General features: G+C 43.8%; 5 protein-coding genes across 10 annotated transcripts; 1 reads left to right on the plus strand and 4 right to left on the minus strand.

Annotated features, from left to right (window-relative positions):
• Window positions 1–12,619: 12,619 nt before the first annotated feature.
• decr2 (2,4-dienoyl CoA reductase 2, peroxisomal) lies at window positions 12,620–27,581 on the minus strand. The gene is made up of 8 exons (XM_078240448.1): window positions 27,193–27,581; window positions 26,350–26,418; window positions 25,503–25,554; window positions 22,712–22,847; window positions 22,400–22,524; window positions 21,074–21,167; window positions 13,391–13,495; window positions 12,620–13,253 (listed from the first exon to the last, which is right to left on the minus strand). Exons 1-8 carry the CDS (start codon window positions 27,279–27,281, stop codon window positions 13,036–13,038), a joined length of 888 nt encoding a protein of 295 aa, XP_078096574.1. The 5' UTR covers window positions 27,282–27,581; the 3' UTR covers window positions 12,620–13,035.
• A 57-nt stretch (window positions 27,582–27,638) lies between these two features.
• ift140 (intraflagellar transport 140 homolog (Chlamydomonas)) lies at window positions 27,639–145,921 on the plus strand. 2 transcript variants are annotated; one of them, XM_078240449.1, is made up of 30 exons: window positions 27,639–27,825; window positions 30,413–30,592; window positions 32,046–32,270; window positions 33,791–33,912; window positions 34,466–34,611; window positions 36,606–36,781; window positions 43,185–43,276; window positions 49,211–49,317; window positions 51,609–51,757; window positions 52,603–52,806; window positions 54,709–54,781; window positions 55,902–55,993; window positions 57,788–57,915; window positions 66,055–66,172; window positions 67,924–68,060; window positions 72,786–72,948; window positions 77,328–77,459; window positions 78,782–78,981; window positions 121,926–122,103; window positions 123,391–123,581; window positions 124,838–124,933; window positions 126,254–126,386; window positions 134,405–134,548; window positions 135,273–135,401; window positions 138,487–138,669; window positions 140,043–140,249; window positions 141,760–141,972; window positions 143,513–143,679; window positions 144,126–144,267; window positions 144,774–145,921. In XM_078240449.1, exons 2-30 carry the CDS (start codon window positions 30,440–30,442, stop codon window positions 144,987–144,989), a joined length of 4,416 nt encoding a protein of 1,471 aa, XP_078096575.1. In that variant the 5' UTR covers window positions 27,639–27,825; window positions 30,413–30,439; the 3' UTR covers window positions 144,990–145,921. The 2 variants fall into 2 exon arrangements, with proteins under 2 accessions (XP_078096575.1, XP_078096576.1); XM_078240450.1 differs by lacking the exon at window positions 138,487–138,669.
• tmem204 (transmembrane protein 204) lies at window positions 83,392–119,635 on the minus strand. Of its 2 annotated transcripts, none has more exons than XM_078240456.1 (4): window positions 119,379–119,635; window positions 104,989–106,111; window positions 101,012–101,167; window positions 83,392–87,661 (listed from the first exon to the last, which is right to left on the minus strand). In XM_078240456.1, exons 2-4 carry the CDS (start codon window positions 105,254–105,256, stop codon window positions 87,432–87,434), a joined length of 654 nt encoding a protein of 217 aa, XP_078096582.1. In that variant the 5' UTR covers window positions 105,257–106,111; window positions 119,379–119,635; the 3' UTR covers window positions 83,392–87,431. The 2 variants fall into 2 exon arrangements, with proteins under 2 accessions (XP_078096582.1, XP_078096581.1); XM_078240455.1 differs by having other exon boundaries at window positions 104,989–105,724; window positions 119,379–119,599.
• Window positions 145,123–176,896, minus strand: LOC144510713 (glucagon-like peptide 1 receptor). Of its 3 annotated transcripts, XM_078240453.1 has the most exons (14): window positions 176,846–176,896; window positions 173,412–173,511; window positions 171,967–172,074; window positions 170,004–170,128; window positions 165,610–165,716; window positions 163,577–163,727; window positions 162,901–163,060; window positions 159,882–159,942; window positions 158,518–158,587; window positions 150,679–150,767; window positions 149,581–149,719; window positions 148,696–148,737; window positions 146,737–147,020; window positions 145,123–146,473 (listed from the first exon to the last, which is right to left on the minus strand). In XM_078240453.1, exons 1-13 carry the CDS (start codon window positions 176,873–176,875, stop codon window positions 146,754–146,756), a joined length of 1,449 nt encoding a protein of 482 aa, XP_078096579.1. In that variant the 5' UTR covers window positions 176,876–176,896; the 3' UTR covers window positions 145,123–146,473; window positions 146,737–146,753. The 3 variants fall into 3 exon arrangements, with proteins under 3 accessions (XP_078096579.1, XP_078096578.1, XP_078096580.1); XM_078240452.1 differs by having other exon boundaries at window positions 145,123–147,020; XM_078240454.1 differs by lacking the exon at window positions 176,846–176,896 and adding an exon at window positions 176,459–176,592 and having other exon boundaries at window positions 145,915–147,020.
• A 17,220-nt stretch (window positions 176,897–194,116) lies between these two features.
• On the minus strand, window positions 194,117–245,230 carry LOC144510715 (uncharacterized). Of its 2 annotated transcripts, XM_078240457.1 has the most exons (6): window positions 244,669–245,187; window positions 209,920–209,973; window positions 201,597–201,648; window positions 198,008–198,107; window positions 196,943–197,001; window positions 194,117–195,641 (listed from the first exon to the last, which is right to left on the minus strand). In XM_078240457.1, the coding sequence occupies exons 1-5, from the start codon at window positions 245,062–245,064 to the stop codon at window positions 196,959–196,961; spliced, it is 645 nt and encodes a 214-aa protein (XP_078096583.1). In that variant the 5' UTR covers window positions 245,065–245,187; the 3' UTR covers window positions 194,117–195,641; window positions 196,943–196,958. The 2 variants fall into 2 exon arrangements, with proteins under 2 accessions (XP_078096583.1, XP_078096584.1); XM_078240458.1 differs by lacking the exon at window positions 209,920–209,973 and having other exon boundaries at window positions 244,669–245,230.
• Between the last annotated feature and the right edge of the window lie 43,128 nt (window positions 245,231–288,358).

Here is a 288,358-nt window from a genome sequence, read left to right on the forward strand (position 1 = left end):
GGAGGGGTGAGAATTTAAAGCCAGATCTTCATTTTCAGATGAAGTTGTTAAACAGACCAATACTGATCCGAATTCCGTTGAGGAGGAGAAAATAAAAGTACTCATCAACTTGCTCGAGAGGTTTCTTTTACAGTTGCTCCGCCACTTACTGCCTCTTGTTGAATAACAATTGATTGAAGGATTCGCTGTCCTGGATCTTAGGGCCGAAAAACAAAATAAACTGCGTTAAAATTTGGTTGAACGTTCACCTTGAACTCCGCCATGATGAACTGGAAAATGTAACGCGTGCGTCAGACAAAGTTACCGAATTTAAGCAATCCGCTCCTGCTCTAATTGGTTACATGCTGATGGACAGGTAACCATTGGCTTTAATTAAGGAAGGGCGCGGTCGAAAGCCACTGTTATTGGTTGAGAAACGAGGACTCATCTTTCCCTTTACATTTGAGGGGAGACAAACACAGAGGTTCCTCTTCTTAGGTAGTCTCTCGGAGTTGAGGATGACTAAAAAGAAGTTCTCAGTGATTGAGGAATCCAATGCACGCCCTAAAGTCTCTGCTGCAGATGGGGCAGACGGTGGTTGGAGGAGCGGGTGAGGTGCCCGGGTTGCCACGCGCTCCTTTCATTGTCAACTTGCTGTCAGCGATGAGACACGAGGTGATCATCTTTTTCCCAGATACTTTTCTCCACTTTAACCAGTCTTGGATCAGGGATCCCCAGATGTCAGTGAGGATGCTGCACATTTTCAAGTAGGCTTTGAGGGTGTCCTTGAAGTGTTCCCTCTGCCCTCTTACGGGCTGCTTGCTGTATCAAAGCCCTGAGTAGAGCATTTGTTTTGGCAGTCTCCTGTCAGGCATGTGGATGATGTACAGGTCCACTCAGCGGAGCTGATCGAGTGAGGTCAGTGCTTCGATGCTGAGGATGTTGGCTTGAGCAAGGACACTGGTGAGCCGATCCTGCCAATGGATTTGCCATTTGAGGAGGTACTTCTCCAGGTTTTTGAGGTTCCTGCTGTATATAGTCCATATCTCTGAGCCAGATAGGATGGGCATCACTACTGCTCTGTAGACCATGAGCTTGGTGCCGAGTCTCAGGTCCTGGTCTTCAAACACTCTTCATCAGGTGAATGAAGGCTACGAGGGCACACTGAAGGCAATGTTTAATCTTATTGTTGCTGTCTTTCCTCGTTGAAAGTAAGCTCCTAAGGTATGGAAAGTGGTCTATGTTGTCCAAGGCTTCATTGTGGACTTTGATCACCAGGGGGCAGTGCAGTGTGGAGGGTGCAGGTTGGTAGAGGACCTTTGTCTTGCGGAAGTTTAGTGTAAGTCTCATCCTCTCGTACACCTCGTGGACGATGGCCTGGAGCTCCATCTCCGAGCCTGTGCAGGCACAAGCATCATCTGCATACTGTAGTTCAATGACAAAGGATGGGACAACCTTGGATCTGGCCTGCAGGTGGCAAAGGTTAAACAGATTCCCATTTGTTCTATAGTTTAAGTTCCATTCTAGCGGGGAGGTTGCTGAGGGTGAAATGGAGCATTGCAGCAAGGAAGATCAATCAGAATGTCAGCATGGTGACACAGCCTTGTTTGATCCCAGTCTGAATGTGAATTGTGTCTGTGGTGGATCCATTGGTCAGGATCACAGCTTCCATGTCATCGTGGAGAAGCAGAGGATGATGACAAACTTTTGGGGCAGCTGAAACAAAGTAGGACGCTTCCCTCGCGGTTGACAGTGTCAAAGGCCTTTGTGAGGTCAAAGAAAGCCATTTACATGGGTCGGTGGACCAACCTCACCTCTCTGGCCTGGGAGGCCGTTACCCAGGAGATCAGCGCAGCTGTCACACACCCATCAAGTGCCATCCAGTGAAGGAAGCGGATGAAAGATCTCATCCACTCCACCAGGTAAGTCCTCTCTCAACTTCCTCCTATCTGTCTTGTTGCTCATATTCCAGTCTTTGTCCCTTCTGGGTAGGATGTCTCCACATCATGGCCACCTTCTGGGTAAGCTACACCACATACAGGGGACATGCATTTCACCCAACCTCTGCTCCATCTCCTCTTAGCACATATCTTTCTTATGTTCCCATACAGGCCAAACATGTGTGCAACAAATGACAGCAAGGCCAAACAGGGTCTGCAGAGATAATCAGTCTCACCGAGTTCCAGGAAACTGCTACAGAGCTCACTGGCAAGGACTGGAATTGCTCCTATGGCAACACAGCTTTGCCTTGCGTAACAACCTATTACGATTCTCTGCTCCATCACTTCACCTTATCCTGCAATTCAAAGTGAGTGCAATATACTTGGAATTAGCTTCCAGTCATCTGCTGAAACTGTTCTTTTGTCTTTTGCAGGTACCAGTAGACTGCAGCCAGCTAGCCAGCCCAGTAGCTCTCCAAGCCCCAGTAGCAAATTTGAGGTTGAGGGAGCCATGGAAGAATGATCACTGTGTTCACCCGCACCCTCCACCAGCACAGAGACACACCTGACTTGAGGTCACTTTCTGGAGAACACCTCAGACATGTCCCTGCAACAGTTGGATGCAGGACAGCACAGGTCTCTGTCATTCAGAGGGCTACTGAAGAGCAGCCACCTGCTCAGTCCCAGGCAGATGCCAAGCCTCTGGAAGCAGCTGCCAGTTCACTGGTGGAGATGCAACGGAACATTAGGATGAGCTTCAACAGTCACTCGTCAGAGTAGTGGGAATGCTGGAGGAATCCCTCCATATTGTCTGATGCTGTGGCTCTGACATGAGAACAACTTGAGGCCACCTTGAGAAAGTTATCAACCACCATGGAGAGCTTGGTTCAGCAGGTCCTGCCAGATTTGCGCGCACACTCTCATGGGCACAATCAGGATGTAGGTCACATGGGGACCTTCCTCCAGGTGCCCCATTTCCTCCAGGAGTCATGATGGGACCCTCTGGCATCCATTGAGAGGATACGTGTCACCTGGACACTCCAAGGATTCCACTCGGGACACCCCAAGAGTGTGCAACTGTTCACAATCCCATCTGCCTGTGCCCGCACTAACTCCAGCAGCGCAAGCATCTTTGGTGCTTTTGCCCCTTATGAGGCTGGGCACCTCCAGGGCGCAAGCCACCAAAGGACATCCGCTAAGGTTATTACAGGCATCAGGACGTAGGAGTCTACAGGTGCCTCACCCCAGTTGCAGATGTCAAGGCTGCACCAAGGCATAGTGCTAGAGTTAGAAAAGTGAAAATGTTTTGATGTCACCTCAGGATCACAGGCTTTATCATCGTGATTGAATTGCATGTTTTGAAAACCATTTCATGGACATATAAATGTAATGGCCAAATGTACGTATTCTGGTTTGAATCTTTGCAATCCTCTTATTCCGAGATACAACCTTTTTCACACTGTGTCTCCTTTAAGATTAACATTCATATGCCAAGCTCAGTGCCACTGGGAACTGTACTCTTGTGTGCTGTCAGGGAGATGTGTGTAATTCTTTATTCGGGAGCATGTGCTAGATCAGTTAGTCCTCAAAGGGTAGCAATGGCTGATGAAGATTTCCAGATCTGTGATTCTGGGTTTCCTTACTGATAGTGTCCCAAACCATGACGTGCACTTTAGGACAAAGCATTATGTTGGTCCACACTTCCCTTCGCAATAGTGTTTGCATCCTTACAGAGCACAGGAAACATCCAGCCTGAACTCACATAGCTGTTCATCCTTGCTGGACTTTAAGTTGACAGAGTGAGCACCAGGACACCAATGGCCACAGCTAAGATCTGGCCCTAGTGAGTCATTACCTCTGATGGCCCAAGTGTGAACAGGACCCATCCTCTCAGGGATGGTTTGGCTCTCCCTTCAGAAGTCACAAAATGGCTTGAAGGGATAGAGATGTCTCCTGATAGGACCCCTCTTGACTTTACTCCTCCTGAAACCTTTCAGCTGTGAGGGTATCGAGGGCACCACCTCAAAAGTCTGTCCCCCCTCCCCCATGACATCATGTTGCCCTTTAGTATCCACCTGAGCTTCTTGCACCTCCTCATCTTCCAAAAGAAGGCCCCTCCTCTTCCAGTTTGCCCTTTGGCATAGCCTCACCTCTATGCACAGCCAGATTGTGAAGGGCACAATGATGCGGCAACCCCTCTCTGGTAGACATTGCAGAGAGCCATCCGAGTGTGTCAGGCATCTGAATCGCATCTTCAGCAGTCTTGTGGTCTGCTCTGTGAGGGAGCATGCGATTGCATGAGCTGTGTTGCATCGTTCCTCGGTTTGAGTCTGAGGTCAACTCACCGGAGGCATAAGCCACTGTTTAAGTGGGTAGCCCTTATGCCCCAGCAACCATCCCTGCAGACTTACTGGCTCCTCGAAGGTCCCAGGCACCCAGGAGCGACTGAGGATGTAGGAGTCATGGCAACTCCCAGGGAGCTGTGCACAAATGTGCAGGATGTACTTTCGGTGGTTGCACACTGGCAGAATGGAAGCCCTTGTGGTTGATAAACTTCAAGGGCTGCTGCCAGGGAGCCCACATAGGCTTGGGGGGGGGGGATGACTATCACCCGCCCTCCCCAAGCCTATCACCCGAGGTGCCAATGTCTCATGAGCCTTTACCCAGGAGGCTGTGTGCACTGCCACCAGCAGGGCATCCCATAGAACCATAGAAAATTACAGCACAGAAACAGGCCCTTTGGCCCTTCTTGTCTGTGGCCGAACCATTTTATGCCTAGTCCCACTGACCTGCACTTGGACCATATCCCTCCACACCCCTCATCCATGAACCCGTCCAAGTTTTTCTTAAATGTTAAAAGTGACCCCGCATTTACCACTTTATCCGGCAGCTCATTCCACACTCCCACCACTCTCTGCGTGAAGAAGCCCCCCTAATATTCCCTTTAAACTTTTCTCCTTTCACCCTTAACCCATGCCCTCTGGTTTTTTTCTCCCCTAGCCTCAGCGGAAAAAGCCTGCTTACATTCACTCTATCTATACCCATCAAAATCTTATACACCTCTATCAAATCTCCCCTCAATCTTCTACGCTCCAGGGAATAAAGTCCCAACCTATTCAATCTCTCTCTGTAACTCAGCTTCTCAAGTCCCGACAACATCCTTGGTGAACCTTCTCTGCACTCTTTCAATCTTATTTACATCCTTCCTGTAACTAGGTGACCAAAACTGTACACAATACTCCAAATTCGGCCTCACCAATGCCTTATATAACCTTACCATAACACTCCAACTTTTATACTCGATACTCCGATTTATAAAGGCCAATGTACCAAAGGCACTCTTTACGACCCTATCCACCTGTGACGTCACTTTTAGGGAATTCTGTACCTGTATTCCCAGATCCCTCTGTTCAACTGCACTCTTCAGAGTCCTACCATTTACCCTGTACGTTCTTCTTTGGTTTGTCCTTCCAAAGTGCAATATCTCACACTTGTCTGCGTTAAATTCCATTTGCCATTTTTCAGCCCATTTTTCTAGTTGGTCCAAATCCCTCTGCAAGCTTTGAAAACCTTCCTCACTGTCCACTACACCTCCAATCTTTGTATCATCAGCAGACTTGCTGATCCAATTTACCACATTATCATCCAGATCATTGATATAGATGACAAACAACAATGGACCCAACACCGATCCCTGCGGCACACCACTAGTCACAGGCCTCCACTCAGAGAAGCAATCCTCCACGACCACTCTCTGGCTTCTTCCATTGAGCCAGTGTCTTATCCAATTTACTACTTCCCCATGTATACCTAGCGACTGAACCTTCCTAACTAACCTCCCATGAGGGACCTTGTCAAAGGCCTTGCTGAAATCCAGGTAGACAACATCCACCGCCTTCCCTTCATCCACTTTCCTGGTAACCTCCTCGAAAAACTCTAATAGATTGGCCAAACATGACCTACCACGCACAAAGCCATGTTGACTCTCCCTAATAAGTCCCTGTCTATCCAAATATTTGTAGATCCTATCCCGTATCACACCTTCCAATAACTTGCCCACCACCGACGTCAAACTTACTGGCCGATAATTTCCCGGATTTCTTTTGGAACCTTTTTTAAACAACGGAACAACATGAGCCACCCTCCAATCATCCGGCACCTCCCCCGTGAATACTGACATTTTAAATATGTCTGCCAGGGCCCCTGCAAGTTCAACACTAGCTTCCCTCAAGGTCCGTGGGAATACCCTGTCCGGTCCTGGGGATTTATCCACTCTGATTTGCCTCAAGACAGCGAGCACCTCCTCCCCTTTAATCTGTAAAGGTTCCATGGCCTCCCTACCAGTTTGCTCTATTTCCGTAGACTCCATGCCCGTTTCCTCAGTAAATACGGATGCAAAAAAACCATTTAGTATCTCCCCCATCTCTTTTGGTTCCATACACAGTCTACCACTCTGGTCTTCAAGAGGACCAATTTTATCCCTCACTATCCTTTTGCTCCTAACATACCTATAGAAGCTCTTTGGATTTTCCTTCACTCTGTCTGCCAAAGCAACCTCATGTCTTCTTTTAGCCCTCCTGATTTCCCTCTTAAGTAGCTTCTTGCACTTTTTATACTCCTCGAGCATCTGATCTGTTCCTTGCTGCCTGTACATTTCATACAACTCTCTCTTCCTCTTAATCAGTGTTACAATCTCCCTCGAGAACCAAGGTTCCTTATTCCTATTTACTTTGCCTTTAATCCTGACAGGAACATACAAACTCTGCACTCTCAAAATTTCTCCTTTGAAGGCCTCCCACTTTCCATTTACATCCTTACCAGAGAACAGCCTGTGCCAATCCACACTTCCCAGATCCCTTCTCATTTCATCAAATTTGGCCTTTTTCCAGTTCAGAACTTCAACCCGAGGACCAGATCTATCCTTATCCACGATCAGGTTGAAACTAATGGCATTATGATCACTGGATCCAAAGTGTTCCCTCACACTCACATCCATCACCTGCCCTAACTCATTTCCCAATAGGAGATCCAATATCGCATCCTCTCTAGTTGGCACCTCTATATACTGATGTAGAAAATTCTCCTGAACACATTTTACAAACTCTACCCCGTCTAAACCTTTAACAGTATGCGAGTCCCAATCTATATGTGGAAAATTAAAATCCCCTACTATCACAACTTTGTGTTTCTTGCAGTTGTCAGCTATCTCTCCGCGGATTTACTCCTCCAATTCTCGCTGACTATTGGGTGGTCTATAATACAAGCCCATTAATGTGGTCATACCTTTCCTGTTTCTCAGCTCCACCCATAGGGCCTCTGTAGACAAGCTCCCTAATCTATCCTGCCTGAGTACCGCTGTAACATTTTCCCTGACCAACAATGCCACCCCCCCACCTTTTATCCCTCTGCCTCTATCCCGCCTGAAACATTGGAACCCTGGAACATTGAGCTGCCAGTCCTGTCCCTCCTGTAGCCAAGTTTCACTAATGGCTATAATGTCATATTTCCATGTGTCTATCCACACCTTCAGCTCATCTGCCTTCCCCACAATACTCCTGGCATTGAAATAGACACACCTCAAAAAATTATTTCCACCACACTCTACCCTTCCATTTGTGATTTTGCTTGAACTAACCTGTCTTTTTACCCCTGCTCCACTATCTGCTCTGGCACTCTGGTTCCCATCCCCCTGCAAATCTAGTTTAAACGCTCCCCAATAACACTAGCAAATCTCCCTGCAAGTATATTGGTCCCCTTGTAGTTTAGGTGTAACCCGTCTCTCTTGTACAGGTCCCACCTGCCCCAAAAGAGGTCCCAATGACCCAAGAATTGGAAACCCTGCCCCCTGCACCAGTTCCTCAGCCATGTGTTTATCCGCCCAAGCATCCTACTCCTGCCCTCACTGGCATGTGGCTCAGGTAGCAATCCTGAGATTACTACCCTCGGGGTCCTGCTTTTTAACTTCCTTCCAAGCTCTTTGTACTCACTCTTTAGGACCTCCTCACTCTTCCTTCCCACGTCATTGGTACCGACGTGTACCACGACATCTGGCTGATCACCTTCCCACTTTAGAATGCTGTGCACACAATCAGAGACATCGCTGACCTTGGCACCTGGGAGGCAACAAACCATGCGGGAGTCTCTGTCCCGACCACAGAACCTCCGGTCTGTACCTCTGACCATTGAGTCCTCTATCACTACTGCTCTCCTCTTCTTCATCCCACCCTTTTGCGCTGTAGAACCAGACTCAGTATCAGAGTTCCGGCTGTTGCAGCTTGTCCCAGGTAAAGCATCTCCCACAACAGTATCCAATTCAGTATACCTGTTGTGGAGGGGTATGGCCACAGGGGAACCCTGCTCTGCCTGTCCTTTCACACTGCCATTTCCTCTCCTTACAGTAATCCAATTTCCTGTGCTCTGCTGCTTAGGTGTAACTATCTCCCTAAAGCTACTGTCTATATACTTCTCATTCTCCCGAATTAGATGGAGGTCATCAAGGTCCTTCTCCAGTTCCCTAACACGCTTTGCTAGCAGCTGCAGCTGAATGCATCTTTTGCAGGTGCTGTCATCAGGGATACCGGAGGTCTCCCTGATCTCCCACATCCTGCAAGCGGAGCATTCCAACATCTTGCCTGGCATATTTTTTTTACTCTGGGGAAATACAGGAATAAACTTTCTGAAAAAGAAAAAAAAAGATCCCCACAAGATCTTCACGAATTACTCCCACTGCAACCTCTTTCCCCCCCACCCCCCTCCCTTCCCATTTTGTGTTCCCTATCTACAGGCTGCCTATGCCCATCGCCGTAACATCTACAGCCCAATACAAAGCCTACCACATCTAGGAACATCGACTATAGGACAGCCCTGCACAAACCGTGCATTTTTCCTTTTAAGTACCCAGTCCTTGCCCCTCCCTGCAGCTGGGGTACACCACACTTCCAATGATTGCTTGTGCTGCTCTGTCTCCTTTCCCTGACTTCAGACTGAGATCCACATTGCCTGTCATCTATTACTCCTTTCCATTTTACAGCAGGAATGTTTGCTCTCTGACTCCTGTCTGCCAGTCCTGAACTTAATTGGAGTGTTGACATAGTTCCTGTTTCCAAATAAAACTACAAAGTGACCTTTATTAAACACTGCAGTCCTTCCCCGAGTGTTTATGATGTGCCACATTAACAAGCACCCACCCCAAGATCTGCATTCATCTCCTTACAGTAATACATGTGCTTTCCCTTAAACTCCTTTGCACGTCATGCAGCCTCGTCAGGGTCTAGCTTCCCTCCCCTGGTCTTCCCTCTGACTTCCATTGTTCATCCTCTTCATCCATCTCTTTGCCTGCCATTGTGAGCCATTGCCCTTCCCTCACCACTTGCACAGCCCTCCTCCCAAAAGAAAAGCCAGGCAACTTGCCTTAATGACCATCATCCGGTGACTCAGACATCCATCATTATGAAGTGCTTCGAAAGGTTAGTCATGGCACAAATCAATTCTTGCCTTCCAGACTGCCTGGATCCACTATAGTTCACCTATTGCCGCAACAGGTCCACAGCAGACACCATCTCCCTAGCCCTACACTCAACCATGGAACACCTAGATAACAAAGACAGCTATGTCAGACTCCTATTCATAGACTACATCTCAGCCTTCAACACCATAATTCCTACAAGACTCATCTCCAAATTCCGTGGCCTGGGGCTCGGCTCCTCCTCCTACGATTGGATCCTAGACTTCCTAACCCACAAGCCGCAGTAAGGATAACCAACAACACCTCCTCCAGGATCATCCTCAACACCAATGCTCCGCAAGGCTGTGTCCTCAGTCCCTCACTACACTCCTTATACACTTCTGACTGTATGGCCAAATTCCCCTCCAACTCGATTTTCAAGTTTGCTGATGACACCACCGTTGTGGGCTGGATCTCAAACAATGATGAGACACAGTACAGGAAAGAAAGAATCTGGTGAACTGGTGCGACGACAATAATCTCTCCCTCAATGTCAACAAAATGAAGGAAATAGTTATCAACTTCAGGAAGCGTGATGTAGGGCATGCCTCTGTCTACATCAATGGGGACGAAGTAGAAATGGTCAAGAGCTTCAAGATTTTAGGTGTCCAGATCACCCACAACCTGTCCTGATCCCTCCACGTGGATGCTATAGTTGAGAAAGCCCACCAACACCTCTACTTTCTCAGCAGACTAAGGAAATTTGGCATGTCCGCTACAACTCTCACCAACTTCTACAGAAGCACCATAGAAAGCATTCTTTCTGGTTGTATCACAGTTTGGTATGGCTCCTGCTCTGTCCAAAACCACAAGAAATTGCAAAGGGTCATGAATGAAGTCCAGCACATCACTAAAACCAGTCTCCCGTCCACTGACTGTCTACACATCCTGCTGCCTTGGAAAAGCAGCCAGCATAATCAAGGACCCCACTCATCCCAGACATACTCTCTTCCACCTTTTTCCATCGGGAAAAAGATACAAAAGTCTGAGGTCATGTATCAACCGACTCACAAACAGATTCTTCCCTGCTGCCATCAGATTTTTGAATGGACCCATCCCGCACTTAGTTGATCTTTCTCTACACCCTAGCTTTGACTGTAACACTACCTTCTGCACTCTATTCTTTCCTTCTCTATGAACTGTATGGCTTGTCTGTATAGTGCACAAGAAACAATACTTTTCACTGTATACTAATACATGTGACAATAATAAAATCAAAAAACAAAATCACATTGCCCCTTAGTGTTTGCCCTTCCTCAACCCCTTCCTTCCACATCATTTTTGTCTGCCCACTTCCAATCCCTACCCTTACCTCACAACCCATCCCAAGTCAAACTTCAAACCTTTGTTGTTATGGCTGCACGAGTCCTGCAGCATAGTGCTGTCCAGATAAATACTGGTGTGTGGAACTGGGGGAAGGAAATTCCTGTACTTCCCAATCCCAGGCACAGTACTGATCTAAGTTTCTGACTTTTTGGCTCTTGCCAGATTCACCGCACACATCTACCACCAAACCTGTCAGGGGTGGGTCAGGGCGCCCCTTGTGTCAGTGTATTTGTCTTGGACATTTTACAGTCCTCCAGTATGCAGATCAAACGTCTCAATTCTCAATGGTCTCTGGTTTTTGTGTTAGATTCTTAAGTCCACATTACATCATATTCCCTTTTATTTGAGGCACTTTTGACTTGTGTTTTGTTTGCCTTGACTGCAGGTCTTTAGTTTACAGCCTACACCTCATTCCTGCAACCCAAAATCTATTCAAAAATTACTCTCTGAAAATTTGTCAAAGCAGTTACATACCTGTACCATGGACTTACCAATTCTATTGTTGTGTTTTAATGTTTGATAAAGAGGTTCTCCTGCTTCCACTACCACTTATCGAAAGGAAAACAAAGACTCCCTCTTTTAGACATTGACTGAACACTGTGCATTTCAATTTGGATATCAGATTTCCAGAAATCATGTTTGCTTTCTCTTCACCTCCTTTTATTGTCTTAGCGGAGGGTAAAAATGCACTTTTCAATTCAGTCAGCTGCAGAGATCAATCGAGCACATTATTGGACCAGCATGGAAGGAAGTTGACAATGAACATTCCTCCTCTGACTGACTTCTGAGAACTCGGCCAGATCCCTCTTCCAATCATTGGCTCAGCTGGCATTGTAAAAGATGGAAGAGATTGTATTCTCCTTGTCTTCATTAACTGCTCGGAATTGTCCGTACTTTCCCTAGTCATTGGGTTTGGCTCCCAATTGGTTTACTCTTCTCTTGCACCATTATGCCTTGTGGCAAGTTTAGCATTTCTGCCTTTCATCCCATCACAGACCTTCCATTTTGTTCTTTCCTCCCCTCCATCTTTTCCTGCCTCTGTGTCATAGAGACACACTTGTTAAAGTTTGGACTAAAAGTCATTGGCCTTAACAATCAACTGTTTTTCTCTCTTCACAGATGCTGCCTGACCAGAGTATTTACAGCATTTTTTATTTTGATTTCAGATTTTCAGCATCTGCAGCATTTTAAGTTTTTAAAAATTCTCTTTTTATATCTTCTACATTCTTCCAAGTAGAGTCAATGCACAAACAAGCTAATCTCTTCTTCCCTTTAGCATTGCTGGGCAGTTTAGAATCTCTGGTGGCTTGGTAAAGACGTGTATTCTAATTTTCTCATCTTATCACATCCTTAGCAAATCCCAAAGTAGTTTACAACAAGGGAGTAATTCTGAAGTGCACTGTTGCAAAGGTTGCACAAACAACTTGTATTTATCTATCACCTTTAACACAGAAAAACATCCCAAGAGGCTTCACAGAAGGATCAAATAAAAGCAAGGTGAATAACCAGATAATGTTTTCCATGGAGCAGAACCCCCTCCCCCCCAGCTCATTTTTATATAGTGCTGTGGGAATTTAACATCCAATTGAATTGGGACATGGAACCTCAGTTTAATATCTCATCCACAGAACTGCACTGGCTGGATTGTGCGTTCAGGTTACAAAGTGGAGCTTGAACTCACAACTTTGAGTCAGAGCAACTATTACTAACTGTCCACAGATATGACATTGATTTCTGGAATCTGGCACTGGACCTTGATTTGGTTGAACAGTTGGTTTTGGCCAGTAGGATAGGTATGACAGCACATCCCGCATAATTTGTGAATGTGATTGGTGAGAGAACAGACAACAACAATTAGAAAGCACAAAAAGACGCTTATGGCACTCTAATATCCCAGCAAACACATTGTAGACACTCCACAAACATAAAACAATTCTGAAAATACTGCAGAGCCTGCATGAATCCTTTTATTGGCTGTTGGCCAGAGTTAGAATCACACAGGATGCCTCAGGTAATTGATATATGATGTTGGCAATGAATCACGGTTGTTTAGTATTGATTAGTTGATCCTTGGTAAAACACTTCAGTGGATAACTAGAGGAAACCATCCTAGAGTACTGTCAGGCACCAAGTTGGTAGGTTGTTGAAGAGTACAGAGTGGTAAGACTGGCTCAGGACCTTTGTTCATCCTATCAGCACTGGGATGGTGTACGTATGTGTATCCTATTATTGACGTGTACTGTATGTTACATTATAGAAACCCTTCACCACCCAACTCAATAGAGTTTACAGTCTGGCTGGTTTCTGCAGGAGTGCCTGCATTGCTGACATGCTATTGGCTCCTGTAAGCCAGTGTCCACCGTCAATTATAAGCGATGTGCCAGTCACGTATGATGCTGCCGGGCTCACAAGGTACAGTACACCGTGGGCTATTTCTAACTTTGTCCCTACGCGTTGCAGTGGAATAAATTTTTCATGGTCAACCATAGCCTTTGACAAACCACCTGGTACAGGAAGAGACAAAATAAGGATTAGGAAGATAAATTCTCATGCGTGCATACATTATTTGCTGCTTTACAATGCACTGTCAACATCTACAGGCCCATTATTGGAGCACTAGCCTCAGCAGCAAGTCCCTTACCCAATTTCCGAAATCCCTCAGTCCCAGATATGGGGCCTGGTGCCAAACTATTAATGCGAATGTTGTCAGGTCCCCATTCTACTGCTAGATGCCTTGTCATTGCATCTGTAAAACAGAGTGAGAGATAGTCGGCAAACAATGATTTAAGTCACAAAACAAGTAAAGTTCAATTTCTAAAAAAATTATTTCATTAGATGTGGGTGTCGCTGGCTTGGCCAGCAGTTATCCCCAACCCTAACTGCCTATGAAATGGAAAACCAGGGGAAGTGTGAATTGCCTCTTGCAACTTTTCATGTTGCTAATGATTCCTCTTCATGTAGAGAATGAGTGGATGACCCAGCAGATCCAAGCCTATTTTAAGAAGCATAGGAACTGCATCCCTGACTGGCAGTTGAGAGGGATGAACAATACCAGCTCCAGCAGACTTTCTTCCAATGTTCCTCTTGCTCATTGGCCTCTGCTCAAGCAATGTAAATTATCTTATTAGATTGCACGTCGTGCTGGGGTTTTAAATCCAAGAGGTAATATGTCACCATGCTGGCCTCATGCAAATGACTTCAATTTACCAACATAATGTGGAAAAGCAGCGCAATGATATTGTGGCCCAGTGCAGCAAGTCTGGATGGTGAAATGTGAGCTGCATTTATACCTACTCAAAGTTACTGAGTTTGACTGTGCAAAGTTACTGTGCTGTCAGAAAAAAGTCCCAACCTGGGGGTGAAATACTTCCCTGTGGGGAATACAGTTAAGTGGGAGGGGGTGGCAGAGTGGTATTGCCACTGGATTAGTAATCCAGAATTAGGATAATGCTATGGGTACCCAGGATCATATCATATGTTTGAAATTTGAATTTGATTTTGTTTCAAAATGTGGAATTAAAAGTCTAACGATGGCCATGAAACCATTGTCAGTTGTCGTAAAAACTCATCTGGTTCACTAATATCCTTTAGAGAAGGGAATCTGTCGCCCTTACCTGGTCTGGGCTACGTGTGACTCCAGACCCACAGCAATGTGGTGGACTCTTAAATGCCCCCTGAAAAGGTGTGGTGAGCCACTTAGTTGAAGGGCAATTAGAGATGGGCAACAAATGCTGGCCCAGTTAGTGATGCCCACATCCCATGAATGAATTAAAAAAGGTTAGCTGGCATCCTTTCCCGTCCACTCCAAAGGTGCTTTATATAGTTTGGATTAAACAGCACCCTTATTCTAATATTAGAATTACAGATCCACAAAAGACCATAAGACATAGGAGCAGAAGTGGGCCATTCATCCCATTGAGTCTGCTCTGCCATTCAATGAGCTCATGACAGATCTGATGTGATAATCCTGAACTCCACTTTCCCACCTTAAGCCCATAACCCTTGATTCGCCTACTGATTTTTAAAAATCTATCTATTGCAGCCTTGAACATACTTAACGCAGCCTATACAGCCCTCTGTGATAAAGAATTCCACAAATTCACTACCCTCAGAAGAAATTCTTCCTCATCTCTGTCTTAGATGGGCGATCCCTTACTCTGAGATTATGCCCTCTGGTCCAAGGGAAAACAATCTCTCAGCATCGACCCTGTCAAACCCCCTGAGAATCCTACATGTCTCCTCTCATTCTTAACTCCAATGAGTGCAAGTCCAACCTATTCAACTTCCCTTCATAAGAAAGTCCCTCCATACCCGGGATCAAACTAGTGAACCTTCTCTGGTCTGCCTCCAACGCCAGTATACCTTTTCTTAGATAAGGAGACCAAAACCATTCACAGTATTCCAGCTGTGGTCTAACTAGTGCCTTGTATAGTTTGGATTAAACTATACTATTTTTATACTTCATTCCCTTTGAAATAAAGGCCAACATTCCATTTGCCTTCCCTATTAACCGCTGAACTTGAGGATAGATTTTTGTGATGTATGCATGAAGACCCCAAATCCCTCTGGGCTTCAGCTTTCTGCAGTTTTTCTCCATTCAGATAACATTCAGCCCCTTTATTCTTCCTACCAAAGTGCATAACTTCACATTTTCCTACATTGTATTCCATCTGTCAAGTTTTTGCCCACCCACTTAACCTGTCTCTCTCTGTAGACTCTGTCATCCTCCTCAATTGTCTTCCCACCTATTTTTGCGTAAACCAGCTCCTTAATGTACCAAATAGGAGACATCAGCGGGTTGGCACCAAGACACCCAACTGCTGCAGGCACACCAAAACATGTTTTAATTTATTTCTCCACTAATCCTGGGCGGCATGGTAGCACAGTGGTTAGCACTGCTGCTTCACAGCTCCAGGGACCTGGGTTCGATTCCCGGCTTGGGTCACTGTCTGTGTGGAGTTTGCACATTCTCCTCATGTCTGCGTGGGTTTCCTCCGGGTGCTCCGGTTTCCTCCCACAGTCCAAAGATGTGCGGGTTAGGTTGATTGGCCATGCTAAAAAAAATTGCCCTTAGTGTCCTGAGTTGCATAGGTTAGAGGGATTAGTGGGTAAACATGTAGGGATATGGGGGTAGGGCTTGGGTGGGATTGTGGTCGGTGCAGACTTGATGGGCCGAATGGCCTCTTTCTGTACTGTAGGGTTTCTATGATTCTATGAATCCTATATAAAAGGGAAAATAAGTTAAATATAAACATTCATGTTTGATAACAGCTAGATCTGGGCTATTGGTCTCTGCACTTCAAGTTTTAATTCAAAGGTCACTGCATAGCTTTCTTCAGCACAAATTGTCACAATTTGTTCCTCAACCCAGAGAAACAGTTTGAACAAATCTGTTCCTCCAGGCCCTCCTTGTGTGGCTGTTGAGGGGGGCCTGGGCAGTGAGTGGGAAAGACATCATCAGAGAACTTGATACTGTCCTTGACCACAGTCACATAAGCAGAGTTTCCAACTGGTGTCATTTGACTGCCATCAGTTGAGGGAAATCCAGCTGGTTTTTCATTCCAGTCCAGGGTTGCAGAGGATAACAGAGTGTAGATTTATCACAATTTCTAAGCCATATCATTTGTGTTTGAGGGCCTCTGGAATTTCAAATGTAGAACTCCAGCAGCTTTATAAACAAAGTTTAAAAAACTGCAGCATGTCAACTGAAGAAATATGAGCATAACCTGCATCAGAACTGATAGCATACATGACTTCTGTGAAGACATGCAACTGGAGATCAGCACAATGTTACATATACCATCCTGATTTCATTGTCACAGAGCAAAACCCTTGAACTCATAGAACATAGAAAAGCTACAGCACAAACAGGCCCTTCGGCCCACAAGTTGCGCCGAACAATCTCCTTACCTTCCAGGCTCATCTATAACCCTCTATCTTACTAACCTCCATGAACCTATCCAAAAGTCTCTTGAAAGACTCAATCGAATCCGCTTCCACCACCACTACCGGCAGCCGATTCCACGCACCCACCACCCTCTGAGTGAAAAACTTACCCCTAACATCTCCTCTATACCTACTCCCCAGCACCCTAAACCTGTGGCCTCTGGTGACAATCATTTCAGCCCTGGGTAAAAGCCTCTGAGAATCCACTCTATCAATACCTCTCAACATCTTATACACCTCTATCAGGTCACCTCTCATCCTTCGCCTCTCCAAGGAGAACATATCCTCATAAGACATACCACTTAACCACAGCCTCTACCTGCGACGTCGCTTTGAGCGTCCTATGAACCCGGACCCCAAGATCCCTCTGATCTTCCACACTGCCAAGCGTCTTACTCTTAATATTATATTCTTCCATCCTATTCGACCTGCCAAAACGAACCACCACACACTTATCTGGGTTGAAGTCCATCTGCCACTTCTCCGCCCAGTCTTGCATCTTATCTATGTCTCGTTGTAACTGCTGACATCCCTCTACACTATCCACAACACCTCCAACCTTTGTGTCATCAGTAAACTTGCCAACCCATCCTTCCACTTCCTCATCCAGGTCATTTATAAAAATCACAAAGAGCAAGGGTCCCAGAACAGATCCCTGGGGCACTCCACTGGTGACCGACCTCCACTCTGAAAAAGACCCATCTACAACCACTCTTTGCCTTCTGTAGACAAGCCAGTTCTGAATCCACAAAGCAACGTCCCCTTGTATCCCCCCATGCCCCTTCACTTTCTCCGTAAGCCTTGCATGGGGCACCTTATCAAACGCCTTACTGAAATCCATATAAACCACATCTACCGCTCTTCCCCCGTCTAAGTGTCTAGTCACATCTTCAAAAAACTCAATCAGACTCGTAAGGCATGATCTGCCTTGGACAAAGCCATGCTGGCTACTTCTGTCCATAAATCCTGCCTCTCAGGATCTTCTCCATCAACTTACCTACCACTGAGGTTAGACTCACCGGTCTATAATTTCCTGGGCTATCTCTTCTCCCTTTTTTGAATAACGGAACCACATCCGCCATCCTCCAATCCTCCGGAACCTCTCCCATCTCCATTGACGACGCAAAGATCATCGCCAGAGGATCAGCAATCTCTTCCCTCACCTCCCACAGTAACCTGGGGTACATCCCATCCGGTCCCGGCGATTTATCTAACTTGATGCTTTTCAACAGCTCCAACACACATCCTCTTTCCTAATGCCCACATGCTCAATCTTCTCAGTCCACTGTAAGTCTGCACTGCAACTACCAAGATCCTTTTCCACTGTGAATACTGAAGCAAAGTATTCATTCAGTACCTCTGCTATTTCAACCGGTTCAATACAGACTTTCCCACCGTCACATTTGATAGGTCCTACTCCTTCACATCTTATCCTCTTGCTCTTCACATACTTGTAGAATGCCTTGGGGTTTTCCTTTATCCTGTCTGCCAAGTCCTTCTTTTACTTGGTTTGACCTTAAAAGGGGCCAAGGCCTTCTCATGTCCCCTCCTGGCTCTTCTAATTTCCCTCTTTAGTTCCTTCCTACTTGTCGTATACTCTTCTAGATTTCTAACATTACCTAGCTCCCTGAACCTTTTGTAGGCTTTTCTTTTCTTCCTGACTAAATCCGTTACAGCTTTTGTGCACCACGGTTCCTGTAACCTACCATAACTCCCCTGCCGCACCGGAACATTGCCGTGCAGAGCTCCAGACAAATTTTCTTTGAAAATTTGCCACATTTCTTCCGTACATTTCCCTGAGAAAACCTCCTTCCAATTTATGCCTCTAATTTCCTGCCTAATAGCATCATAGTTGCCCTTACTCCAGATAAACACTTTCCTAGCTTGGCTGATCCTATCTCTCTCCAATGCTAGTGTAAAGGAGATAGAGTTATGATCACTATCCACAACATGCTCTCCCACTGATAGATCTGACACCTGCCCAGGTTCATTCCCTAATATCAAATCAAGCACAGCCTCTCCTCTTGTAGGCTTATCCACATACTGTGTCAGGAAGCTCTCCTGAACACACCTAACAAACTCCTCTCCATCTAAACCCCTTACCCTAGGGATATTCCAATCGATATTTGGGAAATTAAAATCTCCCATCACCACCACTCTGTTAGTATCACATCTCTCCAGAATCTGCTTCCCAATCTGCTCCTCCACATCTCTGCTACTATTGGGCGGCCTATAGAAAACACCGACCCCTTCCTGTTCCTAACCTCTACCCACAGAGATTCCGTAGACAATCCTTCCATGGCATCCATCTTTTCTACAGCCGTGACACTATCCCTGATCAACAGTGCCACTCCCCTACCTCTTTTGCCTCCTTTTCTGTCCCTCCTGAAACATCTGAAACCCGGCACTTGAAGTACCCAGTCCTGACCCTGAGATAACCAAGTCTCTGTAATGGCCACCACATCACACTTCCAAGCAGCGATCCACGCTCTAAGCTCATCCATTTTGTTCACTATACTCCTTGCGCTAAAATAAACACACCTCAACCCTTCGGTCTGAGAGCTCTCCTTCCCCTTCACCTGCCTATCCTCCCTCTCACACTGCCAACCAGCCCCTCTTAATTTTACTCTAACCTCCTCTCTCCCAGTCACCACATTTTGATTCCCACCCCCCAACCATTCTAGTTTAAACTGTCCCCAGTAACCTTAGCAAACCTTCCCGCCAGAATATTGGTTCCCCCTGGGATTTAAGTGAAACCCGTCCTTTTTGTACACCTGCCCCAAAAGAGGTCCCAATGATCCAGGAACCTGAATCCCTGCCCCCTGCTCCAATCCCTCAGCTACTCATTCATCCTCCACCTTATTCCGTTCCTTCCCCCACTGTCTCGTGGCACAGGTAGCAATCCTGAGATTACGACCTTAGCGTTCCTTTTACTTAACTCCCTACCTAACTCCCTATATTTTCTTTTCATAACCCCTTCCCCTTTCCTGCCTACGTCGGCAGTACCAGTATGCACCACGACCTCTGGCTCCTCTCCCTCCCACTTAAGGATTTCTTGGACCCTGTCGGAAATATCCCTGATCCAGGCTCCAGGGAGGCAAACCACCATCCACGTTTCTCGACTTCTTCTACAGAAACGCCTGTCTGACCCCCTCACTGTGGAGTCCCCAATCACCACTGCCTTCCTACTCCTTTCCTTTCCTTCTTTTGCTACAGGGCTGGACTCCGCACAAGAGGCAAGACCACTGCTGCTTCCCCCAAGTGGGCTGTCCCCCTCAACAGTACTCAAACAAGAGTACTTATTCGTAAGGGGCACAACCACTGGGGTACTCTGAACCACCTGACTCTTCCCTTTCCTAACTGTGACCCACTTGCCTGATCCTTGTGGCCCTGGTGTTACCACCTGCTTATAACTCCTATCTATCACCTCCTCGTTTTCCCTGACCAGACCAATGTCCTCAAGCTGCAGCTCCAGTTCCCTAACTCGGTCCCTTAGGAGCCGCAGCTCAACACACCCAGCGCAGATATGCACCTCTGGGAGGTTAGGTGACTCCACGACCTCCCACATCCGGCACAGAGCACAGCAAGCTGGCTTCACATCCATATTTCCCTTTTTCCTCAGATTCCACAGGGGAAGAAATAAGAGTTAAACATTGGGGGGTGTGTGGGGGGGGGGGGTGGTGGTGACCTACCCTGGCTCTGCCTGTTTACGCCGAAGCCCGTTCAGCCAAAACTCTTCAGCTCTCACTCTGTTTCCTTCTCACTCCACTGCCCGCTCTCAACGCTGCCCGCTGGATACGGCGGCCTGCTTTTTAAACCTCCCGCGTGCTTAAAAATAAAACTAAACTCCTTCCCAGGTCGCCCCGCGGGCGGCCTACGTCCGCTTTTCAAATCTAAACTCCTAAAACTACAAACCCCGCAAAAAAGTCAGTAAAAATAATCAATTTCTTGCCCCTTTAGCTGAACACACAAATCGCTCCTCTCTTCTTTGCTCCTGTCGAACAATGAGGACGCTCCCCCCTAACAGCACTGTGGGTGTAGCTACACCACATGGACTACAGCAATTCAAGGCAGCAGCTCACCACTACCTTTTCAAGGGAAATAAATGCTGCCAGTGACACCCACATCCTGAGAATGAATAAATAAACACCTACGGAGAATGGATTTTACCACTTGAAGAGGAAGAACGTGGACTATATACACCAGAATAGAATAGCAAGAATAATTTGTTTTGTGACTTTAGCATTCTGCTGCCAGCCACAACTGAAGTAGAGGCCCATTTCCCAGTCCTGTGCTGGTCAAATTGGATTCACTGGTGTTTCCAATAAGAGGGAGCTTAGATCAGTGGGAACACTCAGTACCTGCAATACAAACTTACCTATAGCAGCCTTGGCAGACCCAGCATGGACCTGCAAAATTTGTCCTCTGTAGTGCAGTGTGGCTGTGATGTTCACAATAACTCCTCCATGTTCCTAGGGTAACAGCAGGTTACTAACACCAGATATAACATTCCACAGATTTCATACTTTCACAGTTAAATTCCATCTCACTTTCACTAAGTTTTAAATGACATCTAGTTTGACTGTGATAAATTAGGTGCTCGATAATGTGTCTAATTTCCCACACGTCATTCTCATCGTCTCTCACATAGGAAATCTAGGAGACTGTTGTGGGGAATCTTGAGCTGTGCAGATACTGATTTCAGACCAACTAACTCAGTTTACCTAGGAGCCCTCAGCTAGAAAAGATACACATTCCATGAATAAATTTCAAATATAGGCCTGGAGACAAGAGGTATGGAAGATTTGTTTTCACACAATGAAGGAAAAATTACTTATTTACCTCCTTCTGTTTTTAAAAAAGGACAATTTTCTCTACTGAAACCGTTGACCCTTTTGCTTGATGCACTTCCTCGAAATGACCATTCTTTATCAATGAGCTTGGATGGCTGGTCTCAGACTGGCTACTTCACCAAAATGAACTGGAGGTCTGCTGCAAGAACCCTGATCACTTTCTCTCAGTGACTCAGGGCCAATTGCAAACCTCCTACAACTTCCCCTAAAAAAAACTGGGGCTTTTCTTGGTCTGCCAATCAGTTGAGCAGCCAGGTGAGCTCCAAGGACAAGTTTTAAATCATCAGTGAACAAAGAACAAAGAACAATACAGCACAGGAACAAGCCCTTCGGCCCTCCAAGCCCGCGCCGCTCTCTGGTCCAAACTAGACCATTCTTTTGTATCCCTCCATTCCCACTCTATTCATGTGGCTACCTAGATAAGTCTTAAACGTTCCCAGTGTGTCCGCCCCCACCACCTTGCCTGGCAGCGCATTCCAGGCCCCCACCACCCTCTGCGTAAAATACGTCCTTCTGATATCCGTGTTAAACCTCCCCCCCTTCACCTTGAACCTATGACCCCTCGTGAACGTCACCACCGACCTGGGAAAAAGCTTCCCACCGTTCACCCTATCTATGCCTTTCATAATTTTATACACCTCTATTAGGTCACCCCTCATCCTCTGTCTTTCCAGTGCTATCCAACTCTCCCAGAGAGACAAGAGGTGGTAGTCTCCTCTGACAGGGCTGGGAGATTGCTACCCAGCCTGACAATTAGCTATTGGGTGACCCGTAAACCAATTAGAAAAGGAGATATTTAAATCAACCAGAAACAAAAATCTGGTTCTTGCACCAGTTCAAATGCAACTCACCTTTAACCACTTCTGGTACACTATCTTGCTGGTGTTGAAGGTTCCAATTGTATCAATCTCCAGGACAGTCTTGAAAGCATTGAACGACAGACCACTAGCAGGGCACAAGAAGTTACCTGCAGCACCTGAAGAAAGAGAGGAGAACTTTACAGATTTTTTTAAAAATGCCCTCACAATAGAACCAGGTTCACTGCACAATTAACATTTACAGCAGTGATGTGCATTAACTAAAATCAGCAGAGTTGGGACTGTGCGCTCCGTGGATCACCTGCCTCCACTGAGAAGTAACAAGAAAACTGAACTCATACTTACCATTAACCAAGATGTCAATTTTCCCAAATTTCTGCAGTGATTCCTCGACAGCAGTGACAATGGTCACAGGCTGCCTGACATCTAGAGACACTGGCAGACAGTGCAGTCCAGTGGCTGCAGAGAGTTTCTTTGCAGACTGGATTAAAAGACAGAAACATGCTGGTTACTGCTGAATGCAACATAGGAAACTATGGATTGTTTCATTTTACACTGATGGAAACAACCTACCTTGGATGCAGCCTTCTCATAAGAGTTAACTCAAAAATTCCAATATTCTGCAGGAGATTTATGTTCTTTGGTTGGAGAATTAATGAGCTGTTAGACAACTAATATGTATTGCACTTAATATCTTATAATTTTGCTTTGGAACTGTAAAATAACTTCCAACTTGCGATCCTGTGACACAATCATTCTCCAATGATATCACAATAGCTGTTACTCAAAACTCCTTCCTCTCTTGTTGGTGCATTTGCCATCTCATTGAGATTACAGCTTGTAATTGCATTGTCAGAGACTGTCCGTTAATCACGAGTCAGTTCACCTTCTAACTATTAGGAACAAGAGGCCAAACATCCCTCAAGCCTCCTCAGCCATTTAGTTAGATTAAGACTGATCTATATCCCAAACCCATACCTGTCTTTGCTCCATATTCCTTGACATCTTTACCAAATAAAAATGGATCAATCTCCATACTGAAAGAGGCAATTAGTCTCGCATTTGGGGTGAGAACTTCAGATTTATACTACTTCTTGTATAAAAAGTGTTTCCTGACATAGGAACAGGACTGGACCATTCAGCCTGTCAAGCCTACTCCGTCATGCACGATCATCTAGACGATAAGAAATAGGAATAGGAGTAGGCCATTCAGCCCCTCGAGCCCGCTCCGCCATTCAATAGGATCATGGCTGACTCTCATGCCACTTTTCCGTACAATCTCTATATCCCTTCATGTCATTAGTCTCCAGAAATCTATCAATGTCTGTCTTGAACATGCTCAATAATTGAGCTTACACAGCCCTCTAGAGTAGAGAATTCCAAAGATTCACCACCCTCTGAGTGAAGAAATTCCCCTTCATCTGTCTTAAATGGCCCGCCCCTTATCCTGAGATTATGTCCCCTCATTTTAACCTCGCCTTCCAAGGGAAACACCTACATCCACCCTGTCATGCCCTGTAAGAAATTTGTAAGTTTCAACGAGGTCACTCCTCATTCTTCAAAATTCAAGAGAATACAGACAGAGTCTCCTCAATCTCTCCTTATAAAACAATCCTACCATCCCAAGGATTAATCTGGTAAATCCATTGCCCTCTCTCTATGGCAAATATGTCCCTCCTTAGATAAGGTGATCAAAATTGTACATAATGCTCCAAGGAAAGGTCTCACCAAGGCTCTATACAGCTGCGGCAAGACATGTTTATGCCTGTTCTCTAATCTCCTTGCGATGAAGGCCAACATGCCATTGGCTGCACCTCCATATTAACTTATAGTGACCCATGAACAAAGACACTCAGGCCCTTCTGAACACCTGCAATACCCAACCTCTCATAATTTAAAAAATATTCTGCCTTTCGGTTTCTTTTACCAAAGTGGATAATTCAGCCACATTCATATTTTTCATCTGCCATGTTCTAGCCCATTCACTTAGTCTGTCCAAATCCTTTTGAAGCATCTTTGCATCCTCCTCACGATTTACATTCCCACCCAATTTGGTGTCATCAGCAAATCTAGAGATATTACATTTGGTCCCCATGTCCAAATTTTTGAAATAGATTGTGAACAGCTGTGGACCTAGCACTGATCCTTGCGGTACCCACCAGTAACAGCCTGCCATCCTGAGAGTACTTTGTTTACTCCTACTTTCTGTCTTTTAGCTAATTCTCAATCCATACCAGTAGATTTCCCCCAATCCCTCGTTCTCTAATCTTCTTCCCTAACCTCCTGTGTGGGATCTTATCAAAAGCTTTCTGAAAATCTAAATACACCATATCCACTGGTTTTCCTTTATCACTGCTACGAGTAATATCCTGAAAAAAACTCCATCATTCCTGAATGGCCTAAGTCTAATATATTTTCTTGTTCTGGATTTCCCCACCAGGGGAAATAGTTTCTGTTGACCAAATCGAATCCTTTTGTCATTTTAAAGACCTTGATTAGGTCATATCTCAATCTTCACAAGCACAGTACACGAGAGCATTGTTGTCACAGAATGAATTGCAACCAAAATGATTTTAGCGAGAACAGGGGAAAGAAAGCTCATGCCTGACAACAGTCACATACAGACTGGCAACAGTCCTGGATCAAGTCTGAACACACAAATACCACAATGTTCACCTGCTTTCCATTTTAACTGTGTGTTTTAGGATGAACATTTAAGCTGATAAAGGCTATTAAAAACTTGATTTCGGGGATTAATGTCACATAAATTTACCTCGATTTAAAACAGAATGCTACTTAATTAAAAATACAGCTGTGAGAATATCAGCAGATCATAACCCAGAGTGAGAGCGATTAAATAGGGGTAATTTAGAGATTAGCCAGACAAAGCTAGCAAACTGCAGAAAATGAATGGAGCAGTGACAATATAAACAGCAGCATGATATGTTTGTTATTTGTGAATTAATGTCTCCACTGCTAACACTGTGACTCACTCAATTTCACTAGCAACACCAGCCCAATCAAATAATCAATTGCCAACTAAGTGGTTCCGATGGATCAGTTAAAACAAGGGGGCAATGTAGTTAGTTATACTACTTTGCTGTGTTTTTAAATCATCAAAGACCTGCATACTTACTACCTGTACTCGTTCCAAGCTTCTGCTGGCAATGATAGTCTGACATCCATGTCTGTAACACAACAGTCATTAAAAATATTGTTACACAGTAGGAGGGTCAAATTTGATGCCCAGTTTCAACACTGAACTCAGCTAAGAAGCCATGATGCTACCACACTACACCCTTTATGGTGGAATAGCTAATCAGGTCTGTAATCACATGTAGATCTGACCCCCCCCCATGGGTCAGGACAGTCAGAAATGCTCGATGAGAAAGTGAACTTTCCTTTTGATATAAAGATCTTACAAGACAATGCATGGCCTGAATATCTAAGATTAAGGGAATCAGGTGGGAAAGCGGCATTGACATAGATCCGTCACAATCTTATTAAATGGCAGAGCGAGCTTGAGGTGCCATGCCACCTTTTCCTGCTCCAATTAATATGTTCTCAATGTATATACAAAATGTACTCACAGCTGTTCAAAAGGCCATGCCACTGGCTGGCTGCACAAAAAGCAATGCTCCCTCTTTCTTCTCTTGTCCCAAGTTGTCAGCCCCTGATCTATTAATCTGCAAATCTTGGACGTTGGAAAATAACTTGGTCTCAATAGCCCTGATCACAAAGTCATTCTGATATAGATCAGCCATTACCTAAATGAATGAAGAAACAGCTCAAAAGGCTGTAGTAGCCTCCTCTTGTCACAGAATGCCCATAGAAAAATGGTACTTGTATACCCTGTGCCACCTTTTGGGAAACAAACTGATCAGAAAGATTCTTACCATTTCTTACACCATCACACTTACAAGCCTCATGAAGCTTCCCTCAAGTACATGCTACCTCTGCCCATATTGCAGCTGCTGCCCTACCTCATTAGAATCTCTGCAATTCGGAATCCAATGCCAGACCCTCCTCCTGTGATGAATGCCACCTTGTCCCTATTCAGAAATACAAGAGGTTAGCAGCAGTAATTTGTTTTATTCAAATCAGAATAGAACAATAGGTATACAGGCCATTGTTTTTAGGGCAGCACAATGGTTAGCACTGCTGCCCCACAGGGTTCAATTCCACGCTTGGGTGACTGTGTGGAGTTTGCACATTCTCCCTGTGTCTGGTCTGGGTTTCCATGATGTGGCGATGCCGGCATTGGAGTTGGGTGGGCACAGTAAGAAGTCTCACAACACCAGGTTAAAGTTCATCAGGTTTATTTGGAATCACGAGCTTTCGGAGTGCTACCCTTCATCAGGTGAGCATCCACTCACCTGATGAAGGCGCAGCGCTCCAAAAGCTCGTGATTCCAAATAAACCTATTGGACTTTAACCTGGTGTTGTGAGACTTCTTACTGTGTGGGTTTCCTCCAGGTGCTCTGGTTTTCTCCCACAGTCCAAAGATGTGCAGGTTAGGTGGATTGCCCATGCTAAATTTCTCCTTGGGATAGATGGATTGGCAATGGTGAATGCGCAGGGTTACGGGGATAGGACAGGTGGGTAAGATGCTCTTTTGGAGCGTTCTCCTTCTGCACTGTATGGATTATATGGAATAGCACCTTGCAACACAACAGATTTGCAGTGTGCAAGGGAAAGTTCTCGAAGTGCAAAATAAAGTCTGGGAGGAACCCGTTCCCAGGAACATTGGCAAGAATGGGGAATCTTTAAACAGAGCTCGCACTCAATTGACCCAAATTACACATTAATCAAACACATTCACTTACTTTACGATATCAGGGCTGAAAAGATAGGTATAGTTCAACAAACAGTCATCAGTATCCACATCCTCAGGGATGTTGCCAGTCCCAGACATGACTGCTTTTTATATAATGCCCTGTCAAGGCCTCTCCACAGAGACAAGAACCCTCACAACCCTGAGAACACAACCCCTCAAATTCTGGAGATAGTCGCCGGGAGCAGAGCCCCTCAGACTCTGGACAGAGAACCTCAAACAAGCCCTGGGAGGGACTCTGAAGCAGGTTCTCTCTCAGGCGTCACTGGGGTATCAGGCCCGGGACAGAAAGGTCCCCTCAAACCGTCCTGAGCCCAGTTACCCACTCCAGTTGCCCTTTGCCCAAGGAGCGACCAGCAATGAGCATGCCCGGGTGACGCTGTGCATGCCGGGATCCGTAGGCGTGGGCGGGCGGGCGAGGAGGACTACATTTCCCACGATGCTCTCCGGTCACCTCAACCTTCGTGTATTCCCGGTCCTGTTCGGCAATCTCCGGCGCGGGCTTCCGCTCTCGCCGGTTGTTACGGTAACGGCGGGTACGCCGAGGCCTTCAGTTCTGAAGGTGATCGCGAAGCGCCCGCACCAGGGAAAAGGGCGAGCGACATCGGGCGTGCTGTGCTGCAGGGTAAGACCGCTTTCAGTCACCCTCGGACCCGTAGGAGAGGCTCCAGCTATTTGTACATGTGGATAATGCGGCTGATAGGCCCCGGCCCTGGGTGTTCCCAGAATACGCCGACTGCTTTGGGTATTCGGCAGCATCAATTAAAACAATCGGGAAGATCTCCGGCACCAGCCGAGAAAACCGTTAGCATCCCACACAGGACAGCGGGGCACAACACATTCCTCCCCCCGACTCCACCACCAAAACACCCCAAATCGACAAACAGAATAGGGATGGTGAAAATCTAGGAGGAAAATCCGAAAATGCCACCGGTCAGGCAGTATCTGTAAAGAGAGAAATAGAATTAACGTTTCAGGTTGATGATCTTTCATCAGAACGGGAAAAAGTTAAGAGGTTTTAAGTGAGGGGTGAGATGCCCTATCCCCGTGGGATCCCCTATTCCCCGTCCCATCAATAAAGTACTGAAAGACCCCCCCCCCCCCCCCCCACCACCACACTCACTCACACACACACATAGATCCAAAATACCTCCCAGCCCATCACTAAAACGCCCCCACTAAAACATCTCTCACCCCAACACTTTAACACTCGCAATCCAATCTTAAAACACCCCCAAATCCAAAATTAAAACACCCTCCACCCCATTACTAAAACACCGCAGCACCCCATTAGGGAACATTAAAACTGACAAAGCCCCAGGGCCTGATGGCATCTATCCTCGACTGCTCAGGGAGACGAGAGAGGAAATTGCTGGGCCTCTGACGGAAATCTTTGTCGCTTCTTTGGACACGGGTGAGGTCCCTGAGGATTGGAGGATAGTGAATGTGGTCCCGTTGTTTAAGAAGGGTAGCAGGGATAACCCAGGAAATTATAGGCCGGTGAGCTTGACGTCCGTGGTAGGGAAGTTGTTGGAGAGGATTCTTAGAGACAGGATGTATGTGCATTTAGAACGGAACAATCTCATTAGTGACAGACAGCATGGTTTTGTAAGAGGGAGGTCGTGCCTTACAAATTTGGTGGAGTTTTTTGAGGAAGTGACAATAACGGTTGATGAAGGAAGGGCCGTGGATGTCGTCTATATGGATTTCAGTAAGGCATTTGACAAAGTCCCACATGGCAGGTTGGTTAAGAAGGTTAAGGCTCATGGGATACAAGGAGAAGTGGCTAGATGGGTGGAGAACTGGCTTGGCCATAGGAGACAGAGGGTAGTGGTCGAAGGGTCTTTTTCCGGCTGGAGGTCTGTGACCAGTGGTGTTCCGCAGGGCTCTGTACTGGGACCTCTGCTATTTGTGATATATATAAATGATTTGGAAGAAGGTGTAACTGGTGTAATCAGCAAGTTTGCGGATGACACGAAGATGGCTGGAATTGCGGATAGCGAAGAGCATTGTCGGGCAATATAGCAGGATATAGATAGGCTGGAAAATTGGGCGGAGAGGTGGCAGATGGAATTTAATCCGGATAAATGCGAAGTGATGCATTTTGGAAGAAATAATGTAGGGAGGAGTTATACAATAAATGGCAGAGTCATCAGGAGTATAGAAACACAGAGGGACCTAGGTGTGCAAGTCCACAAATCCTTGAAGGTGGCAACACAGGTGGAGAAGGTGGTGAAGAAGGCATATGGTATGCTTGCCTTTATAGGACGGGGTATAGAGTATAAAAGCTGGAGTCTGATGATGCAGCTGTATAGAACGCTGGTTAGGCCACATTTGGAGTACTGCGTCCAGTTCTGGTCGCCGCACTACCAGAAGGATGTGGAGGCATTGGAGAGAGTGCAGAGAAGGTTTACCAGGATGTTGCCTGGTATGGAGGGTCTTAGCTATGAGGAGAGATTGGGTAGACTGGGGTTGTTCTCCTTGGAAAGACGGAGAATGAGGGGAGATCTAATAGAGGTATACAAGATTATGAAGGGTATAGATAGGGTGAACAGTGGGAAGCTTTTTCCCAGGTCGGAGGTGACGATCACGAGGGGTCACGGGCTCAAGCTGAGAGGGGCGAAGTATAACTCAGACATCAGAGGGACGTTTTTTACACAGAGGGTGGTGGGGGCCTGGAATGCGCTGCCAAGTAGGGTGGTGGAGGCAGGCACGCTGACATCGTTTAAGACTTACCTGGATAGTCACATGAGCAGCCTGGGAATGGAGGGATACAAACGATTGGTCTAGTTGGACCAAGGAGCGGCACAGGCTTGGAGGGCCGAAGGGCCTGTTTTCTGTGCTGTACTGTTCTTTGTTCTTTGTTCAAACACAACAACACTAACCCTCTCCCTTCCATCCTCAAACCACCCCCTACTCCTAATTCATGGCAAATTACACCCTGGCCAAGAAGGTAAATGGGAGAGTCTCAATCCTAAACCTCTGCCAATCTAGGTCTGGAACTGGTTACAAGGATATTGTTATCAATGCGACTCCACCCTTTTTACCCTGTGCTACATATATTTGGAGCTGTAACTGGCTTCTGTTTGTAACTGCCAACACGGCGAACAGGGGTTATCCAAAGACTGCACACATTTCCTTACAGAATTAAGCTAACATTTTCAATCCATTGTTGACCAGGTGTATATTAAAATTGCATTGTCTCCTGACAGAATTGAACAGAGGCTGACTATGCTAACATGGCAGTTTACTTTGATCATCGCATTGATGCACCTGACACCGTGGGTTCTCCGTCAGAGATTGCTTGGCATCGTATCCACCCCTTGTTGGCAGTAGCCTTTGTCAGCACCAGTAGCACTCCAGGGGGCTGTGTGGATGTGTATCTTGAGCAGGTTGGTATCTCATTTCCTTCCCCCTCAGGAAGACCTGGTCCCCTTTGGTTTTCAGTTGCTATTGGCTACATTGATCTAGATGTGAGCATCAACAGCGAGTGTCAGCAAGCTAATTGATTAAAAGGGCTTTACAGCTGAGCCCTATCATCAGCAGTATATTCTAGCAGGTGTCACTAATATGGATGGTGAAAACCTGGTTTCTCCTCATTATAGAATCATAGAATTCCACTTCTTAGAAGAGCAGTTAAGGTAGTTCTGCTTCCCTGCCCTTTCTCCATTGTCCTGCAAATTTTTCTCTTCGGGTGTTTATCTAATTCTCTCTTGAAAACAACCATTGATTCTATCTCCACTGTACTCTTAGGTAGCGCATTCCAGATCCTAACCACTTGTGTAAGAAAAAGTTTATCTTCATGATGCTGTGTCCTCTGGTTACTGAGCCTTCCAGCAATGGGGGCAGTTTCTTCCTATCTACCCAGTCCAGACCACTCTTGATTTTGAGCACCTCTATTAAATCTCCTCTCAATCTCATTTTTTTAAACTTGAAAACATGAGCGAATTGCTTTTTCCACAATCAGCTAACTCAACACTGATGATTAGGACCATAGACCATTTTGTGTAGTCTTCATTACAGAATAAACTGTTACAGTCACTTGGGAACCAAGAGACTGTAGTTATTTGGGCAACAGCAGTTGGAGGTAATGGGAATAGTGCATATGAAAAGAAGCCGACGTTTGTTGTAAGTATGCTCTGATATTTCAGTCCTTGGTGAAATATTGTAATGAATAAAGCTACAAAATGTGAATATATTATCATCTGCACTCATGATGTCACTACAATCGACTCTAATCTCTGACTCTTAGAACCAACCCAACCCACAGGATTTGGGACTGTTGGCTCTAAACTATTAAATTGAAAAAAAATCTTCAACAAGGGGCGAGATTCTCCAATCTCATCCATGCCCACTCCACTGCAAATCAGAACAGAGAAATCAAGCCATTGGCTCATGTTTCCAAGTTAAAACTCCATTCACTTTCAATAGAACTGGAGAATTCCAGCTGCGAATGAGGATGGAGGTTTTTGGCACTTGTTTCCCCCTCCTACTCACATGCAACTGATATAATTCTTTAGAAGTTAGTTTTTGCTTGCTGTTGTCTAGGTGTGAGGACCACAACACAACACTGAATTACACTCTAAGTCTGCACCTTTTGCATAGCAGCCTGCATGACCAAACAGGTAGCAGCACAGAGGGCATTTAATTATATGAAGATTCACGTTTGGAAGTGAAGCATGCTGAAGTGTATCCTCCACAGCATTGTTGCACAGGTGTTAAAAGCAAATCCTGTCAACTTGCATCATGTGATAATTGTGTACTCTTCTCACTTTGTGTGTATAATGCAGATGAATGGTGTCTAAACCAAATTGGATTAAATGTTAACTAACCTCTTATTTACAGGGAGAACACATACCCAATGCACACATTGAGCGTCCCTTCCAGCCAACGCTCATCAGCTGGCATCCTTCCAAAAGGGTTTTAGCTATTGGTTGGGAAACTGGAGTGGTGATATTTTGGTCTGAACAAGGTGTGGATGAGCAACAGATAGCAGCTGGCACACACCGAGCTCAGATCACCATCTTGGAATGGAGCAGCAATGGTACCCGGCTGGTCTCCGCTGATAAGGTACATGAGAGAAGTTACAAAAAGCAGATGCTGGAAACCTGAAATAAACACAAAAAATGCTGAAAATACTCAGCATATCTGACAGCATCTGTGCAGAGATGTTTTGGTCAACCTGATGAAAAATCATTGATTAGAAGTGTTAACTCTGTTACTCCCTCCATAATGCTGCCTCTGTTGCTGAGAGTTTCCAGCATTTACTGCTTCTATTATATAAGAGAGAATGTTGAAATTGTTGCCAGATCTGAGTTCTGACATAATATAATTTTAAAGTAACTTGATGGCAACACTCTAAAGGATTTTAATGCAAGAAAATGAGGTACCTTCTGAATGATTATTTCATGCATCATTGTCTAAAAGTGTTCCACGGAGTCAACAGTACAATTTAACAATTGACTGAGAGATTCTGAGTACTTCGTGTTCTGTCCCTCCTCCTATAGTGCCTCCTCAGTGTGAAGTGTGGATTTGAAGGATTTCATTATTAAAAAAACATCTGCATTATATGGTTACAGTAGTGTAGTCATTGTGATATTGGAATGGTACTCCAAAGATTGAGAGTTCACATGGCACCATAGTAAGTTGAAATTGACTTCATAATATCTTGTAATTTGTGGACTGGCACTGGAATCAAAATGAAAACTGCTGGATTGTCGTGAAACCCATAAATGCCACTCCAGGAAGGAGTATGTCATTCCCACCCTTCATAGTTCCCTGACCTTTCACCTGAACTTGGTTTTGGCTACCCGTGAAAACACAGGCCATTGACTCATGTTAGTAACAAATGTTTCTGACTATTCCTTTTGAGCAATCCATTAACTATTCATAATTATGTGACTGCTGAAATAATAAGTATTCCCAATTTGTGACACCCACCAGAAAATGAATGCCCTGTGTTACTGTGTTTATGAATCTTGTGAATAATGAGCTACGTTACTGTTGAAAACTGAATGTAACTGGTGATGATTTTTTCATTGTATGGTGTACAAAATTTATTTCTTACCAGTGTGTTTCATTTTATAATTGGTTTGTTTCTGTGCCACATTCATACTGTGGCACAGTAGAAGACTAATCTGCAGTCTTCTACTCCACAATCCACCTTCTTGGATCCTATTCTCCTCCTTATTCCTCATACACCCTTAAAAAGTTATGATGCCTCGAATATAAAGAAATTAATGTTACTAATTTATGGCAGTAATAAGTGTCATTTCAACTGTGGCGTAATCATACACTGGTGTGTGGTTTGGTATTTTTATAAAAAGAATAAAAGTGCGTTATGTGTACTTTGAGACAGTTTTGAATCCTGTACAAGTATTGAGTTCTGAGATACAAGTTGGTCATTTTTTGTAGGATGCTTGAAGAATAACTTGAGTCTGTAAAGTGACAGTATTGTGTATAAAATTGGTATGCCAGTAGACTGTAGATGATGGGATGGATCTTACTTCTTCTCAACACTTAATGACTAGTTGCAACAGCAAAAATTCAAATGTTTCCTTTACCATGTGCCTTCATATGGTTGCTGCTAGGCTGGTGTTCTGATGGTGTGGCGGGTGGATCAGCATGGACGAGTGCAAGGATCACCGCTTGGTAAACAAGATTATGGGAAGCAACTGACCCACTGTATCTTCAAACCTCCTGCCCCAGGAGAGTAAGTACAATTTAAACCTATCATTCAAGAGACACCTTTTGCAGCCTAACACTCCATAAAATATATAATTGCACTACTGAAGGATTGCTGCATTGTTGGAGGTGTCATTTTTCAGACACTATCTAAATGAGGCTGTTTGCCCATGCCTCGGGAGGTTGATGATCTCATAATCCTCTTTAAAGAATGTATCCTAGGTAGCTTTTCTTCTTCACTAACAACATTAGAAATAGTTTGACTGATCGTTGCGAATTCTTGTTGCATGTAAAATAGTTGCTGTATTTGACCACATAATAACAGTTCATTGCATTGCACGTCAAAATGTGTGAAGTACTTTGAAATTTCTCTGCAAAAGTAATAAGGTGATATAAATACAAGTGTACCACTTTCTGAAAGAGAGTATGCCAGCATGATCTCCAGTCCAGTACAGATTCAGAAACATTGAAGCTTTTTTTATGTTGTACTGTTGTTACTTGTTGGCAGGAACTGGTATATGTGTTGATAGCTGACTACATAAACAGAGGAATGAAACTGACTGGAATGTTCCATTCTGCAGGGACCTTGTACAGTTGGCTAAAGCTGCAGTAAGTGGGGATGAAAATGCTTTGGATATGTTCAACTGGAGAAAGGTTGGAAAAGGAGACGCACCATTTAAAGTTGGACTTCAGCAAGGAATCACATGTTTTGCCAGTGTAACAGATGGTGAGCAAAACACCCTCTGGATAGCTTTAAGTATTCCAATCTGCTCCAAAGTTACATGGAAATGCTGAAAGATGTACTTTCCAATGGTTACAGTAACTACAATGAAGAATGATGCGTTCTGAGAGAAGAGGTGAAGGGTGATACTTTTCAGGTTTTAGAAATTTTCGCACCCATAAAAAAATTAAATATGAACAAAAGTTACTGCATTCCTCTCTTGAGCATGGGTATCATTTTAGTTATTCTCCAACACATTTTTTTCTATAAGTAAATCAATCTCCTACAAACTTAAACCTCTATTTCTTGGGCCTAGCTTCGTATAACTCAGATCTAACAATTAATTTTGATCACGGTAAATTGCTTATGTATATTTTATCACTGGAAGATAGAAAATAGCACAGTGCTAGACCAGTGCATACAGCTGAGCTATTTGCACAGAAGCAGAATTGGGCAAAATGCAATAAAACCGCATTCTGCAGTAAGTACGATGCTAATGAGTCCATAGAATTTACTGCTTCTATCAGCATGCAAACTCATAAAAAGACACAGAACCTGGTAGTCCAAATGCAAATGTGGTAAATGGAGTTGTGTTACCTCAGATGTGGGGCAGCACAATCAAAAAACTGAAAACTATCAGAAGGTTTTTTGGCTATAAGGATTTCACTTTGAAGATGGTATCATCCATTAGCTTCAGTACAATGAACATCTAAACAACAATGGTAGCTTGCCCTGTGACTCAATTTACTGCAGTTTCCATTTGCTTGGAAAAAAATCATCTGCACCCAGCAATGGAATATGAGACAAGGGTTGGGAAGGAGGAAGAAAGCGATGCAGACAGTGAGGTAAAGGTGGAGAGGGAGGGACTGCGTGAACCAATAATGGGAATGGAAAAAGAGCGCGCTGTGCATCATAAGGTTAGAATGGAGGGAGGAGGAGAATGCTGCATAGTGAGGGTAGGGTGAGACGAGAATGTTGCAGACCATGATGCAGGGGTGGGAAGGGAGAGTTAAATTGTTGCAGACAGTGAGATTAGGGTGGGGAGTGAGAGTAATGATTGCTGTATACTTTGCGTTGTTGAGACTCTCGATATTACACTTCTGAGTTTCAGTTTTGTCATTTCTATCTGTTTAATTTGTTCTGCTGTGGTTTGCTGCTTGTAATTCACTGGGCTGCCTTCATGAAGAGTCTCAAGGTATAAGCCATTACATTTTGTCTTGAGGTTAGTTAATTTGCAGGGTATAATCTTAAGATCCCAGATATATGTTTGTTCTCCTGCATACTCTGTTATGCTCTGTTCTTAAACCTGAAGGAAACCAAACTTACATCACATATATAGTTCTACTGAATTGAAGATTATTTTAAAATATTGCAATGCCTGTTGTTTACTCAACAAATCTATATGACACAATTAGATATAATTTTTGACTTTATCAAAGTAGTATTATTGCACTTGAATCTAAATAAGCATAATGGTGGCACAATGATGGGTCAGTGGGAGTGTTCATACCCTTTACCCTTTAGTTGTGAAAATATCCAGCACAGAATTGGAGATTTTGTACTTCCAAACTTAGGCTATGGCTGGACAAAGTATTTTGCACAGTTTAAGCTTGGGTTGGAATACAGGCCTGTCACTATGACACTAGGGTCCAGCACTGCTGGGGAAAGGTCTGCCATTAATTTTACTGGTCCACTGTATTTTAGTATCTTCTGTTTCAGACACTTTTCACCCATTATACGGCTTTTTCTTAATGGGGAGTCTTTATGCTGTCAAGTTTTTTCCCTCAGCATTTTTATTGAAAGCAGTTCACACCGCCTTTTCTATTTGTATGTTTTGTTTGTGGGTGTTGGTCACTTCTGCAGCTCTGGGCTGGCAGGACTAACAGTATTCTCTAAATTAGAATTGTTTAATTTATTTTTAAAACTGTGTCTTTCGCCGCAGATACTGCCAGACCTGCTGAGTATTTCCAACATTTTCTGTTTTTATTTCTCTAAATTAGGTACTGTGTACCATGTTAGTGAAAAAGGAAAGAGCTTACAGGTCCTCCACACTGATGGACCAATCAGGAAACTCATGTACATGGAGGAGAAGGAAATCCTGATGGTTGTGACTGAAGCACTTTTCCTATCTCAGCACAGTATTGGTCTTGATGGAACAAGTCAAGAACTTATGAAGGTAGGAGCATGTTTATTGGTGTCTGTAGGACTTTGGGAAATTCCTACTCTCAATTGTTATAGATAACGTAAAGATTACTAACTATTCCAGGGGTTCTTCTCACCTTTGGTTGGGTTGGTTGGTAATATCATAGCTCTCAGTGCTTTCTTTCTTTTACCCCTTAACTAATTTTACTCCATTGTGTTCCTTCTTGTTCTAAGCCACGCACCATGTTGCAAGTATAAGGATAGCACTAGTCATTAGTGTGTGTGTCCATGAGAAGCTTTTATTGAACTGATCTCGAAGACACATGACTACAGAAAGCTTGCGGTGTCAATCAGACTGGTTAAATTTCAAAACCCAAACATTCCCCTTTTATAGTTGTAATGTCCTAACTATGTTAGGGATTCTGGTTTTAACAAAAAAATAAAAGATGTGATTTGCCCACTTAGATTCAAACTAACAACAACAGATTTATTCTGGGAGCTTTTTCCTGTACAGACTGAAAGTAAAACAGCAGCCTCTGCAACACCCGAATGATATCACCATCAAATCATGTCATCAGCTCTTAAAGCAATCTGCAACCACTTAAATATGATAACACCCCTCCCCCTTTACTTCTGTGATCATTACAACAAATTACTACGATGTTATACCTAGAATCAATAATACTCTAGACACTGAACTATGCATCATTACTCATTATACACAATCAATAAGAGAGTCAATCAAGAGGACGTCTATTCTTGTTTGGTTGTATACTGTGTTCTGAATTTTGGCTGTCCTTGATCCTAGAAGTATGATTTGGAACTTCAGTAGACATTTCTTCTCCTGGAACTAATTCTGCATCATTCTCACGTGGTGTAGTCGCTCAGGCAACTCAGATTCAACTAAGTCTTCCATAGTAGTATTCACAACACTAGGGACTAAAGAAGTTGGTATTTCTGGGGATGATTTAGTGAAATCATTTCGAGATAATAACAATTGATCAGCATTGCGTTGCCAAACTAGTTCATCTTCAGTTTGAACTAGGTAAGAAATTGGACTGTTTTTGCTAAATCTGTGGCTGGTACCCATTTCTCACTTGTGGCATAATTTTGTGCTAACATTCAATCCCCTTGTTGAAGTGAGCGTTGTTTTGCTCTCACTTCTTATCTAGCAACTTGAGATTGTTGTTGACGCTCTACTATCTCTGAATTTTCTGGAGGTAATAACAAATCAAATGTAGTTCTCAACTTTCTCTTTAAGACTTGTGATGCAAGTGAACTTTGGGTAGTCACATGAGTAGTATTTCTATAAGATGCCAAAAAGCTATTCACACATGATGCTTTTAAAGAATATTTCAAAGACTATACGAATCTTTCAGCTAATTCAGTGATTGATGGATGATAAGGTGCAGATTTTATATGCTGAATACCATTTACTTTGAGATAATTCTCAAACTCTTGTGAAGTAATCTGTGAACCACTTTCACGAACCTGTTCCAGTTTACCAAATCTTGCAAAAATTTAATCAAGTTTTCAATGGTTTGTTCAGATGTGATAGATCTCATGGTAACAACTTCTGGCCACTTTGAGTGTGCATCAATTATGACTAAGACTTGTAACCCGGCAAAATCTACATGAATCATTGCCATGGCATTTTAGGCCACTCCTTACACTGTAAAGGAGACAACAGTGGTGTATTTCTTATTGACACTGTTCCACTTTTTCTTCAATCTGAGCACCCAGACCTGGCCACCAAAAATATCTATGTGCTAATATTTCCTTCATCCGGACTATACCAGGATGTCCTTCATGTTACTCTTTGGAAAAAAAAGTGGATTTTCACAGTAAGAAAGGCAGTCTAGGAGCAATGATCACTTGGATTTCCCACAATAGACACCCACCTTGGAAGGTCAGTTCAAGCTTTCTCGACACGTATGGTTCCAAATCAGGATTCGTCTGATGCATTCCAGCAATCATTCCTTTCAATACCATATCCATCACCTTCCCCATCACAGAACCATTTCTGGTATGTCTTTGAACTTGAGGAACTGTCACAGGCAAATGATCTACTACCAAAAAATAAAGAATATTGGCAAAACTAGTTGCTGGCATCTGCTCAATAGGCAAAGGTAAGCGTGATAATGCATTAGCATGCCACTCTGATGATACTTTATATTGCAGGAGCGTCCAGATAAGATCAGTGACCATATTTGCGATCGACTAGCAGGTAACAATGATATGTCTTTATGTGGCCCAAAAATAGATAAGGATCGATGATCAGTCAATAATGTGAAATTATGACGATTTAAATAATGATGAAATTTCCGTACGCCAAAAACTATACTCTTTTTCTAGCTGAGCAGAGGTAAATTCAGCACTAATCAGAGTATGCAAAGCAAAACTATTGGTCGTTCTCCCCAAGGGATAATATGTGAAACTATTATCCCTATTCAATAAGGTGAAGCATCACAATCAGTAATGATGACTTCGGATTAAAATGAACCAATACTTCAGATTTCTGAAAAGCATCGTTGATATCCTTATATGCTTTCTCACATTCTATTGTCAAGTCCCCTGAGTGTTTCAGACATAGTAAATTATGCAATGGTTTCAATAATATAGCTAAGTTAGGAACAAATTTGTCATGATAATTTACTAATAAGAATATAATAAGATAAGAACTAGGAGCAGGAGTAGGCCATCTGACCCCTCAAGCCTGCTCTGCCATTCAATAAGATCATGGCCGATCTTTTTGTGGACTCAGCTCCACTTATCCGCCCGCTCACCATAACCCTTAATTCCTTTACTGTTCAAAAATTTATCTATCCTTGCCTTAAAAACATTCAATGAGGTAGCCTCAACTGCTTCACTGGGCAGGGAATTCCACAGATTCACAACTCTTTGTGTGAAGAAGTTCCTCCTCAACACGGTCCTAAATCTGCTTCCCTTTATTTTGAGGCCATGTTCCCTAGTTCTAGTTTCACATGGCAGTGGAAACAACTTCCCCGCTTCTATCTTATCTATTCCCTTCGTAATCGTATATGTTTCTATAAGATCTCCCCTTATTCTTCTGAATTCCCATGAGTATAGCCCCAGTCTACTCAGTCTCCCCTCATAAGCCAACACTGTCAACTCCAGAATCAACCAAGTGAATCTCCTCTGCACCCCCTCCAGTGCCAGTATATCTTTTCTCAACTAAGGAGATCAAAACTGTACACAGTACTCCAGGTGCGGCCTCACCAGCACCTTATACAGCTGCAACATAACCTCGTTGTTTTTAAACTCCATCCCTCTAGTAATGAAGGACAAAATTCCATTTGCCTTCTTAATTACCTGCTGCATCTGCAAACCAACTCCTTGTGATTCTTGCACAAGGACACCCAGGTCCCTCTGCAAAGCAGCATGCTGCAATTTTTTACGTTTTAAATAATAGTCCATTTTAATCCCAGAAAGGACCTCAATTGTGTTACATTTGTTGGACGTGGTGCTTCTAATATAGCTTCCATCTTTTTAGGTGCTTCATGTAGGCCTTCACTATCAATAACGTGTCCCAAATACTGGACTGGCGTCTGGAAAAAGTCACATCTTTCTTTCTTGATATACAGACCATGCGCTTGAAGACATTCCAATGTTGCTTCTAAATTATTCAAATACTCTAGTTCACTGGACCCTGTAATTAGAATATCTTCCAAGTAATGTTGAATACCAGAAAGACCACTTAAAAACTGATCCATCAATCTTTGGAACAGGGCTAGAGTGGATGTTATTCCAAAAAGATCTCTTTTATAACAAAATAGACCTTTAGGAGTAATGATGGTAAGCTATGGTTGAGATTCAGTAGTTACGTTCATCTGTAACTATGTTTGTGAAAGATCTTGCTGAATCTCTCCCCACACGATAACCCAGCAAAACAAATCTCCAATTCAAGGAAGTGGATATTGATCAGAACACCACACAAGATTTATGGTTGTTTTAAAATCACCACAAGTACAAACTAAACCATCTGGTTTCTTGACCGGTATAATGGGGTAGCCCATTATACTCATTATAACTGGCTCTAACACGCCAGTGTTAACAAGTTGTACTAATCCTTCTTTGACCTTGGAACGAATTGCATATGGCACTGCTCTTGCTTTGGGACTTTTCATTTGACTGTTAGGCTTTATCTTGAGTATCACTTGAACTCCCTTCATTGAGCCAAGTGTCTCTTCAAATACACTTGTGTATTTTTCCAGAAGCTGCTGTAAGTCTCTTTTGACATCTGCCAATCTGTTGACAGCACTCCAGTTAAGCTTTATCTTCTCCAACCATGATCTCCCAAATAGAGCTGGAAAATTACCACAGACCACATGGAGAGACAACTCCACTGTTTGTTCACTCTACGTTCACAATGATGTAACCTTTTAACAGATCAGTCTCTTCTGTTTAAACCTTTAAATCACATCTGCTGGTTTTAAAAGAAGATCCTTCAGCTTTTGTTGGTATATGGTCTCAGGAATTAAAGATACAGCAGCACCAGTATCAACCTCCATCCTAATAGGTTGTCCACTTAACTTCGGAATCATCCAGAATCTATATGATTCACCCTGTATGGATAAGATGTTCAGTTGGAGCACTTCATCATATTTCTGGACACTCTTCTTCACAGTCGTAATTCTTTTCTTCAAAGGTAAGAACTCATGGGATCCAAGCTAATTTGGCATATTGGATCCAACATTGGCTGAGTGGCAGGAAGCAGAGGGTGATGGTCAGGGGATGTTTTCTGACTGAAAAACTGTCCAGTGGGGTCCCGCAGGGATCAGTGTTGGGGCCCTTACTGTTTGTGGTTTATGTAAATAATTTAGACTTGAATGTGGGAGGATTGATCAGTAAGTTCGCGGATGATACAAAAATTAGTGGGATGATAGATAGCGAGGAGGATAGTCTTAGATGGACTGGTCAGATGGGCTGCTCAGTGGCAAATGGAATTCAGTCCAGATAATTGTGAGGTGATGTGCTTGGGCAGGACAAACAAGGCAAGCCCCAGGTGGGTGACACAGTGGTTAGCACTGCTGTCTCAGAGTGCTAGGGACCCGAATTCTATTATGACTTTGCGTGACTGTCTGGGTGGAGTTTGCACGTACTCCCGATGTCTGCGTAGGCTTCCTCCAGATGCTCTGGTTTCCTCCCACAGTCCAAAGATGTGCAGGTTTAAGTGGATTGGTAATGGTAAATGCATGGGGTTACAGGGACAGGGCAGGTGGGGTGGGCCTGAGTAAATTGCTCTTTCGGAGATTCGATGTCGACTTGATTGGCTGAATTGCCTCCTTCTGCACTGTAAGGATTCTGTGGGAGAAGGTCATGTCCGGGCAGGGTGGCAGTGCCAAGGGACATTGCTTAGGGGTGTTCTGTGGAATTGGGGGGTGGAGGGATTCCATGATTGGGGGGGTGGGGAGGGGAGGGAAGTTCTGTGACAGTGGGTGTTCTGCAGAGGGGGGAGGAAGACATCTGGAGGAAGCCTACGCAGACATCGGGAGTATGTGCAATCCGTGGCCAGGGAGTTCTGTGGAGTGGAGTTCCATGGTGGGGTGGGGTGGGTGGGAGGTGGAGTTCCTTAGGTGGGGGTAGTGAGTTCTGTGATGAATAGTTCAACATTGTGGGACCCGCCACTTCACTTTTTTTCACTAAGAGCCTAATAGTATGGTGGAGAAAGCTGTCTTAGAGCCAGTTGCTTCTACACTGTTTTTCCCACCCATTGCACCACTCTGCCAGAAAATGAGAAAATCCCACCTGTCGTGAATTGCTATTGACATGTTCAGGGTTACCAGTCCAAGCTTTAGACTTGCTTCAGCTCAAATAAGTGGCCAATGTGTCCCATCTATGATTTAGAATTCTAGATCTTCTTCCTTGCCATTGCATTGGACTGTCATGCTAACTTGTTCTTTTGGGATGAGTATTGTGCCATATATATAGACTCAATTTTACTTTAGAGGACTTCATTTTTAGTTAATAGCTACCTCTGGAATCTATGACTGATTTGGAAATGAAAAACTTTTAAATAAAGCTGTGGAGCAGAAATCATTCCTTTTTTGGGTAATTTTTCCACTTATCCCTCACAAGTTTGACATATAGTTGCTTGGAAATATTTCTCATTTGCACAATTGAACATGTGGGAAAAGACTTATCATCCAGTATGAAAATTTTAGCCACTTAGACTGCTGGACCATCTGTGGGAGTGGACCGTTATCCCAGTTAGAGTTACTGCCTTGGGGAGTGGCAAAACTCTAGTGGATGAAAATAGCACCTTTGGTGTGAATCATTAAAGCTTGAATGTGAGGTGTCTTAGTCGGGATGGGATTCTGAATTGTTTATTGCCTGACCAAATTCCCATTTGAGTAAATGCTGTGTCATTTCAAGGTTTCGATTGTGCTCAGACTTGTCTCTGTTTCTGTTTGCAGGTAAAGCTGAGCGGAAAGGCAGGCCAAAAAGCTGATATTATCTGGGTGGAGAGTGGCCTCCTCATTACAGCAACAGGCGAGATAGTTATTAGGTGAGGACTGGATTGGTTACAGTGAATTTCATATCAGTACTGGGAGAGGATCCTTGAGTTTGCGACAACATGGTGAAGTGTCATGCAGTTTGCATGAAGGCTTAAAATGTTATTACAGTATCCTGTGACTCATATAAATTTTCAGTTGTGTTTTATATGAAAACCTACTTTCACCTGTTGGATTTAATTGTCTGTACTGACATATAAAGTGCATGTTTTGTTTGTATTGAAAACCATGAGAAGTTTGATAACAGACATGGCCAAGAATATTCATTGTTAATAGATTTAACCAAATTTGACACTGTTGCTAGGATGCCAAGGTTTAGGTTGCAAGCATAATTAGGTAAACTGCTTACATGGTTTTCTATTTTTTCAATTTTTGGAGAGCTTCAGATAAGTCCCAAGTTTTGTTCTTCAATTGAGAAGATTGGAATCAATTTGCTTTTTGGTTCTCAACCTATCTAAAATTATTTTAGTAAAATTGTGAGTCTTTCTTCATTTAGAAATGATATATATATATGTAGGGGCAGAGTGGGAGGAAGCCCAATCTAGCACTCATTCTAAAATCACAAGCCTAACTTCAAGAGACCAGAGATCTGATTGTTCCCCACTGCTCTTCCCCCCCCCCATCCCCAAAGCCAATGTACACTTCCCCGTTTTACTATCCCCACCTAGTATATATTTCACCCACCATTCTACCCTGTAAGTTAATATGTCAGTAAGAAGTCTCACAACACCAGGTTAAAGTCCAACAGGTTTATTTGGTAGCACAAGTCACTAGTTTTCAGCGCGCTTCTCCTTCGTCAGGTGAGTGGGAGTTCTGTTCACAAACAGGGCATATAAAGACAAACTCAATTTACAAAATAATGGTTGGAATGCGAGTCTTTACAGGTAATCAAGTCTTAAAGGTACAGACAATGTGAGTGGAGAGAGGGTTAAGCACGGGTTAAAGAGATGTGTATTATCTCCAGCCAGGACAGTTAGTGAGATTTTGCAAGCCCAGGCAAGTCGTGGGGGTTACAGATAGTGTGACATGAACCCAAGATCCCGGTTGAGGCCGTCCTCATGGCTGCGGATCTTGGCTAACAGTTTCTGCTCAACGATTCTGCGTTGTCGTGAAGGCCGCCTTGGAGAACGCTTACCCGAAGATCAGAGGCTGAATGCCCGAGACTGCTGAAGTGTTCCCCAACAGGAAGAGAAGACTCCTGCCTGGTGATTGTCGAGAGGTGTTCATTCATCCATTGTTCTAGCGTCTGCATGGTCTCCCCAATGTACCATGCCTTGGGACATCCTTTCCTACAGCGTATCAGGTAGACCTCGTTGGCCGAGTTGCAAGTGTATGTACCGTGTACCTGGTGGATGGTGTTCTTACGTGAGATGATGGCATCTGTGTCGATGATCCAGCACGTCTTGCAGAGGTTGCTGTGGCAGGGTTGTGTGGTGTCGTGGTCATTGTTCTCCTGAAGGCTGGGTAGTTTGCTGCAGACAATGGTCTGATTGAGGTTGTGCGGTTGTTTGAAGGCAAAAAGTGGGGGCCTGGGAATGGCCTTGGCGAGATGTTCGTCTTCATCAATGACATGTTGAAGGCTCCGGAGAAGATGTTGTAGCTTTTCCGCTCCGGGGAAGTACAGGACGACAAAGGGTACTCTGTCCGCCATGTCCCGTGTTTGTCTTCTGAGGAGGTCGGTGCGGCTTTTCGCTGTGGCGCGTCGGAACTATCGATCGATGAGTTGAGCGCCATATCCTGTTCTTGTGAGGGCATCTTTCAGCGTCTGGAGGTGTCTGTTGCGATCCTTCTCATCTGAGCAGATCCTGTGTACATGGAGGGCTTGTTCATAGGGGATGGCTTCTTTAATGTGTTTAGGATGGAAGCTGGAGAAGTGGAGCATCGTGAGGTTATCCGTGGGCTTGCGGGACAGTGGAGTGCTGAGGTGATAGTCCTTGATGGAGATGCGTGTGTCCAAGAATGCAACCAATTCCAGAGAGTAGTCCATGGTGAGTCTGATAGTGGGATAGAACTTGTTGATGTCATCATATAGGTGTTTCAGTGATTGTTCACCATGAGTCCAAAGGAAGAAAATGTCATCGATGTATCTAGTGTATAGTATCGGTTGAAGGTCCTGTGTGGTGAAGAGGTCTTGAACGAACCTGTGCATGAAGATGTTGGCATATTGAGGTGCGCATTTGGTCCCCATGGCTGTTCCGTGTGTCTGGATGAAGAACTGGTTGCTGAAGGTGAAGACATTGTGGTCCAGGATGAAGCGGATGAGTTGTAAAATTGCATCTGGAGATTGGCAGTTGGCGGCATTGAGTACTGAGGCAGATGCAGCAATGCCATCATCGTAGGGGATGCAGGTGTAGAGTGCCGAGTCATCTTTTGTGACAGGGAGTGCTCCTGGTTCAACTGCACCATGTGTGCTGAGTTTCTGTAGGAAGTCCATAGTGTTGTGACAAAAGCTGGGGGTTCTTTGTACAATGGGTTTCAGGATGCCCTCGACGTAGCCGGAGAGGTTCTTGCACAGGGTCCCATTGCCCAATACGATGGGACGGCTGGGTGTGTTGGCCTTGTGTATCTTCTGGAGGCAGTAGAGATCTCCAACGCGGGGAGAACGTGGGATGAGAGCACGGAGGGTGCTCTGAAGGTCCGGATCAAAGGTCTTGATCAGTCTGTTGAGTTGACGGGTGTGTTCTTTGGTCGGATCTGCGGGTAACTGTCTGTAGTGTTCCTCGTTGTTCAGTTGTCGGTACACTTCTTTGCAGTAATCCGTTCTGTTCAGTATGATGGTGGCCCTTCCTTTGTCTGCTGGTTTGATGACGATGTTGTGGTTGGTCTTGAGAGCACGGATGGCGCTGCGTCGTGCTGGGGTGACGTTCGGGGCTGCCTTGTGAGTGCGGCTGATAAATCTGGTATTGACGCACCTCCTGACAGCTTGGGCATATATGTTGAGTCGAGGGCAGCAGCCTTCCAGAGGAGTCCAGTTCGACTCTCTGCTCTTCGGTCGCTGCACCGCGGATCTCTCTGTCGGCTGTTCCGGTTCATTGGCTGTCTCATTGTGTTCGCTGTTGGCCTCTTAGGGTTTGTGGAAGAACTCCCGCAGCCTCATTCGCCTGATGAATTCCTCTGTGTCTGCTGCAAGACTGATGGGGTCTATTTTGGTGGTGGGGCGGAAATTGAGCCCTCGGCTGAGAACTTCCATTTCATCTGGTTGAAGTGTGTAGTCCGACAAGTTGACAATAGACTTCCCTGCAGTGGTACTGTTTTCTACTATGGTACCAGGGGAGACTTGGTTGCTGCTGGTGGTGATGCCGAGTTTCTCAAGTTTCCTGTTCTTGTCAGCCAGTGCTCACATCATTGGGTTATATCCCTGGAGATTAATTTTGTTGGTGAGGAACCTACAAATAACAAAAAAGGCTACTTTTGCTTTTCATAAGATTAATGTAAACAAAGCAAATTATACTTTTTTTAAGAGTAGGTGAGAATGAACGTCAAACTAATTCACTTCATGAAAAGAAGCTGACTATTACTGAGGATTCCTTGAAGCAGAAATGCATTCTTCACAAGGAATAAGTCTCCATGATAATAAACCACTGTTTATTTAAACAAGAATGGGTAGCTCACCATATGAAGGTAAAGGTGTAAGTTCCAATGTGGCACTCTACAGTTTCCCCCTGTTTTTGACATAAATTTTGGTTTTTTTTTAGCTTTTTCTGTGAATGCCAAGGTGTTGAAGGGTAGCACAATTCTCATAACTTGCTGATTCCATATTTTCATAACAATGCCAGGAAATTTGTTCATTCAGAAGTTATGTGGAGATGCCGGCGTTGGACTGGGGTAAGCACAGTAAGAAGTCTCACCACACCAGGTTAAAGTCCAACAGCTTTATTTGGTAGCACGAGCTTTCGGAGCGCTGCCCTTCATCAGGTGAGACAGTGGTTTCTGTGAGGAGGATGCTAAGAGGCTGTAGGGTGACTTGGACAGGCTGGCTGAGTGGGCAAATACTTGGCAAATGCAACGTTATGTGGATAAATGTGAGGTTATCCACTTTGGTGGCAAAAACAGGAAGGAAGATTATTATCTGAATGGTGGCAGTTAGGAAAAGGGGAAGTGCAACGTGATCATGGTGTATGGTGGAACAGTCACTGAAGGTTGCATGCACGTACAGCAGATGGTGAAGAAAGCTAATGGCATGCTGGCCTTCATACCAAGAGGACTTGATTATAGGAGTAAGGATGTCTTGCTGCAGTTATACAGAGTCTTGGTGAGGCCACACCTTGAGTATTGCATGCAGTTTTGGTTTCCTAGTCTGAGGAAGGACATTCTTGCAATTGAGGGAGTCCAGCGAAGGTTCACCAGACTGGAATGGCAGGACTGACATATGAAGAAAGACTAGGTTGACTGGGCTTGTACTCATTGGAATTTAGAAGAATGAGAGGGGATCTCATAGAAACAAATAAAATCCTGATGGGACTGGACAGGCTAGATGTGGGAAGAATGCTCCCATGTTGGGGAAGTGCAGCACTAAGGGTTCACAGTCTAAAAATAAGAGGTAAGCTATTCAAGACCAAGATGAGGAAGAACTTCTTCACTCAGAGTTGTGAACCTGTGGAATTCTCTACCACAGAAAGCTGTTGGAGCCAGTTCATTAGATACGTTCTAGAGGGAGCTGGACATGGCCCTTGTGGCCAAAGGGATCAAGAAAGCGGGAGTGGGATACTGAAAGTGCATGATCAACCATGGTCATATTGAATGGTGGTGCAGGCTTGAAGGGCTGAATGGCCTACTCCTGCGCCTATTTTTCGATGTTTCTATAATGTGCCCCTATAGTGATTATGGTCAGATCTGCAATCAAACTACTGTGCAGTAGATTTGATGGCAATGGGATGAAACTAATTTTGAAAACATTATATTTGTTGTGGGGCAAAATTAGCCGTCCAGCTGCTGACAGACTTTGTTCCCTTTAAGTGACCAGACAAGTTTCAGCATTTTAAAATCGGCCTTTATTACAAGCTATAGCTAGCGCTGCAGAATGCCAGCTGCTGGCACAGCCAAGAGTCCTGAATACGGCATCACACAGACAGATATACTTCCAGATTCAATTACAAGTAATTAACATACACCAACCAGAGATGTACATTTGCATTGACGTTATCTATATCCATTCACAACTATCGATTAGGTACCATCATGCATAAGGTACGAATACAACTAACCAATTACAATCTGTGCATATCTGCTTGATTATAATATCCAATCAGTGTAAAGGCTCGTACATGCTATCTAGTCTGATTTATCACTGGCCATAATTTGTTCTTAACATAACAACTTGTGTCTGACTTGTGGATATCAATTATCCTCCCTATCCATTCTTAATTTATTCTCTCAAGCTAGGGAGATTCGAAGATAGTATTGCATGCCTGTGTTATCTTTTGGACCATTTGGTTGTCATAGCAAATGGCAATCCCACATTGTTTTTCCAATCTCTGAGACTTAACTAACAGTTTGCAGTTTTGTCCTTGGGTCCTAGTTCACAGTCCGCAACTTGTATGATATTCATTTTTTAAGACTGTCATTTAATTTGTTACACTTGCAGTATCTGCCTAATATTTCACTCTTGGTATGTTAAGGTGAAGAGTTTTTTCAATCAGACCTATAATTGATAACTTTTATTTACTGATGTCCTGTGTGTCATTTTATTGACCAGACTCATGAAATTTGGATCCTCTCCCAGTTAATGTGCACGTATTGAATCATAAGTCACAGTTTTGTGACAGTTTTATCTTTTGAAAAACTTTACCGACAACCTTTAGATGCTTGATGTAAGTCACGCCTTTAAACTGCACTGTGTAATGGAGCTTGTGGCATCTTTTAATGTACCTACTTTGAGAAAGGCAGGATGAAGTGATCTGACATTAACTTTGTGCTGTTTCCATCAGGCTCTGGGATTTGGACAAAGATGAGAATTACACTTTAACACTAGATGAACAACTGGGGTTTAGCACTGGAGAAATCATAAATTGCATCTCATACTCTGAAAATAAAGGTAGGTCTGTGTCTTGCTCTCGTTTTCTACTTTCTCCTCATTGCCTTGAACTTTTGATAATGAAAATCCACAAACTATACAGCCCTTAAAAAAAACTTTAAAGAATAATTATGGCCCAAGGGAGAACTGATTAGATTTTGGCCAAGATGTAAATCGAGATCCTGGTATTTTTTAAGGATCCATTGACATCGGGAGGTAGGACAAATTGACTTGTTTTACAGTTCATTTGGAATATTGTGGATTTCCTCAGCAATTTGTCACAGCTTTCAAAAAATGGGAAGTTTTCAGAGCAGGATTTTGGATGTGGATTGGCCTGAAGAATCCTCAGTGAGATCGAAACACTTTAATAAAAAGATTTCTTCTTTCAGTTATACAGTTACAGGGCATCAATCAGGTTGTGAAAAGCCTCGAGGAAGAACCTAGTAATTGTAAAAACCTCAAGTTAACACAATGTGGCAGAGGTGGCTGTATTGAGTGCCCTCTTCATTTGCTGCTGACAGTGTTTGCTAAATGAATGAAATGGACAACTCTCTTCTCTCTTAGGCAGTCCCTCAGGGGTGAGGATGACTTGCTTCCGAGCTAAGATTAGTTCTCATGTGACATAGGAGTCCAATACGTGACCTACAGTCTCTGTCAGAGGTGGGGCAGGCACTAGTTGGAGTAGTGTGTGGGTGGATGCCCAGTTTGCCACACATTCCTTTTGCTGTCGATGCTTGGATTCAGCTGTTTTGACAGCACTTTCCAAACCCACGACCTGCCACTTCGGAAAACAAGCAAACACATGGGTACACCACAACCTACAAGTCCCCTTCCAAGCCACATGACATCCTGACTTGGAAATAAATCACTGCTACTTCATTATTGTTCAGTAAAAATTCTGGAACTCCCTTCGTAGCAGCACAGTGGGAACACAATGCTTACTGCAGGGGTAGATGGAGGAGGTTGACCACCACCCACTCAGAACAATGAAGGATGAACAATAAATGCTGAGCTTGCCAGAACACACAAATTAATTTTTAAAAAATTCCTATAACCCATTGGCCAGAATTCTGCAGTCTCGCACACTCAGTTGCTGCTGCTAGCGAGAATGCAGAATTTGGCGCTCAGCCAAATCTCTATTCACAGCAGCGGGACCGGATTATCCCAGCTGCAAACGAGGTCAGAGAATTCCAGCCATTGTCATTGACCTGAAACATAAACTTAGTTTCTCTCTCAATAATTAATATTAATGAGAACTTGTCCCTCTCGAGCTTGGATATTCTGATATCAATTGTAGTGCACTGCATTACTGCACTTCATCAATCATTGATTCAAGATGGAAACTCACAGGTTTGTAAGACTTGATATCATGTTGGGTAGTATATTTGCCCACTCTCACAAAGTATTGCTTTTTAACATAAATGTTGACAAGTAAAATTGGTGGCTGATTTAGGAAACCATGGGCCCAATTTTACCATCGTTTTTGGGCGTGAAAACTTGGTAAAGTCAGGCGTGAGGCGAGTAGCGCAATCCACACCAACCTCCGCGCCGGTTCCCCCTTTACCAAGGCCTGAAAATGGCCGCGATCAGGATTGTGCCGAAACAGGCGCAACGGCCATTTAAATGCATTTGCATGCATTTAAATTGACTTAATGGGCTGCACGCCCAATCTTATCGGCACTTCACCATCGCGTTTGCCCATCCAGATTCAGCGTGAAACAGACATGCTCTACAAAAGTCCGATTCGGGTGCTCCAGCCAGTGAGGACGTAAGTGCCAAGCGACCAACGGCTCTCTGCTTGAGATCGGGGAGTTGGGGTGGGATGGGGGGTGGGTCCACTGCCACTCTGCCTGAGATCAGTGAGGGGGAAGGGGGTGTCCACTGGTACGCTGCCTGAGATTGGTGGGGGGGGGAGGGGGCCACAATCAGTTTGGTGGCGGGTGGGTGGGGGGGGAATAAGTGGGTCAGTAATGTTGTGGGGTTGGGGCAATGTCTGTGGGGACGCATTATCCGGCCCGGGAGCGATGTGGCATTCTATCACTTTTTTCTGCTCCTGTGCAGTTGGAGGCTACAGGGTTTTGGGTGCATTAAGCCCCGCCCACAGGCTTGTGCAGCGCAATTCGGAATCGCTGATATTTATTCAGGCAGAGTGCATATGCAGGCGCCTGAGAACGGGGCTAAAAGTCGGATCTGAAACACCCCCAGTTTCAAGTCCGCCCAGTACTTAGAATCAAAATGGTAAAACAGGGCCCCATAAGTAATTCACGCTTACTGTACGAGGGATCTGATTGAATGAATAACTTCGCTCCTAGGTATCATAGCAGCTGGAACCAGTAAGGGACAGGTTGCTTTGTGGCGAAAGACTCTAGTCAACAGTTTGAGTGGTTGCAAAATAGAGGGAAAAGACCAATGGAAACTGCAAGCTCCGATTGATCTTGAAGGAAATATCATACAGATCAAGGTAATGAAGGTGAAGAACATATTCACTGTGACTCATTCTTACAAACAGTTGCACACAACACATTTAACTTTCTGTACAAGAGCAATGGACCTAGTCTTCCACAGCTCACTGACTTGTGTTTAACGGCTACTGGTTATTTCAGTCACTATTTCCAGTGCCCATATTGTCGGTGCACTTACATGTATCTTCTCCCCAAATGTATATTCAAAAAATATATTTATCAAATGGATTTTTCACACCATGATGAGATTTTAGTGGGCAAGAAAATGTTGATGGTTTTTTGCAGAACATGTCTGAAAAAGGTGAGTGGAGTCATCTCATTATGGCTCCTAAAGATTTCAGATCCACATCTTGCTGAGAAAGGTTCTCCAATTGTGAAGTGTGGAGAAATGGGAATGTCTACAGGTCTGCGCCTACGTACTATAGAACCGATATATTCAGTTTTCAAATTAAACTGATAAACCCCACCAAACAGATGGTTTCAAGCAGTGTTTCTGTTGCTGTTGGTGGAGAAGGGAGAGAGAGTAACTTAAGGTTATTCCCATCACTTAGCTCCTCATGGTGGAACAAAGAAACAGGAAACTATCAGATGACTGGTTGCAAAACTCCTGGTCCGTCTGTATGTTGCATAGTTGGTAGTGCGTTTGCTGTGTTGCACTTGTTCTATTGCACCCTCTGGTACACCAGACATTATTTATAGTGTATTTACTTTGCAAAGGTGTGTTGAATTCCATGATATATGTATCACATGTGACACTGGAACCTATTTGTTCTAAGTGGAGAAAGTAAGAGTTGTCTGATTATTGCTGCCTTTGGTAACCTATGTGTATCTGGTGTTTGTTTAGTGGGGCTCCAGTAAGAATCTTCTGTCTGTGATCAGTGCTGGCACGGTCCTTATCCTTAGTGAGCAGGTGATGTCTGCTCATTACAACCAACAAGTAGCAGCCATGCAGGTGGCTCCCAACCAACTGAACCTTACCTCCTTCTCCTCTGGAAACCAGCAGATGCTCCGTACAGACATGCATGTTAAAGGGGTTTATGTCACCAAGGTAAGTGTTTGAAACACATGTATCATTTCACATGAAATTGACCTGTTTGTATATCCTTGAAACCGGCAGAGGAAAGTCAATGAGCAGAATTTTGCCGGCTCGCCCTTCCCATCGCTGGGTAAAATCGTACGAGAGCCGAGAATCTGGATCACGCCTGATTTCGCGGCTCGCGTGATTTTACCAGAGCCGGACTTCCGGCGAGGTCAGCCTCTCGTCAGAAATGGGCAAGAGGCTGAATAATTTATTTAAACATATTTAAATACTGATTTACATATGTTTAGTGAGCCCGCACTCAATCGTCTGGGCTCACTTGCCTTTATGGCCTTGCCAGGAGATGTTATCTCCGGCGAGGTAAACACCTGCTCCCCATGAATGGGGATCAGTCATTTTGGCGTCACTGATAGATCTGGAGGCCATTGAGGCCCCGGGGAGGCCGAGGACAGGTGAGAGGGGGTGCCCCTTGAATAGTGCCAGTCTGGCACCTGGGCAATGCTCACCGGGCACCTTAGCACTGCCCATCGGCAAGCGCTGGGGCAGGGCCTATGGGGGTGGGGCATGAAAGTGGCAGAGCATGAAGGGGGCAGCCTGATTGGGGTGGAGAAGGGGGCCCACTGCCACTCTCCAACGGGATCGGATCGGGGGGTCCCTGCTGCCACTCTGCAATGCAATCAAATCGGGGAGATGGGGGGCACGATCGGTCTGGGCAGTGGCGGGGTTGGAGGTGGGGGCTAGATGTTCATGTGTTGTGGGGCTCGCGATCAGCTGCGGGTCCCGCGATCGCAGGGGCGGGGGGAGGCTGGCCGCAGCATTAGGGTCCTGACAGCTCTCTCTCTCTCTTTCTCTGTCTGTCAGACCGCTGCTGCTGAAATTGTGCATGTGCAGCATCAGAGGCCTGCACATGCGCAGTAGCTCCCTCTGCAGGCTGGCTGATGAATTAAGCACAGTAAGAAGTCTCACAACACCAGGTTAAAGTCCAACAGGTTTATTTGGTAGCAAATACCATAAGCTTTCGGAGCACACCTTCGTCAGACGAAGGAGCTGTGCTCCGAAAGCTTATGGTATTTGCTACCAAATAAACCTGTTGGACTTTAACCTGGTGTTGTGAGACTTCTTACTGTGCTTACCCCAGTCCAACGCCGGCATCTCCACATCATGATGAATTAAGCCCAGCCTACTGCCTGCAGCAGCTAGAAACAGTCTACACCAGTTTTTCAATGACTAAGTACGTAAGATTGGGCGTGAAAACCCAAAAAATGGATCAGGAACTCTTCCATTTTCACGCCAGCTGGACACTTAGAATCATTCTCATAGAATTCCACCCAATATGTGCCAACACAGATACCTGTTGCTGTTAGGGTTCTCTAACATGATAATACTCTCATTTGTTTCACATTTTGCTTTATTTAAATATATATTTTGGTTTGATGCAATGAATACATGGTCATTCATTACTACATGTTGGGAAATTTGAGCCCTACACACACACACAATTAAAAGGTGCCTGTGATCAGAGCATGTTGTTTGTGGAAAATTCTGTGAATTGAAAGGCACCTTGTGGAGGCATTCAGGACATTGTAGAGTAAAGATTCTTTGTTCCTGGGATGGAGCCCTGTGGACATGCATGGCAATGGCCAAGCACATGTCTCATTACTGTTCTGTTTTTAGTGTCTGCTTTTAATAAAGTTTTGCGAGGTCTGTATGATTTTGAGAATAATACTCCACTCCGCAGTTGAATTGGAGTTTTAAAAATGTGCTGTTCACAAACTATTGGCCACTTGGAGGATTTAGAGTGTGCCATGGAGCAGTTTAATGTTGGATCATGATTCAAATTATGAGTGTGTTGATCAGTCCTGATTTGGAGAGCCAAGCACTGAATGAAACCTCTACTCCTTATTTTTGTAGGAAACAATAGTGGTATGGAATGGAAAACACACAACTGTTTTTGAACCATTTGGGCCATCACTGAGAAATGCAGGTAAAATATCATTAGCTTTTTCAGTTGAAATCGAGCAGTTGCGATATTAAAAGTGGGTAATGAGTTTCGGGCGTAAAGCGGCTAGCACGACTGGTGGCCGTTTTTGGCCTGTCGCGATTTTATGACACCCGGATTTCTGGTGCAGTCGGCCTCTCACCGGTCTGACTGATTTATTAAAATAGTGTTTAGTGAGCCTGTGCTCAATTATCTGGGCTCGTTTGCCTTTATGGCCTCGCTGGGAGAAGTTCTCTCCGGCGAGGAAAACACCTGCTCCCCATGATCGGGGACCAATCACGTTGGCCTCGCCTGTGGAACCGGAGGCTCTTGAAGCCCCCCCGGGGAGCCGAGTGCAAGGCGGGGGTGCCCCTTAGGCAGTGCCAGCCTGGCACCTGGGAAATCCCCACTGGGCAGTGCCAAGGGGCGGGGCCTGTGGGGGCAGGGCCAACGGGGGTGGGGAGACCCACTGCCACTCTGTCTGCAATCGGTGAGAGAGGGAGGGGGGCTGCTGCCACTCTGCCTGTGATTGGTGGAGGAGGGAGGGGGTCCCACTGCCACTCTGCCTGCAATTGGTGAAGGAGGGAGGGGGGGGCCGCGATTGGTCTGGGCGGTGAGGGGCCAGCTGGGATTGTGTCTCGGGCTGCGGGCCCCTGCAATTGCGGGGGGAAGGTGGCGGGGGGGGGGGGGTTGTTGAGGCTACCTGCAGTAGCAGGGGCCTGACAGTTCGCTTTCTGTCTGTCAGACCCCTGCCACTGCAAATGCGCATGCAGTATTAAAGGCCTGCATGTGCGCAATACCTCCCTCTACAGGCTGCCTGGCGAGTTAAGCCCCACCCACAGCCTCCCTGGCTAGAGACTGACGAGCCAACTTTTCAGAGACAGAGTAAGTAAGATTGGGCGTGAAAACCCACCCAAAAAAACAGATCTGGAACTCTCCTGGACACTTAGAAATAATCTTGTAAAATTCCACCCATGGCGTCTGGGGGCATTAATGGAGTCTGTGGTCATGGGGGTTCTATCGGTAGAATGCTACATGGCTCACTTTGCCTCCCATATCTCTTTCACTGTTTTATTTCCTATGTTCCTACCATTGACAATAATGTGCAGTCTGGGTTTTCATCCAGGCTCATTTCCCTGTGATTCCTGTGTTTTGGCTGTCCATGAAGAGAGCATTTACACTGTCGAGCCAAACCGTGTACAGGTTCGCACCCTGCAGGTAAGTGGAAGTCTTAATTGCCTTCAGCATCAGTGATATGTTACTCCAGGAGTAATTGGCTGCAGATCCAATGTTCACATTGTCTTTCTAGATGGACCTCCTAATGAATTATTTTCTAAATTGAGCTTGGAAGCAGTTTGTGCTGTGGGACATATTGTAAGAAGCATTTGCTTTGAAGAGTTCTTGTTTGCATTCTGCACTGCTATTCTCACCACAAATCAATTTTCTTCATTATATGCTGGAATTCAGACTGTGCAGAAATAAACTCAATAGCTGCTTAATTAGCTTTGTACTTGCTGTTATAAATGTGGCTTTTATAGCTGATGGTTGTCACTTTTGACAACTTGTATAAACCACAGGTCCTGCTACTCAGCTGTCAAAAAACAATTTAGTAAAGCAACCCAAAGGTAGTATGATTAGAAATGTTCAAAAAGATTTGGTCCAGCATATTGCAACACCGTGCTGTATTGAACAGAAAGATCAGACGGTCTTGTTTATTTTAAAAGGCAGGGTGAGTGGCTACTTTATCAGCTGGACCTCCTTCCAGTTTCTGTTTTGGAAGCTTAGACAACCAAGGATTGACTCTTAACTGTTAGTTGTACCGTACTGCACCCTAAATGCAGATGTATTTCAACCTGACCTCAAACTGAATCACAGTATTGGTTGAGTGGATAAACCAGCTACATGACGTGGTACTCAACCAGACAGAACAGAGAGGTCCTTTATTCAGTGCCCTTCTAGTGGTGGTGAAGTTACTGCAGTCAGAGAAGAGCGGTGGGATTGGGGTGGTGGAAAATTGGACAACTTTCCCGCCCTATTTGCTGATCAGTCACATCTGCGACAAGTGGACGCATGGAATTCAGGTGGAACCCCAGTATGATCTGACATTTTTGGTTTTGAAACTGTGAGTTGTCCTTGCCTGAGCCACAGCAGCAGAAGATGTGGTGAAGTCAGCGTAGGAGCATCTCCTGACTGAACACATAGAACCCTGAAAGTTTCCCATTCAGGGAAAATGGTGGATAGAACACATTGGCTACATTGTATGGCACAGATGGAGAGAATAAAGACACAGATCTTTCTTTAAATGATTCTGGCAACTGTGAATTTCTAATGAGCTTCAGCAACCAGTCAAAAAGATATATAAAAAAAGACCAAATTGACTGGAGCTGTTGAGCAGTGTTAAATCTTCACAGACAGATTTACCTAAGTTGTGCAGCTGATAATACAGACAACAGGAAGTAGACTGTGTTTATAAAGATTGCTTATAGTGGAATATTCTATAGATTGTGCCTCTTTGTTCTTTCCCCTTTGAGGAATTGGAAAGTGAAATTTCTACTTGAAATAAATGTACGTTGGAAGATGAGTTCATTGACAATGAACTGTGCTTTATGGTTTAAAACCAGGACAAGGTCTGTGATGTTCTGCCATTAATTGAGGGCTGGAGAGAGATCCAGTGGAAATGAAAAAAAAATCCAGAAGTTTAAAAATAATTCACAGACCAGAGTTTAGTATCCTGGACACATTACCAAAAACCTACTTAGACACCCTCAAAGCAATGGGGGTGCGGGGGGGTGTGGATGTGGTTGTGCAATACAAGATAAAAGAGCAGAAAATTCTAAAGAAGAAAAGGTAAAAAGATCCAGGAAGCTAATGTCCACATTCTTCCAAATTCATTTTGAAAAATATATTTGGAGGTTACTTTCTGCATCAGCGCTTTGCTTGGAATGACTGCTGTATTATCATGGTGCGATGCTTGGTGCTGACTGTGAGCCTTGAGTGTGTTCTTCCTTTCAGGGTACAGTCAAGCAGCTGCTCGTGTTCAGTGAGACAGAAGGAAACCCATGTCACCTTCACATCTGTGGGAACTTCCTGGTGGTGGGGACAGACACAGCACATGTGAAGGTCTTTGATCTTTCCCGCAGGTATTGTACACAATCCTGATACTTGAATAAACCTATTTGTAGGGTTGAACCAAAAGGCCTCCCATGAAATAAAATCAGAAAACGCTGGATAAACTCATCTATGGAGAGAAACAGAATTAATGTTTTGAGCCCGTGTGATGCTGGAAGTTTTTTTTTTATTAGCCTACTTGTGACACTAATAAATTTAAAAACAACTTCCACAGAACTGAAGAGGATAGAAATATAATTAATTATATACAAAAACAGTAAAATGTTGGAAAATCTCAAAAAGATTAAGTGTTTTTCTTCCATTTTGCATTGGGCACCACTGGGGCTTTGCAGCAGGCTGAGGGCGGACATGTGGGCATGAGAGCAAGATGCTGAGTTGAAATGGCAGGCGTTGGGGTAATGCTTGTGGACGGACTGAAGGTGTAAAGCAGTCACCCAGTCTGCATTTAGTCACCCCAGCGTAGAGGAAACTGCATTGGGAGCAACAAATACAGTGGATCAAATTGAAGAAGGTGCAAGTGAAACGCTGCTTCACCTGAAAGGAGTATTTGAAATGATATCATGAAATCACACACCTATATTGAGGTTACTGCTTTGGTGAACAATAGAAAATGCTGCTCAAAATAAAAAAGAATAAAGCTGGAATTAGGAAGTAAGATAGAACACAACAATAAGCCAAGTTTGTCAGATATATCAAATGAACCACACTGAAAAAGTAGGGCCCTATTTTACCATTGTGTCGCGCCCGTTTTCGGGCACGAAAACGTGGTAAAGTCGGGTGTGAGGCCATTGACGCGATCTGCGCCTGCGTCCGCGCAGATGGCCACTTTACTGAGACCCAGGAATGGCCGCGATCCGATTCGCACCCAAAACGGGTGCAACAGTGATTTAAATGATTTGCATGCATTTAAATTGAATTAATGAACTGCCTGCCCAACTTTATCAGCATTTCCCCGTTTACCATTGCGTTCACCAATCCAAAATCGCGTCGAAATAAACATGCTGAATAAAAGTCTGAATCGGGTGCTCCAGCTGCTGAAGAGGCGAGTTCAGCGCTTCCACCGGCTCTCTGACTCAGATCGGCGGTGGGGGGAGGGAGGCGGGTCAGATCATTCTCTGGTTGAGGGGGGGGGGTGCGGAGGGGAGTGAGGCCAGACCGTGGTCCCGTTCGGGGGTGGGGGGAGGGCTGATCGTTGTCTGGTGGTGTGGGGGGGGGGAGGGCTGATCATTGTCTGGTGGGGGGGGGAACGGGGGAAGGGGAGGGCCGATCATTGTCTGGTGGGGGGGGGAGGGGAGGGCCGATCGTTGTCTGGTGGGTGGGGGGAGGGGAGGGCCGATCGTTGTCTGGTGGTGGGGGGGGGGGGGAAGGCGGGTCAGATCATTCTCTGGTGAGGGGCTGGGCTGGGAAGAGGAGGCTGGTCAGATGTTCCTCTGGGGAGTGGGGGGAGGGGCGCAGTGAGGCCAGATCATTCTCTTGGGGGGGGCAGGGGGGAGTGAGGCTAGATCATTCTCTGGGGGGGGAAGGGGGGGGGGCGGGAAGTGAGGCCAGATCATTCTCTTGGGAGGGGGAGGGTAGTGAGGCCAGATCATTCTCTTGGGGGGCGCGGGGGGGAGTGAGGCTAGATCATTCTCTGGGGGGGGGGGAAGGGGGGGCGGGAAGTGAGGCCAGATCATTCTCTGGGGGGGGAGGGGGGAGGAGTGAGGCCAGATCGTTCTCTGGGGTGGGGAGGGGGGGGAGTGAGGCCAGATCATTCTCTGGGGGAGGGGGGGGGGGGGTAGTGAGGCCTGGTCGTTCTCTGGGGTGGGGGGGGGAGTGAGGCCAGATCATTTTCTATGGGGGGGAGTGAGGCGAGATCATTCTCAGGGGTGGGGGGGGGAAATGGGTGGGGAGGCCTGATCGCTCACTGGTGGGGGGGGGGGGGCTGATGGATCTCTGGTGGGCAGGCAGGGGGGGGGCGGGTAAGGGGGTCCATTGCCACTCTGCGGGCGATCAGTGGGGGTGAAGGGGGCAGAGGGTCGCGATGAATCTGGGTAGCGGAGGGGGGGGTGGGTAAGGGGGACAGTGATGTCTATGGGGGCCATCGCTCCCGCTTCAAGCTCCCGGGCCGCTTTCCGAGCTTTCTGCAGCCCGGGAGCGACCTGACAAGGGCGTGCTTTTTCAAATTTCTTTTCTAACTGTGCATGCGCAGTTCAGAGCTCCAGTCATTTTGGACGCGCTAAGCCCCACCCACAGCGCGAATGGGACCTGCAAATTTTTTTTCAGGCAAAGTGTGTATGGGGGCGCCTGAAAGCAGATTTCCAAGTCGGATCTGAGTTGCGCCCAGATTCAGCACTTAGAATGAAAATGGTAAAATCAGGCCCGTAATTTCCTGCTTCGTATACGGCTCCATGTGAAGAACCTTGATCAAATTAATGGAAAGATACCTCTGGACTGTTATTTTTGAAGGTTAATATCAAAGCAATACAACTTCCTCTTTATTTCAGTGTTGCACTCCAAAATGAGGATAACATTATCATGCAACGATACAAGGATGATGTATTTCACAAATTTGGACTTAAGACCATAAGACCATAAGACATAGGAGCGGAAGTAAGGCCATTCGGCCCATCGAGTCCACTCCACCATTCAATCATGGTTGATTTCAACTCCATTTACCCGCGCTCTCTCCATAGCCCTTAATTCCTCGAGAAATCAAGAATTTATCAATTTCTGTCTTGAAGACGCTCAACGTCTCGGCCTCCACAGCCCTCTGTGGCAATGAATTCCACAGACCCACCACTCTCTGGCTGAAGAAATTTCTCCTCATCTCTGTTCTAAAGTGACTCCCTTTTATTCTAAGGCTGTGCCCCCGCGTCCTAGTCTCCCCTGCTAATGGAAACAACTTCCCTACGTCCATCCTATCTAAGCCGTTCATTATCTTGTAAGTTTCTATTAGATCTCCCCTCAACCTCCTAAACTCCAATGAATATAATCCCACGATCCTCAGACGTTCATCGTATGTCAGGCCTACCATTCCTGGGATCATCCGTGTGACTTCATTCCAGTTTGTAATCCACGTCTTTTTAAAGTGCTTATTGATCCCTGTTGTTTTGTTTTTGTTTTAGTATTGAGCCACACAGTGATATTATTCTATTACAATAATTATTGAGCCAGTGTCTTTTATTGCTAAACAACGCCGCTACCTTGGAAGTTATTCAGAATATCATTACACACAGCATCACTGATGCTATACTTGAACATATTTAACTACTGGACCATTGACATTAATCACCTCACACACTAGAGGGTGCTGGCGGGAAGCACTCTGATTAAAGTTCACAAGCTCTGGACATCTCTAAGATCATTGGCTATCATAGAATCGCTACAGTGCAGAAGAAGGTCATTCGGCCCATTGAGTCGCTGACAGAGTATCTTGCCCACCTTATCCCTGTAGCCTCACACATTTACCATGGCTAATCCATCTAACCCATACATCTTTGGGGTTACATTGATGATTTTGAGGATTAGGGGCTGTTTAAAATGCATCTTGCACTACAGTTAAGCAGACAGAAACAATAGAAACATTCTACATCTGTCCCTCTGTGGCTCAGTGGGTAGTGATTTATCTTTGATGTAAGATTGGTTCAAGTTTTATTCCACGATGTGAAATCATAATCGACACCTTATGTTACAACACTGACTACACTTCAATAATAGTTAGCTGTAAAAATTGTACGATGTCCTGAGGTTGTGAAAGGTCTCTATCAAAGAGTCACAGAACTGTTACGACGCAGAGGAGGCCATTCGGCCCATCGTGTTTGCACCAGCTCTCCAAATGAGGTTATGGCTTAGTGCCATTTCCCTGCCTCTTCCCCATATTCTAGCACATTGTTTCTATTCAAGTACTCATCTAATCTCCTCTTGAATGCTTCGACTGAACCTGCCTCCACCACACTTCCAGGAAGTGCATTCCAGACCTGTATCATTTGTTGTATGAAAAAGGTTTTTCTCACATCACATTTGCTTCTTTTGCAAATCACTTTAAATCTGTGCCCTCTCGTTCTTGATCCTTTTGCAAGCGGGAACAGTTTCTCCTATCTACTCTATCCAGTCCCTTCATGATTTTGATCATCTCTATCAAATCTCCTCTTAGCCTTCTTGTCTCCAAGGAGAACAGTCTCAACCTCTCCAATTGATTCTTATAACTGAAGTTTCTCATCCCCGGAACCATTCTTGTAAACCTCTTCTGCACTCTGTCTGATGCATTTACATCCTTCCTATAGTGTGGCGCCCAGAACTGTACACAATATTCTAGCTGTGGTCTAACTACAGTAAGAAATCTCACACCAGGTTAAATTCCAACAGGTTTATTTGGTAGCACAAACTTTCGGAGTGCTGCTCCTTCATCAGGTGAGTGCAGGATTTGGTTCACAAACAGGGTATATATAGACACAAACTCAATTCAAAGATAATGGTTGGAATGCGAGTCTTAACAGGTAATCAAGTCTTTACAGGTACAGACAATGTGAGTGGAGAGAGGGTTAAATACAGTTTAAAGAGGTGTGAATTGTCTCAAGCCAGGACAGTTAGTGAGATTTTGCAAGCCTGGCTTGAGACAATTCACACCTCTTTAAACTGTATTTAACCCTCTCTCCACTCACATTGTCTGTACCTGTAAAGACTTGATTACCTGTTAAGACTCGCATTCCAACCATTATCTTGTAATTGAGTTTGTCTATATATACCCTGTTTGTGAACCAAATCCTGCACTCACCTGATGAAGGAGCAGCACTCCGAAAGTTTGTGCTACCAAATAAACCTGTTGGACCTTAACCTGGTGTTGGGTGACTTCTTATTATGCCTACCCCAGTTCAACACCGACATCTCTACAGCGTGGTCTAACTAGTAGCTTGTATAAGATCAGAATAACCTAATTGCTGTTATACTCTATGTCCCTATTAATAAAGCCCAGAATAATATACACTTTATTAACTACCCTCTCTACCTGTCCTGCCACTTTCAATGAGATATGCACATATATACCCAAGTCCCTCTTCTCCTGCACCCCTTATCTTATATTGTCTCTCCATGTACTTCCTACCAAAAAGCATCACTCACATTTCTCCACATTGAACTGCATCTGTTAACTATCTGCCCACTCCACCAACTTGTACATGCCCTTCTGAAGCTCAAAACTGTTCTCTTCACAGTTTATAATACTTCCAAGTTTTGTGTCATCGCAAACTTGGAAATTGTTCCCAGCACATCAAGATCTAGATCATTAATATATATCAGGAAAAGCAAGGGTCCCAATACCAAGTTCGCTGAGCAGAGACTGATAGCCAAGTTCCGCACACGTGAGGACGGCCTCAACCGGGATCTTGGGTTCATGGCACACTATCTGTAACCCCCACGACTTGCCTGGGCTTGCAAAATCTCACTAACTGTCCTGTCTGGAGACAATACACATCTCTTTAACCTGTGCTTAACCCACTCTCCACTCACATTGTCTGTACCTTTAAGACTTGATCACCTGTAAAGTCTCGCATTCCAACCATTATTTTGTAAATTGAGTTTGTGTCTTTATATGCCCTGTTTGTGAACAGAACTCCCACTTACCTGACGAAGGGGCAGCGCTCCGAAAGCTAGTGGCTTTTGCTACCAAATAAACCTGTTGGACTTTAACCTGGTGTTGTGAGACTTCTTACTGTGTTTACCCCAATACCAACCCCAGGGGAACACCACTACAAATCTTCCTCCAGTCCAAAAAATATCCATTGACCACTACTCTCTGCTTGCCAGTATCCGGCCAATTTAGTATTCACGTTGCTACTGTTGCTTTTATTCCATGAGCTATAACTTTTCTCGCATGTCTGTTGTGTGGTACTGTATCAAATGCATTCTGAAGCTCCATGTACACCATAGCAACAGCATTAGCCTCATCAACCCTTTCTGTTACCTCCTCAAAAACTCCAGCAAGTTAGTTAAACACGATTTCCCCTTTATAAATCTATGATTGGCTCTTCCTAATCAACCCACATTTTTCCATGTAACTACTAATTCTATTCTAAATAATTGTTTCTAGACAATGTAAAACTGACTGGCTTGTAATTGCTGGAGCTATCCTTACAACATTTTTGAACAAGGGCGTAACATTTGCAATTCTCCACACCTCCGGCACCTCCACAGAGTCTAGAGAAGACTGGAAGATAATGGCCAGCGCCCCTGCAATTTTGATTCTCACTTCCTTCAACATCTCTGGATGCATCTCATCCAGTCCAAGTGCCCTGTCAACTTTCAGTACCAACTGCCAATCCAACACTTCCTCCTTATCAATTTTGAACACTTCTAGGGACAGAATTTCCTCATCTGTCACTGTGTCTTGGGTAGAAGCTAATGCCCCCTGTTTCCATGTATTAATTCCCTTTTAGATCTCTAATCGACATTACTCCTTTTACTATTTATATGCTTATAGAAGATTTTAGGATTCCTCTTTATGTTGGCTGCCAGTCTTTTCACTTAATCCCTCTTCACGTCTCTCATGAACCTTTTCACCTCTCCTCTGAACCTTCTGTATCCCTCCTGGTTCTACTTGATGCCTGCCTTAAACACACTTCTTCCTATCTTAATTTCTATCTCCTTTTTCATCCAGGGAGCTCTAGATTTGTTGCCCTACCTTTCCCTTTTAAGGGACTATACCTAGACTGTATCCAGGCCATACCTGTACTGTAGGTAGCCCATTGTTTTGCTACAGTTTTGTCTACTAACCTTTCATTCCAGTCTAACAGGCCCAGCTCCGTCCTTGCCCCATTGAAGTTGGTTTTTTCCCAGTTAATTATTTTTACTCCGGATTGCTTGTTTTCCTTTTCTATCATCATCCCAATACATTACAATACAATGATCACTGTCTCCTAATTTTTCCCCCACTAACACTTGATCAACTTGGCTCACCTAATTTCCAAGATCCAGGTCCGACAATGCATTCTTTTTGGTTGGACTACTGCTGTAGAAAATTTTCCTGAACGCAATCTAGGAACTTTTTCCCATCTCCACCCTTTACTGTCCCCATCTACATTCGGGTAATTAAAGCCCCCCATTAAAACTACTCTATAATGCAAGTTTTTCTTATTGAGCACATGATTAGACTTGGGCAGAGCACTGCTTCTGTTTGAATAATTTGTGACACTCAGTGTCTTGCCTCTCACTTGAACAATGTGCTAGAAAATAGTTTGATGTCATGGAACTTGGCAAATATCAGTACCTTTAGGGTAAGAGAGAATTGTAAACAAAAATACTTTGTTGTGGTTCAGAAGGTGGCACTCATCCCTCTTAAGTGAGGAAGCTATAAATTCAAACTCTAGAAACTTGAGCACGTAATCCAATGTAGTACTCAGGGAGAGCTATAGTCTCGGAAGTGCTGTTGGTTGAGATGTTAAAATGAGAGCCCATCTGAATTCTGAAATGGATGATAAAGATCCCATGGCACTGCTGGGAAAAGAGCAGGGGATTCTTCAGAGGTCTCAAGTTTGATCCAAAAACAGAAAATGCAGGAAAATCTTAGCAGGTTTGACAGCATTTGTGGAGAGAGAATAGAAACAATGTTTCGAGTCTGAATGACCCTTCGTCAGAGCTGATGAAGGGTTATCCAGACTCGAAACATTAGTTCTATTCTCTCTCCACAGAAGCTGTCAGACCTGCGGAGATTTTTCAGCATTTTCTGTTTTTGTTTCAGATTCCAGCATTCGCAGTATTTTGCTTTTATCTCAAGTTTATTCATTGGACTCATCATTTTGCAGTGACTTCAACCCAAAGTGACCTGTTTATCTTTCTGGAAACTAGCATCTAGGTACTCTCACCTGGACCATTCCTGCAGATGGAAATTCCATGAGTTTTCCATCTGTTGGAGAAGTGATCTTATCATGCAGTACATGGTGTGATGGATCATCTTGCCTGTCTTAAACAAATGAACATAACAATTACATGAGAAGAGGTTTCAGAGAAGATTATTTCCTTTGTGTGTATGATTACTGCTGGTGGTTTTCAGCAACTGGGGGAAACTGATGAAACAGATACTACTTGTTTTGTCTATTCTTCAGGCTTCATTGTTCTGGAAACAAATTAGTATCAGTATCCTGACACTGGCCTAACCTGATGATCCTTCTGTTCTGCAGGGAAGCAAAGCCTCACTGTAATGCTAAAAACATGGCAGAGCATGTCCCCAATCTGGGGCGTATTGCATCTGTGAAGTGCAGCTCCAATGGTAATAACGTCAGCATTCTCATCAACAGAGTAAGTGAAGCTCCAAATAGACTTTCCTATGCAGCTGGGCTGGCAATGGTAATGGTGAAACATGTTTTTTCAGTGGCATTCTATCATGAGTTTAGAGGTGCCAGGTTTTAATTCCATCATATTGTTAGCATAAAGGCAATTCCACACTCTGTGCTGCCACCTGGTTGCTGCACTCATGGGGAGTGGGTCAGAGACATGACTACAGCACTGTAAGCCCATTCCTGACCCACTATCACTCCTATTGCAATATATTTAAATATGAGCTAATCAACCCCTTCTTTAAGATTTCAAAAAACGGTCTACATTGACCATTTACTGCAGTACTGTCAGCTGTGGTTCAGTGAGTAGCATTCTTGCCTTGAAATCAGATGGTTGTAGATTTAAGTCCCATTCCAGGACTTGGGCACAAAAATCAAGGCTGACACTTTAGCAGAATATTGCATTGTTGAAGGTGCCATCTTTCAGATACAGTGTTAAATGGAGGCCCTATCTGTGCTCTTAGGTGGATCTAAAAGATTCTATGGCACTATTCTGAAGAAGAGCTGGAGATTTATCCCTGGTGTCCTGGCCAATATTTACCTTTCAGTCAACTAAACGAAAACAGAGAAGTAACACAAATACAAAATTGTATTATTTAAAAGACACCTGGTGTAAGCAGCTTTAGACACTTAAGAATAGAAGGGTCATATTACCTTTGAGAAGGGTACAGAGAGGTGCAACAAAGGTGATACTTGGGCCCATTCTACAGCATTGTGTGTAATCATCTGATCGCTGGGTCAACACTATTGCTGCAACAAAAATATTCTGTTGAGTTCCAAGAACAATGCTGATCTGTCTGTTCATTGTGTTTTGCCTGAGGATAGGTCATAGTCACTTACGAGGGAAGAATAGTTGACTTCCTGTTGCCTTCCAAGTCATTTCTCCCAAATGGACTATAACCAAAGCTAAAGAACCCCAACAGGCCCCACCTGCTTCCACTGAATACACATTCCATGAACAATTACGCAGCAGAACATCAATTTGATAATGTTTTTATTCTAACATAAGACGTTCATTAGTCACTGTTAATGGAGTATCCAGCCATGTTTCTATGTGACTTCCTGATATTTCAGGCACTTGCTTTTAGAGTCTCTCGTGTGTTCGATCAAGGAAAGTGTAATGTTCCTATTTAAATGCATAGGTCTGCGTGGCTTCTCTAAAGATTCAGGATGATGAACAGTTAAGTCCAACACTTCCTGCTAATCCCTTGAGTTTCATTAAGCTTGTTTATACAAGTAATATTGTGTTGTGATAGTGGAACAAGTTGGCTCTTTACAGATTCAGGACTGCAAGTAATCCAAGCAGTGGAACTGGGCTTCAGTTGTCACAATATATATATAAAAAAAACAAGTATTCACTTTAGCTTAATTATAGTCCGATTCTCCCCAAACTGGGGAGCAGGGTGAACGGGGGACTTGAGATGCTGTGGCCCTGCACCACATTTCAATGGGAATGTGCACAGGGAGGCAGGGCAAAATTCATTTTGAGGTTATAATTGGAGTGAGCCTGCTTTGGTTCACGTCCGTCTAGCAGACTCCATCCTCAAACAGCTGATTAATCCATTGGCCTGTTCTACTGAATTTCAATTCTCATAGCAATGTGTGGGAAAAGTGCTGCTCAGCTTGTGTTCCTTCTATTTTATTGATGTTTAATTATCCTGTATTGTGTTGTTATTGGGATACTTATGAAATGTTTGGGTGTTTTCCCTCAAGCTGAATGGAACCCCAGACTCCAGGGTCTTTTTCTATGATGTGGAAATGGATACTCTGAATTACTTTGACTTTGAAACTGGACGACCAAGCAGTGAAAGCTGTTCTATGCCTCGTGCAGAAGAGAGTGAAATGGAAAAGTGAGTAAGTTGAGTTTGCTACTGAATGAGAGGGATCCATTATGGTTGCTAAGGCAGCTTAAAGCAACAGAAAAATTACATTTCAATAGTGTGCCTCATACTGAGCGATCTTTGAGCAGAAAAGTGGAACTTAACGGGGTGAAAGAGAGAAAGAAACACTGATATGTTCAGGTTTTGGGAGGCTTTTGAAAGCAAAAGCAGGAAGTAATGAGGCTGGGTATTTAAGGGGGAAGTCAAGAGCAGGGAGATAGTGATTAAAAAGCAACAGCTCATTGGGTAGAGGAGAGAACACCAAACGAAGCTGGACCTTTTGTTTGATGCAACTGAGTAACTTGCCATTAACTACATGCAAACTTTTGAATTAGGAGGAAAAAGCCATGTGGTCCCTCAAGCCTGCTCTACCATTTGAAAAGATAATGGCTGATTGTGACTTCAACTCTGCTTTCTTGTTTATCCCAATTAGCCTTTTATTCTCTTATCAATCAAGAATCAATCTAACTCAGCCTTAAAAATATTTAATAACCCTGTCTTCATAGTTTTTACTTTGCATTACTTTACTACGCATCTATTTTTACTTTTTAATTGAACAAACAGTTAACACAAATTAAAGAGAAACAATTGAACACAAATTAGAAGTCAATGGAGGGAGGGGTTGTCTCCATTTATACTCTTCTAAACAACCAAGCAAACCAAATTAAGGGACAAATTAAGAGAGCAGCCCCTTAAAGGGCAACTGCAACAAACAAAATCAATTCACAAAGAAAACTTGAAAACATCAAAAGTGTCAATAAAGCACCCACCTGGCATGGAAGGCCTTGAAAGTGCTGAGTGTCCCCATTTTTACACTTTTACATCTAAGGAAGTTAGAGGCAAATTAACAAACTAAGGACAAATTTAAAGAGCAGCCCATTAAAAAGCTACTGTGACAAACAAAAACGAATCACCAAGGATGCTTTAACCACATTTTGGTTGAATGTTTTAAGAGGTCAATAAAACAACCCCGTGCCCACAGGGTAAGGAAAGCCTGCTGGGGGTCCTCATTTATAGGTTCACAAATACTCATCATCTGTTTAACAACAAAATTGCCATTTAACAATGTGTTTACCATTGGACCTTAACAGTGTCATTAATAAGACATTGACAACTGGAAGAGGAAGCTCCACAAATATTCGCATCCTCCCAGCATATCAGTGCAAAGACAAGAATCATTTGCAGCCATCTTCAGCCAGAAGTACCAAGTGGATAATCCACCTCAGCCTCCTCCTGAGTCCCCAGCATCACAAATGCTAGTCTTCAGCCAATTCAATTCATTCCACATGATATCAAGAAATGGCTGAATATACTGGATACTGTAAAGGCCCTGACAAAATTCTGGCAATAATACTGGAGACTTGGATTACAGAACCAGCTCTGCCCCTAGTCAAGCTGTTCCAGTACAGCTGTAACACTGGCATCTCCGCGTCACCTGAGTTCTTTTGATTCTTCCTATTTGGCTATTATGTTGCCTTTTTATTCTACTTGGCAAAGTGGACAAGTTCACATTTTCTCATTTTATACTCCATCTGCCAAATTTGTGCCTACTCACTTAACCTATCTATATTCCTTTGCAGACACCTTTTGCCCTCTTCACAATTATTCTCCTACCTATCATTTTGTCATCAGCAAATTTGACAGTCATACAATCGGTCCCTTCTTCCGACTCATTGCTATAAATTGTAAATAGTTGAAGCCCCAGCAGTGATCTCTGTGGTACTCCACTTGTTATCTTGCCAACCCAAAAAAGATCCATTTATCCCTACCAACTGCTTCCCATTATCCACGTTGCTTGTTACTTCCGCAAAGAACTGTCTTTTCCTTTATCAAAACCGTGTTGACTCTGCCTGATTACATTAAGACTTTCTAATAGCCATAGCCTCCTTAACAAGTTTCTAGCATTTTCCCTGTGACAATTGTGAGACTAACTGGCCTGTAGTTTCCTACTTTCTGTCTCACTCCTTTCTTGAATAGAAGAGTTACATTCGCTATTGACCAATCCGATGGGACCTTTCTAGAATCTAGGGAATTTTGGAAAATTACAATCAATGCATTTACTGTCTCAGCAGTCACATTTTTAAGACCCAAGGATACAGACAATCAGATCCTGGGGAATTGTCAGCCTTTAGTTCAAATTGTTTAATGAATTGCCCTCCCTTTCATCTCTTGATTTACCAGTATTTCTGGATAGTATTTATGTTTTCTACGGGTGAAGACTTACACAAAATATCTGTTCAATGCTTCCGCCTTTTCCTATTTCCCATTATTAATTCCCCAGACTCACTTTCTAGAGGACCAACATTTCCTTTAGTTACTCATTTCCTTTTTAAAATTGTCACAGACAGAATTTATGTTTTTCCTTTTATGCTTGTGATCAGTATGGTTGCAGGTAAGAAATTAATATTTTCTTATCCTCAGAGTAAGCATCCCAATTAAATAATTCCAGCAACTAATGTTTTGTATGTTTAAAAATAAAGGTTATTTATTATCACATACATACCCCAAATTTGACACTACATTTCACTCATTTGTCACATACACGTACACGCACACACATACACACACACACAAAGATTAGCTACAGATTGAAGGTAATAAACTGTTACAACTTATAATCATCTCAGTCTTTTTTGTGGTAGGCTTGTAGTTTTTTAGATGCAACTGATGCTTTAACATTGAAATGAAGGCCTTGTAAAGCAAGGGATTCTTAATAGACTATAATGTTTGTTGTAGTTGAATTTCTAGGAGGTTGGTTCTTAAGTGAACTTTAACCTGAGCAGTTTGGGGAGTTTTTCTCTTGATTTCGGTCTCCCATTTTAAAAGCGTTGCTGTCAAATTACCTTAGTTGCTTGTTGACTTGCAACTAGTTTGATGGCTTTTGGTGGCACTGTCTGTCTGCAAGCAGCTTCTTCCTGGTTTTAAAAGCAGACAACAAAATCGTTCCCTCAACATATGACGTCCGCAAGTTCAAAATACATTTTCCAAACAAAGGGTGGTGTGTATGTTGATTACAATAGTCCTGTATTGTCATTTAATACTTTGAGATTCACCCTAGTCTGGTTTGGATGAGGGAAACTATCATAACACAATGGAAGGTTGATGGGATCTCCATTCACATCTGTCTCACATATTGAGTTTAACGTCCTGTTTTGTCCAGAGTGAAACCGAGAGTCAGATTGGCAGGAATTCTATAGTCATTTAGTTGTGATTCATCCTTTAAGGATGTGTGAATTCTCCAGGAGGTTGTGAATACCCATATTTAATTAGCTATTCATTTGAGACTTGGAACCTTCTGAAGCTCAAAATGCCAAAGACCACATGAGTTGCAGCAGCCATGTTAGTAATCTGTGCATTTGTTGTTTTTAAAAATTTAGACTGAAAGCTCATAATATACTGGGGCATGACAAAATACTTGTAGAAACTTTTACTATCTGTTTTTATATTTCTAACAAGCTTTCTCTCATTTTCAAATTTCTCCCTTTTTTATTAGTCATTGGATTTTGAATCCTGTCTAATTTTCTGTCCTACCAGTAATCTTTGCAGAATTGTACACTCTTGTTTCAATTTGATGTTATCCTGAACTTCCTTAGATGGCCACAGATGGTGCATCCTTCTCCAACAGTCTTTCTCATTGGAATTTATCTTTGCTGAGTGTTATGAAATTTTTCCTATAATGTCAGCCTCAGCATTTTTACCAGCCTACCCCTTAACATAATGTCCCTGTTCACTTTAGCCAGTTATCATCAAACCTTTGTTATTGCCTATACTTAAGTTTAAAACACTTGTCTTAGACTGACTCTTCTCTCTGTCAGACTGAACGTGAAATTCAATCATGTAATGATCACTGTGCCTTTACTGTGAGGTTATTAATTATCCTGTCTTATTGTACATTATGAGGTCTAGAATAGCCTGCTCTCTGGTTGGCTCTAAAATGTGCTGTTCTAAGAAATTGTCCTGAAAACACTCTATGAACTCATCTTCCAGGCTACCTTTGCCCATATGATTCCAACATTCCTCTATATAGATTAAAATCACTCATGATTATTGCTGTATATTTTTTACAAGCCGTCTTATTTCTTCCTGTATACTCTGTCCTACAGTGTAGTTACTGTTAGGGGACCTATAAACTGCTCACACCTTTGCTATTTCTTATCTCTACCCAAACTGATTCAATGCTCTGATGTTTAGAAGTAAAGTCATCTCTCACTTTTGTACTAATGCTATCCTTAATTAACAGCACTACCCCATCACCTTTTCCTAGCTTCTTGTCCTTCCGAAATGTCAAATATCATTAAATGTTTAATTCCCTGGCTTGGTTATGTTATGGCCACGTCTCTAGTTGGCCGCAGTATGGGACTGGGGTCAGGATGACTGTTTTCCTTCCTGTCTGACCATGTATATAAATTGCACCAAGAAAGAATCAAATATCTAATCTAACAGACAGAAATGCTTCTGTCTTAGAATCATTTGAATCCCTACAATGCCGAAGAGGCCATTCAACCCATTGAGTCTGCACTGACTCTCTGACAGAATATCTTACCCAGATCCTCTCCCCGCCCTATCCCCATAACCCAACACATTTCCCAAGGCTGATCCATCTAACCTGTACATCTTGGGACATTAAGGGGCAATTTAGCATGGCCAACCTGTACTCTTGTCTCAAGATTTTGCATTTTGTATTTAACCTTTCAGGGGACGTCCTGAGATGAGTGAGCTACTGGGACGATATCCAATCAACCATTTCTGGGACCAGAATGAACCCAAACTGTTCGTGTGTGAAGCTCTTTTGGCTGTTTCCACCCCAAAGCAGTCAAAACTGTCTGTAAATACCGAGATCAATTATCCAGAGTACAAGGTGGGTATTCTGTCAGAAGCATAGAATTAAGGTTGTGTTTGGTACTAATGCCGTACATGCACAGTTGTATGGGGATGGTAGACCCAAGTTAGCGGCTGCCATCTCTAGACAGCAGTATGCAACAGGCAGCATGTGCGGCCGCCATCATAATATATAGAGCCCTATAATATATATAGGGCTCATTCATAGTCATTACTGCCCCTGTCAGCAGGAGGAGAGAACGTTGTGAATTTCCATCCTGGACTGACAATGATGGATTTTGAAAACTCCTTTTTAGGGGGTTAGAAGGGAAGTGTTATGAAATGGAGCTGGTTTAAATAATTTATATTTGTATTGTGGCCATTAGAAATAAGGTTTAAGTTTAAGCTTAATTTGTGTTTATGTAGTTTAACACTGAGAAAATGTTCAGCCAGCTCGTTAAACAAAGTTGTCTGCATGTTTGGATTTTGGTCACTTTAAACTGTGTCTGCATTGGAATGAAAGGGTTACCATGTAAAAAAAAGATAGAGGCAAGTATCTAAGCTATAGTTTAGCAACCAAAGGCCCATTCTGAACAGCAGAAACATTTGGGTCCTGTTGGAACCAGGTTTCTGAGAAGAAAACAGCATTCACAGAAACAGCCAGCAGATGCAGAACAATGGAATAGGAGACAGAAAGAAAGTCCCAGAAGATAAAAACAAATAGATCTAGAAACCAGGAAATGAAAGAGTAATCACAGAAAGACTGAAGTCAAAGGGACAAAGATCTGGAATCCGAACAAAGTACTGTCCACTGAAGTTAAAGAAAGGAGGCGAGAGAGGCCCCCAGTTTAAGATGGAACTACAAGTTGCAGATCTTGGGGAAGTTGGCTCGCGGGAAACCAGATATTTGAAGTAATTCTAGGCTTGGTGACACCTTAATACAGTCTGTGAAGTATTGGTGTTCCGTTGGAGTAGTTAGGCACCTGAGAGATTGTGAGGAAATTTGAATGCATGTAGCAATCCAGGGCAGAGGAATACTGAAAGGAGAGGTTGAAATCTTGGAAATGGATCCTTGGTGAAGGCATCTGAGAGAAAGTCTTGTGTGGGGGAAGATTTCAAAGTGTGTTCTTCAAGAATGGAATTTGAAGGCCCTCGTGGAAGCCTGAGTTCCACTGAGACCAGCTGGTTCATGGTGTGATGGGCATCTGGGGGGATTTGATGAGAAACCCACAGAAGTTGAATGGGTGGCATCTGTTGCTTGGTTTCAGAGAGTGGTGTATCTGATCACATTTCAGCTATTCATTTGCATGGATTGTGTACTTCCTGAAAATATTAGAGTGTAAGATATTTTGTAACCTGTGTATTCTTTATAGATCTGTGTGTATCTGTGAAGGTGCAGTGGGAGTGAAGGAATAACGTATTATAGTTAATTTTCTCTTGTTGAATAAGTGTTTTATTCTTTTGTTAAAAGTTAATTGGCAGTCCTGTGACTGTTCATCCATGTTTCTAAAAATAAAAATTACGATTTATTTTGCCAGAGTTCCACTCTGGAATCTGACTGTCCAGTAATAACGATCAGCTTTGATCGTAACAGAAGGATTTGCAGATGGGAAAGTAAAAACTTTTCCTTGTGGGGTATTTTACTGCAGTCATATTGTTCAGTGTTTCTGAACACTGTAAGAGGATTCTAGGTTGCTGTGTTAGACTGCATTGCCCCTCCTCATTCTTTTTCCTTCTCCCACTCAGAGTTTCAAGCTGCAGGCTCCAACAGTGATGTGATTGGATTTCTGCACCTGCGCAACAGGTATTGGCCATCTTACTTGGCCATATTGCGTTGGCAGGAGGTGCAGCGTAAAATCAAAGATTTGAGGGGAAAATGAGTTACGGGGATTTCCGTCTTGGTAATTCGAGCTGGGAAATTTCCCAACTCGGCAGAGAAGTGCCCGGTCGGACCCAATTTTCACTCTGTAGTGGTGGTGGCTGAGGGAGGGATAGATTTGGGCTCTTCGGAAGCAGGTTTGGGCTTCTCGGAAGCAGATCAGAGCTGGCCATAAAGGTAGCTGAGTGTGGGCACCCCATGCAACCCCCATGCCCCCACCCACCCCCAATTGCCCCTCATACCCTCCATGCCACCTCATGGTACTTCTATGCCCATTCAACCAATATACACTCTGTACAAAGCCACTGAACTCTATAATGTCAGTGGCATGAGTGAAACTGCTTAAAAAACCCATTCATAATTTACTGGGGTAGGGGGGAAGCTTTTCTACAAATCATTAATCATATATCAATGTCAATCAACCAGATATTTAAAGTATCAATAACAGAAACTGTAAGCACTTGATACCTCTTTGTTTGATGTAAACAGACATTAAACAATTGACAAAAGACATTATATAAAAATAGTTTATTATAAAATCATAAAGTTGCCAATCTTCTCTGTTCCTAAGTCAACAAACACCCTCATGTAATCTTTTTATAAGAGTCAGGACTCTCGTAAGTCTTGGCTGAGTTGGCATGGGGGGTATGAAGGGCCAATTGGTTGAAGAGAACATGAGTTGGCAAGGAGGGACCATGGGTAAGACTGTTTGAACATACCTTTCAGAAGGTTCCCAAATCCAGACTGTGATTTGCAACACCTCTGAGATCCATGAACCACAGGTCATGCTGAAGCTGGCCTGACTGCCCAAAATTGCAGGAGGCTACAAGATGCCCAACCCCCAATGGAACTTTCCAGGTCAGGAGTGCAGCCTGCAGGCTTGCAACCCACCCACTTACCCTGTGCCAACAACGTTTGGGGGTGCTGGGAATGAGGGATCAGGACTTTTAAATCACCCCATATCCATTAGTGGATGGTGAGAAGTATGGAAATCCTGGCCATGGTATTTCTAAGCTAGAACTCCTCCACAGTAACAGCTCCGTGAACAACAATCACTTCGTACATTTACAACAAATTAATTACTAATTTTATCCCTGTATTTCTGAATAATTCTGAAAACAATACTGCCATTCAGTACAGTGGGAGGGTTTCACTACCCCAAATCCAAGCTTCTACCACCAACCCGTCAGTGACACGTTTCCTTCAATCACTTCACTAAGTGACAGGGCTCCTTTACCTTTATTTAATTAATACGTTCAGCCAAACTGGGGCGGCACGGTGGCACAATGGTGAGCACTGCTGCCTCACAGCGCCAGGGACCCGGGTTCAATTACGGCCTTGGGTGACTGTCTGTGTGAAATTTGCACATTCTCCCCGTGTCTGCGTGGGTTTCCTCCAGTTGCTCCGGTTTCCTCCCACAGTCCAAAGATGTGCGGGTTAGGTTGATTGGCTATGCTAAATTGTCCCTTAGTGTCAGAGGGACTAGCAGGGTAAATGCGCGGTTGAACAGGGATAGGGTCAGGGTGGGATTGTTGTCAGTGCAGACTCGATGGGCCGAATGGATGGGAATGGGTTACTAAATTAGGAGGAAGCTTGTGTGGAGTGTAAACACCAGTACAAACCAGTTGGGACAAATAGCCTGTTTCTGTGGATTCCATATAATTCTAAAGGGGAAAGGGTCTGATTTTAGGACTGTTTTTTGATTGATCTAGTACAGACACAATTATACCAACAACCTCCATCTGTGTTGTATCCCAGCAACCCAAACGGTCCAAAAATCAAAAGAAGTTTTCCTTGCAAAGAATACAAATTCTGAGTATATTTAACGACACGTTGGAGGACCCCCCCGCCGCCCCCTCAGTGCAGCATTGAGGGAGTGCAACACATTTGGAGGTGTCTGCTTTCAGATGAGGCCCCAATTCCGCTCCCAACCCCACTGTTGCATGTAACTATTTCAAAGAAGAGCAGAGGAGTGATTCCCAGTGTCCTCGTGAATATTTATCCTTCAGTCAACATCACAAAATTTGGTCATTATCACATTGCTGTGGGTAAATTGGCTGTCACATTTTCTAAGTTAAAACGATGACCACACTTCAAAGCACTTCATTGGCTATAAATAATTTTGGGATGTCCGATAGATATGGAAAGCATTATACAAATTCAAGTCTTTCCATCTTCTTTCTTTGTGCTGTCCAGTTCTTCTCTTTCTATCTCACCCAATGACAACTAAGTGAGGATGTGCTGGGAATGGTGTTTTCACAGTGGTGCAACTTGCTGTTATTAAGTAGCAAAAAAGAAAGTCTCATGGATCAAGGAGCTACACGAATGACTAGTTTTCTGGGAAGCTGCATCAGGTTGCATTGTGTCATTGTGGTGTAATATTAATCCCCACTCGCATATTGGTGTGTGCCTGCAGGGAACAACATTCTTGGCAACTGTGTTCTATGGAGTTGATGCATTCTCATTCCTCAGAGTGGAACTTTCCTGTTGTTTCTGCATTATTCTAACTCGTTTTTCTTTGTACCCTTCCATTCAAACAGGTGAATGCTGTGGTGGTGTCATTCTTCATCACACAGGAACACGGTCTCTTGCTGCAGGACAGTTTCCCCAAGGCAGTGTCCCATGAGGCCCTGATGGGGCTGGAGGTTCCCTATTATTATTTCTCCAAGAAGGTATAGAGAATGGTGGAGTACTAACAAAATCTAACTTTAACCATTCAATGTCACAAAAAGATTCAAATGTTTAATAAGTTCTGTGCTATAAATATACTGTGACATGTGGAATGGCTATTCACGTTTTGCTGATCTATACAACTAAAGAGTAACAATTGAGCCCAAAGTTATAAATTGAGAGTGTAAAATTTTACTTTCTTTTTGCCTTTAATCTGTGCTCTACCTGCCCTGGGAGAGTTTGATAGGATAGCTTAGAGGAGGTTTTACTCTACCTAGCCCATGCTATACCTGCCCTGGGAGAGTTTGACAACTCATTTCACAACACATCCAAGTTAAACATTGGTTACTCATTTTCCTTGTAATTTTATCCTTTATTATAGACTGTAAGAATTGAAGCAGATTTATTGTTCCATTTTATTGAATGAAAGGTGGTCTTAGACTGAAATGCATTAACCTTCAAACTGACAGCAGTTCTAGACAAAAAGGGCATGCAAATTTAAGTGATGTCAAGAGATCATGATATCAAGTCATAACTCTCTACATCGCTATTGTGCTTACCACACTGATTTAGTTTCCAACTGATGTGAGAGGAATTGATTTTCTAATGTTTGCCCTTTGGAGTTTCTAGTGAATCAGGCATTGTGGACCAGAACAATCTTCAACAGAGTTGATCCCTGATTAAAATGTGAAACCAGCCTGTTTGACTGCTCTGTCTAGACTTCTCTATCAGCCCTATCTCTATGTGGTGTGTGATTATTCCAGGGCAAGTGTTTGGAAAGCATTCTTCCCTAAATGACACTGTGCATTCTTCTGTGCGTATTGAACCATGAGAGAGGTGTACAAAAAAATAACATTTCTGCTGCTTACCTCTGGAATGAGCACACAAGAAATATTCATCAGCATGCACTGGTTGAGCTGATTGGCCTATTTCTGTGCCATATATCATATGTATTCTCAGCCTTTATACAAGTTTCCCCATTTTTTAAGATCTGCTGAAAGTCACGAAAGTATGGGGTTTCATCCCGAAAACAGAAATGTCAATATATCAGGCATGATGCTGAACTCTACAACTTAGGAAAGTGGGGGTTCAATGCCCAGTTTGTGTTTTGATGCCTGCCAATTCTTGATCAGTTGGCTGGCACTGGCACGCAATGCAAATGACCTTTAAAAGGACACAACAGAGGGCTGTTGGTCTCTGTGGACCTGCATCACAACAGAAGTCAGCATCCTCAGGAGGGACAGGAAGGAAAATGGGAAAATAAAACAGAGTTGCTTGATTTTCCTCACTAATCTCGTCAATTAATTTATTTGTTTAATTCTAGTCAGGGGAGACCAGGAATGACTCTGAGCCAATGCCAGGCGCTCCTTCCATTCCGCAGATGGTGGCAAAGAGGCCCCTGCGAGATTTTGTTGGGCTGGAGGATTGTGACAAGACAACACGTGATGCCATGCTGAATTTCAGCTTTTATTTAACAATAGGGGACATGGACGAGGCTTTTAAATCAATTAAACTCATTAAGAGGTGAGGCCATTTCTTTCTTTTCTCTAAACTAATCTCCGTGAATTGTTTCTATGACTGTGTTTGATGGCGCATTGCAAGATTACTAGTATACTACTAGTATTACTACTACTTAATAGGAAAGAGATTGCAGAACCCGTTAGTACAGAGGGATCTGGATGTCCTGGGATTTGAATCACAAAAGATATGCAGGTATAACAAGTGATTAGAAAGGCAAATAGAATGTTAGTATTTATTACAAGGGAAATGGAATGGATGTTTTACTGCATCTGTACAGGGCCTTGGTGAAACCAAATCTGGAGTACTGGGTACAGTTTGGTTCTCATTAATTGTTAAAGGATATAATTGCAGTAGAAGCAGTTCAACAAAGGTTCACTGGACTCATTCTTGGAATGGAGAGCTTATCTTGTGAACAAAGGTTGATCATGTTGGGCCTATACCCATTAGAATTTAGAAGAATGAAGGTGATCTTATTGAAACATATAAAATCCTGAGGGGATTTGGTAGGGTGGATACCGTGGTGGAGGGTGTTTCCATTTATGGAAGAGACAAGGGCCTCAGTTTAAGAATAAGAGATCTATCATTTAAGATGGACATAAGTAGAATTTTTTTCTCTCAACAGGTGGTTAGTATGTGGAATGCTTTCCTCAGAAAACAGTGGAGGCTTTGAGTTTATTCAAGACAGAGTTAGACAGATTTTTGATAGATGAGGGTGTCAAGGGTTATGGTGGGGGGGGAGCAGACAGCAAAGTAGGATCATAACCAGATCAGGCATGATCTTATTGAATGACAAAGCAAGCTTGAAGGGCTCAATGGCCTACTCCTGCTCCTAAGTCTTATGTCCCTATGTTTGCTGGACTGAAATTTTAGAATATTGAAAGATATCTGGTGGGATCAAATTCCCAGCTTGTTTGTTTTTAAGAGCACATTCTGAACTGATGAATCAGAATTTTGAGGATGCTATACAGCAAGGGCAGTCATTTATTGATCTGTTACTTGGATGGTTTCTCCTGAATTGCAGTCATTCAGAAGCAAGGTTAATACGTGAGTGCATTTAATAGCATTCTGGAGGGATGTAGAATAAATATTGCAGTTCATCATAATATATACCAGGAATTATTTTAAAAGTTGAAGCTTCCTAAACGATGTACTGTTACTGTTATGATCCAGCCCGGTTGGTGGTGTCCATAAGATCTAGAGTACTGCATGTAGTTTCGTTGTCAGATTTTAAGGAAGGTGACATGGTGGCACAGTGATTAGCACTGCTGCCTCCTAGTGCCAGGCCATTCCTGCCTTGGGTGACTGTCTGTGTGGAGTTTCCAAGTTCTTCCCGTGTCTGTGTGGGTTTCCTCTGGTACTCAGGTTTCCGCTCACAGATATGTAGGTTAGGTGATTAGCCATGGAAAATACGTGGGGTAGGGTGGAGAGGAGGGTCTGATGGGATGCTCTTTCGGAGAGTTGTGCAGACTCGATGGGCTGAATGGCCTCCTTCTGCACTGCAGGGATTCAATGTCACTCCATGTCAAGAAGGATATAGTGACATTGGGAAGAATGCAGAGAATATTTACAAGGGTAATATCATATATCAGGGAAGGGTTGACAGGATTGAAGGATTAGATCACCTTTCTCTAGAAAAAGAAGGCTGAAAAAGGGTGACCTCAAAAATGTCTTTAATATTATGAAATGTTTGGTAAAGTGGACACAGAGACAATGGGCAGAATTTTGCCTTTTTTTTCAATGTTAGCTCAGGTGGGGAAAAACAGAATGTAGCTCACCTACACAGGTACAGGAGGCAGTAAAGAAGGCAAATGGTATGTTGGCCTTCATAGAGAGAGGATTTGAGCTTAGGGATAGAGATGTTTTGCTGCAATTGTATAGGGCGTTGGTGAGGCCACACCTGGAGTATTGTGTGCAGTTTTGGTGTCCTTATCTGAGGAAGGATGTCCTTGCTATAGAGAGAGTACAGCAAAGGTTCACCAGGCTGATTCCTGGGATGGCAGGTCTAAGTCGGTTAGGATTATAGTCACTGGAGTTTAGAAGAGTGAGAAGGGATCTCATAGAAACTTATAAAATTCTAACAGGGTTAGACAGGATAGATTCAGAAAGAATGTTCCCAATGGTGGGAGAGTCCAGAACTAGGGGTCATAACTTGAGGATAAGGATAAACTTTTTAGAATTGAAGTGAGGAGAAATTTCTTCACCTGGAAGGTGGTGAATGTGTGGAATTTACTACCACAAAATGTAGTTGAGGCCAAAATATTGTCTGATTTCAAGAAGAAATTAGATATAGCTCCAGGGGCTAAAGGAATCCAGGGATATGGGGGAAAGGGGGATCAGGATATTGAATTCGATGATCGGCCATGATCAAAATGAATGGCGGAGCAGGCTCAAAGGGCCAAATGGCCTACTCCTGCTTCTAGTTTCTATGCACATTCTTCTTGAATGCTATTCCTCCATCTCCATGCGAGCAGATCAGTGTGAAGCCCTTGACCTGCCCTCAGTCTAGACATTGTATCCCCAGGCCACCCCTCACAGTGAAGCACATCATGGAGGTCAACAGGTGACTGAGCATCCCCCTCCGACATGAATGCATATTCACAAAGAGGATCTTGATCAGGGTGAATACGCCCTGATTGTCAGCTATTGCCAGCTTGTCGCCATTAGCCTAGATACTAGCCAGGGCCTCGTACTAATGCCGTAACTGTAAGTATGTAAGCCCATAAGCCATGACCATTAAAATGAAAATATTGAGGTTTGAAATGTGCAAGTAGCTTCTGTCCAACAGCCATTGCCCTTGATTGTTTGATCCTCCTTCCCTTTTTACATGTATCTGTCAGGAACAGATGGCCAATCAGACCAAGTCAAATGTAGCCCCAAAACCCGATGGATTCCCAGCATGAATATGCACCATTTGTAAAGGAGCAGTCCTCCTTCAATGGGCATTTAACCCTCAAAACCAGCACCTCAGCTGACCCTTGTTCTCCATGTGTTGGGTAGATAATGAATAGGGTGTCCCTTCAATCAGCCCAAAATAGTTGTGAACTCCTCCCACACACCTTGAGACCTCTCCCATATCGTTTTTTTCAAGCTTATTTTTCCAACTTTGCCATTATTAAGTAAAAATGATGGTGCTGCTCCTAATCTTTGTGAGTGCAACCAAAACCTTCCAACTTCCCTCTTGTCACTCGCCAACTTCCTCCCAACCTTCCCGAGAGCGTGGCCTCAGTCCTCGGACAGTCTGTTCAATATGCCCCCAACAACAGTCCTACGACAATCTCTGACTCCTCCTTTGGCATTCTTATAACTCATGTCCAGGACATGTCTTTCACTACTCCACTCTGTTCCTTGACCCACTGCGCCCCCACCCCCAGCCAGTCCTGCCTCTGTCAGATTCCTTCCCTCCCATGTTCATAAGTTCATAAGATATAGGAGCAGAATTAGGCCATTCAGCCCATCGAGTCTGCTCCACCATTTGATCATGGCTAATATGCTCCTCATCCCCATTTTCCTGCTTTCTCCCCATAACCCTTCAACCCATTACCAATTAAAATTCTGTTTAACTCCTCCTTAAATTTACTCACTGTCCTAGCATCCATTGCACTTTGGGGAAGTGAATTTCACAGATTAACAACCCTTTGGGAGAAGTAGTTTCTCCTCAACTCTGTTTTAAATTTGCTACTCCTTATTCTAAGACTATGACCTCTCGTCCTACAACGTCCCACCAGCGAAAGCACCCACTCCAAGTCTACTTTATCCATACCTTTTATCATCTTGTATACCTCAATTTGATCCCCCCTCATTCTTCTAAAGAGAGTGTAGGCCTAAACTGTTCAATGTTGCTCCCCACCCTCATCCAGTTTTGCCTCCATTTCCCTCTTCCCCGCTGATCTTGCCTCCTATGCTCAACCTTGCTGCAGTTTGTGAAACATGCACCCGAAATCTCGCTGTGATGCTCTTAAAGGTAGAAAGGTAGGCAAAAGCAGCATCTGTGGACCTCAAAGTCACTGGTGAAGTGAAGCTCGCCAGGTGCATGCCACTTATATATAGTTGGGAAACAGATTATTTAATTATCTGCTGGCGGGGTGCGTAATTTGGAGGTAGAATGTAATTCCGTCAAGTTGACCTTTTGATGAGCATTTATGAGATCCAAATGTGGTTCCTGACATAGATCAGCAGGAAACTCGACCTGCCTTTAACCTGCTGTCGAAGTCGAGAGGACAAAATTCCAAGCAAATTTCATGCAGGCAGGAGATTTACCTTTGCCATCACTGCAAATCTTGCCTAGCAAGATTCCACTGGCAAGAGGAGAAAATTCCACCCTGTGTGTACTGTGCATTAAACTGATTGAATTATTCAGAATTCTCACAGAAAAAAATCTGGAAAAAGTAGTGCAGTAAAGATAGACTCAGAATTAACTTGATTGTATAGATTTTATTTAAGGAAATGCATGGACTTTGAATTAAATGCACAGGCGAAACTAAGGTGATGCAGCAACAACAACCAAAAGTATTCTGGTGTTTTAAATATTTCAGCAACAACTGCTCTGTACTAGACTTAAATGAAATCCACTGCAACTGCACTTAAATAAATGTAACATAAAATGCTGTGAAGAAGCAACAGAGTTTTGTATATCAAATATACTTTTGGTATCACACAGCTATATCATTTATTATCCAGTACATGCAATTAAGTTGATAACAGATTTAAGTGCAGTTCCTAAGAGCCAACTTGACCCTTGCTGTCTTAGACCATTCAGCAATTCATATATATTCAGGTTTTTTTGGTTACATAGCAGAACAGTGGAAGCAACCATTACACAGAACAGCAGTTGGGAGATGCTGATTTTTAATTAGTGTTGGTCAGACAGCTCACAGTGTAGATTAGAGTACATAAACACCTTGCATAGAAGAGTTTATACCTCAGCTGTATGTAACTGACTCAGTTGGATTTATTTCACAGAGAAAAATGAGCTGGATGAGTATCTAGTCATGGTGCCTCCTGTATAATGGCCACCGCACTTCCATGGGTTTGTTTTTAACATTGATGCTCCTGTTCATTCATGGGATGTGAGCTGTTGGCAAGGCCATCTCTAATTGCCCTTGAGAAAGTGGTGGTGAGCCAGCTCCCTAAACAGCTAGAGTCTGTATGTTTTAGGTACTTCCATAGTGCTGTTGACCCTTGAATAGTGAAGTAACGGTGACATATTTCCAAGTCAGATTGGTGTGTGACTTGGAGGGGAATTCGCAAGTGGTGATGGTTGAATAATTGTGTAAAGTGGGAACCTCAGTTCCTAGTCTATGCCTTCAACAAGCATCATTTCACTCCAGGAGCATTCAAGGTGAAAACGTGCCCTCAAAGGTGAAGCCCTTTGAGGTTTTCAATGGGATGAGATTATAACTACTGGAGTTAACTTAATCGATGCTTGTGTAGTTCCACACGATGTGCAGGAGACAGATCCACACAGTATTCCTGGTGTAGAAAAGGTAACTGATATTTGGTACTTGTGATGATGTGTGGTGCTAATATTGTATTGGTGTGTGTGTGAAGGAAAACTAGAATAATAAGTGTGCCTTCTGCTGATAATTTCAAGGTGTTTACATCCACTGAAAAATATGGAATTAAGAATAAACTGCAAAGTGGAGCTTTAATTTTAAAAAAAGATGAAGATATTAACAGCTTGGGAATTAGAATGACTCTATTAAAATTGAAATGTGAGCTATTTCCCATATATTTTGGTTAATCTTGAGTGGTTTTGGCTGCATCTGAAATGGTCCCTATTGACTGAAATATGTAATGAGCTTACATTCCCACACTGGTTGTTTGAATATAGTGCTTTAATATCAAAACAGATAAAATGGCCTATCACCTGTATATTATGTGTTAAACCTCCAGCTGAAATTGAACACTCCAACCTACCATTGACAGGTATGAATTTGATCAGTGTTCAGTTGACTGAGGTGGGATGGCTGACTGAAGCAATGGTGTCATAAACTGTAAAACATAATGGATGAGGATGTGTGAATTAGTCACTCTGTATCCCCTTAAAATGCACTAAACACCCAAAGGAACAGTTACAGATTTGTTTTAGTCTGTGTTGTGTCTGGAAAGAGGATTTTGAAACATGTAATACTGAAATACTGGGTAACAGGTCTGACATGGGTAGTGGTGGTCTCCATTTGAGGTTCTGAATGAAGTCACCTGGTTTGTGTGATTTATTTTTCTCACTGTAGAACATTTGTTGCCAGCTGCATAAACTATGTGAGGGAAGTGTTAAACATCACAGTAGAATGAATGTGGGTTCTAGGTTTACCATCAATGCAATAACTCCAGTTTCACAAGTAGCAAATGGTGTTATAATTCCACCAACAGCATTTCCAGTTTAAAAAAAACTCAACTGAGTAAAATTATTTCCAGCACCATGCTGGAAGCTTGCTATTTCAGTTTGTGTGTTATGCTGTGCATTTATTGAGAGTAATAGGCCCAATTTTCCTGAAATAAGTTTAAAGGAATACCTGTTCCCAAGAGCTGAGGTCAAGGAGATCCCTGAATCTTCAGCCGTTTAAACTTCCCTGGAATTTCTGAGGCATTCCCAAAGACACATCCTGGAATTGCCCAGACCAACTATTCCCATGGAAGTAAAATGGGAAGGGATGTTCCTGCCTCATTTTTCTGTAGGTTTGCCTGTGATGGATTCAAAAACACCCCTTGCCCCCTACTCATCTCTCTGACTGGTGGACTGGAGAACTGTAGGGCACTGGCAGTTAAGTTTCTTTGTTTGTCTTTAGGGTTGTTTGGCCAGGGAAGGGCAGGAAACCTTCCAGCCAGGAGACCCTGACCACAATTTCTCTTGAATGACCAGATTTCCTGCCCACTTCCCCACAAAACACCCAGCTTCATGACGAGCTTGTGCCGGGGGTGCGACTGAGGCTGAATATCTCACTGAAGGAAATACAACAAGCTTCAGTTGTGCTCAGCCTGTCGAGTGGCCAACTGCAGCCCCCTGCCTCCTCCCACCAGCCCCACACTGGGAGAACCTGCTCAAATGTGGTGCAGAAATATTTGATTAGATTTGATTTATTATTGCCACATGTATTAGTATACAGTGAAAAGTATTTGTCTATACAGACAAAGCATACCGTCCATAGAGAAGGAAAGGAGAGGGTGCAGAATGTAGTGTTACAGTCGTAGCTACGGTGTAGAGAAAGAGAGAGTTTAAAAGAGTTAGAATGAAGTTTTAGAAGCATAGAATGAGAGTAAAAGATAGAATTAGCTGGGCACAGCTTGCAAGAGGTCGCCTCGCTCCGGTGCCATCTTGGGGGAAAAAAATACTGATTGCAGTGAAGGTTGTTGTGGCAAAATGTTAATGTAAGAGTCACAGAACTGACTGCATTGGTGAGATAGGTGAGTTTTCAACCCAAGCACTGCTGTCACCATTTATTTTGAGAGTACTGCACAATTTCAGTGCACTTTGAAAAAGCAACTGGAAGTACTGAGTTACAGAGGTGCTGTTTTAAGGACACAGATTGTGCACATCTTCATTTAAACTCCACCCAAATGCTGTGAATTGCAGTGATGTTTACAGTTGGCTGTTAATGTACATTCTTTGTTAAAACCTTACTTTTCCTTATTGAACCTTATGATTTGTAGGTTTCCTGTGCATTTTAGTGTCAGTGGGCAATAGTATCTGTCCCATTGCATTTTGAGGTCATTAATGTCAGAGGCTGATAACAAAAGCGATTCTGACCATTGTTTCATTCTATTGTTATATACTATACATACTGTGTCCTATCTAATTAGTTGGTTTAAATTAAAACCTAGATTGTTTGACAGATGAGTATTATTCCTTTAAATATTAGTCAATCTAGACACCTGGTCATCCATTATGAAGGCTTGATTCTCAGGAGCAAATGCATGAACAAAGGTGATGTGTCGACTGCGGGGGAGAGGGGTAAGAACATTCTTCCTGCTTCATAATGTTCCTTAGCCTAATGTCCTGGCCAAGAACTGACAAGACCTCATCACCAATGTGCTGTTTGTCCTTGACACTGCAACTTACCAGAAATCCGTTAGCAAGTGAGCATCTTAAGCCATTCACAATTGGATCACAGGAAGTGCCTTTGAATCTAGTGGAGAACCCTCAGATACATGAGGCACATTTGTTCCTTCCAGGTGCTGATGCAATGTGCTTACATCCTGCTGTGCTGTTCTATTGTGGTGTATTTAATCCATGATTGATATTTTTCCTCAGAAAATGTGCTGGGGACCCAAATCAAAATTGTTTGTTGTTTTAAGGTTCCAACCCTTCCTATCTCCCTCCCCCGCTGTGCACCCACCTTACCAACCTTCCGCAGATTTTGACAATGGGAACAGATTTAGTTAGTTCGTGAACAAGCAGAGATCTTGCAGTTCTTTAACATGTGCAAATTATCAGCTGATCTTTCCTCCATTTCACCTCAGCACGGCGACTCCACATAGTCATTTTCAAAACGCGGCCTTGAGCGACGGATAACAATAACACGAGGCGTCATGCAATCCTCCCGCCGGTGTAATATGTTCCAGATCAACATGGCTGCTGAAAGTGTTGATAAGAGACAGGCTCCAATGTCCAGATAACATGACCAAGAGAGATGAGTATAGGGACCAATGCGATAAAATGTCACGAGTCCAATCACCAACACAAAACCTAATGGTAACAAGTAAAAATTGTTATCAGAATAGGAAGTATCTGTACCGTCATTCACACTCTATTAGAGCTTGGAATGGAATCATGGAAATTACAGCACTGAGGATGCCATTTTATGCATTGTGCCTGCTCTGCTGTTAACTCATCAATTCTATTTGAAAAAATATTTCATGGAAATTGAACTACCCTCTTCATTCCCGTGGTGACAATCATAAATCTATGCTCTCTTGTTACCAATTTCTCAGCCAATTGAGACAATCTTTCACTGCTACTGCTTTTAGAGTATTTCTTAATTTTGAAAGTTTCTTAGATAGTCTTTGATCTTCTCTGGTCCAATGAAAAAAGACTCAATTTCTCAAGCCTTTATTCATAACTGTATACTCTGATTTCTGGTAGTATTCCAGTGAGTTTCTGCTGTACCCTTTTCCTGCTCTATTGGTTTGGTGGAATCCAATGTGATCTTCTGAACTCTTTATACCTTTAAAAACATGAAAACGGTTACCCTTTCAACCATGCTCTACTAACATCAACAGTTTTCTGTTGCTGTGGAGTTGTGGGTCATTCCTGACCATGGGTAATGATGTAACCTCGGACGTACCAGTGTAATTTTGTCTGGCTCCCAGACCCTGGCTGGCTAATACATCTGCATGGGGGTATCATTGACAGTTGTGGCAGCCGGTGAAGGCCTACCACAGCATAGAGTGGTTGGTGGCCTGAGTGCTGGGGGCCCAAAGGGCAGTCAAATTCCTGAGATATATTGCACAGCCTTTAAACTCAGAAATCTCCCTCTTCCTCGTCACTGCTGGCTGCCCACTGCCATGCCAATTGTTGGGTCTGGACACATAGGAATACTTGGCATACAGTCTTGCCATGGTGCAAGTGACAGAAAACATGCTGGATGACATATTTCCAACACTTAAATATTGTTTATATATCTCTGCCAACTGATTGCAGTTTAGGTTTGTACAGTTATTGTGACATTTTCAACACCATCTTCTCATTGCAGCTTAAGTTTTGATTTAGCAGGCCTGATTGATTCTCACTCTGGCCCCATTCTGGTTCTTGGTTGACAAGTATTCTGCCTAGAGACTGACTCCCATGGCAAGTCGACATGGTCTTTCATTATTGCAATATATCTCCTGTTCCCACTTCAGCAGTCAAGCTCTACATAGCCATCAGCAGCTCAGGTTGCTTATTAGAATACTGTGGATCATTGTGTCTCAGTGTGGTCTCCACCAAGTTCCAACTTGGTGGAAAGACACTTGCATTATCTCTAACCAGCTCATATTTGTGTGAGAGAGAGAGAACCTCTGCCAGTCATGGTTGCCTTTCCATTGGCTAGTACTGCCATCAACACAAGGTGTAGCATTATGCTGTTTTGCAACCAATTACTCAGCTAGTTTCCTTCAGATCAGTGGCGTGAGTGGATAAGTTTCGAAATGGACTTACTGTAGATATTGTTTTCACAGCAGATCTAAACTGTGCTTATAATTATTAAGTTCCCATGTATTTTCTGAAACTACAACAATTTTCTTTATTTTTTCTTTCCTTCATGATTCAGCTTTCCCTAGATTACCTAAATCCTTCCTGGTGTTCTTTGCCTGCTACCTCCTGTAGTGTGAGAATCGTGGTCCAGTTCGGATATTTATTGATGCATTCCTTCTTTTACTCACTGAGCTTCTTTGCCGTTTCTCAGTGGAACAATTATTCATCAGGTGACGGCAGGAAACCAACATTGGAGCTTCCACCACAGAGCCCAAAATAAAGTTATTCATTTGAGGCGAGTCATTTCCTTTCACAGGCCCTTTGCATGAACTCCAATAACGAGAAATACAAATGGCACACACTCCCAGACCCTAACAGCACCATATGGTCAGACTGCACTTACCAGATCAGGGTGGACAACTTATCATGACAACAGATGCCAACAAAAGGGCAGCCCATTGCTGTCAGATTGAACAAAAAGACAACTTCACTACGTAACTGCAAATTCTATATAACTAGCCATCCAGTGGAAAACAAAGCCATATTGCAGTTGAAGTAGCTGAATAATTGCAGCACACAAGAAGGCCATTCATCCCATCTTGGCTGCGTCAGTTCTGTGCAAGAGCAAATCAGCTAGTCCCACTCCCTTGCCCTAAGGTGGCATGGTGGCACAGTGGCTAGCACTATTGCCTCACAGCGCTAGGGACCCGGGTTCGATTCCCAGCTTGGGTCACTGTGTGGATGGAGTTTGCACATTCTCCCTGTGTCTGTGTGGATTTTTTCCGGGTGCTCTGGTCTCCTCCCACAGTCCAAAAGATGTGCTGGTTAGGTGTATTGGCTATGCTAAATTCTCCCTTAGTGTACCTGAACAAGCCGAGTGTGGCGATTAGGGGGTTTTCACAGTAAATTCATTGCAGTGTTAATGTAAGCCTACTTGTGACGCTAATAAATAAACTTAAAACTTTATCCCCATAACCCTGCATTTTGTTTCTCTTCAGGTACTTATCTAATTGCCTTTTGAAAATCACAATTGAATTTGCCTCCACCACTCTATCAGCCAGTGTATCCTAACCACTGGCTGCATAAAATGGTTTTCCTCATGTCACTGTTGTTTCTACTGCCAATCATTTTAAATCGGTGTCCTCGGATCCTTGACCATTTTGCCAATAGGATGTTTCTGACAGTGCACTCTGTCCAGGCTCTTCATGATTTTGGACACCTCTATGAAGTCTCTCGACTATCTCAAGGGGAACAACCCCAACTTCTCCAAAATATCTTCAATGACCAACATCTCGCTTCCCCAGATCCATTCTCAGAAATTTTTCCTTGGCCCTCTCAAATGCCTTCACATCCTTCCTATAGTGCGGTCTCAGATTTGGACACAATACTCAATTTATACTTCATACTGTCTATTTATAAAACCCAGGATTCGGTATACCTTTTTCCCAACCAGTGTTTTATAAGGTTCCATCATAACTTCTCTGCTTTTGTACACTATGGGCGGGATTTTACGGTCTCGCTTGAGCGAGACCAGAAAATCCCGCCCGAGGTCAACATGCATTTCCGTTGTCCGCCCCTTGCCTGCTCCGATTCCATGGCAGGTGAGGCGGTAGAATTCTGGCATATGCCTCTATTTATAAGCCCCTCAATCCCATATGCCTTTTTAATCACTTTCTCAATCTGCCCTGCCATCTTCAACATTTGTGCACATATACTCCCACATCTTTCTATTCCTGTACCCCATTTACCCCTGTATCCTTTATTTTTTATTGCCTGTCTTTGTTCTTCCCATCAAACTCTACTACTTCACACTTCTCCGCGTTAAATTTCATCTGCCAAACATGTGCCCGTTCCTCCAGCTTGGCTATGTCTTCTTGGCGTCCATCACTGTCCTCCTCACAGTTCACAATACTTTCAAATTTTGTGTCATTTTCAAATTTCAAAATTATGCCCTGTACACCCAGGGCTAGGGCATTAATATGGATCAAGAAAAGCAGTGGTCCAAGTACCAACCCCTGGGAAACTCCACTGTATCCTTCATGCAATCTAAAAATCAACCACTAACTTCCGTTTCCTGTCACTTAGCTAACTTCATATCCATGCTGCCATTGTTGCTTTTATTCCATGGGCATCAATTTTGGTACAAGCCCATTATGTGATAATTTATGAAATGTCTTTTGGAAGTTCATGGGTGGAATTTTCTCCAAGAAATCCTAAGAGCATGATCTTACCTGCTGTTTATGCCAGGGTCCACACAGTAAGAAGTTTAACAACACCAGGTTAAAGTCCAACAGGTTTATTTGGTAGCAAAAGCCACACAAGCTTTCGAGGCTCTGAGCCCCTTCTTCAGGTGAGTGGGAATTCTGTTCACAAACAGAACTTATAAAGACACAGACTCAATTTACATGAATAATGGTTGGAATGCGAATACTTACAACTAATCCAGTCTTTAAGAAACAAAACAATGGGAGTGGAGAGAGCATCAAGACAGGCTAAAAAGATGTGTATTGTCTCCAGACAAGACAGCCAGTGAAACTCTGCAGGTCCACGCAACTGTGGGAGGGTCCCACAGCAGCAAGGACAGAGAATTTGGTGGCCAGCCAAATCTCCATTAACTGCAACAGGATGGGAAAATCCCACTGGGTGAACAGTGATAAGATTCCAGCCTAAGTGTCACAAAAGTCTGAAAATTTGATAGTTTTACTCCAGTATTCTCAACGAACTGCCACGTGCAATCTTCCCACACCCTGTCAATTTTTTTGACAGGAGGGAGTTTCACGCCGATAAGAAGGGGGAGCGGAGCCTAAGCTCCAGTTTTCAGACTTTTGTGAGACTTAGGGGGCGATCTTACCAAAAACATTCTAAGTGCCGAACAAGTATGAAAACAGAAGAGAATCTCGCCGCTTTTTTGGTTTGAGTTAAAAATCGAATCTTACCACACTCTAAGGAAAAAATGAAGCAAGCTCTGTTTCCCACTAGCAAGGGGAAGGGACGGGGCCTAAGCTCACCCTAAAGCCGGCAGCTTGCAGCAGAGGGTACCATTGTGCATGTGCAGATTTCTCGCTGTACTATGCAACAGGACAGAACAGAGAGATCTGTCACTGCCTCCCCCCAGCTACAGCTGGCCTCTGCGGCCTAATTCCCCCTCACATGGACTGTCCGATCCCCCACACTCTTGACTGCCGGTTGCAGATTGCGCAGCGTGCCCCCTCCCACCCCCGATCGCCGGTTGCAGAGTGCACAGTGCCACCCACCTGCCCCCCTTAGGCCCCACCCCCTTGGCATTGCCCGGTGCCTGGTGGGCACAACCATTGCCAGGATGGCAGTGCCAGGGTGCATCCCAGGGGGCCTCAATGGCCTCCGGTCCTACGGGCGAAGCCATCATGACAGGTCCCCATTGATAAGGACCAAACGTGATCCTCACCATGAGGATCTTCACTGCAAGGCTGCTAAGGCAAGTGAGCCCAGACGATAGCATCTCTTTTTCACTTGTAATAATTAAATTCTATTTTGCATTGAATTAAAAGGGTGCGAGGCAGATCTAATCGGATATCTGATGCCGGTATGATTGCGAGAGGTGAGAAATCAGGTACGAACCGAATTTTTCGCCTCTCTCACAAAATATTACCAGCTCACACCGCCCAGCGACTGATGGGGCGAGAAGGTAAGATCACCCCCTTACAATTTCTCTGGGAAAATTCTGCCCACTGTGTGCAAGCCTACACAGTGTATGGGAGATCTGCCACCACTCCCCCACAGACCCTCCCACAGACACTCCCGTTCACTCCCCCCTCACAGGCACGCTCCTCCACAGACACCCCCTTCCACAGACTTTCTTCTGATCATCACCTCCCCAACCCTCCCTCCCCCCCCCCCCCCCCCCCCCCCCGCCCCCAATCGCTAGCTTCCTGATCATTGGTCTTGCCCAGTCTTCCTCAATCACTGGCTTTGACTCTCCCCCCCCGCCCCTCAATCGGCCTGGACCCCCATTGTGGCCCCATCACCAGTGCCCTCCCCCTGATGCAGACTTCCTCCTTTCCCTCCCCTCCTACTGACCTTCCCCCCCCCCCTCCCCACCCTTCTAACCCTGCCCCGTGAGGCCCTACCCCCTTGGCACCGCCCAGTGCCTAGTGGGCAGGACTAGGTTGCCAGGCTGGCACTGCCAGACTCTCAGGCTGGCACTGGCCCTGTGTCCCCAACCGCCTGGGGGGCCTCAATGGCCTCCAGTCCCACCGGCGAGGCCATTACGTGTGGTCTCCGTTGGTGGGGACCAACTATGAACCTTGCCACTGAGAACCTATACCGGTGAATTAGAGAGCTAAGTATGCCTGGACAATAGCATCTGGGGTTTGCTAAACATACTTAAATTTGGATGACTATTAAAATCAGCCTCACTCTCTCCCCCGGCGCAAGGCTGATCACGTTAAAAAAAAATGGCCCGGGAGATGCACGACCAGCTGGATATTCCGATTTTGGTCTCCCGTGGAAATTTCCCGCCCTGCTACTCTAGACGACCAGCGTGGCATCAGCCGCAAATGCTCATCAACCCTCTCATTACCTCATCAAAAACTCAATCAAGTTAGTTAAACACGATTTACCTTTAATTTGGTTATGGGCTTGTGTACAGCACAGAAGCAGATCATCTGGCCTAAGAGGTCCATGATGGTATTTCTGCTCCACACAAGCATCCTCCACCATTCATAATGTAACTTTGTCAGCATATTCTTCTATTGCTTTCTCCCTCGTGCGCTCATCTGGCTCAACTGATGCATATGGTAGTGAGTTCCACATTTTCGCCACTTTCTGGGTAAAGTTTCTCCTGAATTCTCTACTGAATTTATTTTTCATTTATAACTAGGTTATGAATTATAAATATAATTATAATTATTTGCATTATCATCGCAATTCGGCAGTGCCACCATGATGATTTTCAATAAACCAAATCAAACCAATAATCAATTTATGAGCCAGGATTTGGATTGCATCACAAGCAGAAACTTTTCTTTATGGGAACTGAGTTGAGTTGGCACAGTAAATGAATTTCTATGTAAATGGGAAATGCAGCTTCTCAAACAAGCCAAGCCAGTTTTTCTCACTTATGCCACCTGCAACTGGTTTAAACACGTTTTCTTCAAACTATCAGGGCTTAAAAGTGAAGAAATTTATCATAATTCCTCTCATTTTAAACAGAACATGAAATATGACACGCTGTAGAAGCTTATTTTCGTTTTAGTGCTGAGTGAGTGATGATTATTTAACCTCATTTCCCATCCTTCAAGATACAGCATCTTATTCTCCTTCCACTGTGGAAGGAAGCAGATAATGGAGTGTGAGAAGGGACTATTTAACTTTCATTTGAAGAGCAAGTTCAAGTTTCCTGTTCTAAAGAATATGCCAGTTTTTGTCTTGCAGAACAGGTTGTCACTTGAGTCCCACTCCCGTAAACATGTAACCTTACAGGAATTGTGTGTGGATTTGGCTGCCAGACATTGGAGGTTGACTGACCAGATTCTACGCAATATATCAGGTGTACAGTCTTTTCCTGATGTCTGTGGAACAAAATCAGGCAAGAATTCCTGCTGTGCCACCACTTTGGCATAGGGTCAGATATTCTATCTGACACAACTTTGCTATTTTCCCTCAATTTAGTCCAAGAAAACTTTCCAAAGCCCCCATCCCCGCACAGTTCTCCTGCTCTAGATCCCCTCACCCACATCTCTGTCATGACAACTTGCATTTATATAGTACGTGATGTGCAGTGGGCGGCACGATGGCACAATGATTAGCACTGCTGCCTCATAGCGCCAGGGACCTGGGTTCACTTTCCAGCTTGGGTCACTGTCTGTGTGGAGTTTGCACATTCTCCCCATGTCTGTGTGGGTTTCCTCCAGGTGCTCTGGTTTCCTCCTACAGTCCAAAGATGTGCAGGTTAGGTGAATTGGCCATGCAAAATTCTCTCTGTGTGCCCAAACAGGCGCTGGAGTATGGCGACTAGGGGATTTTCACAGTAACTTCATTGCAGTGTGAATGTAAGCCTACTTCTGACTAATAAATAAACTTTAAACTTTATAAAATGTACTATGGCTGCTTTATGTGGAATCAAGTCAGGGGATAACAAACCCACAGATGAATAAATTTAACTTTGTTCACCCACAGAGCCTCCACCCTGTCTGTTCATGCCACCAAGCTTGGGGGAAACACTGTGTTCACCCGGCCCCTCATTCCTGTGGAGTGTGAGAATGGCAGTGCTATGTCCCTCCCACCCTCTTGCCAGCTCCCACTAAGGAAGAACACACCCTCAGCTGCGATATGGACAGGAACCCAGGAAGGAGCACACAGGAAGCACTGCCTGCGTTCCAACCTTTGCAACCTCTATAAAGCAAGGGGTGCTCCGACATGAAGGCTAGATAAGGCCTGCAAGTGACCCGTCCCGAGCCCTCTCCGCAAAATGGCGATCCTGGGACCCCTTTCCCTGGTTCCAAATTGAACCTATCCATGTCCCCCACGTCTGGTGCCCCCTGAGCAGAGCACACCGCAGAGGGTGCTGGCTGCCTGAGCACTCACCTCTGAAACCCCGTCTCAGAGGTGAAGGTGCCCGGTTCACGGTTCTGTAGACCTGTTGCAAATGTCGCCAGTGTGACGTCACGCCTGTGCCCGCTGAATATCCGGTGAGGGGGGGAGGTCCCGGAGAGAGTGCTCACTAATGACATGCTAATGTATTGAAATGAGCCTTCCGCAGTCCCGCTGTGTATTTCAGGCCACTCCACCAGCTCCAGATTTTGAGGTGCGCAGCCATTCCTGCAGACAGAGAGTGCTGGCTCAAAATCGCCCCCTAAGTGTCATTTCGGGCAAGAAAACCGGTGTGATTTGTGGCAGATATGCCAGCACAAATCAGATCACAATCTTACCTTACTTAGTCATATTTTGGGAGAGTGGTAAATTTTGCACTGAGAGAGGAGCGAGGCCTAAACATGCCAGCAAGTTCGGCTTCACATTGATCGGGCACTATTTTTAAAGGACGCCCTGATCTCAGATTGAAATTGAGGATCCCCTCCCTCTCCCCTCGGACTGCCCCCCGCAACCTCATTGAAAGAATGTTTACCCACCCACCTCCCCAAAAAGATTGCCGGTATTGGGAACCTCCCAATGGGACCCCCTTCATGCCACCCTCATGACCACCCCGTTTGTGCCCCTCCTTCATTACCTCCGCTCTTCATGTCCTGCTTTATGACACCTCCTTCATGACCTCCCCACTTAATGCCCCCTCTTCATTACCCTCCCATGCCCTAGACCCCTCAGGCTCCACCCCCCCCCCCATGCCCCAGCCCCCTTGATGCTGCCCCTGGCACCCTGGCAGTGCCAGATTGGCATTGCCAGATGGAAAATGCCCAGCCATGTACCCAACCACCGGGGGCTTCAATGGCCCCCCAGTATGGCCATCACGTCTGGTCTCTGTTTGTGGAGACCAGTAGTAATTCACGTCAGACTCCCACTGCACCCGAGGGTCGGAAAATCCTGGGAGCATGAAAGATCCGGCCTCAAATGGACTCAGCATGTCTAAATACTCATTTAAATATTATTATTAAATAATGGTTTTGAGCTGTCGCAGAACCCACTAATCACAATTGCAATTCTCCTGCTCTGCTCTAACGCATTCTGCTACGGGCGCAATGTGCTGGAAATGTGTGTGTGTGTGATTCAAATAAATAAATCCCTCCATATTCTCTTAGTTCAAATTAATTCTGGAAAGATTGTTTTGTCCAATAAAATTTATCCCATCCGGTCTGTCCACAGTGGGTTGTATGTTTTTAGCTGCATGATATGGGAACCTGCCGGTGGATTGTGGCAATTTCCTTCCTGCTGTTTAAAGATTGTCACAAGGATGGTGAAATACAGGCTAGGGACATGTACTGCAAGGAGCCTGTGCCAAGGAAACATGAGGGCAGAAGGCCTGCGGATTGGCAACTAATCAATTAGCTAATTATAAAAGTTCATGAAATCAATTCAAAGTCATGTTGCAGCTTTATAAAACTTAGGTTAGGCCGCATTTAGAGTATTGCATTGAATTCTGGTCAACACATTACAGGAAGGATGTGGAGGCTTTGGAGAGGGTGCAGAAGAGGTTTACCAGGATACTGCCTAGATTAGAGGGTATGAGCAATAAGGAGAGGCTGGACAAACTAGGGTTGTTTTCTCTGGAGGCTGAGGGTAGACCTGATAGAAGTCTATAAAAATATGAGAGGCATAGATAGGGTTGACAGTCAGAATCTTTTCTCCAGAGTTGAAATGTCTAAGAGAAGGGGGCATGCACTTAAGGTGAGGGGGGGAAAGTTCAAAAGAGATGTGAGGGGCAAGTTTTTTACAAAGTGGTAAGTGTCTGGAACACGCTGTCAGGGTGATGGTGCGGGCAGGCACGATAGGGATGTTTAAGGGGCTTTTCGCTAAGCACATGAATAGGCAAGGAATAGAGGGATATGGACCAACAGCAGGCAGAAGGGATTCGTTTAATTTGGCATCATGTTCAGCACAACATCGTGGGCCAAAGGGCCTGACCTGTTCTATGTTCTATTTCACAAAGTCCTAACGCAACAGGAGTTGGCAAGTGTACCCCACTGTCCCATAGCCCTGATTTACCAGGTCCTCGTGTATCTCGCTGTCCCATAGTCCTGATTTACCAAGTCCTAGTGTATCCCATTGTCCCATTGACCTGATTTACCAAATGCAATTGTATCAAGCTGGACCGGAGCTCCAATTTCCCAGGTCAGCTCTGCTTGTTTTTGCCAATGGGGGATTTTCTGATCTCTGTTAGTGCTTTCTTTGGACCACATGGAATGGAGAAGTACGAGTGCCCCTGCTATGTCATTCAGAACTCTTGTCCTCCTCTTGCAGTTTGGCCTTTAAATCATGTTCCAGCCAGTTCAACAGCATTGTTTCTATTCATGCAGAATCCAAGTGTTATAAAAGTGGCACATTTACAGTTGTTTGTACAGGGTAAAGGATAGTACACCAGTTGTCATCTGCAGATTTTATATTTCACAAAATATGTTTGGGAATTGTACGTAACCAAAATTATTGAGCATCAGTAAGAAAAAAAATTTGGAATAACTGAATTCATATGCAGTGCTCCCTGAAGCCGTTACCTGCCTGTGATGTGCTATGCTGCTTAATGTTTGGCATTGGATGGGTAAACTGCTTGAGATTAGCCTAATTATCAATTTTTTAAAACCTTTTAGGCTCAATTCACATTCTGACCATGTGTCTCTTTTCCCCATTTGAAATGAAATGTTCTAATATAAATTTTAGCAAAATTATAACTCTGATAAATTGATACGTAGTGGCAACGTGCTTGTTCGCTCAACTGCAGTGAGTCGCTGAGTGATTTGTGGTGTAGTGGTTTTTTTGCCAGCAGACTTTAGTTTCCCTGGGCCTCAGACAAGGCTCTCTGCAGGGCTTCAAGGCTCAGCTTGCGTAACAGGTAATAACAGGCATTTCCTGCCTCTGGATCGGGATATCCTGGCGCCCTCCAGTCGCTCATCACACTCTGAGCAGACATTGGGCAGCGAGTGCAAATTGCCGGCAGCTAAAATTAGCAGCTTCACAAAATGACACAGTTCTCCAGCTCTCTGATTGTCAATGGAACAGTGTATAAACACAGGGACTGCATTTCCTCTTCAATGAGAAAGTTTCACAGATACATAAAGCTATCTTGGGACGTCAATCTGGAAAGAGTTTGTGTTGGAAATCCATACTTTTGGCTAAGACTGCCATTCAGCCTTTAACATGTTAACGTTAAACTTGAAAGTAACCATTCTTTATTCTAGGATAGTTAGCGGACCCATTAAATAATTAATTTGTTATCTCTCTTTGACCTTCACTGATCTGTAACATCGGCAGCATTTAACTTGGTTCTCAGAGTATCTTTGAAGGAATACTCAAGTTCAAGGCTACTAACCTTTCTGAGAATTTTGTGTGTAGAAAATTACCCAATTATAATTACTTCAAAAACAAAATTCAGCAGCTTTCAGCCTGTCCTGCTGGGTGTCTCTGGCCAGATTTCAAAGCTGTACTCCCTGAATAAAGATTATGATGTGATCAGGGTTGTTAAGGGATTATATGATGGATTCAGAAAATTGTATCACTAGAGTAAAATAAATTCTTCTGAAGTTCTTGTGAAATTCCAGGCCTTGGGAACAACTCATAACTGAGTGTAACAGTGATACTATAATTACTTTGTATTGTGAATGGCGAGCTGTGGTGCGAACAGTGAACCACCTTCACCACAGAAAGCATTCTGCTTTGGGTCTGGCAGCTGTCCTCACCCCACAGGGGCACATGTTGCTGCCCCCGTGAGGGAGCTTCTTGGTTTCCCTGCTTTCATTGTACAGAGATACACTTGGTTGTTTGGGATGCATGGCTACACATGGATTATTTTTACAGCTCCATCCTTGTATGAGGAAATCCAAATCCAATAGGAGACCACATGTGTTGCACTAAATAATCTTTGGTAACTTTTGTTTTCTTTCTGAGGGTGTGAAATTCCAACTCACTATCCCACTTCCTCCTTGCTCACTCACAACCTCAGTCACTCTATTTCATACAGTTGGTGACAGGCTACTCACCCCAAAAGTGGACAGGTAAATATTCTGCAACTTGGGGTCATCACTGCTACACCCAGCTGGTTGTTAGAGAGTGTGAAGCAGAGACTTGCTGTTCAAATTGGGATTTCCACTCAGGTACAGCATTTCTTGTTGCTCCCAGAAGTAATTAGGTATTTTGCATTTAGGAATGTGCCCATACTGCCCAAGCTCATCCTCCATGTTTGTGTAATCCAAGGTGTGCTGATTGTGGCTTTGAGCTGGGTATTTTCACCTCGCATACACTTCTTCAGTCTTCTCAAAGGTGAATTGAGGCCAGTTCTACACCTATTCCAGCATGACTGGGAGAGGATTGAACCCACTTCTGTCTCCCCCAAGACTACATTTTGGTGCTTCACTGGACTATGCATTGCTGTGCTCAATCTCTTGAGTGCATATATACATCGGCCAGAATTTTACCGCCCCGTCTGCCATGGGAATCGGAGCAGGCGCGGGGCGGACCAATGAAAGGTCCATTTACCTCAGGCAGGATTTTACGGTTTCGGGACGAGCAAGGCTGTAAAATCCCGCCCACTGACAAGACCTTTCATTTGAATCTAACTTCATAATATCCCAAATGAGTCTCCATAGCCAATATTGGAGCTCAAATCCACAGGTTGAATGGATGCAAATTTATTACATTACAATGAGACTCGATGTTTGCAGATTTCCACTAGACTGTGGAATTTATAATCGCACAGCTTTAAATTTTTACCCTGGCCAGCAGACTTTGTTTCAAAGTGGCATCCGGGGACCCAGAAGATTCAGAGCTTTTAAAAATAAATAAGCTTTTGTTCCCTCATTGTTACAGTGTCAAAATTATGTTTTTGTTTATGAAGGTCTAATGAGCTTGTCTGCTGAAGTAAATATGATTGGTGTTATTTGATGCCAATGGGTTGGGTTGAATTAGGGAATTAGATCTATAATTGGAAAGGAAACATTTGCAGGGCTATGGGAAAATAGCAGGGAAATGGGACTAATTGGATAATTCTTTCAAAGAGCCAGCGCTGGCATAATGGGGCTCCTTCTGTGCTATATGAACCTATGATTCTATGATTATTGACAGTTGCAAAATTTGTCAATAGATGGACTGTAATGAAGTGAAAGTGGGTAAATGTACAAAGTGCTGTTGAAATGACAACAATCCAGTAGCAGCCAGACTGCTTCTGACGCTGCTTGCACAGGCTCTTTATGGCAGGTCTCAGAATGGTAAATTAGATGTGTTACTCACTGGACAGCTGAAACAGAGCAGCTATGGCCTCCTCCCACCACTGCGAATCCTGGGTAATGAGTGGCAGTTCCATCAATCCAAGAAGAAAGATGAGCTGGCCAACAGTCAGAGCTACTGTGGCAATCAGATTACAGGCTCGCATCATGTCAAACTGAACTGCAAGGGAGGGAAATATTGTGATTAACTTACAAAAGACCAAATGCAGCCCATTTCTATCATGCATTGCCTCATGAAACAATGCTCAGAAGAAAATTGTCAAGTGTTTTGCAACTGATCCCACAATAATGGAAAACAACAGTGTACATCACCATCTCTGATGCATGTACACACTTTGTCACCATGCAGTGCATGAAGGTATTGGGCTGAATATTCCCAAGTGTCATTTTGGGAGAGAAAACCAGTGTGATTCGCGCCACCATGTACGGCACAAATCAGATCGCTGTTTCCCCACACTTAGTCATTTTTGGGTTGAGCTTTGCACCAATTCTGAGAGAGACGGACCTAAATACACCAGCAAGCCTGTCTTCACAGAGACTGGGCACCGTTCTTAAAGGGCGCCCCAACCTCAAAGTTAAATTGAAGACCCCCCCTCCCCTTCAGGTTGGCACTGCCAGGTGGACACTGCCCATACATGTCCCCAACCATCCAGGAGCTTCAGTGGCCTCCGAGACACCCAGGATGGCCAACATGCTTGGTCTCCATTTGTGGAGACTAGTAGTGATTCTTGCCAGGTTCCTGTTGCACTCGAGGGTTGGAGAATCCCGGGAACAGGGAGAATCTGACCTCAAACAGACTAAGCATATTTAAATACTTGTTTAAAGATGCTAATCTGGTTCCCGCTCTTACTGGGTGGGGACCAGTTTACATCCTGGCGCAGTGGCTGGGAGGATTCCAAGGGATTTTACACCAGCGCTGAATGCGCTAGACCCCTCACTTCTGATTCTCCGACCCCGCTCTGCCCCAATGCGATCTGCACTGGGCACAATGCAGCTGGAAAATCATGGCCCTGGACTCTCACTGTAACCATGGCAATACTGATTGGTTTTGGAACTGACTAATATAGGTACTTTAATGGTGTCCAATAGCTCAACCATTGTTACTGCCTTGTCATTGGAGAACAAGAGCTACTTTCAAGTCTTAAGACTTTACAAAGGAGATTCTTGGGAAACTCAACCTGGTTCCTTTGAAGCAAAGGAAATTTGAATGGTAATAGGAATCATGATCTCGGTTTTTGAAACAATGCGAGTTGTAGGTGCAAGCTGGGTGTTTTCCTGAGATTGCAAGTTTGCATTTAATGACACAGGTTTAAAACTAAGCAGCCTAAAATGGGACTAGAGTTTGGAAAACCTGCCTTTCCCTACACAGCCATAAATACCAACTGAATACCAACTAGTACAGTTAAGGTTGAGTCAGCTCATTCAAGGTTCAATGTAGATGGAATAATCCAGCTTCAAAAATTCTCCTACTCTGCTGTTTCCTAGGTTGAGGCAGAAGGTCAGCCATGATAATAATGAGCAGGCTCAAGAGACCGTGTGGTCATGTTTCTTATGTTCTAATTTTTTTAAGCAAGCAGACCATTTAGATTGTTACTCTTCAACCAATTGTGGAAACTTAGTAACTAACTCTATCTAAAGGACTGGCTTGTCTAAACCCTGTCGGAACATTGAACAAACCTGCAATCCAGCAGCTTCAGAACCTACAGAGCCTTAACCATTCCTGCTTGAAGTGAGTTAAGTTTTATGAGCCTTAACAGAATCTGCCCTATTTGTCTGGTTTCGGACTGTTCTGGGCATAATCTGACTAGCATTGGACCGTACAGCTCATTGGAGGGTATGAGTAAGGCATGCAATCAATGCTGTTACAACTTACACTTTCTGCATTGATGCCTGTTCTTTCAGCAAATACTATACCTTGTTGCTGCACAACACTGTTGCAGTAGTTTCAGACAATTTTGAAATCACCATGAATAAATAGTTAATTATTAGACAATGGAGTGAGTTTCCAATGAGCAAATGCCGTGTTAGGAACTTCCCATTAACATGAACACACCCTGGCTTCCCAGCAAAGTTTCTATTTTGGAATAGCGATATCAGAGGTTTAACACATCAATGTGTTTCCCTTGGACACTTCACCATTGACATATGGATACTTCACAGTATCTTATTTCAAACAACAGGCCCAGAATTTCTTGTCATTCAGTTTGTTTTTCTTGCTGTAATTTTGGATTGCAGAATTGGTGAATGCTAAATTCCAATGTTAAAAGTTACTTAGTTTGGTTCAGATTGTAGGGGAGTAACATATTAGGATCGAGGATTGCTCAGCTAACAGGAAGCAAAGATTTGGGACGAATGGGACATTTAGATTGGGTGCTGAAGCCGCAACTATTTACAATCCATATCAATGAGTTGGATGAAGGGACCGAATGTATGGTTGCTAAATTTGCTAGTGACACAAATATAGGTAAGAAAACAAGTTGTGAAGAGGATAGAGCTTGCAAAGTTAAGTGAGTAGACAAACATTTTGCAGTTGGAGTTAAATGTGAACTTGTCCACTTAGGCAGCAAGAATAGAAAAGCAGCATTTTATTTAAATGGAGAGAGATTGCAGAACTCTGCAGGACAGAAAGATCTGAATTTCTTGGTACCGGAATTATTAAAAGTTAGTATCCAGATACAGCACATAATTAGGAAAGCAAATGGAACGTTATTTTTTTATTGCAAGGGCAATTGAATATAAAAATAGGGAAGTTTTGCTATGGTTGGACAGATGATTGGTGAGAACACATCTGGAGTGCTGTGTACATTTTTAGTCTCCTTAAGAAAGGAAACATAATAATTGCATTAGAAGATTCATTCATTTGATTCCTGGGATGAAGGGGTTATTTCATTAGGAAAAGTTGGATAGGTTTGACCTATATCCATCGGAGTTCAGAAGAAAGAGAGGCGATCTTATCGAAGCATATAAAATCCTGAAGGGACTTGACAGGGTGGGCGATGAGGGAATGTTTCCCCTAAAGTGAGGGACTAGAACTAGGGGACACAGTTTAAAAATATGGGGTCAATATGAGGAGAATTTTTTCTCTCTCAGAAGATTGCTAATCTGTGGAATTCTTTTCCCTATAGAGCAATGGAAGCCGGGTCATTGAATATTTTAAGGTAGAGGTAGAAGAGTTAATTGATTAACAAAGGAGTCAAAGGATATAGGAAGTAGATGGGAGAGTTGATCAGCATGATCTTAACAAATGGCAGAGCAGGCTTGAGAGGCCAAATGGCCTACTCCCCCTCCTAATTCATATGTTCAATTGTTTGTATTTGGTATTCAGGAACTATATCTGAGCTTCATTTATCTCAGGCAATTGCTGCAACTCCGCGGCTTCCTTGTTCAAATTAAGATGCTGATGTAAGAGCCTTGATATTCTACAATGATAGAGCTAAGGCTATTCACTAATCTTAGCTAATTGACTTGTATAGAGATAGGACTTCCTTTATTGCTAAACGGCATTTAAGGTCCAGTATGGGATGCAACCTCATGTTGCCTCTCAACTGGCCATATTGTGGGCCGATATGCAAAGACCTCTGTTTATTATATTTTGAAGACTGCTCCATGCAATTGTCACATGTTTTCACAAATATTACTGTTAGGTCAGATAGCTAAAGTCTACAAGTTTTGGTAACTCTCTGCCCCACACATTAAAGGTAACCATGCCCTTCCAGTAACTGAGGTTCATTAGCTCACTCTCTTACTGATAGTACAGGGCTTTCATCACCAACCCCCCCAAACAATGATGGGATGTAGAGTGTAGAGTGAGAATTAAAAGGTGGGTTTTCCATTAACCCATCCTATCTTGAGACATTAAAGAAATTCTTGTAATTATCTCCTTCCCAGGAGTAAAGGAACAGGGATCCATTAGCCTCCCATCTCCTTAGCCAACTGTAGAGAGATCCTATCCCAGCTATAGATGTGAGATTATAGACTTACGTTTGACTGTGTTCCGAGATTCCTGAAATCCATGGTGCTCCGATCCCCAGTTCAAATTCTCACACTCACGATGCAAAGTCTGTTCGTGCCTTATTGACCCTTTGCCTTTATCAATCCCATAGCACATCTTCCACAATCCCACACTGCGTTTTTTCCCATCCTCCAGGGCCTGGTAAACCCAGTTTGGAGTGAACGCTGCTGCATTGTTGAGAATCAGAGACAGGAGAGCCACAGCTACAGCTGTAGCCACCAGCTTTTGGACAGCCATGCCCAGCTGCTTTTCCTCAACTCCAAGACAGCTCTAAGTTGCCAAGTGAACACAAGGGAGCTTTTTTTATTTCTACACAAAACACTCATGTGCATTGGAAGTGCAGGTGCACCTAGAGCTGTCTGAGAGCTGCTAGGGGAGCTGAGCATTCATCCTCGCATCCACCAGTATCCTCAACAGGGATGTGTCAGATTCTCAGTACTTTGGGTGTTCAAGCTGGGTGCAAATGATCGTGGTTTATCCGCCCTCTTGTGCCTTCTTGACCGGAGATGCAGCAGTGATAAGCTGTCGTTCACGCAGGTCCATCCCTTTTGTTGAAGATATGGATGCTCCAAGTGAAGAGCCTTGAGTAAAGCTTGAGGAGGCAAATGGGTGATCACCTAGCCCGGTGCAGCTATTTGTCAGTTTGTTGAAAAGCAGATCAATTTGATATCCAAGTCAGTTTGTTGTGATGTTTGTTGAGATTACCTTCAGTTTAAATCAGAATATTAAAAATTGCAGCAAAGCACCACACAGTAGATTAAACAATTAAGCAGAAATTGAGCATCTTGTTGAAATAGACTTCATGCTTTGAGATTGACACAATCCTGACATGCTGGTAAGATACCAAAGAGAAAACGACTCTGAAAGTTAGGAGGAAACTGTTGTTTTTCTAACTGTGTTGGTGAGTCTTTGGGCGTTGCTGGTTGCAACAAACATTCAGCACTGCGACTTCACAGTCAAACATTAACAGGATGTGTTTCCTCAGAGGAAGGGACCCGGACGACAATCAAAGCAGCTTTTTCAACTCCTGGCTCAAATAATTTGGAAACGGCACAGTTTCTCCTTCTGTGTTCTGCTGTATGGACAAGGTCACTGTGGAGGAAATGAAAAATATGGAATGGCACCAAAGTGGTCCATGGGCTTCTCCCTTAACATACTGCAAATTGTGATAGTGTGCTTCTAATCGATTTTGGCTTTTCGAGTAGTATTTAGTTATTGGGTGAAAAAGGATTGGTGCATATAAGTGTATATCTCTGTACTGCAGTCTGTCTCTCTCTGAGACCTTGTACTATGGTTTGTATGTCTATCTCTCAGACATGTGGACACTGTAATGGTGCATTCTAGAGCCTCTGGATGCTTTAGTCCATCTCTTTGTATTCAGTCTTTCCCTCTGTCTTGTTCTGTAGCTCTCTCTTACTCTTACTCTTACTCTTCTTCTCGTTCGTATGCTCTCCCCCCACTCCCGCTTTGTCCCTTGCTCTCTCTCATGTGCTTTGCTTTCAGTTTATTTTTTCTTTCTTGCACTCACTCTTTCTCCACTCTCTCCTGTCCCCCTCACTCGTCTCTCACTAACCTCTCTCGCCACTCTCTCACATCTTCCTCTCACCCCTCTCGTTTGACTCTTCCTCGCCCCTTTTCCACGCTCCTCTCCCATTTCCCACTCTCTTACCCCTCCTCTCTCTCTTTTGTCCCATTCCCTAATCCTCTCTTTCTTGCCCCTCTCTCTCACACTCTCCCTCACCCCTCTCCCTCAATCCTCTTGCTCTCCCCCTCTCATTCTCTCCTCTCCTCCCTCTGTCACTCCTTTTTCTCCTCTCTCTTCATCTCTCCTCCTCTCTTCCACCCTCTCCTCCTTCTCCATGTTCTCTCTGTCGCCACTATCTGCCCCACCCCCACTCTGCCCCCCTCTCTCACTTCCCGCTCTCTCTCTCTCTCTCTTTTTCTCTCCCTGTTACTGTAGTGGTTCACCCTGTGCTGGGAATAGCTGACATTTTCATTCATCATTTTTGTATTAGGTCAGCACATTAATTAAATTGTTGTTTTGAACAAACGTTCAAAATAAAAATCTGTCTTCACACAAATCAAGAATGGAATTTGGTTTTCAGTCTTGATTGTAATAGAGTTTCACTGAGAATAGAATTGGCATTTCCTGTAACAGTGAGGATTGTTAATAACCTCATAGTAAATTGTAAAATATACATTTACATGCAGTTTCCCTAAGGTTAATGCATAAAATGTATTACTGCATTGGAGTAAATGGGGAGTAGAATTTATGAATCCCCTAACCCCACAGTGGTTAGCACTTCTGCCTCACAGCGCCAGGGACCCGGGTTCGATTCCCGGCTTGGGTCACTGTCTGTGTGGAGTCTGCATGTTCTTCCTGTGTCTGCGTGGGTTTTCTCCGGGTGCTCCGGTTTCCTCCCACAGTCAGAAAGACATGATAGCTAGGTGCATTGGCCATGCTAAATTCTCCCTCCGTGTACCCGAACAGGCGACTAGGGGATTTTCACAGTAACTTCATTGCAGTGTTAATGTAAGCCTACTTGTGACACTAATAAATAAACTTAAACTAAAGTTTGCTTTGAGTTTTTATGCAAAGAAAACCCAGCGCCATCAAAAACAGATCATCTGGTCATTTATTTCATTTTCTATTTGTCAAATATTTCTGCTCACAAATGGGTTGCTTTTTCCTAAGTGTGACTTCGAACAGTGTGTGAAAGTGAGGTGAGAAAAGGAAGTTTGGTGAGGAGAGGGAGGGACTCCTTTGCTTTTTGCTGTAGGAATTGGTTCCTGCTCTACCACAGGGGAGGAAGTGAGTCCATTAGGTGCCCCCTAAAATCAGGCTGGTTCTTCAACCTTTGAGACAAGCTTCAAGGGCAGCTCTCATGTTAGTAATGTTATCAATACACTCAAAAGAGTAGTTTACACCAGTAAGTATCTGGTGAAATCTGGTAAGTGGAGTTTGTGATAAGATTAATAAATAGATAAAAGAAATTAAATAATTGAATAAAATAATTAAGTAATTAATTATAGCTCCTAAGTATGGATGTGTCGGGGCTGCAGCATGGGGGAGCTCATGGATACCGGTGTTATCCAGGGCTAGCAGGTCTGCATTAAATGTCTGCAGTTTGAGCTTCGGCTCAGTCATTGAGCTGGAGGCTGAACTGCGGACAAGGCAAAATGTCAGGGAGGGCAAGAGTTACCTAGATGCTTTGTTTCAGGAGGTGGTCAGACCCCTTCTGGTTTGGAAAGTGGTCAGGGACAGGAGGGTGTGACTGCTGCAGAGGCAGGTAAAGCACCCCAAATGACAGGAATGTCAGCCTCTGCAATTGTCCAACAGATTTGAATATCTTTTAACTTGATTGGATGAGAGTAGGGGTTGCAGAGTGGATGAGCAGACTGCCCATGGCATAGTGGTACAGGATGATATTCAAGTGGGGGGTGAACATAAGAATGTCGTAGGGAACAGTATAGTGAGGGGGATTGACACTATTCTCTGTAGCAAGGCGTGAGAGTCCAATGGTAGTGTTGCCTGCCCGGTACCAGGATTTAGAACATCTGCTCAAGGCTGGGGAGGAGCTTGCAGCGGGATGGGGAGGATCCAGTGGTCATGGTCCATGTAGATACCAACAATATAGGCAGGACGAGGAAGAATGTTCTGTACAGTCATGAGAAGCTAGGCACCAAATTAAGAAGCAGAACCTCAAAGGTAATCATTTTTTGATTATTACCCAAGCCATGTGCAAATTGGCTAGAACAAATACAATTAGAGAAGTGAATGCATGGCTCAAAGACTGGTGTGGGAAACATGGGTTCCAGTTTATGGGGCATTGGCACCGTAGAGGGGAAAGTGGGATTTGTACTGTTGGGACAGTTTACATCTGAAAAATGCTGGGGTTGATGTTCTAGCAAGCCACATAACTAGGAAAGTAGAGAGAGTTTTAAACTATATAATGGGCAAGGGACCAAATTTGGGAAGATGTGTATACCAAAAAGTAGAGACAAGACAAGAGAGAAAGGTATTAATATGGGGAATGATAAACAGACTATGACAGAAAGGGACAGAGAGTACAGATCTAAGAGTTTATCAGCAGATAAGGCTAGCTGCTACTAAAATAGTATAATGACAAAACTTAATGCTCTGTATCTGAATGCATGTTTTCAAAACAAAACAGATGAACTGATAGTGCAAATAGAAATCAATAAGTACAATCTGATAGCTATTATAGAGGTATGGCTACAAGATGACACAGATTGGGCCCTGAATATTGAAGGATAGGAAGCTAAGAAGAGATGGAGGGGTAGTTCTATTAATTAATGATGGTTTTAGCACATTAGAGAGAGGCACACTATGTTCAGGAAACTAGAATGTAGAAGTAGTTTGGGTTGAGATGAGAAATTATAGTGACAAGAAGTCATTTGTGGGAGTGGTGTACAGGCCCCATAATTGTAACTACATGGTAAGATAGAACATAAAATAAGAGATAATGGGAGCTTATCAAAAAGGTACTGCAATGATCATGGGGTATTTTAATCTATATATATATATAGGAAAAATCACATGGAGAAAGGTGCCGTAGATGAGGAGTTCATAGAACGTTTGCAGATTGGTTTCTTAGAACAGCATATTCTGGACCAATTAGAGAGCAAAGATGTTATAGCAGAGCACTTGGAAAATGTCAAGGCAATCAGGCAGAGTCAGTATGGTTTTATGAAAGGGAAATCATGTTTAACCACTTTATTTGAGTCCTTTAAAAGAGTCACAGTGCTGTGGATAAAGGGGAACCAGTGGATGTTATGTCCTGAGGTTTCTAGAAGGCATTTGATAAGGTGGCACGTCAAAGGTTATTGCATAAAATATAACCTCATGGTATAGGGGGTAACATATTGGATATAGATAGAAGACTAACTAGCTAACAGGAAAGAGAGTTGGCATAAATGGGTCTTTCTCTGGTTGCCAGAATGTGGCAAATGGGTGTGCCATAGGGATCAGTGCTGCAGTCTCAACATTGTACAATTTATATAAATGACCAGAATGAAGATAGTGAAGATATGGTTGCTAAATTTGCTGATGACACAAAAATAGATAAACATTGTGAAGAGGACATAAGGAGGCTACAAAGGAGCATAGGTAAATTCGGTGAGTAGGCAAAGCTCTGGCAAATGGAGTATAATATGGGCAAATGTGAAATGGTCCATTTTGACAGGAAGAATTAAAAAGTTTGGAAGAGTAAGAGGCAACTTGATCAAAACCTTTAAAATTCTGAGAGGTATTGACAGGGTGGATATGGAGAGGATGTTTCCTCTTCTTGGAGAATCTAGAACTAGGGGCTACTGATTAAAAATAAGGGGTTGTTCATTTAAGACAGAGGTGAGGAGATTTATTTTCTCAGGAGGTAGTGAGTCTTTGGAATTCTCTTCCTCAAAAGGCAGTGAAAGGAGAGTCATGAATATTTTTAAGGCTGAGCAAGATAGAGTCTTGATTAACAAGGGGGTGAAAGGTTATCGGGGTAGACAGGAATGCGGGGTTGAAGTTACAATCAGCCATGATCTTATTGACAGGCTCAAGGGGCCAAGTGGCCTATTCCTGCTAATTCATATGTTCGTATGTTTCTACATAACAACAATGATTAAACCTCAAAAGTAACTTGTGGTCTATAAGGATAAGAGGAGGTACAATCTCAATGTACGGTCAATCTTTGATATATAATGAAACTTTTGTCTCAATGAATGTGGCGTCCTTCTGTAAATTTTCTCAGAATGGATTGGTCTGAGATCATTCATTGACAGGATTGTTGACTAATGAGGTGTGAATGTGGGTGACAAAAAAGATAGAATTAAGATGAAGAAGAAAAAATGTGTTCATGAGAAATGCCAGATAGATAATACAAAGAAGAACCAGGCTGAGTATAGGAAGCTCAGAGGGGAAGTGAAAAATCAAAGGAGAATGAAAACAGACAGGCAGTGAACATAAAAGGGAACCCAAAAGTCTTCGATAAGCTTATAAGTATTAAAAAGGAGTTAAAAGGTGTGGGTCTGATTAGATATAAGAAAGGAGACTTATGCATGGAGGCATAGGGCATAGCTGAGGTATTAAATAATATTTTGCATCTGTCTACCAAGAAAGAAGATGTTGCTCAGATCATGGTGAAAGAGGATGTAGTTCACACAGATGAAGGATTTAAAATTGATAAGGCGGTGTCTGTACTTAAAGTCGATAAAGTACCAGGATCAGATGAGAATCCTGCAAGAATACTGAGGAAAGTGAGAGTGGAAATTGCAGAGGCACAGGCCACAATTTTCAAGAGGACTGGATAATTGCAAATATTTCACCTTTGTACAAAATATGATATAAAGACAAGCCCAGCAACTGCAGGCCAGTAATTTTAACCTCAGTGGTGGGGAAGCTTCTAGAAACAACCATTTGTGACAAAATTAATAGTTATTTGGGCAAATGCAGGTTAATGAAGGGGAGCAAATTGTTTTTAACTAGCTTGCTGGAGTTTTTTGACGAGGTAACAGAATGGATTGATGAGAGTAATAGGCTGGGAGACACGGGCAGGAGGCCTTTAGCAAGGTTCAGTCTCCCAAGCACATTTTTTTTTAGCACAATCAGCTCCATGCCGGAAATCGGCACAGAGCTGATCATCATATGGAAATCTCCATTTCCATATAATTAGCGGGCCTGGTACAGTATTCCCCGGGTCCGCTAGCGTCTTCCCCTCCCTTCCCCCATAGTGGGGTTTACGACTGCTCCCCACTACCGAGATTGGAGGCAAGGGGGGAGGTGCCCCTTGGGCTATGTCAGCCTGGCAGTGCCAGCTGGCACTGCCACTGGGCACCAGGCAGTGCCAAGCAGGCAGGGCCAGAGAGGTGGGGCATACTGTGGGGCGTTACCTATTGGGGGATGATCATTGTGGTGGGGGGGAGATCTGCTGCCGTCTGCATTTGGAGCATTGGGAGAGGGAGGGAGGAGGGGATTGGGGCTGGGCTTTGGAGGGGGATGGGGGGAGTTGGTTTCGGACCTGGTCATCGGGGTGGAGGGGGGAATCAGGGCTGGTCTGGGTAGGTCCGGTAGGCTAGCGATCAGGGTGGGGGGGTCGGGAAGGCCAGCTATCGGTGGATTGTGGGACTGGCCAGAGATCGGGAAGCCGGTGATGAGGAGTCCAATGCAATTGCGCCAATCTCCCCATTGACAGATCGGTGCATGCACAATAGCCCACTCAGCATTATGCTGCTGGCCCCTCGGGTGGGTTAGGTCCCGCCCCCTGCTTTTCAGAGTGAATCACGCTATGGCACTCTGTATTGCTCAGTGTCGGAGATTAATTCTGGTAAATATGCCCAAAAAACGGGCGGGGAACACTCAGGTTTTCCCACCCGTTGAGCACTTAGTTTTATTTGGGAGAATCCTGGCCATGAAGTTGACGTGGTGTACTTGAACTTCCAAAATGCATTTGGTGTGTGGAACTTTATCAAAGTTATAGCTCATGGAATAAAAGAGACAGTAATAACATGTATATGGAATTGGCTGAGTAGCAGGAAACAGAGAATTGTAGTTAATAGATGTTTTTCAGACTGGAACAAGATTAATAGTGGAGTTCCCCAGGAGTCAGTGTTAGGATCCTTGTTCTTCCTGACATATATTAACAACCCAGACCTTGGGCACAATTTCAAATTTTGCAGATGATACGAAATGTGAAAGTATTATAAACAATAAGGAGGATAGTGTACAACTTCAAAGGAAGCTGTCAGTTTGGTGGAATGTGGCAGAATAAAGTTAATGCAGTGAAGTTTTGTATTTTGGTAGGAAGAATTATATATAAATAAAGGGTACAGTTGTAAAAGGGTTGCAGGAGTAGAGGCATCTGGATGTATGTATGCATAAATCATTGAAGGTAGCAGGACAGGTTGAGAGAGCAGTTAGTAAAGCATATAGCATCCAGGGCCTTATTCATAGGAGGTGTAGAGTACAAAAACAAGAAGGATATGCTAAACTTGCATAGAATATTAGTTCGGCCTTGGCTGGAGTTCTTTGGGGAAGATGTGAAGGCATTAGACAGGGTGCATAAAAGATTCATAAGAATGGTTACAGGGATGAGAAACTTCAGTTGCATAAATAGACTGGAGAGGTTGGAACAATTTTCTTTGGAGAATATAAAACTGAGAGAAGATTTGATAGAGGTATGCAAAATCATGAGGGGCAAAACTGGGCAGAATCTTACCAAAAAATGGCAATGTGTCAGGCTCTGACTGAAAACCGGTGTGTTTCTCTTCAGAAAAACAGGCAAATTTTCTCTCCCAGATCTTATGGCACTTTGTCAGAAAAAAGCAGGAGGGCGCGTTTCACGCCGTCATATTCAGGGGCAGGACCTAAAGACACGGGCAAAGCCAGCTCCACAGAGAAAAAAAGGGTGCCCCGATCAGAGCAAACAAAATAACTTCTCCACCCCACCACAGCGGTATCAGGCACCCCCCCCCCCCCCCCCCCACCCTCATCCTCCCAAACTGTCATCACCAGCATTTACCTCTCCTCACCCCGATCATCACAGACATTTCCTCCCCCCTTCAGCGCACGCTGTCCCTCACCCTCCCCCTCGACACATACATGACGCCGCCCTCCATGAGACTCCCACTAGGGTCCGCCCTGACACAGCCCCAGCACAGCAGTGCCAACCTGACAGTGCCAGCCAGTGCCAGGGAGCAGTGCCACAGCATGCCCCCCTGCCCCAGGGGCTATAATAACCATTGCGCCCCTGGAGGGATCCTCATGACAGGTTCATGTCTGGATGAACCTGTTGTAAACCTTGTTGACGTCACATCAGGTCAGCAAGGTTTGAAAATATGGCGAGGGGGAAAATATGTTTGGGGCCTGTTAATTATATTAAGATTTACTCAAATATATTAAAATGAGGTTCTCACCCTTTGTGGACATGAACCTCGCAATATCATTGGTGAGGGGCGAGGAAAATCCTGGAATATGATTTCTCCAGAAAGCATCGTGTTTCCTGATTCTCTCCAGATTTTCAGCCCACATCATCATTTTCTGTGGTGGCGGACATGGGCTGAAAATCACCCCCATAGTTTGGTGGAAGGATTGAGAACAAGAGGACAAAGAGTTAAGCTAATTGGTAAAAGAAGTAATGGAGACACGAGGAAAAAGCTTTTTCACACAGTGGCTAGAATTTTACCTTCCCGCCCGCCATGGGAATCGGACCGGGCGAGGGACGGACAATGGAAAGATCCGTTGACCTCGGGCAGGATTTTACAGTTTCGGAATGAGCGAAGCCATAAAATCCCGCCCAGTGAGTGATTGGGATCTGTAATGCACTGTCTGACAGAATGGTGAAGGCAACTTCAATTGAGGCATTTAAGGGAGAATTGGATTATTATCTGAAAAAGAACAATGTGCAGGCTATGAGGAGAAGGATGGGAAGTGGCAGTCGGTAAATTGTTTCTTTGGAGAGTGGTGCTGGCATAATGGGCCGAGTGGCCTTCTTCTGTGCTGTAACCATTCTATAACTCTGTGACGTGGATGGTCCAAATAACTAATTGGCTAAAATGTCCCAAATCCTAATGAACTGGATGGCTACAACAAGTGGTTTATTTCTTTCCTGGTTGTTGTCACTATCCTTTATCCATCCTGTTCCTGCCATGATCCCATATCCATCCAATGCTTTCCGTATTTGTGCTCTGCTTCCCAGTCTACATTCCTGTCCCACACCCGATCCCGGCTTCAGTCTGCCTTAGGCTGGGGAAATTCCTCCTCCAGTCTTTTCAATCCACTGAATTTGTATGTTCTTCAATGCAAAATCTTAAAAATCAGACTAAACAAACCTCTAACTTTCTTGTTTCACTGGGGAGACATTACTGGCTGAGTGAGGGGGACAAATTCAGCCTCCATGAGGAAGTTAGAAGGCAAGAGAGATGGACTCTCTTGAGATGTGGAAAGGGCAGGTCGCTCAAATCAGTCTGTAGCTGGCAGTTTGTAAAGGGTTTTTAGTGGCTCTTTTTAACTTCTAACAGCCAGCCTGATAACATAAGATAGAAAGTAGTGAAATACAGCGTATATCCAGACTGCATGACCCAGTTATATTTAGAGGCCTTAAAGGTGTAACTTCTACATCAGATTTTACAGTAAATGAATTATATTTGGGATTTACAGTAAACCATTCATGTGTTGCATCCGCCTGATTCACTTCATCCTGTTTCATAGTTCGTACATCCAGAGTACATCACGACACAATATTACTGTTACCACAAATAGTTTCTGCACTTTTCTATTTAAATTCTATTACCCCTACACATCTGCTCTCTATTAAAAGCCAGTTGCTGCTTCCTGCAGGTTAGGTACATATGGTCATCATTGTGTTTTAAGTCAGAACACAGGAAGAATCCTGAGCACAAAGACTTTGAATTTTTCCACAATCTCTCTAGTTTAACCCTTTCATTGTGATACCACAGATAGGCAGGAATGCAATGCCTCAACACACGTCAAGTCTGGGATGGAGGAGGACTCTTTTGCTGGTTATGTGTCATGCTCTTTCAATGTGCTCCCAATTGTTGCCAGTTGGAAGCTATGTTATTTTCTTGACCTATAGAAGATTGAGTACATGAAAACCATTCATACATCCTCCGTGAGCCTATATTTAGTCTTCCTCTCATACAACCACGGCAAAATCACTGCTCAATCATTCTTTGAATGAATGCCCAAGCACTAACTGTTCCTCCCAATCACCTTCAGATAACAAACATACCGAGGCTCACACAAACAGTGAACTTCACCTGGGAGTAAAACTGTTAAATGAGAAAACAGTTCTCAGTAACATTTGACTGTAGTGAAGTAATAAAGAGTTTAGGCAGCACGTAACATGGAAACCAACCACCCACTCTGTTCGATGTCAGAATATAAGATTGCCCTAAGTTGATAGACTGGTAGGCCATTTCATCTCGTAACTGCAAAAGGTTGAAACTAATTATGAATGATTGGTCAGGCAGTGAAGAGCTTGATAACTAAATATTCCTCATTATCCCTGGCCAGGAGGTTGGAATAGGACAATGAGTTGGAAGCATTGGCTTTGTGCTTATGTGACATACGTTTGAATGCACTCTTGTGTCATCTTGGCTCAAGTCTAAAGTCATTGGGTTCAAATCACACTCCAGGACCTGAGTATATAATCGATGCAATATCAAGGATGTTTGCATTGTCAGAAGTGCTGACTTTGAGATGAAATCTGAAAGGATGATGTCTACCTGATGATTTTTTAACTTCATCTCCACTGGCTGTAACAGTACCAAGTGAAATGAGTTGGGAAGAGTCAAAGCATCAAGGATGGGTTCACAATGTCACAATTTGGCACAAGTTAGCACTCACACCCAGACTGGCAAACAGGGATTTAACTCTACATTCTCCATTGGAATGTTATCAACAGTGAAGAAACTACATCTCCAGGAATGTTCAATGGAAGAAAAAATTCAGAACTATACTCAGTTCTGTGGATTGCATTTCACAATTAAAATGCAGAAGATGCCTTCTGTCCAGTCTCTGAAATATTTCTGGTTAAACTTCAATCATTGTACAGGATAAAGTAGAATAACAGATGTGCAATTGGGAGCTGTCAGAATTCCAACATTCATCATCTTTCAATTTTGTGACTGGATTTAGGTGAAGGGTGAATTTAGAGACATCTGTTATGTAAACATATTTATTTTATCGCTGTTTCCCTGACTAAACAAAGGAAAGAAGAAAGAAATACTTGAATTTCTAGTGCCTTTTACAACTCATGACCTCTCAAAGTGTTTTATAATCAGTATTAAAGTTAAAGTTTATTTATTAGTCACAAGTAAAGCTTACATTAACACTGCAATGAAGTAACTATGGAATTCCCCAGGGCAGTCCGCCTGTTCGGGTCAATGCACCTAACCTAACCAGCACGTCTTTCAAATTGTGGGAGGAAACCAAAGCACCCAGAGGAAACCCAAGCAGACGCGGGAGGAACGTGCAAACTCCACACAGACAGTGACCCAAGCCAGGAATCGAACCCGGGTCCCTGGCGCTGTGAAGTAGCGGCGCTAACCACTGTGCTACCGTGCCGCCATATACTTTAGAAGCGTAGTCAGTGTTGTAGTGTAGGCAATTACCCTATTTTATTACTCTGCTGGTTATAATGTAATGCCAAACCAGGGAACATTTAAAAAAATATACAAATCACAGGGTAAACTAAATGCTGACATAACCGGTAGTTTTGTAACCTGTCTCAGATCTATGTACGGGTACCACTTCTTTCTCTCTCACAACTATTTGCGTCACACATGTTTTTTTTCCTGATACTGTTTCAAGTATTACAATGGCACTTCCTTGTCATCTTTTAATCTCATGTTGCAAATAATGTTCAGTTTTGGTGAGTGGATGTGATGTACGATGAACAGCTCATACAGTTAATTGGTTTTATTGTAATTTCCCCAGTCCTTCAGCCTGTGTTGTACATCTTAGAATCTTAGAAACTCTACAGCACAGAAAGAGCCCATTCGGCCCATCGAGTCTACAACTCATGACCTCTCAAAGTGTTTTATAATCAGTATTAAAGTTAAAGTTTATTTATTAGTCACAAGTAAAGCTTACATTAACACTGCAATGAAGTAACTATGGAATTCCCCAGGGCAATCCGCCTGTTCGGGTCAATGCACCTAACCTAACCAGCACGTCTTTCAAATTGTGGGAGGAAACCAGAGCACCCAGAGGAAACCCAAGCAGACACGGCTGCAGATCTGGGTGAACACTGAAACTTAATTTCCAATTTGACCTCCGCTTCAATGGAGCCTCTGTTCATTTTGGTTGAATGATGCTGCAATGATGGAGTTATCTCCCAATATCCCTATCAGTTTACATTGTATAACACAGCATGAGCATTGTCAAACAGTATTATACCCAGGCCCTACCCCCATATCCCTACATATTTACCCACTAATCCCTCTAACCAACGCATCCCAGGACACTAAGGGCAATTTAGCATAGCCAATCAACCTAACCCGCACATCTTTGGACTGTGGGAGGAAACCGGAGCACCCGGAGGAAACCCACTCAGACACGAGGAGAATGTGCAAACTCCACACAGACATGTGACACGGTTGTGGACAGCCTTCACTGGACTGCCATTTAGAGTTTACTAACTTGGGTCAATGTTTTAAAACATCAAGTGTTTTAGTGTCAGTGTATTGATCATGTTAAAGCTATAGCAAGCCACCATTTAAGTCTTCACCTCAACCCAGTCAGTACAGAAAAGCAGAGGTGTAGCTAAAGAATGTTCTGACTACTCATTAAGTGTTGGACAGGCTTCTTTAGGGCTTTAAACTTGGATAAGATTGAATAAAAATAAGGAATTTAAGTAGAGCTGTATTCAGCACAGCACTTTGGACAACTCATAGCTATATACCTTGTAGCGGTGCCTTGGTTCCTTCAATTGCATGCAGTTTTGCAGAAAATCAAAATAGGTGGTTTAGAATAGCAAGGCTGCAGATCTGGGTGAACACTGAAACTTAATTTCCAATTTGACCTCCGCTTCAATGGAGCCTCTGTTCATTTTGGTTGAATGATGCTGCAATGATGGAGTTATCTCCCAATATCCCTATCAGTTTACATTGTATAACACAGCATGAGCATTGTCAAACAGTATTATATATTGCAGGAATATTGGCCACTGTATGTGTTGTCCTCAGTGCAGCTATGATTTTGGAGCACTCTGCTTCTCCCAATCTCTAGATCAGATTTGCAGAATTACATTTTCTTCATGGTTTTCAAAGTGTCTTTTGTCTGCTTCCAAATACATAGCCCAGGAAGAGCAACTCTATGATACTGAGTGCTACACAACAATGTTAGGGAGGGGGAATAGAAATTCACTAATAATTCTCATCCAAAAGAAAGTCAGCTTCAATTTAATTGATTACAGATGAATGTTTTGTTTCCCCACCTATCAACACTCATTGTGATGAGCAGCCAGGGATACTACTAACTTTAAAAAAACGTCCTTCCAAATTTCCTTAAGTAATGCTAAATTACAAATTCATAGGATGCAGAATGGGTTCTAATTAGAAATTTTTAAGAAAAGTACTGTTCAAATACTAGCTGCATGTACACTTATAAAACTTGGTAAAATAAACTACAGTCACTCCAACTATTTCTCCCTTCTATAGAAAGTGCTTATTTAAACAGCATAAGCATTCACTTATCTCAGTGAATAACATAGTCCATCAGCAAAATTGTAGAATGGTTAGATTCAAAATAAGTTTAAATTGCCCCAAACAATCAGAACACCCACAGATTTACTGCTAGTTACATGGATTGTAAGTAAGAAGGAGAGATTACCCAGTTAGCGAGTCCACTTCTTCATCTGTTGCTAACTGTAGTCTGTGGTTCTACTGTGAACTCAGTTTACAACTTGATCCCATCCTAGAAAAAAGATGCAACACTCTCAGCTTCAACAATTAGCCTTTGTGCTAGCACAAGATCAGCAGACAAATAGAAAAGCAGCAGCGTCCCTTTAATATTGGGCACTGGAATACACACGCTGCTGTGATTAAGGCTGCTGTGCAAGCTCTGTGTGCGCTGAATTATTCTTCAGTAAGTCTCCCAGAGTGAGCAGCATCCAGCTAGCTCCCAGCTGTGAGCTCTGACGTACAGGAAACCAGTCTGGGAAATGCTGGGGGAGGGGTGTTGGGGGCAGGGAGAAAGAAACAGTTCAAATCTTCTCAACCATGAGGGAAAATATAACAAAAATGGTCTAACAAATTCTGATCACATCAAGATGCAAATCACTTTTACCTGTTGTTTTAATCTCGTGCTTATGCTGTTGGAAGATTATCTGCAAATGTAAAAACATTCAGCAGGAGGTCTCTTTTGTACAGATACAGTTAGATCCTGATAAACATACAGCCACTCTGCCAAGAAATACTCTGTTGGGATCGGCTCTGTGTTTTTCTGGAATTAATTGGACTTTGTTCAGTTATTGGACCCTTTTCTCCATTATCTGTCCGGCATCAAACAATGGGATTCTGATAGGCAGGTTAAACTCCTGAGTTCTACAACATGCCAAATTGATCCCGCTTTCAGTTCACAATCTGTCTTTAGTTAACATTCAATTTCATTCATTGAATGAAAAAAGAGATCAGTAAAACAACAAAGACTGTTCTCCATATGTTGGAGGCAATTTTGCAATCCCAGTCTTCCCCTGGTAGCTATTTCAGTTCTGTTTGGTGCTCTTAGCTCAACTTGAGACTATGAGTGCTCTTCATCGGCCTCACTATTCTAGGCGGACAGAAGCTTATAAGTCCTTGTCTGTGTATCAAGAATGAGAGTTCTAAACACCTCTATTAAGGGTTAAGTGAACATATTCACAGGCAACACCCAGCAATGATTTGCTCCAGAAAATACCACATTGCAGTCCTAAAGCACAGATCTCAAGACCTCTTCCTTTTGCTTCACTTTCTTACCTAAGGGTGGCACGAAGGCACAGTTGTTAACACTGCTGCCTCACAGCGCCAGATACCTGGGTTTGATTCCAGCCTTGGGTGACTGTGTGGAGTTTGCATGTTGTCCCTTTGTGTGCGTGGGTTTCCACTGGGTGCTCCGGTTTCCTCCCACAGTCCAAAGGTGTGCAGGTTGGGTGGATTGGCCATGCTAAATTGCCCTTTTGTGGCCAAGGATGTGTAAATTAGGTGGATTAGCCATGGTAAATGTGCAGGATTATTGATAGGGCAAAGGAGAAAGCCTGGTTGGGATGCTCTTTCGGAGAGTCGGCGCAGACTCAATGGGCCAAATGGCCTCTTTCTGTACTGTTGAGATTCTATGGTACCTTGCATTAAATTCTTATCCATTTTCTAAAATCTTTCCAAATCGCATTGCTAAACAAAGCATAGAATGTACCAAATTATGGCTGTGCTACAGATGAAGTAATCTACAGGCATGCAAGAAGCGTGAGAAAGTTCATAATTAAATGTAATCAATGTATTGTTTAACCTCGAGGTCAGGTTGTTTGTGGCCTCTCTGAAAGCTGCCAATGAGAGCATTATTCTGCAAGTATTTAATCTTAATACTTAGTATTAAGCTTAATACAAAGTGGATTCCTCATTGTCTCCCAATGAATTCAGAATTGTAAGAACTGAATTGTCTCTTCCCCTTCGTCCAATGAGAATGGAATTAAGTCCATCGTAGCTCATTCATATTATGCACTGTAGTTCACTGAGTCACTGAGCTATGATGGGTCTGGTACCCATGAGTAATGATGCACTTAATTCTGTACTTCGATTAAGAGGAAGAGACAATCCATGTTCCTATATTTTGACAGAGGTTGTTGCGTTGGGTGCAATTCTCAGTGCTGAAATGGATAAAAGCACTTGTGGTTTTAATAATAAACTGAGGATATCTCAGGCTAACCTTAATGTAAGAAATGCTTTAATGAGCCATTAGGTACAGAATTGATCGCTGCCTACCATGAACGTGTTAATCAGTGGTGAGCTTTGCAAGACCTCTGTTCATGGTTGGTGTTAATCTGTCTCTACTATCCCTCTTCCTGTTTTTTTTTGATAATCTGTACATTTACTATGTAAAGAATCACCAACATAATGAAATTTGTGACAATGTTTTTAATCATTTAGCCATTAACAGCTTGCCAGCTAATGATTCATATCCTGTATATAACAGTGTTGGTCAGCATCCCTATTAATATTGCATTCGATTACAATCTATGTACCAGGTCATTTGGAATAAATTAAAATCTATTTTCTTCGAATGTCATCCAGTTTAAACTGAGCCCAGAGAGTGGGTCCTAAGGGAGTAAGAGGTTGCTAAAGCAATGTGTAACGTGATGGAGAACAGTGGTTGTGTTGTTTAACACTCTCATTCTTTACCCTGCAGTGAGGCAGTGTGGGAGAATATGGCCAAGATGTGTGTGAAAACTCGGAGGTTGGATGTGGCCAAGGTATGTTTGGGGAACATGGGCCATGCCAGGGGAGCCAGAGCGCTACGAGAGGCTGAACAGGAGCCAGAACTGGATGCGAGAGTGGCCATGCTTGCAGTACAGTTGGGAATGCTGGTATGTGACAGAAGCTGCCTGGGGTTCATGGTAAAATACACTGTTTCTAATTTTTTACAGTTCATTCTTGAGATGTAAACATAACCAGCAAGGTTAGAATTATCGCCCATCCCCAAGTGCTCTTGAAAAGGTGATGGTGAGCCACCGTCTTGAACTGCTGCAGTTCATGTGGTGTATTACACCAACAGTTCTGTTTGGAAAGGAGTTCAAGATTTGAAACCAGCGATAGTGAAGGAATGACAATATAGTTCCAATTCAGGGTGATGTGTGACTTGGAGGGCTGCTTGCAGGTGGAGGTGTTCCCATGCGTCTGCTGCCCTTGTTCCTTCAAGTGGTTGAGGTCACAAGTTTGGAAGGTGTTATCAAAGGAACCTTGGTGAATTGCTGCAGTATTGAAGGTACATATTACTATCAGTGTGCAGGTGATGGATCAAATGGGTTGCTTTGTCCTCCCTAGTGTTGAGCTTCTTGGAGCTGCACTCATTCAGGCAAGTGGGATGTATTCCATCACACAGCTCACTTGTACCTCAGGTGTGTCTTTGTCATTTCCAGTCTCTTGGTCAATGCCACCTTATTTTATTCCTATTAATCTTTTCTACACCAGTTTGATACAACTGGGGGAAATCTTTCCTTCCCACGCGTCATGGGAATCGTAGCGGGCGGGGATTGGCCCATGCAAAGGTCTGTTGACCTCGGACGGCATTTTCCGGTTTTGGGGCAAGTGCAGCTGGAAAATCCCGCCCAACTGAGCCATTTGCAAGGCCATTTCAGAGGAAAGTTAACAGTCAGTCACATTGCTGTGGGTCGGAAGTCACATATAGGACAGACTAGGTGAGGAAGACAATTACATCCCCTGAAGGACATTAGAGTACCAGCTGTGTTTTTATGACAATCCCCTAGTTTCATGATCGCTATGAATGAGACTCTCATTTTATTCAAGATTTATTGTTGGAATTAAATAGGTTGAACTCATGCTTCCAGAACATTCGTCTGGGCCTCTGGATTACCAGTTTAGTAACCTTAGGACTATTCTACTCTCCCCGATCACATCTAATACCCACGACCACCCTTATATTCAGCTGATGGAGTGACACTGCATTTAATATATTAAATACACAGGTCACTTCCTCAACACCAGTATCACTGGACTGTGTACATAGTGTTATTCACAAGACATTGCAGCCTTGATGAAGGTGGAAGATATTCAGTGAATTGTATGGTATAGTATGCTGTGATTCAAGGTGAGCCTGCAACTGATTAGTCATTTTCTTGCTTGTGTCTTTGCAGGAGGACGCAGAGAGACTTTACAAAAGCTGTAAGCGGTTTGATCTCCTTACTAAGTTCTACCAGGCCTCAGGACAGTGGCAGAAGGCCATTGAAAATGCTGAGGGATTTGACCGGGTCCATCTGAGAACAACATACTACAATTATGCCAAACACCTGGAAGCTCTAGGGGACCATCACCTTGCACTCAGCCAGTAAGTGTGTACAAATGGAAAGGTACTGTAGGGGAGGGGTGTTAGGTGTGACTGAGAGGTGGACTAGAGTGTTGTGATGGGAACAGTCCCCGCGGAAAGCTGAAAGGGGAGGCAAGGGAAGTTGTGTTTTGTGGTTGCATCATCCTGGAGCTGGTGAAATTGGTGGAAGATGATCCATTGAATACGGAGGCTGGTGGGGTGGAAGATGAGGTCAAGGGAAGCCCTATTATAGTTCTGGCAGGGAGGGAAAGGGTGAGAGCCGAGGTGTGTGAAATGGATAGGACATACTCTTAATACTCCTTACTTTCCTATGGCAACTTTCCTTGCAAGCAGAGGAGATGCAACACTTTCACCTCCTCCCTTTTCACTGTCCAAGGTCCCAAACATTCCTTCCAAGTGAAACAGTGAGTTGCTTGTACTTCTTTCAATTTAGTCGACTGTATTCACTGCTCATGATGTGGCCTCCTCTACAATGGGGAATCCAAATGCAGGCTGGGGTGATCCCTTTGCACAGCATTTCCATTCAGCTCACAAGTACGACCCCAAGCTTCTGGTTGCTTGCCATTTTAATCCTGCACCTTGCTCCCATGCTGGCCTTTCTATTGCCTCATTTGGACTCAATCGTTGTTTCTTTATTATATTTATTACCACTCTCTTTGGCTGTTGCATCATGAAAGCTTTGCTATTTAATCTCCGCTGGCCTCCATCCTATCATAGACTTTGTCCTTTGTTCTTCTTCACTCCTTCCGCTGGTTTAAAAACGCTTACATTTCTCTCTTCAGTTCTGATGAAAGATCATCAACCTGAAACGTTAGCTCTGTTTCTCTCCACAGATGCTGTCTGACCTGCTGAGCTTTTCCAGCTTTAGTGTCTGGAATCATAGAATCCCTACAGTGCAGAAGGATGCCATTCAGCCTAGCGAGTCTGCACCAACTCTTTGTTCTTTCTTTGTTCGCTTTTCTGATTTCTAGCATCGGCAGTATTTTGCTTTTGTGATGATTACAATTATTATATTTCTCAAACAAATTCATTCTTTGGCTCTTTTTAATTAAGTTACAACAGAGAGCACCTTGTGCCGAATTGTGCTCAATATCTGCGTTGAGAGATGTAGGACCATTCCAGCAGCTGGAAAGGGACTTCCAGCCTATACTTTTCAGTTGGTTTAACGTAGCTGCAAAATGCTTGAACAAAAATCAGTGCAGCCTTTTTGTAGGGTTGTGAGATCCATAAAGTGTCTCATTTTGATTTCCCAACAGCTATGAAAAGTCAGACACACACCGATTTGAGGTACCAAGGATGCTCCTAGAAGATCTACAAACACTCGAAATATATGTCAACAAAACAAAGGACAAGTGAGTGCCAGAGAGCTTAAGAGAGTATTGGGCTGATGCTGTGACTGAAGTGATGTTGGATCATGTTTTGTTACAGATTTAGTCTGTTTTGCAAATAGAGGCATAGAATAGCAGGATAAAGAGGTAACGATAAATTTGTATAAATCACTCTCGAGATCACTAAATACCACTTGAGCTTTGACCACCCCAAATATTAAGGATATTACAGCCGTAGAGAGTGTAAAATTTTGTATCATCAGGGCGATACCAGGGAATAGTTATAAGGAGAGACTTGAGCTATTTGGGACCATTTTCACTGGGCTAAAAAAGATGGAGAAGATTTAACAAGGTTTTCTTAGCAATAAAGAAGATTTTGATAGAGTGAATAGGGGATTTATTTTCACATATGAATAGGAGTCGGCCATTCAGCCCCTTAAACCATTAAATGGTTAAATTATGGCTGATTTGTACCTCAACTCCATTTACCCACTGATGCTCGATATCCATCGATCACCTTACGCTACAAAAATCTATCCGTCTCAGTCTTGAACATTTCAATTGACCCATCAGACTTTTGGAGAAAAGTGTTACAGATTTCCGCTACTCTTTTTGTGAAAACATGCTTCCTGTTTTCACTCCTGCATGATTTAACTCTAATTTTAAGCTGTGCCCTCTTGATCTACATTCCCTCACAAGAGAAATTAGTTTATCTTTCCTATCAAATTGCATTATCATATAAACCAGGCACAGTAGTGCAGTAGTTATGTTACTGGTCTAATAATTTAGAGGCCTGGGCTAATAATAAGTAATATATTGCCTTGTAGACAGTAAATGTCCATATCCCAAGAGTGAAATTTTTAAAAAAAAGAAACTCTCCTTCCCTTCTTATTTAATGGAGTAAAGCTTGCAATTTTCCAAAGCAAAGGTGCAATTTCTGAATCCAGAGCTTTGGAAAATTCTGTCTAACAGGTCTGCATTTTCCTCAACTATTTCTTTAAGCACCCTTGGTCGAGACCATCAGGTCCAAGAGGTTAGACTTTCTTAAGTCTCATTATTTTCTCCATGGCCAACTTTTTGCTTATATTAAATCCACTGTTTTCCTGTCCTTCACTTATTTTATGTCCCATTGCGTCTCTGATATTTTGCCCTCATTTTTCACCGTGAAAACTGATACTCGGTACTCAATTAATAAATCTGCCATTTTCTTATTGTTGACTACAGCAGGTGATTTCTTAAAATGCTAAGCCATTAGCTTAGTATGTGGGTTTACTGGGCTCTGCTTACAGCTGCTGTCAGCAGAGCCACTGTGCCAAGTTCTTACTTTGTCTTTGTTGATCACAGGAGCTTGTGGAAATGGTGGGCCCAATACTTGGAAAGTCAAGCAGACATGGACTCTGCTTTGAAATATTATGAGAAGGCACAAGACTATCTCTCCCTTGTCCGTGTTCATTGTTACCTCGGCAATATACAAAAGGTAAGAAAGGAGAAGGCATTGTCACTGAAGGAAGGCAAAGAGTTCACCCTGACCAGCCACATTCCACAGCTGGCATTCAGTGGTCCTGAAAGCCTTGGGATAGCAGTGTTCCCTATAGTAGCATTGCCTGTACACATGCAGTTTATTTTAAATATTAATCTCGTAACTTAACATATATACATTTTACTCTTCGAAAGTTCTACAATGAACCAATATCCTCTTGAGAGGAAGATGGAAGACTGCATTCAAATTTGGACATTATAATTATACAGGAGTACACAACCTATTATGGTCTTAAAATTAGATTCCCTTGTAACAGCTTTCCAGTGGTGCTGTATTTCAGATGAGATGTTAGCAGCTCTCTTCGTTCAGCAGCTCTCTCCCTTCAGCAGCTCTCTCCCTTCAGCAGCTCTCTCACATCAGCAGCTCTCTCCCTTCAGCAGCACTCTCACATCAGCAGCTCTCTCCCTTCAGCAGCTCTCTCCCTTCAGCAGCTCTCTCACATCAGCAGCTCTCTCCCTTCAGCAGCACTCTCACATCAGCAGCTCTCTCCCTTCAGCAGCTCTCTCCCTTCAGCAGCTCTCTCCCTTCAGCAGCACTCTCACATCAGCAGCTCTCTCCCTTCAGCAGCTCTCTCCCTTCAGCAGCTCTCTCACATCAGCAGCTCTCTCCCTTCAGCAGCTCTCTCCCTTCAGCAGCTCTCTCCCTTCAACAGCTCTCTCCCTTCAGCAGCTCTCTCCCTTCAACAGCTCTCTCCCTTCAGCAGCTCTCTCCCTTCAGCAGCGCTCTCACATCAGCAGCACTCTCACATCAGCAGCTCTCTCACATCAGCAGCACTCTCACATCAGCAGCTCTCTCACATCAGCAGCGCTCTCCCTTCAGCAGCTCTCTCCCTTCAGCAGCTCTCTCACATCAGCAGCTCTCTCCCTTCAGCAGCTCTCTCCCTTCAGCAGCTCTCTCCCTTCAACAGCTCTCTCCCTTCAGCAGCTCTCTCCCTTCAACAGCTCTCTCCCTTCAGCAGCTCTCTCCCTTCAGCAGCGCTCTCACATCAGCAGCGCTCTCACATCAGCAGCACTCTCACATCAGCAGCTCTCTCACATCAGCAGCTCTCTCACATCAGCAGCTCTCTCACATCAGCAGCGCTCTCACATCAGCAGCGCTCTCACATCAGCAGCTCTCTCACACAGCAGCTCTCTCACATCAGCAGCTCTCTCACATCAGCAGTGCTCTCACATCAGCAGCGCTCTCACATCAGCAGCGCTCTCACATCAGCAGCGCTCTCACATCAGCAGCGCTCTCACATCAGCAGCTCTCTCACATCAGCAGCTCTCTCACATCAGCAGCTCTCTCACATCAGCAGCTCTCTCCCTTCAGCAGCTCTCTCCCTTCAGCAGCTCTCTCACATCAGCAGCTCTCTCCCTTCAGCAGCTCTCTCACATCAGCAGAACTCTCACTTCAGCAGCTCTCTCACTTCAGCAGCTCTCTCACATCAGCAGCACTCTTGCTTCAGCAGCACTCTCACATCAGCAGCTCTCTCCCTTCAGCAGCAGCTCTCTCACATCAGCAGCACTCTCACATCAGCAGCACTCTTGCTTCAGCAGCACTCTCACTTCAGCCAGCAATATGGCAGGGGGAAGGTCGGCACCCAGATTCCTGGAATCAGAAGTGGAGAGGATGCTGGAAGCTGTGGAGGAAAGGAGGGCCACCCTCTTCCCGAGAGTTGGCAGGAGGCTGCCATCAGCCGAGGTTGCAGAGGCAAGGGAAGCAGTGGCCGAGTCAGTAAGTGCCAGGTGCTTCACCAGGAGGGTGGGCATGCAGTGCTGCAAGAAGATGAATGACCTGCTCCGGGCTGCAAAGGTGAGTGTCCACTTCCCTGCCCCTGGCATCACTCATGTCCCTAACCTCTGCCATCTCACCTTAAATTCCTTGTATCCCACCGCACCACCTTCTAACATTGTCACACAGAATCCTCATCAGAACCAGCCCCCCCCACCCCATCCCACATAGTCCACATCGCACCCCTTTATTGGCCAGGCCCCATGCCCACACATGCCACCAACTATCATCCCCCCATTCTAGTAAGGCCACCCCCTCACTTTGTCATCCTTGTGTCCCCATAGGCAAATTCTCATCAACATGGGGGAGCGGCCAAAGACAGGCAGGGACATCCCCGAAATATGAGTCCTCACCCTCTCTGAGGAGAGTGCCTTGGAAATAGTGGGTGGGACCCAAGTTTGATCTGCCGCTGACTGCGAGGTTGGCAGTCCCAAGCAAGTAAGAGCCCGAAGCACCTTGATCTAGATGACCCAACTCAAGTGAGTCTATCATCTCCCACACGCTTGATATCTCCACCAGCTGACCCCCATGCCCTTTGTCTTGCAGGATCTCCATCAGATGAAGCTGGCTCATCCAAGGTTGCATCCCGCCATACCACCTCTCTGAGCACCCCGGGCCACAGCTCCAGGGAGGACACAGACATCCTGTCATCGCATTCACCAGCACCAAGCACCAGCGCAGAGACACTCATCTCGGTGGGAAACATTCATGGAGAGGCTTCTGGGGCACTCTCTGGTGAGCACCACACTGCTGCTATTGCACTTTGGGTGGAGGTTGGAACATCCAAGGGAGTGGCCAGTCAGAGGCAGATGTTGAATCTCTGGAGATGTTCATTCCACTAATGGTCAATATGCAAAAACAGAGCCAGGCTTTACAGGAGTGGGCATCAGTGAACTTGCAACAGATGCAGGTACAACTGGAAGAGTCTGGGAGCCTCATCTCACAGGAGATGGTGCCGGCATTGCAGTGTTGACCTGCTCCCATTCAAGGATGGTGTCCACAGTGGAAAACCTGGGCCAAGATAACCATGACAAATGACTTCCAAGGAATGGCTCACTCAGTGATGTCCATGGCTGTGGCCCTGGGCACCATGGCCCAGTCACACATGTGATATGTCGCTGGCGTTGAGGGACAATTGCTGACGATTTCAGAGCTTGGCCCAGTCACACAGGACTACAACTCAGAGCATCCACAGCATTGCGCAATCGCTAAGGGCCATGGCTGAAGGCATCAGAACCATGATACAGCCAATGGCAGGCTTCCAGGACTGGCAGTGACGGATGACAGAGAGGCTTCTGGAGCTCACTCCAGCTGCCCTTTCATCCCAAAGGGTGATCCAGGGGCCAACGACCACCCCAAAGGAGGAGGAAGTGCTGGCGCCCAGCCCAGGACCTTCAACTTTGCAGACTCAGGCCTTTACCAGTCCTTCTGAATTTCCCCCCTTCCTGACACTGGCATTTCTCCTGGGCAGCAGGCAGGACAGGACAGGTGACGCCTGTGGCACCCAAGAGTCAGCCAGCCCCCTCCAGTTTCAGCCCTCCAGAGGATGCCCACCAAGAGCATCACAGGCCAAAGGGCACAGTCAAGAGCAGGCTACCTCCACCTTCGATGTGCAATCTGGGGACACACGTAGAAGGAGTGGGAGGGAATGAGTAGAGGCCCACTAAATAGGCATGGGTGAAGTTTCATACTTGTAGTTAGGGGGAAGGGGACATCAATTGTACACAGTAACTAATAAACACACGTCATCTCCATACTAACTGACCTATCAATGTTACGTCTGTCCTTTAAGAGGAAGGGAATTAGATAAGGGGTCGAGATCGATTGCTTGGATCTTCCCAAAGGGCCTCCACACTCATTCCTAATTGAGTGTCTTTTAAAACAACAGTGTTAGATACCCATAGAACATAGAACATAGAACATTACAGCGCAGAACAGGCCCTTCGGCCCACGATGTTGCACCGACCAGTTAAAAAAAAAAACTGTGACCCTCCAACCTAAACCAATTTCTTTTCGTCCATGAACCTATCTACGGATCTCTTAAACGCCCCCAAACTAGGCGCATTTACAACTGATGCTGGCAGGGCATTCCAATCCCTCACCACCCTCTGGGTAAAGAACCTACCCCTGACATCGGTTCTATAACTACCCCCCCTCAATTTAAAGCCATGCCCCCTCGTGCTGGATTTCTCCATCAGAGGAAAAAGGCTATCACTATCCACCCTATCTAAACCTCTAATCATCTTATATGTTTCAATAAGATCCCCTCTTAGCCGCCGCCTTTCCAGCGAAAACAATCCCAAATCCCTCAGCCTCTCCTCATAGGATCTCCCCTCCATACCAGGCAACATCCTGGTAAACCTCCTCTGCACCCTCTCCAAAGCCTCCACATCCTTCCTGTAATGTGGGGACCAGAACTGCACACAGTACTCCAAGTGCGGCCGCACCAGAGTTGTGTACAGTTGCAACATAACGCTACGACTCCTAAATTCAATCCCCCTACCAATAAACGCCAAGACACCATATGCCTTCTTAACAACCTTATCTACTTGATTCCCAACTTTCAGGGATCTATGCACACATACACCTAGATCCCTCTGCTCCTCCACACTATTCAAAGTCCTCCCGTTAGCCCTATACTCAACACATCTGTTATTCCTACCAAAGTGAATTACCTCACACTTCTCCGCATTAAACTCCATCCGCCACCTCTCGGCCCAACTTTGCAACCTGTCTAAGTCTTCCTGCAAACTACGACACCCTTCCTCACTGTCTACCACACCACCGACTTTGGTGTCATCAGCAAATTTGCTAATCCACCCAACTATACCCTCATCCAGATCATTAATAAATATTACAAACAGCAGTGGCCCCAAAACAGATCCCTGAGGTACACCACTTGTAACCGCACTCCATGATGAATATTTACTATCAACCACCACCCTCTGTTTCCTATCCGCTAGCCAATTCCTGATCCAATTTCCTAGATCACCCCCAATCCCATACATCTGCATTTTCTGCAGAAGCCTACCATGGTGAACCTTATCAAACGCCTTACTAAAATCCATATATACCACGTCCACTGCCTTGCCCCCATCCACCTCCTTGGTCACTTTCTCAAAAAACTCAATAAGGTTAGTAAGGCACGACCTACCTGCCACAAAACCATGCTGACTATCACCTATCAATTCATTACTCTCCAAATAACTATAAATCCTATCCCTTATAATTTTTTCCAACATCTTGCCGACAACAGAAGTGAGACTCACCGGTCTATAATTCCCGGGGAAGTCTCTGTTCCCCTTCTTAAACAATGGGACAGCGAAGGTCACACCCTCGAGCCTCCCCATCCCCAACCCCTTATCGTTAAGTGGAATCGAGTGAACCCATCGCTCCAGCAATGATGAGCTGGGAGGTAAGTGGGCTGACATCAGAAAGGCTGGAGTCAGACTTCAGACGTTGAGGAGCAGCACAGCTTTCTTCACAGCGAGTCGTCATCACTCTCCAGCCTTGAAACGAGACCCGCTGACACTGCCAACAAAGGCCCATCACCTGGTGTGATGCCATGCTGACCTTTGGAGAGTGGGGAGTGGAAATGGGAGGAATGTTGTAGGAGTGGGGGAGGGAGTAATGGTACAGAGGGATTGGAGAAGGGAGAGTGGGAAGGAGACCAGTATGATGGAAAGGGCCGGGGAGGGGTGAGGGTTGGGGGGAGAGGGTGGGTAGAATGGGCAGCAAGGGACTGGACAAGGCAGGGTATGCAGATCAGGAGGGTTGGTGGAGATTGATCTGCCAGACTGTGAAGCTCCTCCACGTCGAATCTGGGGGCAATGAGGGCCTCACTGGTCCTACGTCCCTGTCAGACCCTGGCCGCCAGATACTCAGCTCCTTCAGTATCCTCTCTGTCCTCTTCCTCCTCTGCGCCATCCTAGTCCTCCTCCTCCTCCACCATGTCGTCCTGCTGCTGTGCAAGGGGCCATTATCCATGTCACCCTCTGGGGGTGTATATTGTAGCGGTCCAAACAGCAGAACGACATCTTGAGGAGGCCTATGATGATGCTGGTGGCAGAATGGGCCTCATTATAATGGGTACCACGTCAGTCCAGGGCTTCCACACAGGCATCATCAGTCATGACCTTAACAGGTAGCCCATGTCCCTCACTACCCAACCCGGCCGAGGATGACCCTCGAACATGCCGGGTATCCTGATTGTGTCAGGATGTAGGATAGCGTGCACAGATGTGCATAATGTTCAGGAGGTGGTCACATACCAGCTGGATGTTCATGGAGAGGTATCCCTTCCTGTTAATGAAAGGCACCCCATGTCGAGACAGAGCTCAAAGGATGACATAGGTGTCACCTAATGCTCCCTGGACCTGCGGTGGGGTCTGCCTCCTGCGGTGCTGGATCAGGCCATGGGATGGTCCTGGCACAAACGCCAATCTGCCTCTGCCGCAGACAATACCATGATGGCTAGCTGGCCTGGCTGCAAGCCAATATACATCTTTTCACTTTGGGGAGAATGGGGAAGGGGAGAGACAGAGAGAGAGACACCCTCAGCATTGTCAAACACCCTGTTGCCCTCTAGTCCTCTCTCAGCCCTGAGTCATGTTACATTTGAAGACTGACGAACCCTCTCCTCCAAGAGTGAGATTGGCCCCTGCTCCCTCAGACCCGCCCATTGCCTCTGGGTCAGGTGATCCCTAACCTAACTGGACATCATCACACTCCAAACTGCAGTGTGGCCACCCAAGGAACAGGCAACTTTTCCACTCATGCCTGCTGATATGCACCTCCCCTCCCCCAAGAAACCCAGGTTATTCCAGGACTCCTACCTCATTCGACAACCCTCGCACCCCTTGGGTGAACTGGTGGCTGCTCCCTGGTGCCTGAGCCCTCAGACAACACTAATGCTCCCATCCACATGGGGAACCGGTGTCTGCAAGGTCCACACAATGGTCTCCACTGAGCACCTCCTGCATTCCCCTGGAAGAGTGCAGTGGAGGGTGCCTTATCAAGGGACCCTGACACATTCCTGTATGAGCTGTATCAGTAGCTTCTGTGCTGGAGAAGTGAAGCCACTGCTGAAGAGCAATGGGCTGCCATATAGCACCTCAGATCCCGTTGTGGGGTGGGGGGGGGGGGGGGGGGGGGGGGGCATGGGGATCAGGGCTTGCGGCTTGTAAATGTGGCTACATTGAGCCGCTGCGGGACTGAGACAAGCCACCCCTTGATGGAATGGAATTAGATCTTATGTATGTATTTTTCCTTAATCACACTGAAGTCCTCTTTTAACTTTTGTCAGCAGATACCCAGTCACCACGTGATGCTTATCCTGTTTCCTGTGTGTGTGGATTTCCATGCATTATTCACAAAATCCCAGGTGCCATCTGTTTGGGTGGATTCTTTGAATGTTATCAGCCTCCCCAAGTTTATCTGTGTGTTCAATTTTGTACCATCAGAAAATTTAACCCTTGGCTCAGGCTTTTGTACATCAAAACGTGGAACTATGCTTGTCACCATCACTTCACACAGTCTGTCTACTTCTTCTCAATACCAAGCCAATCTTCAGTCCTATATATCTGACCATTGTCTGAAACTGAATTAGACTGTTCACAACCTTGGCATCCAACCCATTCACCCATCATCCCTGCACTAACTCCCAATCAAACAATACCTTGATTTTAAAATGCTCCTGGTTTTCAAATCCCTCCATGGCCTAGCCACTCCCTATATTTCTAACCTCTTTCAGGCCCACAGCCTCTGAGATCTCTGCGCTCCTCCAATTCTTCTTCCATGTCCCTGATTTTAATTGTTCCACCTTTGATGGTTGTGCCATCAGCTGCCTGAATCTCTAAGCTCAACACTTCCCTTGCAAACCTCTCCTCCTTTAGGACAGTCCTTAAAACCTACCTCTTTGATCAGGTTGTCACGTGTTTCAACATTTTCTTATGTAGCTGTGTTTCTGATAATACTCCTGCAAATTGCCAAGCGTCATAACATTAAATGCAGTACAGCTATATAAATGCAAGTTATTGATTTTATACATTAAGCCGGGAGGATATTGCATAGTTTTAAGGTTTGCAAGTAAATATTTAACTGTCTTTTGTGTGCTTTGTGCATTCTTAAAATGATGACATTGGTGAAACAGCATAGATGACAGGCTGTGGTTGTTTTTCTAGGCTTCTGAAATTGCCAATGAAACAGGGAATCATGCAGCCTCTTATCACCTGGCTCGTCAGTATGAAGCTCGGGACGATGTTAAACAGGCGATTCACTTCTATACCCGCGCACAGGCCTATAATAATGCAATTCGCCTCTGCAAGGTTAGCACTGCCACTGATTGTTCGATCACATTCTTTAAAAAAAGGCTGCTTATGTCTCTCGTAAATTTCTCTGTTGAAGGAAGTTCAACCCTATGAGTCCTACTTTGTAGTTCTAGACCCCTAAATTCTGCTACCAACCTTCAAGCCCTCACTACCATGAAGGAGAGAAGCTGGAGTCAATCATCTATCCTATGAGCCTGCTCCATCATTCAATAAGATCTTCTACCTCAACTCCACTTCCCCGCACTATATCCAAAACATTTCATTCTTGTAGTACCCAAAAACCTGTCAACCCTTGCTTGAATGACTGACCAACCATAGGTCTCTAGGGTACAGAACTCCAAAGATTCACATCCCTTTGTGTGAAGATATTTTTTCCTCATCTTGATCCTAAATGGGATTGTGCAATGCAGTTCATACAACAAGTATCCTGACACCTATATTTTTATTTGAATCCAGGCCACTTCATGGGATGAAAGTCTCCTCTAGAAGGAACCAATAGTGCATGAGGTTTGGCGATTCCTAGTTTGCACAAATCCACAGCTCCAAACTGGCCATAATTCATTGCAAATATGTAGCTTGCCTCACTAAACACACAAACTCACCAAAAAATGGCATACACTCCCATGTGTTCTGAATGTTCAAATTGGGTGTATTGTTTTACTGCATTAGTGAGAAATAGAGGATATTAATAGATGGACTTTGTGAACTCATCATTATTCAGGACAGCGGCCTTGATGATCATCTGATGAACTTGTCTCTCCTGAGCTCCCCAGAGGACATGATGGAAGCAGCCCGTTACTATGAGGAGAAGGGGCTCCAAATGGATCGTGCTGTGATGCTATATCATAAGGTACACATAAACCTTATATGCTCCACTGCTGAAATAAACACAATAAAGTCTCTGCTTTAGTGGTTCCTTATTCTGTCCCTCAAGTGGAAAGAGCAGTAGTGGCTCTGCTATTTCTGGTGAAGGGATTAAGATGGTTACCCTTCTCCTTCCCCAGAAAAGGGCTTCAATTGGTGGTTATCTTATGGCTAGGTGATTGAGTGGCTCCATCAAAGCAACAACATGAGCTACATAGATCTCTGATCTTCATGAGTTTAAGAACATAAGAATAGGAGCAGGAGTAGACCATCTAGCCCCTCAAGCCTGCTCCGCCATTCAATACGATCATGGCTGATCTGATAGTGGGTTCAGTTCCACTTACCCGCCCGCTCCCCATAACCGTTAATTCCCTTAATGGTTAAAAATCTATCTATCTGTGACTTAAACACATTTAATGAGGTAGCCTCTACTGCTTCATTGGGCAGAGAATTCCAAAGATTCACTACCCTCTGGGAGAAGAAGTTCCTCCTCAACTCTGTTGTAAATTGACTCCCCCGTATTTTGAGGCTATGCCTCCTAGTTCTTGTTTCCATTGTAAGTGGAAATAACCTCGCTGCTTCTACCCTGTCTAGCCCCTTCATTATCGTATATGTCTCTCTTAGATCTCCCCTCAACCTTCTAAACTCCAATGAGTACAGGCCCAGTCTACTCAATCTCTCCTCATAAGCTAACCCCCTCATCTCCGGAATCAACCTGGTGAACCTTCTCTGTACCCCTCCAAAGCTAATATATCCTTTCTTAAATAAGGGGACCAAAATTGTACACAGTACTCTAGGTGCGGCCTCACCAGTACCCTGTACAATTGCAGCATGACCTCCCTGCTTTTATACTCCATCCCTCTTGCAATAAAGGCCAACATTCCATTTGCCTTCTTGATTACCTGCTGCACCTGCAAACTGAGTTTTTGTGATTCATGCACAAGAACCCCAGGTCCCTCTGCACAGTAGCATGTTGTAATTTTTCACCGTTTAAATAATTGTCCATTTTACTATTATTCCTTCCAAAGTGGATAACCTCACACATACCAACGTTATACTCCATCTGCCAGATCCTTGCCCACTCACTTAGCCTATCCAAATCTCTCTGCAGACTCTCTGTATCCTCCACGCAATTTGCTTTCCCACTCATCTTTGTGTCATCCGCAAACTTTGTTACCCTACACTCGGTCCCCTCCTCAGATCGTCTATGTATATGGTAAATAGTTGAGGCCCCAGCACCGATCCCTGCGGCACGCCACTAGTCACTGATTGCCAACCGGAAAAGCACCCATTTATTCCGACTCTCTGCTTTCTGTTAGATAGCCAATCCTCAATCCACGCTAACACTTTACCCCCAACTCCATGTATCTTTATCTTATGCAGCAACCTTTTGTGAGGCACCTTATCGAATGCCTTCTGGAAATCTAAATACACGACATCCACCGGTTCCCCTATGTCAACCGCACTCGTTATATCCTCAGAAAATTCCAGTAAATTAGTCAAACATGACTTTCCCTTCATGAATCCATGCTGTATCTGCTTGATTGAACCATTCCTTTCCAGGTGTCCTGCTATTTCTTCCTTAATGATAGATTCCAGCATTTTCCCAACTACGCATGTTAAGCTAACCGGCCTGTAGTTACCTGCCTTTTGTCTACCTCCTTTTTTAAACAGTGGCGTTACATTAGCTGTTTTCCAATCAGCTGGCACCTCCCCAGAGTCCAGTGAATTTTGATAAATTACAACTAATGCATTTGCTATTACTTCTGCCGTTTCTTTTAGTACCCTGGGATGCATTCCATCCGGACCAGGGGACTTGTCTATCTTTAGTCCCATTAGCCTACCCAGCACTAGTGATCGTTTTAAGGTCCTCACCCCCTACAGTCCCATGACCGTCAATTATTGGTATGCTATTTGTGTCCTCCACTGTGAAGACCGACACAAAAAACTTGTTTAAGGCCTCGGCCATTTCCTCGTTTCCTATTATTAAATCCCCCTTCTCATCTTCTAAGGGACCAACATTTACTTTAGCCACTCTTTTCCGTTTTATATATTTGTAAAAACATTTTGTGCTAGTTTACTTTCACAATCTATCTTTCCTTTCTTTATTGCTTTCTTAGTAGTTCTTTGTTGTTTTTTAAAGCCTTCCCAATCTTCTAGTTCCCCACTAATTTTGACCACTCTGTATGCATTGGTTTTTAATTTGATACTCTCCTTTATTTCCTTAGTTATCCATGGCTGGCTATCCCTTTTCTTACATTCCTTCTTTTTCACTGGAATATATTTTTGCTGAGTATTGAGAAAAATCTCCTTAAAAATCATCCAGTGTTCCTCAACTGTCCCACCAATTAGTCTGCGATCCCAGTCTACATTAGCCAACTCCGCCCTCATTCTATCGTAATCCCCCTTGTTCAAGCAGAGGACACTGGTTTGGGACCCTACTTTCTCACCCTCCATCTGTATTAGAAATTCAACCATATTGTGATCACTCATTCCAAGAAGATCCCTTACAAGAAGATCATTAATTTTACCTGTCTCATTACACAGGACCAGATCCAAGATAGCTTGCTCCCTCGTAGGTTCTGTAACATACTGTTCGAGGAAACAGCAATTACAGGTGTTTCTGGAGAGATGAGGGTTTGAGATGTATTCTGAGAAGTTGGATTAACAAATGATAAATGAATAGGTTTATCACACCTGTAAGTCTTTTCCTTTGCAAAACATTTTCAGTATCTGCACCCCCCATCCCCCCGACCAGATAAAAGCCTCCTAATCTCTCAATGAGCAAGCAAAATACTCCCTTTGCCCAATTCTCTTATGATATAAAAATTATCTTTTGGAAAGAAAGAACTGACATTAATGTAGACTGTTGGGGAAACCCATCGCTGCCAATCAATTACTTTTGAACTGTAATCACTATTATAATTAGGCAAACATGTTATAACACTCCAAAGGGTGCAGATTGACGATACATGTCTTGCTGCTGATGCTGTCATTGTATTGCTCAGGTGTTGCTGCTTCTTTGCACTGACTGTTGGACCAAATGTTGATGGTTGGCTGTTTACTTTCAGGGTGGTCACTTTTCTAAAGCCATTGAATTAGCCTTTTCTACCCAGCAGTTTAATGCTTTGCAACTCATAGCTGAAGAGCTGGATGAGAATTCAGACCCTGCCCTGTTGTCTCGGTGTTCTGACTTCTTAATTGAGCACAAGCAGTTTGAAAAGGCAGTGGAACTGTTGGTTTCTGCAAAGAAGGTAAGAGCATATCCAGTAAAGAGCCAGAGAGCCACCTACTGATCACCAGTCTGCTAAAGGGCTTCAGTTCAATCTAATATCTGTTTGTACTTCAGGCATCATTTTCCAATTTTGCATCCTGACTGGGAGTCTTGGCCATCAATTCCACAATATCGGAAATTCTGCCATACATTTGAATAATGGCACCTACAACAAGTGGGCAGCACAGTGGCACAGTGGTTAGCACTGCTGCCTCACAGTGCCATGGATCCAAGTTCAATTCCGACCTAGGGTGACTTGTCTGTGTGGAGTTTGCACATTCTCCCTGTGTCTGCGTGAGTTTCCTCCAGGTGCTCCAGTTTCCTCCCACAATCCAAAAATGTGCAGGTTAGGTTGATTGGCCATGGTACATTGACCCTTAGTGCCAGGGGGACTGGCAGGGTAAATACGTGGGGTTACGGGATAGGGCCTGGGTGGGATTGTTGTTGGTGCAGTCTCTCTATGGGCTGAATGGCCTCCTTCTGCACTGTAGGGATACTATGATTCTATGAATAAGGTATGAATTATTGGGATTGATTTATCCCTATTTACAGATTTGTCAATTCTTTGTATTGTAAGGAAAGAAATTGCCGCGGTTTTAGCTAAACTTGTAAAGCTGCACGATTCTAGCATAAAGCCCAACACTCATCCTCCATCCATCCACCTACAACTATACAACTACTTTTGGCATTGTTCTTCAGGGAGATTTTCTGTGTGGTGTGTTTCTTCCCATTATCCACTGTAAGACGCAGACACTCTAATCCACTCTATCTTTCCCCTGTTAACTCTCCCACCCCAGTTGCCAGCAGCTCTTGTACTCCAACACAGAAAATTCATTTCACCATTTTTTGGTGTTGGGTTTTTTCAGACAATCCAATCAGCTATAGTTCACAAAATCATACAACATAGAAGAAGACCATTCAGCATGGACTATGCTGGTCCTGAGTGTAGAGGGAGTTTTTGGTCTGGTGTGCGTTTGGTATTGACACTCCTTAATTAGAAAGAATGTGTCCCAATACTATTATCCCTCATAAAGAACACAAAACTGACAAAAACAAAGTGTTATAAAATTTATTTTTTTCTCGGTGAAATGCTGCTTTTTAATGTTTTCGGGGCTGTTGTATTAAATGTTTCAAATTAGGATCTGAGTTAGACCCAAAACATTATTTATTGAGCCGCAGCTTCTTCTGAATATATCTTTTCATTATTAGTTACTGTTTTAGCCCCCAAAAATGTTCTAATCTGTATGGGGAGGGAGATGGGCATTGTTCCTCTCAGTCAGTGAATGTTGAGGTGCTGTGGTGGGGTTTGGCAGAGAGTTCCAGCTGTGACTGTCCCTCTGCCTCCTGTTCCAGTACTACGAGGCCCTCCATCTCTGCTTGGAGCAGAACCTGACCATCACCGAGGAAATGGCAGAGAAAATGACTGTGTCTAAGGATTCAAAAGAACTTTCTGAGGATTTCCGTCGTGACCTGCTTGAACGTATTGCTGACTGCTGCATGCGGCAGGGAAACTACCACCTTGCAACCAAAAAGTACACTCAGGCTGGCAACAAGACCAAGGTAAGGGAGGTGCATTTTGCAGATATATTAATGGGATTCATTTCTGAGTTACAACTTGTATTGTTCAGGAATGATCAGTGAAAGCACATTGGACTTCACATACCTGTGCTGTTAATGTCCTCAAATCAGGAACATATTGGGTTTGTTTGAAATTCAGTGAGACTGTGCATACATGGTTAACTTACTCCTTTACAGACACAACGTTCCAGCTGCTGTCTGCTACAAAGATGAGAAAAGGAAGCTTTTCTTGTAATTGCCACAGGATCCTTAACATCTAGGGAGACAGGATCTTGGTTTATTTTCTTATCCAAAGCCTCTCCAACAGAGCAGCACTCCCTCAGTCAGGCACTGGAGAATCAACGTAGATTACATGCTCAGGTCCTGGAATTGAATCCTTGACCTCCTGATTCAAGAGATGAGAGCGATGCTGTCTGAGCCAAGCAAAGCTCAGTCAGTGTAGCACAGTACAATCACATTAATATATTCTAAGAGTTGGAACCCTGAGCACTGAATGTGAATCTGCCAGTTAATTTTCCCAGAATCAAATACACAGTGCTTTAGCCTGTGTAATACATTTGGATCCACTTTTTCAGCATTGTTCGTTGTAATTTCACATCTGTTGTGTTTGCAGTTACTTTCTCTCTTTCTCCATTTTTTTTGTGTGGGCCTCATAAAATGGACAGATTTTTAAGGTTTTGGAAGAGAGACATAGAGATGTGAGGAAGAACCTTTTTAAAAGAGCAAGTGGTAATGACCTGGAACTTGCTGTCTCCGAGGGTAATGGAAGTGAAGACAATTGATGATTTCAAAAGAAAATTGGATGGGCACCTGAGGAAAGTAAACTTGCAGGGCTACAGGGATCCTGCAGAGGAATGGGATGGCTGGATTGCTCTGCAGAGCTAGAATGGACTCAGTGGACCAAATGGCCTCTTTCTGTGCTGTAATGGCTCCATGAATCTATGCCTCAAACTATTTTCATGTCTTTATTGTGAATCTCCATCACCTCATTAATAATCTTTTTATATCACTAAGCTGTTTGTGCCAATCAAGTCGCTTCCAATATCCTCTCAGGAACAAAATGCCAGCACGTTATTACAAATCCGTCCACGGTAGAAAGCACTAGCCACACGGGGCGGCATGGTGGCACAGTGGTCAGCATTGCTGCCTCACAGCGCCAGGGACCCAGATTCAATTCCGGCCTCAGGTTACTGTCTGTGTGGAGTTTGCACTTTCTCCCCGTGTCTGCATGGGTTTTCTCCACGTGCTCTGGTTTCCTCCGACAATCCAAAGATGTGGATTAAGTTAATTGGCCATGCTAAATTGACCCTCGTATTAGGGGGACCAGCAGGGTAAAGGTGTGAGGTTACGGGAATAGGGCCTGGCTGGGATGTGGTCGGTACAGACTCGATGGGCTGAAGGGCCTCCTTCTGTACTGCAGGGATTCTATGATTCACACTGTGAACTGGGAGCTTCACAGACATGCAATAAAATATCACCTGTTGTTTTTCAGGCAATGAGAGCACTTCTGAAATCAGGAGACACGGAAAAGATTATTTTCTTCACTGGAGTCTCTCGACAAAAGGAGATTTACATCATGGCAGCAAACTACCTTCAGTCCTTGGACTGGCGGAAAGATCCTGAAATTATGAAAAATATCATCAGCTTCTACACGAAGGGACGAGCACTAGATTTGCTTGCTGGCTTCTACGATGCCTGTGCACAGGTTTGTGTCTTGAATAGAATCAGAGACAGCTTATCGTGGCTCCAATCATCAGCTGGGGCTTGAATCAAAATTCAGTCCCAGCAACCCTGGCCTTTCCAGAAACCCGATATCACTAATACACCAGGGTCCCTGTGATTACTTGAATCCTGAAAATGTCTTTTCATTTTGAAAATTATCACACTGAGACTTCTCTTCTGAGCACACACATTTCTATAGCAATCATTCTCCAGGGACTGGTGTGTTTTTTTATTTTAATATGTACAGTTCTGGTCTCTTTACCTATGGAAGGGTATACTTGACATATAGAAAGTACAACAAAGGTTCACCACACTAATTCCTGGGCTGGTGGGATTGTCCTATGAGGAGGAATTGAGGAGAGTGGACCTGTATTCACTGGAGTTGAGCAGCATGAGAGGCTATCTCATTGAAAAGTCTTACACGGCTCAACAGGGTAGATGCAGGAAGGATGTTTCCCTTGGAAAAGGGGAGTGTGGAACCAGGGAATACAATCTTAGAATAAGGGGTGGGCCATCTAGGACCAAGATGAGGAGGAATACCTTCACTCAGAGCGTGGTGAAGCTTTGGAATTCTCTGCTGTGGAGACTCTGTCTGAAGACAGAGATTAATAATTTTTTAGACATTAAAGACACCAATGGATATGTGAAAACGGTGTTGAGGTAGAAGATCAGCCATGATCTCATTGAATGATGGGGTGGGCTGAAGGGACTGAATGGCCTACTCCTGCTCCTTTTGCCTATAGTTTGGCACTGCTTAAGGAGAGAGATATTGTTAGAAATGGACAGTCCCTTTGGCAATGCTGCTGTTGGAGCTGCAGGAATTCCTGCTCTTTGGGCTCTGTGCATCCGGAGAGCAGTGAGCTGACCTCCCACGTTAATATGGTCCCAGTGCAAGGTGAAGGCATCTGGTACCAGCAGTTCTCAAAAAGCTGCTGGTTACATTAAAACTATATTGCAATGGTTGAGCTGGGCTTTGATGGGACAATTAGCTTTTTTTTTAGTCTACAAAGTGATGGGCTTCAATGGGCTGCAGGATTGTTTTTCCTTAACGGCAAGGTGGCACAGTGATTAGCACTGCTGCCTCATTGTGCATGGGTCCCAGGTTCAATACCAGCCTCGGGTCACTATCTGTGTGAAGTTTGCACTTTCTCCCCATGTCTGCATGGGTTTCCTCCGGGTGCTCCAGTTTCCTCCCCCAGTCCAAAAATGTGCAGGTTAGGTGGATTGGCCATGCTAAATTGACCCTAGTGTCAGGGGATTAGCAGAGTAAATGTATGGGGTTACAGGAGTAGAGCCTGGGTGCGATTGTGATTGGTACAGACTTGAAGGGCCGAATAGCCTCCTGTACTGTAGGGATTCTATGATTCTATAATCTGGTCAAACATGACCACTTGTAATCAGACCAAGTAAAGCAGGAATCTATTGTGGGGACTGTCTTTTGAATATAGAACGATAAAAGCAGGAAGTGTTTCTCTACACAATGCCAGCTGCATATCTCTTTGTTTCCATTTTGTGTGTGTTAGGTTGAGATTGATGAATACCAGAACTATGAGAAAGCATTAGGAGCCCTGACCGAAGCATATAAATGTCTGTCCAAAGCTAAGATGAAGAGTCAAAGTGAATTGGAGGAACGGCTGGGACAGCTGCAGAACAAGCTGACAATGGTGAAGACATTTGTGCAGATCCGAAGGTGAGGACATGTATGTTGTCACATTTCATGGTAACAGTCTTAGTCATTATAAATTTCCTATTAGAAAAAAACTCTTCCTCATCACAGATGACAGATTATCCCAATAAATCTAATTTCCTTATAATGCACTGGTATGAACAGTGAATGAGGGGTCCTAATGAAGGGGTTAGCCTTGAGACTACTGTTTCTTTTCGACCTTGCAGCAAGCTGAAATCTTCCACTCAAGCCACACACAAATTGGCTCTGTTAAATTACCATGTGTGCCTGTGACTCCCTGAGTTAACCCTGTGACTGCTCTAAACTATGAGAGGCTTAATCCTGTGACTCCCTAAACTGTATAAAGGGTTAATCCTGTGATTCCCCTAGGCTGTATGAGGAGGTTAACCCTGTGACTCCCCCTAGGTGGTATGAGGGGGTTAACTCTGTGATTCCCTGTGGTTTCCTAGGCTGTATGAAGAGGATCCAAAAGAAGCTTTAAAACAGTGTGAAAATCTGCTGATGGAGCCTGAGCTTGACCAGACTATTCGAACCGGCGATGTCTATGCGCTCCTGATAGAACATCACGCACAACAGGGCAGTTTTGAGGTGGTGAGTATTTCAACAGCTTTGAGACTAGAATGCATAAACCTTGCAACAACTGGAATTTATAGAGTGCCCTAAAGACAGCAAACTATCCTGAGACACTTTACAGAAAGCGACTTGACTACGAGCTCATGGGTGAGTTCAGAGGAGAGCAAAATGAGTAGGTGAAAAATAATTTTAAACAATTCTGAAGGATTTAATGAGAGAGCATTGAGAATAAGCTGAGGTAGCAGAATAAATCTATTGAGTAAAATTTAATTGTGTTTATCCATGTGTTAATTAGTAATGCTCAGTTTCTAAAAGTGAAATCGAAATATTCCCTGCTGGCCACAATCAATAGGAAGTGATCTTGATGAAAGGAGGTGGAAAGATTAGTGGTTCTGAGGGAGAATTCCAGGAGAATGTGGTACAGTCTGACGTCTGCCAGGATGATATTTGCAGCTGTTGGAATGTTCTGGCATATTATGTACCTTTGATCACTGCCTTAATGCTATCACATGACAATGTTGCAGGCCTATAAGTACATGGAAGAGATGACCAAGAAATTGCCCTCTGTCAATGTAACCTACTACATCAACCAGCAAATTATTGATGCCATTTACAAGGCAGTGGGTGTTCCAATAAAGGCCAACATTGTAATGGAAAAGGTTCGACACAACAGTGCAGAGGATGGAGAGGAGGTGGAAGAAGATGTAGCTGAGGATTCTTATAATGGACCCGAGGACTGATCTCCAAACTCAACAAATTGACCCTCAAAGACTTTCAACTCAAATCCATTTTTATACTGAGAATTTACCAAGGGACAATCTGTTCCAGTGGTCCAGGATTCAGAATTTTGTCTCAGGAACACCTTCAGTACACTTTTATATGAAACCCAAAGACAAGACTGGGTCACTGTACACTGACAGACAACTACACTTCCAGAGTCCCATCCCTGCTCCCCAGTAAACATGAATCTCTCGGGTCATTGTTGCTTCCTTTCTGGCCGGTAGTCCCTGAAAGCACGAGAGATGATATCACAGGAGACACCAACACACACATTGCCTAAATGCTGGTGATGGAGGGAATGCTGTAAATAACTTGCTGCAAATACTCTATCACTCAGTCATTGTCTTAGTACAAATAGAGTTTAATTAGCTTGTTGTCTGCAAAGTTCCTGTGAGATATGGAAAGGGTTTAAGTGTCAATTGGCAGAAGGGAGCATTATTGCTCTGTACCATATCAGCCTTGCCGTTCCTGTTCCGAGCTGCTTTCAAGCAAGGGGATAAAGAATCAAGAAAAGTAACTGACAGTGTTACACTTGACAGCCAATCCCAGGGCTGAGTTTAATAACACTAGTGACCAGACTATAGGGGAAACTGAGAACTCTCCTTACCCTGGTGATTTCCTTCGGCTTTGTCAACTTATGGAAAGAATGTTTGCAACCGGAATTAGTCAAACAGACCAGAAATGTATAATTTTTATTGGTCTTTAACATTCAGGTTTATTATCTTTATTGCACAATTTGTGGTAAAACAATTTCAAGCAGATCATTTAATGACACTTTTATATATATTTTTATTAGTATTTATTCAATTACTCAAGATTTGTAATTCCATTTTTATCACTTCCTGCATTTTATGACAAGATTAAAAACAATAAAAACTTTCCTTTGTTGTGGAAAATCTTTTGACTTTTCATTCATAAAGATAAATGATTCTAATAGGAAACACCGCGTGTATTTAACATCCACAAGTGGATGTTGATGGTGTTTTACTGAACAGTGGGTTTCTGGTATGTGCCAGAATGAAGCAAAAGACCCTTGGGCACTTCAAAGAGGTCTCATCCATTCTAGTACTTATCAGTTCATCATCATATTGGGTAGCCTGCATCTCTCCATACTGTGGGTTGGTAATCGAGGCTTGAAGGCATTGGCAGTACTTCATGCTGCTGCACACTAGACCATTCTTGCATCCCTGCAAAGTCTTGCTTCAGGCATTAGTCTCTGCAGCATTCTCCAACTGTCTCATAGACCTGAGCTTTGAATACACTGTGGTACTGTAATGTGCTGCTGGTCCATGCATGGCTCTGAAACTGCATCTTCCCCTAGTTCCCAAAGCTGCCACCTTCAGATGCGGAGCCCAACTCTAAGAAGCTTGGCTACAGGGAGTGAGATTTTGTTCTGTGATGCACATCAATAGTCTCAAATCTTCAGACTTGACCATCCTAAAAGCTGAGTACATTAATGACACTAAGGTGTGGTTCACAGCGTGACACAAGACTCATCACAAAACAAAGATATAACACAAACATCAAAATGAGACTGGAATAACCTCAGTTTGAGTTTTCTGCATTTATGTATCTCAATCTCACTTTCACTAACTCTGTCATTCTCTTAGTCCCATAGAAAGATGTCTGGCTCAGTACTTAAATGTTCGCCTTTAAGCAATTGTTACCATAGATAGTGTGGGGTCCTGGTGCCCCATCACCACTTACTTTATTGCTGTGCCCCTCTAAACAGCAGTTGCATCGAGCAGGATCTCAGATGCCTGTCGTGGGAGCTCACTGATCTCTGAATTTAGCCCCTGGTTGGAGCTGAGAGTGTTGAGGAGACCTTCGTCTGTATTGGGAGACTCCAGGTCATCTCTAGTTCCCATCTCAATGTACTGTCCAGTGCTGTCTGACTTGTCCCTTTGATCACTACAGTGTCGGCGATGGGACTTCCTGAGATTTTTCTTCATCTTCCACTGCTGCAGCTTCTTCCTCAGTTCATTCCGGACCTGTGTGTGAGCAGAATACCAGAACCTTTACACAGATTGTCCCTTGGGATATATGGGAGATGTTTGTGTTGGCTCGTACCCTCGATTCTTGCTGAGCTGAATACCCACGTCAAAAGGGGCAACCAATGTCGCACAAAACACTAACTTTCACTTATGACTCCAAGTAGTTGGTTGTGCACACAAGCAGCCATACCCCGGGATCTTGAATTGAGAGTCATACAAATACAAGAGGCCCATTAGCTGGTGTGGTGTAGAGACATCACCCCTTCCAATGTATACAAAGACTGGGAACAGCTGAAGGGACAGAAGGGTCCAATAAGTAGAACAATGGCTCAGAATACAGAGACCAGCAAGGAGTGTAACACATGCAAAGGTGTGAAGAGTCTGGGACCTCACTCAGTATAAGCCCATCGTTTGTCTTGGAAAGTAATAGTCGAAGAATAGGAAATACAGAGGAGGTTGGGCCCCTGCAACTAATTGTAAATAATGACAGGAAAGAAGTAACCAATCCATTTATGATGAAGTTGATCGAAACTCACAAGGGAGGTCAGCTTCTAAGTCTCATTGCAAGAGGTAGCTTCTTGAGGATAGGAACGTGGAATATAAGGACTTCATATCAGACAGGATAATTGACTACAGGTAATGGACAGACACTATACTGACATACCAGGACTTCCAAAAATAAGATGATTATAATTTGGTCAGATGGAAAAGAAGAAACATGTGTTTTACCTCTCAAGAGGTAAGAAGCATAGGAATGTAATAGGAATCTTAGTAAACAAAAGACACAAAGGATCAGTTCAAGGTTACTGGCCAACTTCAAAAGTGATTGTCATTAAATTTGAAAAAAAGCCTTTTGATCTGGTTGTCAAGGCAAGTTTACACCCTGACACAAGATCACAGTGAGCAGGAAGTAGAGGCATTTTATGGTGACTTCCTGAAGTGTTACGGTCAAAACAAATCAATTGATGCAGTAATTGTAATGGGAGAGTTAAGTGCAAAGAAACATCAGGAACACATGCCAGTCAACTTAGACCAAGAAATTAAAGAGAGACTGATATAATAGGGTCAAGAAAATTATCTAATGGTGACAAATACTTTCATTAAGCTACCAATAAGAAGACTGCACACTTGGAGAAATCCAGGTGATGCGTATAGAAATCAAAAAGATACGTGATGGTGAACAAGGACATAGATATATGCTTCACAGACTGTGAAAAAATATTTGATCATATTTGTCACCGAAAGCTAATAGATGTGTTGCTAAAATGTGACATTGAGAGTAAAGATGTGACATTTATTCAGAGCCTATATTAGGACCAAATAGCAAGCATCAGGCTAGAAAATGGACAATCAGGCATGTTTCATGTGACAAAAGAAATACAATAAGGCTGTGTACTGTCGTCAAAATTATTCAATCCATATGTAGCAAATATTCAGATAATTTGACTCTAGGGGTAAAAATTGGAGACAAGAATATAAAAAACTTGCAGTATTCTGACAACAGCACTATTCCAAAATCAGAAGAGGTTCTACAAAATATGTAAAATCTAGACATTTAAAATATGGATTGAGTAAGAAAGCCAAAAAGGCAAAAACAATGGTAATTAAAAGCACCAGGGAGGGGGACTTCAACTATAAAATGTATTAGGTAGAACGTAGCTTGTCACCTTACCTCGCCATTAATAAAACAATACAGGACTGCCACCAACAAACCCTGAAAAATAAACATAACGAGTAAAGAGACAACCCGTCAATGGACTGTCCAGCTGCTCTACCGCAGGGATTTAACATTGATTCAGCAACACCCACATGACACCAACTCTTGCACCACAATCTGGCCATTTAATCAGGATTTGGATAAATGTTGAATCTCCCAGTCCCTCAACTTCCAGCTCTGCAATTCCCTGACCCCTAATTCCCAGGCCTATGCTCCCTTTACCTAAGGGCCACTGTGACACAAAACAATAGCTCTGGTCTGGCACTACTCCACCAGTGAACACCAGTTACATTGACAAGATCCATAGCCCCAATCTGAGGAGCTTTGGACCTCAGCATTTAGGTAAAGGGAATGAATGCACCCAAATTCCTGAACAATACAGCATAGAATCAGGCCATCTGGCCAATTGTGCCTGTACCGTCTCTTCAAAAGAGTTAGCCAATTAGTCCCACACTCTGCTCCTTCCCCACAATCCTTTTTCTCTTTCCAAGTATTTATTCAGTTCTTTTTTGAAAATGATTATTGCAATTTCTTCCACCACCTTTTCAGAGTGTATTCCAGATGATAACAAGTTGCTGTATAAAAACAGTTTTTCCTCATATCACCTCTGGTTCTTTTGCCAATTGTCTTAACTTTGTGACCCCTGGTTTCCAAACTTCCTGCCAGTGGAATTGGTTCTCCGTATTTACTCTATCAAACCCATTCATAATTTAGAACGCCTCGGCTGATTCTCCCTTTAACCTTCTTAGGCGAACAACCCCAGCCTCTCCAGTCTAACATATTTCAGCAAATATTCAGAATTAGTGTTTAGAATCAGACCGTTTAATTAATTACCATTACCTGTATGGAGCCAAAGAAGAGTTCAATAAATAGCTTTATATATCGCACTATTCCTTTAGCATTCTCATCTGTGACAAAAGCAAAAAGAATCTCGTGGACCCCCAACAAAGGGATTAGAATTAGTGTTGATTTTGTTAACCTGAAATACAAATGATACTGAACTGTAACCGACACAGTAAGAAAACATGAATTGGCTCATTTAATGGGTGAAGTATATCTAGACCAGGCCGGTGTTCAAACTACTGCCCTATTTTATACATGTGGAGAATGATATATCTACTAACTTCGGAACAAACAGTGAATGGTTAGCAGTTTTTCCCTGCTACCAGGCCTCTTTCAGCCCACTGGGATAAGAACCCCTCCACCTCTCTCCTTCCCCTCTGGGAGCTCTCCACCATATCTAAGTTGCTGACCTTGGGATTGACTGATGCTGATACTGGGTGCCCACATCAAAGAATTATCTCATTCCCTGGCACTAGAGTTCACACAGTAAGAGTTTTAACAGCACCAGGTTAAAGTCCAACAGGTTTATTTGGTAGCAAATGCCATTAGCTTTCGGAGCGCTGCTCCTCCGTCAGATGGAGTGGATATCTAGAGTTCACCACCAAGCTGAGCATAGATGGTACAACACATCATTAAGAATGTAAGTGCCCAAGGCACCACTCAGCAAATTATTTCCAGCAGATGGGACCACTCTGGATATGGTCCTGGGCTTATGTCTACAGTGACAGCGTAAATGACAAGTCTCCTCTAAGCAGTAGTTATATGGAAATTGTAACCATTTGAATAACAGTATGACAGTAATGCATTTCTTCCTGGTGTAGTGCTGTCACCCACAATGCCCATGATTGAAGGGTTTGTGAATCCTATTGTCCCCAAGATCCCATCCAGCCTGTCACAAAACCAATCATTGCCTCCAACTTCTGAGCATCCAACTGGTGCTGTAAAAGGAATTGAAGAATATTTGCTAATTAACCAAGGATGTCCCGACACACAGCAGCCAGAGCAATTCTTTTCTCCATCGTGGAACATGTGAGGATCTTCTCACTGATCGATCTCCATTCTCTCTCACACACAAAGAAACAAGGGAATTCTTACCGATTTCTGAAATCTGTGTTGTGCACCTGATGAGATCGCATCTTTGAGATAAGCAGAATCATTATTCGGATGAATATCGCAAAATTAATCTGAAACCAGTCAGATAAATGAGCATATTAGTGTGACCCTTTCACAGCTCCCCTTGGCTAAAGAAAATGCTAATACAATGTCTTCAGTTTTTCACTAACACAGCAACACGTTCTTATCTAACTTCAGGAGATAATCTACAGGTGTGGGTAAGAACATGATAAGACTTAGACGTGATACCTTTAATACTCTGCTGACACTTATCGGGGGGGGGATGGGGGAGGGAGAAGGGGCAAAAAAATTAACTGGTTATGTACAGTAGTGGCATAAAAACCTGTTCTAAAAGAAAAAGCATGTAGGCATTGCAATCTGTATAATATGGAGTCTGTATTTAACATAGACAGTGTCTAAACTATGCATAATGCGGAGTGTGTGACTTGTGCATAACGTGGAGAGCATGTGGATCCAATTCTGTTTACCTCTTGAATCTTCATTTGCGTGGAAATGCTTCCACCAGTGCATCCTCTAAAACCCTAAACTGAAAGTTTCATCGGTCTAAGAACTTGGACAACAGTTTATCAATGTTCCATGCATACTCCACCCTGTCTACATCAACTCTAATCCCACTGTGGATCTCTGAATTTAATTCTAGTTGCCCTCCTATTATCTCCTCTCTATTCCCTACAGAGGCAGATCTACAATGAAACAGGGCCCTCAACCAATGTGGGGGGGGGAGGGGGGAAGGTGGGGGCTACCGTCCGTATGATGCACCAGAGCCTGCTAACTTTGCATTTGCTGAAGGCAATGAAGAGCGACATCAGACTGATCAAGTCCCCTTAGAGCGAGAAAACAGACTGCTCCGAACACTGAGGCACATGAACATACACGAGGAATGAAAGGCGACTAAGCGAGGAGGGAGCGAGGCAGAAGATCCCGTGTTTTATTTTTTGCGACACAATGTGCATCCAGCAGGTTTCTCGACCCAGGGCTGAGGGCAGACCAGCCAGCAACAGCCAGGCGCTAGGCGAAAGCCACAAGTCAAGGTGAGCTAACTGGTCAACAGCTATCAAGCAGCAAGGGGAGCAGGCCAGTGGCAACTTGACCCAGCCAGGGCTGAGGGCTGGCCAGACAGCAACAGCCAGGCGCAAAACACTGCATCAAATCTTACCAGAATGAGGAGATGACGAGTGAGGCAGGAGACTGCCTTGAAGATCTCAGGTGAGTGAGGTTATTGAGATGGTGAGAACTGGAGAATGTGAGGAGCCGACTGTGAAGGGATTGGGAGGGAAGATTATGACGGGGGACCAAGGAGGAAGTGTGTGTGTGTGTGTCTGGGGAGTGGGGGGGTGGTTTGGCCAGGGTTACAGACTTGCAGGGCGTCTGTGTGAGGGTTGGGTTGCATTTTGGAGGGAGGAAGAGTTTGTGAGGGGGGAATGGGCAGGAAAAGAGTACAATGAGTGTTTGAAATTCAGAGTCACAGCTTCATAGTTAAAAGATTAATCCAATATTTGCAGAGCTTGAATTAATGTGGGATTGACTGCGGCAAAGCCTACTCTTTCAGAGAATTCATTAAAATCAAGATTGGTTTCTTTAACAATATGAAGTGACACCATCAATCTGGCTGTCAAAATGCAGAAAATTGAAGGTGAGGCAAGAGGACATTTTTACTTTAAAAAGTCTGAAATATTGAACAATGTACAAACTGCACAATCATCTTCATCCACCAAAAGTGTGAGTGAATTATCTGATGACTTAGACTTGCCGATTTCCGGGGATAAGTTGAACAAGAAGTGGACACTGAAATGACAATGGATCTTCAAGCTATTGCTAATTCTTCTGTTGAAGTGGGAGAAGAAACCTGAAGACATTGCCTTATGACCAAAATCTGTTTCACTGTGTATGACAGAAATTTGAGAAAAGTGTTTGAGGTTGAAGGCCAAAAGCAAGTTAGAAGTCTTCATAAGTCCCATTTTCTGAGGGTGAAGAGAAGTGGGATGATGGAAATTAGAAATAGGTTGATCTTTTTCCAAAACCGCTAAGGCAGTCTACTGTTAAGTTTGCAAATTATTCCCTGACCCTAGTAAAGGGAAACAAACATTTGTTGATGGGTGCTCTAACTGAAGAAATGTTGGAAGATATTGCTGATCATGAAACTTCCAAAGCTCATATTAAAGCTATGTGAGCGATCATTGAAAGATGTAAATTATCTGAAAGAATTGATTCTGCATTATCGGCTCAGCTTGAAAAGGAGTGTTCTTATTGGAGAAAAGTGCTGAGGCGTGTTGTTGCCACAGTCAAACTGCTGTCTTCTTTGGAACTACTAAGAGGACATGATGAGTCATAGAATCATAGAAACCCTACAGTACAGAAAGAGGCCATTTGGCCCATCGAGTCTGCACCGACCACAATCCCACCCAGGCCCTACCCCCATATCCCTACATATTTTACCCGCTAATCCCTCTAATCTATGCATCCCAGGACACTAAGGGGCAATTTTAGCATGGCCAATAACCTAACCTGCACATCTTTGGACTCTGGGAGGAAACCGGAGCACCCAGAGGAAACCCACGCAGACACGAGGAGAATGTGCAAACTCCACACAGACAGTGACCCAAGCCGGGAATCGAACCCAGGTCCCTGGAGCTGTGAAGCAGCAGTGCTAACCACTGTGCTACCGTGCCATTAATGCAAAGAGGTAATTTTCTAGCCTGCCTGGAATATCGCAGTGAATTTGATGAGTATCTCAAAGAGTATTTGATAAGCTATCAATATTGTGGTTCAGGGAAGACCAACTTTTTAATAGACTAAACCTATAATGACTTCATCACTATATTGGCAGAGTGGCTCAGAAACCAATCCACTAATGAAGTAAAATATGCCAAATACTATTCCATAATAATTGATTCAACATCAGATGTGAGTCATGTGGACCAGTTAACATTAATTTTAAGATATGTGACCAGTGATGGTGAAGTTGTAGGGTGATTATTTTTTGTTTGACCCAGCTGCAATCCCACAATTGAGAGTGTCTAGAGACAACTGTTTTGGAAATCATTGCAAATTTAGGTTTGGACATTAAAAATTGTTGTGGACAGAGCTTTGATAATGCCATAAATATGGCAGGAAAATAATCAGGTTCACAAGCAAGACTGAACAATGCAAGCTCCTGTGCATTATTCAGCCCATTTTCCAGTCACTCCTTGATTTAATTTAATCTGCAATGCTGCAGCTGAATCCTGTGAGAGAGCTGCACATTTTTTTGACTTTGTTCAAAACGTGCTGCCTTTTTTTTTTGGTTTCCATGCATTTGTGGAATATGTTGCAATCACACTTGGAACAGGCAAATGGAAAACATTTGACAGTCAAAAGAATTTGTGGCACCAGATGGCCCGCCCGTGCAGATGCTGTTTCGGCTTTGAAAATTAACTTTGCTGATGTTGAAGAAACATTATCAGACATAGCTGCATCAAATTTGGAAAAACAACGTGCAAAAGCTAAAGCAAAATCCAAGCAGAGAAGTTTGAAAGGTACAATATTGCAGTTTTTACTCTTTTGTGGAACCGTTTACTTCAAAGAATTAATGCTGTCAGCAAATCGTTGCAAAATGTTGATACAACGTTATTGACTGCTGCACAATTGTTAATCTCAGTTAAAAGTTTTATCATGGAAGTTCGAAATGACTATAGCTTGGTGAAAGCAGAGGCACTAACGTCAATGAAAATACAGGTCCCTCTGATGAGAAGCGTACAAGGCGCAGGAAGTTATTTTTCAATGAAACCAGGGTCAATGAAATCACTTTGAAAAGAAAGGAGAAGATCATTGTTGAGACCACCAGTGTTAATTGTGACACAATAATGGTGCAATTGCAGAGTAGAAGTGAATTTCTGAAGAAAACCATTCATTTATTTTGTGTGCTTTTCAACAGAGGTTTGGATGAGAATGCTAAAAGCTACTGCAGTAAGAAATTAAGTGAATTCTACTAGAAGAACCTAGACACAAATCTTCTTGAAGATGAAGTGAAACATTTCATTCGTTTCATTGATGGTGAGCTTGGTGCTTTGAGCTCACCAGTCGATTTGTACAGACTTGCACAGTGATGGTTTGCAGGCAATCTTTCCAAATATGGAAAGGATTCTGAAAATATCTTTACTAATACCTGTCACAAATGCTGGTGAACATTCTTTTCCTGTATTGAAAAGGGTTAAAATTATTTGTGAAGTATGATGAGTTGGGAAATTTGACAAGTTCAGCAATCTGGACAATTGAAGGTGCATCTTTACAAGATTTTACCTTTTGATTCGATTTATTATTGTCACATGTATTAACATACAGTGAAAACTATTGTTTCTTGCGCGCTGTACAAAGTATACCGTTCATAGAGAAGGAAACGAGAGAGTGCAAAGTGCAGTGTTACAGTCATAGCTAGGATGTAGAGGAAGATCAACTTAATGCAAGGTAAGTCCATTCAAAAATCTGATGGCAGCAGGGAAGAAGCTGTTCTTGAGTCGGTTGGTCCGTGACCTCAGACTTTTCTATCTTTTTCCCAACGGAAGAAAATGGAAGAGAGAATGTCTGGGGTGCGTGGGGTCCTTAATTATGCTGGCTGCTTTGCCGAGGCAGCAGGAAGTGTAGACAGAGTCAATGAATAGGAGGCTGGTTTGCGTGATGGATACATTCATGACCTTTTGTAGTTCCTTGCAGTCTTGGGCAGAGCAGGAGCCATACCCAAGCTGTGATACAACCAGAAAGAATGCTTTCTATGCTGCATCTGTAAAAGTTGGTGAGAGTCGTAGCTGAGATGCCAAATTTCCTTCATCTTCTGAGAAAGTAGAGGCATTGGTGGGCTTTCTTAACAACAGTGTCGGCGTGGAGGGATCAGGACAGGTTGTTGGTGATCTGGACACCTAAAAAAATTGAAGCTCTCGACCCTTCCTACTTCATCTATAATGATGTAATTGATGATTTTGTGAAGAATAAGTATTTTTAAAAGCTATCTAATTTGCCATGCCAACAAGGGATGAAGCAAGAAAATCTGTCTAACTTCTTGTTCAAATGCTGTTTTTTAAAATGGAGCATTGCCGGTCTGATATAATGACTGCAGTTGGTCGCATGCTGATGGTTCTAACCACCGTCACTGTCAAGACTGGCCTTCAGAAAGTCTCTTCGGGACAAAGAATGGAATCCTGCAGACAGAGCTATTGAAATTGGACTTGGACTCACTGGCCACTCCACTCAAGTGAATTTACGACAATAACTTCTTTGATTTTGAGAGGGAAAGTAAGGAAGTTAACTTTTGAAACTGAACAAGACTCTGAAATATACTGAATGGCAGTATATGCATCTTGTTGATTGGAATATTTGTTCCAGCAGTGGACTGGCTCATCCTCTTCCTGCACTGGCCTGTGCTGCCGTGATGTCTTCAGCTGACTTTTGTTTTCATCTTGTTGCTCATCAGCCCGATCTATGTTTGCTCGCCTCAAGACACACATCACAACACTGACCATCTTTACTGTCATTCTGACAAGAGGATTTCATACAAAGAACAAAGAAAATTACGGCACAGGAACAAGGTCCTTCGGCCCTCCAAGCCTTGCACCGACCATGCTGTCCGTCATTCATTCAGTAATTATTTATACAGGCATATTTTTACAGGTTATAAAGCACTAAGGCAGTGATCAATTTGCATATTTTTGTGGAGAGAGTGGGTAGGTTCAGGAGGGTCATGACACCGGGGTGGGGGGCAGAAATGAAGATGAACATGGGGCCCCACAAAGTGTAAATCTGCCTCTGATTCGCTGTTTACTATCTGGATGTACGTATCTCAATGACTGCGATGTAACTTGTCTTTTCCCTATATGCATCCCTGTGCACACTTTGGCTGCCTGGTCCCACCTGAGCCCATCACTTTTATTTCTACTTTTTTCTTTGTTTTGTTACTCCTGTTCTCTTCGCCCCTCTGAAAACCTCTCTCCTACAGTCTTGCCTCTTTCAGGCACCCACCCTTCCCTCCTAAATCTCTACCCCAACCTTCAGTTCTCCTTGACCTTCTTACTTCCTGCCATCCCAAGCTTGACTCTCTCTCAAATAAGTCTACACCTTCCTCTGTGCCTCATTTGCCATTCTCCGAAGGGCTCCTGAAGCCACATGTTTCCATGTTCTTGCTGAGCTTTGGGATTAATCCAAAGGCTGTACTGCTACTTTCTGTTTGAGGCCTGTGCCCACTGTTGTCTGATCTCCAGTCTGAGTCTCAGCTTGCTCTCGTGACTTCTTTGTGACTTAAATGTTTTTCTTCCTTCGAGGGTCTCTTTTCTTGCCAGCCCTGTATCTTCTGTTTCAGGTTCACTGTGACTTTTACTCACTGCCACCAAGTTTTGTTATGTTGTTGGGGTCTAGACGAGGGTTTTGGGGGATTGTCTATTCTCCCAAAGTATGCTGCTCGAGTTTGTGCTTTCTTAAAACCATTACTCTTTATTTAGAAACATAGAAAACTACAGCACAAAACAGGCCCTTCGGCCCCACAAGTTGTGCCGAACATATCCCTACCTTTTAGGCCCCGCCCGGGCGCTTCCGACCAGTAAGTCTTTACAGTAAGTATTTACACATTTGGACCTCTACACAAAGTTGGAGTTTCTCCTCCTTCCAGATCTCTCTTACCTTCTCAGCCATGTGATCTGACAACATTATTACATCAGCATCATTCTGTTTCTGGTGTTAACCCTTTACGATCCACATTTGACCCCAGGATGAGTTTTCAACCTCACATTGACTCCATCAGTCAGACCATCTATTTCTATCTCTAACATCACTGATTCCCCACCTACCTCAGCTCATCTACTGCTGAAAATCTCATTTATCCCTTTATTAATCTGGACCTGACTATTCCAACACACTCCTGCCTGACCTCCCACCTTCTACCCCCTGTATAATTAAAAAAAGATCATTAAAAACCTTGTTGTTCATGTCCTTAGTCACACCAAACACATCCATCATGCCTGTGCCCACGGATCTACATTGGCTTCCAGTTAAATAACGCCTCAATCTGAAAATTCTCGGCCTTGTTTTTGAATCCACCCATGACGCTGACCCTCCATATCTCCATAATCCTCTCCTGCCCCACAGTCCTCAGATATATCTGCTCTCTTGAACTCTGGACCTTTTGAGCATTCCAGATTTTAATTTCCCTACTATTGGTCACCATTTTTAGTTGCCAAACTCCATCCCTAAACCTCTACATCTCTCGACTTTGTTTTCCTCCTTTAAGAGACTCCTTAAACCTTATCATCTTCTCAAGCTTTTGATTATCATAGAATCCCTATAGTGCAGAAGAGGCCATTCGGCCCATCGAGTCTGTACCGACCACAATCCCACCCAGGCTCTATTCCTGTAACCCCACAGATTTACCCTGCTAATCCCCTGACACTAAGGGAAATTTAGCATTGCCAATCAACCTAACCCGCACATCTTTGGACTGTGGGAGGAAACCGGAGCACCCGGAGGAAACCCACACAGACACGGGGAGAAGGTGCAAACTCCACACAGACAGTGAGCCAAGGCTGGAATTGAACCTGGGTCCCTGGCGCTGTGAGGCAGCAGTGCTAACCATTGTGCCACCGTGCCGCATCTATAGGGCTCTTTCTCAAATTTTGTTTAGTAAAACCTCTCTGAAGCACCTAGAGAGGTTTAATTATGATAAAGGCCCCACAATACAAATTATTGTTGTACCAGCCTGTATATTACACTCAGTGTGTGTGTGTAATCTTGCTGTCTCAATGTGGAATGGTACACTTTAGCTGAAAACAGAGTTTCACTCACAGTGATAACGAATAACAGCGGAGATCGAACTATCCACCAGAAAGACATGTTAGTGTTCTGTCTCCAGCACCTGTTAGACAATCAAAACCAAAAGCCAAACTTAAAATAATTTCAATTTACATGTACAGGAGTTGGGGGGGGGGGGGGGGGGGGTGGCGCGGGTTGCAAATGTGCTTGGGAACAATTCAGCTACAGAAGACGCTGGGGATGGGAAGGACAGGTCATTGGGAGAGTGGTGAGTTTTCTGCTGACCAGTGACCCCTCCTGGAAAGTATCTGTCAGTTGATGTCTGCAGTGCACTCAGTTATAGACTCTTAGAGGTTTACAGCATGGAAACAGGGCCTTCGGCCCAACTTGTCCATGCCGCCCATTTTTTTAACCCCTAAGCTAGTCCCAATTGCCCACGTTTGGCCCACATCCCTCTATACCCATCTTACCCATGTAACTGTCTAAACGCTTTTTAAAAGACAAAATTGTACCCGCCTCTACTACTACCTCTGGCAGCTTGTTCCAGACACTCACCATCCTCTGTGTGAAAAAAGTGCCCCTCTGGACCCTTTTGTATCTCTCCCCTCTCACCTTAAACCTTTGCCCTCTATAGTTTTAGACTCCCCTGCCTTTGGGAAAAGATATTGACTATCAAGCTGATCTATGCCCCTCATTATTTTATAGACCTCTATAAGGTCACCCCTCAGCCTTCCACGCTCCAGAGAAAAAAGTCCCAGTCTATCCAGCCTCTCCTTATAACTCAATCCATCAAGTCCCAGTAGCATCCTAATAAATCTTTTCTGCACTCTTTCTAGTTTAATAATATAGAGTCATAGAGGTTTACAGCATGGAAACAGGCCCTTCGGCCCAACTTGTCCATGCTGCCCTTTTTTTAAAAAAAACCCTAAACTAATCCCAATTGCCCGCATTTGGCCCATACCCCTCTATACCCATCGTACCCATGGTAACTATCTAAATGCTTTTTAAAAGATAAAATTGTACCGGCCTCTACTACTACCTCTGGCAGCTTGTTCCAGACACTCACCACCCTCTGTGTGAAAAAATTGCCCCTCTGGACACTTTTGTATATAATAGGGTGACCAGTGTGTGTGTTGTGGTGCTTCTGTTACCAAATAGCCTGCTAACATTCACTGTCTATGTTCATACTTGATTAATTCAAGAGGCTCTGCGGGGTCGGAAATCAAAAAAACTAATATGATAGGAGAAACAACTTAGAAAAAGCAAAACAAGAAGATGGAACACAGGGGAGCCCGGATTAAAGATGTAAATGATAATGTTACAGGTTCATCAGCAAATGCTGTGACTGAGAGGAGCTGTGCATCAGAAATGGGGGCTTCAGCTCACTATGACCTTACCCAGAATTCTCCTGCAAGAACTTGACAATGACCCATGGTAACACAAACATCAGGGGGACACCTAAAACATGACAAAACATATCAGACAATCCCGCATCACATTCAGCATCCACTAATCTCCCTCAGGGTCTGAGATTCATCTCAAAGCTCAGGCGTAGGTAATTATCTCTGTTGATTGTATAAATTAAAGTTAAGTGTGTACAGGTGGGGGGCACTCATTGGATAACTACTCGTGCTCAAATAAACAGACACATTGCCCCTTTAACTGGCTGCCAATTTGTTAATTAGTTTATTTTGGCATTTTAAGAGATAAACAGACACTTGACTTGTGTACTGCACGTTGTTGATGTCCAGCTTGTGGCCAAAGCCATCCACAGCCTGAAAACTGTGGTGCTTAAATCCGGCAGCACCCAAGGTGTCGAGGTGACGTGCAGTCGACTCCCATCCGAACAGGGGTCAGTTCAGACGGAATTCGGCATTGGTCCTGCATTGTGACACCTCCCTAACACCAGATGATTATGACAATTCACGGACCCCTAGGCCACCTGTACCTTCTGCGACATTGAAAGAGTCTGTATGCCACATTTGCATAGGTAGTGCGAGGTTGCAGTCCTTTTTCGATTATTTGAAGTTGCTGCTCCTCAGGTGTTGCTTGCACTTCAGCCCCACCCTCCTGATCTTTGGCCACCTGGGGAGAAGGAGGGTGGGCAAATTGGAAGGCCTTCTTAGGGGCCTGCTCCTGAGCCTGGCCAAGATGATCATTAATAAGTCCAGGCAGTGGACCGTGGAGGGGGTTGTTACCCTGTCTATCTGCCCCTATTTTGTGGCTATGTTCTTGCCCAGGTGTTCCTGGAGAGGGAAGCACATATTGTCTGCGGTACAGAGGCTGGAGTGCATCATCAGCTCCAGGAAGGTTAATTTATCCTGATAAGTTTCCATTAAATGTTTGTAATTTTGTCACAGTGCCCCTTTCAGGGGTTTAAAATTAGTTTATTAATTAATCTGTTTATTTTATTTGTTTTATAAAGAGCGCATAAACAGACATTTACCCAAATGTCTGCCCATACATGGTTGTCCGGGTGGCAATGGGGCTGTTGCAACAACACTCAGGGCAGAATTTTACCAGTTCACATCGCCCATCGATGGGTGGGGTGAGCCAGTAAAATCGCTCGAGTGCCGAGGAATCAGAATCATATCCGATTCCTCAATTCTTACGGGTGCCGGATTTCCGGCGAGCTCAGTTTCTCCCTGGAAATGGGCGAGAGGCTGAATAATTTATTTAAACCTATTTTAATGCTAATTTGAATGACATTAGTGAACCCGGCACTGAATTGTCTGGGCTGACTGGCCTTTATGGCCCTCCGGGCGAGGAAAATGCTTGCTCCCCATGAACAGGGAATAGTCGTGTTCGCCTCGCTGGTAGAACCAGAGGCCCCCCCCTCCGAAAGTGAAGGGCAAGGGGGACACCCCTTGGGCAGTGCCAGCCTAGCACCTTGGCACTGTCAATCTGGCACCTTGGTATTGCCCATCAGGCAATTCCAGGGATGGGACCTATGGGGGTGGAACCTATGGGGGGGGGGGCAGGGTCTAAGGGGGCAGGAGTTATGGGGCAAGGCCTGAAGAGGTGGTGCTTATGGGAGGCGGGGCCTGAAGGAGCAGCCAATCGGGGAGGGAGGGGGCCCAGCTAGCACTCTGCAGGCGATCAGTATGGGGGGGAGGGGGCACGATCGGTCTGGGCAGCAGGGGCCACATTTCTGGGCGGTGTGGGGCTTGTGCATAGGGGAGGGTCTGTGTTGAGGCTGGCTGCAACAGCAGAGGCCTGACAGCTCTCTATCAGACCTGTGCTATTGCACATGTGCAGAATCAGAGATCTGCACATGTGCAATAGTTCCCTCTGCTGTTGCTATTGCGCATGTGCAGACAGAGAGCTCCCACTGCAGGCTGGCTGATTAATTAAGCCCCGCCCATTGTCTATAGCAGCCAGAAATGGTCCAGCCGATTTTTGCATGCACTATGTGCACAAGATTGGGTGCAAAAACTCACCCACAAAAAATGGATCTGTAATTCTCCCATGTTCAATTAGAATCATTCTCGTAAAATTCTGCTCTCAGTGACCCAGCCAGATCTGCACCTCTTTCTAGTATGAGGCTCTGATGTGATGCCTTGGGTGGTTGAACAGTCTATCAACAGGTCAAGGTTAAGTTATGCAAATGAAGAGAGACGACTAAGGAGCTGTCCAGGAGGCTGCTGCCCATGGAATTACTTTCCAGGAAAGAGACCGCTCAGGGCAGGGAAATGAGAAGAAGGTTGGGGTGGTAGCGTGGGCAGTGGCAGGGAGGGCATCCCTAAGACACATCAGCAGGGATTCAGCAGCCAGGCAGGGGATCCAGAGCAGACTCTGAACTGTTAGCTCCGTGCCTGGCAGTAACCAGGGTAAAGTGTGCAGAGCAAGTGAGTCAGCGTCAATGGTCCACAATTTCATACGTTGTTCTGGATGAAACCTCAGGAAGTCCAAGATGGGGGAAAAAAAATCTGTTGTTGAGGGATCCAGCTACTCCCAAAATTCAAACCCATTTCCAACACCTCTCCTCAAACATCATCACCAAATCTCCTTGAAGGTTTCCACATTCCCCCCTTCCCTGGACAGCCCATTCCCGATATCCACAATGTGCAGTAAAATAAAGACTTACATGGTTGTATCTCTCACACCTTCCAGATATCTCAAGGCACTTTACTGGCAGTGACGTCAGTGTTGTAGGAAACACAGCAAGCTCCCACAAACAGCAGTATGATAATGGTCAGTTGTTTCTGTGACGCTGAGTGATTAATGCCGGCCAGAACACAATTTAAAGAATTCAATTGAATTTTGAACCTGTGGCTCCTTTAGGACTTGGCAAACAGCAGCCGAACCCACTCACTGGAAAGTAGACCTCAGAACCGGGCATTACACTTTCACATTCTTTGCTATTGGAACCATTAAACAAGTGAACTTAAAATCCGAGACTCACACACATCTTACCCCAGCCTATTAGCAGGTAAACCCGGAAACACTTCTGCTCAGAGAAGACAGACACAATGAGCAGGAAGTAGAGGAAGAGCCCCTCGACCAGTAGCCAGTGGTATGTGCAGAGCACACTGTAGTGGAGGAAGACCTGTGCAGCTCGGCACCACATTGTGGCCTGGAGAATAATGGCAAAGTTACAGCTTAGGCCAGGCGACAGACACACACATATACACGCACACATGCCACAAACACAACCCAGATGTAAACCCAACCAGTGGTGGGTTCCACAAGATGGTGTTTATCAGACAGGATGACAGCAGTCTATATAAGGACAGTTATAGAAACAGAAACACTCTATGAACATCCAGCCGTATGGGAATGTTGTGAGAATGGTGCTGTACAATGTCCCACCCTCCCGCCACCAGGCTCGTAATTAAATGGACGTGACAGAAGCGTAACCACAATCAAGTTTTTTTAACCAAAGGTTCTTTCTGGGCAGTGTTGGAGAACAGGCCGAGAATGAGTTCTGAGTTACAGTTATACCCTTTCCACTCAGCCTGCCCTTCCCCATCTCATAGCTCTGTTTCCCCATTTAGTGAGACAAGTTAAGCAAAGTGAAGGAGTCTGGGCAAGATTAGGGCGGTGACATTATTGCTGTTACTGTGTCCTGGCTGGGAGTCCTGTGCCTCACCATGTGTGAATCAACAGCCTCCGACTCCACATTGCCATTTCCTGGATGTAGGTTGTCCACCAGCGCATCTTTGATCAGGACAGCGATGGCCCGAAGGATGAAGGAGCCAAATAGGTTCAGGTGGATGTAGTTTCTCGTGCAGTGGAGTTTCCTGAGGAACAAGAAAGGCGATGACCTTGTAACTAGGTAGATGAGGGCAGTGCAGTTGATGTTGTCTACATGGACTTTAGCAAGGCCTTTGACAAGGTACCGCATGGTAGGTTGTTGCATTAGGTTAAATCTCACAGGATCCAGTGTGAGGTATCTAAATGGATACAAAATTGGCTTGATGACAGAAGCCAGAGGGTGGTTGTAGAGGGTTGTTTTTCAAACTGGAGATCTGTGACCAGCGGTGTGCCTCAGGGATCGGTGCTGGGTCCACTGTTTGTTGTCATTTATATTAATGATTTGAATGAGAATATAGGAGGCATGGTTAGTAAGTTTGCAGATGACACCAAGATTGGTGGCATAGTGGACAGTAAAGAAGGTTATCTAGGATTGCAACGGGATCTTGATCAATTGGGCCAGTGGGCTGACGAATGGCAGAAGGAGTTTAATTTAGATAAATGCAACGTGATGCATTTTGGTAGATTGAACCAGGGTAGGACTTACTCAGTTAATGGTAGGGCATTGGGGAGAGTTACAGAACAAAGAGATCTAGGGGTACAGGTTCATAGCTCCTTGAAAGTGGAGTCACAGGTGGACAGAGTGGTGAAGAAGGCATTCAGCATGCTTGGTTTCATTGGTCAGAACATTGAATACAGGAGTTGTTGAAGTTGTGCAAGACATTGGTAAGGCCACACTTGAAGTACGGTGTACAGTTCTGGTCACCCTATTAAAGAAAGGATATTATTAAACTAGAAAGAGTGCAGGAGAGATTTACTAGGATGCTACTGGGACTTGATGGATTGAGTTATAAGGAGAGGCTGAATAGACTGGGACTTTTTTCTCTGGAGCGTAGAAGGCTGAGGGGTGATCTTACAGAGGTCTATAAAATAATGAGGGGCACAGATCAGCTAGATAGTGAATATCTTTTCCCAAAGGTAGGGGAGTCTAAAACTAGAGGGCATAGGTTTAAGATGAGAGGGGAGAGATACAAAAGGGTCCAGAGGGGCAATTTTGTCACGCAGAACGTGGTGGGTGTCTGGAACAAGCTGCCAGAGATAGTAGTAGAGGCAGGTACAATTTTGTCTTCTAAAAAGCATTTGGAAAGTTACATGGGTAAGATGGGTATAGAGGGATATGGGTCAAATGCGGGCTATTGGGACTAGCTTAGGGGTTTTAAAAAAAAGGGTGGCATGGACAAGTTGGGCCGAAGGGCCTGTTTCCATGCTGTAAACCTCTATGATGCTATGACTCTAACTGACAGCCAATCTTCCCAACCCTTGTGATTTGATTCAATTGTGGATGGATTTTGTGGGATCAGCTGTTTGGAGTCAGGGGGTCAGGAGATCAGCTGTTTGGGGTCAGGGTGATATCTGCCCCCTGGGGAATCATGCCAGGATAAAAGTCCCTGATGGTTTTCCTGGGTAGATATTCCATTTGGAGAGTTGAAAACTTGCAATGCTGATTGGTGATTGTCAGAGTACGGCACAGCACCCTGAGAGGCAGGGACCTGTACCAGAGAAACTGGATTCAGTGTCAGTGACTTTCAGAGGGATCAAACAAGAAGACATCTGGAGAATCAGTTATAACAGCGCCTTTAGCATTATAAAGCATTAAAATAAATGATCATTAACAAATAAAAAGAATGCTGCTTTCCCCCCTCTATGGTTTTCACAGTGGCAGATTTATGTTGAAGTTCAGATCTCTGCTGGGCTGTCAGATCTGAGATTCCCCACAGGTAGAGAGAAATCTGTCAGCAAGACAACTCTCAGTAACTCCCAGCAGGTTCCCTGTAGTTACATAGGCTGCAGGAGGCAATGCCATAAGACAGAGATGAGGGGCAAGAGATAAAAAGATTGTAAAAGAATTTGAGATAAATGTGAAAGTACCTGAATGAGACGAGAGTGAGACTTGCCCCGAGGAGTGAGACAAGAGACAGAGTGTAACCAGCTGTGTAGACAAGGCGGAATGTGCTCAGAATCTGCTGCTTGACCAGCTACAGACAGACAGAGACATCAGTGAGGAACCAGCAGCCCGATAATAATCCACCAATCCCAGCCTCGCCCTTCACCCAGCTCACTGTACCTAAACCCACAATACCCCAAACCCACCATATTCACCATAACCCAAACCCACCATAACCCAAACCCATCATACTCACCATAACCCAAACCCATCATATTCACCATAACCCAAACCCATCATACTCACCATAACCCAAACCCACCATATTCACCATAACCCAAACCCACCATAACCCAAACCCACCATATTCACCATAACCCAAACCCATCATACTCACCATAACCCAAACCCACCTTATTCACCATAACCCAAACCCACCATACCCCAAACCCACCATATTCACCATAACCGAAACCCACCATAACCCAAACCCACCATATTCACCATAACCCAAACCCACCATAACACAAACCCACCATACTCACCATAACCCAAATTCACTTTAACCCAAACCCATCATACCCCAAACCCACCATACCCCAAACCCACCATAACCCAAACCCACCATACTCACCATAGCCCAAACCCACCATGACCCAAACCCACCATACATACCATAACCCAAACCCACCATGACCCAAACCCACCATACTCACCATAACCCAAACCCATCATAACCCAAACCCACCATACTCACCATAACCCAAACCCATCATAACCCAAACCCACCATACTCACCATAACCCAAACCCATCATAACCCAAACCCACCATACTCACCATAACCCAAACCCACCATAACCCAAACCCACCATAATCCAAACCCAACATATTCACCATAACCCAAACCCACCATAACCCAAACCCACCATATTCACCATAACCGAAACCCACCATAACCCAAACCCACCATATTCACCATAACCCAAACCCACCATAACACAAACCCACCATACTCACCATAACCCAAATTCACTTTAACCCAAACCCATCATACCCCAAACCCACCATACCCCAAACCCACCATAACCCAAACCCACCATACTCACCATAGCCCAAACCCACCATGACCCAAACCCACCATACACACCATAACCCAAACCCACCATGACCCAAACCCACCATACTCACCATAACCCAAACCCATCATAACCCAAACCCACCATACTCACCATAACCCAAACCCATCATAACCCAAACCCACCATACTCACCATAACCCAAACCCACCATAACCCAAACCCACCATAATCCAAACCCAACATATTCACCATAACCCAAACCCACCATAACCCAAACCCACCATACCCCAAACCCACCATACCCCAAACCCACCATACCCCAAACCCACCATAACCCAAACCCATCATACTCACCATAACACAAACCCACCATAACCCAAACCCACCATAACCCAAACCCACCATATTCACCATAACCCAAACCCACCATAACCCAAACCCATCATACTCACCATAACCCAAACCCACCGTAACCCAAACCCACCATAACCCAAACCCACCATACTCACCATAACCCAAATTCACTTTAACCCAAACTCATCATACCCCAAACCCACCAGAATACAAACCCACCATAACCCAAACCCACCATATTCACCATAACCCAAACCCACCATAACCCAAACCTACCAGATTCACCATAATCCAAACCCACCATAACCCAAATCCACCATATTCACCATAACCCAAACCCACCATAACCCAAACCCACCATAATCACCATAACCCAAACCCACCATAATCCAAACCCACCATATTCACCATAACCCAAACCCACCATAACCCAAACCCACCATACTCACCATAACCCAAACCCACCATAACCCAAACGCACCATACCCCAAACCAACCATAACCCAAAACCCACCATAACCCAAACCCATCATACTCACCATAACACAAACCCACCATAACCCAAACCCACCATAACCCAAACCCATCATACTCACCATAACCCAAACCCACCATAATCCAAACCCACCATATTCACCATAACCCAAACCCACCATAACCCAAACCCACCATACTCACCATAACCCAAACTCACCATAACCCAAAACCACCATAATCCAAACCCAACATATTCACCATAACCCAAACCCACCATAACCCAAACCCATCATACTCACCATAACACAAACCCACCATAACCCAAACCCACCATAACCCAAACCCACCATACTCACCATAACCCAAACTCACCATAACCCAAACCCACCATAATCCAAACCCAACATATTCACCATAACCCAAACCCACCATAACCCAAACCCATCATACTCACCATAACACAAACCCACCATAACCCAAACCCACCATAACCCAAACCCATCATACTCACCATAACCCAAACCCACCATAATCCAAACCCAACATATTCACCATAACCCAAACCCCCTAACCCAAACCCACGATACTCACCATAACCCAAACCCGCCAAACCCAAACCTGCCATAACCCAAACCCGCCATATCCCAAACCAGCCATACCCCAAACCCGCCATAACTCAAAGCCCACCATAACCCAAAGCCCACCATACTCACCATAACCCAAACCCACTATAACCCAAACCCACCATACTCACCATAACGCAAAGCCACCATAACCCAAATCCAACATTCTCACCATAACCCAAACTCACCATAACCCAAACCCACCATACTCACCATAACCCAAACCCACCATACTCACCATAACGCAAACCCACCATACTCACTATAACCCAAACCCACCATACCCCAAACTCACCATAACCCAAACCCACCATACTCACCATAACCCAAACCCACCATACTCACCATAACGCAAACCCACCATACCTCACCATAACCCAAACCCACCATACCCCAAACTCACCATAACCCAAACCCACCATACTCACCAGAACCCAAACCCACCATACTCACCATAACCCAAATCCACCATGACCCAAACCCACCATACTCACCATAACCCAAACCCATCATAACCCAAACCCACCATACTCACCATAACCCAAACCCACCATAACCCAAACCCACCATAATCCAAACCCAACATATTCACCATAACCCAAACCCACCATAACCCAAACCCACCATACCCCAAACCAACCATAACCCAAAACCCACCATAACCCAAACCCATCATACTCACCATAACACAAACCCACCATAACCCAAACCCACCATAACCCAAACCCATCATACTCACCATAACCCAAACCCACCATACTCACCATAACCCAAATTCACTTTAACCCAAACTCATCATATCCCAAACCCACCAGAACCCAAACCCACCATAACCCAAACCCACCATATTCACCATACCCCAAATCCACCATAACCCAAACCTACCATATTCACCATAATCCAAACCCACCAAAACCCAAACCCACCATATTCACCATAACCCAAACCCACCATAACCCAAACCCACCATATTCACCATAACCCAAACCCACCATAACCCAAACCCACCATATTCACCATAACCCAAACTCACCATAACCCAAACCTACCATACTCACCATAACCCAAACCCACCATGACCCAAACCCACCATATCCCAAACCTGCCATAATCCAAATCCAACATATTCACCATAACCCAAACCCCCTAACCCAAACCCACGATACTCACCATAACCCAAACCCGCCAAACCCAAACCCGCCATAACCCAAACCCGCCATAACCCAAACACACCATACCCCAAACCCGCCATAACCCAAAGCCCACCATAACGCAAAGCCCACCATACTCACCATAACCCAAACCCACCATACTCACCGTAACGCAAACCCACCATAACCCAAATCCAACATTCTCACCATAACCCAAACTCACCATAACCCAAACCCACCATACTCACCATAACCCAAACCCACCATACTCACCATAACCCAAACCCACCATAACCCAAACCCACCATACTCACCAGAACCCAAACCCACCATAACCCAAACCCACCATACTCACCATAACCCAAACCCACCATAACCCAAACCCACCATACTCACCAGAACCCAAACCCACCATAACCCAAACCCACCATACTCACCATAACCCAAACCCACCATACTCACCATAACCCAAACCCACCATACTCACCATAACCCAAACCCACCATAACCCAAACCCACCATACTCACCAGAACCCAAACCCACCATAACCCAAACCCACCATACTCACCATAACCCAAACCCACCATATGCCAAATGCCAAACCCACAGTGCCCCTCACCCACTATACCCTGCCCAATGTACCCCCAAATCAATCACATACTGCATTCCAATCAGCCCTAGTTCTCACTGACCTGCTGCTGTAGAAACATATCATCTTCATCACATGCTGAATGATCAACCCACGGCTTATTAGTGTAATTGTCTATCAGCCAGGCACCTTGTTCAGTGCAATACCTGAATGCAGAGCCTTTATTAACTAGGAAAAAGAAAATTCAGTCTACTTAACCATTTACACAGCAACAGGGCAACACTTTCGAGAGGTCAGTCAGTCACAATGTAACAGTGTCGTACTCACGAAGGGTCAGTCACACAGTGACAAGGCTACAGTCTTGTAGGGTCAGTCAGTCAGTCTGTCACCCAGCAGGAGGGCAACACTCTCGAGGGGTCAGTCAGTCACACCCCAACAGGCACGCAGATTTGAGGAGTTAGTAAACAAAGGGTGGGATTGTTGTGAACAGTTTTTGTTCATGTCATTGTGATAAATGGGGTGATAATGACTGACAGGGACAGCACGGTGGCACAGTGGTTAGCACTGCTGCTTCACAGCGCCAGGGACCCGGGTTCGATTCCTGCCTTGGGTCACTGTCTGTGTGGAGTTTGCATGTTCTCCCCGTGTCTACATGGGTTTCCTCCGGGTGCTCCAGTTCCCTCCCACAGTCTGAAAGACATGCTGGTTAGGTGCATTGACCCGAACAGGCGCCAAACTGTGGCGACTAGGGGAATTTCACAGTAACTTCATTGCAATGTTAATGTAAGCCTTAATTGTGACTAATAAATAAACTTTAACTTTTAACCTGTTAACTTTTTAAAAATGTCCCCTTTGTGTCACCTGAGTAGTCACACAGGCAAGGGCCCTGCTCCCAGCGAGATAGCACTGAGTCTTTGGACAGCACCAGGCCCAGAATGGAGTCCGTGTCTCCCGCTGTCACTCAGTTCAGTGCCAGCTTTGTGAATACTGAGCAGTAAAATCTGGCAGCGGGTGAAAGCAGGCTGCCCTTTGCGAATGGACACAGTTCCTCGAATATTCCAACCAAGAGGAAAGCTAAGTTCAACACAGCTCCCATAAAAATAAGTGAATCATTAATGTATTGAAATGGCTGAGCATGTTATGGAACCTTAACAAATAAACCAGTAAAAGCAAAGTAGGTAAGGTTTAGAAATGTGGTTGACACATCTTAAAAAATACAGACTAACAATTTTCATTTATAATGAATTTTTAAATCAAATGTGTAGAGTTATTTTTGACTTTTAAAAAAAAACCTAAATTAAAGATAGGTTTGTATATAAATGCAGTCAGAACTAATGTAAAAACCCCATTGGATTATTATTAATGCAGTTACTGAATATTGAATGAACTTAATATGATTCTATTTCACCAGCGACAGAAGTGACAGTCTAGACAATGTCATATTTATCTGATGGAATATTTTAAATGGCAAGGCAAAACATCATAATATGGATGGGAAAGGGGAATCCTACCTTGCTATGTTACAGGAAATTCTTCTAGGGTATGATTCACTTGACCTACAGTTATTTACAACTCCATATATTTAAACCTCTGCAAATAATGCTTCGTGCTACTGCTTCCGGATTTAATTCCAGTGACATTGAGTAGGGGTTAGGGCATAGAATCTTTAATTTCAAGCATAAAGAAAGTGTGAATAGATACATGTAAGATTATAAAATGTTACTAAAAATTTTGCAGTGTTAATTTTCTTTTTATTTGAATTCATCTAGAATAAATAAGCAGAGCACCTTGATATTTATCTCTTATTTTAATATTCTTTATTTCCTTCCACACCTATGGTGATTTTTTATATATATAAATAATATATATCATAGATAGCCAGTAGCACATATTGACACACATAACACAATTCATTCTGCAGATGTATGGAAAATTTAAAGGGAATATTGGTATGCAGTACTGGTTTACGTAACATTCTCGGAGAAGTTATTTACAATCCCAAGCACTTTAGGACACCTTAGCAGCGGTCCCATCATTGGGATACTTTGTTATCATTCAATAATTACCTCTGTCTATCCAAGGAACATACCAGGGGCATGAAACATTCACTCTGGTTCCAGGTAAAGCATCTGGCCAGCAGATGTGCATGTCGAAGAAACGATGGCAGAAAGCACCTTAGGATATAGAGACAATGAAGGTAAAGTCAACACAAACTGGTAAAGAATAGATGTGAACTGGATAAGCTCTGAGTTTGATCAGTTAATGATAGATCCAAGAGCATCTATAATGTGTCTTTAAATAATATACCCAGTATCAGGGTTATTATATAACATACAGGAGTGTTACACCCAATAACAAGGTATTTATTTACATATTATTCAGGAGTATTATACCCAGTAAAATACAATAAGGTAGATTTTTATCGTCACTGCTTTGAGCGACATGGTGGCACAGTAGTTAGCACTACTGTTCACAGCGCCAGGGACCCAGGTTCAATTCTGGCCTTGGGTGACTGTCTGTGTGGAGTTTGCACATTCTCCCCATGTCTGTGTGGGTTTCCTCCGGGTGCTCCGGTTTCCTCCCACAGTCCAAAGATATGTATGTTAGGTGAATTAGCCTTGGTAAATGTGTGGGGTTACATGGATAGTGCAGGACTGCGGGCCTGGGTAGGATGCTCTTTTGGTGCAGATTCAATGGGCCGAATGGCCTCCTTCTGCACTGTAGGAATTCTATGGTTATAATCTGGTAGAGCTGATTGGATGCCCTTGATACAATTTTCATCCCATCATTTTGCTATTTTTATACCTCTGTGAGGTACATGCTGTGTATGAATAGCATTTTCTGTTTTTATTGTTGACTGTTGATGAGAGAGAATGATGCTGGACGCAAGCAGCCTGCTCTCCTGCCTTAACTGGCCTTTACTATTTGAAGATGCTGCCCAGGCCATCCCGTGGTCCCATACATCCCACCCACCACCTTAAACATTCACTCTCTACCCCATCAGTGCACAGTGGGGACAGTCTGTAGCATAAACCAAGCTGGACTGCAACAACTTGCCAAGGCTCCTTAGACAGCACCTTATAAACCCACACAATTGACACCAACAAAGACTTTAGGCACTTTGAAACAGCACCACCTGCAAGTTCCCTTCCAAGTCACTCACCATCCTGACTTGAAAGTATATCGATGTTCCTTCACTGTCGCTGGGTCAAAATCCTGGAACTCTCTTGTTAACAGTACTGTGGAAGCCCCTCCACCACATGGACTGCAGTGATTCAAGAAGGTGGCTCACCACCACCTTCACAAGGGCAATTAGGGATGGGCAATAAATGTTGACCTTGCCCACATCTCATGAGAGAATGCATTAAAAAAATGTAAATTTGGAACATTGTGAGCAACGGAGAGGGGGGAATCTCAAAAATAACAGTGGAAGTGGACAATACGAGCTGTCTGAATTGGGTGGGTTTGCAGCTGTGGTGAATGTACTGTGTTGGTGTTGAAGTGACGGTACCTGTTAGGGAATCTGGCTGAGACAGCACATTCTCAAAGCACTCATTGCGGTACTGCCTCCATCTCTGAACCGTGTCTTCAAACAGAGAGTATGTGGCACTCTGGAAAAGCAAGAGCAACAATGTGAAAGAGGTGTTGTATCCATGGGATGGTCAGCACTGAGATATGTAAATCAGGTTCTCACCCATTACGCGCATGAACTTGATTTGTGTGGATTTCCTCCGAGTGCTCCAGTTTCCTCCCACAGTCCAAAGATGTGCGGGTTAGGTTGATTGGACATGCTAAATTAACCCTTAGTGTCCCGGGATGTGAAAGGTTAGAGGGATTAGCAGGGTAACTAAGCTGGGGTAGGACCTGGGTGGGATTGTAGTCGGTGCAGACGCGATAGGCTGAATGGTCTCTTTCTGCACTGTAGGGTTTCTATGATTACGTCACTGGCCAGGGGTGGTGGAAATCAGAAATCGCGATCTCACCAGTGAGATTCATGATTTCTGGGTTTCACCAGATCTTGAACCCGCACAGCCGATCCCGCAGACGGAAAGTGCGGACTCAAGATCACCCGCAACATGTTAAAGTGGCACATCAAGATATTTTACATTGCAACTGGGGAACTGAAAGTCAGTGTGAACGAATGTCACTCCAGGTTGCTACTGAAATTTGCCCCAATCATAAGACCATAAGACATAGGAGCACAATTAGGCCACTCGGCCCATCGAGTCTGCTCTGCATCATGGCTGATTTTTTTTCTCATCCCCATTCTCCTGCCTTTTCCCCATAACCCCTGATCCCCTTATTAATCAAGAACCTATCTATCTCTGTCTTAAAGACACTCAATGACCTGGCCTCCACAGCCTTCTGCGGCAAAGAGTTCCACAGATTCACCACTCTCTGGCTGAAGAAATTCCTCCTCATCTCTGTTTTAAAGGAGCGTCCCTTTAGTCTGAGGGAAACATGCAAACCCCCAAGGCCTGGAGGGAGAGGGTGGAGGGTGCAGGAAGTGAACCTCTGTGTTCAACATTCTGGAAATTTCCTCTGAGATATTCTGGCTTTGCTAAAATTATTATTTTACATAAATACAAACATATGAAATAGGAGCAGAAGTAGGCCATTTGGTCCCTCGAGCCTGCTCCTCTATTTAATATGATCCTGGCTGATCTGTTTGTGTTTCGAATTCCGCACTCCCATCTACCTCTGATAACCTTCGATTCTCTTGCCTAACAAGAATCTACCTACCGTTGCCTTAAAAATATTCAATTTTGCTGCCTCCACTGCCTTCTGAGGCAGAGAGTTCCAAAGGTGCACAGTCCTCCAAGGTAAAAAAATTCTCCTCATCTCAGTCCTATTAGGGTGACTCCTAATTTTAGAACAGTGTCCCCTAGTTCTGGACCCACCCAAAAGAGAAGACATCACTTCCACGTCCACCTTGTCAATACCGTTCAGGATCAAATATACTTCAATTGCGTCATTCCCACTCTTATAAACTCCAGTGGAAATAAACCCAGTCAGTCCAACCTATCCTCATAAAACAACACACTCAGTCTAGGTATCAGTCTAGTAAACCTCCTCTGAACTGCCTCCAATGCATTTACATCTTTCCTTAAATAAGGAGACCAAAGTTGCACATAGTATTCGAGATATGATCTCACCAATGTCCTGTACAAATGAAGCATAACACCCTTACTTTTACGTTCAATTCCTCTCGTGACATAAAAGGATAATATTCCATATTCTTAATTACTAGCTTTACCTGAACAAAGAAAATTACAGCACAGGAACAGGCCCTTCGGCCTTCCAAGCCTGCACCGACCATGCTGCCCAACTGAACGAAAACCCCCTACTCTTCCGGGAATCATATCCCTCCATTCCCATCCTAATCATGTATTTGTCCAGAGGCCCCTGCAAATTCACTTTTTGTAAATCAAGCACTAGAACATCTAGATCCCTCTGCACCTTGGAATTCTGCAGTCATTCTCCATCAGGTATAATTTTTTTTATTATCTCTGTAATATCTAATCTTGACTGTTGGTGTATTCTTAGTTTTTTCTCTCTGTCCCTTCCTGCATTCTCTGATCCCCATTCCCTATTTTGCTCCCCTGTCTTGAATCTAACCTTTGATTTGTTAACTCTACCCAAGCTTGATCCCTCAACCCCCCTGCCCACTTCCCCCCACATTTAGTTTAAAGCCCTCTCTACTTCCCTAGTTATGTGATTTACAAGAACACTGTCCCAGCATGGATGAGGTTCTGCTTCGTAATTTGGTACCTAGCTCCTCATGCTGACAATGCAGATCCTCTTTCCTTGCCCTGCCTATGTTATTGGTACCTATATGGACCATGATAACTGGCTCCTCCCTGTTCCACTGCAAGTTTCTCTCCAGCCCTGAGCGGATGTTTGAATCCTGGCACTGGGCAGGCAACACAACCTTCTGGACTCTCGCTCTTTGCTGCAGAGAACAGCGTTTATCCCCCCCCCCCCACCCACCCCCTCTCTATACTGTCCCCTATTACCATTACATTCCTGTTTGCTCCCCCCATTTGAATGGCTTCCTGTACCATGGTGCCATGACAAGCCTGCAGACCCCATTTTCATTCACACAGCTTGTGAGCACCTCAAACCTGTTTGACAATTGCAAAACTTGAGGCTCCTCCATTTCTGTCTGCCGTGTCTCTTTACCTGCCTCATCCTGGTCACATCGTACTGTCCCTCACCCCTGACCAAAACAGACAATCTTATTCTAAAAGCTGTTACCGTCTCCTGAAACAAAGTGTCCAGGCTTTTCTCCTTCTCCTTTATGTTGTGCAGTGTCTGCAGTTCAGCTTCCAGATCTATGATCCTGATCCAGAACTCCTCTACCAGCTTACACTTTCTGCAGATGTGTTTGTTTTGGATTGCCCTGGCGCCCAAAAATCCCACATTCCACAGCTGCAACATAACACCTGTCCTGCCATTGTTACTTAGTTAATTTAATTACATACTTAATTAACTTAGAATAATTCCTATGTATACCAACCTAACTAAATTCCCATGCGAACCTAATTTGCTACTCACTCGGTCTCCATCTCATTCAGGCATAGTCTCTTGTCTCCTCATGTACCGCTTACAAAGATAGTGAGATGTATGTAAGGGGCTTTTTCTATCCCCCTTCTCATTGCACTTTGCTGCCATTTAACCTGTTGCTCCAGTAGAATCTAGATCCTATGTTTAACATCCATCCTCCAGGAGGATTATATTTTTACTTAATTCTGGCAAGATCACCAGCAGCCTGAAGTCCATGTGTAATCCCTCTTCAGTTGATGTGGACATTGATCTGTGCCAAATCCTGGGCCTACCTCATTTAATTACAGATTACCCAATAACATTTACACAAGTGATAAAGTCGTCGTTCACTTGTACTTTACTGAAGAGTTGCGGCAGAATTAAAATAGTCAAGAATACCTCATCAAACACAGCCTCTACACCAGACATTTCACTCTGACGTGTCCTCAGTTGAAGCTATGTTCCACTTGTGTCCTGTCTCCAGTCCTCTGTGACAGAAGCCCTGGAGCCGCAAAGGTCAGAGACCCTGTTGCACAGATGCCTGGCAAACAGACAGGGTCGAAACACACCGAACAAGCTCATGCAGTTCCTGCTGCCAAACGCAAGATCAATAACTTGAATGCAACTCCTCTGTAAATAAGTGCCCAAAACACCGGGGGCATAGACTCCAGTCCAAACCAGTAACACACAGGCTCCACCTGCAGCTGGAAACCTTTTGGCCCTCACCCTGCAGAACACTTCACTCACTTCCCCTGGAATGTTGAGAATGAAGCAGAAACTAACACCCACTGTAATAATATCCAATGACTATTTGAGAAGCAGAGTGAAAGAGGCAGAGAATGACTTCAGAAAGATGTAAAGGGAGAGAGTCTGATATCGTGAAGAAGTGTGTATGTGTGACAGGCACAGTTAGACACAAGTGATCTGGTGAGCTTTGCCCAGCAGGATGTATATTGGAAATTAATAACTTGTGTACTTGCATTTCAGTGGAAATAGAGAATGTAGTAGGAGAGACAGAGAGAAGCTTACTGAGATAGTGAAAATGCAGAAATCAAACAAAATGAGTGGAAAATGGCTCAGAAGGATAAAGATGCATTAGTTTAGATCAATTCTGTTGGGGTTTTTTGCCTTGTTCTTTACAACCCATATAAATAACCATATTAGATTCCAGACCGTAATTCACTCCTGGGTCCCTGTCGTCCTACATTTAAACCACTCAAATTCCTTAATTAGATTCTTGGTCTGTAACTCAAAGGACAAAGAACAAAGAACAGTACAGCACAGGAAACAGGCCCTTCAGCCCTCCAAGCCTGTGCCGCTCATTGGTCCAACTAGACCATTCGTTTGTATCCCTCCATTCCCAGACTGCTCATGTGACTATCCAGGTAAGTCTTAAACGATGCCAGCGTGTCTGCCTCCACCACCTTACTTGGCAGCGCATTCCAGGCCCCCACCACTCTCTGTGTAAAAATCGTCCCTCTGATGTCTGAGTTATACTTCGCCCCTCTCACCTTGAGCCCGTGACCTCTTGTGATCGTCACCTCCGACCTGGGAAAAAGCTTCCCACTGTTCACCCTATCTATACCCTTCATAATTTTGTACACCTCTATTAGGTCTCCCCTCATTCTCCGTCTTTCCAGGGAGAACAAGCCCAGTTTACCCAATCTCTCCTCATAGCTAAGACCCTCCATACCAGGCAACATCCTGGTAAACCTTCTCTGCACTCTCTCTAAAGCCTCCACGTCCTTCTGGTAGTGCGGCGACCAGAACTGGACGCAGTACTCCAAATGTGGCCTAACCAGCGTTCTATATAGCTGCAACATCAGACTAAAGCTTTTATACTCTATACCCTATCCTATAAAGGCAAGCATACCATATGCCTTCTTCACCACCTTCTAGGATTTGTGGACTTGCACACCTAGGTCCCTCTGTGTTTCTATACTCTTGATGGCGCTGCCATTTATTGTATAACTCCCCCCTACATTAGTTCTTCCAAAATGCATCACTTCGCATTTATCTGGATTAAATTCCATCTGCCATTGCTCCGCCCAATTTTCCAGCCTATCTATATCCTGCTGTATTGTCCGACAATGTTCATCGCTATCCGCAAGTCCAGCCATCTTCGTGTCATCCGCAAACTTGCTGATAACACCAGTTACACCTTCTTCCAAATCATTTATATATATCACAAATAGCAGAGTTCCCAGTACATAGCCCTGCAGAACACCACTGGTCACAGACCTCCAGCCAGAAAAAGACCCTTCGACTGCTACCCTCTGTCTCCTGTGGCCAAGCCAGTTTTCTACTCATCTAGCCACCTCTTCTTGTATCCCATGAGCCTTAACCTTCTTAACCAACCTGCCATGAGGGACTTTGTCAAATGCCTTACTGAAATCCATATAGACGACATCCACAGCCCTTCCTTCGTCAACCGTTTTTGTCACTTCCTCAAAAAACTCCACCAAATTCGTAAGACACGACCTCCCTCTTACAAAACCATGCTGTCTGTCATGAATGAGATTGTTCAGTTCTAAATGCGCATACATCCTGTCTCTAAGAATCCTCACACCTAGGTATTGGTTATTCTTTACATAAACACTTCCCCAAACCCCTCAAATAGATTCCAGTGTGTAACTCACTTCTGGGTATCTGTTATTTGAGATATAAAACCCTAAACTTAATGATCAGATTAAACTTGTAACTCATTCTCGGATATCAGTTATTCTATATAGATAAACCTCCTGAGCCTCTTGCTTAGATTCTAGTCAGTAACTAACGCTGAGGTATCTGTTACTGAAAAATAAATCCCTGAATATCCTGATTAGATCTTAAGACCATAAGACATAGGAGCAGAATTAGGCCACTCAGCCCATCAAGTCTGCTCTGCCATTCAATCATGGCTGATATTTTTCTCATCCCCATTCTCCTGCCATTTCCCCATAATCCCTGAGCACCTTATTAATCAAGAACCTATCTATCTCTGTCTTAAAGACACTCAATGACCTGGCCTCCACAGCCTTCTGCGGCAAAGAGTTCCACAGATTCATCACTCTCTGGTTGAAGAAATTCCTCCTCATCTCTGTTTCAAAGGATTGTCCCTTTAGCCTGAGGTTGTGCCCTCTGGTTCTAGTTTTTCCTACTAGTGGAAACATCCTCTCCATGTCCACTCCATCCAGATCTTGCAGTATCCTGTAAGTTTCAATAAGATCCCCCCTCATCCTTCTAAACTCCAGTGAGTACAGATCCAGAGTCCTCAAACCGTTCCTCATATGACAAACTCTTCATTCCAGGGATCATTCTTGTGAACCTCCTCTGGACCCTTTCCAAGGCCAGCACATCCTTCCTTAGATATGGGGACCAAAACTGCTCACAATATTCCAAATGGGGTCTGACCAGAGCCTTATGCAGCCTCAGAAGTACATCCCTGCTCTTGTATTCTAGCCCTCTCGACATGAATGCTAACATTGCATTTGCCTTCCCAACTGCCGACAGAATCTGCACGTTAACCTTAAGAGAATCTTAACAATGACTCCCAAGTCCCTTTGCATTTCTGATTTCCTAAGCATTTCCCCATTTAGAAAATAGTCTATGCCTCCATTCCTCCCAAAGTGCATAACCTCACACTTTTCCACATTGTATTCCATCAGCCACTTCTTTGCCCACTCTCCTAACCTGTCTGCAGCCCCCCTGCTTCCTCAATACTACCTGTCCCATTACATATCTTTGTATCATCTGCAAACTTAGCAACAGTGCCTTCAGTTCCTTCCTCCAAATCGTTAATGTATATTGTGAAAAGTTGTGGTCCCAGCACTGACCCCTGAGGCACAGCACTAGTCACCGGCTGCCATCCTGAGAAAGATCCCTTTATTCCACTCTCTGCCTTCTGCCAGTCAGCCAATCCTCTATCCATGCCAGGATCTTACCTTTAACACCATGGGCACTTAATTTATTTAATAGTCTCCTATGCGGCACCTTGTCAAAGACCTTCTGGAAATCTAAATAAATCATGAACACTAGTTCTCCTTTATCTAACTTCCTTGTTACCTACTCAAAGAACTCTAACAGATTTGTCAGACATGACCTTCCCTTGACAAAGCCGTGCTGACTCAGTCCTACTTTATCATGCACTTCCAAGTACTCTGCGATCTCATCTTTAATAATGGACTCTAAAATCTTACCAATGACTGAAGTCAGGCTAACAGGCTTATAATTTCCTGTCTGTTGCCTCCTTCCCTTCTTAGACAGTGGTGTTACATTTGCTACTTTCCAGTCCTCTGGTATCCTCCCTGCTTCCAGTGATTCCTGAAAGATCACCACCAATACCTCCACAATTTCCTCAGCTAGCTCTTTTAGAACCCTGGGGTGTAGTCCATCCGGTCCAGGTGATTTATCCACCTTCAAACCTTTCAGTTTCCCCAGAACCTTCTCCTTAGTGATGGTCACTACACTCACCTGTTCTCCCTGACTCTTCTGGAGCTCTGGCATCCCACTGGTGTCTTGCAACGTGAAGACTGATGCAAAGTAACTATTCAGTTCCTCTGCCATTGCTTTGTTTCCTATTATTACTTCTCCAGCCTCATTTTCCAGTGGTCCAATGGTTATTTTTGCCTCTCTCTTACCTTTTATATATTGAAAAAAACTCTTCCTATCTTCTTTTATATTACTAGCTAGCTTACACTCATATTTCATCTTCTCCCCCCTTATTGCTTTTTTAGTTGTCCTCTGCTCACTTTTAAAGGCTTCCCAATCCTCTGGCTTTCCACAAATCCTTGCCACTTTGCATGCTTTTTCTTTTGCTTTTATGCTGTCCTTGACTTCCCTCGTCAGCCATGGATGCCTCATCCTCCGCTTAGCATGTTTCCTCCTTCCTGGGATGAATTTCTGTTGTGCCTCCTGAATAACTCTCAAAAGCCCCTGTCATTGCTGCTCCTATCTTCCCTGCTAGGCTCCCTTTCCAATCAACTCTGGCCAGCTCCTCCCTCATGTCTTTGTAGTTACCTTTATTTAATTGTAATACCGTTACATCTGATTCCAGCTTCTCCCTCTCAAACTGCAGGGTAAATTCTATTATATTGTGGTCACTGCTCTCTAAGGGTTCCTTCACCTTAAGTTCCCTAATCAAGTCTGCCTCATTACACATTACGAAATCCAGAATTGCCTGTTCCCTCGTCAGCTCTGTAACAAGCTGCCCCAAAAAACATCTCTTAGACATTCCACAAATTCCTTTTCTAAGGATCCACTACCTACCTGATTTTCCCAGTCCATCTGCACACTGAAGTCCCCCATGATTATTGTAATATTGTCTTTTTTATATCCCTTTTCTATCTCCTGATTTATTTTCTGCCCCACATCCTGACTAGGGGGCCTGTACATAACTCCCATCAGGGTCTTTTTACCTTTGCGATTCCTCAACTCTACCCTCAGAGATTCTTTGCTTTCTGATCCTATATCACTTCTTGCTATCGATTTCATTTCATTCCTTATTAACAATGCAACACCGCCCTCTTTGCCCATCTGCTTGTCCTTCCAATAGGACACATATCCTTGGATATTTAGATTTCAACCCTGATCCCCTGCAGCCACGTCTCTGTGATGCCCACAACATTGTACTGGCCAATTTCAATGTGCGCAACAAGCTCATTTACCTTGTTCCGTATACTGCGCGCATTTAAGTACAACATCCTCAGTCCTGCGTTGACCACCTCCCTTCTCATACTTGTCACCTTTTTTGCTCTGCCTGAGGTTAGATTCCTGCCACCTTCTATACTCTCTGTTCTATTACGTGGTCTGGAAAATTTACTATCCTCACCTGAGCCCTCAGCTCCATTAATCTGCACTTCTACCCTCTCCTTTAACTTTGATTTTCTAATTCTCCATACAACTGAACCCTCCCCCTCAACATTTAGTTTAAAGCCCTAACTACAGCCCTAGTTATACGATTTGCCAGGACTCTGATCCCAGCACAATTCAGATGAAGGCTGTCCCATCGGAACAGGTCCCCTCTTCCCCAATATAGGTGCCAATGTCCCATGAATTTAAACCCATTCCTCCCACACTAATCTTTGAGCCACGCATTTACCTTCTTAATCTTATTGACCCTGTGCCAATTAGCTCATGGCTCAGGTAGTAATCCAGAGATTACTATCTTTTTGGTTCTGCTTTTTAATTTAGCTCCTAGCTGTTCATACACCCTTAGCAGAACCTTTGTTCCTGTTCTATCTATGTCGTTGGTACCTATGTGGACCATGACAACTGGGTCTTTAACCTTCCACTCCAAGTTCCTCTGCAGCCCAGATGAGATATCCTGAACCCGAGCATCAGGCAGGCAACACAACCTTCGGGGTTCTTGATCCTGGTCACAGAGAACAGTGTCAATGCCCCTAACTATACTAACCCCAATTACGACTACATTTCTTTTTTCTACCCCCACTTGAACGCCTCCCTGTACCATGGTGCCGTGATTAGTTTGCTCATCCTCCCTGCAGTACCTGTTCCCAACCATACAGGGAGCAAGAATCTCGAACCTGTTGGACACGTTCAGGGACTGAGGCTCCTACACCCCTACCTCCTGGATCCCTCTACCTGCCTCACTCGCAACCACACCCTCCTGTCCCTGTCCACTGGCCGAATTCAAGGTATTTAATCTAAGGCCTCCTGGAACACAGTGTCCAGGGATTTCTCCCCCTCACTGATGTGTCGCAGCGTCAGAAGGTCAGAATCCAGCTCATCCACTCTGAGCCGGAGTTCCTCAAGCAACCAACACTTACTACAGACATGCTCACTGGGAACCATAATGGGGTCCACCAACTCCCACATCATACACGAACAACACATCACCTGACCCTCCATCTCTATTTTAATTAGTTTTAAGTCTGGGTTTAAATTTTTTTAAATTTAAATTTTAAAAAAAATTATACATCTCCTTATTACCTCAGTCTCAACGCAATGTCTAACCAGTAATTTAAATGGGTTTTCAAATATAGTACAGCTCCCTGTTAGTCAATCAAATCACAACCCTCCTGTGGTGTCACTTTTAAGTTTTGTAGTCCGAACTCAGTTTCAGAGAATCAAGAGTAACACTTACCGACCACTCAGAACTCTCCTTGTAACCTCTGCTGCCTGTTTCAGCTAACTCCCTGTTTTCACTCAACTCCAAAAGCACTCCTCACAGCCTTCCCTGCAAATCACTCCTGGATGTTATTCTATCATTGCAAATATCTACTTAATCATTCATATTTTTTGGAATATAAATTTTAGTTTAGGAATTAAAGTTTTAACTAGAAAAATGGGGACATTTGAATGAGCAACAAGTAAAAGCATCTTTAATGTAAATGAAACCCAAACTTGAGTTTGTTTATTGCACTTAAAGGTAGCCTGTGTTTATCTTGCAAGGTCAGAATTGATAGTGGAAAACCTTGACAATGAATGATCATCTCCAAGCTTGTAATGGGGCCAGGGAGTCTGGAGAGAAGACAATTATATCCATTAGAAATATAAATTATTCGTATGGGTTGTAGAATAAAAGAGTTGCGTTGAAGGTAAAACAAATCATTTGCATATCTATTTGAACCATCCTAAAGCATTCCTTATAGCCATAGAGGTAGCGATTTCAGGTGAAGCCTTGGTGAGAAGATCTCTTTGTTTTGCTGACAGAAGCAAGCAGTTTGGTTTGGGAACAGAGGCAGTTGCAGATTTCGCTTTGTGTAGACTGCAACTCACAGAGTTGAAAAAGTTTATTTATTTGTCACAAGTAGGCTTACATTAACACTGCATTGAAGTTACTGTGAAAATCCCCTAGTTGCCACATTCCGGCGCCTGTTTGCGTACACTGAGGGAGAATTTAGCATGGCCAATGCACCTAACCAGCACATTTTTTTGGACTGTGAGAGGAAACCGGAGCACCCAGAGGAAACCCACACAAACACGGGGAGAATGTGCAGATTCTGCACAGATAGTACCCAAACCGGGAATCGAACCCGGGTCCCTGGTACTATGAGGCTGCAGTGCTAACCACGTTTTTTACACAGAGAGTGGTGGGGGCCTGGAATGCGCTGCCAAGTAGGGTGGTGGAGGCAGACACGCTGGCATCGTTTAAGACTTACTTGGATAGTCACATGAGCAGTCTGGGAATGGAGGGATACAAACGAATGGTCTAGTTGGACCAAGGAGCGGCACAGGCTTGGAGGGCCGAAGGGCCTGCTTCCTGTGCTGTAGTGTTCTTTGTTCTTTGTTCACTATGCCACCGTAGTTCTGTCAGCTGGGTGTATGGATTTCTTCTGTTGACATTAATGGTCCCTGACAGGATCGTAATGTAAACTCGCTGAACCCCTTGATCAGATTCCAGGTGTGTTATTCTATATATAAAACCCCAAACTCCTTGATTAGATTACAGTCTGTAACTCACTCCCCGAGTATCTGTTATTCTATATATAATTTCCTGAATCCCTTATTAGATTTTAGCCTTCAACTTACTCCAGGGTATCTGTTATTCTATATATAATACCCCAAACTCCTTGATTAGATTTCGGCCTATAACTCACTCCCTGGGTATCTGTTATTCTATATATATAAATCCCTGAATCCCACATTAGATTTCAGCCTGTAACGCTCTCCCGGGTATGTTATTCTTTTTATAAACCCCTGAATCCCTCATTAGATTCCAGCCTGTAACTTACTCCTGGGTATCTGTTATTCTATATATAAACTGCCCGAACCCCTCGATTACATCCCAACCTTTAAGACTCATTACATTTATAGCAGACATTCCAGCATATTTACCATTTTACAGGGAGTCGAAGATCAAATTAGAGTTGCTGGCGCCATCCCTTGTTTAAAAAGGTTCAAGGTCCCTGATTCAGTACAATACTTTGTAACTGCCAAAGTTATTACCTATAACTTGGCCATTCATGCTTTGCTCCTGTTGTATGTCTTCTGGTGTTATTGCCTTTATCAATTAAATATGTACTAACCACAGTGCAGTAATGTAATGACAAATGTGTTGAATTATTTCACCCTGCACATCAGAAAAACACCTGGATCATTTCTCCACCCTAGAGATCTACTAGGAGTCGGTATCTTTTAATTTTGATCCTCAAGCAAGTCTAATAACACACTCGAAATGACTCAGATTGAGTTAGGTGTGCACAAACATTTAAACATGACACAAGAAAAGGCCATTCAGCCCATCCGTTCCACTCCTTCCGCACAGCCTAACTCTGTACAGACTAAGAGTAGGACTCGGGACTTTCCCCCTCTGTATTACAGCTTTCATATTCCTTTGCTTTTCCCCCACAGCTCTGTGTTGGGCAGTAGTCTGGCACTCATGACCCAACTTAAGTCCATCCTCTGGCATGGCCCATAGCTGTCCTAAATTGACAATTGGGATACAATGTATGTCTGACTTTCATTCCCCTTGATTTTGGAAATTAAAATCGGGTGGATTCCAAAATGAATGGTTGCCTACATTATCAGTTTTCTACCCAGCTTGACAAGTTGAATTTTTGAAAAAAATCGTTGATGGGATAGGGGCATCACTGGCTGGCCAGCATTTATTGCCCATCTGTAGTTGCCCAAGAGCAGTCGAGACTCAACCATATTGCTGTGGCTCTGGAGTACCATGTAGGCTGGACCAGGTAAGATTTCCTTCCCTAAAAGGACATTAGTGACCTAGGTGGGTTTTTCCAACAATGGTTTCATGGTCATCAGTAGATTCTTAATTCCAGATTTTGTTTACTGAATTCAAGTTCCACCATCTGCCGTGGCAGGATTTGAACCCGGGTCCCGAGGACATTAGTTAGCTGAGTTTCTGGATTAATAGCCGAGTGATAATACCACTTGGCCATCGCCCCATGACCTTTTAAAAACATGCCCAGAAATCGTTGCTGCTGATAAAAGCAAGCTCACTTGTAAAATATTCATGTAAAGTTGTCCCTGTTGCTGTTTCAATGACAGCTCAAGGCAGTTTATTAGAATCAGGTGAGTACCTACACTAAAGTAAAAAGCAAAGGAATGTCAAACAAATGTGTTAAGTGAGACCCTGCTAATATCACCAGCAGCAACTTCCAGGGTGTGAAATTATGACAATATTCAAGAGTGAAACTGATCATACAAATCACATTTGAACCTGTAAGTACCTGGATTCTTCGTTAACAATACAGACTCGGTAGTTCTGAAAATGTTGATGCAAGTGTGGAATTCTCACAGGTCAGGAATGTGAATATGGGCAAAGCTCAACCATAAAATAAAATAACTATGGGCCACGATCAACTTTCTGCATAGAGTCATACAGTGCAGAAAAGGCCCTACAGCCCATTGAGTCCGTACCAGCAACCACCACCACTAAAGACGTGCTAATTTCCTGTACTTGTCCCACATCCTTGAATGCTATGATATTTCAAGTGCTCATCCAATTTTTTTTAAGGTTGTAAGGTTTCTGGCCTCCACTATATTCCCAGGTAGTGCATTTCAGATTCCCACTACCCTGAGCATAGTTTTGTTCAAACAAGAAATATGAAACAGATTATTCCCTCACCAATTTCTCAGGTGATGTCAATATTTCCCCATTACATTTGTCACTTAGTGGATAGTTTAAACATCCTCACCTGTTCAGGAGCTGTGATCTGGGAGAAAAGAGTGATTGCTGGAAGAAAGTGGAGATAGGGCCAGTGTCTATTCATCCATTCCATGCTATTAAACCCTACTCCCTGCTGTATCCGCTCACTTCACCTCAGGAACAACAGTCAGAGGAAACAGTGGTGCTGATTCATGAATACAGGGAGGGGAAATGACCCCAGTAAAGGGGTGGGACAGTCAGAGTACCACCTTAAAGCATGACCAGAACCTAAGCTGGCATGTCAGAAGAACTGGATGTGTGTTGTATTTTGTTCACACCTTTATTGGCCCTGTGCCAGCCCCACAAGCACACTGCAGATTCACTACACTGGATTCTCAGCTCTGCATCAGTGAAACCTAATATCCAATAAATGAGGAGGTCAACCTGTCAAGTACACCAGGGTGATTTGCAGTATTCATTAAAGAGGCACATGTAAGTTATCACCTAGGCTTATTCAAAGCTTCCCCCGGCTAGGATCAGGCCAGAGAATTGAGTCCACTGCTTTCACATTTCACATGGCTTTTTTTTTAAAAAGTGGGGGGAGTGATGTAACAGAAAGTATACATGGAGGATTTTTTTCTTTCTTGGGAGGTGATGTTGTCGTGGTATTATCACCAGACTAGTAATCCAGAGACTCGACAAGATCTGGGGACCCTGGGTTCAAATTCCACCATGGTAATGTTGAAATTTGAACGCAATAAAAAATCTGGACTAAAAGTCTAATGAATCAATTGTCATAAAAACTCACCTGGTTCACTAATGCCCTTTAGGGAAGGAAACCTGCCACCCTTACCCTACATGTGACTCCAGATCCATAGCAATGTGGTTGACTCTTAAATGCCCTCTGAAATGGAGGAGGGCAACTAGGGATGGCAATAAATGCTGGCCCAACTAGCAATGCCCAAATCCTGTGAATGATTAAAAAAATGATTATTACTGGATTAGGGAACATTTATTGTCCAACCTTAACTGCCATTGAGAAAGTGATGGCAATCTATTTTCTTGAACCACTGCAGTCCATGTGAGGATTTTGACCCATTGATAGTGAAGGGGCCATGACATATCTCCAAGTCAGAAATTTTGTGACTCAAAGTTGCAGGTGGTGCCCATATGTCCGCTGCCCCTTGTTCTTCTATGTGGTGAACGTCACGGCTTTGGAAGATTTGTCAAAGGAACTGTGGTGAGTTGCTGCAGTGCATCTTGTAAATGCACTGCAGCAACTCACCACTTTGTGTAACTGCCACTTTTTACCAGTGCTGGACGGAATGAATGAGTTGATCGAGTAGATTGCATTTTCTAGAATCGTGTCGTTAGGGCTCCACTTATTCAGGTTAGTGGAGAGTATTACATCACACTCCTGACTCGTGGGTTTGGAGTTATTGGCCACAGAATTCACAGCCTTTGATCTGTTCTTATAGCTATGGTATTTATCTGGCTGGTCTTGTTAAGAGTCTGGTCAATGGTAATCCCCCAGGGTGTTGATGGTGGGGAATTCAGTGGCGATCATGATACTGAGTCTCAAAGAGAGTTGGTTAGATTCTTTTTTGTTAGAAATGGTCATTGACCCCTTGTGTGGCACAAATGTTACTGCTATTTATCAGCACAAGCCTGAGCGTAGTCCAGTTTTAATGAAGTAGTCTGGCCCCCATGCTGCATCTCAACAGTTGCAAATGATACTGAACACTGCACAATCACAGCTAACATTCCCACTTCTGACCTTATGTTGGAGGGAAGGTTATGATGAAATAGTTGAAGATGGTTGGACATAGGAATATCTACAATTGCCAGGGGTCAACATGTTTGTTCTCCATCAAATACAATAGTGCTACTGCTGATAGTCCACAACACCTCATGGATGCTCAGCTTAGAGCTGCAAGATCTGTTCTGAGTCTATCCTATTGTGTTGTGTGGCACGGTCACCATGTTAAATGAAGGGCATCTTTAGTGCAAAGGCAGGACATCTTCACCACAAATACTGTCCAATGGTTACTCCTATCAATATTGTAATGGACAGATGCATCCTCAGATTAGTAGGGATGAGGTCAAGTAGGTTTGACACAAAAACTATTAGGACAGGTGAACAAAAGCTTGGTTAAAGGGTAGGTTTTAAGGAGTGCCTGGTGGAAACAGATAGGGAGGGGAAAAGATTTAAGTTGGAAATTCTAAGGCATCAGGCCAAAACAGCTGAAGGTATGGTTGGTTGTGGTACAGTCATTAACATTGGGGGCCTGAATTGGAAGGGCTCAAAAGTAGTTCAGGAAGAGGTTATTGAGATAAGGAGGGGTGAGAGCATGGAGGGATTTTTAATAAGTAACTGTGAAACAGGCAACGTTATTTAGTAAAACAGGTGACAGTTATATTGTTCCTTTAATTTAGACTCTATTTTATGACAGTACACGGGAGATGTTTGAAACTAACAATTAAGACACTACATCATCATTTCACTCACCTCTATCACCAGCTTCAACTGTCCGAAGGAATGTTGCTGAATTCCATCTACGAATCAGTATGATTGTCATCACCAGAAATCCAGTCAGCAAACCAAAACAGCTGCATTGAGTGATCCTGAGACCAGTTCACCAAAATATTAAGAGGAAAGTAAACAGCATCTCACAACACCAGGTTAAAGTCTAACAGGTTTATTTGGTAGCACAAGCTTTCGGAGTGTCGCTCCTTCTTCAGGTGAGTAGGAGTTCTGTTCACAAACAGGGCATATATAGACACAAACTCAAGTTACAAGATAATGGTTGGAATGCGAGTCTTTACAGGTAATCAAGTCTTAAAGGTACAGACAATGTGAGTGGAAAGAGGATTAAGCACAGGTTAAAGAAGTGTGTATTGTTCATTGTACCGCAAGCCCACAGATAACCTCACGATGCTCCACTTCTCCAGCTTCCACTCTAAACACGTTAAAGAAGCCATCCCCTATGGACAAGCCCTCCGTATACACAGGATCTGCTCAGATGAGGAGGATCGCAACAGACACCTACAGACGCTGAAAGATGCCCTCATAAGAACAGGATATGGCGCTCGACTCATCGATCGACGGTTCTGACGTGCCACAGTGAAAAATCGCACCGACCTCCTCAGAAGACAAACATGGGACAGAGTACCCTTCATCGTCCAGTACTTCCCCAGAGCGGAGAAGCTACGACATCATCTCTGGAGCCTTCAACATGTCATCGATGAAGACGAACATCTCGCCAAGGCCATCCCCACACCCCCACTTCTTGCCTTCAAACAACTACACAACCTCAAACAGACCATTGTCTGCAGCAAACTACCCAGCCTTCAGGAGAACAGTGACCACGATACCACACAACCCTGTCACAGCAACCTCTGCAAGACGTGCCAGATCATCGACATGGATACCATCATCTCACATGAGAACACCATCCATCAGGTACACGGTACATACTCTTGCGACTCGACCAATGTTGTCTACCTGATATGCTGCAGGAAAGGATGTCTCAAGGCATGACACATTGGGGAGACTATGCAGATGCTACGACAACAGATGAAAGAACACCGCTCGACAATCACCAGGCAGGAGTGTTCTCATCCTGTTGGGGAACACTTCAGCAGTCATTGGCATTCAGCCTCTGATCTTTGGGTAAGCATTCTCCAAGGCGGCCTTCACAACACACAACGCAGAATCGCTGAGCAGAAACTGATAGCCAAGTTCCGCACACGAGGACGGCCTCAACTGGGATCTTGGGTTCATGTCACACTATCTGTAACCCCCATGACTTGCCTAGGCTTGCAAAATCTACACACCTCTTTAATCTATGCTTAACCCTGTCTCCACTCACATTGTCTGTACCTTTAAGACTTGATTACCTGTAATGACTCACATTCCAGCCGTTATCTTGTAAATTGAGTTTGTGTCTATATATGTCCTGTTTGTGAACACAACTCCTCACTCACCTGAAGAAGGAGTGACACTCCGAAAGCTTGTGCTACCAAATAAACCTGTTGGACTTTAACCTGGTGTTGTGAGACTTCTTACTGTGCTTACCCCAGTCCAACGCCGGCACCTCCACATCATAGAATGACTGAGACATGACTAGAGCTGATGGGTCATAATTATAAAGGGAAATTTGAGAAGCTGGGTTTATTTTCCAGTAAAGATGGAAGTCGGGAATAATTCAGGTTTTCAGGATTGAAAAATAGCAAAAGACTGTCTCCACTGGTTGGCAAGACAGTAATGAGAAGGCACAAGTTTAAGATAATCTCAAAACAAATTAAATGGGAGGCATGCAGAATGCTCTGTCATAAATTGTGTGGAAGCAGTGTCCAGAAATTAGTTTCAAAAAAAGGAAGTTGTTTCAAAGAGAGCAAGAATTAGTAAAAGAAGTTTGGGATCAAACAGGGAAGTGGAGTTTGGTAATGGCTTCTTTATATGTTGCAGTATGTCTAATATCTTAGCATGATAATAGGCTCTATGTCCGGTAAGGCTCACAAAGCCAACCAGAGATGCAAAACACGTTACTTCACTGGACTTACTATATCAGATTTCTCATTTATTCTGATGTTGAGTCTTTATTATTTGTACTACTCCATTTTGTCTTAATTACTTACCAGTGGCTCTGGTTTAATATCACTAACAAACTTTCTGATAATGCTTTTGATATCCTTGTCTAAGCAAGTTTTAATATATGTGAATTGATTTCACACGATCCAATTTGCAGGCCAAGGGATGTTAATTCATGTACATCTTCTCCCTGTTTTTGAGGCGGTTTCCTCTCTAGCATTTTGCCCTAATCCACATCCTTGCCCCATTGTTACCAAAGTGATTAATATCTGATGTGAAGGCCTTTCAAATTTTATATCATTGTTACAACTGTAATTGATTAGTTCAGTATGTCCACTGCTAACTGAATCAATACACTACCGGTTTTAAAACATCACTTGAAGCTTTGCTAATTTCCAGCCATGTCCTTTTAGGTAGGCACATTATCTAAGCTTAGTTAAACCACTGCTTCCTTCCAGTGGCCTGTAGAGGGAGTTACACGTAGATTTCTTAGTTCTGTCTATTTGCATTCCAATTAGGATAAAAAGCACATGGATGCCTGGAAATGACTGCAGACTTTAAAGTCCCAGTTTAGCCTGCATTAGTTAGCAGCAGTCTGGAAAACAAACATGTATGAAAACCAGTGTACCGAGCTCTTTCACTACACCTCATGCATGCCATGGCAGTTTTTATTGTTTTAACTTTATCTTCACTTGTACAGAATTAGTTGGTGTCAGAGGGCAGTTACACTTGATATCAAGTCACAGAAGGAGGATGCACTTCACTCAGACATTTCCTAGAGGACAGTGAAGGCAGGACAGACTCCTGGGTCTGGGTGTCACCAAGCAGGGCTCCGAAAGCTAATGCCATTTGCTATCAAATAAACCTGTTGGACTTTAACCTGGCGTTGTTAAAACTCTTACTGTGTTCACCAAGTCACCCAAAATCTTCAGTTGTGCTATTTGGAAGTTGGGTGGCACAGACTGCAGGTATGCTCCAAGATTGTAGAACAGTGCTGCAAGAAGTTCCACGTTTTGCAGAGTGGGCAAGGTAACACATAACACACTTCTCCCCTTTCTTTCCCGACACTTGAGGCACAAGCCCATTCTTCATTCTTGTAAAACAACACAATTAGCTTTCACCATGTTCTCTAATTAGGGGCATTTTAAAACACCATCTTTCACTCTCACCTCAGTTCCCATAACACCAATTATTACATAAACTTAAAAACTCTGTCCTCTACTTAGAGCCACATCACCTATTTAAGTTCTCCTGTGTACTTGACACATACTCATGCTAGCCTTACCCTCATTAACTACATTATTGCAGGAGAAATAATGCACAATGCCTACAACATATAGTGTACCAGAGAGGGTTTTCCCAACCCAATTACTTTAACCCTTCAAAATAGCCTTGTATCATAGAATCCCTACAGTACAGAAAGAGGCCATTCGGCCCATCGAGTCTGCACCGACCACAATCCCACCCAGGCCCTACCCCCATATCCCTACATATTTTACCCACTAATCCCTCTAACCTACACATCTCAGGACACTAAGGGGCAATTTTAGCATGGCCAATCAACCTAACCCGCACATCTTTGGAATGTGGGAGGAAACCGGAGCACCCGGAGGAAACCCACGCAGACACGAGGAGAATGTGCAAACTCCACACAGACGGTAACCTAAGCCGGGAATCGAACCCAGGTCCCTGGAGCTGTGAAGCAGCAGTGCTAACCACTGTGCTACCGTGCCGCCCCTTGTAGCTTGTAGGAAAGCATTGGACTCTTACTGCGGAAAACGGAATGGTTACTGATAGAGCACCTACACAGTCACCATGCATCCACAACCTTCCAACCCTCTGTCTCCTTAATTCCAAAGATTAGTGTTCACTTATTCTTGGCTTATATCTTTCTTAGATGTAAATCCATTACAGCAATTGGTGGAGGAGGAGGAAGCGAATGAAATTGACAAAAACAAAACAAAGGTGCTTGGTAGTTGAAGCTGGATGATGCTACTGCCTCTCCGCACAGTTGCCTGCAGAAATCCATAAATAAAGCCCTTCAGACTCATGTGAGGGACGCCTCCGCTGATCCTGTCTGTGTAACATACTCCAGTTACAGGAATGGTGCAGGAAAACCCTTGAGCTGCTTTGCTACAGACTCCCCATATATATATATGCAATTGAGTTCAGCAGGAACTCAGTGAGCAGGGGTTAGTTAAAGTGTCCAAGAAAGTTTCGAACTGTCCGATCCGAATTTCTTTCACTGTTATTACACAGTAAATGTCCTGGAAATGAGGTGAGCTAACACAGCACAGAGCAGATCAAAAGCAGGAATCTTCCTCCTGGGTGTGGTTCACTAACACCGTACATTTAACATTCAGCCACTTTACATGCATATTAGTGGCAGATTTCTGAAATTCCACTTCAACTAACTGGTCAAAGTAGAGAGAATAATTCTGCCAATGGTGTATGCAATCCTGAAACTGAAGATTATCCAAAGATTCACTCTTGCATGAAAGAAAAACAAAGAGCACACTAGGAATATTTTTTTAAATTTATATTTATTATCCTCACTTTTTTGCCTTTATTGGCTGCTCCAATATCACCATTGGCCCCAGCCTCTGGTCAAGGTGGCTGATGGTTGCAGGATCTGGAGATGGTGAGCTGGCGTAGTAGATACTGGATATTCTGGTGGGTGATGCCTACAAATTTCTTCCATGGACAGAAAATTCCCGAAGGCATGTTGTCAAATTTTTAAATGAATGTCATTTGGTGATCCTCCCTGTGGGCTTGTAAAGTCAGAAAACTCCTCCCACTCACTGAGCTTCTCTACTGATTGCAATCTGACAGTGACCAGTGCAGAGCACTCGCCACAGACCGGCAGTCCATTACTGACCCAGTGTGGTAGGGTGAATAGCAGGCTGCTGCATTAATGCCACTCAAGCTAGTTGGACTGGGTGGTTAGTTTGTTGGAACCATTCACTTCTCTACAGTGCAATCAGCAGTGGCCCAAACCCAAACAACAGAGATCCAATTTAAGCATTTGCCTCCTAATGAATGCCAGATCATTGACAGTGCAAAAAAAAAAGACAATGAGCAAAGGAGTAAACTTGAGCGTGCAGTAATGAACACTGATAAGAGCGGTACAGGGCAGTTGAGGTAACACAGGGAATAAATAGTGCATGTAATGAGATAGCTGTCAGCTGAATGAGCAACATGGAATTTGTTTATAAATGTTTTGCTGCCATCATCAAATCTACTGCTAACTGCACCTTTAAAGATGCTGAAACTTAAACTGGAGCACCAGAATCAGCTGGAGCACATTGGAACTTACTATGGCACTGTGCTGAATGTGGAGGCAGGGTGGAAGGCTGCAGCATGGGGAATGGGGCTCCAACTAACATTACGCTTGAACTTTTAAAAAATTACTCCATTTAACAAAGTGTTGATAGCACAATTTTCAGAGTGTTATCAGAAATGAAAATTGAAACTTAGAAAATAAATCAGACTACATGGGTCAAAAGTCGTGCTAATCACTATGGATTAACATTTTTTTCGCTCCATGTCATAAATAATGGAGAAATAGAAAAGGAAACCATATGCAGCAGGCATTTCATCTATACTGTTGTAAAGTGTCACTCAGCTAACTAAAGCATATTAACAGGTCTCAATTTAAGCAACAATCATGAGTATAAATTCCTCAACATCTCACTTTTCAATTTGAAATTTTTAAAAATCCTACAATAATAGCCACCAGAACAGAGATCCTGGTGTGAGGCATGTGGGATTATCTTCAGGTGGTGTGCAACCACAGCTTGCTGGAGATTAAGACTGTTCAAAGAAGCATCAAATGAAAGACATTTATCATCCTAGAGAACACTTTTATAATGCACGTTCTTGTTTTCAATTGTAATATTTTCAATTAAAATAGAAAGATGACCCATATCCAGCAGCATGTATGAAGTTCGAGAACTACTAAGCGAGACAGCAACTCCTGCCTGTTCAGAACCCTCAAAGATCGAAATTGAAGGTCACTCAAGAAGTTGACACAGCAGCAAGAAAGCCACCTAAAGAGAGAAAGCAAATGATTATGTTACTGTGACTGACTTCCTTTGTCATTACACAATCACAATAAGAGACCTGGTCAAAGATCCAAATAGCTCCTTACATTTAGATCTAACCTCTGAAATGGTCAGATCCAAATGCTTGTATATTTATCACAAGCAGTCGTACTTACAAACCCCCTCCACTGCCCTCCCATTGAATCACTGAGGAAAGGCACTTCCTTCTGTCATGTTAACCCATAAAGACCTGTGTCTAACAGGTCTGGCAACACTCTCTGCTCATTCAGTTATTTTAGCTAATTGTGTCAGCGTGGCTCTAACTTCTGAATCAGAGGGTTTTGGATCCAAGCCCTACTTCAGTGACTTGAGCACAAAATATAGGCTGACACTCCAATACAGAACTGATTGGGAGTGCTGCACTATTAGAAATGCTGCCTTTTTGAGTCTGAAATTGAGGCCCCATTTACCTTCTCAGAAGAATGCAAAAGATCCTGTGACACTTTCTGAAGACAAAATAGGAAGTTCTCCCAGTGTTCTCAACAAATGTCACCAAGGCAGATAATATGGTCATTATCTCATTGCTTATTGTGGGCCCTTGCTGCCACAAATACTGAAATGTTGTCATTATTATGTTCTGAGATGTTGAAAGGTACTCTATAAATACAAGTCTTTTCTTTTCAACTTAGTACATCAATGACTGTGAGGTACAACAGCCCCAGCCCCAAGAAATAACCCAGAAATGTTAAAAGTACACAGTAGTTAGAAAGGTGAATTCTCTGCCAATGTTATTAAATCTATTCATTCTTTCACAAAAAAATGAGATGTGAGCAGAAGAAAGACTGGCTTAAAGGCCCGTTTCTGTGCTGAAACTTTCAATGATTCAATTGAGTTTAGGCCAAATGCAAGTTGGTGTTAGAAGAAATGCACTGTACAATTCAGCCAGTCCAGGTCTTCTGCTAATTTGCTGGGAGACAACTTGTGAACTTCCTCCAGAAAATATTAGATTCCGAGTAACGAGAAAAGTCAAACTGAATGAAGTCGCCGTAGACCTTGATGCTCTCCGCTTTGAGTGGGGAGAGCTGACTGGTGGAGATTTAACCTGAAGATCACCACACCTTCAGGCGAGGGGCAAGGTTGAGAAGGCAGGCCTTCATGATTAACCTCAGCCAGTACAGGAATTGAAACCGTGCTGTTGGCATCGCACTGCATCACTAACCAGCTGTCCAGCCAACTGAGCTAAATCGATCCCCAATGGTCAAACTGAATACGCTGCATTTGACTCCTTGTTTGGAAATGGAACTTACCCCAGACTGAGCCAATCTAGTCAGAAGAATACGGGTGTTTATACTGCAGCATATCATCCCTGTAAGAAACCGAGCACATATATATTTATAGCATTTTAACAAAGAGGAACAAAATTCTATACTGGATAACCACATCAAGAATCTACCTCTGCCTTAATCTTCAACTCCTTTTTTGGTCCACTGAACATTTCATGCATTCTTTTTTGGTTAGAGATGGAGATTTTCACAGATATTCAAAAAGAAAATAAATAAAAACATTCCATTCAGCTGGCAAGGTTGAAAAAAAAGCAGATTATCTACTGAAGACTCGGCGTTGACAACATCCAAATGACCTCAGAAGGGGAAATCCAGGAAAGCAAGAAAATAGCATATTTGGATTTAACTTCTGAAAGGAGACTTAATGGAAATGAAAGTAGCTTTATACACTACATACAATGAATTATGGGCGGCACAGTGGTTAGCACTGCTGCCTCAAAGCACCAGGGACCCAGGTTCAATTCCTGGCTTGGGTCTCTGTCTGTGCGGAGTTTGCACATTCTCTCCGTGTCTGTGTGGATTTCCTCCGGTTTCCTCCCACAGTCCGAAAGACGAGCTGGTTGGGTGCATTGGCCATGCTAAATTTTCCCTTAGTGTACCCAATCAGGCGCTGGAAGTGTGGCGACTGGGAGATTTTCACAGTAACTTCATTGCAGTGTTGATGTAAACCTACTTGTAATACCAATAAACAAACTAAAATTAAATTATAAGTGGGCCGTTTATAAATAGGATTTCACAAGGGGCATTCAATGGGATGGAATGACTGAGTAACGCTTTCAGGGCATGCTGCACACAGGAAATGGATCATGGGAAATTGCAGGTGCACAGCCATGATGCACCAAGTAACTGGATTTTTGCTACAATAAGCAGAAGAAATCAAAACTGTGACTACAAATAAAAATTTTGCCCATTCCCACTGCCTCGTAGTGAAGCAGTCTGCCATTTTGAAGAGCTCCATTTATAATATATCAAAAACTGTAGGAGGATAAGGAGGCAAAATGCTAGTGCCTTTGAGATGTAATCCTTTACCTAGGCGGAGTTTCAAGCTGTGGAGCAGGTGGTGCCCGTCTGACTCGGATAAATTCTGAACGCTCCCTGTTGTGATCTAGTGTCTCTTGCACAGCTTGCTCTGGTAAGACAAAATAAAGCAACATCTGTTATTAGGTCTCCCAAATAGATTCACATGTTCTAAACTATTGTAATGAGGGATAAGATTTCATGCTATATTCTTATGAAATATATATTTATAAGCATGGCTAATTCCTAAACTTTAAAAAAAATGGACAATGACTTTTTGAAATGACTGAAGCCATGTCTGGCTGTGGACTTTCAAACAACAGGAGCTAATTTGACAATATCAAAGAAATGTCTACCTTGTTATCTCTGAAGAGACTATAATGACCTCTGAAGGCTGTAGAGACCAAATTCAAAGGGCCATCTACATCCCTTAAGCCAGGCCTGGCCACTGGAGTCTACTAGTCTGCTAGGACAAAGGACCTTGCAAAACTCCCTTTCAAATTCTTAATGGTTCTAACATTAACAATCTTAGGAACCCAAACAAAGAAATCCTTTGTCAAAACCGAAAGTGGAGAGGCAGGAACCATGTGACATGACATCCCTAGTGGGAGAACCAGTTATGTTGAGCGGAATTCTCCCATCCTGCTCCTGGGTTTGGTGGCAAATGGAAGTTGAGAATCCAGCAGGAGCCAAAATGTCAGAACCCTTTCGGTATAAAAAGTTTGAAATTTTCCCAACAGTGGGTCAATTCTCCCGATGCAATTATTTGCATCTTATGGATATTCATTAAAACAGCTGATTGCCAAAATCTCACCAGGCTTTCCAATTTCACCTGCAGGAAATCAAAACGGTTTGAAAAGAGTGACAAGCACAAGGTGCAACTCAGTTCACTCGGGACTTGTGAGGTGAGAGTAACAGAGTGCTGAGTTGCTCCTGTGGCGCTGAACGCTACTGTGCTGAGCAGAGTGGTTCGTGCTCTCCAGCTCCATGTTAAGCTGTAGGCCTCATGGACCCTTCACTGCGATGTGCGGCGGGAGGTGGAGTGCAATCGCAGGCGCAGGTGCAAGGAGGTGGCTATAGATAATGAACAATGGAAAGCAGAGGGGAGGGAAGCTGAATCCCTATAAACCGGAATTAAATGCTCACAAACAAAGCAGTTAAAAGGATACCACATAACTTATTAGAAGGGGGAACTCTTGATGGGGTGGATAAAAGTCCACATGGGGCTTGAGCTGGTGATGGGTTCGAGGGGAGGGTGTGAATCTCCACCACAACAGCCGGATCCAAGACTGCTGCAGGGGCAGGGATGTTTGCTAGGGGATAAAGGCTACCCACTTAAACAATTGCTGATGAGTCCAGTGTGTCACCTTCAGACTCATGCCAAGAAAAGGTCCAACGCTGCTTACAGCTCCACATACTCCCTCATAGGGCAAACCATAGGACTTCTGAAGATATGATTCAGATGCCTGGACCACTCAGGTGGCTCTCTGCAATATGCACCAGTGATGGTTTCCACATGATCAGTTTGCTGTGCCATTCACAATCTTGCTATTTAAAGAGGTGAGCCTCCCTAGTAGGACCAGGGATGAAGTGAGAGCAACATGACATAGAAACAGAGAAGAAAGGAGCAGGAGGAGGCCATTTGGCCCTTCGAGCCTGCTCTGCCATTTATCACGATCATGGCTGATTGTCCAACTCAGCCTAATTCTGCTTTCTCCCATAACCTTCAATCTCAAGTGCGATATCTAACCGCCTCTTGAATACATTCAATGTTTTGGCATCAACTATTTACTGTGGTAACGAATTCCACAGGTTCGCTCCTCTGGGTGAAAAAAATGTCTCCCCATCTCCGCCCTAAATTGTCTATTCCCAATCCTCAGACGGTGACCCCTGGTTCTGGACTCGCCCACCAATCGGGAACATCCTCCCTGCATCTACCTTGTATAGTTCTGTTAGAATTTTATAAAAGTCTCCTAGAGCCCCCCTCATTTGTCTGAATTCCAGTGAAAAAAATCCTAACCTAGTCAATCTCTCCTCATACATCAGTCCCACCATCCCTGGAATCAGTCTGGTAAATCTTTGTTGCACTCCCTCGAGAGCAAGAACATCCTTCCTCAGAAAAGGAGACCAAAACTGCACTCAATATTCCAGGTCTGGCCTCACCAAGGCCTTCTACAATTGCAACAACACATCCCTGAGAGATAGGATGGTGGTGTGAAAGTGTCCATGACAAAACATGTGTCTTGCACTAATGAATGTGTGGGATTTGTAAAGAGAATTATGAGTACATGATGCTATGTTGGGAGTTTGATAGTGGAGGGCGCTTGAGAGAGGACTTACCCTAGCAGAACGGATGAGATCATTCATCTGTTCCCTGCACTGTGTAATGCTTCTGGCATGCTTGCCAGTCTAACTGACCTCCTGAGAAACAGCCTCCCAGGCTGGAGAGGAGCGGTTAGTGTGCTTTCTGGAGCCTTCTTTGGGTGATGGATATGCCTCTGCATCCAGACTCTTGGAATCACGGCCTCGAAGGCATGGCAGTCAAGTCGGATTACAGATCTCTTCTTGAGGCTGTTAGCCTTTTACTTCTGGGTTCTGGACATTCAACACGGTCCCATGAAAAATGGTGGGCTGGAGAGACTGATATGAGTGTGTTGGACTAACATTTACATGTGGTTCCTGGATCTTTGAACCCACTAGTTGATGGCGGCCGGATGAATCAACTCCTGACCTGCCAGATGATTGAGAGAGATAGTTGCTTGTGCATAATTAATGAGGTTGTAAGTGCAGAATCAGGCACTAGTTCACACCATTCCAGCCAGCAGGAATGACACTGCCAGAGCCGCCCGCCACCACACTTGGGGGAGAAAAAAAAAGGAGAATTCCACCCATCGTCTTACTCTACTTCAAATCAGTCTGCCATATTTCCATCTAACAAGCAGTAGCACAGAAAAGGGCCCTGTCCAGGTCTGAACGCCTGGCCCCATCTACACATTTTCTACTGGAACTTCTATACCGTTGCCTACAAGGCTAATTTGTCTCTGCTTGCCTATATCATGGAAGTCATCTCCATTAAAAAGTGAATATCCAACATCAGTTCAGCCTGTCGACCTTTGTGGAGGCTTTACACCACTGGACTTTGATTTTGGACTCGTGAAACAATAATGCTTTACTTTGTGGTCTCTGCCTTGTAAATCTTTCTATCTCTATCGCCCATTTTTATTGTACGAGTGAAAAAGGGGGCAACATTGCTACCCTTCTCCTACATTGAGTATTTGCAATTAAACTAACCCTCAGAGTTTACCCTATCATGAGTTTGCTGTGGGGTTATTAACAGAAATTGATCACACCAAAACCGAGGACTCGGGAAGTACACCACCACTCAGAATGGGGCAAATCAAAAATCAAAACACCTTTTTGTTTACTGACTGGCAGAGAGAGGAGAAATCAGGACTGCTCAAATTAAACCCCCTCCTGTCCGTAACAATGTCATGCAACTCTGGCTCATGTAAAGTGAAATGCATAAAACATTTAAGAGTTCCACATACTTTTAACAATCGAACATTACAATGCCTAATGTAGTGTATTTACTCTAACTCACCAATCTGTTCCATTATATTTTGCGTTGCAGGTGGATCCAAGATTTCTTTCCCCTACAAAAACAAAGATAAGTGTTTGAAATGCAAGGTTACTATTTGATTTTCTGTATCGGCTGTCTTTACTTTTACACAAAGCAGCATTACTTGCATTCTCCCCATCCTAATTACTTGGCTAAGGGAAATGAAACACAGACCAGGTTTAAGCATATATCCATGTTCAAATACATCTGCAATGGTCTAAGCGAACCAGTTGATACAAGTCAATGATCAGCTACCTCATTCCTTCATGCAGAGTTATTCTTTGATCCACAGATACTAATATCACAATAACTCAGATGGATCCTGTCAAAAAGTTCAACCTCAATCCAGAGCAGACAGATACCACTGCATCTTCCACATTCTTGTCCATCCCTTACTATTATTTTTGAAAATCATGCGTGATTAGCCTTTGTGCCTTTCTTATTTTCTTGCAATCTCTTTTGTGATAATATCCAAAGGGCCAAAGGACCCTCTTCAATTTTAATTTGTTTCTAACCTCTATGTGCGTCATCCTGAAATATGTTGTTGATAAATTTTGCCCATTTTTTCAATCTACTTTTTAAAAAATGTCCTATTGTTCACTTGCAGTCCTGTGTGCCAACTTTTTTCTACCTCAACTAACTAGGTCGCTTTCCTAAATTCTGTCCCATTTCAACTTAGTGCAAAAAAGCACACCAACATGTTTCCTCTTTTTATGTAAACTGCAAACCATATATTGCTGAAATGCTCACCTCACATTTAGTCTATCTCCCTGGTCTATTTTGTTACTGATAATCAGCTTTAGAAACTGAAAGAGGCTTTATGGCCCATTGTGTTTATGTAAACAATTTGAAAGAGCTATTGTCGGGAAAACAGAGGTAGTTTTAGATGAGCTGTATTTGTATTGTTAAATATTAGAAATAAGGTAATAAAATTTGAGTGAGTTTAATTTAGCGGTTCTGTGAAAGAGTAAAACTCTAGTTAGAGTCATGCTAGATAAAGGTGTTTGTATGTGTGGGATTTGGTCAGTTCAAACTGTGCTTAGAGAGAGTTACTGCATGAAAACTAAACAAACTGGGAGAAGTAAAATGTCGTAGCTTCGCAACCAGGGGGCATCTTTAGGGTAGTAAGGCTTTTTGAGTGCAGTTGTAGCTGAATTCATAGTAGGTGGGGCTGAGAAGTGAGAGAGCGTATGGCTTAACTTTGCTGGAATAATGATCAAGAAAACCAGTGTCGGAACTTAAAGAGCAGTTAAGGTAACTAGAGAAATGGAGAAGTTTCCAAGAAGTCTGAAGTAAAGGAACAGAGGAAACTGGAAAGAGGTAAACACTAAAGCCACAGATAAAACTGAAATGTTGGCTCACGAGAGGCCAGAAAGTTATCTGGAGTTTTTACTAAAGTTCTCGAGACATTATTTGAAATAATTGTGAAAAATCGGTGATTGGATTTCAGAGTTTGTGTAAAAGCATTTAAGACAAAGGAAGCCTAAAAGGAGGTGGAAAACCTGGAACTGGATTACTTACCAAAGCAGTGGAGTGGAAGCTTTGTTTGAAAAGATTGTTGGAAAACCTTGGGGTGGATTCTTAATGAAAACAGCTGATGCAAAGCATTGTTTGAAGGAAGATTTTAAAGCATGATATTTGGGGAACTGAGTTTGGAAACACTTGTGACAATTATCTGCAGGGATTGCAAGAAGAAATCCATGGAAGATTGGTTGAGTGACATCAGCCATTTGGTTTCAGAGTGGGATTTACCTTGGAAAACTATACATTTGTGAAGCTATGGGGGAGTGAAGGACTATTGTATTGTAATAAAACTTTTCATGTTTAAGAAAAGTTATTTTGCTTGTTAAAAATTAATTAGCAGTCCCGTGATTCTGTTCTGCTGCGTGTTTTTAAAAGAACAAAATGTTATGGCCTTCTGAACCTGGATTCCATTCTGGACCTTCCTGTCCAGTAACATAGAAACTAGAAGCAGGAGTAGGCCATTCTTGGATTTGATTGATTATTGTCACATGTATTAGTATGCAGTGAAAAGTATTGTTTCTTGTGTGCTATACAAAGCCTACCACTCAGAAGGAAAAGAGAGAGTGCAGAATGTAGTGTTACAGTCATAGCTAGAGTGTAGAGAAAGATCAACTTAGCACTGGTAGGTCCATCCAAAAGTCTGGCGGCAGCAGGGAAGAAACTGTTCTCGAGTTGGTTGCTACGTGACCTAGACTTTTGCATCTTTTGCCTGACGAAAGAAGGAAGAGTATGTCCGGGGTGCGTGGGGTCCTTAATTATGTTGGCTGCTTTTCCGAGGCAGCGGGAAGTGTAGACAGAGTCAATGGATGGGAGGCTGGTTTGCGTGATGGATTGGCTACATTCACAACCTTTTGTAGTTTCTTGCGGTCTTGGGCAGAGCAGAAGCCAGACCAAGCTATGATACAACCAGAAAGAATGCCTTTTGAGCCTGCTCCTCCATTCATTTTGACATCGAATTCAATATCCTAATCCCCCCTCCCTCGCTTGATCCTTTTAGCCCCAAGAGCGATATATCTAATCTATTTCTAATTCCTTCTTGAAATGAGACAACGTTTTGGCCTCAACTACATTCTGTCGTAGTGAATTCCACACATTCACCACCCTCTGGGCGAAGAAATGTCTCCTCACCTCAATTCTAAAAGGTTTATCCCTTATCCTCAAACTATGACCCTTGGTTCTGGACTCCCCAACCATTGGGAACATTCTTTCTGAATCCTGTTAGAATTTTGTAAGTTTCTATCAGACCCCCTCCCACTCTTCTAAACTCCAGTGAATATAATCCTAATCAACTTAGTCTCTTCTCATATGACAGACCTGCTATCCCAGGAATCAGCCTGGTAAACCTTCGCTGTACTCCCTCTATAGCAAGGACATCCTTCCTCAGATAAGGACACCAAAACTGCACACACTGCTCCAGATGTGGCCTCACCGCCGTCCTAAACAATTGCAACAAAACATCCCCATCCTTATACTCAAATCCTCACTAGGAAGGTCAACACACCATTTGCCTTCTTTACTGCCTGCTGTACTTGTGCACTTTCTTTCAGTGACTGATGCATGAGGACTCCAAGGTCTCGTTGAGCATCCACCTCACTCAATTTACACCCATTCAAGTAATAATCTGTCTTCCTATTATTGCTACCAAAGTAAATAACTTCACATTTATCCACATACTATGTCTGCCATGCAGATGCCCACACACTCAACCTATCTAAATCACGCTGAAGTATCTCTAGCATCCTTCTCACAGCTCACCCATCTTTGTATCATCTGCAAATTTGGAGATAATATATTCATTTCCCTCTTCCAAATCATTAATATATAATGTGAATAGTTGGGGTCCCAGCACTGATCCCTGCGGAACCCCACTAGTTTGACTGCAAATCAGAAAAAAGACCCATTTATGCCAACTCCTTGCTTTCTATCTGCTAACCAGCTTTCTATCCGCTAACCAGCTTTCTATCCATCTCAAGACATTACCTGCAATCCCATGTGCTTTAACTTTACATAGTAATCTGTCATGTCGAAAGCCTTCTGAAATGTGGCAAAATGGTCCACCAAAGATGGCGATTGCAAAGTATGATGGGATGGCCAAGTGTCTGTAAAGACTGAGACAAACAGACTGCAGCCCTAAATGAATATTGGACTGAGACAAGTGGGCCACAGCTTTTGAGATTGGGAATACACAGGAAATAGGCCATCCTGAAGACAACAGACACTCTCTGGTCAAACATACTTGTTTACCAGACAAAGGGGCACCTTAACCCATTGTTTGGGAGGAAGGTATGTGACCTACGTGCCCCCAGCACCCACAGGCATGGCTGCTTGGTACACACTCCAAAATAGATATGGCAACACAAGAAGAGGATCAGACCAGACCATACTGAGGTGACTGCAGAGACCAACACGTGGCTACAGGCCAATATCTGCTTGGGTACTCGTCAGTCACTCCAAGTTAAGTCAAAGCCCAGCGTTAAGTTTGAAACTTCTGATTGTTCTGTAAAAGTAACTACCGTAACTAATATTAATTGTGTGAATGAATAAAATGTTATTGTATTAATAAGAAGTTGACTTGTAGTTCTTTTTCTACCATATAAGGGTTAAAAACACAGTGGCAAGACAACAAAGTCCAAATAAACCACATCCACTGATTCCCTTTGGTCAACTCTACTATTTACATCCTCAAAAAATTCCAATAGATTCGTCAAGCATGATTTCTCTTTTGCAAATCCATGCTGCCTTTCAAATGCAGAATTATGAAATCCTTGATAATAGACCTAGCAACTTCCCCAGTAACCATGTTAGGCTCACTGGTCTTTAGTTCGTTGTTTTCTCTCTATTTCCCTTTTTCAATAGCGGGCTTACATTAGCTACCCTTCAATCCGTAGGAGCTACTGCAGAGTCCAAAGAATTTGGGAAAATAACCACCGATAGATCTACTACTTCCAGGGCCATTTCCTTAAGTACTCGGAGATGAAGATTAATCAGGACCTGGAGATTTATCCACCTTCAATCCCATCAATTTCCCAAAACTATTTCTCTACTAATGTTGATTTCCTTCAGCTCCTCACTAAAACATGTTTCTCTCAGCACTTCTGGTACAAGGAAGACATCAATAAAGTACAAATTTAATTCCTCAGCCATTTCTTTATTCCCTGTTATGAATTCTCCCGTTTCTGACTGTAAGGGGTCTACATTTGTTTTTGTTAATCTTTTCCTCTATACATCTATAGAAATTTTTACAGTAGTTTTTATGTTCCCCACTAACTTGCTAGGGCGGCACGGTAGCACAGTGGTTAGCACTGCTGCTTCACAGCTCCAGGGACCTGGGTTCGATTCCCGGCTTGGGTCACTGTCTGTGTGGAGTTTGCACATTCTCCTCGTGTCTACGTGGGTTTCCTCCGGGTGCTCCGGTTTCTTCCCACAGTCCAAAGATGTGCGGGTTAGGTTGATTGGCCATGCTAAAAATTGCCCTTATTGTCCTGAGATGTGTAGGTTAGAGGGATTAGTGGGTAAATATGTAGGGATATGGGGGTAGGGCCTGGGTGGGATTGTGGTCGGTGCAGACTTGATGGGCCAAATGGCCTCTTTCTGTACTGCAGGGTTTCTATGGTTTCATACTCTGTTTTTCCTTTCTTAATCAATCCCTTGATCCTCCTTTGCTGAATTTTAAACTGCTCCCAATCCTCAGGCCTATTGCTTTTTCCTTGAGTCTCTAATTTCCCTTGTAAGCCATGGTTTAGCCACAATTCCCTTACCACTTGCACCAAACAGGAGTAAACAACTTCTGGAGTTCACCTATTCGTTCTTTAAATGCCTGCCATTGCCTTACTGTCTTTCCTTTCAGTAATGTTTCCCAGTCTGTCATGGCCAATTCATGCCTCATACCATCAGTATGTAACACCAACTGGGATTGTAACACTATCCTATAGCCCTGCAAAATTCTCACCCGTAAGAATATATCCAATTTCCTTTTATTAGGTTGCTGTTGAGTTTGCTTCTAATGCATTACAGGCAACGTGTTCTAGAGCATAACTGCATGCCAAATTGAAAAATAATCCTCAAGTCATCTATGGTTCTTTTGCCAATCACCTTAAATCTTAGTTTACCTACCCTTCTGGCCCTGGAAAAAGTTACTCCTTAGTCAATCTACCAAAACCATTAATGATAAAAATATAGAATCATTACATAGCAGGAGGCCGCCATTCAGCCCATTGAGTCTGCACCAATAACAATCCCACCCAGGCCCTATCCCCGTAATCCCACATATTTACCCCGCTAATCCCTCTAACCTACGCACACCGGGATACTAAGAGCCAATTTAGCATGGCCAATGCAGCTAACCCGCACATCTTTGGATGATCTTAAGCACCTTTATCAAATCTCCTCTTAATCTTCTTTGCTCTAAGGAGAACAACCCTAGCTTTGCTAGTCCCTCCACACAAGTACCTCAACTGTGGTACCATTCTAATAAATCCTCTGCATCTTCTCTGAAGGCCTTGACATCCTTCCTAAAGTTTAGTACCCAAAATGGGGCACAGACAGCAGGGGGCATCCAGTGTTTTATAACAGTTTAGCATAAGTTTCTTGCGTTTATAGCCTCTATTTACAAAAACAAGGATTCTACATATTTTTTTAAAGAACATCATTCTCAACTTGCTCTGCCACTTATGTATATACATAAAGTTTAAAAGTTTATTAGTCACAAGGCTTACATTAACACTGCAATGTAGTTATTGTGAAATTCCCCTAATCGCCACATTCCGGCACCTATTCGGGTCAATGCACCTAACCCTGAGATCTTTCTATTCCTGCACCTATTTAAAATTGTACCATTTAGCTTATATTGCCTCTCCTCATTCTTCCTACTGTCTTATTAATCTGCCAAATGTCCATCCATTCCATCAGTATGTTCATGTACGCCAAGTCAATTACTATCCTTCTTATTTTGAGTTTCATGTCAAGATTGTGATCAGAATCATTGGAAGTTTCAACCTCACTTTTTTCAGTAACCTAGGATGCAGCCTATTTGTACCAAATAAACTTTCTACTTTAAGTACTGTCAACCTTTTATCTCTATCTACTTTTTACTATCTAATATTTCTACTATCTGCTTCTGTACAGTAACGAGTAGCTTCCTTTTCTCAGGTGAAGAGAGATACAAAGCACTAGTTTAGTGTCCCTGCCTTGTCCTCGGTCACGGCAAGGTGATTTTCTTTTCAGTCCATAATTAGTCTCATCATTTTATCTTTATATGGTTACAATGACTCCTGTTTCCTTTCACATTACCCACTAACCTATTCTCATACTCTGTCTGCCCCTTTTATGTAATTTTTACTTTGCCTCTGTACTTTTTGTACTCTGCTTGGTTCTCTCTACTGTGTTATGAAGCCGACACTGGTCTTAAACTCCCTTTGCCTGCTTCATTTTAATTCCATATCTTAGTAGTTTTATTAGTTTGACATTTAACATGAAACAGTCCAGGAAAGTCTTACACCAAAAGGAGACGGGGTTATTTGACAGGGACTCGAGGTGCTCTTACTAATGACATGATCAATTCCCGGAGATGCAAAAAATCTTGTCAAATAAAAGCAAACACTTCTGTCAACAGAACTGCAAGTCCTGCTGCTTTGGGCCTTTTTCCAGGCACATTATCCCATAGCCCTGCAAAATTCTCACCCTTAAGAATATATCCAATTTCCTTTTATAAGGTTGCTGTTGAGTTTGCTCCTAATGCATTACAGGCAAGGTGTTCTAAAGCATATCTACATGCTAAATTAAAACCAACATTTTACTGAGTCAGCAACAGAAGAATGAATGGGTATAAGCTATCACTAACCCAAACAAGAACAGAGGAAGCTGGAAAAACTCAGCAGGTCCGCAGACATCTATCAGGAGAGAAACGGAGTTCATGTTTTGAGCCGATACACACTGTCAGAATTGAAAGGAGAGAAAATGTAGAAACTGCAACTTTAAGGTGTTTTGCACTGAGGTAATACATATATGGATTTTTTTTTTTAAAAGAGGGGTTTTAAGATGGAGGAGAAAGGTCAAAATCTAAAGTTGCTGAACTGAACATCGAGCCCCGAGGGCTGCTACATGCCCAACCGGAAGATGAGATGTTGATCTTCCAGCTTGCACCGGGCTTCAATGGAGAATTACAGCAGACCAAGGGTGTACATGTGGGCACAAGAGCAAAGTTAAAATGGGCATGCAACAGGAAGGTTGGGGTCATGCTTGCAGACTGAGCGAAGGTGTTCTGCAAAGTGGAACATCTTTAGTCTTCCTAATGTAGAGCAGACCTCATTGGGAGTGACAAATTCAATAAACCAAATTGAAGGAAGTGCAAGTGAAACTCTGCTTAACCTGAAAGGAGTATTTGTGGACCGATGAGGGGGGGATGGAGGCGGTGCGTGAGAGGAGGTGGTAAAAGGGCAGGTGTTGTACCTTCTGCGATTACAAGAGAAAGTGCCGAGGGAAGGGGATGGGGAGTTGGGCATGATGGAGGAGTGGACCAATGTGTTGTGGAGGGAGCAGTCCCTGCAGAATGCTGATGGGGCAGGGGTGAGGGGAAGATGTGTTTACTAACTTAGCCATGTTGGTTACAGCATTTTCATTCATTTCACAATCATGGTGAAGAATCCTATCGAAAGTCTATGTTATTAACTTCTTATACCTCCTGTAAAGAGACCCCCAACTCCTGAGGTAAGAGTCTCAAAAAGGACAAACCGGGATTGAAAAGTCTAGCAGGGTCTTCAGATAATAAGAAAAAAATCCTTACTTCTCCTCCACCATGTCTCCGTAGGTCTAACTGCTCTGAAGGTTCGATCTTGACCTGGTCAATCAACAAAAATTGAGCTTAAATGACTTAGAAAAATCTTCTAATTTTGCCTTATTAGTTGAGAAAACCAAAGATCTTTTATTTTACTAAATTAAAACTAATTATTTGCAGACAACCAATTTTGCAATCCCACAGTACCATGCTTGAAGAGGGCTTGTCGGAATATTGGGAAAACAGTGAAACAGCTTAAAGATCAGGAGTTCAGGAAATATGCCCTGGAAGCTAAATAATTTCAGTAAGAAGTCTCACAACACCAGGTTAAAGTCCAACAGGTTTATTTGGTAGCAAAAGTGACTAGCTTTCGAAGCGCTGCTCCTTCATCATCCACTCACCTGATGAAAGAGCAGCGCTTCGAAAGCTAGTGGCTTTTGCTACCAAATAAACCTGTTGGACTTTAACCTGGTGTTGTGAGACTTCTTACTGTGATTACCCCAGTCCAACGCCGGCATCTCCACATCATAGCTAAATAATTTCACAAGGCTAAAATGCATGATCCTAATGTAGATTAAAAAGTTGATAAGAAGCCTTTCCAGTGAGAAGGAAATAGTTGATAAGAAGTCTTTCCAGTGAGAAGGAAATAGTGTACCACTGTTACAGACAGGGATGGGAGGGAGCAGAAAACTCCTGTTCCTTTACTCTCACTGTCCTTACTCAGTATTTATTAAAAGGAAGAGGTGTGTGCTTCTTAATCCAAATGTGTAGTCAAGTGAAATAACTGGCAGCAAGCTTTCATGAGTTTAAATAAAGAGGATTATTTATTCATTCATCTCAAAGGTCTAAACACTGTCATTCACTCACACACACACAAATAAAAGGAATAAGATGATTAAAAAGTGTTAGGCTTGTTATAGTCAAACACAGCCGTTGTGGGCCCATTGAAGGCAGCATTTTTACTCTGAAGGTTAATCTAGGTGGTTTCGATAGCTGAGGTTGTATATCAGGAATATTGCAGGACTCCCTTGAAGAGATAGATATTCAGCAGGTCACGAAGTGAGTCACTTGTAGTTTCCTTCCCTGAAGGTCATGTTTCTGCACTAGTGGAATTTGTAAAGGAATGGCTGGGCGAGGAAGCTTTCTCCAAGTTTTAAAAAGTGTGGATATAGCTGAATTTTTCTGCAGCTGTTGTTTCCTGCTATATTCTCTGCAGAATGACCAGTTTCTCTTTGGTCCTTGGGATCATATATTTGTTACATGAAGATAGTTTCAATCAGGTGATCACCTGTCAAATGTATCTAATGCCCACCCAAAATGGTTTAAAGCTAGAGCCATTGCTATACAATGGAGGATCCGTTTACCTACTTCTGCAGCTTTCTTTTATTGAATCAGCTCAGTGCCAGGAAGTCACACCGTCTATAGATTGAGTTTGAGGTGAGCCCACAAATAATTAATTGTACATGTAAATCCCATAGATGGGTTTGGCTTGTCCTTTCAAGGGGGTTCAAACCAAGGTTATTCAGTCAACGTTTTGGAGACTTGAGGCAAAAATTGAAAAAGTCTTAGTAGACTTGTTAGCTTCCTTTAAAAAACAAAAGACAGTCTCGGAAAATTATATACTAAATCACTTGCCATGACAATTACAAATAAAAAGCTCATGAATGGATATGACAATCCATAGGAGGTCTATTTAGAGCAAAGGGGTGAGCAGGAGGAATCATGTGGGTGATCTCAGGTCAAAACACCATCCCCTGCAGTATTTAGGGTAGTCATAGGCTTCCTCATCTGCATTCTTCTGTTTCTATAAAAAGTACGGTCACCCTCTAACTTCCAAACATTGCTACAGTGTAGGATATAATTTATACTGCATTGTCTATTGTATGTGAATTTTTAAAGGAAGGGTTTTATCAAATTAAACTCCTGCCATAAACAGAAATCATCAGTTGTGACTAAAATTACAAAGAGAACTGAGTTTTAGGAAAGGGGGAATGAATATCGAGCCCAAAGTCATGCTTGAGCAATCTGGTGGTCAAAACCTCCTTGTAAGTGACTGGTGCTGGAATTTTACTGCCTTGCCTGCCCGAGGCTCGTAAGATCCCGCCAACGGAGAAGGCCATTCTGCGAGCCTTCCGGGACGGGTGTGCCAGTAAAATTCCGGCACGGGTGTCTGAACTGAGTGGTAGGTCTTTTCAACAGAGTCAATAGACATGCATCACAAATGCAGTAAAATTGCACTTTGCAATTCTTAAAATCAGATATTAGCATCTACCAGAAACAGTAGCCCTAGATTTAATCAAAGTTACATCAGGTGACAAATGCTTAGTATCTATCCATTTAAAACAATGGCAGACAACAGTGTAACTATCATATATGTAATAGACTAAAAGCCTCTAAGGATCATGAAGTCATAATAAAATAAAGCAACAAAATGGTGCAAACAAAGCCAATAAATGAAGAAAACAATCTCACAGGAAGCCAACTGCTGTTGGAGAGCAAGGACAGAGAAGAAGCACTTGCCTTCTGAAAGGCAGCACCTTTCAGAGTCTCAGAACATCCTAAAGCACTTTAGAGACAATGCAGTACATTTGTAGTATTGCTACTTTGTAATGTAGGGGAACACAGAAACCTCTCTGTCCACACAAAGGTCCAAAGAACAGCAATGCAATGAACGCTCAGATAATTTATTAAATGGTGATGGTTTTGAGTAAATGTTGGAGAGGACAATGAGATCTTCCCTGCCCTTCGATTTGTACTTTGAGATTTTTCACATTCACAAGAGAGCAGATGGGACCTCGGTTTAATGAATCATCTGAAAGATTATAAATTCGTTAGTGCAGGATACTCCCTCAAGTACTACATTGACGTGTCAGCCTGGATTAGTGCTTCAACTCAACCTTCAGATTCAAGCGTGCTACTCTTCAATCAATGTCAAGGGAATGAAAACGGACTGTTGGCCTCAGACTAAGGTTACGGTACAACTGGATAGAGCGAGAACAACTAGAGGCTGGCAGGGTTGTGTGGTGTCGCTGTTCCCGAGAGCTGGGTAGCCTGCTGCGAATGATGGTCTATTTAAGGTTAGGCAACTGTTTGAATGCGAGTAGTGGGATGGGCTTGGCGAGATGTTCGATGTCATAGATGACATGCTAAAGGCTGCCAAGAACCCGACGTAGTTTCTCCATTCTGGGGAAGTACTGGACAACGAAGGGTACTTTGTCAGTCGTGCCCCATGTGTGTCTCCCGAGGAGGGCGTTGCGTTCTTTCACTGTGGCACTTTGGAACTGTTGATCAATGAGTTGTACATTGTATCCTGTTTTTACGAGGACGTCTTTCAGTATCCGCAGGTGTCCATCACATTCCTCCTCGGCTGAGCAGATACTGTGTATATGCGGGGCTTGTCCGTAGGGGATGGCTTCTTTAATGTGCTTGGGGTGAAAGCTGGAGAAGTGGAGCATCGTGAGGTTATCTGTGGGCTTACGGTAGAGTGAAGTGCTGAGGTGTCCATCCTTGATGGAAAAAACAGGACCAATTCTGAAGAGTAGTGCATTGTGAGTCTGATGGCGAGATGGAATTTGTTGATGTCCTCATGTAGACATTTCAGTGATTCCTTGCCTTGAGTCCAAAACGAAAAGAATGTCATTGATATATCTGGTGTATTGCGTTAGTTGGAGGTCCCAAGTGGGGAAGAAGTCTCCCTTGAACTTGCGCATGAAGATGTTAGCATATTGGGGTGCGAATCTGGTCCCCATGGCTGTTGTGTGTGTCTGGATGAAAAAACTGGTTGTCGAACTGGCTGTCAAAAGTGAAGACGCTGTGGTCATGGATGAAGCAGATGAGTTGTAGGGTGGTGTCTGGAAATAGACTGTTGTTGGTGTTGAGTACTGAGGCTGCTGCAGCGATACTGTCATTGTGGGGTATGCTGGTGTAGAGTGCCGAGACGTCCATTGTGACAAGGGGTGACCCTGGTTTGACTGGTCCAAAGGTTTCTGAAAGAGATCTGTAGTTTCACGACAGGAGCTGAGGGTTCCTTGCACGATGGGTTTCAGGGTGCCCTTGACGTAAGCCGAGATTCCCACACAGGGTCCCGGTGCCCGATATGATGGGATGTCTGGGTGTGTTGGGTTTGTGTATCTTCAGGAGGCAGTAGAAATCTCCAACGCAGGGAGTACGTGGGATGAGAGCGTGTAGGATGTTCTGAAAGTCTGGATTGAGGGTCTTGATCAGTGTGTTGAGTTGGCAGGTGTGTTCTCTGGTTAGATCAGTGGGTAACTGCCTGTAGCACTCCTAGTTGTTCACTTGCCGGTACACTTCTTCGCAATAGTCAGTTCTGTGCTGTATGATGATGGCTCCTCCTTTGTCAGTTGGTTTCATGATGATCTTGTGGTTGTCTTTTTTAAGTTAAGTTTATTTATTTGTCACAAATAGGTTTACATTAACACTGCAATGAAGTTACTGTGAAAATCCCCTAGGTCGCCACACTCCGGCATCTGTTTGGGTCCACTGAGGGAGAATTTAATATGGCCGATGCACCTAACCAGCACGTCTTTCAGACTGTGGGAGGAAACCGGAGCACCCAGAGGAAACCCACACAGACACGGGGAGAATGTGCAGACTCCACACAGCCAGTAACCCAAGCCGGAAATCGAACTCGGGGTCCCTGGTGCTATGAGGCAGTAGTGCTAACCACTGTGCTGCTTAAGAGCGTGGATGGCGTTGTGTTGTGCTCTGGTGATATTCTGGGCTATCTTGTGAGTACAGCTGATGAATCTGGCATTGACACATCTCCTGACGGGTTGAGCGTAAACGTCGAGCCTAAGGCAGCAGCCTTCCACAGGGGCCAGTTCAATTCTTTCTTTTAGTTGCTGCACCACAGGTCCCTCTTTTGGCTGTTCTAGTTCATTGGTTGTTTTGTTGGGTTCAATGCTGCCATCTTGGGGTTTGTGAAAGAATTCCCAGAGCCGCATTTGCCTGATGAATTCCTGTGTCTGCCGCGAGACCGATGGGGTCCATTTTGGTGGTGTGGCAGAAGTTGTGCCCTTGGTGGTGAACCTTGATTGTCTGGTTGAAGGGTGTGGTCAGACATATTGATAATGAACTTCCTGAAGTGGTACCGGTTTCAACCGTGGTACTGGGGGGTGGGGGGCTTGGTTGCTGCCCCATTCATGAACCACGAGGCATTCCACTACTTTAATGTCCACATCATCTGTGACAACGTTGAGTGCATCCTACAGACGTGTGCCTAGTTCCTGAGGCACGTCCACAACAGCTACATCTTTGGCTACTCTCAGCTCCCAGTGGTCTTTGGAGGACCAGCAGTAGCTACAGGGTTGGCTCTTTTGGGACAAGGGCTACCCTCAGGAGATGGAGGGTTGTCCACTGATCTAACCAGAGAACACACCTGCCAACTCAACACACTGATCAAGACCCTCAATCCAGACTTTCAGAACATCCTACACGCTCTCATCCCACGTACTCCCTGCATTGGAGATTTCTACTGCCTCCCGAAGATACACAAACCCAACACACCCGGACATCCCCCGTGTGGGAATCTCTCGGCTTACATCAAGGGCACCCTGAAACCCATCGTGCAAGGAACCCTCAACCATCCAGCCTCAACGTGGAGAATGGCAGTGCATGCAGCAATGAAATGAGAGTGGAAGGCACTACGAGGATGCATAAATTGATAGTTAATACACTATAAGCTGGTTACATCAGTGCTCACTATCTTATCATGCCTAATATTACATGTGTCCATGCTGTGACATTTTCTTAACCTGCCTAACTCTACCACTACATCTAGCGTTTTCTCAGGATCCACAGCCAAGGTGAAGGTGGTCTGCTACACCCTGTTGCCCGAGATGACCTTAGCCGGTGCTCTCTGGAGCACCCCAGCCTGCTTTGGGGCAGTACGGGTGCCATAGTGCCACCCTGTGCGTGCGAGTTGGATATGTGTTGATCACAGGAAGGGGACAAGTCAGATGGCCTAGGTAGACCCAAGGTTTCCTCAGTGGAAGGCTCTGAGCTATGCACCAGATGATCTTCCTCCCCATGGGTGCCCAGAGATGCCCAAGGTCCTCCATGGGATAGAGGGGCAGCTGGAGTGAGATCCAGATGCCGTGCCGTCCTCAGGCACTGACATCTGTGGATGCCTACACCATCCAGTTCAACCATGAAGTGCACAATTCCCACCATGGAGTGCACATCATGAACCAAAGTCTCCACTGCGACCGCCACCCTTGCGGCATTGGCCTGGTTGCTTTGGAGTGCCGGCACCATCTCTTTGGACAGAATGCAATGGGACTTCTCCAGTCAGCCTTGCAATCTGAGAAGGGATGCTGATATCCCTTCCTGATATCCACAGCTCTGCCATTATAGCTCCATCAGCTGGGCGATGACCAAGCTCAGGGACTCGTCATCTGACTTGGGCTCAGCAGAGTCCTGGCCTTCAGCATTCCTTGGAGTGCTGGGATGTCCCTGTGTCTGCCTGCTGTGGGTCATCAGTAAGGTGCCCACCAGTGAGTGATCCAGAAGTCTGCACACTACTATAGCACACCGCGATGCGAGTATCTGCACTGGTGAAGGGCGTAGGTGGCAGCTGTGATGCCTCTTCCATGCCAAGCTCTGATATCTCTCCCTCAGAGATGCTTGGGTCTCTTGTTTCCAGGGGCCAAGAGGTTAGGCTGGTCGACTGATTGACCTGCAAGGGAAGTGAGATGGTATTAATGCATGGCAGGGGCATAAGGATAGCAGAGACATAACTCACAAGAGACTGGCTTTGTGGAGGGTTCTTATTTTTGTCTCTTGCCCCCATCTCACCCTCAGCACAGGTGTGGTCCTGCTCCTCTCCAGCCAGCTTTACGCCTCTCTTTGAAAGGCGTGAGGACTTTCAGCTTGGGCATCACTCTGGCTAGCTGTGGCCACTCCTGCCAATTGTGCTCAAACTTGTCATGCAATGAGACAGATGGGGAAAGTGTAGGCAGGGTGCATGCTGGGTTAGATGATAAGATGCCTAGCATGTGTGGTTGGAGGGGGAGCTAGGATGTGAAGAAGAGAAGGGCCACAGGGCGGATAGTGAGGGAGGTGAGCTCCCAATGAAACTGAGCAGTACGAGAGTGGGTGCATTGTGACAAATAAGAATTGTGACTTACGACCTTAGCTTCTGCTGTCTGGCAATGAAGGCTGCTTGCATTTATTTGTTCTTGGAGGTCCCATATTTCAGAATTGTTCTCATTGCATCAGTCCCGGGGACAATGATGCTCAAACTCAATGGTCTTGGACTGACTTTTGTGTGAAGATTTCTCAGATTGCTCATTAACTACACGGGCAATTCCTCTCTTCAGTCAGATATATGAGATATTGATCTTCTGCCTCTTGAAATTTTGAGCTTTGCAACATCTTGTTGAGAGGTGAATGTTCATCACTGATCAAACAAGCCTATGATCTGTCCAGCAAACATCAGTCCTGCATAGATTGAGTAATACTGACGTCACTTAGATTTTTGACCTGATCAGAGACATAATCCAGGAGATGCCAATGCTCAGTAAGAGTGTCAGTAAGGGGAAACTTCGGCCTGAGTGAGACAGAGGTTGATCACAATAGGGAATTTAGTTCAAAGAGCAAAAAGGAGGAAAGAGGCAAGGTTTACTGCAAGAAGTGCGAATGAGAATAGAGTGCTGGGAATTGGGCAATTAAAGGAGTTAGGAAAGGAAAGAGGCATTCTTTTGCTTTCTACCTTGTTCAGCCTTTAGGAGATATTCTTACTCTGCTAGAGGAGAAGAAGCTAGTTATTTGGTGAGTGATTAAGGTTTATGATCTAGCAACTATGGTAAGGTTAGTAAAATATACAAAAGCAAAAGTAAAATAGATAATTGAATGAAATAATTAAATATTTAATTAGAACCTATTAAGGATGGCAGGACGGGTGAAGTGTCACAGGAGCAGCATGTGGGAGCTCTTGGATGTCAGTTTGATCCAGGGCAAACATGTCTGCAGTAAGTGTTTGCGGTTCGAGCCACTTCGGCCCAGTTTATGAGCTAGAGGTGGACACTAATGCATCAGGGAGGGGGAAAGTTACCTGGATTCTTTGTACCAGGAGGCAGTCACACCTCTCAGGACAGAATTTTCTGATTTGGTCAGTCGTCAGGGATAGGAGAATGTGACTGCAATTGAATTAAGGGGCCTCAGAGGGCAAGAACACAGAAGCCTCAGCCTTTATAAATGTCCAACAGGTTTGAGGATTTTTCAGCACGTTTGGATGAGAATGGGAGCTGCAGAGTGGATGAGCTAACTGATCATGGCACCATAGTACAGGATGCCATTCAAGTGGAGAGAGTAAAAAGGGATGTAGTGGTATAAGGAGATTGTATAATCAGAGGAATTGACACCATTCTCAACTGTAAATAGTGTGAATCCAGATGGCTGTGTTGCCTGCTTGGTGCTCAGATTCAGGACACCTGCTCAGGGCTGGAGAGGAACGTGCAGTGGGAGGGGGAAGATCCATGTAGGGTCAATGACATAGGCAGAACAAGGAAGTAGATTTTGCATAGTTAGTATGAGAACGTAGGTACCAATTTAAGCAGAATTTCAAATGTCAATCTCTGAGCACATGCAAGTTGTGTCTTTATATGCTCTGTTTGTGAACAGAATTCCCACTCACCTGAAGAAGGGGCTTGCAGCTCCGAAAGCTTGTGTGGCTTTTGCTACCAAATAAACCTGTTGGACTTTAACCTGGTGTTGTTAAACTTCTTACACATGCAAATTGGCATAGGACAAATCAAAATACAGAGATGAATGCATGGCTCAAAGACTGGAGTGGGAGAACTGGGTTTCAGTTTATGGGGCACTGGCACCACTATTGGGGAAAATAGGATCAGTATCATTGGGACAGTCTACATCCAAACTGTGGGACTGGTGTTCTTGCAAACCGCATTGCAAGAGAACTGGAAAGGATTTTAAACTAAATAGTGGGGACAAGGGGTGAAATTTGGGAAGATGTGATAAAAAGGAAAGTCAAGGCAAAAAAGAGAAAATATTGCAGAAAATGAAAAACAATCCATGACAAGAAGGGATAGAGTGTACAAATCTAACAAATGAGATGGGAGGTTATTAAAAATAATACAAAGGATAAACCTAAAAGCTCTGCACTCGAATGCCTGTAGCATGCGAAACAAGACAAACTGAGCACGGAGTCAATGATTAGGGTATTAGCACTAATGATGGCGGAACATTAGGTACAGCTGAGTTACAGGTGAAGTGTCATGAGTTTTTCATTTATGCAATTGGGAGTTCTAGTAGCACATCAAAGATCCTATTCTGGGTGGCAAAATCAACTCAGTAGACATGACATCAGTAATGGTGACTGTGAAACTACTCATTGTTGTAAAAACTCATCTGGCTCATCAATGCCCTTTGGGAAGGAAATCTGCCATCCTTATCCAGTCTGGCCTACGTGTGACTCCAAAACCACAGCAATGTAGTTGACTCTTAACTGATCTTTAAAATAGTCTAGCAGGTCACTCAGTTCAAGGACAATTGGGGATGAGCAATAAACTCTGGCCTTGTCAGTGATACCCAAATCCCATGAAAGAACGTAAAAAATCTCAAACTTCCCACCAAACTTGCCTTCAGGATTTCTAGTACTTTTCATTTCCTTTTCCCGAATAAAAGCTGCGTACATTGTAAAGTGCAAGCCCATGGAACTTCTCATATTCACGTCAAACTTATAAATATGAACGTTCTTGAGTCGTCAGCGACTTGTTGCCTGTGCCAACATGGTTTAAAGCTGAGATAAGTTTTTGCTAGTTTTTAAGCTTGGTTTTCCTGGAACTGCTTTCCTATATCACACTTTGCTCTTTGCCTCCCTCTCTCTTTTCTCCTCATTCAAAAGCAATAAATCACATTTCTGGATCTCTGAATACAACCTTGAGTTCTGATTTGGCTTCGGTGAAACCGCGGATTGTGTTCTCTTGTACTTTGCTTCATCTCCTTGACCTTTCAGTTCTTGAGGACGTGGTCTGGTTGAAGCCATTGATGGCGTAGCCAGAGATACCCTGCATGACAGTAGCAGCAGCAGCAGAGGCCAGGATAATTGTGCCTCAACCTCCAATCACAGCTTCACTCCCTCCTACTCTTGTTGCTCCTCTAATCATATATTGTCTCTCTGGAGGAGCAACAAGACTGGGTGGGAGGGAACCTAGGATTGGAAGAATGGAGAAGCAATCACAGGACAGACAGAATTGGTGACTGCAGGAGGAACGCTTCACTGATTCATCTCTCACTTGCTACTCCTGCGATCAAAATACACGCAGGTGACATTTCAATATTTTGTATTTTTCCCCTCAATCTTTGATTAGAAAGGTAGAAAAACTACAGCACAATACAGGCCCTTCAGCCCACAAAGTTGTGCCGAACATGTCCCTACCTTAGTGATTACTAGGCTTACCTATAACCCTCTATTTTACTAAGTTCCATGTACTTATCTAAAAGTCTCTTCTCTTAAAAGACCCTATCGAATCCGCCTCCACCACCGTTGCTGGCAGCCCATTCCACGCACCCACCACCCTCTGAGTGAAAAACTTACCCCTGACAGCTCCTCTGTACCTACTCCCCAGCACCTTAAACCTGTGTCCTCTTGTGGCAACCATTTCAGCCCTGGGAAAAAGCCTCTGACTATCCATTCGATCAATACCTCTCAACATCTTATACACCTCTATCAGGTCACCTCTCATCCTTCATCTCTCCAAGGAGAAAAGGCTGAGTTCACTCAACCTATCCTCATAAGGCATGCTCCCCAACCCAGGCAACATTCTTGTAAATCTCCTCTGCATCCTTTCTATGGCTTCCACATCCTTCCTATAATGGCAACCAGAACTGAGCACAACTCCAAGTGTGGTCTGACCAGGGTCTTACATAGCTGCAACATTATCTTACGACTCCTAAACTCAATTCCTCGATTGATGAAGGCCAGTACACCATACGCCTTGTTAACCACAGCCTCAACCTGCACAGCTGCTTTGAGCCTCCTATGAACTCGGACCCCAAGATCCTTCTGATCTTCCACTCTGCCAAGAGTCCTCCCATTATTATATTCCGCCATCCTATTTGACCTGCCAAAATGAACCACCTCACACTTATCTGGGTTGAACTCCATCTGCCACTTCTCCGCCCAGTCTTGCATCCTATCAATGTCTCGCTGCAACTTCTGACATCCCTCCACACTATCCACAACCCCTCCAACCTTTGTGTCATCAGCAAACTGACCAACCCATCCCTCCACTTCCTCATCCAGGTCATTTATAAAAATCACAAAGAGTAAGGGTCCCAGAACAGATCCCTGGGGCACTCCACTGGTGGCCGACCTCCATGCAGAATATGACCCATCTATAACCACTCTTTGCCTTCTGTGGACAAGCCAGTTCTGGATCCACAAAGCAATGTCCCCTTGGATCCCATGCCCCCTCACTTTCTCAATAAGCCTTGCACGGGGCACCTTATCAAATGCCTTGCTGAAGTCCATATATACTACATCTACTGCTCTTCCTTCATCAATGTGTTTAGTCACATCCTGAAAAAATTCAATCAGGCTCGTAAGGCATGATCTGCCTTTGACAAAGCCATGCTGACTATTCTTAATCATATTATACCTCTCCAAATGTTCATAAATCCTGCCTCTCAGGAGTACTGGTAGAATATTTGAGAGGTGTCCTAGCATGTACCATCTACAAGATGTACTGCAGGAACTCAAATTTCCTTTGATAGCATCTTCCAAATCTGCAACTTCCCCAAGTCAGACACCATCTTGAATTCAGACTATATTGCCTATTCTTCATTACTGCTAGGTCAGAAGTGTGAAACTCTTCCTATCAGTACGCTGGGTGTACCTACACCAGATGGACTTCAGTGGTTCAAGGTGGCAGTTCATAACATCTTCAAGGGTAATTTGGGTAGGGCAACAAATGCTGGCCTTGTCAGTGACACTTCCATTCCATTAACAATTAATTTTTGCAAATTCATGAAACGGCTTCATATTGTCACTAGTGGTCATCATTTTGCAAAGGTGATTGAAATCTAATGCTACAAATACTGACCAAAATTTTGGTTGCTAGCAGAAAGCATCACCTGCTGAGGACTGGAATTCCAATATATATGGCCCATCATTTTAAATGATTGGAAAAAGCTGTGAACTTTCTCAGAGGCAAGGAACCTTACCAGGAGTGCAAATCCTAAAATTAACTTTTTAATTTCATGGGTAATTGCTCTAACCCATTTCATCTCTGATACATACACGTTCTAATCAATAGTTGGAACAGGTTACTAGAGAGGGATGTTGAGGTAAGGACACTGGACTTCATCTATAAAGAGTTGGATGCGGTCATAGAAAACAGTATTCTGGAAGGGTGAGATTGAAGGGTCCAAAAGATTTTCATGCAAATCTACCTTGCAATATTTCTTCCAAGTGTGTCAAAAGAGTCTGAGTTCAGCAATGGCAATGATCAAAAAACTCTAATTTGAGAGTTTGTTTGCTCTGTTACAAGCAACTTACAAATGTGCATTGTTTTTGAAATATTAATCAAATGTTTTAGAAGCTTGCATGGAGAAACTTCCACTCAATCTCATCCCTCTCAACCTAATCAAGATTTGACATTTTGTTTATATAAATTAAATTTCTGTGGCAAAATTTACCTGCTCAAATTCTGGCCAAAGCTGTTGAGATGGTTTTGTTTCCCACAAAGCACTATCCTGTTGCTTGTGAGGATCCTCACAATGTGAGAAGTAATGGACAACAGAAACATCATCATTCACTTGTTTCATTCCATATTGCTTCTCCAATCTCCATTTTACAGGCTCTCCACTGTTCTTCATATTTATCGGATAGTCAGCATTTTCCACATTAAGTAACTCTTCTGCAGGGTTAGGCTCTGTGGTGTAAAAAGCTGTTGACTGCAGAGTGCACAAACTAATTGGTGACTGTTTCTCTGAGCTACTTGCACAGGAACAAATTTCAGACTTCCTGTCACTCTGAGCATGATTATTTCTAATAGTCTCAGCAAGTTTGTTTGGGAGATCATCTGCTCCAAGCATTTCACTGTTGGTATTTAGCTTCACTGCTGTGGGCTCACTAGCTGGAAGAGTCCACAATGCTTTCTCAGTTTCTGGAACTTTAGTCACCAAATCTGTTCTGATTTTTGCAATTGAGCTTCTATGATCTGCATTCTTAGTATTAGATTCACTCAAGCTGGAGTCATTCAAAAAGGAAAGGAGACTGCTATCACTGCTTGAACTTTCATCATATGATGTAAACCTGCTCTCTCTGCTATTGGCAGGTGATGAACTAATATCATCAGTACTGGAACTGTCATCTCTTTCCATATAATGGCTGAGACACAAAGGAACTGAAGGCCATTTATTGAGTCTTGGAGATGGTGGCAGACAACTATCCATGCTTGAATTTTCTGAGTCACTGCCTGTGTGTCTGTTCTGAAGCTTAGAATGTAACAAACTAAATTCTTCAAAGCACAAGCTTCCATCCCCATCTATGTCTCTGCTAGTCCAAGAACCACTCAGGTTTTCACTTTCGTGACTCTTTTGTCCATCTGTGCATAAACTTAAATTTAGTTCTGGATCAGTCTCACTACTTTTTTCTCCACTGGTTGACTGAAGTGACACTGATAATTCATTGACTAGCTGGGATGAAGTAGATTCAAATTCCTTTGCAGTGCAAGACTCCAACTTATTGTCTATCAATTCACTGTAGTGAAATTTGACCTGGGCTGTGTACAACTGGCCAATCATAGGTTGTTTACCAGAATCCTGTAGATACATGAGATTGCTGTCTGACTGCAGTGCTGAACAGGTCCTGTCTCTCTCTCTGGTATTTATGCATGCCTGCAGCAAAAATGAATTAGATTTGTTAAGAAGGCATTATTTGTAATATTTCTAAGGATTTTTTAAAAAGCCACCAATCCTTTCCTAAAAACAGCTTTATGATTTTCCTTCATCCCTAAAGTGAACCTTCGCCTTCCCCCCACCGTACCACTTGAAATGAAGAGGATTCTAAAGCATTTGGGAGGCGTAACAATTGGGCAAGGGAATACACATTAAATGAGAGGATTGTGAAGGAACAGAGTAACATCAAAGTGCATGGCCACAGGGTCCTTAAAGGTAGCAGAACAAGTTGATAAGGTGGTTAATGTGTACGGCATATTTATTAGCTGAGGCATAAGAGCAGGGGAGATTATGCTGGAACTGGTACAGCTAGAGTCACGATGTGGAGATGCCGGCATTGGACTGGGGTAAGTACAGTAAGAAGTCTCACAACACCAGGTTAAAAAAGGAGCCACTGTGCTACCAAATAAACCTGTTGGACTTTAACCTGGTGTTGTGGGACTTCTTACTCAGCTGGAGTGCTGCATGCAGTTCTGGTCACACTGTAGGAATGATGTGATCATAAAGGAGGCAGAGGACGTTTAAGAGGATGTTGCCATTACTGGAAAATTTTAGAAGAAGTCTCACAATATCAAGTTAAAGTCCAACAGGTTTATTTGGAATCACGAGCTTTCGGAGCTCATGATTCCAAATAAACCTGTTGGACTTTAACCTAGTGTTGTGAGACTTCTTATTGTGCCCACCCCAGTCCAACGCCGGCATCTCCACATCATGGAAAATTATAGCTCTAAGGAAAAATTGGGTAGGCTAGGGTTAATGTTTTCCTTCAAACAGAAGAGGGGTGACTTAATTGAGATGTATAAAATCATGAAGGAGCTGATAGAGTAGATGACCTATTAGCTTAAGCATAGGGATCAAAAATCAGGGGCATAGATTTAAAAAGCGTCTGTAGAAGGATTAGAGTGGAGATGGGGGATTTTTTTCACCCAGGTGATAGGAAACAGGAACTCACTGCCCAAGAGGGTGATAGATGTAGAAATTCTCACCACTTTAAAAACATACTGGGGTTGATCTTACTGCTGAGATGGGAGGGGTGAGAGAGTAAAATTGCGCCAGAGCCGGGAAATCAGGTTTGCGCCCAATTTCTTGTCTCTTATGATCTTACCAGCACGGGATAACCGGCGAGGTTAAATAATTTAAATAAATTTAAAGATATTTTACATAGATTTAATCAGCCCCCAGGGAGATCAGGAGCAAGGGGCAGTGCCAGCCTGGTACCCTGGTAGTGCCAAGGGGCAAGGCCTGAGGGGATGCCCGCTGCACACACTGCATTGCGATTGGTCACGATAGGCTGCAGGCCTCCGTGGTAGCTGGAGGCAGTGGCTAGGTTTGAGAGGCTGGGTGCTTTGTGGAGGCCATTGAGGCAAGCTGAAAGCAGCAGAGGCTGACTGACAGGTTTCTGCTGCTTGAGATGTGCAAATACACATTGACATCCTCTGCTACTCTCAGTCAGCATTCAGGCTATTTAAGCCCCACACCCTCTTCCTAGAGGCGAGGAACTGTTTCGGTTGGTTTTTCATGCTCTGAGTGCATAAGATAGCAGCTTTGAACTCGCCCAAAAAAAGATGGATCTGAAACTCTCCCATTTTCCCGCCTGTACTGGACTTAGAATTTTTTTGCTAAGATCGAATTCTTGGTGTCTAAGTGGAGAACTGTGACCCACAGGGCTCCAGACATAGTAAAGGAAGGTGGGTTTAGCTGGTTGTTGACCAGCATGGACAGGATGGGTCAAATGGCCTACTTCTCTGTTGTAAATCTTCTATGATCTCTCTGATCAGTGGTTTTCCTTTTCTTCAGCAGTTTCAGACTAGAATAATCACTTGTGGACCATACATATTTGGAAGGTGCTTAAATTAAAACTGCTTAAAGGACTATACTGAAACAGTAAAGTCCTAAATATATAATATTCTTGGAGTAACTGGATTCAACAGAAAAGAGATGATGTTGGTATTTCGATGAGTTGTCAAATGCTACATTCATCAATCTAGGTTAGTGTGTGACAACATTTTCCCTTGTACATTTTGGACAGATACCATGAACAAAATATACAAACATAAACATACGAAATAGGAGCAGAAGTATGCCATTTGCTCATCGAGGCTACTCCATCATTCAATAAGATCATGGCTGATCTGTTTATGTTGAGTTCCACATTCCTCATCTACTCCTGATAATCTTTGATTCCATTGCCTAACAATAATCTATCTACTCTGCCTTTAAAACATTCAATGACCCTGTTTCCAAAGTTGCACATCTTGAGGAAACAATCCTTATCTGTCCTACAAGAGCAATGCCTAATTTTAAATCAGTAACCCTAATTCTCACTCACAAGACAAAATGCCCTTTCAATGTCCACTTGTCAATACCGTTCAGGATCTTATATACTTTAAGTCATTCTTCACTCGTCTAAACTGTGGTGGAAACAAGATCAGCCTTTCCAACCTATCCTCAGAAAACAACTCGCTCATTTAAAACTAGTAAACCTCCTCTGAACTGCCTCCAACGCATTTACATCTTTTCTTAAATAAGGGGGAGTGATCTTGAGCCCACTCGTGCCATCAGTGTGAATTTTGGTTGGAGCTCAAGATCCCGAAGTCGCAGATCTTGCCAGTGAGATCATAATTTCAGATCTTCCCTATCCCTTGCCAGCGACGTCATCAGGTTCATGCCCTTGAGCAGTGCGAACCTGACTTACAGTAACTTAAATGCATTCCCATATTATGAGCACGACCCCTCCTCCCCATCGTATTTTCAAATTACAATAGGTCCACCCAGATGTGAACCTGTTGTAGAGGCCCCCTCGGGGCCTAAAGGTGAGCACAGCCCATGGCGGAGAGGGACAAGGCCAGGCAGTGGCCTGGCACTGCCCCATGGCACAGTCAAATTGGCACCATACCCATGCCACGCTGGTAGTGATAACATGGGGCCAGTGCGAGCCTCATGCAGATTGGGGGGGGTGGTGGTATTCATTGCTTGTGGTGGTAGGCTGGAGCGGACAAGGGAGTGTGGATGCTGGTGATCAGCATTTGGGGGTGGGGTGGAGGAGGGTGTGGGCTCTGACTCTGTGTGTGTGTGTGTGTGTGTGTGTGTGTGTGTGTGTGTCTGGGGGGGGGGGGGGGAGGAGAGCTGAGACCGAATTGTGGTCTGGAGGAGCGGTTTATTGCTGTTCTAATTGGGGTGTCCTTTAAAGGTGGTGCCCTAATCTCAGTACTCAGGCATTATCAGCATGTTGAGGCCCTCCCTCACAAGACGGCATGAAACATACGTCTTGAATTTTGTTTGTCACAATATCTGGAAAGAAAACCAACTTGCTTCTCTGAAGACAACGACCAGAATCAACATGCTGCCATTTTGTGGTAAGATTGCCTGCTCACAGTATTCAAAATAAAATTTTACCAATGTCCTGTATAACCGAAGCATAACATCCTTACCTTTAATATTCAATTCCTCTCTTAATAAAGGATAGCATCCATTAGCCTTCTTGGTTACATGCTGCACCTACATACTAACTTTGTGACTCGTGCATGAGAACTGATAAATCCCTCTGCACCTTGGCATTCTGCTTTTGTCCTCCATTTAAGTAATACTCTGCTTTCTAATTCTTCCAGCCAAAGTGAACAACTTCACATTATACACCATCTGCCAGATATTTGCTCACTCAACCTATTGATATCCATCTGCAAACTCTGAGTTTGTCCTATCTGCCACGGAAATCGTAGAGGGCGGGGGTGGACCATGCAAAGGTCCGTTGACCTCGGGTGGGAATTTTTGACCTGGGGCGAGCGTGGCCAGAAAATCCCGCCCTATATGTCTGCATGAGACTTTGGTACTTTGGGAAGTGTTGCAGTTTAATCGGAGATTTTCCATTCAAATAAATAGTTGAGATGGGCACTTTGCCCTCCTTAGTCTTAGCACGGTGGCAGAGTGATTAGCACTACTGCCTCACAGCACCAGGGACCCAGGTTCAATTCTAGCCTCGGTCACTGTGTGTGGAATTTGCACTCTCTCCCAGTGTCTGCATAGGTTTCCTCCCACACTCCATAGATGTGCGGATTAGGTGGGTTGACCATACTAAATTGACCCTAGTGTCAGGGGGATTAGCAGGGTATATGTGGGGTTACGGGAATAAGGCCTGGGTGGGATTGTGGTCGGTGCGGCCTTCTTCTGTACCGTACGGGTTCAATGAATAAGAAATATTCCGATTTATCTTGCACAAAGTGGGTGACCTCACATTGAACTCCACCTACCAGAGTTTTTGCCACATATTTAATCTGTCTATATCCTTCTGCAACTTCCTGTACTTCTTAACAGAAAGCCATTTGCAATTCACAAGCCTCATCTATAATTCTCCATTTCTTCATCTAAGTTACTAATATATCTGACAAATCTATGTAGCTAGTTCTTAACCAGTCATATGCTGTATAGATGTCAATGTTGTCTCCTGGGCGATACATAGATCGTACATCGATATTGCAAAAATATCGAGACACGTTACTTCTACCCCTCGGCCAGGAATTGTCTTTCTCCCAGAGGTCCATCTACATTGCTCTCGAAATGGCCTCCATTTTTAAGGAGAACTATGCAAGCTATGGAATCATATTTTTAAGCTGGGAATACAGCTTCAAATATGGACAAGGAAATTTTATGCTGAATACCACCTATACCAATCCTTCATCTGATAAATCAGTGCTCCTCCATGTTGAGCACCTCATGAAGCAGCATTCAGGCGCAAGGGCACTGAATATACTCTTGGTGAAAACCCTCACCCAAAAAATGGTTTGGCATGATCACGACTGATCAAGCAGTCCTGAAGGACATACCTGCCAAACTGTGTCTGCAGCAGGTGATGAGGACACCAAGAAAGAAAACCTACTTGACCTCATTATCACCAATATACCACTGTAGGTACATCTGTCCATGACAATATTTGTCGAATTACCACCATTCAGTCCTTGTGGAAGGGGTCCGGTCTTCACATTGAGGATACCTTATATTGTGTTGCGTGGCACTAACACTGTACTAAATAGGACAGATGCAGAACTGATCGAGCAAAACCAGCCATCCATGAGGCACTTCCATCAGCAGCAGAATTGTATTCAACCACATGGCTCGGCATATTTCAGCAACTTTTTTGCTGCACTTTAAATGTGATCCATATTTCAAACACAGCATTTAAAATGTTTCTTAAATAAACTGCTCTAGATTAGGTTCCTGGTGATCAAATCCAATTTCCCTTCCGCAAGGTGATGTCAACATGCAAAAGGTGCCAGAGTCAGCCACTTGCAAACAATTTAACTATGATCTGAACTCTTTAAAGCTCCTGTATATAAAATTGCATTCCTTGTGCATTTAATTTCTTGTCTGTTGTTCTAACTCATGTCTCAATTTCTATTTGTTTCAATAACTATCTTACTTACTCCATCATGGTTTACCTTCCTCCTATTTAAATCTGTTCTTTCTACAACTGACTTGCTGCACTTGTCAGGTAAGCTTTCTTCATCCCAGTAGAGGTGATAATACTGTTTGTCTGCTCCCTCACATTGGAATGTACAAATTTCCTCCTCATCTTCAAATTCCCAGTCTTCTGTGGCAAAGAGCTGATTTGTCACCTCGGGGTTCGGAAATGGCAGAGCCTTAACAACCCTGTCCTGTAATTAGATTAACCTACATTTTTAGAATCAAGTAACAATTCAGTATTTTTCTCACATGATACATTGTTGCAACTCCTCCTCTAAAAATAGATTTTACTAACCCAGCTTTATAAAATAGCAGTGTGAACAAAATGATAACCCAACAAGGGTGGCACAGTGGTTAGCACTGCTGCCTCACAGCTCCAGGGACCCAGGTTTGATTCCCAGCTCGGGTCACCGTCTGTGTGGAGTTTGCACATTCTCTGTGTCTGCGTGGGTTTCCTTCGGGTGCTCCAGTTTCCTCCCACAGTCCAAAGATGAGCTGATTAGGTGCATTGGCCATGATAAATTCTCGCTCAGTGTACCCGAACAGGTGCTGGAGTGTGGCACCTATGGGATTTTTCACAGAAACTTCATTGCAGTGTTGTTTAAGCCTACTTATGACGAATAAATAAACTTTAATTTTAGGTGGAGTGTTACAAGCAGTAGGATCCCACATTGCTTCTCCAGTTATTTGAGTGAATGTGACTTGGAAAAAAATTGATGCATTAGAAAAAAACAAATGAAAGTAAGTCTTCAAATTTCCAGGCCACAGCACAAGAGATAATGGGGCAAGAGAGAGGCAAGTGTGCGAGAGAGGGAGCAGAAGCTGAGGGGGAAGGAGGGAAGTGAACATGTGCGTGAATGTAAGAAAGAAAAGGAAGTGAGTGTGTATGTGTAGAGAGGGAAATGTGCATGTGTGTGAAAGAGGTGAATGTGCTGTGATAGAATCCAGCTCTCAAACAGCACTCCTAATATTAAATGAATGTGAGCAAAAGTAGCATCACTCCTGCCATTAAAATGACAAAAAAGGTAAAAATTAAATACTTTGCTGAAAATTTTTAAAGATTATAATCTATATATAAGAAATATAGAAGATTTTTATAAATTGTTTTTGTATGTTTGTACCTATTGCGCAAAAACAATCAAATTTTTGTGGTTTAAATGTAATAAGAATGTTTCTTAGGGGTTCTGTCAATACTCAAGGGAGGTCAAAAAAGTTCTGTGGCCGGCAAAGTTTTGGAAACCCAAAGTGGGCTTTGGTGAGACTATACCTGGAGCATATGGTGGTCTCCATATTTATAGAAGGATATACTTGCAGTGAGTAAATTGGGCCTTTGCTTTCTGGACTTTAGAAGAATCAGAGGTAATCTCATTGAAACATACAAGCTTCTCAAGGTGCTTGACAGGGTAGACACAAGGGTTGTTTCCCAGCTGGGGAATCCAGAACACTGGGGCACAGTTTCAGAAGGAGGAACTAATTGTTTGAGACTGAGAAAATAAATTTCACCACTTAAGTTTCTGCACTGTAATGATTCTGTGGTAAAGGGTTGAATATCTGGAATTTTCTACTCTAGAAGGTTATGGATGCTCCATAAATTGAATAGATTTAAGTTTACAATGGACAGATCTTTGGTCTCCAAAGAAATTAAGAGACATGAGTACTGGTTGGGAAAATGGTTGATGATCAACTGTGATCATACTGAATGGTGAAGCAGGCTTAAATGGCTGCATGGACCACACCTGTTACCATTTCTTATACCCTTAAGAAATTACTAGTGTCTATAATTAAGGATGGAGTTACAATGAATCCATAATTAAGATAGCATGGACAGGTCATGTTCGACAAATCTGATTAAGGATTGGAGGGAGATGGTGGGAGAAATAGCAAATGCACTAGTGGTAATTTACCAAAGTTCACTGGACTCTGGGGTGGTTCCCGCAGATTGGAAAATAGCAAATGTGACGCCACTGTTTAAAAAAGGAGGCAGACAAAAGGCAGGTAACTATAGGCCGGTTAGCTTAACTTCTGTAGTAGGGAAAATGCTTGAATCCATCAAGGACGAAATAGCGAGACATCTGGATATAAATTGTCCCATTGGTAAGACGCAGCATGGGTTCATGAAGGGCAGGTCATGTTTGACTAATTTGGTGGAATTCTTTGAGAACATTATATGTGCAGTGGACAATGAGGAACGTGTGGATGTGGTATATCTGGATTTCCAGAAGGCATTTGACAAGGTGCCACACCAAAGACTGCTACACAAGATAAAAGTACACAGTGTTATGGGTAATGTATTAGCATGGATAGAGGATTGGTTAACTAACAGAAAGCAAAGAGTGGGGGTAAATGGGTGTTTATCTGGTTGGCGATCAGTGACTAGTGGTGTGCCTCAGGGATCAGTGTTGGGACCGCAATTGTTTACGATTTACATAGATGATTTGAAGTTGGGGGCCAAGTGTAGCGTGTCAAAATTCGCAGATGATACTAAGCTGGGTGGAAGAGCAAAGTGTGCAGAGGACGCTGAAAGTCTGCAAAGGGATATAGATAATCTAAGTGAGTGGGCGAGGGTCTGGCAGATGGAGTACAATGTTGGTAAATATGAGGTCATCCATTTTGGTAGGAATAACAGCAAAATTGACTATTATTTAAAGGGTAAAAAAATTGCAGCATGCTGCTGTGCAGAGGGACCTGGGTGTCCTTGTGCAGGAATCTCAAGGAGTTGGTTCTCAGGCGCAGCAGGTAATTAAGGCGGCAAATGGAATTTTGTCCTTCATTGCTAGAGGGATGGAGTTTAAAAACAGCAAGATTATGTTGCAGCTGTATAAGGTGCTGGTGAGGCCATACCTGGAGTACTGTGTACAGTTTTGGTCTCCTTACTTGAGAAAGGATATATGGCACTGGAGGGGGTGCAGAGGAGATTCACTAGGTTGATTCTGGAGTTGAGAGGGTTGACTTATGAGGAGAGACTGAGTAGACTGAGGCTATACTCATTGGAATTCAGAAGAATGAGGGGAGATCTTATAGAAACATAAGATTATGAAGGGAATAAACAAGATAGAAGCAGGGAAGTTGTTTCCACTGGCGGGTGAAACTAGAACTAGGGGCCATAGCCTCAAAATAAGGGGAAGCAGATTTAGGTTGAGTTGAGGAGGAACTTCTTCACACAAAGGGTTGTGAATCTGTGGAATTCCCTGCCCAGTGAAGCAATTGAAGCTACCTCATTAAATGTTTTTAAGGCAAGGATAGATACATTTTTGAACAGTAAAGGAATTAAGGGTTATGATGAGCAGGTGGGTAAGTGGAGCTGAGTCCACAAAAAGATCAGCCAAGATCTTATTGAATGGTGGAGCAGGCTCGAGGGGCCAGATGGCCTACTCCTACTCCTAGTTCTTATGATTGAATGTTCTGAAGAGGTGGGTAAAAGAGCTGGGGAATATCTATTGATGTTATTTATATGGGCTTTCAGAAGACAGTTGATGAAGTTTGGACTTTGAAATTGGTTAAATAGCAGGACACAATATGGATAACAGGCAAGTAGTCTCATTGGCAGGATGTGACTAATGACTTCTCACAGGGGTCATATTCAGGTTTGAACTATTTATTACGACTTGAATGAGATTGGAAGTTACATATCTACATATACTGATGACACGAAGATAGGCAGTGTTGGAAGAGTATTAATAGATTAGGTAAAGAGGCAAAACTGTGGCAAGTAGATTTTAATACATGACCCAGAATCACAGAATTGTTATAGCACACAAAGAGATAAGTGAGGTTGTTCTACTCTGGAACTAGAAAGGATAGAAAAGTACTTTCTAAAATGTTGAAAATCTAGAAACAATGGAATACCCAAGAGACTAAGGGACCATGCATAGAAATAAGTTTTAGTGTACCTGTCCATTAAATTTTAATCGAAAGGCAACTGGAATACTGACCTTATATCTAGAATAAAGGGGGTTGAACATTTTACTATAGCTATACAAAGCCCTAGTTAGAACACATCTGCAATAATCTGTCTTGCCAACTGGGAGCATAAATTCATGGGAGAATGGATTCATAAAATTTACTTTGAGGATATGAATCACTAATGCTAAGATAAATATCAAATATACACGGCAATATAACAAGTCAGGCTGCAAAGATTTCACTTTATCGTATTTCCAACTTCTTCACTAAGCACACTTTCTACTGATAAAACCTAGCAAAATGCAGTACATTGCGCAAAAGATCTTGATAGCAAAACATTTTCGCACTATGATTAAAAAGGTTATTACGAGGAAATGTTATTAACAATTTGGAGCAAACTGACAAAATATATATACATTATATACTCAAATACTGCCAATGCCCTGGGGATGAGAGTTCAAATCCCACCACAGCAGCTTGTGAAATTTGAATTCAATTTATATATCTGAAATATAAAGCTGATCTTAGTAGGGTGATCACAAAACAAACCATCATTGATCGTTGTAAAAATGAATCTGGGTTCACTAATGATTTTCAGGGAAGGAAATCTGCCATCTTTACTTAGTCTGGCTTCACTGACTCCAGCAACACTGCAATATGGTTGACTATTGAATGCTCTTTGAAATGACATGGCACACCCCAAGTTCAAAGGAAATTAGGGATGGGCAACAAATGCTAGTCTTGCCTTCACATCCCATGAAAGAATAAAAGATCACTTTCAAAGTGGTCAACCTTGCTGTTATGGTCTATCGTACATCAAAAGCCCTTGATTATTTTACAAGTTTTAACAGTCCTAGCCAACTGCATCTCTAAATTTAGCATTGCAGAGCCTGGTTTTAACATTCAGCAGATGCCAAACGGAGACTAGAGCCCACCATATACTCTTAGTTTTGATAATCATTTTTGAAAATAAAAAAATAGCTTTAGAATGAAGCATGTCTTTAGAAACAATTACATAACAGTTGTATTATTTGGCTTGGTGCCAATTTTTGTTTGATTAGACTTCTGTGAGCTGCCTTGGAAATTTTACAATGTTAAGAGCTTATTAATGCAACTTGTTTGTTGTTAACTAGCCACGAACAATAGAAAAGATAAGCACTACATTAGGACATAAATATTGTTATACCCCCACTATTTATCAATGGCCCAAAAGAATATTTATCAAAGAACTTCAGCAAAGGACAGATATGGGGCAGAAATCTACAGCCCTGTAAGATGTGGCGGGCCTTTGAAAAGTCCACTGACTTTGGTGAGACCATAAAATCCTGCTGGCATAAAATTCCACCCATGGAGTGAGCCATACCAAGGGTGAAATCAGTAACAAGATGCAAGGCAAATCAGGAAATAGTGACCAACTGACACTATACTTGGATTTAAAAATCTAAAATTGCAGGACAGAGAAAGGAAAGGTGGAGAGGTGAGGTCTACAGTTCATGAGGTCTGATAAAGCATGAGTAAGAGCAGTATGAACACATGAAACAACATTTTTGGACTGTAATTATTTTTAGCAAGTCAAGACCAACAATATCTGCACTTGTGTCAATCGAGGGCGAAAAGTTACAATAGAAAGCTAACAGTATTTTATAAATAGCATAAGTAATGCTGCATTAATATCACAACCATATTTATGTTATAGAATCCCTCGTGAGGAGGCCAGTTGGCCCATTGAGTTTGTACTGATTCTGTCAAGAGTGTTTTACAGTAAGAAGATCCAAGTAATCCAACGCCCGGCATCTCCACATCAAGAGTGTTTTACCCAGGTTCTCTGCCCCGCCCTATCCCAGTAATCCCACACATTTACCATGGCCAGTCCACCTAACCTGCACACCTTTGGATTGTGGGAGGGAAACTGGAGAACCTGGAGGGAACCCATGCAGACACAGAGAATGTGCAAATTCCACACAGACAGTTACCCAAGGCTGGAATTAAACTCTGGTCCCTGGAGCTGTGAGGCAGCAGTGCTAACCACTGTGCCGCCCACACAACCAGTGTTGAATGTGGCTTCAACATGAAGCTTTGTTGACACTCAGGTCAGCAGGAAATATATGGTGGTCAATCTTTCCTTCTCTTATTAGATACCAAATGGGAAATCTTTTAGTGGGTATTGTTTTGTCTGAGGTGATGAGGGTAGAGTCAAAGAACATTGTAGTGAACAGATCTTCCACAGGTGCTATCTGGGGGACAAAAACAGAACTACAAACAATAATTATTAGCATGCAGATATGAAAAAAATGAAACTTGGCCACAAGCACTTTGAACAAATTTTTCAGCAGATGCAGAACGTTGAGGTGCAGCAGAGGATGTTGTGTTCCCAAAATACATGTAGATGTTTGAGTTAACAATGAGCAACCTTTGGGACACTTATCTTGTTGAGGATTGATGACTTAAGAAAAGAAAATATATGTTTGGTATCCTACAAGTTGCCTTCAACAGCATGTAGGCCATCCTCATCAGGGGCATTGACTGTACAAAGACTCAACAGAACCAGGCCATTTAGCCCAACCAGTCTGTGCTGGCGCTTATACCCCACACAACACTACTCTCATTCCATCTATCTTATTCGGTAGCAGGTTTTAAACCTCCATTTAACTCATGTCTAGTTCCTTTTGAAGGCATCTAAGCAAGCTATCTGCCTCAACCATTTCCTCTGAAAGCAAATTCCACATTCTAAATCAAGACATTTTTTCCTTATTTGATTTACTAGTAGATATCTTGTATTTATGGCCTTTAGAAGGGCAAGGTAAAGATAGTAAGCTCTAAAAGTGTAACACGGAGTCCGAAGAGCAGGGGTGCAATCTTACCACCTCTTTGCACCAGTTGATCAGCGAGGCAAGCTGGGAAAATATTGCTAGATGCTAAGGGGCAATCTTATCGGCTTGATCGGTGTAGCGAGCGGTGAAAAATGAGGATCAAAGAGGATGACGCTGAGGAGGTGGAGGAGGAGACAGCCCAGGAGGATGAGGCTGAAGAGGGACAGGAGGACAGACTCTTCCCCCCCCGCCCATTGACATCATACCAGGTGATGGGCCAGGGCTGGCCATGTAGTTTCTCGTCAAGGTAGGAGGGTGATAACTCGCTATGCAGCAGATGGTGATGCTGCCTTGGTGCCCCACAATTCTGATTCCTGCCTGTTCCGACTGCACACTGGCCCTTACGGAAGGTGGTGGGCTCGACCACATGGCCCTATACCCCAGGAGTGGTGGGGGATGCTATGCCAGGCTGACGCTGAGAGCCTACGGGGCCTCCACTGCTTCGACTGCTTGGGGTGAGCGTTTGGATTACAACTGCAATCAGGAGCCTGGCACTGGTGCAGTGAAGTGGGCAATTACAGACTTGGTGGGCTGAAGAGCCACTCTTGCACAGAACGAGGCTCTGGGTGGAAAGCCCTGGCAAGTGCTCCAGTGATTCCTCCTCCCGCTTCAGCCCCCCGGGACACTCCATGGGACAGAGGGGCAGCTACCATGAGCTCCAGAGACCTGTGTCACCTGGTTCTGCTAGTCCTGGAGCTCCAATTGTGTCTGCCCCATGGTGTGCGAGCTCTCAGCTATAGGCCTCTTGAGTGCACCAAGCTCTGGGTCCTCTCAGCCAGTGCCCTCAGAGTGCACCAAGCTCTTGAGGCCCACAGCCATGGCCTCGTGTTTCGAGCACCCTCCAGAGATCTGCAGCCATGGTTCTCCAAAACTCAGCAATGCCTTGGACCCTGCCACTCATGGTGACCATCTCCTGCCCAGGTTTTTCACTGCGGTCGCCAACCACCCTTGCAGTGTTGGCTTGGGTGCCATGAAATGTTGGCACCATCTCCTGCAACTAAAGGCTGTGAGACTCCTCAAAATAGCCTTGCAATTGCTGGAAGGTTGCTGACAGCCCTTCCTGCAATCCCCATCTCCGCTTCTGCATCTCCAGCAGCTTCAGGAGAACTGATCCCAGTTGCCCAGCACCTGCTTGTGGCTCCAGAAGACCTCCACCAGCCTGAGCCCTCAGACATTGCTGCCTCAACTGGTGTGCATCAATTGCTGTGCAGTGCTCACCAAAACGTGCCCCAGAAGCTTCACCACTAACATGCCCCACTGTGGTGACCGTATCTGTGCTGGTGGATGGTGCATGTGATGCCTGTGTTGAAGGTTGGGTGCTTGGTGGTGTTGTTTGGAGCCTTCTTCTGAGATGTCAATTTTATCCCCCCAATAGCTCCATTGCTCGCTCCTCAAACATGGTTAGAATTTGCAGCTTAGGGACCCCACCTTGCACACTCCTGTCAATTCGGGCAATCTTCTCCTGCAGGGACAGAAGGAGGGATTGAAAGCCTGACAGTTGGCAGGGCATGTGGTAAGAGTTTTACCAACACCAGGTTAAAGTCCAACAGGTTTATTTGGTAGCAAATGCCATTTACTATCATTATGGCATTTGCTACCAAATAAACCTGTTGGACTTTAACCTGGTGTTGTTAAAACTCTTACTGTGTTTACCCCAGTCCAACGCCGGCATCTCCACATCAAGGCATGTGGCGTCAGGGTTGGAGGAGATTGGGTGGTGTATATCAGGGCCGTGTCCTGGCAGACAGGGGTTTGACAGGGGTTTGTCAAGGGGCGTGCCAGGGATGTTGGAGGCAGGCACTGGAAGCCCATGGAGTGGAGTCGATTGATGTGTACATTGCAGGCATGACAGACAGTACTTGTGCCAGGACAGGGTGGACACTCACCCTTGCTGCCTGAATGATGTCGTTCATTTTGGCCCGACCCCTGGGCCACAGACTGTTCCACGGGAAGAAAATGGTCCTCTTCTCCTCCATGGCGTCCAGCAGCCAGCCCAGCTTCCCCTCCGTAAACTGTGGAGCTATTGCCTTGGTGTGACTGACTGTGTGAATCATTAGCACTTAAATGGAGCTCCAGCTTGTTAACTGCGTTCAGCTGTGGCCACTTTGGGGGAGTCATGCACCTGAATTCTTTGTAAGGGTGTGAATCACAAGGACCCTCTTTCATTGCACTAAATGTCAAAAGATTGCAGCCCCGAGCTCTCCCAAAAGATTGGTGCGGAGGACTCCCTTTTCCACGGTGTTATAACACTTACAATTGTTTTGGGAAGATTCCGCCCCTGATGTCTAAATACATAGGGTGCGATTTTCCCAGTCTGCTGCGCTGCTCGAGGAGCAGGCCGGGAAATGTCGGGAGGGAGGGCTGAAGCAGGAATCACGACCAGCGTGCAGCCAGCTGCAGTTTCCCTGAGCCATTATTTATGGCGTAAATAGCCTTGCATGGGGAAACAGCACTGTTTCCAGGAGTGAGTCTGATTACAGTACAGTATTGGTGAGGCCACAGAGGCCATTGAGGCCCCCCTGGGAGATTGGGGCTGTTGGGGAAGCCATTGGGAGGCTGGCGATGGGTGGGGGGCAGTGCACATGCGTCAATCTCCAAATTCAACTAAGTGCGCCCAAAAACCAGGCGGGAAAATCTCCCATTTTCTCGCCCGTTGGGCATTTAGATTTTAATCGCACCCGTAATCTTTCTGGTAATTTGTGCAGCCAAGTCAGTGCCAAATGTAGCGCTTTGCATTCCTTTGAACACAACTGGGAAAAGTCAAGAGGAGGACCCTAATGTTTGAGCAGTCCAGGACCGCCATAAATTTTGCTAGTACCTGGGACAGAACATTGCGGTTATACTGCACCAGAGCATTAACACATGGAAGACAGCAGTAAAAAGTGATAAGTCCAACTCTAACTAATGTGTGTAACTCCGCGTTTGCTCCATCATTATAAAACCCATCACATTTCTCCCTCTTTTTAGTTCTGAAGTCATACCGACTTGAGATTTTCTCTCTCCACAGATGCTGCCAGACTTCCTACATTTATCCAGCATTTTCTGCTTTTATTTCAGATTTCCAGCATTGACAGTTATTTTGTTTTTATTTTAGTGTTCAATTAACTGCCATTTCCATTCCTTAAATGCCTACCTCGAAGTATTGCTCTCCTCTCTGACAGGATTTATGCATGTCTCTTTTACTCCATTCACCTTCATTTCTTTTGATTTCTCTCCTGGTGTTTGCTCTACCCCTCTTACACAGTACAAAATCGATCACGTTTTAGCTCTGAAGAAAAGTCATACAAACTTGAAACGTTAACCCTGTTTCTCTCCACAGATGCTGCCAGAACTGCTGAGTTTATCCAGCATTTTCTGGCTTTTAAAAGTGCTGACCTGTCACAATCCACTAAGTTGAACACCATGGTGCAAACATTCTTCTTATGAAGCGGAAGACCGCCACTGGTGAGTTTTGAATTCTCCCACAAACGGAAACATTCCCTCCACATCTACCCTATAATCAGGTCTCCCCCTCGGCCTTTTCTAAAGAAAAAGCCCCGACATGTTCCATCTTTCCCGACAATTGTAGGGCAGAATCTTCCAAGCCCACCAGCAACAGGAATCATGGTGAGTGGGGCACTTCATTTGGCAGAAGATAAAAAATGTTTCCAGTTAGTGGGGTGAACAGTTTGAATTTTGTTCTCTTGATTTTCACAACGGGTCAAGTTTCCCTTCGACCAATGCTGGGAATGCTATATGCATGCATTAGCATCTCATTAAAGAGCCACCGTGTCAGAATTAAGTTTGCAAATTATGTTCCTTGCCAGCGAGGTGGTGGTTTGGGGGGGGGGGGGGGGGGGGGGACAGGTTGGGGTTGGTGTCATAGACTGTAGGAGGGGGGGGGGACAGGTTGGGGTTGGTGTCATAGACTGTAGGGTCAACTCAGGGTACTGGTGATAGGAGGGAATAGGCACTGTCAGAGAGGATGAAGTGTGATGCGGTAGGGTAGCAGGTCCAGGATGAGACTCAGGTAGGTGGTTTCATGGGTATGTGTGGTGTCACACTGGAGAGGCTACAGGTGGCTCAGATAATGGAGGTGTAGGGTGAGCATGGGGCTGCTCATGGGTGTCAGCTCTGAGAGGACGTTCAAGGTAGCAGAGGAAAAGAATAGTGATGCTGGGTGCAAGGGAAGATAGGAGGTAGCAAACCAAGTCTGCACAGTTACATGCACCATTTTTCAAATCTGACATTGCTGAAGCAGCAGGCAGTGAAGAGGGTCTTTTTGGATGGGCGGAGTTCAAGGTCAGTACAAGTGACTGACTAAAGGGACACCCTCATAATTATGAGGCAACTGGTTGTCAACCATACTCAGTTGTGTTCTCTTCTCTGGTGAAGCCGACATGACAGCAGGTTTCTTCCCAACTGATGGGTCTCATAACATCAAGATGCCAGCTAGATGTGGAACTAACCTTCATTCTGTGGCATTTGTCATCAGCTGCAGTCAGAGACAGGGATGAATGGCAGTCATCCTCAAATGGGCACGACTGGTGAATGGCAGCCATAGAAACATAGAAAATAGGGTCAAATGGCCTTCTCCTGCTCCGCCATTTATTATGATCATGGCTGATCATCCAACTCAATAGCCTAATCCTGCTTTTTCCCCATAATCTTTGATCCCATTCGCCCCAAGTGCTATATCCAGCCACCTCTTGAATACATTCAATGTTTTGGCATCAACTACTTCCTGTGGTAATGAATTCCGCAGGCTCACCACTCTTTGGGTAACAAAATGTTTATTCACCTCTGTCCTAAATGGTCTACCCTGAATCCTCAGACTGTGACCCCTGATTCTGGACTCCCCCACCATTGGGAATATCCTCCCTGCATAGTCCTGTTAGAATTTTATAAGTCTCTATGAGATCCCCCCCTGCACCCCATTCGTCTGAACTCCAGTGAAAACAATCCTAACCTAGTCAATCTCTTCTCATACATCAGTCCCGCCATCCCTGGAATCAGCCTGGGGGAGCCCAGAATCAGTGGTCACAGTCTGAGGATTCAGGGTAGACCATTTAGGACAGAGGTGAATAGACATTTTGTTACCCAAAGAGTGGTGAGCCTGTGGAATTCATTACCACAGGAAGTAGTTGATGTCAAAACATTGAATGTATTCAAGAGGTGGCTGGATATAGCACTTGGGGCAAATGGGATCAAACATTATGGGGAAAAAGCAGGATTAGGCTACTGAGTTGGATGATCAGCCATGATCGTAATAAATGGCGGAGCAGGTTTGAAGGAGCAGGAGGAGGCCATTTGACCCTATTTTCTATGTTTCTATGGCTGCCATTCACCAGTCGTGCCCATTTGAGGATGACTGCCATTCATCCCTGTCTGACTGCAGCTGATGACAAATGCCACAGAATGAAGGTTAGTTCCACATCTAGCTGGGATCTTGATGTTGAGACCCATCAGTTGGGAAGAAACCTGCTGTCATGTCGGCTTCACCAGAGAACACAACTGAGTATGGCTGACATCCAGTTGCCTCAATTATGAGGGTGTCCCTTTAGTCAGTCACTTGTGCTGATCTTGAACTCCACCCATCCAAAAAGACCCTTCGCTGCACTTCCTCAAGAGCAAGAACATCTTGCAACTACAAATCTCCATTCTTCCAGGTGAATGGTTATGGCTGACAAGGGCTCTTTCTATTCTGCCAAAGCAATGATCCCACTATAGTCTCGAGGGTAGTGGGAGGCAAGCAGAATATTGTGAAGGAGGTTGTGTACATTGCTCTTTGACCAAGGTGATGTGAGCTATGTCTCAATGCCCAATCATGTATGAATAGGAGGAGCACCCACCCATCTCTGGTCCTCCAAGATGTCCTTCACCTGGAAAGGGTGGAGTAAGGATGTTTTAGATGAAGAACAATGGGTGTATCAGCAGCAATGCTCTTATTGATGTCACCATTCTATGTGCTGGGACGTGGTTGCCCACACCTGCCATTTCCCCAGTATAAGCTGCACCTGCAAGAACTCTGGAGGAGTAATATGGAGCTCCTGCCCTGCATTGAGTGAAGAGATGTCTGGGTGCCCTTTAAATATGGCAGCAGGACCTTGGACCTCATGATTTACAGCAGGGCAGGTGATTTGCGAACTGCCCCGCGATTTGACAAGCTCCTCACAGATGCATAATTAATGAGCTGAAGAATGGAAGATAGTGCGTGTTCAGCCATGTATCCCCATAGTTTGGGGGTGGGTATGTAATATTCAGTTTGCACACCAAATATTCTGTTTAAGTTTTAAGATACGAGTTTAAGAATTTGTTACTTTTGTTTTGGGAGTCACTATCATGAAGACCACAGAATTGCACAGAAGGAGGCCATTTGGCCCATTGTGTTTGCACCAGCTATCTGAATGAGCAATTCATTCCCTGCCCTTTTTCCATAATGTGGAGATGCCGGCGTTGGACTGGGGTAAACACAGTAAGAAGTTTAACAACACCAGGTTAAAGTCCAACAAATAAACCTGTTGGACTTTAACCTGGTGTTGTTAAACTTCTTACTGCTTTTTCCATAATCCAGCACATTTGATGGAGTAGTCCCTTTAGAAGCTAGAAAGTGCTTCAAATAGAACAGCCTGCATATCTTTGCATGCGCTGAAGTATTCTGGAGCGATTACTTGTAGTATATAATTACTGCACGAGTCAGTGAGATTTTTTCTTAAATGTCAAGTGTGGCTTAATAGAAAAGGGCAGAGTGGCAACACAAGGAGATGCAAATCAACATTAGAAAGTAGTTTTATAGTTGACTAACTACTTTAGTGACTAAAGAAAAAGATCAAGAAGTGAATAGTAAAATGTATTTGACTTTCTCCCACCATATTTCACAAACTTTACTTCAAGTTTCCACTTACTTTAATTTATAACTGGGTGTACACAATCAGGTCTGAATTGCGCATGAATCAACAGTCGCACAGTGCAGGCAATATACCAAACCAAGATTATTAAATGTTTGCTGACATTAACTCAGTTCCAAGTAATGATAATTACTCCAATTCATGCAGAAACACACGAGGAAAAAAGCTAAAAATCCAATTACAATTTTATGTAACTGTTTAAAAAAAGCAGTGGTCTTAACAGGGTCCCACCCTGTGGTCATTTGCCCACAGCTCAACAATTTATGACAAAAGCTTGAAAGCTAATTATCTTGTATTATGTCGTAATAGACAACACATTTCATAGACCATTCATGGGTTTTAACACTGATGAAATTCTAGTACTGGTGTCCCATTACCACTGAACACTGATGTCAAATTCTATTTTTACTAGAGGAATGAACTTTGCAAATGGGCAACTTGGGGAACAAGTATCATTTCCCAAATATCATTCCAGGCAAACTCCAAACTGAGAAATGCCCCAGCCGGTTGATTCCACATGACCACAGATCCATAACAAACCAAGATAATAATTTACACAGTTTACAGAAACATGTACAGAATCACACAATTGTAAACCCCACAGGGAATCCCACCCCAGATCCTATACATCAAACCTACACAGGGAATCCCATCCCAGACTTCATGAAGAAACCACAGGGAATTCTATCCCAGACCTCTCAAAGAAAGAAACCATAGGGAATTCCACCCCAAATCTATGGGCAGCACAGTGGTTAGCTCTGCTGCCTCACAGCACCACGGACCCGGGTTCAATTCCAGCCTCGGGTGAGTGTGTGTGGAGTTTGCACGTTCTCCCCATGTCTGTGTGGGTTTCCTCCAGATGCTCCAGTTTCCTCCCACAGTCCAAACATGTGCGAGTTAGGTTGATTGGCCATGCTAAATTGCTCCTTTGTGTCAGTGGGACCAGTTAGGGTAAATACATGGGGATAAGGTCTGGGTGGGATTGTCGGTGCAGACTCGATGGGCCAAATAGCCTTCTCCTGCACTGTAGGATTCTATGTTTCTATGGTACCTCATGAAGAAACCACAGGGGAATGCCATCCCAGATCTCACAAAGAAACCACAGGGAATGCCATCCCAGATCTCGCAAAGAAACCACAGGGAATGCCATCCCAGATCTCACAGAGAAACCACAGGGAATGCCATCCCAGATCTCGCAAAGAAACCACAGGAATGCCATCCCAGATCTCGCAAAGAAACCACAGGAATGCCATCCCAGATCTCGCAGAGAAACCACAGGAATGCCATCCCAGATCTCAGAGAGAAACCACAGGGAATGCCATCCCAGATCTCACAGAGAAACCACAGGGAATGCCATCCCAGATCTCACAGAGAAACCACAGGGAATGCCATCCCAGATCTCACAGAGAAACCACAGGGAATGCCATCCCAGATCTCACAGAGAAACCACAGGGAATGCCATCCCAGATCTCACAGAGAAACCACAGGGAATGCCATCCCAGATCTCACAGAGAAACCACAGGGAATGCCATCCCAGATCTCACAGAGAAACCACAGGGAATGCCATCCCAGATCTCACAGAGAAACCTCAGGGAATGCCATCCCAGATCTCACGAAGAAACCACAGGGAATCCCATCTCAGACCTCACAAAGAAACCCCCAGTCTGCTCTGTCACTTCCAGTTGCAAGCTCAGTACCTGTTTCTCGGGGTGACTCCAGGACTCAGCGCCACTATGTTCTGCCCACCCCCGGGGTGCTACTCCCCTCCCCCCGAGCCGGTGTGGCTGCTCCTCGGAGCCGGACAGCGATGCTGGGGAGTCAGTGTCGGAGGCCGGTGCCTGCTGCCGGCAGGCTGCCTTAACGCTGGGCGGCTCCACACCCAGCACCGCTCCTAACCGTTCCAGCGATTTCTCGATGTCTTCCAGAGTCAGCTCCATAGAGCGGGCAGCCGGCTGGGACGAGGAGAAGACAGGCACCGGGCTCTTCTGTTCCTTGTCCTTGGCCGGAGCTTCATCGGACTTCCTCATCGAGAAGAGGGCGACCACGAACGCGAAAAAAGTTAGGCAGAGGGACATCATCCACACCTCGTCCATGCTGGCGGTCGAGGAGTTGGGAGCAGCCGCCGGCTGAACTCTCACAACCTCCTCACCTCACAACGACTCCAGCTGCAAACCCGCACGCGCTCGCCTCTAACCCCGCCCTCCCTCATAAACCCCGCCCTCCCTCATAAACCCCGCCCCTATGTTCAGCCTTTCCCCCCAATCACATGCGGAAGACGCATAGAGCCCGGTCCGCCCTTAACCAATCACAGCTCACAGCTGCTTTCCACCAATAACAGAGCCGCTAACTCAAAGGACGCAACCAACGGAAAGACAACACAGTTAAAGGTTCGCTGACCAACGATGTAAATGTCTGGGATCGCCCCGCCCCTTCGGGCTAACGGACCGTCTCGCGAGCGACTGGAATGCCGCCCGTTCAAATGTTGCGCAGGCGCAGTGCAGCGCTGACGCCTGCTTTCCCGCTCGGGCGGGAACATGAGTTGGGTTGGTGGCTGCAATGAGGTAATAATATAAACATTATTTAAATATAATTATCAATCTTTATTAATGGATTTTCTAACCTCTTTTTATCGTCATCTGCAATGGTTTGCACTGCGATGCCCACAGAGCAGCGAGTCGGGAGAGCTTTTAAAAATGATATTTCACGACAACATTAATAGTTGTTGGAAAAATATGGAATAATTAAGTAAGGAAAGCCAGCACTGGTTTGTTAAGCCCATATGTTTAACTAATTTTATTGAATTGTTTGATGAAGTAACGGAGAGGTTTGATGAGAGTGATGTGTGGCCTATATAGATTTTCGAAAGACATTTTAATAAAGTGCTACATAACAAGCTTGTTGGCAAAGTTGAAGCAACAAAAGGGACAGTGGCAGCTTGAATACAAAGGTCCCTGAGTGGCAGGAAACAGAGTAGTGGTCGTTTTTTCCACAAGAAGGAAAGGGGGTTTCCTGGGTGGGAATATGAGGACCACTTCTGTTCTTGATTTATTTTGCTAGCCTACACCGAGTGGGCAATTTCAAAATTTGCTAATGATGTAAAACTTGGAAACATTGTAAACTGTGAGGAGGATAGCGAGAGACTTCAAGAAGACATAGACAGGCTGGTGAACATGTACTAGATGACGTTTAATGCAGGGAACTGTGAAGTGCTATGTTTTAGTAGTAAAAACAAGAAAAGTGATGTACAGTTCTAATGGGGAGCAGAGACATGGGTTATATGTGTACAAATCGTTGAAGGTGGCAGGCAGGTTGAGAAAGTGGTTAAAGGGCAGTGGGATCCTGAGTTTTAGAAATGGAGACATAAGAGCACAAAAGTAAGGAAATTATGATGAACCCTTATAAAACACTGGTCTGACATCGGGGCACCACACCTTAGGGAGGTTGTGAAAACTAGAAAGAATGCAGAAAAAATGTACGAGAATGGTTTTTGGATGAGAGATTTCAGTTATGTAGATAAACTGGAGAAATTTGTGTTGCTTGCCTTAGAGAAGGTTGAGAGGATATTTGATAGAAGTGTTCAAAATCATTCGGGGTCTAAAGAGAATGGATGGAGAGAAACTTACTGTTTGTGGTAGAGTCGAGAACAAAGAACAGTACAGCACAGGAAACAGGCCCTTCGGCCCTCCAAGCCTGTGCCGCTCCTTGGTCCAACTAGACCAATCGTTTGTATCCCTCCATTCCCAGGCTGCTCATGTGACTATCCAGGTAAGTCTTAAACGATGTCAGCGTGCCTGCCTCCACCACCCTACTTGGCAGCGCATTCCAGGCCCCCACCACCCTCTGTGTAAAAAACGTCCCTCTGATATCTGAGTTATACTTCGCCCCTCTCAGCTTGAGCCCGTGACCCGTCGTGATCGTCACCTCTGACCTGGGAAAAAGCTTCCCACTGTTCACCCTATCTATACCCTTCATAATCTTGTACACCTCTATTAGATCTCCCCTCATTCTCCGTCTTTCCAAGGAGAACAAGCCCAGTCTACCCAATCTCTCCTCATAGCTAAGACCCTCCATACCAGGCAACATCCTGGTAAACCTTCTCTGCACTCTCTCTAACGCCTCCACGTCCTTCTGGTAGTGCGGCGACCAGAACTGGACGCAGTACTCCAAATGTGGCCTAACCAGCGTTCTATACAGCTGCATCATCAGACTCCAGCTTTTATACTCTATACCCCGTCCTATAAAGGCAAGCATACCATATGCCTTCTTCACCACCTTCTCCACCTGTGTTGCCACCTTCAAGGATTTGTGGACTTGCACACCTAGGTCCCTCTGTGTTTCTATACTCCTGATGACTCTGCCATTTATTTGCCAGAGGACATGGATTTAAAGTGATTAGTAAGAGAACCAAAGGCAACATGAGGAAAAACATTTTTACGCAGGCAATGTTTATAGTTTGGAATTAACTGCCTGAAAAAATGGCAGAAACAAATCCAATCCTGGCTTTTAAAAGAAAATTGGATAAGCACTGAAGGGAGTAAATATGCAGGGCTATGTGAAAAGGGAGGGTGAGTGGGACTAGCTAAATTGCCATTGCAAAGAATTGGCATGGTCTCAACAAGAATTAGTTATCTCCTCTGTGATAACTAATCTATGATTCCATCTCTGTTGCATGCAGTGTAAGAGTCTACTTTGCCCCTGAATCTCATTCTCTTTTGGCAGTTGTGACTGATTTTTGACTTTTCTATATTTCCCTCAAAGTTTGTTTCACTTGGAGTTTTTCTCTCGCTCCTTCAATAGAGGCTTTTCAGGACAGCCTCTTCAACATCATAATTTCACCCATTGATCAATTATTGTCACCAAGCAGGGCACAAAATGTTTTCTGATTGGACCACCTGCCTACCCTCTAGGTTTACGCAATAACATCCAATCTTTACATAACTTTAACAATAGTGATTCCAGAATTTGAATGTGTTAGCCCCAGATATCCCAGGCTCAGGATATTAAAGGCTGCAGACCTGAACCTTTGTGGGAGTTGTTTGACACTTTCCTGTGATACAAAATACTGCAAATAATCAATAGTTACATTTAGAATTTAACACTATCAATAGAAAAATAGCTCCGTAATGGCAGTTTCCAGACTTTGTTCAGCCATATTTACCTTCTGACCGCACACAATACAGGAATGGTTTCTCAAAACGTGAAGCCAAAGCTGAGAGTCTTGGGTAACACCAATATATTGAACCATGGGGCAGTATGACATATTACGTGAGGAGATCGCCACCTGGTTAACTTGTAGGTTGCTGCTATCTGTATCTCCACTTGCTTGTAAAGGCTTGACATTTGAGCTGTCCCAGTGCCAAGGAGATGACCTCAATAAATACATGCACACCATATAAGGAGACACATTTGAAACCCCTGCCGTTCAAGTTGCTCATGAGTTAATAAGACCTACATAGCAGTAGCAAAGGGATAGAGACTGCCAGCAAACTCTCTCAGTCTTGCCATATTAGTGGAACAATATTTCCTGCAGCAGCAAGATCTTGCATAAAATAAATATAGTAAAGAAACTCATGTGGCTCATCATTTTTAAAATAAGGACTCTCCTGACTGGTGAAGAGGAATATTTTCTCTCTGAGGGCCGTTAATGTTTGGAATTCTCTTCCCTAGTGAGCAATGGAGGCTGAGTCATAGAATACATTCAAAGCTGAGTTAGAAAGATTTTTGATTGACAAAGGAATCAAGAGTTATGGGAGAACAGGCAGGAAAGTGGAGTTAAGGCCGCATCAGGTTGGGCACAATCATCTTGACTGGTGGAGCTGGCTTGATGGGTCAAATGGCCTACTCCTCCTCCCGTTTACGTTCCTTTGTCCCTTACTTAGTACTGTCCACTCTCCCTTTATGCACCTTATTCTCCTTTTCTTCTTCTGTATGATGCTGCCCACCCCTTGCCAATTTAGTTTAGATTCTCCCTATTACGCTATTGAAGACCTCCATGAGGAAATTTGTCTCAGTCCTGTTAAGGTGCAAATAGATGCCTTCTGTCCCAGAATTGGTCCCATTGCCCCTAGACTCTGAAGCCCACCCTCCTGTACCATGCTTCAAGCTATGATCCCATCTTCCTGTTTTTACAGCAACATCCACCCATTAACTTTGCACCAATGCATAAAGGAACTGACAGATTCATTGTTTGCCAGAGCAAGTCAGTTCATCACTTTCGCCATGGACAATCAGCAGTGTGACATGGCACTGCAATTAAGTGCTGATTTTTATCTAATCTAAGCAATTATAGATTGTACTACACATGTATGCTATGTCAACATGTAATAAATTCACTCAGACCTAGATTTTTGCCACAATAGAGAGCCTTTCCGTTGTAGCGAAAATGAAGAAGAGGTCCAAATTGGGAAATCGTAGCTCCAAACACTGTACTTCCATTTTTGCTGGGCCAGGAACGGGCCTGAGTCAGGATTTGTGCCTGCATGATTCATGGAGGCAGCTGCCCAAAGAAATCAGCAGCTGCCTCCCTCATGTCATTTTGGTGCAAGTGGTATCTGAAACTGAAGTGTGCAGATTAGACCTGGTAGAACAGTTCTGAACTTTGTGGTTTTGTTTGGATAGCATGAGTCCTGTGAAACACACTGGAACTGTGAAAAGACAACTGTCAAAAGTGTCAAGAAGAACTGTCAAAGGGAGCTGTCAAGGCATTTAAGATTCATACCCTTGAACTCTGAAAAAAAACTGGAGTGTTAAAAATTATAGCTTGCTACTTTACTCAGTCTGTTGACATAAGTCTTAAGGCTACCATTGCTGGATTAGTGTTCTGTGACTGATTTCGTTAACAGTCCATTATCACAATAGGGCGCCTGCCATTTCACAGTTTGATTGATAGCTCCATACCTTATGCACCCTGGACTGGGACTGTGAATTGCAATACTTGGTGTTATTGCAATTGAGTGAGTTGTTTATTGTTTCAACGACATTGTTATAACAATATAAATTCCAAAGATGTGTGGGTTAGGTGGATTGGCCATGCTAAATTGCCCCTTAGTGTCAGGGGGACTAGTTAGGGTTATTACGTGGGGTTACGGGGATAGGGCCTGGTTGGAATTGTGGTCGGTGCAACTCAATGGGCCGTATGGCCTTTTTCTGCACTGTAAGGATTCTATGATTCTGTAAATATGATGAATTTTCTTGATGGTGTAACTGTGCACCAAACTTGTTCTCCTTGCTATAAAAGGAGTTATTTTGAATTATCTGCCTGTCATAGGATTTGTGACTTGATTGCGTTCTAGTTTTTCAGACGTCTCCTGCAGTATGAATAAATCAAAAGTGGTTCTTGGCTTTCTCTTCATGAGTAGTAAAGCTGGTGAATTACCATCTAAACAATTTCTTGGAGACATATTGCAATATGTCTCCAAGAAACTGTTTAGATGGCGATTTAATGAACCTTGGTCAGTGCGTCCTCCAAGGATTGGACGAAGAGTGGTATGGTGCTGATTTTATGTGTTGGATACCACTCTTCTTTAGAGAGTCTTTGAACTCCTGAACCGTGAATTGTGGTCCATTATCACTTAGTTTGTACTGGTTTCCCAAATCTGTTGAAAATCTCATCAAGCTTTTTGATAGTTTGTTCTAAGGTGGCGAATTTCATCATGACCACTTCTGGCCAATTTGAGTGGGAATCACTGACCACCATGAATATGTGCCCTTTGTATGGAACCACAAAGTCCATGTGTGAACATTGCCAAGACATTTTAGGCTATTCCCATGAATGTAATGGGGACAGCGGCAGTGCATTCCTTACTTGTGCACATGACTGGCACAGGCTGGCCGTTTCCTCGATTTGAGCATCACGTTTGGCCACCAGAAGTAGCTTCTCGCGAGCTCTCTCATTCTGACTATACCTGGGTGTCCTTCATATAATTGTTCCAAAATCCTTTGTTGCAAATTGGATGAATTATCACTCTCATCCCTCACAGGCATTCACCCTATACTGTCAACTCAAATTTCCTAAAATATATGGCTTCAAATCTGGATGCATTTCCACTATCCTTTTCTTTAACACAATTTCTTGTACCTTCTCCATCACAGGATCATTTCTGGTATGTCGTTGGGCTTGAGCAGCAATCACTGGGACGTTGTCTATCTGCAAAATATAAAAGATATTGGAAACACTACTTGGTGGTACATATGCAGCAGGTAAAGGTAAATGTGACAATGCATCTGCATTGGCATGGCTATCAGATTGACAATATTTAATTTTGTATGAATGTGCTGATAGTATTAGTGACCATGGCTGAAGTCTTCTTGTAGTGAGCGACGGAATACCTTTATACAGCCAAGATAGTGGTTCAGGGTCGATGGTCCATTGACAATGTGTAGTGACGACCATGAAGGTTTTGATGAAACTCTCTTAGTCCAAAAATAATGTTCAGTGTTTCTTTTTCCAACAGTACACAGTTTGATTCAGCACTTGTTACGGTGTGCATTGGAAACTATTGGTCTTTCTTCCCCAGAAGGTAGTATCTGTGACACCACTGCTCCAACTCCATATGATGATGCATCACAGGCAACTTTGGGTTGAAATGTATCAACGCTTCTGACTTTTTTAGTGCTTCCTTAGCTGCGTTGTAAGCTTTTTCGCAATTTGGTGTCCATTGCATGCTTGTTTAATGCATAACAAATTGTGTTGGGGTTTAAGTAGGGTTGGTAAGTTTGAGACAAATTTCCCATAAGATTTATTAACCCCAAGAACAATCTCAATTGTGTTTTGATTATTGGTCGTGGAGCTTCCATGATGGCTTCAACCTTCCTTAGTGCTTTATGTAAACCTTTGCTGTCAATGACATGGCCCAGATATTGCATAGATGACTGGAAGAAATCGCATTTATCTTTCCTGACATGAACACCATGCTTCTGAAGGCATTGTTAGGTTGTTTCATGATTACTTAAATGTTCTTCATTTGAGTCCGTAATTAAGGTGTTGTCAAGATAACACTGCATCACCTGTAGACCCCTTAAGATCTGGTGCATTGACCATTGAAATAAATTATGTGCTGATGTAATTCCAAAAGGCAATCTTTTGTAGTGGAAAAGGCCTTTGAGTGATGATGGTAAGTAGGTGTTAAGATTCTGCTGCAACATTCATTTACAGATAGGCCGCCTGCGACAAGTTGATTTTGTTGAACTTCTGTCCTGCTAGACCGGCAAACAAGTCCTCAATCAATGGTAACGGATAGTGATCCTCACAGAGAACTGGATTGATTGTTGTCTTGAAATCTCCGCAAATAGGCAGTTTCAATACTTGTTTCAATATATTATAGGGAACAGGTACCATTGGGGTCGCCCAGTCACTGATACTGATGGGTTCTAAGACTCCTGTGTCTACAAAAGTAAAAGTTTATTTATTAGTCACAAGTAAGGCTTACAGTAACAGTGCAATAAGTTACTGAAATTCCCCTAGTCGCCACAGTCCGGCGCCTGTTCAGGTCAATGCACCTAACGAACACATCTTTCAGAATGTGGGAGGAAACCGGAGCAACCAGAGCAAACCCATGCACACACAGGGAGAACATGCAAACTCCATGCAGACAGTGACCCAAGCCGGGAATCGAACCCGGGTCACTGGTGTTGTGAGGCAGCAGTGCTAACCACTGTGTCACCGTGCCGTCTCTTCAATTCTGATCCTACCTTTGGATATTGTTATGAGTCAGGACAGAACCTTCTGCCCTTACTTGGTCTGTATCCCTCTATTCCCTCCCTATTCATGTTCTCATCCAGATGCCTCTTAAATGTTGCTAATGTGCCTGCTTCCACCACCTTCTCTGGCAGCGCATTCCAGTCACCCACCACTCTGCGTGAAAAACTTCCCTGCACATCTCCCTTAAACTTTCCTCCTCTCACCTTGAACCTGTGGCCCCTTGTAATTGACACTTCCACCCTATGAAAAAACCTCTGACTATCCATCCTGTCTATGCCTCTCATAATTTTGTAGATCTCTGTCCGGTCTCCCCTTAGCCTCCGTCTTTCCAGTGAAAACAATCCTAGTTTATTCAACCTCCCCTCATAGGCGACACCCTTAAGACCAGACAACGTCCTGGTGAAACTTCTTTGCGTTCTCCTAAAGCTTCCACAGTATTTCACTAAGATGCTTTGTAAGTATGTTTTAGAATCCACTAATCTGTTTACAACATCCCAATCCCTGGAAGAAGTTGCTGCTGGAAGATCCGATCCCTTGGACAAATTGCTGCTGGCGGATTCAATCCCTGTGAGAAGCTGCTGGTTGAAGACCCAATCCCTGGGAGAAGTTGCCATTGGAAGATTGATCCCTGGGAGAAATTGCTGCTGCAGATTGATCCCTGGGAGAAATTGCTGCTGGCAGATGGATCCCTGGGAGAAATTGCTGGCTGAAGATCCAATCCCAGGGAGAAATTGCTGCCCTGAGAACAGTGCAGAGAAGATGCACTGATTGATGCTCCAACCATCCAGCGCTGCATGTGATGTTCCATCTTCCAGTCATTGGAGGCCTCCATCTTGTCTTCATCTCTGATTTTATTTTATTTTATTATTGTCACAAGTATTAGTATACAGTGAAAAGTATTGTTTCTTGCCTGCTATACAGATAAACTATACCGTACATAGGGAAGGAGAGAGTGCAGAATGTAGTGTTACACTCATAGCTAGGTTGTAGAGAAAGTTCAACTTAATACGAGGTAGGTCCATTTAAATGTTTGATGGCAGCAGGGAAGAAACTGTTGGTACTTATCCTCAGACTTTTGTATCTTTTTCCCGATGGAAGAAGGTGGAAGAGAGAATGACTGGGGTGCGTGGAGTCTTTGATTATGCTGGCAACGGAAATATAGTAAGAAGTTTAACAACACCAGGTTAAAGTCCAACAGGTTTATTTGGTAGCAAAAGCCACACAAGCTTTCGGAGCTCTAAGCCCCTTCTCCAGGTGAGTGGGAATTCTGTTCACAAACAGAGCTTATAAAGACACAGACTCAATTTACATGAATAATGGTTGGAATGCGAATACTTACAACTAATCAAGTCTTTAAGAAACAAAACAATGTGAGTGGAGAGAGCATCAAGACAGGCTAAAAAGATGTGTATTGTCTCCAGACAAGACAGCCAGTGAAACTCTGCAGGTCCACGCAACTGTGGGAGTTACAAATAGTGTGACATGAACCCAATATCCCGGTTGAGGCCGTCCTCGTGTGTGCGGAACTTGGCTATCAGTTTCTGCTCAGCGACTCTGCGCTGTCGTGTGTTGCGAAGGCCGCCTTGGAGAACGCTTACCCGAATATCAGAGGCCGAATGCCCGTGACCGCTGAAGTGCTCCCCAACAGGAAGAGAACAGTCTTGCCTGGTGATTGTCGAGCGGTGTTCATTCATCCGTTGTCGCAGCGTCTGCATAGTTTCCCCAATGTACCATGCCTCGGGACATCCTTTCTTGCAGCGTATCAGGTAGACAACGTTGGCCGAATTGCAAGAGTATGTACCGTGTACCTGGTGGATGGTGTTCTCACGTGAGATGATGGCATCTGTGTCGATGATCTGGCACGTCTTGCAGAGGTTGCTGTGGCAGGGTTGTGTGGTGTCATGGTCACTGTTCTCCTGAAGGCTGGGTAGTTTGCTGCGGACAATGGTCTGTTTGAGGTTGTGCGGTTGTTTGAAGGCAAGAAGTGGGGGTGTGGGGATGGCCTTGGCGAGATGTTCGTCTTCATCAATGACATGTTGAAGGCTCCGGAGGAGATGCCGTAGCTTCTCCGCTCCGGGGAAGTACTGGACAACGAAGGGTACTCTGTCCACTGTGTCCCGTGTTTGTCTTCTGAGGAGGTCGGTGCGGTTTTTCGCTGTGGCGCGTTGGAACTGTTGATCAATGAGTCGAGCGCCATATCCTGTTCTTATGAGGGCATCTTTCAGCGTCTGGAGGTGTCTGTTGCGATCCTCCTCATCCGAGCAGATCCTGTGTATACGGAGGGCTTGTCCGTAGGGGATGGCGTCTTTCCAGACGCTGAAAGATGCCCTCATAAGAACATGATATGGCGCTCGACTCATTGATCAACAGTTCCAACGCGCCACAGCGAAAAACCGCACCGACCTCCTCAGAAGACAAACACGGGACACAGTGGACAGAGTACCCTTCGTTGTCCAGTACTTCCCCGGAGCGGAGAAGCTACGGCATCTCCTCCGGAGCCTTCAACATGTCATTGATGAAGACGAACATCTCGCCAAGGCCATCCCCACACCCCCACTTCTTGCCTTCAAACAACCGCACAACCTCAAACAGACCATTGTCCGCAGCAAACTACCCAGCCTTCAGGAGAACAGTGACCATGACACCACACAACCCTGCCACAGCAACCTCTGCAAGACGTGCCGGATCATCGACACAGATGCCATCATCTCACGTGAGAACACCATCCACCAGGTACACGGTACATACTCTTGCAATTCGGCCAACGTTGTCTACCTGATACGCTGCAAGAAAGGATGTCCCGAGGCATGGTACATTGGGGAAACTATGCAGACGCTGCGACAACGGATGAATGAACACCGCTCGACAATCACCAGGCAAGACTGTTCTCTTCCTGTTGGGGAGCACTTCAGCGGTCACGGGCATTCGGCCTCTGATATTCGGGTAAGCGTTCTCCAAGGCGGCCTTCGCAACACACGACAGCGCAGAGTCGCTGAGCAGAAACTGATAGCCAAGTTCCGCACACACGAGGACGGCCTCAACCGGGATATTGGGTTCATGTCACACTATTTGTAACTCCCACAGTTGCGTGGACCTGCAGAGTTTCACTGGCTGTCTTGTCTGGAGACAATACACATCTTTTTAGCCTGTCTTGATGCTCTCTCCACTCACATTGTTTTGTTTCTTAAAGACTTGATTAGTTGTAAGTATTCGCATTCCAACCATTATTCATGTAAATTGAGTCTGTGTCTTTATAAGCTCTGTTTGTGAACAGAATTCCCACTGACCTGAAGAAGGGGCTTAGAGCTCCGAAAGCTTGTGTGGCTTTTGCTACCAAATAAACCTGTTGGACTTTAACCTGGTGTTGTTAAACTTCTTACTGTGTTTACCCCAGTCCAACGCCGGCATCTCCACATAACGGAAATGTAGACAGAGTTAATGGATGCGAGCTGGCCAAGACCTTCTCAAGGTAAGTCCCGACTTTTACATGGCATGTTGGTCCATACTTGTCCTAGACTGGCGTGATTTCTCACTGGCACCGTGGACAGTTGGGCATAGGGAGTGATTCTGGTCACGCCTTCATCTGCATCCCATTAGCAGGATGGCGATAGATTTCATGCCAGCCTCTGACAGGAATTCCAACCCGCCATAATGGGCAGGAGCAGAGGATCTCACCATCATTTTACACTGGGAAAATTTTGCACCAACTGACAGCACACAGACCAACATAGGAGTGATAATAGATACGCCAAGCAATTGCATGGGAGGTTTGAGTGCAAGAACATTTTCAAGTATACAAGTGGCCTCAAGCTGCCTTCTGCACATTTATGGTAGCAACAATAACCTGAATTTATATAGTGCCTTCAAAATTAGAACATCCCAAGGTGCATCTATGATGCATTATAAAACAAAATTTGACACTGAGCCACATAAGGAGATATTAAAGCAGATGACCAAAACCTTGGTGTAAGAGGTTTTAAGGAAATAAAATAAAATACTGCAGATGCTGGAGATCTGAAATAAAAAGAAAAAGTGCTGGGAAAACTCAGCAAGTCTGAAAATGTCTGTCGAGAGAGAGAAACATTTTAATTCCAATGTGACTTCGACAGAAATGTGATGGGTTTTAATAAAAGCTGCCTTTATTGGACTTGAAATGTCAACTTTGTTTCTCTCTCCAGAAATGCTGCCAGACCTGATATATTTTAATAAATCTTTTAGAGGAAGAGAGTTAGGAAGGTATTCCACAGCTTAGGGTTTAGACAACTGAATGTACAACCACCAATGGCAGAACAATTAAAATTGGGATGCTCAAGGGACAAGAATTAAATTAAAACCTTGGAGGGTTGTAAAGCTGGAAGAGATGACAGAGATAAGTAAAGACGAGGCTGTGAAGGGATTTCAAAACAATTATTTTCAAATTGAGACAACTTAGGTTGGTGAATATAGCAGCAATAGGTAGATGAACCTTGGTTTGAGTAAGGACACTAACAACAGAGTTTTGAGTGACCTCAAATTTACCAAGTATAGAACATGGAAGTACCTCCAGGAATAGAATAGTCAAATCTAGATGTAACAAAGACTGGATGAAGATTTCATCAGTAAAGGAACTAAGGTAGGGGCAGAGTCAGGTGACATAAGGAAGGTGAAAACAGATAGTCTTGGTGATGATATGGAAATGTGGTCTGAAGTTCAACTGGGGGTAAAATATGACACCAACGTTGTATTTAGTCTGCTCAGCCTTAGTTGCCGGAGAGATGGGTTTGGAGTCAGTGACTAAGGAATGGAGTTTGTGTGGAGGTCCAATCGCTTTTTGGATGTGCACTTTAAGCACCATAATATAGAGGGCTATGGCCCAGACACTGGTAAGTGGGATTTGGCTGGAGAGTTCCTTTTTGATCAACATAAATGCGATGGGCTTAATGGCCTCCTTTTGTTCTGTGACTTCATGATGACTTCTCAATATTGGACAAAATTACTGGCCCTATTGCACAGTACAAATTAAAACACCAACAAAAGAGCTTTTCTCACCAAAGCTTAGGAAGAATGTCAAATTTTCTACCTGTCAGGTATAATTGAAAAGCTGATCTTGATTCTCTCCTTAAAACCCCTTGTACTGTTGGAATCATATTGAGCACCAGGGGGCATCATTGACTGCTATTAAATAGCAAAGGGAGTTGTAGTTTGCAGTGTAGAAAAGCTATGGAATATTTGCATTTCTATACTACCGTGCAAGTTAGACAACTCAAAATACAACAATGTTGACATTTAAAGTTGACTCACTGTTCTTGTGTAGATAAACACAAGAACCATTTTAAACACAGGCAGGCAAAGAGGTGAAGGACTAATTAGTCCATGTTTTGATGGCTTGGGTTAAGACATGAATATTAGCCAGGACACTTGGAAACCTCTTCTTTGAATACTGTCATGGCATTCTTCACATCCACTAATATAGGCAGACAGGGCCTTACTTTAACACCTCATTCAAATATCTCAGAATCTTAGTTCCTCAATACATTTAACAAGTAAATTTATTTTCTAGCTTGACGGTGCATTCAGTACTAAGCATTGTAGGAAGTAGTTACTAACCATGGCTTATACAAGTAACAGCTCTGTACCAAAACTATGTTGGGCTTGGTGGGACTGGATTTGTGCCTGTACCATGTAATGTGTTAAGGATACTGGATCTCTATCAGCAACTAGGTCCCTGATATGGATACAAGAACCACAGGCGGAATTTTCTCCCAAAATTTCCAAATGCAAGAAAACAGGTGTTTTTCGTGCCGGGCTTTTCAGCAAGCCCCGCATCGCAATCTTTCCACACTTAGTGAGCCGCCATGTGAATCGTGCTATTATGGAGGCTCCAGGCACATGATTCGCCCAAAGTGACCGTAGCTGTGCGCAGTTAACAAGGTGAGGCTCCAAACGCTAACGATCCACAGTCAAGCCAGGAAGATGGCACTGCGCAGAGCAGCTCTACGGGGAGTTGGACTGGCTGCTGTGGAGGAAAACGGGATATTTTCCCCCGGGATGGTTGGCGGCCCAGGGGACAGGTCGGCAATGCCACCTGGGAAGCGGTGGCAGCAGATGTCAGAGCCCACACTCTGGCACAGAGGACCGGTCCCTGTGTGTAAAAAAAAACCTTGTTTGGGCAGCAAGGGTGAGTGTCCCTTCCATCCTGGCATCAATCCCGTCAGTTGCACCTGGAATGTCCATGTCGAGCAACTCCTTGACAGTCCACGACCTACCAGGCCTGATCCCCAGCACTTGCCTCCAATTTCTCTGGCAGACTTTTAATCCATCGCAGGAGTGGAACCTGATGAGACTGGGTCCTCAGGAGTTGGCGCCTGCCCCTGCAGAGACCCCAGTTGACACCTCAAAAGAAAGAACCCAACAGTCGACACTGGCATCACACGCACCATCCACCAGCACAGATACGGTTACCACGGTGGGACATGTTAACGGTGAGGCTTCTGGGGCATTTTCTGGTGAGCACCACACAGCCGCTGATGCATATCAGGTCGAGGCGAGAACATCCAAGGGTTCTGGCACTTCGAGGTCTCCTAGAGCCAAGGAAACAGCTGGCTCCCCAGCCAGGTGTCAGACCGCTGGGATCAGTTCTCCTGAAGCTGTTGGAGATGCGGAAGCAGAGCTAGGGATTGCAGGGGGGTTGCCAGCAACCTTCCAGCAACTGCAAGGCTGTTTTGAGGAACCCCACAGTCTTCAGTCGCAGGAGATAGTGCCCGCATTGCGTGGCACCCAGCCCAACACTGCAAGGGCAGTGACCGCAACAGAGATCTTGGGGCAGTAAATGGTCGCCATGGGAGGCAGGGTCCTCGAGAAGGTTGCTTAGGACCCTGGCTGAGGGGTTGGAAAGATAGCAAACCATTTTGCGCCGGTTGTGAATCTTGATTTTTAGCATTTCTTGCCAATTTCCCAGCTCGCCATGTTGATCAACTGGCATAGAGAGCTGGTGAGATTGCATCCTATGGCCCGATTTTACCATCAAGCTGCGGCCGTTTTCGGACGCGAAAACTTGGGAAAGTCGGGCGTGAGGTGAGTAGCGATCCGCACCGGTTCCCCCTTTACCAAGGCCCGAAAATGACTGCAATTAGGACAGGGAACAATATGGGTGTGACAGCCATTTAAATGCATTTGCATGCATTTAAATTGACTTAATTGGTTGCACGCCCAACCTTACCGCACTTCCCCCTTTACCACCACGTTCGCCCATCCAGAATCGATGTGAAACAGCCATGTTCCACAAAAATCTGATTCGGGCATTACAGTTAGTGAGGAGGCAAGTGCCGAGCGTCCAACAGCTCTCTGCTTGAAATCGGTGGGGGAGAAGGTGGGTCTAACGGCTCTCTGCTTCAGATTAGTGAGGGAGGGGGGAAGGTGGGTCCGATGGCTCCCTGCTTGAGATCGGTGGGGAAAATGGGAGGGGGGGGGTCCGCTGCCACTCTGCCTGAGATCGGTGGGGGGGAAGGGGGGGGTCTGCTGCCACTCTGCCTGAGATCGGTGGGGGGAAGGCCTGCGATCAGTCTGGGTGGCGGAGGGGGTGGGGGGATAAGGGGGTTAGTAATGTTGGCGGGGGGGGGACAATGTTTGTGGGGGCCAGGGGTAGGCATTATCTGGCCCGGGAGCGATGTGGCAGGGGAGCCACATTCTATCTTTTTTTTTTCTGGGCATGCACAGTTGGAGGCACCGATCAGAGCTGCAGGATTTCAGGTGCATTAAGACCTGCCCACAAGTTTGTGCAGCACCATTCGGAATCGCTGATATTTTTGCAGGTAGAGTGCGTATGAGAGCGCCTGAGAACGATCTAAAAGTCAGATCTGAAACACTCCCAGTTTAAAGTCTGCCCAGCACTTAGAATCAAAATGGTAAAATAGGGCCCTATATCTCCGATGCTGGTCTCTTGAGCGTCCTCAATTTAATTAATCCATCATTGGAGATCGTGTCTTTTGCAAGGAGTCCTCTATGCTCTGGAATTTCCTCTCTACACCTTTCTGCCTTTCTTTCCTCCTTTCAAATGCCCCTGTAAAACATACTTCTTTGAGCCACAGACAAGGATATTAGGGCAGATGACTAAAAAGTTGCATCAGTGTTAAATTTTGTTCGATTTATACTTCTGTGAAGTGCCTTGGGATATTTTACTATGTTTAAGGGTTAAATAAATACATGCTTCTCTGTACGATTACATTCCATTGCTGAGGTTCTTGACTAGAATAGTGTAATGTCTTTAAAGATGTACTATCTGTCATGCAAGCCTGTCATGAAGGCCTGCTGGTGTCTAGGGATGAAGGTGCGGTGATATAAACAGGGCCTAGTTGTAAGGCTGATAAAATTGGATATCCTAAATTAAATAATTGGGCATATTAAAATCAAACACAGTCAAACCTCAGGCAGGCCAATTGTACAATACACAAACGTGTCTGCGCCTGACCCATCAACCACCCATCAAAGGCCGTTATACTCTACTTGATACTTAGCAGGAGATCATTGCACCCCATTGAAATGCACCGGCCTATTGTTAGAAGCCCAGATCGGGCCAGACGTTCCGTCACCGAAAGTTCCTGGGAGATGGGACACCTGGGGGCGGACCCTGGTGTCCTGTCAGGCAGACATCAAGATACCCACTGGGCATTGGAACCCCCTCCTGGAACCTCATTGACCGGAAGCCAGAGAAGTTTCTGAAAAGGGAGAAGTTTCTGAAAAGGCAAGCAGGCTGGGGGATAAAGGGACACATTTTGAGAGACCAGCAGCGAAGACTCGATGAAGGAGGTGGCCTTGCCCATTCGGAAGACTGACCGAAGAAGGAAGGAAGGAAGAAGCTGCCATCGAGACTCGCCTTCATGACGACGGACCAGAGGGACTCCGAATTGGGCCTGCAGTTCAACCAAACCATCTTTACGGGTAGTATACTTGAATCTGCTGGGGTATCCTCTTGTTTTATGTGGGTAATTTAAGGGTGAATAGTGTTATTATTAATAAACTTGTTGAACCTTTACTTGTGTTTGTCCTTTGTCCATCTTGCAAATAAGGACACCGGGGTAAAACCTTGGAGCAAGTAAACTGGTTGAAAGTATCTGAGAATTAACAGGTACAACAGAGGCCATTTCAATAGGCTGCAGACAGATCCCTTCTTCAACCCAGCTAGTGGACATGGTGTAGATTGTTCACTGTGTACAGTACAATAAGGTCAGATAAAGTAGAGTCGGTGGGCAAATGACAGAATAGATTGCTAGCTGACTTCAAGACCAAAACAAATAATGGGAGTAAAGAGTGGACATTCAGAATGGCAGAGGATGGAAAGCTGTGTTCCACCAGTGGTTACGACCATTACAGTTCACAATTTATATTAACGTTTGAACTTTAAAATCAAAAAAATTTTCTAAATTTGCAGATTAACACCAAATACTGGGGGCTGGACAACACCGAGAATGACTAACAAATTACAGGAAGACATTAATAAATTTGCCGGATGGGTAAATAATTGGCTCAACCTCCAAAAGAGTATAAATGGAGTTTGTATCTCTATCCAGTAGAGTGCAGAATAAACTTGCCAAAAGTAAATTACAAGCTGCTGTATTATTCCTTCATCATATACTAAACAGATATTATTAACACCAAGGAGCAATGTATGCCCTCGAGATACCTGTTATCCTGGATGGATTCAAAATATTAAGGAATGGAACTTCAGTTGGAATCCACACGAGGTGTGTCGTTGTGGAAGGGAGATTTCGTAAACAGTGTTTAGTACTTTATTGAATTCAAATTTTTCAGTGAGCTTTTTAAGTACTGCGACCTACTGCACAATCGTTTCTACCTCTTCTTGGTTTCTTTTGTGAAACCAAAATCTTTCTGCAGTGCCAAATGTGGAAAATGTGTCTCCAGGACTTTTATAATGTCCTTGTACAATTTTGTGCCAGCTTTGTCAGGCTGCAGCAAGCCTCTTAATAAGCCAAAGGATTTAGGACCCATCTCATTTAAGAAAGTTGCCACCTTTCTATCATTTTCAATTCCATTTGCATTAAACTCAAGTTTAGTGTCGGAACTCCGTTGTTCAGCAGTCTCATCAAAATGTCCCTTAGGTCCAGTAACTGTGGCCATTTTCAGACTTTTCTTTTTTGCCAGTTGCTATGTTGCCATTTTAAAAATATTGCCACTTTAAGAGGTGTAACCAATTTTCTTCAAGCTGTCACTGCAGCTGTCAGTTTTCTCTGCTCTGCGTTCCCATGCTTCCCAAGTTTTGGTGGCTTCACTGGCAGCGTGGCAGCTCTCTAAATAAACTTTTAAAACCTTTATTTTCTTCTGGTTAAGCACTGCAACAATCTCTTTTTCTGGGCAATTGGAGAGGTCTTTTTCTCTTTGCTCAGCAGGGACTTTCACTTTCTACATTTGCTGCGCTTCAGGAGTCTCCGTAGGCTCGTAGTTTGATCAGGAGCCTTTTTTTCCACGAATAATTTCCTTTTATTTTGTTTGAATGTCCCAGGTTTCTTTTTAACTTAAAGCAATAGTACTTCAGATTGGTGTGTTTTTATTTTCCTTTTTTATTCCTGTTTTTTGTTTGTATTTTCCAGCTTCCTTTTATTTTTAAAGTCCGCAGGTCTGTCAGTCCTTATCTAATATGCGACTCGGAGAAAATTAAAGTTTCCTTGCTTTAATTTCACATTTTGAGTAGCACAGGTTCCTCATCCTCATCACTGGTTTGTTATATTTTTGGTCCTGGTACCTTTCAAAATCAATCAGTACACATGTAGACGTGGGGTGATTAACATTGGAACTGTCATTTATTGCTTCATTAGTCAAACTGGTAAGAAAACATGGATCATGTGATCCCACAATGCACGTCTTGCAAATACAGACAAAACATATAATACACAACAACACCACTCACTAAAAGCTGTGCCATTGGTTAGCATAGCCAGAAAAATAGCAAACCAAGCAATTGGCTTTATGTCTGCAGGTATAGAATTGAAAATTATGAAAGTTTTGCTAAGTTTATATCAAATCTTGATTAAACCATACTTGGAGCACTGCGTCTAAAATCCAGTGATTGGCCTGCCCACCACTACTGATTCACACTGTAAATGTGAAATTTTACCAGTGGCAGGGATAGTGTGAAATTTTACCAGTGGGCCAACTGAGGCTGTTAAGTGGACAGTTAATGCCCAATTACGAGTCTGCCACTGCTGGGATGTATCAATCCTCAATGGGGTTGCAAAGATAGTGTTTGGGGTTGGCAAGTTCCCTCTCCTCTGAGGCAGCAGTAACGACTGTGGAGATTAGATTGATGGGATACCCTGGACCCACTGGATCAAGGCCATCAAAGAGGTAATGGACAGTCAGTGGCAACACTTAGCAATTAGTATTGAACAGGCCCAGGACGCTTGTGTGGCAACTTGACGGAGGCAGGCAAATGTAACTTAGTGACTGACTGACTTACGTGGATTGCAGGAAAAATTGGGAGGTTATGGTGCTAAGCTGGGAAAGCGAGTGGTGCCTTCAAACTTTGCTGTGTTTTTTGCTCCTGTCTGCTGTTGTATAAGTTCCTTACCTTGGGCTAGCAAAACAGATGACCCCAAAAAAAAACTCTGATCTAACTTCACAGATATAACCCAAAAATAAGTGTGTGTGTGTATGCATGTAGTTTCAACTTATACCAGAGAATATCATGGGCTTTGCTGCACCTCGTGTGTACAAATGTTTTATACAGTAGTTTAAAAACATAATTTCATGTTTGTGACGCATTTTTGTTCATATGCAAATTTTAATAATTGTATAGCAAATGTTAGTTACTATGCTGCTTATTGCTGTTTTAATTTTGTTGTCATAAATTTTCAACTGTTTACCAATGTGATTGACCAGGTTAACTAGTTTCAGAGGTTGTTGCAAATATATAATTGTATGTTTCACAAGTAACTATAAATCAAAAGGTGTCTTTGTTTGTTTTATACTGTCAGAGTTGGAAGTGACAAAATCTTAAACAATGGCCTACCTTTCTGGGCCTCTTGGTGGAGATGGTACAAATGCAACTGAGTCAGTTAGGGGTTTAAATTATTGATCTTTTTTATTCATTCGTGGGACAAGGGCATTGCTGGCTAGCCAGCATTTATTGCCCTTCTCTAGTTGCCCGAGGGCGGTTGAGAGTCAACCACATTGCTGTGGCTCTGGAGTCAGACCTGGTAAGGACAGCAGATTTCCTTTCCTAAAGGACGTTAATGAACCAGATTTTCGACAATCGACAATGGTTTCATGGTCATCAGTAGATTTTTAATTCCAGATTTTTTATTGAATTCAAATCCCACCACCTGCTATGTTAGTAGTACTTGCTTTGTTTAATTCTTGTACTGTAAAAGTTGTTGTTTAAAATTTGAGATTTTGTGACATTCTTTCAGTTACTAACTGGGAGTTCAAATTTCTTTTTAAAAGTTACTGCTGTTTGGCGAGGTCATAACAAAGTCCTGTTGTAGAAGTTTTAGGGAAAATTGGTCTCAACTTAGCAATGCTTGCTTTTGTATTGCAGTTACTTTGCATTTATTGTCTGCTTTACATCATTAGGGAGACCCCCCTCCACCTGTCCTTTGCCTGTTGTAACAAGACCAGCTTGTCAGTTTGTGAATTCACATTACAAATGGCAAATTAATCTGGCAGAACGGTGTGATCTAAAGAATGGTAATGTCCCAGAATAAGTTACGAGGGAAGAATATTGAGGCACTGTAAATGGATTTGGGATATTTAGATGAAAGAGAAGAGATTGAGGGTATGATGAAGACAGCAGTAAAAGGTGTTACTCTATCAACCAGGGCCTTCAATTATATTTTTGTGTTCTTTCCTGTCTATTGCAATCTTTATATGACTGAGGAATAATTTTTGAGTTGACAGACATCTGTTGATCAAAGTACAGGTCGAGTATCCTTTATCCGAAAACCTTGGGGCCAATTGCATTTCAGTATTCAGATATTTTTGGTTTTCAGATCTACCATATATACAGTAGGCCTAGGCCTACTTGCGTTACAATAGCCCTAAGCCTAGTATTTGTGAGAATAGCCTACAAATACTAGGTTATTTCTCCATTTGCTAAATAGCACACACCGTACTGTTTACCTATTAATACTTATTACAGCTGCAATGTAATATTACATTGTTTTATTAACATACAAATGAACTGCATGGCTGTTTATAAAATGTTGGGTTTTTGGATGTGTTCGGTTTTTGGATATAAGATAAAGAGTATTCGACCTGTAGTGAATTGAATACATGTTCAACATGAAGTAAAATACTGTACTCAAGTGACTCAACAAGTCGAATTTGTGACAGGTGTACTGGGTGGGAATGCTCTTCCCTCTTAGCTGCATTCTTCTCCTTTTCTTTTTCATTTTCCATCTCATCTCTCCCTTCCCCTCACCTCCTTTCCTTAATGCTGAAGACCTACAACCTCTTGCCCTAGAAATGTGCAGTATTTTGATTGTATGGGTAAACATATGTTCCCATTCATTGTGTTCCTCTCATCAAACACAAGGGTTTGTTTCACAAGTCATCTGTTAGTGTTAGTATTGTTAGCACAGAATCCCATTCTGCTCGTTGACATGCAAGGAAGTCCAGATTTCTTCGGTGTACTTGTTAAAGGCTTTTGACTGCTGTCCAGTGATGTGACTGGTAGGAGCCAGATGAGTAGCAGTGGTTGAAGGTGACGGAGCTGAACCTTGAGGATGGAGTACCTGAATTTTATTGGCTATCAGGTCAGCAAAGAGAGACTGTGTTCTGAAAAATGTTAATGTTTGATTATATTGCAAATATCATTCACTATTATAGAATGGTATAGCGCTAAAGAAGGCCATTAAGCCAAATGTATGTGCAGTATCATGAACTTTAAAACTGGCACAGAGTTGGGATAAATTCATCTTCCTGTGAATTCTGGAACATGGCATGGTCCCTTTGAGAAGTCTCCATGATGATCAATGCATTTAAACTCCATTGTGTTTTGTTAAATCATAGAAGTGCTGGGAACCTCAGCAGAAGTCAAGAGTCTTATCTATTACAGAAAATAAAAGCCTTTACTTAAATTAAGAAGTCTCACAACACCAGGTTCAAGTCCAACATGTTTATTTGGTATCACGAGCTTTCGGAGCGCTGCTCCTTCATTAGGCTCATCTGATGAAGGAGCAGTACTACGAAAGCTCGTGATACCAAATAAACCTGTTGGACTTTAACCTGCTATTATAAGACTTCTTACTGTGCTTACCCCAGTCCAACGCCGGCATCTCTACATAAATACAGAGAGGCACCAAGCTGAAATTGTTACTGTTTCATATCATTTTGTGATAATGAATTTGTCCTTGCATCTATGTCTTTAAAGGGAGGAATTTTAACTGAAGAGTGCGCGGACTTTGTTGCAGTTATGGGGGAAAAGAAACTGAGAAAAATGGTAGCACATCAGGAAACCAGCTCCACCTCACCAAGTTTTGCGATTAATTACATTAAGCTTCTAGGAACAGACGCGATGCTTATTAACATATGGTAATTGCTCAATTGGAGCAAAATTTCAACTCACTTTCAAATTTAATGTTGCACGAATTGCACATAATTGCTGGCCCATCAGTCACTTTTGCATTTGTAGACCAGTAACTAGGAGATGCTGTATACGTCACTGACAGCCTTGAAAGGATCCAGAGGCAAAAAATAGTTGAGGGCTTTGATGTTTCTGACAGCCACTGGTAATGCATGGCCACCAGTTCTGGAAGGCAGCAGCTGTTCTTCCAGGAGGCTGAAGGTGTCTGCCACAATCTGACATGACAACCTAAGCCTCCTGATATATTATGGTTTGGAACTGCCAAGGAAGCTGAACCTCTGTTTGTAGACCCAGTGTTGTAGTTACACCTCTTTTGCGGCCCAACTACAGGTCAGCCAAGGTCAGAATCGAACCCGGGTCCCTGGTGCTGTGAGGCAGCAGTGCTAACTATTGTGCCACTGTGCAGTATACATGTACATGGGACGCTTTAGCTCAGTTGGCTGGTCAGTGATGCAGAACAACTCCAACCGCACATGTTCAATTCTCGTACCAGTTAAGGTTATTCATGCAAGCCTGCCTTCTCAACCTTGCCCCTTGCCTGAGGTGTGGCGATCTTCAGGTTAAATAACCATCAGTCAGCTATGGTCATCTGGGACTATGGCAACTTTACCTTTATTTTTATACATGTACATACAGAGACCCTCACAAATACAGACAATAAATACACACACAAACAAATGTTATACAAATACACAAACACAACATGTTAATATGCAGACATTACATACATTGGTTAGATACATAAAACTCTTCAGAGAAAGTGGGAGAAGCCATGGTGGTATCTTGAGCCCACATTCGCCATCTACGAGGTTGCTGGCGAGGACTCAAGATCTGGAAGTTGCAGTTCTCACCACCATAATGGATGTGAACCCTGATTTACATAGATTTCCATTTATTTCAATATTATTAACCCCCCTGCTGTATCTTGATCCCTCACAATATCATCAAACCACGCGTCAAATGACATCACTTTGGCACGGTTTACAAGAGGTTCACGCAGACGTGAACCTGTCGTAGGGTCACCTCCAGGATGCAAAGGTACATATTGTTGGAGTGTAATCGGTGACAACTTTGTATTGGTTGTAATGTGACCAATGGGAACAAGATGTAAGGGTCAGCTGACCCAGTAAACCATGGAACCAATTACAGAGTGATGTAATAGTCAGCTGACCAGCTGATTCACTATAAATAAGAAACCATGTAGAATTGTAGAGAGCTTGGAGTGGCCCGGGCGAGGCCCCAAGTTTGGAGTATTGGTGTTTCTTTATGAAACCCTTTCTTTGATTTATAAGTTGGAGTAAGTTTTGTTGTATTTTCATTATCTGCATTTTGAAAAGTTGCTTCTGAAGAAACATTAGTTGCAGAGGAAAACCCATCGTAACTTGGTGCTTGTTTTTGAAGAAGTGCTCCAACCATGGCAGAAGGTAGAAGTAAACCGGTGGGATTTGATTGTCCCCCTGTCTTTTCAGATGCTGAACCATATCGGCAATGGAAGGCAGAAGTGGAAATGTGGACCCTTGTCACCACAATACCGAAAAAAAAAAAGCATTAGCTTTGTCGCTGCCATTTAGGAGCAAGATAAGAAGCAAAATATTTTCCAGCAGATGCCCTGAATAGAGAAGAAGGGCTACAGCTCCTGTTACGATACTTAGATAAGTTTTATCAGAAAGATGAGTTCTTGGAGAATTATGAAGGATGGTGATGTTTGACAGGATTAGGAGACAAGACACCCAGTCTATGGAAGAGTATATCATGGATTTTGATAGGTGCCATACCAGGCTAATGAAATCTAATTTGGAGATTCCAGATGCAGTATTGGCTTTTAAGTTGTTGGACTGTGCATGTCTGTCGCAAATGGATACTCTTTTAGTGATGACTGGAGTACAATTAAGGGGAACAGAGTCCCTCTTTGATCAGATGGCAGCATTATTTAAAAAGTTTTCCGGAAACAATCCTTCCCCGCCACCTTGTTCAATACAGACCAGAATGCCATAGCGCCCAGAACGGAGGAGTCAATGGTGACTCAACCGCGTGCCAGACTAAATGGTACACGAAGCCCTTTAAACAGAGACAGTTACGTGAAGACAGACCTAGTGTCGAAAACGGTTATAGCCGATTTGAAAATGGGGAAAGAAGACGCACATGCGAGACTGATAAAAGACATTTAAATCAAAGGAATGCTAGGGGGATTGTGAATCGCTGTTTCCAATGCGATTCCCCATACCACTACATTGTAAACTGTCCGAAAAGAAGAAATTGTGTCTTTGAAACCACATGTGACACAGAATACGTGGAAACTGACAGTGGCGAGGATAAGGACCAGGAAGGCATTGTTTTGGTGGCAGAAAAATTGAGTCCCATAATGAGCGTCCTGATGATAGACTCTTTCAACTGTGCTGTTTTAGATAGTGGATGTACGTCCACTGTCTGCGGCCAAGATTGGCTAGATTGTTATTTAGGGTCTCTTGATCATAAAGACTGAAAGAAAGTAAAAGAACATGACAGTTCCACCTGCTTTAGATTTGGAGATGACAATACTCTAACGCCCTCCAAAAGGGTGATACTTCCCTGTAGGATTGCGGGAATCAGTTTATTTATAACTACAGATGTAGTTTCCAGTGATATACCTTTCTTGTTAAGCAGGTCTGTAGTGAAGAAAGCTCAGATGACCATCGATTTGAAACAGGATAAAGCTGTGGTATTTGGGAAAACTGTGGACCTACTTTTTACAAGATCTGGCCATTATTGTTTTCCTTTAAGTGAACCGAAATTATCAGACCAAAGGATTCATGAGGCATTAGTGTCGCTAACAGATAGCAGCATGATGGACAAAAAGAAGATTTATTCTGAAACTCCATAAGCAGTTTGGTCATCCAGCACTACAGAGACTGAGAGCACTGCTGCAGGATGCAGGTGTGCTGGACAAAGGATATAAAAATCTCATAGAACAAATATCAGTCCAGTGTGAAATTTGCATAAAATATAGAAAGACATCCCCACATCCAGTCGTGAGTCTACCATTAGCACGAGATTTCAATGATGTAGTGGTGGTGGATCTAAAGATATGGGACAAGGACAAAGGCATTTATCTATTGCACTTTGTGGACATGGTCATCCAGTTCAGCATATCCATGGTGATTTACAGCAAAGATAAAAAGATCATTATAGATAAAATTATGACCCACTGGATTAGAACAGGATTGGGGGCACCGTCTAAATTTTAGACAGACAATGGGGGCGAATTCGCAAATGATGAGTTTCAAGATATGTGTGAAAATTTAAATATTGTAATAATGCACACTGCAGCAGAGAGCCCATTCAGCAATGGCCTCTGTGAAAGGAATCACGCAGTTATAGATGACGTTGCATAAAGTTTTGGCGGATCAACTGGGCTATAAATTGCAGGTTGCATTAGCATGAGTAGTGCACACAATAAATTTGTTACAAATGATGGGGGGCTTTGGTCCATACCAGTTAGTATACGGGAGGAATCCAAAGTTGCCATCAATATTAACAGATGCTCCCCTGGTGCTAGAAGGGACAAGCATTAGCTCCATGTTTTCTGCACACTTAAACACTATGCATGCAGGGAGAAAGGCCTTCATTCAGAACGGTTAAGAAGGGCCCTAAGGCATTGTATAAAACCATTGGGGGTATACTTTGAGAAAGGGGATAGGGTCTACTATAATAGAGTGGAAAGGGCCCGGGAAAGTGATAGGAACAGACGGCAAGATAGTTATAGTACAACATGGTAACCAGACAGTGCAAGCCCACTCTTCGAGAGTAGTGGGACTTGGATATGAACTTGGAGCATCTGAGCAAGATGCACAAGTGCAGGAGGCACCTCGTACCTCACATGCACATACCCTATGTTCTTATGAGGATCAGTCAACAATAGATGAGAGGGAATCTGATGATCAACAAAGTACTAGTGAAGCAAGGAATGAAGCTGCTACTTCAAAGGTTCAGCTACCCAAAGTAGGCACAGTGGTATCATACATACCCGAAGGGTCAAGCGAGTGGAGGGAAGCCAGTATAATCGGGAAAGCAGGAAAAGTCTCAGGAAAGTACAAACACTGGCTCAACATCCAAAAACGAGGGCAAGAAGCCAAAGCTATAGATTGGGAAAATGGGGTGGACAGATGGAAACAAAAAAAGCGAGACCTAAGTCCTGAGGATGAGACATTTGTGAACCCAGGAAAAAGTCAAGAATCTGCAACCGAAGGTGTGTCAACAGAGAATAATGGTCTGAGAGTAGCAGCCCTGACAGAAACAGACACGGCAATAGAGGCCAGAGTTTAATGAGAAAGGCTAGGAATCAAACCAATGATAGGAATAGGAGTAGAACCCCCCCTGATAAGGAAGTATTGATAGCTGCAAACAAAATGGAGCTCGTGGAAGTAAGAGAGCCAAACAAAGGGAGCTGGACAGTTGGAAGGAGTTTGGGGTGTTACACCAAGGTACCAGATGAAGGGCAGCCTGCTTTGTCCCATAGGTGGGTTTGCACAGAGAAAGTTTTGCAAGATGGAACGTATAAAGCTAAAGCCATATGAGGAACATTTGAATGGGAGAGACATTAGGGTTGATTCACCCACAGCAGGGAAAGTGACACTGAAAGTTTTTTTTGCTGTTCTAGTATCTCCTAATTGGATGTGTAAATCAATTGATATCAAAGCAGCATTTCTGCAGGGCAAAATGTTTCAGAGAAAAGTTTTTTTGAGGCCACCCAAAGAAGCAGGTAATGCACAGGGACATTTGTGGAAATTAAATAAATGTGTATATGGGTCAAGTGATGCATCAAGGGTTTGGTATTTCTCTGTACGATCTGTATTACTGAAGACTGGCTGTGTCCAATTAAAAGCAGATCCAGCAATATTTTTACTGGAAGGCTAAAGGAAAATTATCTAGAATTTTTATAATGCATGTGGATGATTTACTATGGGGTGACACAGAAAAATTTGAAAAAGGATAATTGAGAAGCTGAAAACAGAATTTAAAGTAGGAAGTCAAGCAGCTGGTGCTTTTCGATATCTTGGTCTTGATATCCGACAAAGTACATCTGGTGTAACGATGAATCAACAGGGATATCTAAACAATATTGATCCTATTCTCATCACCAGAGAGAGGTCAATGGAAAAAGAGGAACGGGCCAACGAAAAAGAAACAGAGTTGTTGAGTATGATAGGACAACTAAATTGGCTATGCTCAGAGACAAGACCAGATGGGAGCTATAATGTCCGAGTGCTCAGTAACATGTTGAAGCATGCCACAGTCAGAGAGATCTTGCAGGCTAATAAAACATTAAAAAAGTTAAAATCAGAGGAGTGTGTAATTAAATTCCCAGCACTAGGAGAACCGGAAGATATGAAATTGGTTGTGTTTAGTGATGCTTCACATGCTAATCTACCCGATGAACATTCAAGCGGTGCTGGATTCATAATATTCCTGGTAGGTAAGGAAGGAAAATGTTGCCCCTTGGCTTGGGAAGCAAAGAAAATAAAAAGAGTGGTCAAAAGCACATTGGCAGCTGAAACCCTAGTGTTCGTGGAGGTATTGGATATGGGGATATATTTATCTGACACATTAACAGGATTATTTTTTATGGGCACATCAGGTAAGAAAGTACCAATTGAGTGTTATGTGGACAGTCGGTCTTTACGGGACAATGTTTACTCAACAAAAAGTGTAGCAGAAAAACGATTAACAATTGATTTGGCCAGCATTAAGCAAATGCTGGAAAACAAGGAATTTTCCAAACTTAACTGGGTTGGTACAAATCTACAGGTATCTGACGGTTTTACAAAAAGGGTTGCAGGTACTGGAAAGTTATTAAGAACACTGGAGGATAGTTGTCTTAATTTATTTTCTTCAAAATAATTTTTAAAAAATAAACTAAAGGGAATCTGTTCGAGAGTGACTGGTTACAACTTTGTATTGGTTGCAATGTGACCAATGGGAACAAGATGTAACGGTCAGCTGACCCTGTAAACCATGGAACCAATTACAGAGTGATGTAATAGTCAGCTGATTCACTATAAATAAGAAACCATGTAGAATTGTAGAGAGCTTGGAGTGGCCCAGGGCGAGGCCCCAAGTTTGGAGTAATGGCGTTTCTTTATTAAACTCTTTCTTTGATTTGTAAATTGGAGTAAGTTTTGTTGTATTTTCATTATCCGCATTTTGAAGAGTTCCTTTTGAGGAAACAAGCATAACCCCTGGGGGAAAGAGGGACATGGCCAGGCAGTGCCCTGGCAATGCCCAAGGCACTGCCCTTTGGCACCATCCCACCATAGCAGTACCACCTTGGCAGTGCCAACCTGTGCCAAGGAGCAGGTCCCAATGGGAACCTCATGGGATGGGAGGGTGGAATTCATGGAGATGTGGTTGTGGGCTGGGAGCAGTCCAACGAGCAGGGGATGCTGGTAAAGGTTGTTTGGGGGAGAGGGAGGGAGCAATGATTGCAGGGGAGTGGATAGATGAGGCTGATGATCGTGGGGGAGGGGAGAGATGGGGCTGATGGTCACAGTGGGGTGAGTCAGTGAATGCGCACTCTGATCGGGGGTGGGGTGGGGCAGGTGTATTTGAGTTCTGTTCAGGGCACCCCAATCTCTGAGCAGCCAGATTTTGCTGGTGTATTTAGGCCCCATCCCCCCCGAATGACAGTGTGAATCATATCCCCTTAATTTTTTTTGGCAGTGTGTGGTAGAATTGGGAGAGAAATCCGACCAGTTTCTCTGGAGAGAAACACACCGGTTTTCTCGTCAGAAACAACAACACTTTTTTAAAAATAAGATTTTGCTCCATGTATTTCTACCCCAGTAAGGATCAGAACCTTAGAAGAGACAAAAACTGTTGAAAAAATAAACAAAATCTCCATGTCTGAGTTTGCCTGAGTCAGTCTCACACCACTCAACAAAAATAAATCACACGAGTCACATGGTTAGAAAATGTTCATATATTTATAAATCTAATTTCGAGCTGCATTCAGGCAGGACATCCATCAATTTAGAAAAAAATTAAATTATATCAAAAAATCATATTATCCAATCTGTCCCAATCACCACCTTTGAATCATGTTCAAATTATACTATAAATAATAAAAATGGGGAACAAATGGCATCAAATGCATTAGAGGCAGAGAAGTCTTAGCTTCCCATTATATTACTTGCAGCACTACTTTTTTCTGTCAGGCATCCTTTCTTTGCTTCTCTTTCTCCTATCTGCCATTGTCTGTCTCTGTCTCCCTTTCTCCAACACTTTGTGTTTCACAGTCTCTGCATTTCTTATTCCACTTCTTTCTATGTATTAGTTTTTTGCCAATCTGCTTGTGTCACTCCAATGCACTATTTTCCATTTGTTTTTAATATTCACCTTTTCTCTGTCTTAGACTGTATTTTTTAGTCTTTCCCTCTTTTTTAAATCAGTTTCAGCCCCCCTTTCTCCCTCCTCTCTCCTTCCATATTTTTATCTCACCCCAGTCCTTCTCAATTTCTCTATTTAATTTTTCTCCTGGTGGGAGTGCTATCTCCTTTATGCATCAGCACTGGAGTATCCAAACAATATTCTGAGCTACATCTGACTCTCAAAACACCAGAGCTCAATTCTGTTTGCTCTTACGTTTTGCCTGTTTGAAGATCAGTATATTCCTGGCACTGCTGGATAAACCTGACACCAAGTGTGGTTAGCATTAGCATAGTTCAATAGGAAGAAGGATTTAACCTGTATATTTTGGACTCTGAAACTGCAAACAGATTGCATTGCATTTGGTGAGAGTCCCTTGCCTGGTTAAATATATCCTTCTTCAGACAGTGACCTTCTTTTGGTGAGTGCTCATGATCGGTGGTCATCAGGACCTGGAGGTTCCAGGTGAAAACCATACCAATCACAATAACATTTACAAAATGTTATTTCCTCTTTTTATTTCAAAGTAGTAATGAAACTCCACCAACTTCAAAAGGAAGCTCTCATCACCTGATTTGTGTGGAATTGACCAAACCTGCGAGCTGGCAGAGATCAGAATTAATCATCATTCAATTTTCTACTCCATAACTCTCTTGTCTGTTGGTATATCAAGAATATAATGGAAGCTAAAATTGATTCATGGTCTCAAAAACATAGTCTATCCAAAAATGAAGAGAGGTTGAATGATTAGGGCAACAGGTTTAACAAAAAGGCACAAATATTCTTTGATCTGAATCTACCATGCCCTTCTCATCCATCACTGATTATCCTGGTTTGTCCCAACCTGTTCTATTGCCTCACCAACTCTTTTGACCTATCCTGTCCCCTCACTATCACGACCTGTCCTATCTCCTCACTGACAATCCCAACATGCTCCATTTCTCTCTGAATATCCAGATCTGTCCGATTCTTTGTGATTATTCTGATCTGTATCATCTTTTCTGTGGCTAAACCTGTCTGTTTGTCTCACAAACAATCATCTCTGTGACAACCACACACCTGTTAATGTGACAGTCATGTTGACCAATTAAACTGTGCACCAGCAGTTCCAGCTTCATTATGCTAACTACCATCACCTTGGCAACCCCCACGTTTCAAAACAGGATTATTTAGTGGTGTATCTTACATGGAACACCACTGAAGATCAATTAATTTAAAATCAAGAGGAAGATCAGGCAAATTTGGGATGGAAAGGGCACTGAAGCACCAACATAGTTATCAATATAGTGACAGAAAACAGCTTTGAATGATTGATCAATAAGATGAAAAACTTTCAAATGGAATATTGGGGAGGAATTTGTGTAGAAACGTAAGAACAGGAGGAAGCTATTTGGCAACTTGAGCCTGTTCCATCTTAAATGAGATTCAAGTTGATCTTGACTTAATTTCCGATAGCAGCCTTTGACCCGTATCCATTAATACCTGTGGATAATAAAAATCTATCTCTAATTTAAAATTAACAATTGATCTGGCATTAGTTCCCATTTTGTGGAAGAGATTTCCAATTTTCTACCATTCCTTGTTTAAAGAAGTGTTTCCTCATGTCACTCGTAAATCGTCTTGACTTAATGTTTTTGTCTCTGAGCCCTATTCCTACATTTCCGGAGCAGTTTCTTTCTATCTACGCTATCTATTCACCTATTGTGAGGATTTTGATCAAATCGCCCCTTCTAGTTCTAAATTCTAGAGAATACAACCAAAGTTTATATGCAGAATTTAATCACAGAATTATTATGGCACAAGAGACCTTTTGGACAACCATGTCTGAACTGCCTCTCCAAACGAGCACTTAGTGCCATTCACCTGCCTTTTCCCTGCACATTGTTTCTATTCAAATAATCATCTAATGCCCTCTTGAATGTCTCAATTGAATCTCCTTCCACCACATTTCCAGGCAGTGCATTCCAGACCCAAACCACTTGTGTAAAAAAGTTTTTTCTCACATCACAATTGCTTCTTTTTCAAATCACCTTAAATCTGTGCCCTCTTGTTCTTGATCCTTCCTTTTATGAGGGGATCAATTTTTCTCTCTCTACTCTATCCAGCCCCCTCATGACTTTGAACATCTCATACAATTCTCTTAGCCATCTTCTCTGCAGGGAGAACAGTCCCAGCCTCTTCAACTTATCCTCATAATTGAAGTTCCTCATCCCTCGAACCATTCTTGTAAACCTCTTCTGCATTTTCTCCAATGTGTTCGCATCCTTCCTTTGTGTGGTGCCCAGAACTGTACACGATATTCCAGCTGAGGTCTAAGTAGTATCTTGCACAGGTTCAACATAACCTCCTTTATTTTGTACTCCTTGCCCCTGTTAATAAAGCCCAGAATACTAAATGCTTTATTACTGCTCTCTCTACCTATTCTGCTACCATCTATGCGCACATACACCCAGGACCTTCTGCTTTTATCTCTTATTTTATATTGTCTCTCCATGTTTTTTCTACCAAAATGCATCACCTCACACTTCTCCGCATTGAATATCATCTGCCACCTATCTACCCTCACTCCAACAAATTGTCTATGTTCTTTTGAAGTTTTACAATGTTCTCTTCACAGTTTACAAAACCTCCAAGTTTTGTATCATCCGCAAACTTCAAAACTCTCCTTCCTCCGCTCCTCTACTTTGCTTCCTTCCTTTAAGGTACTTTAAGGTACTCCTTAAAACATACTGTTTTCTGTACTTGCCTGTGACATTTTAACAATCTGTTTACTAGGACCCCTCGAGCATCTTTGCACTTCAAGTATTTCTAACTTTGCATGTACTTTTTTGGTCCAAAGTGGGTGATCTTACATTTGCCTTTGTTGAAATCAACTTTTAATTAATTCTAGCATTGCAGGCTAGATCAGCATTCATTGCCCATCCCTAATTGTACCTGATAAGATAGTTGTGTGCTGCGTTCTTGAACCATGTGTTGTAGGAACACCTACCACTGTTAGGAAGGAAGTATGGCAATACCACAATGCTAAATGGGATAGACGTCAAACAGATCTAGCAGCTCAGAACTAAGCATCCATGAGGTACTGTGGGCCATCAGCAGCAGCAAAATTGTACTCAACCACAATCTGTAATCTCATAGCCTGGCATATCTCTAACTCTAACATTTCCACCAAGCCAAGGGATCAACCCTGATTCAATATAGAATGCTGGAGGGCATGCCAGGAGCAACACCAAGCATGCCTAAAAATAAGGTGTCAACCTAAGTGATCCCACAACCAATAGCTCAGATCTAAGCTCTGTAGTCCTATCACATCCAGCTGTGAAAGATGGTGAACAATTAAGCAATTCACTGGAGGAGGAGGCTCCATGAATATCTCCATCTTCAATGATGGAGAAGCCCAGCACATCAGTGCAATCGATGAGGCTGAAGCATTTGCAACGATCTTCAGCCAGAGGTGTCGAGTGGAAGATCCATCTTGGCCTCCTCCAGAGGTCCCCAACATCACAGATATCAGACTTCAGCTAATTCGATTCACTCCATGTGATATCAAGAAACGGCTGAAGGCACTGGATACTTCAAAGTCTGTGGGCCTTGACAATATTCCAGCAATAATACTGAAGACTTGTGCTTCAGAACTTTCCATGCACCTCGCCAAGCTGTTCCACTACAGCTACAAGACTGGCATCTACCCAGTATTGTGGAAAATTGTCCAGGTGTGTCGCATACGCAAGAAATTGGACAAATCCAACCCAGCTGATTACGACCCAATCAATTTACTCTCTATCATCAATAAGGGGTCATCACCAACACTATCAAGTGGCACTTACTCAGCAATAGCTTGCTCACAGACGCTCAGTTTGGGTTCCACCAGGGTCATTCAGCTCATGACCTCATCAGCCTTGGTTCAAACGTGGACAAAAGAGCCGAAAGGCAGAGGTGAGGTGAGAGTGACTGACCTTAACATTAAGGCCGAGTATAGCATCAAGGAGCCTAGCTCCTTGAGTCAATGGGAAAGTAATAGGATTAAGGAGACGAATGCGTGGCTCAAGGATTGGTGTGGGAGGAATGGGTTTGAATTCATGGAGCATTGGCACCAGTATTTGGGCAGATGGGACCTGTATAGATGGGATGGTCTCCGTTTGAACTGTGCTGGGACCAGAGTCCTAGCGAATCGTATCACTAGGGCTTTAAACTAATTTATGGGGGGGGAGGGTGCAGAGGTAAGAGGAATTACGAAATCAATGGTAGAGGAGAGGAAGCGAGTGCAAGTGAATGAGGGCATTCAAGTAGTTAAAGGAGTAGAGGGCGAGGGAGAGGTTGATAGCGTTTCATCAAATCGGGTCCAGATAAAAGCTGGAATAAAGACACTTTGCCTGAATGCAAGAAGCATTCGGAACAAAGTTAATGAGTTGATGGTGCAAATCAGCACAAATGGGTATGATCTAGTGGCCATTACAGAAACGTGGCTGCAGGGAGACCAGGACTGGGAGATGAATATCCAGGGGTATCAGGCATTTAGGAAGAATAGACAGGAAGGAAAAGGTGGTGGGGTAGCTCTGTTAATAAAAGATAATAAGAAGTCTCATAACACCAGGTGAAAGTCCAACAGGTTTATTTGGTAGCAAATACCATAAGCTTTCGGAGCGCTGCTCCTTCGTCAGATGGAGTGGAAATGACTCCATCTGACGAAGGAGCAGCGCTCCGAAAGCTTATGGTATTTGCTACCAAATAAACCTGTTGGAGTTTAACCTGGTGTTGTGAGACTTCTTACTGTGTTCACCCCAGTCCAACGCCGGCATCTCCACATCAATAAAAGATAATATCAGGGTAGTAGTGAGGGATCACATAGGCTCTAAGGAACAAAACGTGGAATCGTTATGGGTAGAGATAAGGAATAGTAGGGGGAGAAAGACACCTACTAGTAGGCATGGTCTATAGGCCCCCAAATAATAATGTTGAGGTGGGGAGGGCTATAAACAAGCAAATAATGGATGCGTGCAAAAACGGAACGGCAATAATCATGGGGGACTTCAACCTGCATATTGATTGGCTGACTCAAGTTGGAAGGGGTGGGATGGAGGAAGAGTTCTTAGAATGCTGTCGGGATAGTTACCTTGAACAGTATGTTACAGAACCGACGAGGGAACGAGTTATCTTAGATCTGGTAATGTGTAACGAGGTAGGTAGAATTAAGGATGTTCTTGTGAAGGACCCTCTTGGGTCAAGTGATCACAATATGGTCGAATTTCTGACACAAATGGAAGAGGAGAAAGTAGGGTCCCATACCACTGTCCTCTGTTTGAACAGAGGGAAGTACGATAGGATGAGGGCTGAATTGGCTAAGGTGGACTGGGAGAGCAGACTGGTAGGTAGGACAGCTGAGGAACAGTGGAGGATTTTTAAGGAGATCCTTTTCAGTACTCAGCAACAATATATTCCGGTGATAAAGAAGGGCAGTAAAAAAAGGAATAACCAACCATGGATAATGAAGGAAATGAAGGAGCGTATTAAATTAAAGATCGATGCGTACAGAGTGGCCAAAAATAGTGGAGAATTGGAAGATTGGGAAAACTTTAAGGAACGACGAAGAAAGCGATAAAGAAAGGAAAGATAGGTTATGAAGCTAGGCTAGCCCTTAATATAAAAAATGATAGTAAAAGCTTTTACAAATATATAAAAAGGAATAGAGTGGCAAGAGTGAATGTTGGACCCTTGGAGGACGAGAGGGGGGATTTAATAGTGAGAAATGAGGAAATGGCAGAAACTTTAAATAAGTTTTTTGTGTCGGTCCTCACGGTGGAAGAGACAAATAGTTTACCGAATATTAACGATAGAGGGTTGGTAGGAGGAGAGGTACTCAATACAATTAATGTTACCAGGGAGGCAGTGCTTGGTAGACTAACGGGACTGAAGGTGGACAAGTCCCCGGGCCTGGATGGAATGCATCCCAGGGTACTGAAAGAAATGTCAGAGGTAATAGCGGATGCGTTAGTGGTTATTTATCAAAATTCGTTGGATTCTGGGGTAGTGCCGGCGGATTGGAAAACGGCTAATGTTACGCCGCTGTTTAAAAAAGGAAATAGACAAAAGGCGGGTAACTACAGGCCGGTTAGCTTAACGTCTGTAGTTGGGAAAATGCTGGAATCCATCATTAAAGAAGAAATGGCAGGCCATCAGGATAAGAATGGTTCGATTAAGCAGACGCAGCATGGATTCATGAGGGGAAAGTCGTGCTTGACGAACTTGTTGGATTTTTATGAAGATGTGAATAGTGCGGTTGACGGAGGGGAACTGGTGGATGCGGTGTTTTTGGATTTCCAAAAGGCGTTTGATAAGGTGCCTCACAAAAGGTTGCTGAAGAAGATTGGGTCGCACGGAGTTGGGGGTAGGGTGTTGGCGTGGATTGGGGATTGGCTATCCGACAGGAAGCAGAGAGTCGGAATAAATGGGTGCTTTTCTGGTTGGCAGATGGTAACTAGTGGCGTGCCGCAGGGATCGGTACTGGGGCCTCAACTATTTACCATTTACATAGACGATCTGGAGGAGGGGACTGAGTGTAGGTAACAAAGTTTGCAGACGACACAAAGATAAGTGGAAAAGTGAATCGTGTGGAGGGCGTAGAAGGTCTGCAGAGAGATTTAGACAGGCTGAGTGAGTGGGCGAGGATCTGGCAGATGGAGTATAACATTGACAAATGTGAGGTTTTTCAGTTTGGAAGAAATAATAGCAAATTGGATGATTATCTGAATGGAAAGAAATTACAACATGCTGCTGCGCAGAGGGACCTGGAGGTCCTTGTGCATGAGACCCAAAAACCCAGTCTGCAGGTGCAGCAGGTGATCAAGAAGGCAAATGGGATGTTGGCCTATATCGCAAGGGGGATAGAATATAAAAGCAGAGATGTCTTGCTGCATCTGTACAGGGCATTGGTGAGGCCGCAGCTGGAATACTGTGTGCAGTGTTGGTCCCCTTATTTGCGGAAGAATATATTGGCCTTGGAGGGAGTGCAGAGAAGGTTCACCAGGTTGATACCAGAGATGAGGGGTGTTGATTATGAGGAGAGACTGAGCAGATTGGGTTTGTACTCGTTGGAATTTAGAAGGCTGAGGGGGGATCTTATAGAGACCTATAAGATAATGAAGGGGCTGGATAGGGTAGAGGTGGAGAGATTCTTTCCACTTAGAAAGGAAACTAGAACTAGAGGGCACAGCCTCAAAATAAAGGGTTTAGGACAGAGTTGAGGAGGAACTTCTTCTCTCAGAGGGGGTGAATCTCTGGAATTCTCTGCCCACTGAAGTGGTGGAGGCTACCTCGTTGAATATGTTTAAATCACGGATAGATGGATTCCTGATCGGTAAGGGAATTAGGGGTTATGGGGATCAGGCGGGTAAGTGGAACTGATCCACTTCAGATCGGCCATGATCTTATTGAGTGGTGGGGCAGGCTCGAGGGGCAAGATGGCCTACTCCTGCTCCTATTTCTTATGTTCTTATAACACAGGGGAAACCCCTCCATATGTTGGAATCATACCTGGCACAAAGGAAGATGATTGTGGTTCTTGGAGGTCAATCATCTCAACTCCAGGATATCAACAAGAAACAGAACTGGACCTGTCATATAAATACTGTGGCTATCAGAGCAGGTCAAAGGCTTGGAATCCTTTCGCAAGTAACTCACCTCCTGACTCCCCAAAGCCTGTCCACCATTTGCAAGGCGCAAGCCAGGTGTGTAATGGAATATACTCCATTTGGCTGGATGAGTGCATATCCAAAACATTCAAGAAGCTTGACACCACTCAGGACAAAGCAGTCCGCTTGATTGCTACCCCTCCACAAACATTCATTCCCTCCACCACCGACGAACAGTGGCAGCCTTGTGTACCATCTACAAGATGCACTGTAGGAACACAGCAATGTTCCTTAGGCAGCACCTTCCAAACCCATGACCACTACCATCTAGAAGGACAAGAGCAGCAGATACCAGGGAACATCACCACCTGCAGGTTCACTCACCATCCTGACTTGGAAATATATTGCTGTTCCTTCACGATCACTGGGTCAAATCCTGGAATGCCCTCCCTAACAGGTACAGTGGGTGTACCTAAACCTCAGGGACTGCAGTAGTTCAAGAAGGTACCTTACCACCTTCTGAAGGGCAACTAGGGATAGGCAATAAATGCTGGTCTAACCAGTGATGCCCACATCCCATAAATGAATAATAAACATGTTTTACTTTGATTTAAGGGCAATTAGGGATGGGCAATAAATGCTGGCCTAGCCAATCGTCTCCGTGAATGAATAAATTAAAAAAATCAAAAGACAACTAATAAACACTAAAGAAAAATGTAAATTTCACATTCGTTAAATTATGAAACTGAAATATGTCTTATGAAACACTTGGTTTCTGTTAGAGTTTCTTACTGCATGGCAACAGGATCACATGGGTATGTGATGTTTACCCAGAACAAACTGAGATGTTTACCCAGAATTCTGTTTTACTTTGAGTAAAACGTAAATTTCTAAACATAACTGTCTTTCTTCAGTGTTCACGACACACTTTCCTAACCATGTCGATAATTTGCCTTCAGTTCTATCGGCTTCGACTTTAGCTAACGATTTCATATGAGGGTCTTTATCAAGTACCTTCTTGAGGTCCATATAACATCTAGAGGCAATTCCCTGTTCGATATTTCAATCACCATTTCAAAAAATTCTATCTGGTTGATCGGGCATGACCTGCCCTTTATAGATCCATGCTGGCTCTCTGTTCAGCTGAAAATCTTCAAGGTGTTCACCATATCCTTAATTATAAACTCAATTAATTTCCATTTGGCTCAACCAATCCATGTCAGTATTTACCCCCACATGAGCGAAGAATCCTAATCACATCTACTTGCCCTATTCCAGTATCAATTCATAAACCTAATTTAAACTTGAATGGTAACATTGTGTGGGGGGTGGGGGGGATGGTTTCCAGTCCCATGGCGGGCAGGACTAGCAGATCTTTAGACCACACTTTATCCCTTACCTGCTAAGCCTGTAAGTGAATTCAACAGCCTCAAAACTTTACTGCATAGATTATTTTTGATTCATTCACAGGATGTGGGCATCGCTGGCAGAGTTAGCATTTATTGTCTATCTCTAATTAGTCACTGTGGGTCTGAGGTCACAAATAGGTCAGACTGGAGAAGGAAGGCAGATTTTCTTAAGGGGAATTTGTGAACCAGATGGGCTTTTATGACAATTCAATAGTTTAACGGTCACTATTCCTGATGCTGACCATTTTATTCAAATTTCCCAGCCATGGTGTGGTTTAAAGTCAGGTCTTCAGATTAGTGGACCAGGCCTCTGGATTACTACTTCAGCAATAGAACCATTCTGCCCTCGGGTTCCAAATCTCTTAAATCAATGTCCTTTGTCTAAAACCATCAGTGTTTGCTTTTATCAACCTTGTTTCATCCTTTCATAATTTTAAACATTTCTATCATTTTACTCCATATCCTACATTATCCTAATGTATAAGGGTCAAATTTTACGAGTCTTTCTTCACATTTTTATTGCCATGCACGGAACAACTTTCTAGTAAATCTATGCTGTACATTTGCTAAACCTTCAATATCCTTCCTATTGTGTAGATCCTAATGCTACACACAGTCCTCTGATGTCTTATTAAGGCTTTATACGGTCTGGCATTATCTCTTGGCTTTTATATTTTATGTCATGTCATGTGTGCTTTCCAATCCAAAAGAACCAAGTAGAAAAGACAGACTTTGTTTCCGTTTCACCCCAGTTCAGTATCACTGACAGGTAGATAATGAAGTTCCAGTGCAAAGTCACACCAAGTGTTAGATTGAAAGGCTCGATGTCAATCTCAAAATAGTGCAGCCTTTGTTACAAATTAAATACTGGAAAAGAGCTGACATGTAGTACCTGAATCAAAAGACCAGAAGCTCCTTTGAGCTTCACTTCTCTGCTGCTATCCATTCCCTTGGAACCACAGGCTCCTAACCATAAGGAGTAGGCTTTTCAGCCCATTGCGTCTGCTAGCCATTTAATAAAATTGTGGCTTATCTGATTGTGACCTTAATTCCACTTACCTGCCTGTATTCCATATCTTGTACAATATATTTTCATGTAGCACTTTATTGAAATCCAAACATATTACATCTACTAGTTCTTCTTGATCGATCCTGCTTGCTACATCCTCAAAGAACTTTAATATATTTTTCAAACATGTTTTCCTTTTCGCAAAACTATATTGCCTCTGCCAGATTGTATTCTGATTTTCTAGTTGTCCTGCCACAATTTCCTTATTGATGGATTTTAGCAGTTTCCTCAAAGACAGATGTTAGATTAACTGGATTATAGTTTCCTGCTTTCTGCCTCCTTTTTTTAGAAAAGTGGTTTGGAGTTTTCTAATCCAGAAAAAACTTTTCCAGAATTTTGGAAAATTACAACCAATGCATCCATTATATCTGCAGCCACTTCTTTTGAGAGCCTAGGATACAGGCCATCAGGTCCAGGGGACGTGTCACCCTTTGGTCCCACTAGTTTTTCTCAATACTTTTTCTCTAGTGGACAGCTGCTGTTGGTGATGTTGCTTGTCATCTAGATGCCTTTTTGAAGTAACATAAACAGCACCCATCCTGACCTGATAAACCAGACCTCCAAATTGTGTAAAATAGCCTCTTAGCAAACAAAGCAAGAGTTCCATGGTCATGCCATTAGCAGTTTGCTTGTCATCCCAGATAGCGGGATAACGGTATGCTGGTATTTGAGAAGGGCATGGCATGAACATAGCATCATCCTCAATGTTCTCAGCTACATCGGATGCCATAGGCTCTCTTACAGCCAGCCCCATGATGCTGAGTCATCTCATTCTAGAGCTCAGGAGATGCAGGTGTCCTTGACCCTCACCTATTCTGTTCTGCTTCTTTCTGTGCCATCTTGTCCTCCTGAGAGAGGGCAGAATGTCAGTCATTGTGTTGCACTGTATTTGGATGATGTGCCTGCCATAGGTACGTGGAGGCAGTGAGAGGTTGGTGTGAGGCTGGCAACTTTTAAGAAAGTCAGTCAACCTTTAAGAAAAGCAAGTGAACTGTGCCACATCTTCTCAGAAACTGTCCAGTTTCCTGCAATGCTTAGAGACAGTGTGAAGAGAATGTCAGCAGTCAGGAACTTGCTCTAGCCCATGCTACTATCAGGTAAATGAGGTGGAAGCCTCCCACAGTGTTTGCTAAGATGGTGGCCTGCTCTGTTGCTGCCCTCTAACCTGCGTTTTGCCAGAGAGTGTTCTTTGTTGGTTGCCTTGAACCTTGCAAGTGGACCCATCTGAGGGCTAGAATGATTGGTCCATTCACTGCAATCAGTGTGGTGCTTGGTTTGGTCAGTTGCAGTGGCAAACTGGACTGGGACGGCAGCTGTTGTGTGATGATGTACTTTCCTTTACTTGTGAGACTGACATACTTGGTACTCCTCCCAGAGTCTCTCCTGTCAGAACCACGAAACCTTAGAGCCACTATGGAAAGCTTTTGTGATTCACTCTGCACGATCTGGACTTGCAGTTAGGACTTTGGACTCACACTTAAGACCCAGACATCAGCAGGATTTGACCGTTACTCCTCAGGTTTTCTCCCACTCAGAGTTTAGCCATGCCAGTAGTCAGACAGCCACTCCAATTATCTCCAGCAGCATTTCCTCCATAGGGGTGAGCACTTGTGTACATACATTCACTCACTCACACTCACACTCTCTCTCACACACACACTCTCTCTCACACACACACACTCAGCTGCCACCGGTACCTATTATGGGCCAGTTTGTATGATGTGGCTGCTAAAGTTGAACAGTTGGCAACGTGCACAAGCTGTAAGTAGTGAACTGTGCTGCAGAATTTGGAGGTCACTGTAAGATCAAGAACTGGCTGAGAAGTGGACTATAGTGTAAGAATTCTGTCCAGCAACACATTATGGTAAAATAAAACTGATAAACCAGAATTACAATGTCGCCTAAACTTGTCAATGGAAAATATAGATTTAAGATTTGAGTTCTATCCACAGGACATTGACATGAAATGTTAGGTGGAATTTTCTGAAAATTGCACGAGTGCTAGATCGGATGAGAAAAGCTGTGTGAAATTCACAGATGCCTTTCCTCACCTGATTAAATAGCACTATATGCAATTTCTACTTGCTGGCGAGGCTCTCACAGTCAGCTGTGGAGGTGGGGCTAAATATACTGGCAAAGCGCAATTCTGAGATCAGGACATTCACCCCCTGCTGCCCCCACATGCGCATGTGCAAACACACAGACATGCACACGTAAGGGAGCCCCCACAATGGGGCTTCCCAGAGGGCCCACCCCTGGCAGCACCCCAGCGTGGTCATCATGACTGGTTCTAATTTTTCAAAATCAGTAGTGATTCATGCCAGCGTGACGTCACACCGACTGGTTGGGAGGATAAGGCATGGGTGAACATTATGGTGTCAAGGCCGGTAAATATATGTAAATATATTGAAAATTATGGAAATCATTTTCACGCCCAGCAGGGGATGGGGAAGATCTTAAAATGAGATCTCATCAACAGAAATCCCGCTATGGCCCTGTTGCAAGGCATAGTGGCCATAAAGAAATTTGCACCCGTGGTGAACGGGCCTGCCAAATACCACCCATTAACTCTGTTTCTCACTCCACACACGCTGCCAGACCTGCTGAGTTTTTACTGCATTTATGCTTTTATTTCAAATTTGCAGCATCAGCAGTATTTTGCTTTTGAACACAAATTTAACCATGTTCAGAGATGGTCATTGGTGGAAACCAGATTCAAGTTTGAAATTGTAGTTAGGCTAAAATGTACCCAGGAACGTAGATAGTGAAAGAGAGGAGCTTGGAGGAGAAAAGATAAAGGATGGTAATGAATTAACAAGATTGAGATCCATAACAAAGGAATACCCCAACCCCAGAACCATGGAACCTCTCACAAAAAGCATTAAAAGTTCTGATTTCTAAATAAGCACAATAAATAGTAGATAAATACTCAAGTACATAAATCTTTAAAAAATAAAATTTAGAGCTATGTATCTGATTTGAAGATTTTTTTTCTGGACTTTCTTAGTGGAGCAAACAACATGTGGTTTAAAGATCATGGCTAATGAAGATATGTGTATCTGATGACATCACCATGCAAGTGAAGGAACACGTGTGCATGATTGGATCATTGGAACTGCACATGTGCAAGTAAATTGGGCAATGTGTGTATGCACAGATTGGTCTCATGTGGGAGAACACAAGAATTGGGAGCAGGAGTAGGCCATTTGGCCTGCTCCGCCATTCAGTAAGATCATGGCTGATCTGATTGTCACTTCAACTCCATTTTCCTGTCTGCATCCCATAACCCTTGGTTCCCTTTGTCAATCAAAAATGTACATAACCGAACCTTGAATATATTCAAAGCCCAGCCTCCACTGGTCTCTGGGAAGAGAAACAGATTAACCACCTTCTGAGAGAAGAAATTCCTCTGCTTCTGAGCCTTTAATGGACACTTTTTTGATGATATCATGGAGATGTCACTGTCAAAATAATGATGGAATATAAGATGGTATAATGCCCAGCATTAATCTGTAATACTCCAGTGTTGGATTAATTCCCCCAACTGGGAGCTCCTTTACATCTTCCTTGCCATATATACCCATGAAAAAGTCAAATTCTTGTGA

This window comes from Mustelus asterias, chromosome 23 (assembly GCF_964213995.1).
Source record: "Mustelus asterias chromosome 23, sMusAst1.hap1.1, whole genome shotgun sequence".
Lineage (NCBI taxonomy): Eukaryota > Metazoa > Chordata > Chondrichthyes > Carcharhiniformes > Triakidae > Mustelus > Mustelus asterias.

Bases quoted from the DNA above. Each gene is read 5' to 3' on its own strand.
- decr2 (XM_078240448.1), bottom strand. From the start codon at position 27,281: ATGTCTGGGACTGGCAACATCCCTGAGGATGTGGATACTGATGACTGT. The intron at 26,419-27,192 runs GTAAGTGAATGT...ATTTCTGAATAG, and splicing joins TTCAGCCCTGATATCGTAAA to GGACAAGGTGGCATTCATCA. The intron at 22,848-25,502 runs GTAAGTATGCAG...CTTTTAATCCAG, and splicing joins GCTTGGAACGAGTACAGGTA to TCTGCAAAGAAACTCTCTGC.
- ift140 (XM_078240449.1), top strand. From the start codon at position 30,440: ATGGCAGTTTACTTTGATCATCGCATTGATGCACCTGACACCGTGGGT. The intron at 68,061-72,785 runs GTGAGTAAGTTG...TTAACCTTTCAG, and splicing joins GAAGAGAGTGAAATGGAAAA to GGGACGTCCTGAGATGAGTG. The intron at 122,104-123,390 runs GTATGTGACAGA...GTGTCTTTGCAG, and splicing joins CAGTACAGTTGGGAATGCTG to GAGGACGCAGAGAGACTTTA.
- tmem204 (XM_078240456.1), bottom strand. From the start codon at position 105,256: ATGGCTGTCCAAAAGCTGGTGGCTACAGCTGTAGCTGTGGCTCTCCTG. The intron at 101,168-104,988 runs GTAAGTCTATAA...CCTCCCTTGCAG, and splicing joins ATCTCGGAACACAGTCAAAC to TTCAGTTTGACATGATGCGA. The intron at 87,662-101,011 runs GTGAGTAACACA...TGTTACCATTAG, and splicing joins TGCTCTGTTTCAGCTGTCCA to GTTTTGTGTTGGTGATTGGA.
- LOC144510713 (XM_078240453.1), bottom strand. From the start codon at position 176,875: ATGTCTGGTGTAGAGGCTGTGTTTGATGAG. The intron at 173,512-176,845 runs GTATTCTTGACT...TTGCTTTTCCAG, and splicing joins TAGAGGCTGTGTTTGATGAG to AGTGCCACATACTCTCTGTT. The intron at 165,717-170,003 runs GTCAGTGAGAAC...GTCTGTCTGTAG, and splicing joins ATATGTTTCTACAGCAGCAG to CTGGTCAAGCAGCAGATTCT.
- LOC144510715 (XM_078240457.1), bottom strand. From the start codon at position 245,064: ATGGACGAGGTGTGGATGATGTCCCTCTGCCTAACTTTTTTCGCGTTC. The intron at 201,649-209,919 runs GTAAGGATTTTT...TTGTTTTTGTAG, and splicing joins GGAGACATGGTGGAGGAGAA to GGGAAAGAAATCTTGGATCC. The intron at 197,002-198,007 runs GTAAAGGATTAC...GGTTTCTTACAG, and splicing joins CAGCTTGAAACTCCGCCTAG to GGATGATATGCTGCAGTATA.